The 288,358-nt window shown below is 40.4% G+C and overlaps 4 protein-coding genes and 3 long non-coding RNA genes across 19 annotated transcripts in view; 3 read left to right on the top strand and 4 right to left on the bottom strand.

Annotated features, from left to right (window-relative positions):
* Positions 1-86,524, bottom strand: part of ATE1 (arginyltransferase 1) — an 86,919-nt gene extending 395 nt beyond the window's left edge. The window contains exons 1-12 of one of the 7 annotated variants that reach the window (XM_055798229.1): positions 86,268-86,524; positions 84,817-84,880; positions 84,412-84,474; positions 83,601-83,704; positions 82,512-82,784; positions 76,539-76,768; positions 73,603-73,731; positions 61,858-61,890; positions 55,190-55,371; positions 50,419-50,518; positions 23,173-23,293; positions 1-2,709 (exon numbers count right to left, since the gene is read on the bottom strand). The exon at positions 1-2,709 is cut by the window's left edge and continues 395 nt beyond it. In XM_055798229.1, the coding sequence (XP_055654204.1) occupies positions 2,531-2,709; positions 23,173-23,293; positions 50,419-50,518; positions 55,190-55,371; positions 61,858-61,890; positions 73,603-73,731; positions 76,539-76,768; positions 82,512-82,784; positions 83,601-83,704; positions 84,412-84,474; positions 84,817-84,880; positions 86,268-86,355 (1,566 nt within the window). In that variant the 5' untranslated portion in view covers positions 86,356-86,524 and the 3' untranslated portion in view covers positions 1-2,530. Of the gene's footprint in view, positions 2,710-19,822; positions 19,846-23,172; positions 23,294-50,418; positions 50,519-55,189; positions 55,372-61,857; positions 61,891-73,602; positions 73,732-74,782; positions 74,912-76,538; positions 76,769-82,511; positions 82,785-83,600; positions 83,705-84,411; positions 84,475-84,816; positions 84,881-85,874; positions 86,076-86,267 lie in introns of those variants that run through there. The other 6 variants (XM_055798196.1, XM_055798180.1, XM_055798189.1 and 3 more) reach the window with 6 other exon arrangements.
* A 155-nt stretch (positions 86,525-86,679) lies between these two features.
* NSMCE4A (NSE4 homolog A, SMC5-SMC6 complex component) lies at positions 86,680-97,668 on the bottom strand. 3 transcript variants are annotated; one of them, XM_055798245.1, is made up of 11 exons: positions 97,014-97,668; positions 95,747-95,827; positions 95,027-95,157; positions 93,813-93,970; positions 91,872-91,971; positions 90,468-90,558; positions 89,910-90,004; positions 89,077-89,125; positions 88,282-88,373; positions 87,639-87,724; positions 86,680-87,128 (listed from the first exon to the last, which is right to left on the bottom strand). In XM_055798245.1, exons 1-10 carry the CDS (start codon positions 97,294-97,296, stop codon positions 87,644-87,646), a joined length of 1,161 nt encoding a protein of 386 aa, XP_055654220.1. In that variant the 5' UTR covers positions 97,297-97,668; the 3' UTR covers positions 86,680-87,128; positions 87,639-87,643. The 3 variants fall into 3 exon arrangements, with proteins under 3 accessions (XP_055654220.1, XP_055654228.1, XP_005243583.2); XM_055798253.1 differs by lacking the exon at positions 86,680-87,128 and adding an exon at positions 87,135-87,304; XM_005243526.3 differs by lacking the exon at positions 86,680-87,128 and having other exon boundaries at positions 87,607-87,724; positions 97,014-97,667.
* A 23,688-nt stretch (positions 97,669-121,356) lies between these two features.
* TACC2 (transforming acidic coiled-coil containing protein 2) lies at positions 121,357-250,894 on the top strand. Of its 3 annotated transcripts, XM_027795457.2 has the most exons (21): positions 121,357-121,428; positions 134,027-134,199; positions 144,899-150,670; positions 168,339-168,464; positions 176,137-176,268; positions 206,425-206,588; positions 214,142-215,459; positions 218,908-218,943; positions 220,406-220,466; positions 221,510-221,717; positions 225,558-225,619; positions 226,456-226,571; positions 227,330-227,501; positions 228,938-229,078; positions 235,634-235,777; positions 236,719-236,795; positions 241,270-241,313; positions 247,400-247,560; positions 248,152-248,258; positions 249,352-249,472; positions 250,394-250,894. In XM_027795457.2, exons 1-21 carry the CDS (start codon positions 121,396-121,398, stop codon positions 250,457-250,459), a joined length of 9,234 nt encoding a protein of 3,077 aa, XP_027651258.2. In that variant the 5' UTR covers positions 121,357-121,395; the 3' UTR covers positions 250,460-250,894. The 3 variants fall into 3 exon arrangements, with proteins under 3 accessions (XP_027651258.2, XP_055657712.1, XP_055657723.1); XM_055801737.1 differs by lacking the exon at positions 144,899-150,670; XM_055801748.1 differs by lacking the exons at positions 121,357-121,428; positions 134,027-134,199; positions 144,899-150,670; positions 168,339-168,464; positions 176,137-176,268 and adding an exon at positions 187,905-188,275.
* LOC114013894 (uncharacterized) lies at positions 230,112-232,595 on the bottom strand. Its single transcript, XR_003557152.2, has 3 exons — positions 231,938-232,595; positions 231,171-231,314; positions 230,112-231,083 (listed from the first exon to the last, which is right to left on the bottom strand). It is a non-coding gene; the product is annotated as an uncharacterized LOC114013894 (long non-coding RNA).
* Positions 250,895-251,233: 339 nt separating the features above from the next.
* Positions 251,234-253,530, top strand: LOC101913346 (CD59 glycoprotein-like). Of its 3 annotated transcripts, XM_027795557.2 has the most exons (4): positions 251,234-251,362; positions 251,580-251,621; positions 252,466-252,582; positions 253,207-253,322. In XM_027795557.2, the coding sequence occupies exons 1-4, from the start codon at positions 251,287-251,289 to the stop codon at positions 253,254-253,256; spliced, it is 285 nt and encodes a 94-aa protein (XP_027651358.1). In that variant the 5' UTR covers positions 251,234-251,286; the 3' UTR covers positions 253,257-253,322. The 3 variants fall into 3 exon arrangements, with proteins under 3 accessions (XP_027651358.1, XP_027651357.1, XP_005243582.1); XM_027795556.2 differs by lacking the exon at positions 251,580-251,621 and having other exon boundaries at positions 251,244-251,362; positions 253,179-253,530; XM_005243525.3 differs by lacking the exon at positions 251,234-251,362 and having other exon boundaries at positions 251,369-251,621; positions 253,179-253,530.
* A 3,766-nt stretch (positions 253,531-257,296) lies between these two features.
* On the bottom strand, positions 257,297-264,921 carry LOC129784296 (uncharacterized). Its single transcript, XR_008746825.1, has 2 exons — positions 264,775-264,921; positions 257,297-260,971 (listed from the first exon to the last, which is right to left on the bottom strand). It is a non-coding gene; the product is annotated as an uncharacterized LOC129784296 (long non-coding RNA).
* A 15,727-nt stretch (positions 264,922-280,648) lies between these two features.
* Positions 280,649-283,490, top strand: LOC114013908 (uncharacterized). Its single transcript, XR_003557166.2, has 3 exons — positions 280,649-280,874; positions 281,820-281,918; positions 282,403-283,490. It is a non-coding gene; the product is annotated as an uncharacterized LOC114013908 (long non-coding RNA).
* The last annotated feature ends 4,868 nt before the right edge of the window (positions 283,491-288,358 follow it).

Raw genomic sequence — 288,358 nt, 5'->3', positions numbered from 1 at the left:
TCAGACTCTACTCCCCTCCTAAACCAGGGATAGAGGTATCAGTCCTGAAAACGACTGCTCCGATTTCCTTCTAAAATTACACTAAAGCAGCCAGTCAAATCTCAGCGTACAACATCAGGTGAACTCAGTTTATGAGTTAATCTCAGTGTTGACCTTTCTTTTAATATACTTGAGTCCAGTAGGAGTCAGAAGCCCAGCACGCCGCGGTGCTACGGCTCAGTGCAGGTCAGAAAGCAAAAGCACCATCTCAGCACTCACAGGATGTGGCCATTTACCTTTAGTGGTCACACTAACGAGAACTTCAAGCTGTACTGAATTTTTAATTTTATACCTATCTTGCTTTTCTTTAACGGCAGTTCTTAAAAGCTCCCCAAGAGAAACAAAGCATCAGATAAAAAAAGCCTAATGCGTATCTAGAAGGCGTATCGGTAACAAATAGTGGGACAAAAAGATGGAGCTCCTCAGGAACTCTCAGTGGTGACGTGAAGTCTGCCCCCTTGCAATTTAACAGAAACTTTAACTTCTCCAGGAGCACAGTGAGGCCGTCATTAAGTGGTTTTGATAATCTTTAAGATTTTTGCAAGTCATACTGCAATTCCTCTGTGCCCATTAACATTTTATATCATATAAAAAGGTTTTCTCATTTATTTTGGTTTTAAGCCATATGGGCATCGATGCTTTTCAACACATTGTGCAGGCAGAAAATGTTATACTATTTGACATTTCACTGAGTGGCAAGAGTATTTTCTCCACAGAAAGGAACTCTTTTACAATAATGTTTATAAGAAGTATTTAGTGGTTCTCCCATGGCAGTAAGTTTAGATAAGACATGGACACAAACTAGATGGTACACTATACAGAAACTTCTTGGTACCAGGCAACAGATAAACACATACCAGATATAACACTGACAAGAAAGAATCAATTTTGTTGTAGACTGGGAGTAGTTCAATACTATACATCCCAATTTATTAAATATAAAATTACTCTTCAAAATTATCGTCGAAGCTGTACTCTGTATCAATAATACTACAATGATCAAACAGATACGGGAAAAAAAAAGTTAAATCTGCAATGCACTTGAATCCCCAAATTCTTACGTCTGTTCCACATAAAAATCAATGATTAATAACGTTGACCAAGTGTTTAAAATTAAATCAAGCCCATGAATGATAGGAGGTGTAACCCTCAGAGTAAGACTGAATTTGGTTCCTTTCTAGGGGAAAACATCTACACATGTATCCTTGAATAAGAATCTTTCTTCAAAGGTTAACAGGAAACTTCAAGTTGATTCAAGGTAAATACTAGCTCTCGTTATCCAAGAAGATAAGAAACAAACGCACCGGTATTCTTACGATGTCGTAATAAATTACTGAATTACCTAACAGTGTTATTTCCCCAAACTCCCGTAACTTATATGACTTGAGAGGGACACAGACTACTAATGACAACATTCATATATCAGATAATAAAGTGCTTTCATGAAGCATCACAACTTCCTGTATTTCCAACAGAAGTATTTAGTAAAATGTTATTAAAGATGTTACCTGTGAACTACTGCACCATAAATAAAACAGTCAGTAAAAACTCAGGAACGTGATATTTAAGTCTTCCCAAAAAATTCGGCAGAGAAAAAAATCACAACAAAACCCAGCAGTGGTACCTCACGTCTTTTTTTGAGCATAGTTCTGAAATGTGCACCGAAGAGCTATAGAATAAACCTTCCAAGCTCTATTTCACATTAGTGATGTGCATTAAAATACCCATCGTTTTAGACAAAGGATAAGGCTTATACCAAAAAAACACTGTGCCACTTGGCTACATATCTTTGGTATATTTCTAGTGCAACTATTCTGTTTCATCTCTAAAGGGGAAAGTTTTCCAAAGCATTGCATCCCCTGCCACTGAGAATCGACTATGAACTCCTGCACTCACTAGGACCTCAGACACCATCCTACTGCTTTAAACAAATGAAGAATGTGCAGTGAAAATAATTTCTTCCTGTTTTTAAATATGCTATTGAAAAAATTAAACCATGCCAGATTTCACATTAGAAAGCAACAGCACGTTTCAATTCTCTTGCAAGAGTTTAGAAGCGTACAAATGCGAGCAAAAAAGTCATGGCAATTTTGAACGACAGATATCCAAGGTGCTATTTGAAAACATTTCTAAGTTAATTATTGTTTATCTAGATTTAGTCAACGTTTTTCTCTACAAAAAAAGACACCTGTTTTTCATTTTGCTTAGATACTTAGAATTATTCAAAATGCATAGAAAGACTAGAACTACTTAATTAAAATATATTGCAAGCATGTTTTTCTAAATGTATATTGCTAAAGCCTTGCTGTATTGTAAGTTTTATTGGAGTTGGCCTTCAAACACAGTACCATGTATTGACACACGCCTAGATAGATACCTGTATTTCATACTGCTACTTGAGTAGGCATACCGACACACAACTATAGTACATATCACCCAGTGGCAGTGCAATAAAACGTAGCGCCATTGAAATGCCATTTAATGATTTTTTTCAACTTCTAAACAACAACATTCTTTCAGAACAGGTCTGTCCAACCAAACTTGCATATTGCTGAACGCTGGCTTCATCGCTTGGCCCCTTCCTTCTTTTCTTATACACACTGTAAGGCATCACGGTTCTCTTGTGAAGTACCCTCACTCTGCCCAGTTCCTTCATGCGACCTTCATCAACTGCAAAGAGAATCAGAGAACATAAAACCTAGTTATGCATGTTGTCCATATGATCCTAATTTATGCAACTAACTTAAATATGCATAATGAAAAGTATACGAAGTAATAAAGCTAATCTGCAGATGGACAGCAGATGAAAGCAGAGCTGATCTATAGAGCAGTCTTCTTGAATCATGGCCGAAAACAAAACCTAGCTTGCAAAGTAACTATATTTGCCGTCTGCAAAAAAATAAATCATGCATCACACATTTCTAATGGTGATATACAGCATTTCTCAAGATAACTCTACTGGTGTATTTTAAAATTCACATTCATTTAATGCTCGCTGGAGCCCACTGCCAGAAGTGAAACTCTATCTGGGAAATACTTTCAAATGCAACCGATCAGAAGAGACTTGCTGTTATTACCATATCGCACTTAATTACTACACCGCTTGCAGAACCCACCAGCACGGAGCCCTCCCTCTCCCCCATTGTGGAAAGTGTATTAAACCCAGCGAGAAGTCTCCGCACTGTTTGCCTTAGGTAAGCATCAGGCAATAAACTACCTTCCCAGGTGAAACTCCCCGGCCCTCCAGCCCCCACCTTTTCCCCCCTCATTTACACAGGTCTATGAGTTTCTCCAGTAGAATGAAGTTAAACGCATGCCCTCACTCAGAGTCTGACCCCCAAGCTCTGCAGACTGACAGAGAGAAGAGCAGTGCAAGCGCTAGCTGGGTGGGCATGACTAAATTCCTCAAGCTTTCAAAGACACACGCACCATAGTTGAATCTTATTAACCTCATCTATAGACCCCTTGTGACTTAATTTAACCAGAACCATACACATAAGAGCATCGTTGAGCAATTAAAATTTCCTTATTTTTAAGAATCCAATTGATGCTACTATTGCTGAACAATAATGTTATATAGCCGCTGCATGTCAGAAAAATTGGCTCTGTAGTGCTGGAAAACTCTTTAAAGGAAGGGAGAGAACATGCCACACACCTGGGTCCCCTGCAGGATAAATGAAATTAAAGTTATTACAAAATACTGATATAAAATTTGGGGATTTTCTGAACCTCAGGTTTAAAAAGCCACCAAGGTAAGAGTCAACTGAAACACAAGATCTGTAAGATGAGTTTGAGAATAGAATCATATAAATTCAAACAGTAATAGAGAAGTGATGCTTACTAGAACGTCAGCATTTGGGGACGTGAACTATGTAAAGACTCGATCTTCTGTCCCCATTGTCGAGGTTTATCCCCGGCCGGCAACCGAGCCCAGGCAGCTGCTCGCCCGCGCATCCCGCATCGGGGCCAGGGAAAGGATCGGAAGGGTAAAAGTGAGGAAAGCGGTGGGCTGAGACGGAGACAGCGTACCCGGCCAGGCAACACCGCGCACAGGAGCAAAGCAAAGCCCGGCACTGGTTCCCCGCTGCCCGTGGCAGGCAGGTGCTCGGCCATCCCAGGGGAGCAGGGCTCCAGCACGCCCAGCGGGGACTGGGGAAGGCCAACGCCATCGCTCCCAGTGTCCCCCCGTCCCCCTTCGTCCCCAGCTCCATATGCCGAGCGTGACGGCGCATGGCACGGGGTATCCCTGGGGTCGGTCGGGGTCAGCTCCCCCGGCTGTGCCCCCCCAGCTCCCCGTGCCCCCCAGCCCGCTCGCTGTGGGGTGGGGGAGGAGCAGGAACGGCCTCGGCTCCGTGTAGGCACCGCTCAGCGGTCACGGAAACATCCCTGTGTCATCAGCACGGCTTCCAGCACAGACCCAAATCGTGGCCCGCACCAGCTATTGGGAAGAAAATTACCTTTATCCCAGCCCAAACCAGCACAGGCATCAGGACATTATCCAGACTGAAGAGCCAGCCCAGGTGAGTATAACCGCTTAACTGCTGCATCACTCTGCCCCAGACTAAAATAGTTCACATGTTCATGTACTTGCTTCGTTTAGGTTAGAGTATTTTAGGATCTGAATGGCATCCACCTACACCGCTCCCCACTCACAACGCCCGCAGCGAAGCCTTCTGCTGATCATCGCTTGCTCGACTCAAAATCAAGCCAACTGCTGTGGGAAACCGGGTACCTCGAACAGCTGCTTCATGGGGAGCACCAGGTTTTATTTGTAAGAGAATAAACAGGGGTAGCACTTTCTCAGCAAGTTTCACAAACGGCAATAGGTGCAAAGTGCCACGGATGTGACACTGCCTCTGGGAAGCAAATTGGTCACCAAGGTCATCAAGTCCTGCCTTCCCCCCCCGCCCCCACCTGCTCAGTAGACTTGCCACACGTAAGCTAAGCAACTCATCCAGAAGAATCTGAAGAAATCCATTTGACAAATTTCTATTCAAATGTAGCCCGTACTACGGAAAAGCTGAAGACCCCCTTTTGGGCATTCTTTATGCTTTAATAAAGACAAAGGGGGTCACAGATTGCTTTTCTTTGCAAGGCATTCTTAAGAACCTGCCCCTATTCATCCACAGAAGTGGTTTATAAACATTTTTCTGCTGATTGCCTGAATTTAGTACGTGCAACGCAAGGAAGCCTGCTTTACAAAGTTTAGAATGACTTCATTACTTTTATCTGTGTTTTGATTCCTAACATGAAAGCACAATGTATTTCTTAAGACTTAACTAGGAAAACATGGTTTGAAGGAAGAAAATCTGAACAGTACTTGCTAAGATTGCATTCTCCACTAATTATTGTTGGCAATCGCTATAGATAAACACCAAGTCAAAAACACTTTATGGCTTTCTCTCCCTCTTTGAAATCCTTGAGGTTTTTGATGTGTGGCCAACACCTTCCTGATATCCCAATGGGTTGGTTTTACTACCAGCCCTACTGCCTCTTCTATTAGATCCTCCTTCCATTCCAAATGTTCACCAAGGAAAAATTTGCAAGCTTAGCTTCTGGAGGTGACACAAGTGTAAAGTTATTTTAACTTCTTAAATTGGAAAGTTTATATTTACTGCACCTCTAGGCTGACTATAAGTTTGTGTCCCGCAGTGGATTTGCGCCAAGCCTAGCCTTCATAGCCTCGTGCCAAGAGCACTTTCAAAGCCGTTCACTGCTCACTGTTTGATACTCATTGCTTTCAAATAATACTGAAGCTTGATACTCCGGATGAGTTCATCTTTTGGCTTGTAGCGTTTCTGGCTCCAGATTCAATTTCTTACAGTAACTACAGCTACCGTACCTTCAGTTTCACTATAGCCTTACTGGCTCAGCAGAGCTCTTGTTCTTGTTGCTCAGCATTTACAGCCTTACTCTGCTTTTACTCATTACATCAACCGCAGTCGGCGGATCATCCTCCTTGCAATCAGGCCCACGCTAGCTCTAGCTTTACAGCCTTATGAAACTGTTACTACAACCCAGCGTTTTAGCAAATTTGCTAAGCACCGCAGCCAAGTGTTTCCGGGGAGGAGGTAAGGCTTGCCAAACCACGCTGCAGATCAGTCCCTTCTTGGACAGGTTCGTGGCACAGGTTCTCAACACAACCCTCAGGCAGGAGAAGGCTCCCCCAGAGCAGTCAAGAAAATACCAGTATCTTGAAAAAAAAATATATCACTGTAATGTGAATACTTCAGACATGTTTTAAGCTTAACACATGTTCTGTGCATAAACTACACATATAAAGACTTGGTAATGAGTTTATCATCAAGAAAAGTTTAGAGCCAGCTATGTTTGCTCTTAGAAACTTATAAATACATTCAGTCGGACATATTTGTTCTACACATTAAGGTTGATTCCAGATTCTTCAAATAAGGTTTGAAAGGCAAAAAAATAACAGTCCAACGATCACCTATTCTAGTGAACATTTCTCCATTTACTCCCCCCTCAATAAAAACCTTAATGATAAAAATCACCTTCTGTGAAAGTACTTAAATATATCTAACAAACTCCACCTGAAAAAAGAAACTTTTTAGTGAAATGTTAAGTATCAGTAAAATAATCTCAAGTATATAGTTAAGCTTTTAGAGAAAGCGACTAAGAACTCGCATCACCATAATAACAAATCCGCAAGTTAAAATTCAGCCACCTTTCAATTGCTACTGCTCTGGAGGTGACACCATGCAAATTTAGGGAAGTACCCCCTTTCTTCATGATTTAGACCTAAGCCAGAATAGATTTAAGAGCATTTAATAGAAAATAAAAGCAGACCGGGCTCCAGCATTGTTTAAAAAATAAATTACCTTCCCAAAAAGAAAAATTAAGCATCTGTTCCTGCCGACTGGCGCATGATAAAATGTGCTTTATATTTTAGAAGATGCCAACTGAATTCTAATAGGCCTTCTCTGTGTGACTGATGCTGGGATACTGGAGCAATCCCAATCCAAAAATGAGATCATGTGCTGTATTAAATAAAACCTACTTGTTGAAAATAAGAAAAACATCTTTATCAATAAGTATTATTTCCGTGCTTTATTAAAGTAATTTCAGTTAGTGACTTCCATTTCTGGGAAGACTCAGACTGATCAAATAGTGGAGCAATCTGTTAGGGCAACTGTAGTCATTACTGTAATTACCAAATGCAGTATTGTTACCATTAAAAAGCTAAAAAAAGCCTATTTTTCCCTCCTCACACACTTTCCCATTTTGAGTCTCCCAGTAACCTCTGCTTCGCCTCACAAGTAGTTAGTGCATTAATTTATATAACCCTCAAACGGATAAAATCATGGGTTTGAAGACAAAATCTCTTTTGCAAATGCATAGTTGTTAGATGCCTCATTGAGTTATAATTTATAGCCAGTTAATTTTCTAAGGCTTGCTTCTTTAACCATCGCCCCAGTCCAAACCTGCACGAGTAAGACCAGACCTTGTGCGCCACCGCTTCAAAGGCTGTGCCACGCAGCTCATGTGGTACGCTGCTTCTTAAGAGTGCTGTAGAAACCATTCTCCTGTAAATGCCCATTTTGTTCACCTAAGCAAATATCACCAGGTCTCAGAACATATTTTTCTGGGTTTTTAATAATTTTTCACCATTTATCTATTTCTGTGCATTTTCCACTGGTGCCCCTGAAAACAGTTCATCCTCATCCCTTGAAACAACTGGATTTGGTGGAAGCGGTTCTGTTAACAAAGCTTTATAAATGAGCAACAGCACTAGAAGGAGTTACAGTACTGCTTACGCCCATTTGAATCCTCAGGGCTTTGCCTTTGTGAAATTATCTTCTCGGGGAGCTGCTGATTAATTGTAGTCCACCAAGGAGACACTGTCCCTTCACATACAAAACAAATAAAATAAAAATAAAAAAACAACCACAAAACATAAACTTCATTCAGTTGCATCTATCAATAGAGTTTGGGTGACAGATACATAAAACTAAACTTCAGAAAAATCAATTCTATAGATTGAAAGTACCAGTCATTTTAGGAAACTGAGAAATTGCAGATGCCAACCACCTGTCTTTATAGGAATATATAGGAATAGACTTTAAGTCTAAAGGCTAAAAATACAGCTGAATTCTTGTTGAATAAATTGTCACTTCTCTCTCTTCTCCTCTATATTCCAAAAAAAGCAAATTATTTATACAGCATTCATCTATTAGAATTTGAATATAAGAGAGATATCATATACAACTCAACCTCACCACTGCGATCCCATAAAAAAATTGCAAAAAGGTGTTAGAATTCTTTGTTCCCACCCCCATAACACTATGAAATGCAGCTCAGACATGGAGGATTTCTTTTCCAAATAAAACAAAGCGTATCAGATATGTTGCTAAGCACTGGTAAAAAAACAAAGTAAAAAGTGTAAGTGCTCTAAAGACCCTCTACACAGCGGTTTGTCTTGGCAGACGTCGGGCAGATATCTGTTTGATTTCGTGGCCCGGCTACACACACCCACCTTCAGCAGCAGCCCAGGCGACACTGCTGAGTGACACCAAGTGACAAGCTAAAAGTAACGGCGGTCATCTCCAAAGGCAGCCTCCTCCGGCCACCGGCCCCTGAAATACTTTTATACTCAAGGGACAAGGCGGAATGCAAAGAGTGGGAAGCCCGGCAGACTCCTCCACAACTCCGTTCTTATTTCTTTGCACAATCCAAAAGCAGCTTCCCCCTGAACTGCCAGCTCCCTCCTGAAACCAAAAGACAGTTTTCAAATACTGACGTGCATTCCTGCTGAAATACCAACATAAAATAAGGAGGAATTATTTTACCTCTTTTACTCACAGTAACAGGCAAAACGAGCATCAGTGTGCTTTTATATAGAACTCCGAAGTTTCAAGTTCTGAATTTTTTTCTTGCAGCATAGGAATTGCTTAGCATCCTTATAAAATATAAAATATAGACCAATAGCCAAATATTTTTTGTTCTCCAAGTGCATTAATCTTTAGCATCGCTACCTAATACAAGCTGAAGTGAAAAACGGCTATATCTGGCCAGAAAGCCGGGTAAGCACGTGCAAAGCCACCCAACTGAGACTCCGAGAGCCAGCCCTGCGACAGCCTGCTGCAACCCAGCAGGCGGGAAGCCAACGCCGCCTTGCAAAAAACGTGTGATGGTTCAAAGGCTTTTGTAGCAAACTATTTCTAAGCCAGCTTTTCGGTGGCGGTTGATTTGGGTCAAGCTGGTTTTGATCAATAGTGATTTGGAAAGACAGCCGGTGGCGGCGGCGTTCTGGACCGCTCCTTAGGCATGCCCGATGGGTGCAGAGTCAACGGTACCTCTTCCCTCAGCCCTTTCAATATGCTCCTCACAAACACGATATTTTTCAATTTACTAGGGGTATAATCTAGAGATGCAAGCGAGCTAACATTTTTTGTTTGTTTGTTTTAAAGCACATTTTTCCCTTTACAGGAAAATAAATTAAGAAATGACTAAAAAATAAGTGACAAACTTACTGACTTTCTTATTTTTTAAATAGGAAAGAGGACAACTGCCAATTTCCACAATAAAACCCACATTACTTACAGGAAAATATTTATTACATTTTCTGCACAGAATGCATTCAGAATTAGTAAGAAGCCTTACTGAGGTCTAGTATATCCAATTAAAAAAAAAAATGTGGCTCTCCTGCTAAACTCTGACATGATGCTGTTTCTGATCGTAAGTTCCAGTTTCCTTCAACGCTGCTTAACCCCCTGCAACAAAGAAAGGATTTGGCCACCTTCACTTTGTGCTTCTGCATCCATGCTACGCAGAGAATCTGGACTACATATTTTTTTCTCCATAGCAGGATGAAACAGTGGAAGAAAGAAAGGAAACACGCAAAGAACCAGACCTAATTCAGAATTAAAAATACTTCAAACTGTGCCATTAACTGAAACCTGTGACTCCCTTTGAAAGCAGTCTGTGAAGGAAACTCCCACCTAAATAACTCACATTATAAATTAGTTTCCATTTTGCCTAAAAATCGAATCTCAGAAAAATTATTTTTACTTCTAATCGTTAAATTGATAGCAGGGGGGAAGTACAAAGATTAATACTTTAAAACTGCTGTATTTTCAGACTGACAGCCCAAAGGGTGTGCTTGGTTTTGGGTTTTGTCTCAAGTTGTTCTTGATTTTTAATTTTAAATTTTGGAGCAGTTAGGACCCACATAGTTTTTAAAGATGAACACAGTGTTTGCATTTTGCAAATCAAAGAAAAATAACGGGTTTAAAATTCAATTTACAAGGAGTTTAAAAGTTTTGTCATACCCCAAGCTTTCAAACCAGGCATAAAAATGATCAAAAGCAGCACCCATCCCTTGCCGGTTACACTACAGCAACATTCACTTGGGTGAGAAACACTACAGCCTTGTCGGTTTTTATTTAAAGAAAAGCTACGTCTGGTTTACACAACCTTGTCACAGATAATTATCAGTGATTTTAAAACAAACAAACAAAAAAAACTTTAAAAGGAAGAACTTTAATTAACTCTTCAAATTTTATGACTGAAATAGCGGAGATATTAATTACTGGAAATACAAAATATTTCCACCTCAGTCACAAGTCGAATGTATCTGACCTTTGAATTTAAGCTCATTTCTTACTCAATTTAAAGCATTATTTCTATTTGTTCACCAGCAAAGCATAGAAATCAACCTCAAAACCAAAACAGACAACACACAGTGACAAGATAAGCCATACTCATTAATAGCAGTATTTCTATAAAACAGCAAGTTGAAATGTGGTTTTTCTCATATTGCTTCGTTCATCCTAGGCTCATACATGAAGAAATATTAAAGACCAGTATGCCTCGGGGTACAAAAACACTAACTTGAACCACAATAAGAGTACAGTTAAAATGAAGCATAAACAACAACAAAATTCAATGAAAAGAATACTTAATTAAAACCAGAAAGCACAAGTCACAAAGGAAGTTCAGTAAAATGCTCAGGATATTCTTAATCGGCCAACTCTGCAGTTACTCTAACAAGAAATAAAAGAGGAACTCTGGAAAACACTGCTCAAAAAGGGGGAAAAACACACCTTATCAAAGTATTACCAATGATCCTTTAACACAGGAAGACAGAAAAATTAGTTTTACAAGTATAATGTCTAGGGGACCTTAAAATGGGTAAAGACGGGAAGCTGCGACAAGGGCAAATCCTACCGACATCTTCCAAACAAAACTTTTGGGCTTTGTGCCTGAAATCATACAACTGGTTTATGATTTGCAATTCAATCTTGAGAAGCGAGCGCACTAATCACTTGACAAAACTCATTCAAAATCCGCTAACCCTGCTGTGCCGCACGGAAACAATAACTCATTGTGTTTTGACTCTTATTATTCCAGTAGTAAACATGAACGGGGGCAACGGAAAACATTTCCTGTGAATACAGCGATTACAGCAGCTCTCCTTTGCAGCCGTCATTTGCAGGCTTACCTGCAAATACAATCCGTCGGCTACATTGCCTAACACTAAAATCCAAGCACAGCCTGCTGTTTTGGACACATTTGAAATAAGTATAAAATTCCTGGTTTATTTGTAATGAGCTCTAACAATACAAGTATTCTAACCCGCCTCAATTTATCATCCTGAAATATGGTGACTGAGAAGGTTTACAGAAGGGCTAGATTTAAACGATACAGATATTATTCTCCAAGGACTTACTTTTCAGGGATGCACTACAAAAAAACCGAACAACAACAAAAAAACCAACCGAAAAAAACCAACACACACAAACTAGTAGTAGCTGGGAAAACGTTAGTTAAATGAGACTGAACAACTTCCCATTTAAAAACAGTATGAAGTGCCTCCAAAATCAAGACACAGAGACAAACAAAACAAAACAAAAAAGCAACCACCTCTTCCAGAAGACAGAACTAACTAGTCAATTCCTTGGAAGTTGTATCTCTGACACTATTCTTGATGACTTTGGATATGAAAAATGAGAATGTGAATGGCCAAAGAAGAATATTAATTGCATACCCCGGTGGCTATTGCGAGGTTATCTTTTTTTCTGGATTTAAATACCTAAGGTTTTAAATACCTTTTTGGTCACCTAGCCAACACCGAGTTATGCCTTCAGTTTAAATGTGCCATGCCCGCGAGGAGCAGGAGCAGCACCCAGCAGTAGCACTGGGTGCTGACGGCACGAACCCTGCGCGATGCTGGCTCCCTGCGGGGTGTCTCCCTAGCCCAGGCTGGGGGCTGCAGCACCCAGCAGGCTCCACAAGGTAGTCTTGCAGATCCAGACTAGCTGGGTCAAAGTTTTGCAAGCTCATCCATGCCCCACCTCGTTTTTGCTGGGCTCTGAAAGCGTTTCTAATGCCTGACTCCGATCACAGTGGGTTCTGGGAAGGTTTATTCGCTCTGTGTCAGCACTGACGAGCCTGACCAAGATTTTTCCTGCATCACATGCATCTCCGTGCTGCTCAGAACTTCTGTTAGCCAAGTTTTTCTGTTCCTCAAAGTATCCAAATTATTCAGAACAACAAAAGAACATTCAGTATTTTGAGCCGCTCATTTCTCTTCAGAGACTGAAAGGGAAAATCATGGTCCAAATCCAACGAGCGCTCGGAAACAGCGCACGAAAGCAACTCTAACTCACATGCTAACAGGGAATTACAACTGCACACATCTCTTTCTGGAGTTCAGGCAAGGTACTTACCTCCAGAACATCATTGAAAGTGACTCGGGTACTGTTAGGGGAGACCATTAAACAACCTGTTAAACTTGTGAATTATAGATTAGAAGTACTAAATTAAGGATGCATCTTAAATAGAAAAGATGAGAGACAGACAGCAACTGCCACACAAACACTTCCTATTAGGAATGAATGAAATATTTCATTAATTTCTTATGAAAAACATGAAAACATATTTTTCTTATGTAAACACAGAATGCTTATCTCATTATTAACTCTAGTAGAACTTTAAAACTGGTAAGTACACTGACATCTCAAACAGAACAGCTTATTCCATCTATTTCCTGAACATATTCTGTACATGAAAAAAGCAGAAACACTACATAAACCGCATTTTAATTTCAACTTTTAACTAAAATACTTGTAATTCAGTAAGACTACCCAAGAAGCCAAATACTGAAATCTACTAAAATCAGTAATTTTCTAACTGTACAATGACACTAATGAGTCAGTCTAAGTTTTGTCACACGAACAGTGTCTAAGATGTACTGACCTTCGTGGCTGCGTGAGAGCAAATCATCACTGTTCTTCCAAGTATCTGGATTTCTGCAGCTTCCAACAATTGCAACGTTGGCATTTATGACACATAAAAGTGTTTCAGACTTCATTTTTCATGTCAAATAGATTTTATATTACAAGGGCTAAAATGCAGGAATAGAATTATCGCCTCACATCATATATTTTGGAGTCATTCTGCATTGCACAAACAAATTAAGAAAACACACCTTGTCACTTTAATAGGCCATCCTCACCCTCTGAATTATAACCTTGCTTCCAGGGAATTAAAAACATTTTTTATGAACTAAAAACATTAATAAAGGGAATTTTAGCAATTCTGGATAGGATTTTTCAATACTATTTTATAAATGTACTTCCATATACTTATCTTCATCACTTTTATGCAAGACTAAAACATTTTAGCGGCTGGCTTGCTTTTTCTGATGCAAAATCTTCCCATGGGACTGATCCCAAGCCAGCTGATCCTGAAGGGCTATATACAAGGATTTAAGACTTTCAGAAGAAAGCTTCCTAGAAGACAACCCTATTGTCAAGCAGACTGCCAGACACTTTTAATCACAGGTTTTAATGACACTTAAAGCCAACAGCAAAACGCAGTACTGATCCCCAAGCTTGCAATGTCAGTAAACACAATGGAATAAAAGACAGCACAACAGACAAAATGTAGAGCGCTGTGGTTTAAGGAGTTACAACTCAAAAAAAATGGGATGGCAAGAGGAAAAAAAATCTGAAAGACTAAGAAAGTCAAATACTCCTCATTAAAATATTTGAACTTTAAAGAAGTGAAAATAGCAGAAAGCAGTAAGAGGATCTTTCAAAAAGAAGGGCAAAGCAAAGTCCTTGTTAAGACTGATATAGGAGGAAGAAAAGAAAAACAAATAACAAGAGTCAAGCTGAGAATTACAAGTGCAAGCTTTTCCATGAAACGGGTGAAATTGAAGCAATTGGCAGTAGCTTATCAGCTAAATAAATGAGATTACAGCAATCAATTTACTGGCTAAATTAATTAAAACATGGAATCAATTATGTTCTATGTGAAAAGTCGGGATGATGTCACCAGAGCAGAGAGTAAACACGTTCTGAGGCACCATGGATCGTTACAAAAGGTCTGACCCTGGGAAGAGTTTGCCGCAGTGGCTGGTAGCGTGTAGCTGAGCCGGGACGCGGCACATGCCTGTGGTGGTGCTTCCACAGCTGCTCTAGATCTGCCCCTAATTACAGCTTTTAACTTTTATCACATTTTGAAGCTAATCCCATATGCTAGTTATCCTCAGCATGAAATAAATCTGCACGATCCCTCTACTAATCCCACATTATTTAGTTTTTAATTTCTGTTATTGTGTTTCTAACACCTTCTCTGTATGGAAAATGATTCCTACAAGATATTTGGCTGTCCTTGCCCTCTCTTACGTTCCCCTGAATCTTTACCAACTAATGATTTCACTTCTGGTCCAGTCACACAAAAAAAAAAAAAAAAAAAAACACCACAAAACCACAAAAAAACAGAATTATTGTGCTGCAGAATCAAGTCACAACATCCAAATGGTGAAGGAGTATCTTGAGCACACAACCAGCTAAGATTCATCTCTTCAATGCAAGCAGCATGCCAGGATATCTTGATTTGTCAAGCACAGCTCTCAAAAAATTACATAATTTCAAAATACATCTGCTTGTTACACAATCTGTATGACAGTCATTTTGGATTAAAAATGTATTTTGGGGAATCTTGCAGCCCAAGTCAAACGTTTCGTGAACTACACTGAAAGTCAGACGTTGGTACTTCTTGAGGGGCACTGGTTTACTCTGCTACGTGTATGTCAGGAGCAATTATATTTAGGATATCAATAAAACTAAACTTTTAAATCACAAATATTTAGCAAAATTTGCGATTTGCTAGAACAATGCAAAACAGAGTTCATGTTATGACCATACTTCAAATCACATTTTAAAGACCGTCCTTGCTAATGTTTTTTTTGGAGATGCTGTTATAGGGCTGACGGTTCAGTGTAATTTCTAAACCACACACCAATTTATGCAGTGCCAGTTGTTTAGGACCCACAAATTACATGAATAATGTTACCTTTTTATTACAGAAGCACTGGAATATTTAAGCATCTTTTTGCATATGAAGCTAAAATCCCATGTCGGTCATTTCAATTTAATCCAAACATACTAAAAGTGAGGGGAAAATGTGCCAGGCTACACCTTCTTGGCACTGTCTTCATCATTTAAATATCTTGCATGCTTCAAGAATCACACTGGATTTAGAAATATGCATTCTGATGATTTTAAGTGTTTATAAACTTAATTAGAAACAGATACAACCTTGTAAGATGTCTCTTGTCTAGAGGAGCTGCTAGAAATTACTGGTATGTCTGCCTTTTTCTAGGTTACAGAATTCAAATTTATTGCCTATAGCTCTGATAAGATAGCGAAAAGTTAGTTCCTCAGAAGACTTCAGTTCAAAATCTGTCAGAACTTATTTAAACTATTTCCTAACTTGCCAAAGTACACAAGACTATCTTTAAAAAATTGTAAACAGCAGTTGGTTTAGAGCAGCCCAGCAATTTCTCTCTAATCAGATGATTGCACAGTTCTAAACAATTTGTTTAATGTTTTCCATCTGCGATAGTTTTGGGACTACATTTTCATCGTCTCAAGAACTTCAGCACATTTACCCTTATAAATGTTAATCGGCACCACAGTACTCTTATAAACATCAACATATGCTGCTTTTTGCATTAATCCACCTGACTAGATCCAAAGATGCAACGCTACACGTAGCCATCGCTTTGCCAGGGATCTAAACCATCAGACGTGACCAAATGGCAACCGCAGATCACTTTATGGATACAAATATGTCATCATGGTTTGTCTGTGCAGAGGAAGGAGGAATAAGAGCAGTATAGTACACTATACTTTTCAAATATGTCTTAAATTAAACAAGTCTTTGTATTGACAGGGGAAAAAAAGAAAAGCAAAAACGAATCAATAAAATACATAATAAATTTAAAGCATTATTACTGGAAATACACCCTTTTTATTAGCATAGAATAGTATCTAAATTGTACAGAAAATTAAAGGTTCTGAAAAGCACAGCACTAGAAATCAAGGTTATTGAAAGAGTTGTGACAGATTATTTTTCTAGTGAAAGCACTATGCACAGAAGTGTATTTTTAAAATAAATACAGTTTTGTATAACAGCCCAAGCCTGCAGATTTCTGGGGAAAAAATTCTAAGTTTTATTTACTAGAACTAATAAGCCTCAGTTTCTTGCAAAAAGCATTAAGATGCATAATCAAATCACTAATAAGAGGGTTCAGAAGTTATTAAACAGTGGGAATGTTGTTTGCCTTTTACTACTCCAGCTTATTATGTGCAGCAGAATAGCAATACAAAGCTGTGAAAATTTTCATTTTGTATGTAGTGAAGAAAAATGAATTAGTTCTGTAATATGTGAGAAAGATGTATTGCTGAAGGGAAGGAAAAAAAAAAAAAGGTTTTTGATGCTCGTATTCCTAGAAGTTTTACAAATCTGGTAAAAACGTGCAATAAAAGTTATAAGACTACTAAAAAAAAATTCCAGTCTAAGTAATTTTCTTTAGTTCGGTAACTCAAAAACTGGTGATCTGGTGTCAACTCTGTTCATAAGGTAATCCACTGACCGGGTTATCACAGAGCGATTCCTGTGAGCCTGGAGTGAGACCTCCCCCTTCAACCTCTGCATAGCTAGGTGTGGTGTCCCAGGACTCTGGCACGGACCATTGGGCTGATACTCCTGGAGAGGAGAGTTCAGGCACTGCTTTTAGTGTTGTTTTGGTTTTGTGGCTCTTTTTCAGATGGTTCCGACTTGTATGTGAACATGAATATAAGTATATAAGAATTTTTTTATATGTGAGTATAAATATAAGACTTTCCGGATTTCAGCATCTGTCCTGTGTAGGCATAGCCTCACCAGCTCTGCCGGGCTGCAGGGAGATCATGGAAAAGCACAGACAAGACCAGTTATCTCCTCCCCATTCCAATGCCTACTGTCAGTTTAGCTCACACCAGCTGGAAATACTCTAAAGCCTAAATTCTAAGGACTTTCACTCCTCTGCTGGAAGAAGAAAGGTCTTTATCACTGTGTGGAGATGGCAGATGCAAAGCCGGGTCGGCAACAAGAGCAACAAGAGGAAGGTGGTTGATGAACTGTCAGGCACCAGCAAATTTCTGCTGGCATATGACTTTGGCTTCGAGACATGTTCACGTTTTCACTTCTAGTTTTTTCTCCACGGTGTTACCTACAGAACAGCCACTCTTATTGAACTCTACAAACACCTATCTAGATTTTCAAGTTTCAATCCTACAATTACTTCAACAGCTTTCTTCTGTTCAAGTCCTTCTTCTCATCGTTCTACCTACATGAATTACTGCAAAATTTACTTCCCCATTGTCGAGGTTTATCCCCGGCCGGCAACCGAGCCCAGGCAGCTGCTCGCCCGCGCATCCCGCATCGGGGCCAGGGAAAGGATCGGAAGGGTCAAAGTGAGGAAAGCGGTGGGCTGAGACGGAGACAGCGTACCCGGCCAGGCAACACCGCGCACAGGAGCAAAGCAAAGCCCGGCACTGGTTCCCCGCTGCCCGTGGCAGGCAGGTGCTCGGCCATCCCAGGGGAGCAGGGCTCCAGCACGCCCAGCGGGGACTGGGGAAGGCCAACGCCATCGCTCCCAGCGTCCCCCCGCCCCCCTTCGTCCCCAGCTCCATATGCCGAGCGTGACGGCGCATGGCACGGGGTATCCCTGGGGTCGGTCGGGGTCAGCTCCCCCGGCTGTGCCCCCCCAGCTCCCCGTGCCCCCCAGCCTGCTCGCTGTGGGGTGGGGGAGGAGCAGGAACGGCCTCGGCTCCGTGTAGGCACCGCTCAGCGGTCACGGAAACATCCCTGTGTCATCAGCACGGCTTCCAGCACAGACCCAAATCGTGGCCCGCACCGGCGGCTGTGAAGAAAATTAACTCTATCCCGATAAAAACCAGCACAAAACCCAAATCCTCGTCTTTCCACACACGTCTCTACCAGCTGCCCATACCCTGACCACATCAGAACCACCTCACTTCTAAAGCTCTCCACAGTCTGCTTCACCTTCATCTTCTTTCCTAGCACCTACAGGCAGCAATGCAAGCTCTGCCTTTGACTATGGGAACTGGTGTCTCAGACCAGTTTATCTGTTTTTGAAGGAAACTCCTTTGTGTCTCCCCATACCCTTCGTTTCTCCTACACCTCTTCTGCTGTGAAAGTCTTCTCCATTAACTCGAAAAGATAACTAAGGTACTTGCTTAGGTCCCTCTTCGAAACTCTCCTTCACTGTGATGTTTACCAAAAAAAACCCAAAACAAACACCAAACAAAAAATATACAGTCTAGTCTATTACCATTCAGTCTATGAATAGATTACAATTTAGGCTATTATAATAAATCAACCTGACAAACCAGAAGGTGCTTCTCTTTCTTTACAGCATCCTTTTGCATCCATCCTGGTTGGTGTTAGACTATCCCCTGTGGAGCAGAGCGTCTTGTCTCCAGGCACACACAATGCCAGCACAGAGGAGCCTATGTGTGCCTTTGTTATCTGTACTTCTCAACATTGGAGAAAGCACTTTCATTTTAATTAATGTATCCCATTTGATTCCATTTTGATTTTGTTCTATTTTTAGATATACAAGATGTTGCAACAGATGTGTATTAGCTCAGCCAATTTATCAACTTCAGCAAACAAATAAGTCAAGGAAAAAAAAAAGGTATTAAAGTCCTTTTTGATCTGCACTGTTCAATGCTTGTGCTGAAAGCAGCAGACGCAGGAAGGTGGGAAGCAACTTCCACCACCAAGACTGCCGTGGGCCATGCCTAGCTGGTCAGATCAAGCATAGCTTTTTTCCCTTGGGTAACAGCAGCCTGTTCACCCTGGCTGGCACAAGGTACACCCCACGTTACACGACACAGGCAGGAGGCTATAAAACCATGAGGGCTTTGAAACCACCACTTTAGACTGGGATTGTATCTGCCCTTATCTGAAGTTGCTTCTTAAAGGTCTTGACAGTCCCGTCCTGATGGGAAGAAAGTTTTCCCACTAATTACCAGCTCAAAAGTAGATTTTCATAAAGATTTTACTTCGTGAAGAAACAGGCTTCTCTCGGGAGCAACAAACTGAAAATCTCAACAGATGTTAGGAAAAAAGGTCATCTCATTGGGTTAGTCTCAGAAAAATGGGAAGTGGAAGGATAAAAGTATTGCCAGGATACCAAGTAAATTACTTATAATTCTTTTCACACTGCACGAGTTCCACAGGCAAAGCTGTTAGTGAAAGCACCAACGAAGTAAAACCCTGAAGACCAGTTTTGAGAGGAAGAAGTTAACTAGCATGACAGACAGACCATGCCAGGATATTTCAGTAGGCGCTATCACGTCACTGAATTCTGCCCATCAGTTGTTGATATGTTGTCAAAGTCACTGCCAAGTACTTACCTGCAGAGCAATCTTTTAATTAACTTCTTTTTTCTGTAACTCCATCTGTACTAAAGTCAATGGCCTGTTAAATGAAGTTTAGCACGATCTCAATTTTCAGACTGCACTAGCATCCAAAGCCTGTGTTACTGCCCTACCTCACCAGCTGCTTATTTATTTTTAAGTAAATGGCTGGCCACTCGTTTATTAACAAACACATCAGAATCCTAATAAACCCCTCACATTTATACAATGATGCCAGGTCTTCTGAATTTTTCAAATTGAACAGACAACAGAAATGAAAGATCTGTTCTAAAGCATGAGTAACTTTGGCAAAACTGGTAATTTATTAAAGCAAGAATACTTGACAAACACGACCTTTCATCTGTGAGTGTTGTCCGAGTATTGTTATGCAATTTTTTTTTCCTGAAGTAACTGATGTTTGTCAATACAAGTTAGAAACCACATGTGAAAAGCCTACTAGCAGTTTATTTAAGTATCAAATTTGAGTGTTTGCTGGCACAAGACCTCATCGTTGTCTCTGTATGACTGGAGTGTTTTGAGGTTAAGTAAGGCTGAATCTCATTACCCTGGCCAGAAGCAGTAAAGAGTTGGACCCAATTCAACCATCAGGCGCCCATGATTTGCCATCCTAAACAATAAAAAGTTATTGCAGTTCCTACGATTGCTTTTTTAAGTTATTAGCTGTTAGACATTTTTTTTTTAGACTTATCTCTGTGGTATAAGGAGTTAAGAACTTTGTTTAGTTCATCTGTCCTCTCTTCTTCATTCTCCAACTGTTAACAAAAGTATTAGATGTCAGAGGAGAAGGGGATGGAAAACAACACACTTTTAAAACTATCTGAAAACACTCAAGGTAGGGACAAACACATAATGTACACCAGGCAAAAATCCTCTGCAAAAACATAATAATATTTTCTGATACCTTAGAAAAAATTTGCTACTTTTTGTGAGCATCTCTTTTTTCTTTTATTTTCAGAATAGAGAAAATAAATCTGATTCTAGGAAGGAGCTCTGCAATGAATGTGTATGGATACTCAGAAACCCTTTCCATAATGCAGAAACTTGGAAGGCCAGAGCCCACAGCCCCCTCTCCTGAAGTAGCATTCATTGCTGTTCTATAATGCATTTTTGTAACCCACAACTGGTAAATTAGGTTATTTTAAAATTTTTTTAAAGGGAGGGAAAAGAAGTTCAAAAATTATCAAACATGATGAACAAACTAGTGTGAATTAGTGTTTCAGAAACTTTCTGACATTACAGACAACGTTAAAAGATGACCCGTGCCAGTGACTGTTTCCTTGCCTCAGGCAGCAATGCAAGTGGCACTGTTTCTCCCAGTTGTTTACTGGATCTGGTTACTGCCCTCAGTTTCTTCGCTGGAAGTCCCACTCCTGATAAATCATGACCTACTTAACTGACATAATTATAGGTAGTATTATAGAAAGCTTATTCAAGAGGAAGAAAGCACACAATTATTCCTACTGCTCTTTTTTAAATTCACTGTAACTTCATTAAAGTCCTATTACTGACTATTGCAGAGTAAAGAAGTAAAAGAAGGAACTGACTTTACTGTTGAGAAACAGCTTCCTTAGAGCCAGCAACTATTTAAACCTCAAACGACTATAAGCTCACAGCAGGTCCAGCGCATTTCAACATGTAGCTATGTTTTAATTTCCTTAAACCACAGGACATAAGTCACAGTCCCAGTAGTGTCTGGAGTGAGATATTCTGTGCTGATAATGATGCCAAGTTTTATACCCTGCAGTTTCCAAACACGTGGTATGCCACAGGAATTTCACAGAATCGAGATGATGATGCCCCTCTGCTGGTACAGGGTTAGCGCCTTCAAAGGCAGTAGTTTAGTTGTCATTTTTGCGCTTAAATGAATGCACTCCCTTCTTTCTGAATAACAAGAGTCTTGACCACCACTGGCCTCCAAACCCATTTCCCTTCTTTCTCCTACCTTTGTAATTTTTTTCCCATTTCCCCTCACCAATCCAATGATGATTCTAGTTGATCAAGACATGATGTGCCACCCGTTTAGATCTCCTACCCACTGAGCTTTTCCCCTGGTGATAAACACGCTTCCCAAGGAGCATCCAAGCGCTCTCCCCAGCCTGACCCACACCACCCTGCGCAGCTCCCTGCACGGTCCCTGAAGAACATTCTCTGTTTGCACAGGGTGCCCCAGGCAAGTCTGCTACTCAAACTTTTCAGTTGGTATCTATATCTAGAAATTTATTTCGACATCATTATCGTAGTTCTAATTATTATCTTAATGTTCCCGTTGAGCAACCAAGTCACAGCATAAATGGTTAACAGGCACAGGATGAGGAAAACCAAGGAACTTCAGCAGCTTTTCCAGAAGTTCACAATCCTGCTTCAGCGGTCATCTCTGTTCAAATGCCTTTCATTTATCTACAGCCTGCCCTGCCAACAATTAACAGTTAAGCAGCTAGTGAATGAAAATTGAACTACAGCCATGAGAAGTAAAAAGAAAGCAGCAGCTGTTGAAGACTACGCAAACACAGACAGGTAAATCTGTGTTCTGATGGCTAGAAACAGCACGGCATTATGTACTCTTGAGCTCAATCACTGACATCTCTGAATAACGCCACCACCTTTCTGAATCGTTATTCAGTGGAGAAAGAGAAATTTTTAAGAAAAGGATATTCAGCTGTTTGCAATTAATAGAAGTAGTTAATCCATTTTCCCCTTCCACCCAAGCACCGCACCAAGCATGCTCTCACACAGCTCCCTTGGGGCCCACAGCCAGCCCACACGGTCAGTAGCTGAAGCAAGTAGGTGCCTTTTTTGCCATTTGATTGCATTGTTTTACAGTATCACTACTGCATTACGTTCTGGTCTGTAATATTTCTGACCATTCTATGCTGGCAAAACATAAGTGCCTATTTTACAGAATAAATCCAGAAAAAAAATTATGTCCCATCTACTTCAAGATGTTTAAGGTGTTTCTGCTGTTCGTTGGATTCTTCACATTCAGCGACAGATTGTTACATTAAATCTGCCAGTTTGTTTCTTAACAAATGCACCTGATGCCTTTAAGCCTCTCCAGCCCTTTCACTTTCCTGTATCGATTCTAATTTCCTTCCGTCATGCATTCATCCGACTGGAACATAAGGGAGGAACAATTATTTGATTGGTTTTGTTCATGCATAGAATAACAGATTACCTGAAAGGCAGCAATGTGTGTTAATTTTGAACTACATATAGTCTCTCAAACAGAATGTACTTAAAATTTGTATTGCTCATTTTCTGTTAAAACTATCTGCTAATGCTTGCTGGAGGAGCTGTGCAGCAGATGATACCAATACATTTTAAAAACAAGACAGACAATTTATATGGCCATCGTTACCTGTAAACTTACCTGCTTTTAAGTCCTGGTTGAATCGACAGTACTTTGAGTGCTCAAGCAAGGGCAGGCATTGCTCAATAGGTGTCCAGACATACGTCTCTGGACACAACAAGTCAGAAGGCCTGTACTGACCCTGGAAAGGAGAAAAGAAGAAAAAAAAAAAGAAAGAAAGAGAGTCATCATATCAGTTGCATAAGAACACTCTGGCTACAACTTTCCAGATTTTTCTATGAACAAGGAATAGTTTTAATCTAATCGGCACCAAATGAGTCAGGAACAGCTTCACTGCAATCGCAGGGTTACTTCTTTAGCAATTGCAGCGTCGCCTCAGAAATACAAACTTAACCTTGGCACTTGAAGAAAATGTAAAATTAACATCGCACATTTTTATGATATCCACGATGAACTACAAAAGTTTTGGCTTTGCTTACTGAAACTCTGTATTTAAGTTATCCTCTAGAGTTCTGCTGAGCTGGTGCTGACACTAAAAAAGTCAGCACCTCCAAAAGCAGCTCATCTCGAGTGTTGGTAGTTCTAGCAAATAATGGAGATGGAAAAAAAATGATCTAATAGAAAAAAAAAACACTTAACTGTATGCAGGATGCTATTTTTATTACAGTAGTGATTGAGCATTTCCTACTTAAATAGCAACATTTTCTTTTTAATTCAAGGAGTTTTTCCTGGAATAGCTTACAGGTAATGATTAGTGAAATTCTACCATTTTTTGTTGATTTATTAAAAAGATATCCTTTGCAGACATTCCCAGAAACTAAACAGCCATAATTATTTTCCCTTCAGCGACACAGAAAATCACCACCTCAGCAATAATAACCTCCTCTAATCAGTTCTTCTTTGATTTAAAGTCAGATTTTTCATCGGCCTGTAACTTCGGTCAAAAGTCTATCTTTGAGCCATTATTCACTTAGCCTATACCCTCTCAACATTCAAAGCTATATGGTGGCAATATCAACTTAATTTTTAAACTGGAAATTCATTACACCTATCAGTTTGAAAACCAGACATACAGTAAATGGAATGAAAAATTTTAAGGATCTCAATCATACAGGTCTTGAAGCAACAGCTGAAAGACTGGGCATTACAAGAAGTCACACTGCAGTTGATGCAATTAAGAGTTCTTCATGTAAATTACTTTAAATACGTAAAGAAGATGATCATGTTGATACAAAGTTGATTTTTTTTCCAATGTCTCCTATGAAAAAAGGCCTTGAAAAAAGTGGTTTTGAATGAGACTGACCAATGTTTGGGAAGGGGCACAGATAATTCCTGTGACTACACCTGGGTGATAAAGATGTAATTCAGAACAGCCCCATTCAAAGTTCTGCTGTTCTTGTAAACACACCCTTCTGTGGCAACACCCAGTTTTGGAGAATCAGAAGAACCATTTTTTGAATGTTTGCAGAGATTCCCAATTCTTTTCATTCTCCGAGTCTTCACAAAATTTACAGCAGAATTAGCTTGGTTTTGTAAATTGAGTAATACAGAAATTCTCTCTGATAAAAAACAAAGTCTTAACTGTCCACAGGAAAGAAAAACAACCAACCAAGCTTCGTGCTGAACCTTGTCACATACCTGACGTATCTTTCTGAAGTCACTCTGTACAGACTGATTTCCTCATTTGAAAAGCATTCAGGAATGGCTTGTAACTACCTTTGTTGGGTTTGGAGTTGGGTTTTTTTTTTTTAATTAAATGCAAATTTTTAAATTAAATTAAAACAATATTCCTCCAATTCCATGCAGAAGCTTAAACCTCCAGGCCTTGGAAAATCCTCTAAAGCCAGAGAATGGAAATGACATTATTAAATAAACCACTTTGAAATCTTATGCTAACTAAACAGAAATAGTTGAAAGTTATGTGAAGGTAATACTTAAAGAACACTTTTAGTCACCATTATTCAGATGAAACAATTTAAGGACTTGAGGAAAAAAGTATGCCTTTTCAGTCACATTTAAGAAAAAAATAGAACATGATTACTTGTTGATTTAAAGACATTTTCTCAACTGGCCAAGGCGGCAGAAATAGCCAAGTTACCGTATTTCAGAGCTGTCGCTTAAGTGCAAAAATTATAAGGTGGCAATTTCGTCTTTTCTAGTAGCATAGGTATACTCTTGGCTATAAGTAAAGATTACTCAGACACTCACAGTTTTCCTAGAAGATGCTGCACCTACATGTTGAAATTTATCACTTTTGTGAATCCCACCCATGAAAATCATATCATGTAGCCGCATTCTGAATTTCCCGATTACTTCTATAATGTCATATTATGTCATAAAATGGGATGTATAAAATTAACTCAATTGCAGTACCACTAGGTTGGTTATAATAAGAAAAGAGCTGCTTTAGTATTGAGCAAAACAACAACAGGAAAAATTGATTGTCCAATCCATCAGTGTAAACTCAGTATTTATTTTGGGTCTCAACATACCCTACTTAGGAGAGAAAAAAGAAGAAATAGTTCTGAGGTGACTTCCTTTAGATGTTTTCTTCCTCCAAAATTTAGAATCCTGTTAATAAACTTCCCTGAAGGGGTGTGAGGCTGAGGGGTGATGACACATCACTGAGAAGTGACACACAGTGTAATTACAGGTAGAAATTAACCGAGCCGCTGACGCTCTTCAATATCCTCCCTTGTTAAAAGTATTTCCAAACATACTAGAAGTAAGAGATTTCTCCTGTAAAGGCGCGTTATTTACGCTGCTGGTTAAACCCACATCCCATGATTCATTCCGCGGAGGATGTGGGAACACAGAGACATCCCAAGGTGAGTTTCCCAGTGAACAGCACTGACGCCCTGTCTATATTGGTAGAATTTAAAAGGGAATCCACAGAACCTGTTAAATGAAACACAACAATTTCTAAAGGCTTTTCCTTTTCTCCCCCCTCCTCTAAGCACTTACTCTCAATTTACTTACTTTCTTAAAAACATATAAAACCTCAATATGAAAATAAACAACTATGAATCCACCTCGCTCTCCCCACCCCTCATCCCTGGACTGTGAAAAAATCTGAACCTGAGAGCCCAGCCAGATTCTGCCTCACTACAGGAGCATCTCTACCTTAAGAGAAATGTTTGGATCTTGTTATTCACTCTTAAATATTACATCATCTAAACAAATTGCCTCTAAGCATACTATTTGTATTCCTTCTTATTCTTAACATTGCATTCGCATTATGCACCCAACATAAATCCAAACTAGAAAGGAGATCTGAATGGAACTGCTGCAGAGCTATTTATCACAAAAGAACTTAATCAGATTTGCAAAACTGTTTTAAAAGTAATTTCTTTTTGGCTTCAGATTAAATTAGCATACGTTTCAGAAGTAATCTTGTCTGTGGTAAAATTCCACAACTGAAAACATTTTGCTTTCTTTTATCTGATAATATAAAAGCTCTTACACAGTAGCACTGGTTTTGCTGTCCAGACCATCTTGGGAATACTTCACTACAAGACTTTCAACAAAAAGTATCATCTTACAGACCATCCCTAAGCACTTGTCTTATGTTTCAGCTTCTTAAACCCAATACCACCTGCTGACAAAACGCACCCTGTCAATATACAACAACTGCACATATTTCTGCCTGTGCATCTACGTTTCATTGAGAAATATCCAGCAAGACATAAAATGGGCTATTCTGAAATGGGTTTGGAAATAAAAAAAGATACACTTGCCTAAAATGTCATTATTTTAGATGCTGTTTAAAAAGTTCATGGACATCCAGAAACACCTTTCTCAAGACAGAGTACTAACACATTTTGAGCTGCTATAACATAACAGCCACTGTGGGTTATACCAGAGAGCCATGCTGAATTTTGTCACATCTCCCATATCTGAGAGCATCAACAGTAAAAACAGTGAAGGCTAAAAGAACAGTATGAGCAGGTGTTACTCTGCCAATACTCTCTTGACCTCCAACAGTTTGCAACAGATCCTTCCACAACCAGATAACAGATAACTTGAGTAATAATGCATTTTGCCGTTTGATAATCGTAGTCAACTGCGCTGATTTACTTCCATCTGCAAATGGTAGCTCATTCCTACCTCTACTACAGAAATGCAGTGAATAATCATTGCCCTATTGCCATGCCAGTCATGACTTTGCAAATAAATATGGTACCTCCATCAGACTGAAGGGACCTAAATTGTTACTGCGTCCTCCTACGTAAGGTATTCTAGACCTTTAACCATCCCAGTCAGTCTGTCCTCCTCCCAGTTTTGCTTTGCCTCCTTTAAAAAAGGCGGAAAGGGCCACAGGGGGAAACCATCCAAACCACATCATTCAAGAAGCAGGACAATAAAAGTCATAATAAAGATACAAAGAAGACCAAAAGAGAAAACTGCATCTTTATAAATATTTGACTAATACATCAAATGGCTTGATTAAAAAGCAATACTGAAAATTAGCAGAGCTAAGAAATTCCTGAGTACATGGTTACTTCTACCAAGTCAACTCATTGCAATATAAAGGTGACTATTTAATAAAAAAATACCTCCAAGACATTTTATTTTCACTAATGTTTGGGGCATTTTTCCTCCTATATAATATAAAAGAAAGAGCCTTTAAGGTGCTTTCCCTTATGCTATTAGACATGCTGCATTTTAATTGGAAGCTTCTGGAAATAAATTTTACAGTGAGCCTGCCAAGCCTAAATTAATACTTCACACCATGAATTTTTTTGTATTAGTTTCCAAATAAGATTTGACCAGAACTTCACTGAACTTTTGTTCCACAGGAAGGGCAAAGGTTTTAATGAGACTTTAGTCTGGAGATTACTTTTTAAATATTTTGTAAAATCTGAGGGATTTGGTAAGCGCTTCAGATGAAAAACACCAGCAGAGTTTGTTTTTGTAGTCTAAGTAAAATTTAAAAGGTAAAACTACCAAGAAAGAGAATAGTCTCAAAAACAAAGAAGGTCAAGAACCAGTAGCACTGAAAAAACAAAATAGGAAGGTTAAACACACATTTATTTCTTTTATCGGGTACCGTTTACATCTGTATTCTATTTTTTCACAATAAACCCATTGATCTTTTATTAAAAGTGAATTAAGACTGCCTTCATCTCCATGTCCAGCCAGCTGCTTTAAGAGAAGCTCCCCGACTGCGTAAACAAAGTAACCCCAAATTATCAACAGCCACCCATATCAACAGTGAGGCAGCACCGGCCGAGAAAGAGCGTGCCGGACCACGGGTTTATTAAATTCAGTCCTTGCATTGAAAGACAACCCCTCTGGAATGCCATCGGCCAAGTACTACCGCAGACGCTTGCTCCCTGGTTTCGTTACATAAACAGAAATAGACCCCATGGATCCTCAGAGCATCCTTCGCAGTCGCCCGAACCACTGTGCTTTCACAGAGCGGGGCTGCGCTGTGCCCGCCTGCACCCACGGGGACAAAGAGCCCATCAGAATCTGCTTCTCCATCCAACTGTCCACAGCTACTCACAGGGGATCCTTCTGTGGAAGGCCTGAGAGACTTAGGAAAAAACACAAAAAAATCCCACCCCAAAACAACCCGCACAAATCCACTCCCACCTCATAGTTCTCCCTTTTTTTTTTTTTTAATCTCTTTAAACAAACAACCCACCCTCCTCCAAGATTAATAGATATGGAATAAAACTTTATTTCTCAACACGAGATAGCTGGTGACCTCAGCTTTATCATCAAGAAGCATTCAGTGTACCTGAAGGTACACACCCCAGAGGAGTTAGATCAGCCAATGTATACGTTGCGGGTAACTCAATGAGTAAGTAACAACAAGCTGTATTTAACCGTGGGGTTCACATTGCACGTGCAAACAGGCTGCCTGCTACTCCACTGCCAGTATCAAACAAGCCGATTTTATCCGAACTTCAAATTAATTATGCAATCAACTGTTTTAGGACCCCAGAGCTGCATTCTTGAGAGCTTAGCCACCTTTCTGTTTTATTAAAGAATAATGCATTGTAATCCTTAAAAGATGTCGGGAATAATAACCAAAAATTCATTTTGTAGCTCATAGAACTCAAACTACTTTAGGGAAGTATATGAAGTGCTAGCCTTCCCTCTTCAAAAAGCTGTGCCGATTCCCATTCTTTTAGTTACATTATCACAGGCACAAAACCTGTGTCATGGGAATTTCACAGGCCAGCCAGGGAGCTGTAGCGTGCTTCCCAGCACATCCCAAACACAACAACGTAGAGCACGTGCCCACCTTCCCCTATAGTGTTTGTTTCCCATAAGTGAAATGTAAACATCATTTGGAGTTGTATTTTGAACAGAAGTATACCAACACTCTTTTCGATCAGTTAATTTGTTACAACGTGCCTTTCTTGCTATTTGCTTTTTAAACGTGCTCCAACAATCTTTACACTGACTGACCAGCTTTCACCTCTCCTCATCATTTCCCAATTCAATATAAAGTATTAACAGAAATAACTCATGATAAACTGTTTCTAATGAGAAAAGAGTTATGGCACTTATGTCCTACATGGCTTACAACTAGTAGGAAACAAACAGTTTCCTACAACTATTGACTACATCTTCAGACTTAGCTGTTCTTCGCTCAGGTTTTAGTGTCTCTGAAAGTTTTCACAGTGTTCCTCAGGTAAATAAAAAACTCTGTAAGTGTAGAACAGTTTAAGTAATGAGTAAAAGACAAAAAGGAAGACGGCCAAGATTCATGCTCAGTATCCTACAACTATCATGCCTTTATGTGGCCATTAACTGTCCATATGCTCTTAGCCCACCACTAAAATGGAATTAAATTTATCTTCAATTTCACTCAGATTTAAGGTAAATCTCAGCACTTGATTTTCTGATGGTGGTCTGCACAGAAGCACTCAAAAAGAAACACACACACACTCCCAAATACTTTCACAAAATATTATCATTTCTTTGTTTTCCCAACAATGCTATACCTAGGAATCTCCTGAATTGTTTGGATTTTGCTATCTTCATAACTCATTGTACACTCTAAATAGCTGCTTTCACCTTGTCCTCTTTCATAAATATAACCTGAAATAGTTACCACTTTCTAGCTTTTTTTTAACACTGGAAAACAGCCAACAGGTATCTGGAAAGGCTCATGGACCACTAGAGAAAAAATTGCTTTCCATTGAGGAAAAAGGGGGAAATTTGGGGACAGGGTGGGGTTTTTTTCCCCATTTTCCTTTTAGTCTCTAACTCTGTCCAGCTTTTCCTCCTTTTATATGCCAATATTACCTTTCCCTCCACTCACCAAGTACCACACGCTAAGGGAGGCTGTGGATGTTCACATCACAAGGTCCAAGCTATGAAGTGCTGCACATCAACACACAGACATGCCCTCAGCAAGATCCAAGAAGCCAACAACGCGCTGCCTGAGACAACGTCTATCCATGACCGTACTCAAACAGATCCCGTTATCCCCTCAAACACCACCGTATTAATCAATGAGATAACTTTTAAAGTTGAAACCAGAATTAACAGTAATTAGCATGCTCAAGAGACTTTGGCTTTGCCGTGGTGGGGGGCTGCTACAGCAGAGACATGACAGCAGGCATTTATCACCTCGAGTTTATCAGCTTGGGATGCAACTGCCCAGAGCTACAGATAACACACGCACGGCTCCAGGCATACTCTGCCAACCGCTTCGAAGCATTGCTCTCTCCTCCAAAACTCCTTGCCAAGAGTTTGTTCTTTTTCAATTACAAAGACCATTAAGTGAGAGTTTTTCATTGCTTGTTCTAAGCAACTAAAGCCACTCTATCTGAAGTCACTATATTAAAGCCACTATATTGGGAATAAAGCCTGTGATAAGGCTTGCACAAAAGAGGGAAAAAATCTGTACGTTCAGGAATTACAGCATAAAAACTATACTTCTAACATCTCCTTGGTAACTAGACAGACAAACACATATTTAAATGAATACTTATGAAAAGATAATCTAAAGATAACTTTTGCAGACAGGGCAGTTGTCAGTCTTTTATGTTCATATTCTTTGTATTTTAAAATTTACTGGAGCCAATGGGTGTCTAGCATGCAGTAAAATTACTGAACTTGGACACAAACCATTAAATATCCGTGGCTATTCCCACCCCACATCTGTTCTCACTCATTTTTTTTTTTTTCTGAGTAAGAAAGATGGATAGATACATACAAGTTCTACATTTGCCTTTCTTAGATTTCAGCAAGCTTAATCTAAACAGTGAGCACTACGAGGCTGAATCTGCCATGTCTAGGGTGTTTCACACCACAAACAGTACAAAACGTTACAAAACGGTCCCTTCAAGACCAATGAAGTGCATTAGTTACCCTACAACAGCTATCGTACCCTGGTTCCAGGCTTTTGATGACAGAAACAGCAAGTTTATGGATTCTGAACTGCCCTAAATTGGCTGACTGTTTATCCAAAGCTGAAATAATATTATCCAAATGACAGACAAGTATGAAGGCAACTCCTGAAACTGAGAAACAAAGAGAAATATTACAAGTATGTCGCTACTCAAAGAAGCTTACATAAAATTAGTCACTTTTTAAGCATGTTTTCTAACTACTTTTACACCATCAAACTGTTGATGTATCTATTTTTCCTTTTGTATTTCACAAGGTTCCTTTCTTTTTTAATTATCATTTCTTTTTTGTTTCTATCCGCTAATTGTGCTGTACACAATGGCATTTTACTAAAACAGACTATTGAAACGAAGCTTAGTTTTCAATGTTCCTACATTTGTTTGGCATATAAAAATAAGAGATGCTAATATGGGGTGGCACTTAGAGGAAAAGGAAAACCCTACTGTACGCTCCTGGCTGGAATTCCATAGATGGCCACCAAGAATATTAAAACATTGCATAGCTTCAAATATTCCCATTTTATATCTCTCTCATCTACTAATACTTAATATCAGTGATACTACACTGGCACAATAGTGACATCCAACACAAAGCTGAAATTCGAAAGAATGTTTCTAATTAAAGGTGTATTCGGACACGTTTGGAACTGAGATTCCCTGTGAATTCAAAACAGACGTATGTTCAACAATTTTACATGAAAAAACATGATTTTGTGATTTTAAATAAAAGATATATAAAAGCAGTTAACATTTACTGGAAATTGCCATTAAAAATCCAGTTGGGAGCAAGCTAATTAAAGATGGTGCCACACATGTACTTCTGAAGCTGAAAGCTAGTACTCATTTTGCCCATAAAGAAGCTACCCAAAAATTCTAAATTAAGTAGCACAGTTTGAGAAAGCTTGAGTGGAAAACAGCAAGAAAGAAGAGTTAAGCTTGTACATTTGATGAACATTAGCTTCTCTGAATGTTAGCCAATTTTTTCAACAACTTAAAAAAATATCAAGTGTATTACAGGAAAAAATGTAATACGCGTTGCCTTTTTACTTCAAAAAAAAGGTCTTGGGGAATAAAAATCATATGATTACTGAAATGGAACTTGTTTACTTTAAATCTGCAGCAGAAATTCTTAAGGAGACCCTAGCATTACACTTGGAAAGAGAGATTTTAAAAAGCTATGACAAAAAGCTAAAACCCAAGTAGGGGCCTCAAGAGGAATGCTTCATTAGAGACACACCAACTATGTTGACTTAGGTCTATCTCAAAGGAGTTTATTTTGGCAGCTGTGAGAAGCAAAAGAAAAAAAAACAAAAAGTGTTTCAGTCATGTGGATCTCGTATCTTTCTCTTGAAGAGTTGCTATAAACTGACAATATTTTTTTAGTTCATAAAATTACACATACAGAATTAAGTATTAACTTCCTTATACTTAACATAAAGTGAAACAATCATGGGAAAAATACGCACAACTTCGTATGTCATACTCACGCTTTACCCTTACGTACACAAACTTGTCACGCTGATATCAAATAGCTTTAAACATTCATTACTACCTCGCTAGCTCGAGTCTTACCTAAAAGAACAGCATTCATCTAAACAGCTCGCAGACAGCCTCCACACGAAAGCTAAATTAACGCCCTGTCAAACAGGCTTCTACTGTCTAGTTATCAAAGTAAAAACACTGCAGACCATGTTTATTTCATAGAAAAAAAGAACCCAACCATCTAAACACAAAATTAAATTGATAGAATTTAAATGAAAATAAACACATTTTCATATATTTTTCCATACAACTGCACAAGGGACCAGAAAATTCACACTCATCAGAACTAAACCACCAGCACAACAGAAATGGGTGTGAGGGCAGAGTGCGTAATTTTGTATTTTTAAAAAAACATTGACCCTGATTATGATGTACCAAAAAGTAAACCGATGCAAGTTAACTTTTAATCCTTTGTGATGATTAAAAGAAAATGGGGACTAAACCTGCTACCCTTGCTCATATGACTCACTTCAGCTCAAATCTGGTTCTTCTCATCTTTTAAAGCCGTAATTCTGAACGATGACACAAGAGAAAAGCAGGTATATTCTACAGCAAGATACGGTACGTACTTTACAAGTATCTATGAATTCTCCAATTTACCCGTTTTATGCACACAACGTGCGTTGCTCTTGCAGCTTAACCCAGCTGCAGATCCTCAGCTCCAGGACAAACCTGTTCACTACTGGGCTCTACCAGGGCACACAGAAACCTGCGTTTCTTCCTGTCCAGGAACTTCTCTGTATTTGTAATGCTTTGGGCAATTCTTTGCCTGTAAGGTCTATCTTCAAATCAAACTCCCCATTACAGCCGTTGTGTTCTGTGGTTACCTCCAAGACCTTATGCCATCCTCCCCAGCAAGCACCAGTGCTCATCAGCGCCCAAGATTTCCCCGTCTTTCCTAGTGTCTCTCCAACGACTCTCCAAAAAACAAAGGGTTTTCCTTGGAGCCCCAAACTTTCTCTTCTCCCAGCTCCAAGACTCAACCCTTCATCCCACTCAACCCTCCACATGCCCAAGCCGCTCAGAGCACAGGCTAGCACTTGCTGCTCAGCGCCCCTTCTTCTGCTCAGCCTTACACATCACATCCACCTCTGCATCACCGCCTGCACCCATCACGCCACCGCTGGGAATACTACCTCTGTACTAGACCTTCTCAAACTCCCACTTCTGCCTTTAACAGGGTTTCCAAAAACTCAGCCAGAAACACACAGAACTTGCCAAAAATCTATCCAGACAAGACTGCAAGGGCAAGAAAATAAGTCTGGGCTGATGGTAGCCTTACACTGAAAAAATAACTTCATGCTTCACTTTCATGACCAGCTACTGACTCAGTCTGTGAAATATTTGAAGACATAACGATAGACTAATTGACAGCTTTTCAAATGGTGAAACACTGATATTCACAAGTTGAAATACACTCCTCATTAAGAACTCAGTTGCGAGACGTTGGCTTTATATTAAGATATGCTGTGTGGGATTTTCAAAAGCATTTATAGTGTTTATGCAATTAAATCACGTTGAAAAATAATGTCACTTAAACTGCCACTCCAGCTTTTTTAATTTCTCTTTGCTTTCACACATCTAAGACTAAGACTAAGACATAATATTCTGAACCTGTATTTCAGAACAGTACAAGATTTTTAACTTTATGGCTTTCTATTAACATATGGTATGATATGTTTTTTTCATGTCCAACAATAAAAAACCTAGTAAAAGCCAAATAATAGTCAGTCACCACTGCAATGTACACAACCCAGTACTGAAGAAATAACTTCAGCAACAGTGGTACATATACATAACCAGGTATTTACAGTAATCTTAGGATAGTAGAAAAGAGTAAAGTTGTAGGACAGAGCAGAGGAAACAGCACAGGAAAGCTTATTGGCAAAAAAACTTCATTTCTGCTGGATCCTGACTAAAAAATACTCTGAAATTCAAGCTAAGACATCTTTCCACACACAAAAATATGTTATTCAGACTACAAATCCAAAGGAGAAAATAAGGCAATGACACTTCTCAGCATTTAGGTGTCTACAGTTTATATCGTCAGGATAGAGCAACTCAGCTCTGCCAAAAAATCTGAACCTACTCGTCTCCATCACATCTGCAGATTGAAAAAAGGAATAAATACAAAGGCTCGTTTTACCACAGTATTCCAAGCATGTGTTAGAAATTAAACCTTAACAGCAAGTAAACCAACAGCCATCTGTACAAAGTACCATCAAGTATCTGTACAAAAATACTGGACTATCAAAAGCAGCGGACTCCGAAAGAAGTTTCTTCTATTGTCCCTACGTGTGTTTATTTTCATAGGAAATTTTCATTCATGAAACAAGCATTCTAATTTTAGGTTCATTTTGTTTGTCAAGTGTTTGTTAAACAAGCTTGCTTTGTTTGCTGGGAGAGGAGAATTTGTACACAAAGCCTCTCTGTGCTCTCCGAGGAGTCCGCTCTCAGCAGGAGACCACCGCACTCCACCTTGGGACCACCTCCGCATGCAGAGCTCACAAAGCACACATCAGAACTGGAGCCAGTATGGATCTCACTGCAACGGTCTCAAAATGAGACCAAAAAAACCTGTACGGCAAAAACGTGGAAGTTTTGTCACAGTAGAAGAGATGGTACGTGGTCTCCAGAACTGGAAATGTCTAATGCAAAGCAGCCAGGCACAATGCATCCCCTGCCGCGTGCACAAGCATCTCCTGTAAGAGCCAAGAAAACCAGCACTGCAGAAAGCAGCACCTGAACTGCCACCACAGCCCGTACCAGCGTCCATTCATCTTCTCCACCATAACACTTGAAGCTGAAAACCAGGCTGTAGCTGCACCAATCGCCAGAAGAAATCCTAAACAGAGAGCGCCCCAGAGTTTCTGGGCTTCCACGCATTTGCATCCCTCTGGGACCATGCTAAATGTAAGAAAGTGGGGAAAGAATCCAAATACAGGAACACTAAACAAATGTAGGAATAAGACATAGCAAATATGGCTGGGGAGATGTACTGAGTTTTTAAGCTGTTTTACAGGGAATAACAACTGCCTGAGCACATGATACAGTAAGAATATCTGTACCTTTTCAACGTGTCCTTTCTGCCATTGGCTTGTTTTCCAAGTCCTTATGTTAATGAATTCTGTCTCCTTACAATAACTTAAATATTTTGTTTATAATTACTGAAATCCTTGTCAAGTAAGTCAATTTTTACTACACAAAACTGAAAAAAATTAAATTATAGTTGCAAATTCTGTAGCAGTAATTCTGCATGCAGCTTTTGCGTCTATTAGCAATGTAAATACACACATGCGTGCTTGTGGCTCTGTAAAACTGCCCAACACGATTCTCATAGTTGGTTAGAACAGATTCACTATTATGCTTTCATCTGAATTACTACCATTAAAAGGTACACTTGCATGTTTAGGAAAACATACTGTTTAACATTATGTATCCCCAAAGCCTTTGAGCTGAAACATCAACACTCCACTTTTCTCTTCATGCCAGATGTTTTGAAACTTTTCTTTATAATGGCCTTCACAGAAGAACACAAGTCTGAAGGCAAACGGGATGGAATAATTAACAGTATACCATATGTTACATTAGGTCTAGATCATACCAAAACCTGGTAATTCAGGAGTATATTAAACATACATCCAAATACAGGATTAGGGGAGTATTAAAATTAGAACTGCACTTAGAAAAATCAAGCACTTTGTTGACATTATCACAGATTATAACCCTTTCTTTGCAGAGTTATAAATAATTAAAAATTCCCCTGGCAATCACCTTGCTTTATTTTAAAATCAGCAAAGCTCCACATGGTATTCGCATGCACATGTATCTTGAAACATGAAAGCAGTTTCATGCATTTCAATGCATTTGTAACACATTTCTAAAACAGTGAGCAAAGTATAATAAATACCTGTACGCTTAGCATCATATGCCAATAAATACTGACACAATAGTTTAAACCAGACCTACACACCTAAAGGACAGTGACCAAAAAGGTTTCTAAGCTCTTCTGCCTCCTGCTCAGCTTTGGTGGCACCTGAAGCCGTTCCAGCGCCCAGCAGCACGCAGCGGGCACTGGGAGGCTGTGGTGCTGGCGGGGCTTGGCAAAAGCATGGCACTTGCCAGCTCCACCACCCCCCCCTGCAGAAGGTCTCCAGCTGTTCCTTTAGGGAAGTGTTCTGTTGCGTTGCACAGTCCAAGCAACCTAACACAGCCAGGAGCCAAAGATCTGGCTGCAAACCCAGAAAGAGTTCATAAATCTGAGGGAAGGAACAATTCTCTGCAGTTTTAAGAGACTCCCAGGAGAAGGGTCACACTCATTCTCGATTGCTGCTGCTCTAAGGACGTGCAGCCACCATAGGGGCAAGGCAATTATACACAGGATTTAGCTGAACTCGGGATTGTAGACACGTTTGTGGCAGTTTGCAACTTTTCCAACTTAGTAAGTATTGGCTTGAGGAGTATTAGCACCTTTTTTCTTGGATCATCACACTAACTTCTTCCCGCACCACAAGTAAAGGAGGTAAATGTGTATCACTGAAAACTCCATCAGGTGGGGCCGTCAGTACAGGCATCCAAGGGCTAACAGTTCAGTCACCAATGCCATCAAGACAACATTGAACGTAGTTTCTTTACCATCCCCCACTGACAGAGAATCACTTTGTGTTCATAAATCCATTAAACCACCATCAGCAACAAGCAGCAAAACAGATACAGTTATGAGAAAGAAACTGCTTTATCTTCTCAAACAAAGCTTCAGTCAGGGCTTACCAATTGAGCTCTGTTAGAAGCACACAACGATGTCCAAGGCACAATAAAATACCACCTTGCAACACTTGAGGCTGTGCAGGTACTGTCCTTTGGATCCTTTCTCAATGCCACACCTAATTTAGCAGGAATTGTGGTGGAGCAGCCCCAAAGCTTCTCCCTATGGACACCTTCCCACCTGATCGTCCTGCACAGCATCCTCAAACTGACCAAACTGAGGAGCAGCAGGGGCAGAACTTGGGACAGGCTCTCTGGCTCCCAGCCGGTACTACAGCATTTTATTCTGTGTCCTTCACTGCCACTGTATGACATAAGTGGAGGATGCAAAGAGGAGCAAGCCCCCCCCCCAAATATACTGTAACAGGTCTCCACCTTCCTCCCCTTCCCCCTGAACAGAAGATAATTAAAAACAATTAATAGCAAGCCACTCAATGCCAACAGGTAAAGACTGAAATGGAAAGAATGCAAAAAAAACCAAAAAACCCCCACATAAAATAAATCATGGTTCCCTACTGACCATATTAGCACTAGGTAGCCCTTCAGAACACTAGCCTTAATATCTTAAATAAATAAATAAAATCAATAGATCTGGGGAACAAAAAGCTCATCTTGTCTTCTGTCCATTCGCAGAACAACAGCACAGTTGTGTTGGGGTGAACAGAGAAGTGGGTTCCTGTGTACTTGTGCTCCACAAACCCATTCTTCTTCCATTAGTTGACAAAGGGGTCATTTTCATATCCTTTTCTTTTCTTTTTTTTTTTTTTCATTCTAGCTCAGTGTTATTTGTGAAACCATTTTTATTCCAAACAAGAAAGGGGAAGGAAGTAAACAGTGTAATATTCTATTAAAAAAAAGATGAGCTACTTTCTTGAAACCTTCTTAGTAGAGAATCCTGAAATTATGCCACACATCTAACACAGCACTTAACAGTTTCTTAACGCTACTCTTAACAGTTCCGGTCATTCCTTTTAGAACAGCTCAGTTATTCAGTTGAAAACAACTAAACAAAATAGTTTTTGGCAGCAGTTAACTCTCTCACATGATAAATGGAAACCTCAGGGCAATGTCTGGAAACAGCAAGGGGGGGTTGTGGTTTGTTTTTTTTCATTTTGCACTCCAAAGACAACAGTTCGCCAAGCTTCCAGGTCTTGCTAGGCCTCCCCAAGAAGGTAACCTTTGAAAGCCTCTGGGAAATGATTTTATTAGATTAAGAAAAAGCTCTAAAGAAGCTGTAATAAAAATATTTCACTTCTCCACTGACCCTTCTGCTTGGGGCCCTGCTCTGTGCAACGTCTCAGAGCTCCAGTGCCCTCACGATAGTCTCCACGAAAACACAGCACCATCCGACACCCTGCCAGGCTCCACAAAACTTTGGCTACCACCTCGAATACCAGTTAAAGAGAGCAGAGATTTGTTTTTAAATTACTTGCATCTGAATAATGTTGATGGTTTACCACGTAAGGTAAACTCCTCCCCTACCAGTGATATGCTGGCGGTGCGAAAACACAATTAATTACCATCATCTGCAATCCAGAGCTAACACATCTTTGCTCTGGGTTTTGTTTATTCTTCATTTACTGTTACTTTATCCGAGCTGCCGCTTCCAGCATTTACTATAATAGTATAAATAATAATTTACTATAATAAGGAAGATAAAACTCATCAGAAGATCTCTATAGGCACTGTAAAGAACAACCATAAAACCCTCTATGTTTTGTCACCTCATTTAATGCAATATTCTCTCCTCCAAGAAAAATGCCACTTTTAACAGAGATATAGCTACACCAGGATGAACAGCAGAGAGATTCAAGAGCATACATACATGTATGCCTTCATAGTTAGTCACAAACCTTGACACTAAAAATAACTCAGCTCACATCCCAATTTAGCCTATTCTGAGAACTTTGTAGTCACACAATTCCCATTTTTCATCCTTTCTACCCCTTCTCCTTGCCTCCAGAGCCTACTGTCTTCTTTAGTACAATGAAGGCAATAACTCATGTTATATATACAGATGGGAGAAGCTGACCTCAGCATCTGAGTGCCTTAGACAGAAGGGCTGATTTTAGACATCGTTCTCTAGGACAGAAATGCATCAGTTGATGAATATCCACTAGACTATATAAGGGTGTTGAAAGAAAAAAATATAAATACATAACATGGGGGTTTACATGCATGGTAGGTAGGCCAAAATGTAATATTCTTGAGGAAGAAAAGTTCAGGGTTTCTGAAAATTAAGAAAAAGAATTTCAATGGCAAGACTAATAAAGCAGAAGAATATATAAGTATATAACCTCCAGCACATGGAGATAAGCTTGTCAAGAGAAGCCTTTGGCACACCTATGTCCGACAGGTCTTAAAAGTTAACACAAATACAGCTGAAACCCACACTGGAGTAAGGGGATGGACTACACAACCCCTCATGGCCCTTGACAAACCTGCTTTTCTATGATTCCACTTTTCCCTCCTGGCTCCAAATCATTCCTCCCTATAGGAATCTGGGACTCTCGTTCCTATTCAAACACTGATGTTGAACTTTCTGCAAACTAGACTTGTTAGAAGCATTGTGTTTAATATTAGGACTGAGAATAAACAACATAACCTCATTAATATCCTTTTACTTGGAGACTCAGTAGAGTCAGCAGCTAAACAAACTCAGACAAAGAAAATCATAATTCAAAATAATGAATTGTCTTCTTGATTAAATGTAACACTTCAGAGAAGTGTACTGTGATACCTCTGTAAAATTAATGAGGTCTTAGCAAAACCAGACCTCATTAAAGTATCCACCATTAAATCTTTCTTGGAAAATTGGAGAAAAAACATCTCTTGTGTAGATTAACTGACTTGTCAACCAGCTCCTACTGTAAAGACCACAAGGTGAAATACGGTAGAGCCAGGAAAAGCAGGAGTTCCTGGCTTTCAGACCAAATAAATTCCACTTGACAATATTGCCTAATTAGAACTAATATAATCAGCAAAATAGCAAAAATAAGAAAGAATACAGTAAAAGCCATCGGATTTGAAGTTAAATGAGAGATCCGATACTCCAAGTGTTGCCAGATTCAATAAATGTGGTGCATAGAACAAAACTAACCAGTGTTTCAATGACTTACACTCCAGCGACAGATTTAAAGGGCTGATTTTTCTCCAGGACACAAGAATTTTGATATTTTGCCCAATGTTTGAAAACTGGCATGGCTACGAACAACCCTTCACAGAGGCTATGTTAGGAAAAGCTAAGAGCATTACCTTCATCAGTGTGCTTTAACGTTCTGCACCGTGGCATTGTAAGATGTCCATCTCTGCCCATTCAGTTTTACTCACTCTTGGGAATACCCACAAAGAGACAGGTAGAGGGAAAAAAGGCAGAAGAAAATACTGGTAACTAGTGTTTGAGGACCGTCCAGAAATGATTAAATCAACAAAACAAAAAAAAAAAAAAAAAAAAATGAAGTGAAGCTGGCAAAGCAGCACTACATTAATTCATTTGCTGTTAGAAACTTTAAAAATACACCCAATTCCATGCATTCTTACACTTACTAGCAAGGACTAATGGATTTCTAGAAATATAATTGGAAAATTCTGAAACATGAATTGTGACTTCATTCCTGAGATGGAAGAAAATTAAAGACACATGAATTATGAAGTATATTATTCCCCCTCCAAAAAAAATCCCAACCAAACAAAAACCACACCTCTTGTCTACATATTTCATAATTTACAGTTCTCACTTCAATTGCTAATGGTTGCTATGGAGTCCCCAAATAAGCCCTCAAGAAAGATTTAGTACAAGTCAGCAATAAGCAGTGAATTTATGACTATGTAGAGTCATGAATTAGACATGATAAATCTCTACCAACTACTATCATTCAGAAGATGCATTTGCCTCAGGTTTATTAGCATGAGCCTGAATAAATCTTTTTAGCAGCTCCTTTTGACAGAGACCGGTAAGTTACCTCTAATAACTCTGAAAACATCCACTGGTACAGAACCGGCTTACAGTTTAACAAACCATACTTCTTATTCTTGTGCTTTTATAAAGATGAGGTTAGATTTTAGGTTACTTAAGCCTCACAAACACTAACAAAATCACATTTATTAAAGAAACGCTATAGGGAAGTTGTCCCAAGTCAATAAAATTCCTGTAACAAGTAAAAGGTGGAGAACTTACCCCTACTGATGTGCATACATCGGTAGGTAATACCATCTCTTATCACATTTCTATGTTTATTCTTCAGAACATCTGAATCCTGACTGTATACCTCCTTACGCACCAACACATCTTTGTCGTATGCAGAACAAAGAATCTTTACTGATCAATATTAAAATCACTTGTAGCATCAAAATCAATAAATCATCAACATTCAAGTCTGATATTTGAATCACCTCAAAATTCAGAATTACTTACAAGACACAAGTGTATGTATGACTTTGAATATTCCTGTGAAATAAACTGCCTGGGAACTCGCTCTTCAAAGCTTTATGTTGGGTTGGTTTGGGGTGGAAGGATGTGTTTGGGTTTTTTAAAGACTGCATGAAAATAATGTAACCTGACCCAAGCCTCATACAGAATATAACAAATGGATGGTTTTAAAAAGGACCTACTCCTACTTAATAACATTTATTTATCTAGTATAGTGAAGTAAACCACCAAAAAACAAAGTTTACTCAATTTGAGGAAATTTGTAATCAAAGACCTATCCAATAAAAATTTACAGGTATACAGCTGAAGCTGTAGAAAGGCCACCTCACAAATATGACTTCATTCTGAAAATTACTTTCAGATACAATTCCTTCAAGCTTGTACAACATACACCCCAAAATTCCTGCTTTTGGACACGTTTATTTTCTCAAGAGGCAGTACAGTAATAAGAGAGACTTGTTCACTACAGAGGTCAGCTGACACCTATACAACAGATGTTTTCTGCCCTGATAAAAGTCCACAAATAATACAATCAGGCATAAATGTACATATTATTTTCACTTCAGTCCTGCTACATTTCAATCATCTTAAATTGCAAGTAAACAATTGAGAAGAAATCCACATTTCCAAAATCATACAACTAAGCCCCCAGGGACATGTTCACATTTTTTCCAAGGGAGTTGACTGACACAAAAAAAAAAAAAAAAAAAAAGTTCTGATGGCAAATATTTTAAAAGGAAAAATGAAATTAAAAAAAAGACATGGCTAGGATCTGTGTTTCTTTCCATTAGGAAAATGGGATTCCAACTGGTTTTAGCCCTGCAAGCACAGTGTCAAATTCAGCACAGCTTCAACACCTGCACCAAGGAAAAACTGTAATAATTTACCAATTACACAGTACAGAACAGCAGCTGGGTTACCAATTACACACAGTATAGAACAGCAGCTGGGGGGGGTGGGGAGGGGTGGAGGGGGGAGAAGTAATTGCAATCACTGTATTTACCTGACATGAAAACAACATGGAAACTGCTGTTTTGCTTTTAATAATTATATTTTCAGTGGAAATCTACTGTCAGCATTCTGCAATGGTTGTTGCTATCCTGAATGGAGCACCTCCTTATTCCTACTTTTTGATGCTCTTAGTAATGTAATTTTCACAACCTGACTAGAAATGCCTTAAAAAGTAAAGCAACCTAGAAAGTGGCCTCAAACACTTTGTAAGGTGCTGTTCAAAGAAAATAAGAAATACTTTTAAATATTTATCACTAGTGCTACATCAAGAACTGAAGAGCTAATAATTTTTCACCCGTGGTATTTTTTTTATTCCACCCCACATTCTCATAGTTGTTTATTCCAACATGTTTATTTCCATTTACTTAGTGTGGGCTCTGAATAGTAAGAGTCTTCCAGATGAGGACAGGTGAAAGGAGAAAGCTTTTATGGAAAAGGAACAAAAGAAAAAAGAAAAAAAAAGGGGGGGGGGGGGGAAGGCAGCAAGCTGTAAGGGACACTGCAATCCTGAATACAGCATACGGCCTGTCAGACCCAAAAAACAGCCAGCCAACCTTCCAGTCAAAACACATTTGATAAAATATACATAGAGAGATAAGGATGTTTTTGCGCTAGCTACAACTGAAGGAATATTAAAGCAACTTGATTTTCAGAAGCATGTACACCGAGTCAATCATCCAAAATACTTTTGGAAGTTTCGGCCAGCCACTTTAAAAGACTTCTCAAAATCCCTTTGGGTTTTAATGCCAAAACTCCAGTATAATTCAGAGGAGTCTTTTTCCCTCAGTCACCAACCCAAACCATTAGAAGAAACACATGGGTTAAGTTCACAGCTCTGAAGAATGTTCAGGTTTAGCTGCTGATGCTAATGTAGAGGAGTATCCCAGCCATTGGGGAAGTCCAGTGAAGAAACAGAAGGAATGAGGAAGGGAGGCAGTTAAAAGTGATGTTAACAAGACAAAGAAAAAACTGGGGTTTCCCCCTACCATTTCTGTAACTTGAAATATTCAGGGCTTTATTATTATTAATGTATGTTTCTGTCCTTGTTTATTATTTTACTCTGTTTTTAACAGTCTTGCCAAAAAAGCAAAGCCACTGCATTGCTAAAACTTTCATTGCTTTCATAGAGTAGATAATAGTTTTTCAGCGCAGGTGTTTCAGTTCTTCATCACCAAACAGTATTGCAAGCAACAGCTGGCACTCTATAACAAGTATCGACTTTTCAGACTATTTAGTTGACTATTTATCACCTGTTTATCAAAAAAAATAAATCGTACTAATTTGAATGCATATTTATTCCCATAAACTGACAAAATTAATCCTGGAAAAGCCACTAGTACAAGTGCTAACATCCTTGAGCAGTGCAACCCCAGTCCTCCAAAGCACTCTCAGCTTGCCATCTTTTCTGATTGTCAAGGTAAGCCACAACACCAGTGAGAAAAACAGCCTGGCAGCTGGCAGAAACTTCAGTACATGCTGAATAAAAAGATCACACATGGAGTTAGAAAAATGCCAGCTCTTTTTGCATGGAGCCAGCGACACACGTTTTGCAAAACTGTTTGCTGCACAGCAGCAGAACCATAACGGCGCATGCTTGTAACCCCAAAATCACAAGGGATCACATTAAGTCATGTCACATCAGGTCTCTTTTCCTTCAGACATTTCAGCTTACACAGCAAACCCAAGCTTATTGAAAAGGTTAACTAAATTCCACAGTCAGAAATGCTGGAATAATCAGGACGAGCGAGGATGAGCCAGATGTTTGTGGATCCCGTGGATGTGGAAATCCAGGCTACCACTGGATGCATTTCACTGCTGCATGAGGAGCAATGCTGAAATTCCTGAAAGCAGCCAAAGAAATTGGCTCTTGAGTGCCATAAAATTCCAGGGGCACCGCTTACGACCACAGTCAGTCAGAGGTATTTAGTTTAAGAATGATTAATCACAGTTGAATCAGCCTTTTGTTTCTTTTCTGACATTTCAGAACCCTTTCTAGTATTCCTTCTATCTGAAGTCTGGCCATGCCTTGATACTGAAGGAGACTGTTTGAAATAATTCCATTTACTTTGGCCTGTATACAAGTCTGGATAAAGATTTCAGTCAAAACACCTCTTCACATCATAGAATGGTCTTAAAATGGTACGTGGAGATAACACAGCAAAAAGACATTAAATCTCTTACACACTTCAAAGTATGCTGATAGTTATTTAGAGGCTTCGCAGAGCAGCTTCAGGGGAAGCAGATCGTTGACCAAAACAAGGAACGACACGTGCTCCAGCTGCAGGCTTTGCATGCAAAGATCGACACTGACAAAAACTCAGAAAACCCAGAACTGAGAAAACTCACGTAGCAAACCCCACCAACAAATCCCTTCCAACACAAGAACTTAGAAGAGAACTTAATTTAAGACCCCAACAGAGGCCTGAATGGCAAACGCACGGCAGCAAGTACACTTACTGTTTACACCAAGCACAAGTCCAAAATCTATTCAGTGTCACCCACCACAAGACCCAAAATCAGTATCAAAGAGCTGTAACAGAAAGAACAGAAAGGATCTCAAGGAGTTCAGCAGTGAGTGGAAAATGTGAATTTAGTAACACAGAGCCATGGAGTAAAATTTTTTACTTGGAAAGATGCAGGAAAAACCAGACAGAGTATCAGTACCGGAAAAAAAATCCAAGATCCACTCAATCACCTCTCCAATATGGCTGTTGGTTAAAGGTGGTTCTTTTATTTCTGTAACTATACACGTGTTTGTAAACAAACGCCTTTACCTGGAAAGCATTAACACATACAGATACAATACTTAAAATACATGAGAAGCAAGCCCGAGACCAACATCAACCTAAAGTAAAATACTTTCTTATACTTAAAATGTTATCAGACTCCAAAATGCATTAGGAAAAAGACTTTGTATCTTATGAGTCCTGGAAAATTTTCCAGGAGACTGTTTTCCAACATAAGAACTACCACATCTAACAGAGCCTGAAAAGTTTTACCACAAGGTCGTGAATTTCTTCAGAGAACCATTTTAATCTTGTATTACCCTAACCTACCTGGAAAAAAAATGGAACAAAGCCACTGCTTAAGGTTTTTCATAGAATTTTTCCATATTAACATAGTTAATAGGACTACAGGAATCCTTTTGTCTCAATTTAATGTAGATTTTATTTTACCAGTTCATAAATATTAACCCATATATGGGAACAAATCTAAGAGAAGCTGGGAACTACGAAATAGCCTAATGTTGCAATATATTATCCCCTTCCCCCGCCTTAAGTAATTTCACTGGTAGTCCATTGTTTTAAAATCACATTGCAATCAGATGCAAGCTCTTTGGAAACTAAAGGGAAGGGAACAGCAATTCAAAAAGCAGCTCTATTTTTAAAAACTGCTGTAATTACATCTGATCTATGCGGTAGATGATACTCTTTAACCATTTCTCTTCCTGCCTCATAATCCAGAATTATCCAACTCTGTTACTGATCCACAGAAATCCTGACCTGGGGATCCTCCTTCAGGACACTCAGGCCTCCCCATCTTCCGCTGGATTACACACTATTTATGCCCAAAATTGTACCATTCATGGAAACAGAATCATTCAGATGAAAAGGTCACACGCTGACCCCCCAAAACGCATTCTCTGCCAGTTCATCCCTGTACCTGCTCAGTGGTAGCTAGAAACATTCAGCTTCTGCACGGCACAGTTGCACTGCGGGCAACTGGTGTGACATTCTGGCCGCATCGGAGGTGACTGTTCAAAGACACTTTCTAAGATAAAGATATAGATAGTGTTTGAAGAACTGCATCAAAAGCAGAACAAGTGTATTAGCAGCCTTATTTAAAAATAAATACTTCAACAAAATATTCTATCAATGCCTTGGATCTCCTTAGAGCACACAACAAAACCAAGAAGGGAGAGGCTGTTACTGTATATGGCCCAGTCACTGGTATATATGGTCACCTATTACCAAAGCTTTAAAAAAAAATTTGACTATTAATTTACAACCACAAAAAAAGTCAGAATCCAGAAGAGATGTCTATAATTTGCATCCCAAGAAAGTACCCATGCAGCACAAAGCTTTAATGCTTGCTGTTGGATATCTGTACCTCCAAGTTAGGAGTCAAGAGCATTTAAAGCCAAAGCGTCCAGCTACATCCTCATGTGCGCAACGTTAACCCGTCACTCTTGGATTCTAATACAGCAGTTCATTCACAGATCCCCAATTACTCCAGCCACATCTTGTACAGAAGACTGAGTTTTACTCCATGCAAACTGGAACTCTGTCAAGCTTCTTAAATCAACATCATAAAGTCACTGTTCCTTATACACCCCAGCTCATCAGCTGTCCCCCTTCCGTCAGCAGGAAGAGGGACAGCCGTTTAGCACAAACCAGTAGCCAAGCTCAGGCACCTTTGCTAGAAGTAGTCTAGTACTGTGTTTCCATCAAACACCAAATGCAAACATCTGCTTAGGCATGTCCACTGGTCACAACCTGTGACTAGAAGGGAAATTTTCAAAGATTTCCAAAATCCTGTCACTTCACTGTAAATAGGTACCGCCTGCGTGTGCTCTTCGTAAGACGCTGCTTACATAAAGAAGTGATGTTGTGCATAGCCTCCATTTCTAAACATCTTAGGAGAAATCATTTGCAAAGAAAATTACAAGCAGAGGATAAAAAAAAAAAAAAAGTTGTTAGCTTGTCAGCTCCTGCCTTTTCTTTCCCTCATTTAATTTGCTTACCTGACATCAGTTTAGCCACGGGTACCTACAGCCCACCCTTCTTCCACACCATCACCGTTAAGGGAAGGGAGCCTCCAACATCTCTACTAAAGTGTAATAAAGCAAAGTCTTCAGCATGTAATGCCTCTAAGTCAACCAGGCATTACTGAAATTACTTAATCAGCAAAGTCAGTACTTACCCACCCTACCTTACCACTACCAATCACTTCACAAGAATAATAGCATTATCCAGAGGCATTTCAGAAATTAGTTTTCAAATTTGTTTCCGGCGTACTATTTCAGCCGGGACTATTTCAGTGGAACTACAGTATTAACGTCAATCTGATTTTCAATTGCATTACATTTGGCCATTTCTAAAACAAATATACACAGGAAAAGAAATATAAAAAAAAAAAAAAACTCCTTGCAATTAATTTATTGAATTATTACCTTCCCAACACAGAGCATTACTTACCTGCTATTGTGTAGGTTCTAGGTTCTAAATATATATGTATAGGCTTTCTTCTTCTCCCCACCCCCTGCTCCAGTAAATCTCATACTGGGCCACAGTTAATTACCTAAACACATTGACATGTATAGGTTTCTGGAAGACTAAAATGTATATTCTACCAAATCACAGTCATATCAGATAGTCATTAAGTCTAAGTAAGGGAAGAAAAGGAGCTTTTGTGGAAAGGGGGAGGGGGGGTGGGAATTATAATACTGCCCATACAATTTCTTCCATTTCCATTATTTGAGAACGAAAACTGGAAGCATCATGAGTCTTACACTCCTGATGCAATCATTTTCAAAGAACAGCACAAGTCCAACAGAAAAGATACCGTATTATAAGAAATAGTACTATGGTATAGTGGCTACTGGGGTTAGTGCCCAGACTTGCAGCATTTCGTCTTCATAATCAAAACAGTTTGCTGGCTACTTTAATACACTGACTCATATACGAGCTTTGTTTAATCCACAGCATACAAAGTTCACACTTTTATTAAAACTTAGTACAAGTGGCTGAGCCCAAAGTTTCTTAGCAATGACATCTTTCAGAACTGGGACGCTTTTGCCATTATAGTCATATTTGTTTCTTAAGTGCCCTAGTAAACTAAATGCATTCTTTTTGCAAGTCTTGAATTATGGAGGTTGCAGAATAGACAAGGGATGTTCAACCGCAGTGTCATTGAACACATGAACAGATCATCCCAAACTTTTAAATATTTCCAAAGAGTAGAGCAAATAATCAGAACCTATGATTCAAGGTGGTCTCGCGATAGCTTTTAAGATTATTTATATGACAGAGGCAGCGTTTTCCAACTCACCAATTTGCTTCCCTCAAACTTAATATTCTCTTTGTTTGGCCAGCAGGTGTAGATGATAAGTTGGCAAAAGGCAGGGGAGGATGGGGAGGACAGACAAACATATTCTAACAAAAGGAGAGGGAGGGATTTGTTATTATTTTCAGAAGACTGAATCATCATGGTCACCTGTAGTGTGGGCCAGAATAAAGCCAAAATGGTTTTTCCTTCACAGCCATCACTTCAATGAGCCTCACAATTTTTTGGCTATTTGAAAACTAGCTGGAAACATAGCAGATTTTTAGAAAAAAAACAAAAAGGAAAGAAAACACTGTACCTCTTACTCTAGATTTCATGAGCTTTTTGTCTTTCCACATTGTTAACAGATATATTTGGTTACATGTAAATGTTCACTACTCTGATGGTAGTGAATGGTACACTAATGCACCATAATATTCAAAAAGCAACGACACATTTCCAAAGATACCACATTCATGAGATCTAAAAAACACAGAGCAGAGACGCCCTTAGGCACTCAGGTCGAAACAGAATTGAAGCTAACCAGGGTTACAGAGGAGGTTTGGTGACACACTGGTTATTCTAAATGTTCCATGGATTCTCCTGAGGCTCTTTTCAACAATCTGCCACCTGGCTCAGAATTGCTGCTAACCTCACTCCTCGTGGTTTGGTTGGCAGAGCAAGTCCCCCATCTCTAACAAAAAACAAAGAGGAAAAACCCAAGTACAGCCAAGACCATGAAGGCATGTTATCACTGCCCACAGTCACTAAGCAACGGTTTCACAAATATGCAAACCTAAAAAAGGCAGAATTTTAGTCTATTGGAAGATATACTGTAAACATGAGATAGCCAGGTAACCAAATGACCAACTGTTATCTGACAGCCTTGAAAACCTCTCCACGTGAACTGCTTTTAAGCCAACTTGTAATAAATACCACATGCAGCTAAATTTAAAAAAAAAAAAAAAACAACACAAAAACCACTCAAGCCAAGTTAAATAGTAACCAATGCTCAAATTTAACCGTATAAAGTCTACATTAAAATCCAAAATAACAATTACAAAATATTATATTACTATGAATACTATCAAATGCTTTCAATAATAGTACACTAAGGAAATATGTAAAAACACACTTTACCTTGTATCTCATTTTGGGGCATGAATGAATGTAGAAACCCATATAATAAAAAGAGAGATCAGGAGCTTTTTCGTGAAGTTCCCTAGTAAAAGCAATTTCTCTGTGAAAGGAAAGAAAAGACTAATTACTTCTGAATACAATTCCTACATTCATTTTACCTCTTCATATTGAAACTTTTTACTGCTACCTGGCTCTTGACCTATTCAAAGCACTAAATTTCTATCAAGTAAAAAATGAAGATAATAAACTCAAAAGTAATACTTAAAAAACCCAAAGATGACAAACTGAAAATTAATGCTTAACAAACAAACAAACAAAACACCAAAATGAAAAACACCGTGTCAGGCATAAAACTACTTCCATTTTCGTGTTTCATCCTGACCACCGACTGACTTGAAATTCAAACAAAAGTGACTAAGAGCCCCAAATTCACAGCTTTCTTGTTAATATTTATATACACTGAAATTTTATAGAAGTCTGGCTGAGTTGTTGTACACAGACTGGCTAACATGGCTCAGGAAAACATCAGAGTATTTCTAAAAAACAAGCTTCAAGAATAAGCCTCTTGTTTGCTCTATCATCTGACTTCTAGCAATTTACATGTAAAAACATTTGCCTTTATGCAACAAAAGGTATTTTTCACCCGTCCCGTGTTTGACCGTACCGTTTTTCTCATCTATTCTGAAAGAGAAGTGTCAATGTATTCCAAAATTAAGTTTGCATTTTATTTCACTGGCACAAGGACAGCAGTATTATCACAGATGCAGCCAGTGTTTCCACTATAACGTTCATTTTTACAGCATTTGTAACTTTGCAGCTCACTTTTGTAAAAAATTTGATAAAACACGGATGTTGGTTCTTACTTTTAATGTCAAAGGGATAAGAAGGTATGAGCACATGCATATAGGAAGCAGGTACCAATACTTAAGTTAATAATAAGGGTGTCTAAACGTACTGAAAACCTAACATTTCAGGTGCACGCAGTTTGCTGAAACCAAGTTCATGATAACTCTGTATCTATATATATACACACAAAAAGAGGAGAATGTCTAGAAATAAGTTAGTCAAGATCTGAAAATCCAGGTAAATGCAACATATTCCAGAAGCACGATTATGTTCTCTCAAAAATACACAAACATGCACTTCATATACATAAACTTTAAGACATGGCATGAAGGTAAACGACCTTGATGCACATTTTCCTGGACCTAATTAAACAGCTACCTTTCTGCAATTCAAAAAGTTGGAACATGACAGGGAAAAAAACATTAACTTTGCATTTCAGTATCTCTTAAACACTCTTTCCAATTGGACTATACTATCTGATCTAATAAAGTAAAAGACTCAAAGTGAACAGAAAGTAAAGTAAATACATCGTAACGTAATGAGGTAAAAACTGAGCTGCAGCAGCAAGTCTTACCACGGGCAACAGAGCTTCAGGCAAGCAAATTAGCACACATGATGGCAAAGCCAGCTTGCTTAGAACTGCTGCCAGGGTCATCGCTGATACTACAATCTCTGGTGACGTGCCCTAGGTAAAGACCCTGAACTCAAGTTCTTGCTCTGCCTTGCATTTCTCTTTTAGGCCAACCCCACTCCAGGCAAAGTTTTACCGGGGGTATGCCAAACCATCCTTCTCGTTCCGCTTTTCAGGAGCATGTGCTGTAATCCAACACAAGAGAATCCTCCAACGCCATCATTTTACACCAGGAGCAGCAATGAGGTGTCACTGTACGGCATAACAAGCATCCACCTGCATTCTTTCTGCCTAAATCTTTCCTACAGAAAAGGGACTACAGACTTGTGATTTCCTTTTTGTTAAATTTTCGGTTATGGTACGTATCTGAAGAGGTATAATGGCTGCTGGCAAAAGTAATTAAGTCAGCTAGTGAGGAAGACATATATCCATTTCATCAATCCACAATTCAGACCGAGTATTTCAGTGCCACATAACCCAATTCCAAAAGAAGTTCAAGTATTTGTCCTACTACTACATAGAGATTATGAATACTACACTTGTCTACTATTCATCATTTCAGATAGTAGGGGGTAGGTTTAACTTTTTCCTGCAAATAAGATTCTCTCAGTATTTCCTGATGATTTTTTGGGGGAGTATTACACAAGTAGCTTCTCCTCCCCTCGTTCTTCACTTACAAGCCTATATATTTCAAATGATCTTCAAATCCTACCCTTTCTACAACTCCTCAGCAAAAAAATCTCAAAGTAGCATGAAGTGGAAGTGACAGCACTGCAGTGCAGTTTAACCTCCTCAGAGTAAAATTGGCAACAGCTTTGAAAGTATCAGATTCCTTTGCAACTTCCTAAATCCTCCCTAACTCTCAATTTTTTTCCCCCTTTTTTAAAGAACAAGAAGGTTGGCTCCCTCTAAGACTGTTGGGAACTCATTTTTATTGCCTTAAATGCTGCAGAATTTATAAGCTGCCTTTTCACTAGTTGAGCCACGCACGCATGTTGCGCCGACAAAGTTTTTAATTTATTATGTAGAAAATGTAAAATCATTTCAAGAATTCATAAGCATGGATTAGGTCAGTCTACTCTTACATAAAGTAATGTGATACATACAAATACTAAAACACAACTTTTAGCAGGACAGTATTTTATGTTATATGCTCACCTTGTTCGAGGAAAAAAAAAAAAAATCAGTTTAAAGTACCTAGCACGTGTAACAAAACAACTTTTAAAAATCCAGACCATAACAGACAAAAAGATTAAATCTAAATCATAGGAGTTCCAACATTTTTTTCTACATTTGTTAATTCTGATTACTTTCATAAAATCACCAGTGCTACAGACTGCCTCAGAAAAATGACAATTCAGACTCTTTTAGACATCAGCCACTGGAAATGCTACAGCAACATCTACATTAATGCTCAGGACAGCTTTGAAGTTAGCCCAATTTGCACTGGAACTGGACCAGACAACATTCAGAAGTCCCTTCTGACCTCAACTCTTCTCTGATTTTACAGTTTGTCCTTCATAAAGAACCGTTCTAGAACAAGGTGGGGAGAGCCAACAGGAAAACAATGTTATCAGCTCTTACTGAAGGTGACATACTTGAGGAAATTGCACTTCAGGACTTAACTGACCTACAAGCGTACCGGAGTGGGAGGAGGTGCTGGTCTCCACTCCCTGCCCATTCTCAGCTGCACATTGTGGCTCCGTCACAACTCTTGAACCAGCTCTGGTATTAACAGGCTCTTCACTGAGCCAACTCAGCTCACTAACCAGGTTGCTAAAGCAAACAGTCTTCTGCTCAGTCAATTAAACTGGCTAAATCTGGGGTTGCTAGAAACCCAGCATGTAGCAGAGACGGAAAGGATGATTGCAGCACCTTGTTACAGCAGCAATAAACCATTAGACTGATGTCAGAAACCTAACAATGAGCTTTGTGGGAAAACAATCTTGACATACGCATTTGAACAACTTACGTAAAGATAATTCAGGAATCACAAAATTCACCACTACAAAGAGAAGAATACACCCAAACGGAAAATAAAAATAAAAAAAAAAGATTCTTAGGAAATCGAAAGACCCTAATCAAAATCTAAACAAACTATGAGTGATTAGACTTCTGAGATTAAACTGCATACTGCTTATTACTTATCACAAAAGTATATAAAGTAACTGTGATAGGGAGAGGTTGCCTAAAAATAAGGTTTAAGCTTCACCTATTTCAGAAGTCATATCATATGTTCCCATCCTGGTGGGTAACACTAAACAGCTAAGAAGCTCCACCCATAGAACAGGTGATGCCTTGGAGAAAGAAGAAAGCTGGATCTCACCACCGCAGCGCTTCTTTCACACCTGAAAGTGTAGTGCAAACCTCGATAGGTAAAGCCTTTTGCTAGAACTTCTCAGACCCAGGGAAACCTGAAAACAGACATGTCTGGCACGCAGTTCAAAGCTAGTTGCTTCATGAGAACCTCCCCTGGAAAACCACATGTCTGTGACCAGCTTACTTCATGTAAACAGAGAAGGAAAAAAGGGAAGAAAGAAACCCTGATGTGCACAAATATTTCCACTCGTTTAGGTTTTTTCCTTATAATAATAATGGAACCATAAGATTGCTTATAAGAAAAACAGTAACTCACAATTTAGCATACAAGTCTTACTCACGGTAAAAATCTTTACCCACTATTCCTACTCTTTTGCAAGACTAGGCTGATAGTTAATTTAAGGCTTTAAAATTCATAGGATCACTCTCTCCATCAGGCTCTCTAAAGACAAAGATAATGAGATTAACATACCTGAAAAATATACTTGGTGCTGGTACAGCAGGAGACTACTAATTCAGAGGACAACAGGTTTTAGGCACTCTACTATTTACGATTTCAGTGTGCATAAAACTATAAAAGTGATTAATTTCTTTTGGTGACTGGGCTAAGAAAAAGGTCAAAGGAAAAATTATTTCTATTCAAACAAAAAAGGGGCTTTTCCTGCTGAAACCAAGCAATACTAAATTATTTTCAGGGGCAATAAAATATAGGTATTTCATTCCTGAGTGTTTTTTTAATCTCTAAAAGTATTTAGCTAACTAGAAAGATATAGCCCTATTCAACGATGACAGTTAAAAATGTATGTGAATGCAACCAACTGTAGAGAAAGAAAGAAAAAAAACCCCACCACAAATACTTTGCTAGAGAGATAGTGTTACCAGTATATGTTCAGACTGGAACTAAAAGCCCAAGTTTAGGAACAAGTATCAATTCTTATTATTATGTCTAACCAGATAACAAAAATGTCATCTTACCGTAATGCAGAGTAGACTCCCAAAGATAAGAAAGAATAGTCTGGATCATAGTACAGATAGACGGATGACACGCAGTAGGGCAGTATATCAATTACACCGACAGCAATTATCTTCCCATCCAGCCAGTACTGCTGGTGGAAGGAACCATAGCCACAGTCTGGTCCGTTGGGTGCATCCTCTGCCTAAGCAAAAACAAGAGGGATGTAATTGTCTGACGGGTAGACTTTCAGTACAAAAACAATGTTAGAAAGAATTTTAACACTAAAGTAAATACTGTGAAAAATCACTTCTACCCATGTTTAGAAAAAGGAATTTGAGAAGCAGGGAAAACAATGTTAGTTCACTGTAACATTTGTGGCCTTTGCTGTGCTTGTGATTGGTAAACTATACGTATCATGCATCCCAAACACGAATCTGCAAATAGCCTCTGACACCAGCATTTATAGTACTGCCATGATAAAACAATGTGATCCAGCAAGTTATTAATGCATTATTAGACACAAATTCTGCAGGTACTCTTGAATTTGACTTATTACTCTTCAACAGGAGACAAAGCCCAAAGGCAGAAAGGTGAAACGCAGACGTTTCCCTGTGCTGGTGCTTCCCAAAGCTGGCTGATTGCTGAGCGCCCCCAGCACCTGCAGTCACAGCAAGGACCCAACTGTTTCTACCCCCCCATGCCCCCAAGTACTGGAAGCACTCTGGCCACAGAAATCCAGCTTCTCAGAGGGGCCGTCAAAGCTGCTTGAGAAAGGCATTTACAAAAAGAACAGAACAGCTTATTCTTTATGTGAGGTTTACTCTTTATAAAAGTACATTTTATCTAAGAATCTGAAACTCCTGTGTTGCAACAAAACCTGTGGAGCTTCTTTGTCAGCCCACATCAGAGTATCTCCTGCGCAAACACTGAGGAACTCGCTCTTGCTGCGCGCTGTGGTTTTGGATCTGCAGCGAAGAATGTCTCTGGACAGGGTAAAGCACCTAGAGCCAGAAACTGATGCTTCATATTAAGAAGAAAATGATCTCCTAATTTAAACTGTATTACGCAACCAACTTTGGCATGCCATTTTCTCCCACGTCAAGTTTACTTTAATCCTGAATTCCACTGTGCTCAACTTAATTATCCATCTAGTCATGTTTTTCACTGCACTGGCAGATCTTCAGAAAGCTGCTTCTCACTCAATAAATCTGACAATATTGCCTACTATTACCAACTGTTTTGCATTACAACAACAGAAGGTGGGTTTAATCACGTATTTTGATACAGTAGCGCAGACTGAAGAGATGATGGGCAGTAGAAGTTATTCTAATTGGTACCACATGTGTCAAAAGAAATCAATCACGTGAACAAAAAAATCATTTCAAGTGACTTACCCAACCAATAAGTCCCAAAATAAAGGCCAATATAATAAAATGCCTGCATTTTTATATAGCTATATAGCATAAAACTGGATATGGAGCTACAGATACTGTAAAACTGAAATGATCAAACATTTGAGAGCTCAGTCTGCAGCATACGAGGATATTACACTCGAATACCAGCACATTAAACTGGGTTTCTTCTCGTTCAGATAAAGCCTACTTATTCAGCAGTCATGGTTTCATACAATATCCTCAACTTTTCAGTAGAGCCAAATGAAATCACATGGTCAGCAGTAAAACTTTTAAGCTGGGTCACAGTCAAGTACGAGATTTTCTCTAAGGATTTCTCAGCCCAGGTTAAGTTCTCTTCTCAGCCATCAGGGTGCAGGCAGTGACAGAAAAAAAAGAAACATCTCCTCCAAGCCAAGGGGAAATGTGGTTGGTAATACAACACAGACTTGCCTAAATAAGTTTCGGTTAAAACAGACTTTTTTTCCTTGTCAAAAACTCATCATACAGAATTTAATGAATGCTAAAAAAGATAGTCTAAGCCAACATGGAAAAGATTTTCACTCAAAGGAAAGTATTCTGAATTTAAATGAATGCCACGTCTCTGTGTGACCCCAACCCTCCAAACCACAAAGCATGGCTTCGGTCACCAGACCACTGCAACCTGAAGTATTAGCATCAGTTAAGAACTGCTAGTAAAGTATAAACTACAGTTATTTCCCTAATGCAATTACAACGAAATGTCACGAACATAAAAGAGGCTATGTTCTGTAACAAACGTAATAAGCACAGCACTGATTTCAGACAAAATGTTCAGGGATCTCCATTACATTAAGCAAATAACATTTTTTAAAAAGAGTAACATTTTTCTCCTTCAGAAGTTTTCATACAATGTAATCCTTTGTAATGCTTTAAGTATTATGTTTTCTCCAATTTCTCAATGAATACTTGGCGGCTTTAACTTGATTTCTCATTCAGCATCCAGGCAATTTGACATGAAACAGGTCTAGAGTATGAAACCTTTTCCCGAAGCAGGTTATACATTTCACACTCCTGACATATCCACCTGGGACCATGTCTGTCAAAGGTGATGTCAAATACACCAGTGACATCACGTGGGCAAGCCCCACCAGAAAGGGCTTACCTTATCTACCCAAAATTGTACTTTAGCCCTGGAAACAACCCAATTTATTTAAAATTAACAACTTATACTCAAACTTCAATATAATGAGTTATTGTAATCTGATATTGAAACACTCAAAAAAATAAGAACTAAACCCAGGACAAAAATTAAAACAAATATTCTCTCCAATGTTTAACTACAGTGCAGAGAAAAATACAATAGATTCCATCACATGTTAATTCTACCTCTCTTCATATTCTGCTAATTAATGATTCAATTAACACATCTGATTGCTCATATTTTATAATGCATTATTAAAATCTAAATATTTAATAGCAACTGGTATTACATATTGCCCCAATTAGTACACCTCAACGTAATAGCTCTTATAATTGAACTTCAGTGATGATGAAAGTGCTCAATTTTCTTCCAAGCACATTGGTCTTTCTCTTGACTTTTAAGAGATGTTTTACTACTTTAGTAGTAGTAGTAGTATTGTGGAAATTGCACTTGTTAACCCACATGCCAGACCAGTGTGCAACTGCAGAAGGCACTGCATACTCATCAAACACGGGTCCTGACCATACTAACTGCATGATTATTTTTCTCTGGAATTTCCTATTTTGAATTTTTCCATGTGCTGTGGATGGAGGGAGGAGAAAGATGTGAAATCCATGCTACCCCTTACACAAAGAAAAAAAAAAACAAAACGGGGGGGGGGGGGGGGGGGGGAAGCCAGGAAATCCATGACTCCCTTGACTTCTACACTCCAGTGGAAATTATTTGCCGAATAAGTGAAGTGATTAATTCCAGCAGTTCCTTTCCCAAAGGTGCGCACACACACACTCCCCCGACCATATGGTAGATTTCTATCTCTTGGTTAGCAACATATTTCCTTTTCAGTACTACGTCCTCCTTTCATTAGAGATTAGAGAAGATGCTGTGAAAGCAGCCTGCAAATAGAGGCTCTGTCAGCACGAGGTAGCACTGCATGTTTTCGGTCAAAAAGCCAGCAATGCACCCTCGCCCTGCAAAAGGCCGACAGCAGGTGGGCTGCGAGGCAGAGCACTGCCAGGGGACGGGACGGGGACGGCCAGCGACTCTCCTTGCTGCTCAGCACCGGTGAGGCTGCAGCAGCAGCACTGGGACCAGTGCTGGGCTCCCCAGTACAAGAAAAATACCAACTTACTGGGGCAAAGCCATAAGGGCCAGAAAGATGATTAAGAGGCTCGAGCATCTGCTGTATAACATGAGCCTGAGAAAGCTGGGACTCTTCAGCCTCAAGAACAGATGACATAGGGAGCTTTTATCAACATGTAGGAATACCCGATGGGAGGGAATGAAGATAAGGGAGCCATATTCTTCTCAGTAGTTACCACTGACATGACAAGAGGCAACGTGTACAAATTAAAACACATGAAATTCAATCTGAACAGAAGGAAACTGATTTTAACTGAGAAGGTGGTCAAACAACGGCACAGGCTGGCCAGAGAGCCTGGGGAGTCTCCATCCTTGGAGGTATTCAAAACCCATCAGCCTGGACAACCTGCTCAAGCCGGGGGGTTAGACCAGGTGATCTCAGGAGGTCCTTTACAAACTGCACAATTCTGTGATTCCGTATCAAAATAGAACAAACCAACTCGCTGCATCAAAGTGTAAAGACAGAATCTACAGAGATAACTTTGGTACCTTATTAGAAAAGTAGAGTATTCGAGCTATACTGTCAACTATTTAATCAGGACAGTGATAGCAAGCTTAAAATGCTAAAAAGATTAGTGAAGCTTGAAGGTACAAGGGACTTCAGTAGCGAGAGGCTCTGACTATCCCCATGTAAACACCATGGTGATGTCAACACCACTATAAGAAAAAAACAAGCAACGTCCCAAGATCTCTAAATCAAATGAGTTTTGATTTAGTCCTTAGCAGCGCATCGAATGTGACTAAAATACAACATTCTACAGGAGGTGATCCTGGGAATTACAGACCTGTAATGGTAACATTTGTCTCCTAATGTCTGTAATGGTAACATTAGATCTCCTAAAAATTAACATGTAACAAATAATGCAGAGCAGAAGATGATGTGCTTTTCAAAGAGCAGAGAGCTAGATTCACAAACGTCTCTCAATTCTTTAGAATTCAAAAGCATCTCGATATGGATAATAGGAAACAAATGGCAAGCAGCATATTTTCAGTTGTGCTGGGTCTATTATGTCTATACCAGCAGGTGAATCACTGAAAAACAAACAATGTTGCAGCAAACTAAGCTGATGATTTGAGAGTATTCAGGGTGATTAACCAAGAGCTGAGTGCAAACAACTCCAGAAAGATCCCGTAATACTAAGTGATTAAAAAGGCAGAGGAAATATCAAATGTTCGTAAATCCATGGGACATAAATGCATGAAGGAGAAAATTAATATATACAGATCCAAAACTATAGGTATAAATTAACAATTCTCTCAAAAACATGCTTTTGAGAGCAGTTTTATAAAATCATCAAATTAATGCTTAGCATCAGTCAAGATGGAAACAGACTAAAGAGCAATTAGAGAAAGATTTGAAAACAAACAAAACAAAATCATCATCTGACTGCAAAATGCCGTGGGTTTTTGCATCTCATCTGGGTGCTGAGGCTTGTTCCAACTGTACAACGTGGAACAACCTGGGAAGTACAAACGTAGAGGTGACTTTCAGGGATAGCGATAGAATCACAGGCACAGAACACCGCCCTAACTCATTGAGCACCAAAAACTAGGAGCCCCCCTGAGCAGTCCGGGTATCCCTTGTGCCCTCCTTCCATAAACACTCTCCCCTTGGCAACAACAGGGTACCAGGCTACGCTGGGGTTTGGGTATGTGGCTGTATCTTGCGTGCCCTTCTCCTCTACTGAACCCTTCTAACCATACCTCTCCAAACACGGCAGGATTTCCATATGTGAAGTGGTAAAATGGCAAAGGTTTAAATGTAGCTTCTAAGATGAAAGGATGAATAAAAAAACAAAACAACCCAAGTGGTTCTTTCTACATTATCCTGTTTACTGCTAGAAAATTGCCTAGTTTTCTGCTACTATACACTGTATCTCTTTTTTTTAAAAACTATTCATTTTTTGTGCCAGAGCCCATAGCCAAAACAGAAACCAAACAGAATAACAAAATGAGGAAATAAAGACAGGAAGAGTTCGGGTGTTCACACTATTTGCAGCTAATAAAAACATTAAAAATTCAAAAAATTACAAACTGAAATCATGTAAATTTTAAATTTTATTTTAGATTATTTTTATTCAAAAGAGTAAACAGACTACACACTACTAGATTTGCTTGTGGCAACTGTTTTGGAATAAAGAATTTCAAGAATCCCTTGGCCTCTGATATACAACCCCTTTTATTTAACTTCATCTAATTGAAGACATCTGTAGTGGTGCCACACAAAATTCAATTCAAGTTTCGAAATGTCAATAAAAAGTGTCTGTAAGAAACAATACTGGTATAAACCTGGCAGGGAAGTGTGCATCAACATCTACATAGCCATACAAAATTAAGAATATAATGGCAGTCTGCTGCCTGAGTTGACGAGGTGATAAAAGCCCTTTTCCTATAAAGTCTAATGAGCTCTATTACTCTTCAGCTTTCAGGAATGTAAAGGCCAGTGGACTCAACAGAGAAAAGCAACAAACTCCCCACACATGGATTCATTCAAACTGCGACATATCAAATTACCAGCGTAATTACTATAACCTGACAATTTCATTACAGTCACGCAGTGCTTAACTCTTTAAGAGTAACAAGAAAGATGGTGCAAAAATCCACAGCATTTTGCTTACTTGAAATGAAGCAACCGCATCGCTCCAAAATAACTCAGGTTGTAGTCAAGTACAAGCTTAGCAAGGTGTCTAGTAATGCATTATTTTATTTCATAGAAACAAATCAAGAACAGAAGAGAGACAGCACTTTCTGCTACTGTCTCTTAATGCAGTGATATAAAATTCAGTGGTAGCACGTTATCCAGCAAAAGGAATCCGCAGACTCCTTTGCAAACACAGTGCCATACGCCTTACCAGTCAGTGTTGATACCAATACTGCGACACCCACCTATACCATAAAGGTTTGCTGTCTGTACAGGCAGTGGAAAGGAAAGAATACATTCATTTCAAAACTTGCACCTAGAACGAATACATACCTCCAGAGGTGAATCACAGAGGAATCGTGTGAACTGCACCGAGGCAGATTAATCAGAAACACGTGCCCAAGACGACAGTTCAAATATGCAAAGCAGAAAAAGAAAAATATTAGCAGTATATCAGGATACATTCACAGTCAAATACACTCTTTCAAAACCATCTATCTGAAAAACACCATCAGATTTAAGAGTTAAAATAAAATATCCATAAACAAACTCCCATGTTCTATTTCATTTAGAAGAACAAATAGGTATAATAATAAACTATCCAAAGTACTTCCTTTCTCTAAAATAGAAGAAGGTTTTTTAAAACGTGATGTGAGAGAATTACCACCTTGTAATACAGGTTTGTTTCTGGTGTCCTTGATTCTTAATTACACATTACCCTTCCCCATGACTGCCTGCGACAGGGAGTCTTTTCCCACCGTTCCACTGGGACCCACCCCACCACCAAAGCAAGGAGGGGTTAAGGCCCCCAGATCTCTTAATATAAATTGGTTAAGTTATATAGTTTCAAAACTATAAGCAAGCCCATTTTAAGTCTAAAGAGGAGGAAGAAAGAAAAAAAAAAAAAATCAGCTTCCTGAAAGTGCAAGTAATTTCAAACCTAGATTCTTTACCCGATACAAAATGATGTGCTGCAGGTAATCAACCGAAAAGGAAAGGTTTTAATGATCTGGAGCTTGTTCAAGATTCTAAGACTAATAATATATAATAGTTATTTATTTGCCATCATTTACTTATTTAATAAAAATACTTCCTTACTGGTGGATCCCACATTAAACATGTTACAAAGTTCTGGTATGTATTTAACCCCAAAACATCCCTTTGTTAAAAACCTAGTATGTGTTACACCATTTAATTCCCCCTCTTGTAATAATTGGATGATGTATTAAGTCAGCAGCTTGCAAACTGCCAAGCAATAGTAAATAGGAACTTTTAGTTAAAAGTTTGATAAAAAGAATATATATACCTACAAAAACCTGATTGTTGTAAAGACTTCATCGTCAAGAATTATATGAATTTCTGAGATTAATTAAAGAAGATTATTCTATATACAAAAAATGGGGTGATCACTTGTCAGTCATCCCAGGAAAGGGCAGGAAAGGAAGTAAGGTAACAGTAAAAAGTGCCAATATTGTAAGTTGTTGACTTAGGAGGGAGTTCCATATACAGCCTAAGTAATTAAAGCTTTCTCCTTTCTTCAGAAGGTGCTATAAAGCAGATTTTAGAAATAAAACCACAGCCTCTGGTAGATGTATATATTGACCTGTGAAGATCAACCGCACCATTCTTAATGGAGCTCAAAGTGAACCTACTCTAACACCATGTCTCTAAGAAAGTACATCTGCTGATGCTAAAAGAATCAAGGCTTGGCAGGAGTCCCATTTCAGGCTGTTCCCCCCCCAGACACAGAGCAGTGGCTGATCGAGGGAGCAATGATAAACCTCTGGGCACAGGCTTTAGGGAAGAAACTGAATTTCTTTTCTACAAGATGCTGGTGAAGGCAGGAGATTGTGCATTCCCTACAATTAACCACTTCAAATCTAGTCACTAACACTCTAAATTACTCAGAATTTGGAAAAACAAATGACTGCAATATCTTAATTAAATCCTAGGATATTTTTTTTATATGTAGGATAGGGAGAGAGAACAAGATTTTTTAAAGAAACAGAAAACCAAAACAGATACTATCTAAAGAGGGAAAAAAAAAAAAAGTAATACAAAATTTGAATTATTGAGTTATATCTCCATAGAAGAAGAACAGTTACAAATTCCTACACTGCGAGTGCATCAGTCCTCACAGCCAGTGATTTTAGAACGTGCAGGTTTCAGAAAAAAAAACCAACCATGTGTTATTAATTTTCTTGTCAGAAGACCCCCAATAGTTCTTAATCTGTAACTTTAGCTTTATAGCGCAAGTTAAACCCTATGGGTGAGAAAACTGAGCCAACACCACTTTTCAAATAATTTTACCAATTCTCCAGGCCCTGCTGTACAATCCCTTGGCTTTGAGGGCAAGGGGGAAATTTTTCAGTGTACCTCCGCATAACTTCTGCCTGCTAGGGAGGATATACTGTTACAACTACCTATCCAGCTGGCTAGAAAATAATTCTTACGTGCACTTGAACTTGGATCACAATCTTACAGGGAAAACAACATTGCAAGTCTGGTTACATACTGTTTCACCTGTTGATACTTGCTAAATTTCTTAGCTTAGACTTCTTAATCAGCTCCTAGAAAAATTCAGAAGACTGTGAATCTTCTCTAGAGGTCACTTAAGAAACAATTACCCCAAAGTCCAAACATTTTCTGTTGCGGGTCTCTTGTTTCGGGTTTCTTTTTGGGGGTTTTTTGTTTGTGTTTTTTTTAAGAAAGAATTTAGTTGACACAGAGAGCTGGAGAATTTTATAAATATTTCAGATCCACTGACCCCTGCTGTTATTTTCTCAATCCTTATTCTCCCCTCCCACTCCCAAAATCCACACCACTTTCATCATAACCCAGGAATACACCTAGACTATGCATTTATTTAAACTGTAGGAAAAAGCAAGATTCAATTTCTAAATTAATGAACTCATTATTACTGCAATATTACTATGAACACAATTCAAAAATTATTCAATAAACCATGATAGAAATACAGTCAAAAGCTGGTGCTGCATGTAAAATAACTCAATCTGTCACACAAGCACAATTAAAATTCCTTTCACAAAGTCATGCTTTTCTAATTTTAATTTCAGACTGAATTACATAAACTTTAGTCTTTTAAAAATTATGTAATATATATGAAATACAGAACATTCTTTCTTTGGTGCAAACTAATTACAACTGCCAGAAAGAGCCAACAGAACCACAGGAAATAGTTTAAACGTAATTAATAAAACTGAGAGAGGAAGACATTACTGAGATTTAAATCAAAGGGGGGCAGGGGAAAGGCAGAAAAATAAAGGGAAGGTTTGGTTCAACCCAAAGCTACGTGCTTGAGTTTACAAGTGGGGGAAGACACTCACATGCTCTGGATGCTAAACCAGAATGGGTTTCACCCAGTGACTCAGAAAGCAAGGGCTACTGACATCACGCAGGGACATCACACAACGACGTCATAGCCTTCTCCGGAAAAAAAACAGCTCTGAGCTGTCACCATTGGTGATGGTAAAATCCAAGATGTTCAGTGCAAAGACATCACGGAAAGGCATTCATTTGTAACTTTCCCTTTGACAGTGTAAGAGTTTGCTCATATTTGCCATTCCCCATCAAAGAAAACTGAACATCTGCCCTTTTCATTTAAGAAAGGACAGGGTAGGGAACGGATATGGGATTGGGGTTTGGTTTGGTTTTTAAATCAAATCTGTGAATAGGATTAAAATAAACCTGTGGTGTTGGTTGTTTTGGTTTTGGAGCTAGACTGATAATAAAATAAAAAATAGTGTTATGAGTTTCCATACAGCCATACAACCTACAGTTCCAGTGTATCACCTTCATGCGTACCAAGCAAGTTCATCCTCCCTTCCCTCCCGTTTCCAAGGCCAACACAATGAATAATTTGTGGCCAAACAAACCTTAGTGCACTCACTAAAGAAACGAGCCACAAAAAGACCACAATCTTTCTGGAGGGTTCCTGGCATCTTCCCTATATATTCACTTCATAAAGAGTTATTCCTCCTCAAGCAGTGCAATCTTTTAGGTTATTAAGTACGCAGGGAAACAAAGAGCTAGAATCAGGTTTTTCTTCTCTAGAAGCTCCTTTCCAGGTCAAACTTTTCCTTTTTTATCCAGCTCCTCTTGGCTTCATGTAAACCCTGCACAGGTGTGTAGGACACCCTGCCACCACCAAAGGAAGGAGCGATGTCCGCCTTTCACTCTGTTATTTTCAAGATGTTGGCACTTCTTACAGGTTCTGAATAAATAGGATTTTGCTCTCAAACATTAACTTACTCATCAACAATAACTGTTTCTAAGGCAGTTTATTGTTGGAACTTGGTCTGTAGTCATCAGCACACTTTGTCCCAGGAACTGCGTTAGGATTTTTGTGCATTGGGCTCCCATATTTTAGTTGAAATAATCTTCTCTAGCCAAAACAGACTGGAATCAATATTAGCCATAAAACTGTGGAGTGAAAAAAAGTAAAAAATAAACAATAAAAAAAATTTCTAACTTTCAGTAAGTCTAGAAGAAGCTTTTAAATGACACACACACACACACTCCAAAAAAACAAAAAAAAACCCCACACACAATAAAAAAAAAATATCTAGGAAAACAGAAAGCAGGAAAATGAACAAAATTCTGTTCCTTGCTGTATAAATCAGTAAAATGGGAAAAAATGTATCATGTTGACAAGGAAAGACTGTGCCAAGCTATCCTGCTGCCCTTGAAGTGGACAATATACTGGAGATAAGTTAGCAGAGGGATCAAAGACTTATTCCAGGGCTCTATTTGGCATTTTCAAAGCGACTTACAAAAATATCAGAATGCTAACAAAACAGCTTCAGAGATATCCACAGACCTAAAGGTGAAGAGCAAGAGCCTCCAAAACGTAGTACATAAGGAGAGAGGGGATTTAGAATTCAAATGCATGTTTGATGTAGTTTTCAGTACAAAAATCAGACTGATGAAATAGAAATAATCACTGATGGGACAACACGTACATTTCTGAATTACAGTTTCAATTCTTTTATGGAGTGACAAGCGTCACTGTGGCTTTGCTTGCCCAGAAGAAACTTACTGTCAAAATAATGGAGATTTGCCAGTCTCACAGTGAAGATTTTTTGATATTATATGGATTTACATAGAGAAATCAGTCAAAAATCAGGAAGGACAATGTAAACAGCGATGCAACAATCAGAACTGAAACAATATGGCTGCGGACAAGTTAATTATCTGGACGCCTAAACTCTTTTGCTCTTCTAGGCATTCCAAGAAAAAAAATGCATGAATCCACAGCGCTACAGTCACGAGGGCCGCACAGGTAAGTGGAGGGAATCAGGCTGACACAGATACTCACTCTGAGTCTTTAAACCAATGTTATCATGGACCTGACACACCAGCTCGAGAGCCTATCACCAGATCAGCGCTGCCATCCACTGACATGATAAAAGGCCTAATTCAAGATGATTATAAAAATGTATGGCTGCCAAGGTAACCTACAGAAAGTTAAAAATAACCACAAAGGCTATTGATTTTTCAAGTGTTCTCTCACTAGAAAAATTTAAAAAAAAAAAAAAAAAATCCAGAGGAAACTAGGTTAGTGAGACCTAAAAGTTTGCAAATGCCTGCTGTTAACCAGCTTTTGAATTGATTGGAACGTGCTCCTTGGCATTCCCCAGGCTACTCACACAGTTTTCTGTATTAGTTCAAGTAGATTTCTGGAAGGCAATTAAAAAAAAAATGGGAAAAAAACCACCAAAACACTGTAAATATTTCAGTAATTTTTTGCACCTTTTCAAACAGTTTATCTTTTGTGTGTTGTGAAATTCTTTTCTTCCAAGACAAATATTTAGTTAAGCACAAAGCAAAGAGAGTGTCCAGCTAGCTTTGCAGAGGGAACGGAGACACACATTATTTTTCTACAAGTTTGTAATTATAAAACACTCAGGAGAAGTTAAATAGAACGTTTGCTTCACAAGCTCTAAACAGCAATAAACTGTTCACTCTTGCTCTTTCTGAAAACTACTGTACAATTTTTATGATCTTTTATGGAAATGGTTTCTAACCTGCGTAGCTGCCACATAGTTTGTTTCAGTTATATTCAGCCATGTTTCCTAAAGACAAAAACTACTGTAAAAAGACTTTAAGCCTAAAAATCACATTAATGGACTGGGTGTATTGTATCAGTGTTTGAAACCACCCAGATCAACCTTTAAGTTCACTAGAGAAGAGGCAGGAAGAAAAAAAATGCTTAACTTCAATTTTTCTCATGACAATATGTTATATGGAAAACTCAGTTTGGAATGATAAGTACCAAGATTTTTTTTTAGCACAAGAACCGAATACAGCTAAAGAACTAAACTAGCTGCAAGCTTTTATACAGATATATATGCGTGTGCCTATAAAATTTGCTGACAGCTTCCACAATTGACTTTAGGAAGCATTTTAAAAAAGACAACATTAGGTCCGAAATGAAATGCCTCTGATGAGATGATACTTCATTAAGAAGAACTGCTAGAGGTCTCACCTACTTCATCCAAATTAGCTATTGAGTACATCCCTGTGATCAAAAAATTTCCTTCTTGGGATGAAAGGGCCAAGAAGAAATGTCTTCACTGTATTAATTTCATTTAAAAACTTTGCCTTCAGAGCTACACAGTTCTACATCTGTATCTACCATTTAAAAAACAAGAAACACATTCTGACACTTCATCTAAAACACAAAAGACATGCAGGTGGCAAAGCTTTCCAAAACATTTACATACACAATTCCACATACTTTGTTAATCATCCTGAAGGCTGGGGTAGAGCTGGATCACAGCATCTTCCAGGCCATTTGTACTCTGCACAGCCTCCCTGCTCTCCTTACACAGAACACACAGGTATTTTTGCTGTTGAGCAAGAGTTAAAACAGCTGCAGATATGGATTGCTCTTAGCAAAGCAGACGACAAGCCAGATCTATTACTAAGCTTCTTTAAATCCAGTGTTGCCACCTGAAGAGCCAGCTTATGCCCTCAGACCTAGTTATGTTTCTATCTTGTTTCCACATTTTTGTACCGTAGTTCTACAAAGCCAGAGCATCAAATACTACCTGGTTACTCTCACAGTCTTGTCTGTTCCTTGAGGTAAAAGCAGAGTAACAGACAGCAGTACGTCTGTCGAGAGCTGCCTCCACTAGCACTGAATCAAGTGCTGGTGCTTGACAATCGTCAGAGTATATCTGCCTCTTGGGATTATATAAAACACATTAAAAGTTCACTCTCCTGTCATATTCTCAGATCATCCTTCTATACATTAATCTACACATTTTCTCCCAGAAATACAACCGAATGCTATTAAAAGTTACTAAAAAAGAAAAGGTTCCAAACCCATATTTATCCATTTCTTTGTGCATGAATTATTACAACAAAGCTATTACATTTCTTACAAGAAATGAAAAAAAAAAAAAAAAAAAAAGGTGGACAAAACTCCATTCCTACAGCTTATTTGCATACTTACAGTACTCTTGACCTGCTGATCAGCTCTATAATTTGTGCTCCAACTGATCTTTCACCAAAAATACAGGGAAACAACACCCACTCCATGAAAGGATGCTCAGCCTACTACCCCCTCACTGTTCATTAGAGAAGTCTTCCCTTTTTCAGTTTTTCTAAGCTTTCATTACTTCAATTTTTCTCATTTTATCTTGACTCATTTCACAAAATAAATATAACCACCACCCAAGCAGAAAAAAAAAAAAAAAAATGAAACATGTAACTTGTGGACATGTTAAATAAATTTTTGCAATGGGTTACATTTGTGGATTTTTGTATGTTACAGAAACAGATCGTCATACTAAACATTATTATAGTCTTCCACTACTTTAGCAAAAAAACAAACCCTAAAAAAGCTCATGAAAAACAGCTCTATTATATTGGGAACAGTATATGACAACTACCACCATGGACCCAAGATAAAGGTCCATATACTGTACTTTTCATACGGTAAAGAAACGCATAGAATGTCACAAACACTAGAACAGGTTCTTTCCTCATATATTTTCACAGCTTCCAAAAATGAGCAGTTCAGGGACTTGGCCAATTCAAGAGTAGCCTTGGATAAACTTCTCCAACAAGCAGCAATACACCTATTTTCCAAGACTGTATCTTACCTCATTCAGAAGCTATTTACACTTTACTGCTTAATCACCTGTTGAGGTTCCCCCTAAGTCTTCTGATTTTTTTCCAACAAGTCTTTTTAAGATAAGAGTACCTATATTCCTAAAACAGTGGATGACTAGGCATTTACAGAGCAGCTTAATAATGTTTTGTGTTCCCACAGAGAAAAACAGAAATATCAGTTCTTCTACAGCACTATTTAAGAGCAAGTATTAGGAAGCAACCTTAAAACAGAAAATAGTTTGCTATGTTTTTCCTCAGGACACCAATTCAATTCAATAAAAACATGCTGACATAAATATTCTCAGAGGTCAACAACTTTGCATAACATCAGCACTTGACTGCACTCCAAAGCACTGAGACAACCAGGTTAGTGTTGAAGCTGAAATCCTGTAGCAATTGACCAAAGGTTTTTGAGAGAGCTGAGAAGGTTTCCAGGGGAAGTTCAATTTATACCAGAAAAACTAAGAGAAAAGGGGATAATCAATAGTTTAAAAGACTATGCAGAAAATACTTCTAGCTTTTATGTCAAGATAAACACAGATTTGAAAAATTTCACTTGCAAACTAAACTGGTTTTAATTCCAGGAGCAGAGAGATACTCAAAACTGTTCCTAGAACATTAACTTATTTGGCAGATAACAAACCTACTCCTGCCTTACCAAATCCTCTACTCACCAACGAGAGCAGTACTGAAGATTGTCATGATGCTTCCATAGAAAAGGCAAGTTTCATCACCACAGGGTTAATACCAACCCTGGGACTTGAAAAAAGTTTATTCCACTATGGAATTTCTACCTTGCTTTTTATTAGAACAAACAGAAGTCACTGCCTTAACCAGGAATCAGTACTGCATCACCAAAACGCATTGCAGGACTCTTCCCCAGCAAAACCTTAAAGTAAATTCTTTTTAATGAACACACACTATTATTAGGGCTACTTCAGTCTCCATCAGACATGCAAAAGGAGAAAGGAGAAAGTAAGGAGGAAAAGGCAAAATTCAAAAAGACCCACCATCCTGAAAGGCACTAAAACACCCCTTATCACTGGTCTCAAAGTGGCACTAACCAAGACAGCGCCCAAAAGTTCAAAGTAATCTCTGGTGTCCAGCATTCAATGGATTCCCTGTCCTGGAAATCATTTATTCCCCCTCCTCACACAAAATGACAATGAAGAGATGTGTATATATTACATAGGTGCAAAAGGAGGACCTTCTTTCACACTCATTGAGCAATAATTGGCTTCATGGTTCACACACCTTTTGTTAATATTGTGAACTGTTTTATAGCTTTCCACATTAGTGTTATTTTCAAATAATCACCAGAATTCTCAATCTATTCCTAAGATTGCCTTTTCATGTAATAAGGCTAATATTAAACTAGTCTAGCAGCTAATATAGGCAGACAATATATTGTAATGCCAACAATGTAAGAATATATTCCAAAACCAAGTTGTTAATATGTCCCATAACAATTTTTGTTAGATTCTGAACTTGAATACAGCAGGTTTCTGAATATGAAGTGTTTGGCCAAATATAAAATTAAATACTTTTCCTAAACTAGAAACTTTCCAAACACAAAAGTGTGCAGGACTACCCCTGAAAAGGAGTCATCCACCATACACAGATTAGTTTGCACAGATTAAAAGCTAAATTTAATTTTCAGATGCAAAAAAAATCCTGGATGTTTGCCAGTTTAAAGCCCAAAGCAGACTTGTTACTACCCTGATAAAAAGCCCTGTGTATGGGACAGAATTTCATTCTACCTGTACATAAAAAAAAAAAAAAACCTGCTTGGCTCCATAGAGTCTGTATGATATATTAAAAAATCTGAGAAAGAGGAAGAAGAAAAAATTTGAGGTCTTTCAAATAGCATTTTCCACCCTGCCCCTCAATAATTTGGATCAGTTTTACCTTACTTGGTACCTTCTTTTCTGAAAAGTGACCCAGATAAATATCTTCCCATACAGGTTCAGTATTAAAAAAAAAAAAAAAAGTGGTTTCTAAATACACAAATTACATTTTATGTAAAGTATTCTTCAGTTTACTTCCTGCAGGGATCAAATACAAAATGATTTTGCTTGAAATGACAGAGCTTTAGTGCCTAATAACTGTGAATAGAAGGACCTCCATAGCCAGCCAGCCACACGGACACATGACACAATTTACAGTGCTAAAGGACATAAATTAAAACCCATCAGCATCAGACTGAGTTTTTACATTTACTAGATGCTTCAGAGGTCTTATGTCTGCCCTAGAATATTATATTAAGCCTCCACAAACATGATGCCAGAGAGAAGATAAAGGCAAAGCAGGGAAAAACCTATGGCAAGTACCAAGGAAAACGAGGAGAATAAAAATCCATCAAACTAATAGCAGTAAACAGACACCCACCTCCCTCCTATTCAACAGCAATTCCCATGATGGACTTTACACATTAAGGTGGTGGAAACCTGAACTGTCCTTAATGTCACTTTATAAGCTTTGCTCCCCTAGACTAAAAAAGTTCCACAGGTGATTAAACCCAAGCTTACACCAAGCCATGCACTCTGACCCAAACAGATGTGATGAACTGAGGGCTAACTGCTGTTCAGAACTGAACTGCAAGCAGCCATCATGGGTTTGCCCTTGATTCTTCATGTATTATTAAAAAAAAAAAAAACCAAACCACAAAAAACAGCATAATTCTAAACAAAGAATAAGTAAGTATATGAAGTTCTTATCACCCCCTCCGCGGCAACAAGATTTTCAGAGCAAAATCATGATGGCATGTATACTATATCTAAGCATTAGGGCTGAAATACATTCTCATAGCAGACCAATAATCAGACCAGGTAATACCTGGTACGAATCTAGTAAATAGCTCAATCCTTCCTGGCACACTTCTGATTTTTACATTATTATAATTAACCCCATTTACGTCAGTAATTATAATAAGGGCAGAGACTACTACTTATTGTTATGAGTCCTATTATTTTACAAAACAAAGTGAAACAATTTTTATGGCTTTCCACAGTAGCATTATGGACATCTCACAAAAAAGCTCTCCTTACACTCTTTTGAACTAAAGCCAAAAATGATTACATGGTTTTATTATGATACCTGGAAAATAGCCACAGCTTGCTAGGTATTACTTCTGCAAGTATTGCTCTCAAGAACAGAAAAGTCTGACTAGATAGCTGATCAGTATTGAAGCCATACTTTTGCAGTAAGTAGAAACGACAGATCTAAGGTAGCAAGTTTATTAAATCTGCTAATGAAAATGTTGTGCCACCTACCAGAGAAATGGAGAATTGCTGCTTGTTTAGAACCCCATGAGTGCTTTTTTTTATTATTATTTATTAGATTAGGATTAGCATCCTGTAAACATCATTTTAAAAAGCAGGCTTTATTCACAGGCAATGTATTCTCATTGAATCTCAGACAATCAGCTAGCGGGAATATTCTGCACTATTTCTACTGCAAAGGTAAGTTCTAGTTGAGAGGTAGCAAAGGCATGTGAATAAACCTGAAATTTTAAAACCTTCACCTATTAAATTAAGCAAGACCAAAAAAATTAAGGACAAATGTGGAAAAGGCACCGAACAGCTATAAAGTAGAAGATGCTTTTGCCATCAAAAAAACAATTCCATACCATTATCTCATTTCCAGTGGAAATCTCAGTCCCAGATCCATTTACAAATCATGTACAAACAGCAGCTCTACTTAAGTCATTATTAACATTAGGTTTTTTACCTAATGCATAATCCCTCCCTCTTCAGCTCAGTTACCCCTTGGCCAAAGCCTGCAACAGAAGCTTCCTAAAAAACCTAATGCTTTCCCTCCCCAATGAAGATTTCAATATTTTAATATTTGGTATCACTCTCAGAGACACCATGTCTCATAATTTAACTGCACATTAAAAAACAAAGTTTCCATAAAGGTGCATGCAGTGAACTGTACCTCATTTTCGCCACAGTCAGAAGGTGTATCCTTGTGTATAGCCATCTGATACTTGGCAAATAAAGTGGCTGACTGGTTGAAGGATGATTTGAACTGGGGATCCTCAAAGGAGACAGGTACTAACCTCACCTTCAGAGCAAGGAAAATACAAGCATACTGTTTTGAGTGCATATGATCAGGTAATATGCTTCTGAAGGTAAGGCTAGTGAAAGATCTCCTCCTATCCACTTCAAAGCCTCTGAAGTCAGTTTTCTACTTTAAGCACAGTAATTAAAAAAAAAAAACAAAACCTACAGGTGAAAGTCTGACAACTAACACTAGCTCAAACTGACTGCTGATACTTTCATTAAAGAATAAAAATTGTATAACACTAGAAGACTCCAAAGCAGCAGTTTATTCAACCCATCTTTTTGGCCAAGTATCTAACAAATTAACCACAAATTTTATTTTCATTGTACAGTCTCAAGGACTTTTAAAATATATTATTGTTAATGGCACATCACTCATTGCCCTGGTTTAGCAATTACATATTCTTGCTACATATACTATTTCTCCAAACTCCTGATTTTTTCTTTCTTTATAGTACTAGAGAAGTAATATGTCTGACAGTTAACTACCATATTCTGCCTGGTCATTACAAGAAGAAGTAACGATATGTAATTTAGATGGAGTGCACAGATTACATTTTAAAGAGCTTAAATTGAAAGGGAAGAGATTTATACAACTTCTGTGAACCTTAAATGAACAGTTTGTACGTCTGATAAATTTTTACTCACATGTTGGCCCTGATCATGCTTAGTTTGTCCTTATGTAAGCATTCAAACCAAAGCAAATGAGTTAGTTAACAGGCTAAGTGTCCAGCTGGTTTTAGTTCCTCTAAGATTTGTATTTATAAGGCCCACCACAACTATCTCCAAAAGGCTCCATCTCTTACCCAACAGCACCTCCATGCAACTTCCTTAACTTTGCTGTGTGCAATTAAGACCAAATATTTGTGGCACTCACGAAGACACATCAAAAGAGTTTGCACTTTCAGGATGTTGATTTTATTTGATACGGTATTTTACATGCTCCTGAATATGTAACGGATATAAAATCCACACTTGTTTCTTCTAGAAACAAGATACATGAAATAAGAGGGGAAGCTGAGCTTTCCATAAAATTAATTCGGCCTTCTGACCTGATTTACAGTTGGTTTATCAGGTGGGTCCTTGTGAATAACCATCTGGTAACGTTTATAGACCTGGTAAGACTCCTGAAATGTGGCTTTGAACTGTGAACTCGGTGGAGATGATCTCACCACCCTCACCTTCAGAAGAAGTTAAACACATTTATTATCACAATATCATGCAGTAACTATATATTTATACATATACAAACCTCACAACAGAGAGAAATTTTGACTTCCTGCATAAGGGCGCTAACAATTTAATTAGTATTAGCCAACAGCCTTCAAAGTCTTCAGCTCAATTTAGGCTATTGAATGTTTTTATATTTACACTGAATAACATAAAGTTTTCAAACTCTAAATTAAGATAGCTAAAATGGCTACAGAAAAACTAAACAAATAGTTTTCAGGACATAACACCAATAAATGGTATGCAGATCAACATTTTAAAGAGATTTTCTGTACTTCTTAAAATCTTCTCTTGTAGTTTCACACTACACTGAAAAATATTTGAAAGACCTGTGCATTTGGAAGACTCTTATCTGTGCTTTTTATCTAAAGATTAGTTTTTATTCCAATTACCTCAAGGGGATTCCTTGTTATTTTTCAAATTGAAAGAGGGAGATGAAACAATGTTTCCATATTCAATTATGAGTTAACTGTAATAGGAAGTTGTCAGTCTTCCCCACCATCACCCTTACACACATGAAAATATATTTAAAAAAATAAAAATCTATACATTAAAAATTATTCTTAGTAAAAATGACTGCTACCTAACCAAAAACAATGCTGTCACATGAGCAACAGTGCATGTCTTTTCAAGCATATTTAAGGACATGTTCATTTCAAAAAACACATAGTTTTCAGTATGGTTCTGTTTTTACAAATAACATTGGTTCCGATCTATTAAAAAAAACCAAAACACCACACTTGACAGCCATAGTGAGGAGCAAAGACAATCTGGGAAAACACTGCTGGAATCATCCTCCTTCTAAGTCTACCCGCATCTTCTAAATGAAGATGTTCAGACAAAGCCATCACACTTCTGTTATACAACTTGTCAGAAAATCTGGACGAGTTAGTGAGACGGATCGATTTCATGGCTTCTTGTCAGTTATTCAGTGAATCTTTTAATTTTCAATACCATCACTGATAATCAGTAACTACAGGAAAATAGTTATATTCAAATAGTTTTCCAGCTTCCAGAAAAAATAAAAAGAAAAAAATGAGTTTATGATTAACAAATGTTAGAAAGTCCAAAAGTCTTCCAGATTACTGTCTGTATATTAATAATAGACTTAATGGCAACCAGTATAGTAAGCAAAATTTTCCACCATCACTTTTACTGCTTCCAAAGACATCAACACATACCAATGATGTTTATAAACAGCAGCTACCATCTTATCTGTTTAATTTTATGAACAGTTACTGCTTTTTTGTCAAGATTCATTAGCATAGATAGGTTAACTGTTTATATACTGCAGAACTAAATATTGAGTCTTTCTCATCATTCAACACTCAGTTAATTCAAAGTCTTTCATTTTCAAGTCAGACTGTATGAAATCAATTTGCAAGTTATTTTGGCAACTGTACTGAGCTCTGCTACGACTGACTGCAAGTGCCAGAGTACCCTCTTGTGGTTACACAGAGCTCAGCTGCACCATATATATTCCATAAAGTCACAGATACTAAACACCTAAGCATTTCAAAAACTCCTTAACCAGACTTTTCCTTAATTTGCTTCCAACAACAGTGAACAAGACATTACCTCTAACTTGTGTCGTGCATCATCAGGTAAAGAGACAAAAATGAAGTCTTCAATGGTTTTAGGCTGGTTTGTTTTAGATTTAGAGTTTTGCAAGAGGAAAACTTGATCTGCTTGAAGCTGAGAGCCTTCAATTGTGCACATCTGGTTCTGAAGGAGTTTCTGCAGTTTTCTTTCTTTCCTTATGTCCTTTGCTTTCCGACACGGTGGCTTGCTCAGATCAGCCCCTTTCCCTACAAGGGTACAGGCAAAGAATTAAACACCACATTTTGCACTACACATGGAATTATTACGTAATCACCAAAGAGAAATGGCTAAAGTCACCATTAATTGCAGACTGTGGTCTGAACATAACGTGGTCTTCCACATTTACAACTACCGACAATGCCCGATGCCAAGCTAAGTTGCAACGATTCTTCCTCTACAGCTGTTTAAGGCAGCACTATAATATGGAAACACCTTGACCATGATTCCACCCCAGAGCCAAGGATATATTTAAAAACTAAAATGAAAAGACTTCCTGCTAAAGTCTGTCCTTAAATCATTCTGCCACATCCCCCTCTCGGAAACAAAGAAAAGCTCCTGTTTAATGTATGGTATGATGGTGTACTACATTCAAACAGCTATAGGATCAGCTTCAAACACCGAAAGGAGAAAAAACACAACCACAAAACCTTGCAGCCAAATTCACAGAGAATTATTCTACCACATTAAAAACTCAGGTGGCTAAACAACAGACTCCTGCAGAAAATACACCAAAAAAAGCATTTATTTTTTGTCACCTGGAATCCTTACGCACTATACAGAGCTACTGCCAATGCCAGTGCCATTCATCAGTGCCAATGCTACTAACATCATGGAACAGAAACTTAAAAGGCCACATAAGCTTACATCTTTGCTTAATATCACATTCAGACTGGTTTTATGAATTAATTCACTTTTATCAATTTGCTGCTATCTTTAACAGATCAACAATTCATAACGCTCTATTTCTGAAGTGTTATTTACTTAAAAGAGAAGTCAAACCTAGAAAACAAGTATCTCAGCATAGAAAATAGTACATATAAATATTAGAATAGTACACAGAACTATAGCATAGTGTAAGAACTTAGTTTTAAAGCAACACAAATCCAAAGACATGCACAAATGAAAACTGAAGTGGTCCAAACTCTTCAAGTAAGCGGCTAGATAATTTTATACGTTGGACACTGACACGAGATAAAGTGTCAAGATATGGGAATGCCAGTACTAGACAAATTAATACAGATTTTTTTCAAACCAATAAGATAGCTAGTCCCCATGCTACCCTCTAAAGGCACTGAAAGGATGGTTACCAAACATAATCTACTTACAAGTAGCTATTTCCCTAGACAGCATGATTTTAATCGATACAGATTGTAAATCCATAAATTCAAATATGTAAAAATTACAAAAAGCAATAAACATTTTCTTAACACTTCCAGTTCTGCCAAAAATTTGTACATCATTGTTGGCTATTCCATGTAGCACACACAAGTCACTGAACACCTACCTTGCTCCAGCTGAGCAAGAGCTCTATGAACCTGTTCCACTGCTGGAAGAAATAATAAATTTTCAAGGAATAGCTGTCTCAGCTTAGCAGCTGCTGTTCCAAGTTCCATACAGAGTGAAAGCTGTACTCAAAATGGCATAAGCAGCCAGCTAACGTAATACAATGTGACTCTAATTCTGTATCTTTTTATTACTTTTTAGGGCAGTGGTAGATGAGTTGGAGGCCAAAAAAGAGCCATAATATCAAAAATTTCAAAAAGAGAGGAAGAGAGGAAAAAACTAATCCCATACAGGGAAATGCAGTCATATCTTGCACAGAAGCAAAACTGTAATAAATATTTATGACAAATTGCTGAATAAGTCTTTTATGCCATCAGCTTTCTCCTGAACTCCACATATTTGCAAAAGATGCAGCGGCAAGTTTTGAAAGACTTACCTTTTCAAATGGGAAAGTACCCTGAACAGTACTTTCATTTGAAGCATTGGAAAGAAGATACGTTTACAAATCTGTTAATATTTATAACACATCAAGTGGAATCCAAACAGGCTAAGCTGTAGTTATTCCCTTAAATAATTATAATAAATAAATTCCTTTACTCCCTTAAAGGCCTGGAAATTACATGGAAATTGTTTTTTCCAGGATTCCCATGAAACAGTTACATCTTTCTTTCCTCCTCCTCAGCAGTAACTTATTAGCCAGAACTGACATTTTCCTTGTTCTCTACCCGCATCAGACCTTCTCATGGACAATGGGAACAGTGGTATCCTTCTGCAAACTAGAAACGGTGAAAGCACTGGTATTTAGAAAGCTCACTGGTGTGTTTAGAGTCACTTCAACTGTCAAGAATCACAGCCCTCAGAGCCGCTGCCTGCATCTTTCTTTACCAACAGATATATCACAAATTTGCAAAATACTTTATGCTGGGATAAACTTTTAAGTATCAATAAGACTGTAAACCATTCTTTTTAATGTGCATACCACACAGAATTTACAGAGTTTATGAGGGCACTTCTGGGGCAAGTTAGTAGCAAGCTCTTCGTGGCTCACCCAGAGAAGTCCCAGGCTGGTTTCTCCACATAGACTCCAGGACAGCTGAAATTTGAGAGCATCTCAGGGACTTGACAAGGAGCCGATGCCACTTTGGCACTGTTAATACATCCTACGGTTGCACTAGCAAATTTTATGATCAAGTGTTCTTACCTCTCAGCTAAGGTTTTTTGAGTATTTGTTTCATCCATACATCTGAAATTATTCACCAGAAAGGAACAAATATTATGAGGAAATTACAGACACTATGTGACCTGTCTACAGGCAAACAAATCAGAGGAAGAGCTTATTTAAAATCCTCATGATACATTTGAAGAATGAGTACTTCATCCATACTGAGATCTGTTTCATGTCTCCTATCTTCTATAAGCTGTGTTACCAAGAAGAACTTCTTTAAAATGAACGTTCCTACAGACATAAGCAAACCTTCTTTTCTATCTGAAACTGTGCAGAAGCAGCCCATTATTTCTATAGGACAATGACCTTTTTTGTTTATAAAGGAATAAAAATGCAATTAAACAATCTTATTACGGAATAAGTCTAAGTTTTCCAAGATGAAAACTAAACATCTTTCTAGCTGGAAAATTTTAAACTAAATTTGACCTGTGACACCACTTACCCTAAAAAAAAAAATAAAAATTAAAGATCAGTAAGCTCTCTGATCCGTTTATTACTCACTTTTAAATTTCATTTAAAACCTCCAGAAAGACACACACTAATGAGTATTTCTCCTCTGTAAAACCTTTTTCCAAAACACAGCACAACATTTCAAGCTTTATTTATCTCTATTTTCAGTATTTAAAGGTTTACCCAATGTTATTTCTAACATAACTGAAGACCATACCTCACCTTTTTCAAAACAATGGCAGGTTACACTCATAAGCTTTACCCAAGACTGCCATCTGCTGTCAATGTCCACTTAATTTGCTTTCCAAATTGAGTTTACATAACCCAAAGGTTTTCATTAATTATTTGCAAAACAAGAGGGTTTTGAAAATTTGCACAACAAATAGAAGTCATATAAACTATACAAGGGCTATAAAAGCTTTGACTGCATTTTATAAAATCAAAATATAAAATACAGTCTAAAAAATTCTGGAGTAGTCTTCCAGGAACATGTAACAGTACTGCTTTCGTGCAGCACTACTGGTTTTCTCATCAAGCATTTCTGAAAACCCTCCTTTTTGATCAGATGCAAAATTGCTTGTTAAGCTGGTGAAAATCTGATCCAATTTGAATGAGTGCTCATTAAGAAAAAAAAAAAAAAACTATAGAAGGGGACAAATATCTTTGTAAATGACGTTCTCATAAATACCGGCACAACTTGTAATAGGTAAGTGAATTTAGGAATTAGTATGATGGATGTCCCAACACATGCAGAAGCTCTATAACATCCAGCCTCCGTTAGGATTTTAACTAACATCATACGCTATGCATTGGCCAATTGCAGCTCAGAAACTGCCCTTTATTTTTCTCAGCAGGCCATTGTAGAGGCTATGCTAAACTGAAAACACGATCTGTAAGACAAGGCTGCCTCACCTGCAACCTCTGGGCCATAAAGAGCCTGTCAGCAACCCTACCTTCTCTTCCAGTGCTGGCTGTTGGTGAAATTAATTGTTCTGCAATAATCCATCCACACCTTACCATCCTCCTTCCAGAAATCACACATGTCCCACAGGAACGTAGCCAGCTAAAAAGAGAAGCCATAGGAGAGGCAACTCGCAGCACTCTGAGCATATCCTGGCAGCAGTGGTTTCCAGTGCTACTTTTTTCCTCGGGGACCCTCCTCAAGGACTCCCCTGCACATGCAACAGGTATGACCACACCACACAGGGGATCACCCACCAGCTGCGACACAGTCTGCCCTGTCACAACAAGCTACACAAAAAGCTTAACACCATCGCAAGCAGATGTAGATTCCAGGTTCTCTTGCCACACAAAGGGGTACCACAACACCTATCACACACAAAAAATTACAGTCAGATGACTGACAATGAGATTACCTTTTTCTAGGGTAAAGATTTCATGATCAAATTCAGCCCAAAGGCAGCATTTCAGTATTGTAATTGTAAAGATTTCCAAAGCTTGACTGAGGGATAACTTCCATACTGAAAGAAGTGATCATACTATTAAAATCAGTATTATACTAAAAAATACGTTAAAAATGCCACCAATATTTCACGTACTTTTACACAAAAACTGTAGAAATGCTAAGCATTTACCTTCAGTCTTTAACGCAAGACCTGTAGCATTGTATAAATGCATAAGTAGTAAAGAAAGATTGCCTTACTTCTACATATTTGCTGCACTTCCTTGCAGAAATGTAACATTAAGTCCACAGAATAAAAAATAAAAAAAAAAAAAAAGGAGAAATTACTACATAATTTCATACCCTTCAGTGATAACTGTTCCTCTAATCTCAAGTTAGCCAAAATCTAAAACAAGGAAATCTCCCGAACAGATGAAAAAGCTCACCTAGAAAATGCCATTCTTCACAGAGGACCAGAAGAATCTGTACTTTTTTTTTTTTGTAAATCACCAGAAAGCTATACAGTTTCCTTTAAGCCTATGAAATACCAACATGACAACATACTGAACGTATTTCCAATGCCAGTTAGATCTGTGGCAAATAGTCTATGAAAGCACAAAAACCATAGTCTTAAACTAGCTATTCACAGGGGTGTATGCACAGGGTGTAAGCACTACAATTTGTATTCCAACAAGATGGCGTGCAGAAATGAAAAAATGTAAAGAACAATAATAGCTCAGGTGTTTTTCTTGGGTCTTAAACTCATCTCCCACTGCTGCACAGAGACAAGGTTAAGCCTTAACCTAACTCAGTCGCTAGCACTGCTGCAGCACCAGCCAGAGCTGTATCGAGCTCTGTCTTGCACAACCAGGGAGTTGATCCTTGATGATCCTTACAAGTCCCATTCAGCTTGAGAAATTCCGTGATTCTACAAGCCATACCTCAAGGTACTTAAAGCCTGAGTCACCACATCCTACAGAAGAAAGGGAAAGCTGGATATACCTCTTATTCTGCCCACAAATGTATCCCAAACTGGAAACTAGTGCCCATGTCTGATGAGATTCAACCACCTTGATCAATGTGACTGCAATCTAAATAGCTTACAGAAAACTACTTACTGAGAATACACATTTACAGCTGATAAAAAAAGAAAAGCAAGAATGAAGATCAATGCAACTTTCAGAAAAAACTAAGAAAAGAAGTAACATGCAGTATCTCTCAATTTATACACTATAATTCCACAAATTGGGAAGAGTACAAGGAACAAAAAGAAACAATTATTGTTTTACTAGACAAGACAAAAAGAAGGACTTCACCAACATGTGCAATCATGATAGTATATTCCAATTACCACGAGAAATTTGACTACCTGGCTTCGGTGGTGCAGGAACAATTTTAGCTGAACGTGATGGTTCTCCAAGGAGTGGTGTATCTTTATCTGCACTTATCTGAGGAAAACCTGATTCCACCTTCTGCACGTTCACCTCTTCTTTTGTTTCTCCTGCGTCCTCATCTTCATACTCTGCCCTCTCTGTGTGATCCACACTCAAGGGAGTCAGTTCAGACTGACTGACACGAGATTCACCTTTGTACGCAAAATCGCATGGGACCACATCCTCTATATGGGAATCCATAGGCTCTTCTGTAAATAATTACATGAGTGAATTTCTGTATATATAACACACAGCTCACACCTTGCACAATTAACATTTTACGGTAAATGAACTCATTTTCAATTTTACAACTGTTTTCCAACAGATAAAGTGACTGTGATAATCTGGAAACAGAAAGCTTCCTTTACAATTCTGAATTACTAGCACCAACTCATTCATGAGAACAGTTTTAACTTCTCCACTAAAACAGAGCAATTAATCTCATGCCATAACTACAAACAAACAACAACAACAGAGATACAAAAAACCTAGCGCGCGCACACACACACACACGAAGCAAATTATGATTCAGAACCAACGCAACAAGTTTCACCACAACTGAGAACAGCTACTTTTGGTGTTGGATAAACAGGGTGTAACTGTTCAATCACTTGGAAGAAAAACTCTCTTTTTCCTGCTTGCTCTTCCTTTTCTCTGCCACCCACTGTCCTGCTTAGTCCTCTCCAGATTATTGCTTTTATGACAGAGGTGAAAACAGCATCTAAACCTCTACAGCACCCAGCTAGAAAGTAAGCACGTACCTAGAAATGAAAAAGAAAATAAGCTGGTCTATGCAAAACGTAAGGAAATATATTCTTCAGAAGAGCAAGTCAGCTGCACAGTTTGGTCTCTGGGCTACACAGTGCTCTTGATGCAAAACAACAGTGTAAAGACACAACCTACGTGGACCTTTATAAAAGCGTCCATATAAACATATCGAAGTGTACCAGCCGTTCTATCAACCAAGTAGGTACGTCATCCTTTCAAATATCAACATTGGTTTTCAAACACTAAAAAATTCTTACCTTCACTCACTGCTTTCGAAACATCTCCCTTAGAAATAAATTTCAGCATTTTCTTCAGAACTTTCTTGTGAGATTTGGAAGTCTGAAAATGCAAAGCCTGGCACCTTAAAAAGAAAAAAATTATGACCACTTACTTTGTGAAAGATTTTTTCAGAAGCAAATGTTAAGGAACCGCTTGAAAAAGTTACACTGTATGTTTATTTTCTAATTATTTTTGCATTTCCCTATATTAAGTGGTCAAATATTTAATCAACATTTTTGAGTTAATAAAATCATTTTGTACCACACAATATCATTCTTTATTTAGTGTGTATATCAGGATAATCACTAAAATATGCTCAAGCACTGCATAAAAAAGCTTTCCTAGGAGGCAAATACACTAGAATTCTTCAGTTACCTATTTTATAGATACAGCACTGACACTAACTAATAATACCAGAAAAGCATATTTAGAATGATTCATGCCTATTCAACTGACGGCCTCTCTTATTTGGGCTATTAAAGCGGTGTTTGTGGGACACAAACACACAGGTTCACCTGCAACCAGTGAACAAGACAGCAATCACAGAACTCTTGCTTTGGATTGCAACCCAGAAGCAAAAGGCAAGGGTACACACTCAGCTTACAGGAAAACATCACAGAGCCACTGATGCGCCTATGCACAAACACAACAGCATATACTGAGTACTCAAAGTACCATTTCAAGTTGATAAACTTTCCAAGTATTATGTATTTAAAGCAGGAAACACAACTGGTTCAACATATTTGAAGTGGTCAAATCACTTACAGTCATGTATTTTGAGCTTCTTACCTTATCGTGTATTGAGGACAACATGTTTGATTCATGATAGGTTTGTAGACGTATTTTCCACTTCTAAAAACAAGAATAAATATGTATTGATTTTTTGTTGCTTATACTAAAAAATAAATGGAAGACAAACCTTTTTTGTTAAAATATCAAAATATTACATGATGAGTAACAAGTCTGAAGCAAGTTCTTCAGCTTTTTACTGCTACAGTAAAATACTCTCCTCCTAAAATAACGTATCTTCCTGTTCAACAGCATCACGTTACAAAAAGTGGCAGAGCAGTGGACAAATAGTTCCATTTCGATTAGTAATAGAAACTAGTTAACTGTTTCCACCGACTTAATTTTAAAACTGGACTCTAAATTGTATCTAAACAAGACAGCTTTGTATTTTCTTTTTAAATTTACCTTCGCCATCCTCTGTCTATGAGATCCTGGTAATCTTGAACTGTCATTGAATGTGCCCACATACCTGAAATAAATAATACAGTAACACACTTGACTGACCACAGTCGTGCTTGAAAATACAAGAAGTTCCACAGAAATATCACTGGAAATCTGAGCAGGTAATGGCAAATAGGTGTCCTTCAAGGATTTTTCCTTGGTATATTTGTAATTCTCATAAATTATCAAGTTCAACACCCACACTGAATATAAAAAGAAGCCACCATAACCAACATAAATCTTGGGATGCAACCAACTATATTGCTCTGGCTGTACAAATTAAAAGTTTATCTCCCCACCTGCTCTCTTTCCCAAAGATACACCAATCAAATAACGTACAGTTGCTCCTTAATTTTGTTAAAATCATTCGGAAACACTGGGTGACAAGCCCAAGGTGGCACAGACCATTCCCAGGGACACCTCAGAGAGCAACTGCCGGGGCAAACCCGGGCCCGCCACCTCCTCAGCGGGCAAGAGAACGCAGCCGGCTCCCCAGCAAAGGGGCTTAGGCCAGCCGTGTCTGGCCACAGCTTTAGGGCCGCGGGGCCGCGCCAGGCAGACACGCTCCGACCCAGGGATTAACCCGGGCGGCGCTGAGGCGGCGGGTCAGGCCGGGCAGCTGCACCTGAGGCGCCGCGCTGGGCTGAGCAAACGCCGAGGGGGAGAGCCCAGCCACAGCCCGCGCCAGCAGCAAGCACAGCGCTGCACCCTCCGCACAGCGCTCCCTCGTTTTTGACCGTTTGCCCTCAGAGCGGAGAAACACACCTAACAAAAGCAGACCGGGACGGGAGGGCTCCCGGCACCGCCGCCGCCTCGCCCCGCGGGGCTCGGCGCCCCGCAAGCCCCCAGCGCCGGGCACCTTCCAGAGGGAAGGGCGGCTGCCCGCTGCCGGCGGACGCTACGGCCCCACCGCCGCCTTCACCCGCCGCCCGCAGGCCGCCCCCAGCCCCGGGGGCACCGGGGCGGCACGGCCCGGCCCGCCGCCGGCTGCCCTCAGAGCCCGCCCTGCCCTCGGGCCGCACCGTGGGAGAGGTTGCCGGTCTCGTTCTTGCAGTAGCCGCAGCGGTAGCCATCCTCTCCGCCGAAGTATTCGACGATGCTGGGAGAGCCGCCGGCCGCCGCCATCTCCCCCCGCGACCCCCGCGCCCTGCCACACCGCCCGGCTCAGGACAGCACCCTGCCCGCTGCCCCGGCCGGCCCGGAAACAGCCGCCGCCGCCATCTTTGCTACGGGCAGGGCACGGTCAGCGCCCACAGGAAACGGCGGCCCCGCCATGTTTGCGGCGGGCAGCTGCGGCGGCTTCCCCGCGCGCCCCGGCGAGCTCCCCCATCTTTAGTGAGGGCGGCCGCGCTGCCCCGCTCCCGGGCGCGGCTGCCGCCGCAGGGGCGCGGCCCGCCTCGCCGCCTCCCGCTTACCGGCGGAGACCTTGCCGCGCTCCGAGGCGCAGTAACCGCAGCGGTAGCCCTCCTTCCAGCCCTTGTACTCCACCACGGCGGCAGGCATCGCGCCCGGCGGCCCCGCTCGCCGCCGCCTCCCTGCGCTGCAGCGCCCCGCCGGGACCGAGCAGGGGGGGAGGCCGCCGCCCCCCGCGGTGCCGCCTGTCCCCCGGCCGAGGCCGCCGCCCGCCTGCCGGATTTGCAGGAACGCACAGCCCGCAGTTCTGTTGCTGGTGACCGAAGATGGTCACAGTGTTGCCACAAACCCTCAGAGCCCGGGCACGTTTTGTCACCCCCCAGAAACATGCCCTAACGGCGGATACCTGCTACCTCAGCTGCTTGAATCAGAAATCCTACCCAGTGTTAAAAGGAAGGAAGAAATCCTAAAAAAACCTCCAGAGACAGTGGTCCTCCGAGGAGCAAAAGGAGGAGTTACCATCAGTAACCGCGACCAAATCGCCAAACTCAAGCCTTTTATTTCCAGAAAAGAACAGAAAGACAGCATCCATTTGTCCCGCAGCACCCAAGATCATCTAGGTAACAAGACTAAACATCTCTGCCGTGACAACCATTGAAATTCCACCTGCAGGCTGCTGTTGGGGAGAGACGGGATGAAAGAAGGGGGATAGCATTTCCTTTTCGTGAAAGCTTTGAAGTGTCAGTAAACTTCACATAAAGTAGTAAACTAAGCCATAATAAATAGAAAGTATATGGTAATAACCCTGTGATGGGTATAAACAACACAGCTCAAAATGTTCCCATAAAAATAAATTTAATTTTACAACATATACATATAAAAACTTCTCTGAATGAAACACTAACATATTTTCTTTAAGGCACCTAGGGGAAAGAAAACAAGAAAAGGCAATTAAGAAATTAAGATGTGGAACTTACCAAAGAAGTGTTACAATACAAGAACTGAATCCTGTTGTTGAAAGGCTTTTAGAGGGAACCAGGCTGTCTCCCCTTCCTGCTTCCCTACGCCCTTCTTCAGATTACTCCATTAACAACACTGGCTGTCAGTAGGTTAAATAGTACAAAAACTAAGCTATGACTCCACATAGCATCGCATTCCATGTTCAAGTATAAAGTTCCAAAAATTAACTGAAGCATATCACTTAACTGACCATCAAATGTAAAAATAAAGTGTTTTTTTTTCAGTTAATCGCTGCATACGTTTCATTCCATGGAGATCAAGAATTCAGAAACGCTTCAGACATTACACAATTACCTGCTTATAGTTTTTCTACATTTTTTTAAGTCACAGGTAGTTTCCCTGCAGTTCTTTCACATGCATAAAGAAGTCAGACACTGTATACTTATTTTGTTTGATTTATTAGAAGAACTTACTTGAATTAAGCTGTGTCCATATCATCTTCATTTTTAAGAGGAGAGCTAATCATGGGTTCTGTTATTTCATACGTTTCTACAATTTCCTGGTGAGAAATGACAGGAGTGAGTACGCAAGTTACAGGAGCTGAACTATTTCAATTTAACTGCAGTTACCACCAGGTAGTAGTCAAAGTCTCTCATACTAAAGCACTATTTCAAATTACCAAGTTTCTTCTGCACATTCTAAGCAAGGGACAAAGGAGGAGAGTTTCTTGTGCTAAAAACTACTTTTTGTGTAAGATTTTATCACAAACAGCGAGGAAACTGTATGGAGAACTTCCCCTCTAGAAGCAAGTATCATATATAAGGGCAGAAACAGAATCCATATTTATGCAGCGCTCATATAAAACAGTAAAGGCAAATCACTGCCCAACTTAAAAGCACTGAAACTGAACAGGCTTCAAGGATCAAAGATAAAATTGCTATCCCAATTCTCAGTTTTCTTGCAGTTAAAAGCACAGATTTGTGATTGTTCTGGAACCCATAAAATTAAATGTAGTGATGATATATACAGGAACACCTATCCTCATCGGAGTACATAACAACATAGCTCCCTGATGTGTTCTTACACTTAAGGGGAAAAAAAATTGAAGTATTATACCTTCCATTCTTGATGGTTCAGAGATATGACAACCTGGTTCCGTTTTCCAGCACCACCATCACCCTCCCTTCGCTCACTGTCTTTTGACGGCTCTGTTCAAAACACAGCATTTTCATAACCTTTACACCTGTAAAGTCACTTTCCTCCAGGAACACAAATGTTTCACAAAAGGCAAATAAATTGTATATGCTCCACTAAGTTAGTTTCTATCAATAGCCTGTACCATGTATTAAAGAAACTTCTTTAGTCTTCCTCCTAAAAATATATGAACTAACATTTCTCAGAGTCCCAGGAAGACCGAAGTATTTAATCTTTCATGGAATCTCACCAAAGTCTTAATTCCATTGACATTCTGCGGGAAGACCTCATATTATATACATATATATACACATCTCCTTTTCAACCGTTTTGAAGTTGCAGCACTCCCCAACTCAGACAAAGGAGACTTCTTACACACAAAAATATCTTTTCTCAGCAAAGCATAACAATGTTCATATTCTTATTAGCAAAAATATCCCATAAAAGGAAGGGTAATAACCTTTTATTTCTATCAATAGAATTAATTTTTATAGATCAGCATAATGGCCTTTTCCTATATTTTGATATTTAAAGAAAGTCCATCCTTTCAGTTCCTCTCATACACCTCTTCACACCTTCAAATACATTCACTGCATATCCCCAAATCTCTACTCTTGCAGCTAAAAACATACCTTGAACTTTGTGAACACTTAAGATGTAGCTACTTTCCAATGTTGTAACAAAAAACAATCACAGTCTTTTAAAATTAGATCTTACCTATTATTGGTAATTTATCGTCATCCAACTTTAATCTTGCAAAACCATCCTAAAAGACAATAGGATTTAAAGTTTCAGAAATTAGAGCCATCTAATTAGGACAGTGCACTGAGATTTCCTATTTTTAACATAATATATTAGATAATCATAAACAGGTACATATATTGATAAAGAATCTTAATTGGCATACCAAATCAGAAAAATTATTTATATATTGCACTTATTCATAAAGCATGCAGCTGATACAGGACAGTTGGCAACTGCTGGATTATAAAAAAATTGTTTTATTAAAAAATCATTATTATTCATTAAGTATACTTGAGTTAACCCTTCATAATCACATCACTCTTCGCTACAAACCTAAGTTTAGTCAAAATATATCAGTAAGTTTTTCTGTTTTCCCAAATTCATTTTACTTATCAGACCAACTATGTATAGCTGGATATGCAAATCTACAGACTCAACAAGAACATAAAACACTGCACTGACACACTTTCCTACAACCTCAGTAACTCTTCAGTACTCTGTGAGCACTCTTCTACACTAAAATGTAAGCTAGAATCCCTTTTCAAAAAGTGTATTAACAACAAAAGTTTCACTATTGTTTTGTTGGTAAATTGATTGTAGTAGAAAAATCTTATTTAAAAAGATTAGTCTGTCAACTCTTTTCTATTCAATTACCAAATTATCATACACTGTGTGTTGAAAACAAATTAGGATTCCTAACATTTGAATCCTAATCTGTCAATATTAAAGCCATAAAAACAACGAATCCATATTTCTAGATAATTCCAGTATCTAAAATAAGATTTCAAGAACATGTCATGCCTTACCCTTATAATGAAGGACACATGAAAGATGTTTTCCACAGTGCGTGGAAATGATTTTGGATCAATCACAAGATCAAAGAAGGAAATGGGCGTATCAGCTAGAGAAGCAGAAATGGGTTTGTTAAAAAAAAAAAAAAACACAGGTGGTATTCACAGTGCCAGTTACGTAAACAAACACTTAACTCCTTTTAAAAGCTAACAATGTTTATGTCAACTAAGTTACATTGTTGAATTCCTAGTTGCCTACACAAACAAAATGTCTAGAGCATATTTCCTTCCACCTTTTGCCACACACATATACATACATTACGACTATTTATTGCCTTCTAAAAAATGGCATGCTGTAGTAAGAGGGAGAGTAGGATTTAAATTTATTTTGCAATCAAACAGCAACTGACCAGTGTTCATTAAAAAATACAGTCAGCGTATATCCCTTAACGTAAGGATTTTTACTTGCAAACTCCACCTAATTTTGTAGTTTAACCACTCTTAACTGTAGAATATTAACAGTATTTATCTTCTCAAATTAATGCTTTAAAAGCTTAGTTGAATCATACTTACGATCATTTTTAAAATGAGTTTGCAATAATCCCAAGATCCTCTCTACTTCTTTTTCTGTAGCTTCCTGATGAGACTCCTCCATTTTTTTTAACTGGAAAAAAGAAACAGTTTCACCTCAACTAACCACTGTTTTAAGACATAACACAAAAGATAATTTTGTCCTCTATGCCACACATGCATAGTTACAGACACACTTATGTAAGCATTAGACAACTTCCAAAGTGCTTTAGGAATGAATTCCCACCTTACAATATGAAACTGAAAGGCCACAGTTTGCGTGGTTTGGGCCTATTTACAGGTCTATGCTTACCTTCCAATAGTTCTGTGGAACTGGGTTACCCCTAGTGGTACAGTCTATGAGTTTACTGAAGAAGTTAACTTACAAGCATAGAAGGGCGGGTTATTAAGATCTTTAACTTTTTTCCAGAAAAGACACCTAAGTTGACACGTAAGAAACATCATGGCATGAAGTTTGACATGGTCAAAGGACACAACTATTGCCATTTTACAGATTTGTTCATTGCCTGCAAAGCAGGGTACTCCAATCATCCTTCAAGTACTATAATCAGTTCAGTTTTCAAGTACAATCTTCAGGAATCCGTTTGCTATTCCTGTTAGCTAACACTTCCCCTTTGACCACCTTACAATAAAGCAAACTACAGGAACTTTCACACGTAATGATGTATCTAACACAGATTAACACGTGTGCTGGTGTTGACCTAAGCAAACCACAAAGAGCAGTCACTTCTGGAAACAACTCTGGCAAACCCTCCAGCTCCTCTTCCCCCCAGTACAAATTTTATCAGAATAATTTCTATCACTATTTGGATTATTATGAAGTAGGATGTATTTAAAAAGGCATACTCAACATTTTGCCTTATGTCCTGGCATTATCTGCCAGAGGTTCCCCGTAACAATGTGGCTTATTCGTTCAAAGTTTCAAATGTAAGCTTCCCTGTAAGTGTTCTCGGGCTTTTGCCTTTCTGCCAGAGTAAGACAGAGAACATAAGGAAACGGAAACAGGGAAGAGCTCATTAGTTTGATGCTGTTAACCACATTTCTGTGCAAATGCCACACACTGTTAAACACTCTTCAAATAAAGGTTGAAAACATGCTAATGTAGAGAAGTGGGGGTTTTAGTTTCCTTTCAAAACAATGACATCAGAACAAATGAGCTAATTTGAACTTGGAAAAAACCCATCAGTCTGTAAATCCTATCTCCTTCCACTCGGTGAGAAACTGCACTCCATATAAATCAAGAAGCCTGATAATGAAGTCTGAATCCTTTAGTACTACACAGTTCGTAACTACAAAACCCAAAACAACACAAACAGAAAAAGTCAGAAGTCAATTGCAGTAATTACACCGTAACAAATAATTAATCAAGATACCACTTCTACAAACCTGAGCAGGCATTGCCCGTTTCTCTTCTCCTCCAGTAGTCTTTTTCTGCCTCTCAATCCGTTGCCTTGGTACAGGAGGATCAGACTTGAAAGATCCCAACCTAATCAAAATAAAGAGAACACATATGTGGAAATACATTTTACATTATATGCTAAGAAATCTATATACTGAGCAGTTGATCGCCTGATAAAGTATAAAGAAATGACTGATAGCTAAAAATAAAGCCTCATCACATTTAGAGACTTCTGTAAACAACCATCCCCAAAAGTTGCTCCCAATATAAGTTGGCAGCCTCATACCAGAATTATCAACAGATGTATAAAATTTGATGCAATTAATCCAAGTGATTTTATTTCTTTCAAACCGAAAACTTTAAATCTACTTCTCTTTAGTGAAGAAGTGAAACAAAGAATATGGTTCATATCCTCCAATATCTCTCTTTGAATTTATTACGAATTTTTCTGTCTGAAAACTCTCTCTGTACAATATTTACCTCTTTTTCATCTATTGTTTAGTTTCTATAAGCTCAGGTTTGCAGTAAGCTCTTTTAAAAAATAATCCACAAATTTTTAAAACACAGCCTATCAATTCAGTACACTAAAAAGAGATCCAACATTTCTCACTAAACAATGTGAATGTAATATACGTGCTAGATTTAGGCACTTTCTTGAAGTGCTCACCTCTCTTCATTGACTATACAAGGAACCCAGGCTCCTAACTTGCCTTGCCTTGGATCTCCACCAAGTTAGATGCCTAAAGGAGAGAGGGTGAATTGAGATTCAATCCAAGTTAGTTCAGCAGGTACCCAAAAATTCTGCAGCACATTTTTCCCTACCTTGGATGAGTTGCAACTGCTCAATTTCAGAAGTCATGGCCTTATCTTGGGGAAAAAACAAAACTCAGGCCTCAGATAATCATAGGTGGAGTCAAAAATAAGTAGGTCTTTTCCTAAACTGAGAACTACACTTTATTATTTAAAATTAATGCTTTGCAAATATTCACATATCCTCCATCAAAAGAAGCTCATCATTACTTAAGATGTCAAAATGCAACTAATGCGAAGTCTTTCTTGCAGCCAGTTTTATCTTAAGATCATAAAAGTAATCAGAAAATATACTTATTGTTTAGAGCTTACAGCTTGAAAGTGCAAACAGAAGTTTGAAATATCTCAGTTAGCTATCCAGCATTAAATATCTGCTATCCAACATGATATCATCATCAAAAATGATGAAATTACTATAGTCAGGAGCTTTCTTAAAATTACAGTGATATGCATTTAGGGGTGGAACCAGTTTAAAAGCATAGACAACTGAATAATATTCTATCAGCTCTACTGTTGATAATTAAATTGAAGTAGATCCTGCTATTGTAGGCTGACTTTGAGAGATTTAAATTGGAGTGTTGTCTATAAGCCAGGTGACCAAGGGTCATTTGATAGCAAATAAAAAGGCTCCTACTAAGTGGGTTGCCTAGGCATAAGGAGAGATGATGCTGATTCTGCATAAGGCCACTTGCCAGAAATCAGGCAATTTCTTCTGAAGGCAGAGTCAGAAAACAACACTGTAAAAGGCAACCCATTAACACAGACATACAAGAATTGTTGGGTCTTTTCATGATAATAGAGTCATCATGTAAAAGACATAGACCCTGATGGACTGACCTTCCATAACTGTCTGGAAAAGAGAAAAAAATCTCTATCCATAATTCTGGCTGCAGATTGTAGCCAAGCCAATTCAAAATCAAAGAGAGAAATATTATAAAATATTTTGGAGACAAGTAGTTCACTGTACCATAATAATAAACACCACACAAAAGTTCTTGTTGACATGACAATCTGCGACCTAAGATTAAACTCTACTGAAGCCCAGGGCATTAAAAATAAGAATCCATTAAGACCACTAGCTTTTGCTGCAGTAAATACAATTTCTTAAATAAACTTACATATAGTGAAAAGAAGGTGCTCTTCTAAAGTACTGTTCTGCTTCTGCTCCCAGTTTATGCCAGGCATTACAAGCTAAATAGCCACCTGAAATGTCCTCACAATCAGAATCACCATCATTCTCTTCTTTTTCTATGCGGTTTATACCCATGAAGGTTAGCTACAAAAGGAAAAAGCTGCAATGAAAATTCACTTAAAAGAAATACTAGTAGCTACATTAATGATGAAATACAGTATTATGGTGTTTATCCTGCAAGATTAATATTTAATATCACTGCATAAGAACCTTGACTTTCCTGAAGATACTGTGCAAACAGAAGAACACTCACATACAGACTTGCTGTGTTCAGCAAACAATGAAATAAAGAGCTATAGGTAAATAAAACTGCCTGCATTCCAAGAGAATTTCAAGGATGTATGAAGTAGCAAAGCATTACTTAAATTGCACTATAAAACTAAGATGTCTCACAGTTTCTGAACACCACACGCACACACACTTTTCCAGGAAACCCAGCTCCTCAAATACCAAAACACAACTTATTTGGCCCAACTCCAAATCCACCAATCCTGACTTCCCCTGGAAAAACTTCAATAAGGCAACTGAACTGGATGTTGTTTTTATATTGCAGAGCTCTAGACTTGACCAAAGACTCCTTACTAATCTGCTGTAACATCAGAGAAAATTTTTGGCAGGGAGTCTGCTTCAAAGCTGTTCTGAACTGACTCTTCCACCCAGTCACAATAGAGACACAAAACTTGTCAAGTCTGAAGACACACAAGTGATCCAAGCTCCCATTGCATGTCAGTGACACCATGCCTTAAGAATCCAAAAACATATAAAACTGCAGACAGGATAAAGAAACTACTTAGCTTTTGGGAAACTACAAAACAGCGAGTATAAAAAAAGTGCACAAGACTACCTTAAGAGCATGAACCAACTGAACAGTGATAAAAGCATCAGCAACACAACACAATGGGCAAGATGTCTGCATTTTAAGTTAGATTTTCCCCTACGCATACTGAAAATGCTTAATACATAGTTTAAAACTATTAACAACATTAACCAGAAAGTTAATCACAGAAATCAATAGGAAAATTTTAAAATTCCTTCAGAACTGTTATGTGTTGGCTGATAATATTTTTTTTTCTCTGATTCTGTAACAAATAGGGCAAACCTCCAGCAAAATTGTTGATAAATTCAGAGCCTGGAACTTACCAAGTCTTCCGCAAATGCTAGTGAATCAAATGCCGTCATCCCAAAGTGCAACTCACTGGCCTTCTCCTTTCCTAGATTTGATGCTAAGACAAGAAATTGGGCATCCAGCGCAGCCTCTCGTGCACAGGAAACTGTTACAGAAAAGATTTTATGTATTTAAAATTTACTCTATTTATTAATTATGTATTAAAAATTTAGCATACAGACTATCCTTGGTATAAAGCTTCGTAGCTCATATTATTGCAATGACCCCTAAGACACTCTTACATAATCCTTACAATATTTTCATTAAAAAAAAAAATGGAGCAAAAAGGAGAGGATGACACTTGCAAAGGCAAGCATGGAAAAGTAACATGTTATCTTAACCAATAAAATGTGTATTTCATTGATATATTTTCCACCGCTCCAAGAGAAATCAACCTCTCTACACTGATATCTTTTATATGTAGTACTTACATATATTGTTCTAGTCAGGATAAAGCAAGGAGTATTTCTAAGTGCAAACAAACACTAATGATACTTCATGTCTCATATCAACTTATTCAAACAATTCCTCTTCAACTAAACATATCTATTTCAAGTTATACTTTAATAATTCTGACAAAGTACTTGGAACAACTTTATTCTCTTGTCCTTTTTTTGTTTATAAGGCATTATCGCCTCACTCTTGGCCAGCTTTCAAGCAAAGACCTCTAATGAGGACCACAGAATTTGTTTTACCTGCACTAAACAGTTTATTGGCTTCTTCCAAAGCTTCTGTCAGTCTGTTGCTTTTTGAACTCAGCATATCCTCACGATTTTCTGGGAAGGGACACAAATGCAATGCTGAATTACTTAAATACAGAAGCATCGAGAAATACATACTTACACCTTAATCAAAACTGGCTGGTTCATAGCCCATCGCACACACAAAAATACCCAATATAGTTATAGTACATTAATTGCAAGATTATGTAGGCTCTATTTTTATTAATGCTTATGCATGAACTCAGTTTAAACTCATCATTTTCCATTTACTTCAATGGAATAAGATTTATATGCTCAAACTTATGCTAGCATATCCCAGATTCCTCTTGGTTCCAGTAAAGCATCTCTATCTGTGTCAGAGCAGCTACCAGATACCATGGTTTTCTGCATGTTATTCATCTTACAAGTTATTAAAGACTTCCATGAAAGAAACAAATGAGCCCCCACCAAGCATGCATGTTTGCTTTCCAAAGATCACCATGTCAGTTACATGCAACAGCGTACATAACAAGGCTTTCAGATGTTCAGTTCAGCACCACTTGTAAGGTCATATACCATACTCTATGCACTAACACACCACTGTAGTTCTGCATAAACACAGTCTGCATCACCCATAAACTGCATTGTATTCTCTCGTAAAGAAAACCCTACAAATTTAGCAAACATGCAGAAAACAACATGCTGCTGAACTTGGCAGTGCTTACTCAACTAACCATTGTTACGCTTTCATAAGAAAGGCAGCACACTCCAAACATACAAAGGAAAAGTACTGACACACCCATCTAGAGAAGTGCTAAAAATCCATTAGCACTTGCTGTAAAGCCTAAGAATAACTTTCTGGTCCGGGCAGATACTGGTACCTGCAGTTTGAAATGAAAGCTCAAACACCATGCAGCAAAATTTAAAGGCTTTCAGTGTATCTCCAAGGCTGACACTGCTCCGCTGCATCAATGCGATTATATATGCTACATATGGGTAAATCCCTCATAGCCTTGCTGCCCCTGGGCATGCAAATACTTCCCGGAAAACAAATTGCGACCTAACTACTGGCCCAAAAATTCAACACAGTCCAAGGAACTTGGAGTTCCCACGAAAGCTTTAGGAGTTCCTCACCCAACACGGCCAGGTTACCAGCCTAGCACCTAAACGACCGCCACAGCACCCACTCTTGGCCCCCAGACAAAGCCGGCCCCCACAGCATGCTGCATCGCCCCTGAAGGGAGCTGCACCCCGGGCTTACGCTGCACGCTGTAGATGAGCTCCCGGTACTGGTTCCGGATCATCCTCCTCCTGCGTTCATCGCCGGCGCCCTCGGCGCTGCCCGGCTGCCCGGGCTCGTCTTCCGCCACCTCGGGTTCCCTGCCCTCCTCCCCGGAGGCCTGCGGGCGGTGCCGGCCCGACAGCCGCTGCTGTTTGCGCTGGGGCACGGCACCGTTGCGCGAAGTGGACGGCAACGAGAGGCGGTCGCAGCCCGCGCCCGAGCTCCGCGAGGAGAGATCACCGCTTCCACCCGCCTCCGACATCGCTGGTCGGCGCCCTGGGCCCTCACGAGCCACCGCGGAAGAGGCGCGGCAGGCCGGCGCCCCGGGAGGCCGCCGCCCCGGCAGCCCAGCCCCGCAGGAGGCACCGAGGGCGCCAAGACGCCGGCTACCGGTTGCGACGGCGGCTCGAGAGGGCCAAACCCACGGGGCGGGCCCGGGGCCGGCACGGCACGGCACGGCCCGCTCCCCTCCCCTCCGCAGCAGGCGCTGCTGCTGCTGCGGCCGCCCCGTGGAGGTCGCTGCCGGGACGTGAGACCAGCAGAGCCCGCGGTGCCTGACAGGGCGGCAGTTCCCTGCCCAGGCGGCCAGGGCCACTTCCTCAGGGCGGGCCGGCTGCCGCTCTCTGAGGCAAAAGGGCGGGAACGCAGCAGTGGGCGGGCCGGCCGCCGCCCTCTGAGGTAAAAGGGCGGGAACGCAGCAGTGGGCGGGCCGGCCGCCGCCCTCTGAGGTAAAAGGGCGGGAACGCAGCAGTGGGCGAGCCGGCCGCCGCTCTCTGAGGCAAAAGGGCGGGAACGCAGCAGTGGGCGGGCCGCGTCGAGGCCCTGCTCTCAGCCCACTATCTGGTCCTTGGCTCGTCCGAAAACAAATTGCGCCTGCGTAAATCGTTTCGAATAAAGGTTTATTCACGCATGTTCGAGACTTGGCTTTTCACCTCTTGGATGAAGCAGGTTTTCTGCTTTTAAAAAGCTGAGCAGGAAAGTCCTACCACTTTCATCTTTATTAAGGAATGGAAATATAAAGATGCACCTGATGGTAGCAAGTCTCTTGTCTACTTTTAAGTTCCTTTAAGGAGCAGAAGAGGTTGAAAATTAGAGACGAAGGGAGGGTAGACTTGACTGAGCATCTCTGGTACGTGTATTTCCATACAAATGTATAGACTAATCACTAAACAGGGATTTGTGTTCTTGCAAATAAAAGTAACAAATGTATACTTTGAAGTGGAATAGACTGCTACCTTAGTTAATCATCACCAGTGGCATTGTTTATACAAAAGGCAACAAAGTTAAAGCAATGTTAAATGTAACAATATGTATTTTTTAATTTACCAGGAAGGAATGTACTTTCAGTATTTTAAAGTTATCCACAACCAAGCATTGTAAGTCTGGAAAATCGGCAATATTCAAATTGTCATTTACTTATGAGCATTTTATTACAGACTTAAAAAAAATGCTTTAATACATAGTTTCATCTCTCTTTCTATTCCTTTCCCAGTGCCAGTATCATTAGAGCTGAGTGGATCTAGCTTCTAATTTGGTGCAGTGGGCCATGTAACAGCCCTCATTGCCCTTATTTTTTACATATTTCATCATAAATAGTAGAAGTCTTGTATAAAAATCAGTAGTTTAGGTGTGCTGAGTGCTTATTTCTGACAACCTGGTGATTCTACTCCATACCCCTGAAGTCCTAAAAACATAATCTGCATAGTGTATGTCAGTCAACTTCAGATTTTCTTATATCATTTAGTTGAGCATTAATCCAGAGGTGTGTTGGGTTCTCCTAAGAATTTAACGTATTTGTGAAACTTGAGGCAAAATCTAAATGCACAACTTACCATAGATTGGTACAATTAATATGAAACTTTTTACATGTTTGCAAAAGCTCTGATCCATGCAAAGATACTGTCTGTCAAAATGAATTCCTTGTGTGAATCCATTGACTCCAACAAAGCTATCCTAAAAGGTGATTTTATTCAAATACATTCTTTCAAAGGCAACAGATGCCCCTTAATATAATTCAAAATTATGAGTATAAGGGGTTTATTATAATACATGATCAGAGTAATAATATAGTACATTAAAAGTTTATTTCTAGGAAATTTCCTAGTGACTTTTTAAAAATTGTACATTTTAATTGCAAGGAATCTAGGAATTTACTTGCAGCTTGCTTTGCTTAATTTTCAAGTTCAAATTAATCCTGAAAAATACAAATACATAGGATTTAATACTTTATTGTGTGTTAATACTATTGTGTTGCTTTAATTATTGTGGTGTTTTATTAGAGAGTATTTTTAGCAGGCATTTTAAAACATCTTCATAGATCAGACTGATTCAGTATACAGTCACAGATCTACCTTGTCTTCCCCACGCCAGTACTTCTGCTGGACTACAGACTGCAAGCATGCATAAGCTATCTTCCAAAATATATGTTTAAAATATTTATTTTTTCAGTAAAAAATTATTAAATTATAGTTTGGACTCTTGAACAGTTTTCTATTATTATACTTTGTGTGACTAGTAGAGTGCTGTCAAGTTTGCATTGCAAATTCTTTATGAGTAATATGCTTTTGGACCCTGACACAGAAAGTCTCAAAAGAGGATCCAAACAAGACTGGGGCCCATTGTACAATGCAGTACAGAAACACATAGTAATAAACATTGCCTGTTCCAAAGACTTTGTAGTACAGTGCAAAATGCAAAATGCAGAGCTGGGTGGGAGGCAAAGTGGTAAAAGGTTCAAGATGAGGTGAAAGGTTCAATACTTTGCTGAAGAAATGCTCTTGTGTCCAGTCTCGTACAAACACTAATCTTACGTTTCTGAAGATGATGCTTGCTTTCTTGAAGTCTGTGTTTGACCTTTCTTGGTGCTTAGACAAGTAGGGCCCTTTACCCATTAGGTCATTAGGTACAAGAGCAAAATATCCCACAGACTGCTCTTTGTCTCAACTATACAATATAGTAGCAAACAGTGTTCTTAAAGAGGTAAACCACATTAGCCAAAAATTAAATACTGAAAAGCACAACAAATACCATGCAGAGTATAAATTCACTTTCAACAAGAATGCTGTGCACTATAAAAGGATTTCAACAATTACTGTCACATTCCTATGGTACCTTGTATTTATGTCTGAAATAAGACCACTCCTCATAGATTAGTGGAGTTTAATCTGAACTCAGTTTTCAGTTCATCATAAAGAACTCTTTCACTGAAGTTACACATGTCACTTGGAAGTGGTAGGAATGAGAGGAAAAGCCTACTGCTGCTCTTCATGTGGGCCAGCCTGTCACAGCACACACCACGCAGCTATGTGTGAGACAAAAGGTGGATGCTATCAGGACTCTTAATTGGTATTCCATCTTCTTGTTGCAGAGAACAGACTGGCACTTTCCCACAGCATAACCAAGTATGTCATCTTGGGTCATCTGGAGAAACTGAATCTGGAATCACAGAGTGTGAAGAAAGGTATAACTGCATCTTTTTGCAGGAGGACAGAATGTGAGATATGGAAGTGTCAGCCAGCACAACTCCCAGTGTGCTGCTGTCTCATGACTGGAGGGTGACAGAGCCATTATGCCAGCACTGATTCTCCTGCCTGTAGATAGGCACATACATTCTGCAGGCCTGCCTTAGATCTACAAAGATGTCAAGGTTCTTGACTCCTGCTGATTCCAGTAGGAAGAAGTACCTAACTCATGCAGTAACTAGATCCTGTATTTTCAGCTTTTGCTGTAAGAGTTGTCCATAAACGATCTTAGCAAGTGAATGATTTTTGACCTGTGATGTATCAGTATTGTAGACAGCAGGTTCCTGATAGAGACAGTGAAAGGCAGAGAAAAGCAGAAGAATGAGGGCTAAAAGACCATATTTCAGGCTATAGGACAGGTTGTGAGGAACTCTTACCAGTCTCAGCTATAGCGAGGACACATTGTGCATTACTCAAGAGAGTTCTCAGCAGCCTTCCTCTCCTATTCACAGTCATATGGCATCCCACTGACAATTATTTTCTTAGGAAAATATGAGCAGACTGTACAATAAACCAATTTTCAAACATAGTTTAACAGCTGGAAGCCAGAAGCGACATCATGCAACTAGCAGATTCTGCCTCCTGTGCCACTAACTCTGTTTAAGAATTACAGCATTTATCTGAAAATTAATTTACGACACATGCAGTATGACCTCTCATCTCCCAGACCTCACCTTCCAAAATAATGCCATTGCCTTCTATAAGCTGACTCACAACACACAACTTCAGAAAAAGTGGAAATATAGGGGGATATTATTAAGAAACTACCATATATGTTCTTGATGTATGTGGACTTTCTCATCCCAGTGAGTCCAGATGTCAGGATGCAAATACAAGCTCAGCAAATGTGTGTATATGTGAGCTGCAATTTTTTATTATCACCTGACTATGCTTAATACGAACTAAACATTTTGCAGTTATCACCAGACATTCCCCTGCATCTTAATTTTGAGATTTCTGCTTGTCCAGATGATCAGACTTCTACTTTCCTGACAATTATTGTGCATATATGTCGATTGTTATTGTGAACAGTGAAAACAATAACTTAAGAAAATATTCTATGTTCAGTTGATTGTGAGTTTCAAATTGCTCTTATGCACCAAGACTACTTTTTCATCTAATGTTCACTCTGTACTCACACATGCATATATGCAAAACCTTATTCTCATTGAAATGAGAAGACTTACATAAAGGAATCTTACAATAAATATTTCATATTTATTAGAATAGATTCACTGTATGCAGATTTCACCATTCCCTCTTTTGCCTTCTCTCAGAGTGCAGAAACGCACATAAAGTTTCCAGCATTTAGCAGAGAATCTCCAACTGAATTCTAATTCTTAACACTGCGTGCTTTGTACATAGCATGATAAGCAGCGGTTCATATGGATACTGTATTTGAGGAAGCAATGGGCAGTCTCCATTGTCATCAAATACAGAGCAATAATGGAGGGTTTTTTACGGTGCTGAGACATGAATTACCAGTGGTGTTCACTGTGCATCTCAGCTTGGGAGCTGCTCAGCATGCAGGTGCTTTCATCTAGAACCTATAAACTGTGGATCTACCACCATTCGATTTAGTATCAAATTTAATCATTTGTCCAGTTCTGGAAGATTGGTCTCCTGATGTGAAAACCCCAGAGCTGCTAGCTGGCAGTCCTAGGACTTAATGGGAAAAGGCCTGTTTTTAAATGAGATAGTTTAGTCATGCCCAGGAGTGTTGCTTATGATTTTAAAGCATGAACATTTTGCATTTTCCTTGAACACAGCAAAATTAATGCTGCTATTCAGGATTAAGAGATAAAGCAAGGCATTCATTGTCTAAGAACATGACAACACAGGACCTGTTGCCCACTGAAGGCTGTTCCTGACATAAAGATAATCCTGGTAATCTGAAATGGGGCCTAGACTAATTGAAAACATCAGAAACAAGACATCTGAGATATTTGCCATTCAGCTGCCAGCTCTGCAAGCAAACGCAGATGAGGGGAATTTCTTCTAAATAGATTTAATAAGAAACAAAATATTGTCCTAGCAATGTACAACATACTTGGTTCTTGCAGAAGCTTTTATTTCATAGAATGGTTTGAGTTGGGAGGGACCTTAAAGACCATCTCGTTCCACCCCCCTGCCAGGGGCAGGGACCCCTCCCAGCATCCCAGGCTGCTCCCAGCCCCATCCAGCCTGGCCTTGAGCACTGCCAGGGATGGGGCACCCACAGCTGCTCTGGGCAACCTGTGCCAGTGCCTCACCACCCTCACAACAAAGAATTTCTTCTTAATACCTAACCTATATCTACCCTTTTTTTCCATATTTTCCATATTTACAGATATTTCCGTATTTACAGATAATCCTGTGGGAGGTAAAAATTTGGCACCAGATCCTCTTTCAGCAGAGTGGATTAAGTTACAGCCCACCAAACCACAGTATACATTGTGCCAGTCTAAGAAGGTATTTTCAGAGGTATATGAAAGAACAATTAGTAATAGAACTCTGAACAAAACCTGGGGCCCAATCTGGTGAGATGTCAGGGAAAAAACCCTTGCAAGATCAAACCCTCATTGGCACCAGGAAGTCTTTAATAACTCAGGGTTTCATTAAGTGAAGGATTGACACGGGATTGCTACAACAACCTTTGTTGTGGAAGTCATGCTGGTGGAGACTAAAATGTTTGAAACTCTTCACTTTTTCCCTAAAATCTAACAGCAATCTCATTTAGGAAAATGAAAAAAAAAATCTTTGTAAGAAGGAGCAGGAAATATATGCATACATCAATGATGCCTCAGAGTGGAGAATAGCCAGACACCTGCTGCTTTGGTGGTCCACCCAGTACATTTCTAATGGAGGAACAAAGGAATTAAAAGCAAATGCAGAACCATGCAAAAGAATAAGCCAATTAGTGCTCTGTAGAGTTATGCCCATATTTTGCATAACTGCTTGGCAATTTTTTGGACATTGACATTTTTATATGCCAATAATTTCCGTATTCCCAGAAAATTCATAGCAATTCACATTTCTTTCTAGCAATCTCTGGAAGTTATCACCTATTAGACATTGCCAAGACCATGCAAACAATTGACTCAAACCTAAGCACTGTGACAGGTTTAATCCTATCACAGCAATCATTTCTTCATATCTTGTGCTAATGTGAATATATTTTTATTACATGTGCTCTAAAGGCCTGTAATGCACAACTTATCATGAAAGAAATATTTTTTTCTTTTCTGAAATAACATATTCCAAGGGAGGATTTTCCAGAAGTACCATGTAACTGAAAACACACTCTACTTAGGAGTCATTTCTATGATTGATGTGGGTTTCCTATTCCAGCGGCACATGCTTTGGGGTTTTACAGTTAAGACAATTCTACACTGAAGTGTTTTTTTCCTGAAAGGCTCACAGATGTAACACTCTAACTTCAAGCACTACATCCAAACAAGTAGTCTGAGGTTCCATCTTACCCATCATGAGAAGAGATGAGCTGCTTTCCCTTTTTTCTGACCCTGTGGGCAAGAGAAAACTTAACAGGGACAAAGGGACGAAGAATGCAAAGGAGGCAGAGTACTTGTTTTTCCTGCTTTCCCTCCTGCCAGGTAATTTACTAGCATTCCCAGACTTCAAATGTTTATTCAGAACTCCAGCAAAGCATTCCTCAGGAAATATGTGGAGCAGTGCAGACTTGCAATAGTTTTCTTAAGGCAGCTATCACCTTTAGCCATACTGTGGTTATATACATTTGTCACATGCTAAACTGATTCATTTTCCCAGATTTCACTTACTGAGTTAGTCAGGTGAGAAAGACAGCCTGACACTTAGTGGTTACAGTCCTGGAGTGAAAAGCCAAAGGGAAAATTCCAGATATATTGGTGTATCATGGTACTTGTCTCACTGCCTAAAGCAAACAGTATACTAACAACAACAGCAGCAGCCTGCACCCAGTGTACCGGACCTATCTCGGGTTACACTCATCCAGCAACTGAGAATTCCCGTGAAGAACTGATGTGTCATAGCTCTACAGCTCCCTGGGTCAGATTCCTTACACTTCATAGCTATCCAGCATAGTGTTCTCAAACATAAGCCAATTCACATTAATAGAACACTTTCATGTGATCCAGGGAGAAAGGAGATCCATACACCAGCTAGGAGTGGAGGAGTGCAGAAGGTTATAAAAATCAGGGACAGAGTGGTACATTTTCATTTTTAGTCTAAAGGAAAATTGGGTAAGTGTTTTTTTATTAGTTCTTTAAATTTAAAAATGCCTAGATTCAAAACAGTTTACTAATTATGTTTTAGACATTACAAAAAAAAACCCAAAGGGAGTGTCTAACAAGTAAAAGAAACTTTTCTCCTTACCAGAAACAAGTTTCTCCTTTGAGGTTCTACAGTTTCATGATCTCTTGTATAACTTGTTTTGCAATCCGTATAGCCTATAAAGTAGTCTACAGGATGATGTCTGTTTAGTCAGTATCTTTCTAAGACCAAGAGTCTGATCATTAAGTGTGCATGTCCTAAAATAGCTGTTTTAAAAACATGTTACAACATTACAGACTGTAATAGCAATTTGCAAATGCTTGAGTTTTTAAGTATGGCTCTCTTCCACTGTTATTCTTTTTTTCAAAAACAGTTCTAAGGATTTGTTTCAGAAAGCATTGCTTGTTGATTTTAAGTTCCCATGTAATGACAAGGTGTGTTTCTCATGCAGAATTTCAGAGATAAAATAAGCTAACTCTTATGTAGATGTTTGACGATGCTCTTAAGTGAGAACTGACTACAATGTTTTGTCCTTTCCTGCATAGCAAAGTTTGCTTCAAACTGTAAAACACAACACTGAACATCTGTAGGCAGAATATTGTCTCTGGTGACCCAAAGCTTTTATAGAAGGTCACTTCTAGCCTTTCCCACTGGGAGAGCTAATCAGATTAAAATAATACCTCACTAGTTTGAGGCTAACAAGAATGTGATTATGTTATTATTTTGAACATTGATGACATTATATCGAAATATGTTGTCAACATGTAAGACCATGGCCACTTCAATTATCTCTGGATTTTTTTAATAAACAGCGTTTATATTACTACAATGTTTTGGTATGTTCTGGAAACTATTTTTCAAGTAACTGCCTTTAAAAAGATAGGTTTATCTTCAGGCAGAAACTAACAATCATTATGACAGACATAAGATGACAATGGCAGACATACTTCTATCTGTATCATAAAGTTGGTACTCCCTGCAAAATCTGATCTTACTCAAAAAATAGCGTGGTTATAGCTTGAATTTGTTTCTGATGATTCAGGTATTCAGGATCAAGCTGCTAATTATCTTAGGAGTAGAACTTTTTCCCTTTACACATCCCAAGAGATGGGTTAGAAACCTGCTATACATGTCGGAATTAAGAAAAAAAAATCCATCCTTTCATGTCACAACTCTTTAGCTATAGATTCAAAGATTAATTAAGTAGATGGTAATACATATATCTGTAAATCTTATTTTAAAGGGATTTTGGAAAGGAAAAAGGTAGAAGGGCTGGTAGTTGGCCAGTAAAGTCAGATGGGCCTATGGATGGAAGATCTAATCCTTATTGGCTTAGTTTTCAGTAACCTGCCATCTGCATTGACATCTGTATCTACATCTACATCCATGCATTTTTCGGTCTTTACAACAGAGATCTGTGACAATGACAAGCTTGGATACCCTAGCTTAAGGAGATCAGTAATCACTTTGCACATGCTCCAGAATTACCTAGTTAGTATTTTTCATCAAGTGTTTTGACAATACCAGGGCAAGCTCTGGAAAGCAACCTAGTCTAGGAAAAAGCTGATCAAAGTTATATTATAGCTTGGTTATTTTATCGGTAAAGCAAGTTGTCAATGAGTGGTTGTGCTTGGATTGTCACATGGGCACTGGTTTGTGAGGATGATCAGAAAGGACACCTTTTCAAAGCCAGTCCAACAGCCTACTGCAAATTAAGAAGTAAAATAAACGTCCCCAGTTCCAATATTATACTTCATACTCACAAGTATGCCTGCAAACCATTTCCCCCTTATACAGAAAAATAGTTTACATTGTAAATTGCTTACTGGTTATTTTGTGGGGTTGATACAAATCAAGCAGGATAGAAATAGAAATAGAAGTAATAGTTTGGAGAACTTCCAGAGCAGGCAGCAGAGGAAGGGCTGAGGGAGGGGCATCTCTATGAAGGTTCAGGGTTGTGAAATCCGCAGATTGTAGTAGGGTCCCTGTCTTCATTGGTAACTTCCATTCAGCTGGATGGGGGGAAGGTATTTTTGAAGAATATTGAGTATATTCCTTTCTTACCACTTGAAGCTGTCTTTAAAATTCTCTTATATCTATCATCTATTATGGCATCATTAGAGAATGATCGACCTGTAACATTGGGCTTCTTTTAATCAGTGCTATGCTTCTTTCAGTGAGGGAAGTCAAACCAAGCCTTCATACTGACTGCTGATCTTTTTTCTGGAAAGATGAGCCTTCATTCTGGGGGAGGTGGGAGCGGAAGACTTTCAGATAAGCTTTCATGTTCTCTGATGCCAGTAGAACAAAGTTTATAGAAGCTCCTTAAGTTCATAACAAGTCCAAAAAGAGTAAAAATTTACCCTACATCTATGATCTAGGCTTAAAACTAAATGAATAGCTTAAATGCAGTTAATTGATTCTACATGCAATTGCAGAAACTAATGGTTTGAAGACTCGCGCTGCTGACAGCTAGTATAAGACTACAGCCATCACAGATCATAGTTTTTATTTTTCATTACATAACCCTTTTTAAGAACTGGCTTCTAAAAATCACATGGTGAAACAAAGTTTGATTTAATTTTTGTATGTTTTCATTACAAGCTGTTGAATGCAGGATACTATGAAAATATATCCGTTGGTCAAGATACATATGCAGAATATACAAGCCTGAGCAAATTTGACAAAATACTGAATTATATATTCTTGCCAAATTAAATTTGTCATAAAATGCCAATTAGAACTTGACAGACTCTTCCACTTATGTGGTTTCACAGCAAACATATAATCCAGCTAGCACTCTTGGTTCTTGGTCAAACCCAAGACTCAGCCAGCTCTGAGTCCTTGCAAATGGATTAGGATATGTTTGTTTGCTTCACGTACAAACAGCATGCTGCAGAGAATTTTATAGGACTGCACATAAACAAAAGGTAAGAACAATTTGTTTTGTTATCTAGATGAAGTCTGCTTTTCTGAATATAAGGAATCAGAAAAGATTGTTCATGGCAACCTGATTGAATGTATAGTGTAAACACTTTTTCTTGCTATCAAAACACAATGTGATAGATATCATGCTAATATACATTTTTAAAAAAATATGACTGGTTGCCATATTTTCAACAGAAATATTTTAGCAGGGAGCAGGACTGGTGTAACCGTGAGCAAGAAAGCAGGACCACGAGATAATCTCTTTAGAGACAATGAAAGAAAACAGGAAACTATTCTTGAACCAATGCTATAGCTGTTTCTGCAGAACCGATCTGACTGAGGAATTGATCAAGTTAGACAAATTGGCATATATTTTCAAAGGAATTCTTTGGGAAATATGATTTCAGAATATTTTCTCCCATTCCCAAAACAGGCTTCCTCCAGCAGAACTGTAAAAGATATAACTATTTTGGGGAAATAGACACTAAAATAGAGGAGGGTTATGTCCCTCAGCCCTATTTTTGATGAGTCTGTGAAGTGTCAGCCAAACAGCACCATTTCTGTGTGCTTAAGGTTTAATGTCAGGTTTTCACTCGCCCTCCAAAAGAGGCAGAGAGGATGTGTCTAGATCTTGTGAAGCACAAACAATTTTTGATGTTAACAAACTCTGACATTGTTAGCAACTCCTAGTTGATGCCAGAAGCACAAAGATTGCTGCAGTTAAGGGAAAGGGGAAAAAATGTACAAAAAAGCAGTTCATGCATATCAAAATCCCAATTTTACAGGACAGCTTAATAAATCTGCAGTTTTTACTTTATATGCCTGGATTTTAATGTGCTCCATCTTGGTTTTAGCACGGTATAGGCTGAATTCTCCAACACTTCAGGGGGATACATGTGTGATGTATATTATACATAGCTTTCACTTTTGTTACTGTTAGCCTAGTATAATATGAGCTGTTGCCCTATTTTTCATCCTCATGAAAAAGCTTTTGATTAGACTATAAAGATTTTGCTTTATATTTCTGTATCTGTCTGTGTATTATATATACAGCATATTCATACAATTGGAACTACAGCGATTATCACTAACTGTTGGAATAAGTTGCATGCCTACTTGTTACATTGTCTCCCATTCCCAAAACTCACAGTTTCCATGCCACTTCCAACTGTAAACCGAAAACTATACTTAAACACTTTCTTTATGAGAAAGAGCTGATTCTACCCACACATTTGGAGCATTGCACAGTTTTATTGAACCCATATGAAAATATCTGCATGATGCAAGGGGGCAGGAGGTTTAAATTAATGGTCTTCATAAAGTTGGGTGTGGTTTTTTTTTTCCATTTCTCTGGTGGACTTTTGAATAATTGCAGTGTTCACATCCAAAGGTGATGTGTGGCAGAAACATTGAGCACAGAGATGTTCTTGCATTCTAATAAACTAACCTTAACATTTCTTAATTGTCATACATGAAATAGTCTCTGTATTAAGACTTACCAGCCCAATATTTGAACCGTGGCACCATTAAACCATTCCTATTGCTAAAAAGATTTCAAGAGTTTTGGAAATTGTGCTTATGCCTTTTGCATTAACATATCCTAGTCTCATCGTATCTTTCTATGGCAAGTTCTATTCTTACACCTGAAGTTTAAAGAAGTTTGATTCAACCTATAGGCTATCACGGTTTTCAGAGAAGAATATTACTCCTTTCTAGATGCACAGGACTTCACCCAGTAACCCTTAAGAGTTTGCTCATACAAGAACAAGAGAATCACATCTGGACGCAAGAAGTACCAGTGTTGATCCACTTTAGCCCTTTAATTACAGAAGGCAGTATTTTATATACATCAACCATACATGAACTTTAAACTAGACAAACAATTGTAGGCCTTATTTTGTGCTTATTCCACTGAACTGGAATATGGTTAGTAGCCACTTTTTGGATATTTGACTGATATATTTGGATAAATATTTGACTGATATTTAGTTCCCTGCATTCTGTCATCATTTTATGTTGAGTAGAAGTTCTCTATTTTTTCATTTATTAATATATCAAAGTGCTTTGTGATGAGTTACAAACAGTTGGTATAACTGGGAGACAAAAATTCCATCTGTGAACTTGCGTATAGCATCATCCTAGGCATTATTTTGAATATTAGCTCCTGCTCTAAGAAGAAAAGGCATTTTTTTGCCATCAAGTCAAGGACATGCAATATAAAAAGGCACTTGGATGTCTAATATCCAAAAGAAACAGTCATAAGGCTTGCATAAACATGCAATATTTCCATCTGAAAGATGAAATCTCAAGAAAAATATGTCAAGCCAGAAGAACTGAGTGTTACTTTCCACTCTGCTCTGGTCTTCTGGCATCATTTAAGATACCGGTGCTGACTCTTGAGATTTTGTACCCCAGTGAATTGTCATATTTACTTTTGAGTCCACATCCATGTATGAATCCAGTCACTGGATTACAGTGATAGTACTGTGTGCTAAGGTTATAGACATCATAGGTGCAGCCGGAAAAGAACTAAGGCAATGCTGCTTATTTCCATCAGTTCATTACCTTCTATTATTTTCTTAGGGATGAAACGATCAATGACAGTAGACATAGATAAATAGTAGGTAAATAGAAATTAACTGCAGAATCAAATTTCATCTGTTCATCTGTCAAGTTCTATCTGTTGTAGTGACCAAAATCAAAATAACTATAGGTGATGTTCGGAACATGTCATTCAATTTTGATGTTAAAATCTTACTGAGATGAAAGGGGAAATTCACATCTTTATGAACCAGACTATTTGCAGACTGAGGAAGCCAATATTGCAGCCATTTGCAGATGATTTCTGAAGATTTTCTTCCCAAATTTTCATTCAGTATTACAATCCCTGCTTAAAAATGTCAATGTAGTGCCTAATTATGTGTAACAACAATTATTTGGCAAGCCTGGTCTCCAGGGAACCTTCTTCAAATCAAAATTGAGTTGCGTTAGAGTACTGTAAAGCCTGCAACTAACATATTCACTAACGATGAAGAAATGCTAATGGAAAAATACACCTGTAAATTAAGAGTGAACTTCTGAAACTGGATATTGTTTATTTTAGTGGAAAATGATAACAGGAATATAAATAGTGTAGACCCAGCTGGACAGAGCAATATGTTATATGAATTTAAATCTGTCATTAGTTGAAGCTGATTAGGTCTGTCTGTCAAAAGGATGAAGACTCGTGACATCTGTAACAACAGTGAGCAGCTTAGTTAACTTTATCTCCACCAACCACCATGGATCACTAGGACCACTTCCCACCAACATGGTATTGGGTCATGTTTTAAGAAAACCAGTACCACAAAGGCAAATATCAAGAGCTCCAATTTAGAGTAGAATAATGCAGTACGTCTTTAACTTGACTTGTCAATCTTGTTTTGCATGCCTAGTTAATTGAATCGAAGGAGTCAAGGGGAAAATAGGTTTATAATTTACATTCATCTTAAACATTCATCCGTTACATCATTTTAAACATTATAAAACAATGGTGATGTCTGCAAGGAAGCATTCTTATTATTATGCAATTAGTATCCTTGGAAAAAAAGGACATAAAAATTATTTTAGCCTTATGTTTTTATTTCCTTTTTTTTTTAATTTGCAATATCTTGAATGATACCTTTGTGATGTTACTGTGCACAAAAGTGCTTTTGGCTGGCCCTTACAAATAAGCCTAAGGAAGCGTTTCAATCGTGATCCCATGAAATGTGATGGGGTCTTTTTGTGCAGGGCTAAATCAGTGTAACATCCTTGAGAAAAGTCCCTAATCCAGAACATATTCCATGTAAAATATGACCTATTCTTTTAGAACAGTAATGCCAAATCAAGCCAGTAATAATTTTCATTCTGTACTGATATTCTGAGGGCTGAACATTAGCCCTAGTTCCCTGCTTAGTCCAGGTTTACACAAGATATTAATGGCCTAATCGTTCAACCACTCTGTGCCTCAATTTGTACTTTTGTAAAATGTCAGCATGTTATCCTGCTTTATGAATTAGTGAAGAATTTGCATAAGTAATCCTACCTGAATGCTTAAAGAACATGAATATAAGCATTGTGCTTACTTAATACAACTATTTTCAAGGTGCAGAAGACTCACCAAGTTTAATTTCAAAGTAAATATTTTTTTCAGCCAACTTCAGCATCTTTCTAAACATGGATTAATGGCATTATGAATACTATCTTTACTACAAAATTATTTCAGAGGTCAGTGACTCAGCTCTCAGAGTTGGCCCTGCCAAGATCTAGTATACTTGCTTGGACTAGAGTCTGAAACCCGATGCCAGTCAGTCTGTTAACAAGTTGTCTTGAGGTGCAATTCTGCTGAGAGACTTCTTTTCCATAGCCTGCCCTCACTACTGGTAGAACATAACGCTTCTGGAGTGAGTATATTGTTCACTGCTAAATATTCAGTAGCTGAGTTTGTACTATAATTTATTCTTACCCAGTGATCAAACAAGTATCATGAAATTGTGAAACACAGCTTCAGACTAAATGGTCTCTAACTGAGGATGAAGGATATAACCTGTAGAGCATATATGCATTTATGTATACATAATATGTAATATATACATGTGTATGTATGTGTGTGAGCGTGTCTACATGATTATGTACCTGTGTTGGGCCAGCACAAAAAATCAATGTGTGTTCTCCCCTCAACACAAGGAAAGTCTCTTAGTGTTAGACACTTTCTAGAAGCCCAAGAATGAGTCCTCCTCTCATGTGATATTTGTGTGGGTATGAAGGGTGTGTTAGCATAAAGCCCAGAAAGCAGCTGCAACCTGCCAACTCTGACATGTCAACACACACACCTCCGAAAGCGGGAGATGAAATACTGCTGCCATCCACAATTAAGGAGAGACAGGTGCTGACAGCTGGTTCAGACTCCACAGCTAAAGGAGCACAAGAAGGAAGGAATCTCTTACCTTCTGAGCAGCTTTATGCCCTGCCTCTTCTCTGCCATTCTCATCAGCTGTCAGAAAACCAGACCTTATGGCGGCTCCCTGGAAATACATTTCCACCGAGTCTCTTGGCCAAAGGGAGGAGAAAAACCAGAATGCGTAGACAGAAGAAATAGATTAACTCTACAGAGAGGAAAGCAAGAATATAGTTTAAAGGAGGAAGGACCTGGAAAGAGGCAGAAAATAATTCACCTTGTGTAGAGGAATTATAGAGGAACGAAGGCAGGTTAATTAACACTGATAATATACAGCTGTGGGCTGGCTGATGTGGATAAGGTGCAGCTGTGGCTGGTTCCTGCTAAGTAGTTAAATAGCTCTAAGGAGTACGGAAGAGAAGTAGCAGATGAAGAGAGAATCAGGAGAAGCAGAGGGAGGGGAGAGTGTTCCCTGGATGTAGGAGAGGCCCTGGGAGAAGAAGGGGGCCTGGATGAGGAGAGGCTGGCTGGAAGAGAGAGCCCTGGATGAAGAGAGAATCTGGATGTAGCAGAGGCAAGTAGTAAGGTGGGCTGGCCTGAAGAGGATGAAGGAACAGCACAGGCAGTAGAGGAACCTTAGAAACTTTGTGGGGGGTTGGTGGCTGTGCTGGGGCAAGATGTGGGAACTACTTATTGAAGTTAACCTGGTCTGGGATGGTAAAAGCCTTGTTGCAGCTGGCTAGCTTTGATAGTGCTGTGACAACCTTGTAAGGTATTCTTCCCATACTTTATTTAATGCCTCTAAAGATGTGTTAAACTGACTGGTCCTCCCCCTGCTTATATTTCCTTTTCTGACTCAACTATAACATGGATTTTTGTCCCTTTGAGTTGTGTCCCACCATCCCCAGTGCTGTGACTGAACACCATGGCAGGCAGACCCAATCGGGTAGCAGAGCACCAGCAGGTGCAGGTTCTGGAAAACCACCCTTTGCCTCAGACCTCCCACCACTGCTTCCAAAACTGCCCCAAGTCAGAGTAGTGTTCTTCCTGTCTCAGCTTTGAGAAGGAACAGGGATCCTTCACTTTGAGTGGATGACTGTGCATTTAGAGTGTGAAAACACACGTGCTGTCTGCCACGTTGGCTATGGACATGAATATACAGTCATATATATCTTATAATACAAGTATGGGGGAGATATTTTTCATAATCAGCTGTATATAAAAGGCAGGCAGTAATTATAAGGAAATAATTTGCAGTCCTGCACAATGATAGGCACAGACCAACCAGGTGAGCTATGTCAGCCAGCTTTCGCTGTAGCTCCCAAGCCCCGTTAGCTGTTTGTGGTGTTAGGAACTTAAATATGAAGCCTTTATCCAGCTCTCCATAGCCCGATACTGCATGTGGATAGTCAGTGCCGTTGCACAGAGCTGTGAGTTTTGCCAGGATCAACAGCCTTAACTGCTGCATATGGAATCTGGTACAAAACTGCTAGTACAAATGTGGTTTGGAAAGAGCAGTGTTCCAATACTTGGATGCTACTTTTTTGATTATATCTATTTTATGAAATACTTTTGGTGTCACTTTTAAAGACTAGGTCCTCTGCATTGACACCTGCAATCAGTGAAAACAAAAGGGAATGTATATGTGCTTGAGACAGTTGATGTTCAATGCACAAGAGAAAGCTTATTCAGAGCCACAGATGTAGGCAGCGAGCACCATTTTAGACACCCCACAGTGGTGGGAACATCCTTGTGAGAATGGCAGATAAAACACAAAATTTACCTGAGACCCATGCCTTCCAGAGGGGCAGTTAAAGGAGAAGCTGAATACCCTACATGTCCAGTGTGACACTAGATACCTCTTTTAGGCAACAGAATCCCACCTAAGATTTCAAGAATAATTTTTTATTATTGTGTGAAACTCTATAGTACTATGAAAGTTCTGTTAAAAGCTGGAATGACAGACTTATTTTTTTAATGGGGAAAATATTCCTAGATAGAATGTAAAATAAAACTAATTAGCGCATCTATGTTGGTTTAGGAAGGGTAGCTCCTGATGGAGGTTTGAATGACACTGACTCAAATTCCAGCATAGTTTGACAGCTGGAGGATGCTGAGGAAGCCAGTGCTGACATCCTAGTTCTGCCACTTGGTGTTTTTTTTTTCACCTTGGGCAAATCAAGTAATCTCCAAAGAAATATGCATAGTCTTCTACACTTTTTGTGCTGTGAATGTTTAGACTAAAAGATCTGAAGGAGGGTGGAGGGACTATCTGTACAGAGACTAAAACGAGGTAAAGTCTTGCAGGCACTTGATGTCTCTCACTGCTTTCTAAAACAATTTCTAAGGGTACTATGCATAGTAAGGTGGTCACATCTTTCTATAACTTCACCACCATATCAAAGTATTTCATTACTGTGCATACAAAGATATTTTTTTTTCCAAATATCTTGGCTATATGAAGAGGTTGAACCTCATCAGAAGTCAATATACTTTTGGATCACAAAGTTTTTTTCCAGGTTTCACACTGTAGCAAAGTAATTCTTTTTTCACTTCCTCCCTCAACTCTGTGATTTTGCAGCCTGACCACCTCTGGTGCCAGTTAGACTTCCATGGTGCACTGGCATCTGAGGTGCAAAAGTGCCATGAAGTGCTGCACTGCTGTGATTGGAAGCAACGGAAGTGTGCCAGAGATAGAATTTTACCAGGCCAGGTTGTTATACTGATTAAAAATTAACTAAAAATTGGAAAAATAATTTTTAATTTTCTTAGTCTGTTTTTTTTAAAAGTTCCTTTGTCTCTTAGTGGCACTTGGTGGTACTTGGAGTCCCTGTCTGTCTCTTCCTTCATACTTAAGTGGAGTGAATCAGTCAGGGCTGGGCTGCACCACAGGGCTGTCTCACTGGCTGTCTTTTAAATCCTCAGTCCTACCCTATCTTCAGGGTTGTGATAGGGAATGTCTGGTTATCGTGGGGGAAGGGCAGCTAAATACTATTTCACAACTCTCACAAAAGGCCAGCTCAGCTTTCTGTTGCCAAGTAACATCACGATTTTACAGCAGATCCAGCTGCTGATGTTGCTAAGCAACACCTTTCCCATCAAGTTGTGCACTTCTAAATTGTTACATGTTTACTAACTCTCATTATAGGATTATATTTTCCCTCCCAGATCTTAATATTTGCTCTTTCAGTATTTGTTAGAAAACAAGGGCTGAAGGACTATCAGAGGTCAGTTGTTCTTGCAGATCTCTATGATATTGTCCTAATATGCAGAAACTAAGAATGATTTTGCATTAGTTATATCAAGATCAGAGAAGAGCAAAATTCTGAACACCCCCCCACCTTTCTTCTCTTACTTATTGGGAGCAGCTGGTGCATAATGGTATGCTCAGTGCTTCAGCAGAGCTTTGCAATGCTTTGTAATGCTTTGTGTAGTATCAATAATGTGAAAATAAGGAACATAAAAGTATTTTGTCTTTTTTGGCAGTATTTATACCATAAAGTAAAATGAGCTCAAACTAAATTTTCTTATATAAATACCTAAGGTACCATGTGTTCAGTATATAAGAAACTACCATGTCAGAGTAGTGCGTGGTTGGTAAGTATACCAAACACTACTAGGATTAACTTTGATCACTCGTGACAAATTATTTGGATCTTGCTGAAAAGCCTAACTCATTAACCTGGTACATAGCTTACCAAGTCTGAGCTGTGTTTTCCCCCTAGTTTGAGTCTTCCAGTCCTCCTGGATTAGATCCTCTTTTGATCAAGACAGTTTCTCCCTGGATGAGCATGAAGTGTGATTGAGAAACTGCAAGGGAATTCCAGCAAATATAACAGTAAAGCAGCCTGATGTAAGTACTATTTCTCCCATCCCTAGCTGAGGAATGCTCTCACAGTTAGTGGTTTGTGCAAACTGCTTTTACTTCATCCTGAAACAGAGCAGAAGAGCAGCATCTGCATAGGTGGGAACAGCTTGCAGTGGGTAGGTGCTGATTGGGATAGTTGGGATAGGACCTGAGCATATCTGAATTCAGATGTAGAGTGGGTCAGGTCAGAAAACTGACCCAAAGATATAATGTCGGTGTTGTCAGACAGAGTTGTTCTAGGTCCAGAGATCAGAGAGTGTGGCTGCTGTCTGTTAGCATGTATGTTGCTGCCCTCATTTCACATGACTCATGGTTCTGGGAGTAGTAAAGAAGTTGTCTGCATGGCTTTGCAAACCCTGCACAAGTTAGCCAAACAAAGGGATTCTCCTTTGCACATGTTAATAAAAAAATATACAATCAGAACTTGGTGAACTACCAGAAGGTTGTTTTCACCAAAGTATGTGCCAGACAATTGTTTTGCAGGGCAGCTTCTTCACTTTTTGTGGCGTTTTCAGGCCTTGGCTTCAGAAATGGAACAGCACCAAATACAAGTTCAGTTTTTGTTTATGAGCAAATAATGTGGCTAGCAGAAGTGAGGATATATTACCAGGCTTGTGTTTTCCTGAGCTCCCACAGGATCCCTGTTCTTAAATTCATGGCAGAGAGCCTAAACAAAAACATTGCATAATATGTCTATAGGCAATGAATTTTACAATGGCCCTCTTAGTGTGCTTTTCCTTAGAAAACAAAAAACTTTGATTTGATGAACTTTAGTTTTTCTATATTCTGAAGTAGGCTGGGGAGACCATGGAAAAGGGGATATGACAACTATTTTCACATCTTTTAGGTTTTGAGCTTCACTATAGATCTTGGCTTTTCCATCTTGAATTCTTATCTGAAATAAACCAGATCTATTTCACATACTGTATTACTCACACTGCCAAATCTACTCATGTACTTTATAACCTGAAAAAGCTCAGAGAATACAGGTAATTTATTTCTGAGCTGTGGAATTCTTCTTTGATCAGTAACAGTGGCTTAAGGTGGTATAAAAATGCTGGAGGCTTGGATTTCTGGATCACTAACTTCATAAAAAAGAATAAAAAGGCAGGGCTACTCATGCAGTCCCTGACCTTGCAACTGTTCACTCCAGCTCTTCACATGCCTGATGTTTGTAGATCAAGACTCTGTGGAGCAGAGAACAACCACAGGAAAGCCAGCAGACAATGTATAGCTACCTATGAAATCCTGCCTCTTATTCATGTCGGATAGGAATTTTCCATGCTAGAGTCACTAATGCTGCCTCGCAGCTCTTCAAGGTGCAGTGAACTGACAATTGACAATTCCTTTGCCATGTGCCACCAACAAGCACCACTGGTGTTTACAGAAACTTGTTAATCACTTGGGGTTGCCACTAATGATAAACACAGTCTTTTGTTATCAATCCTCTTTCTGAACACCCTTTTGTGGAAGCACTGCTGGACCGGACAATAAGAATAAGAACAATTAGCTTGCCCATAAACCAGTACTTCTTGCAACATCACATTTCAAAGGGTTTTTGTCATGTCTCCACCCTTCAGGATGATTAAATGGGAAATTATTTCAGCATAACCTGAACAGGAACATCAACGTTTGTTAGCAGGTATTTTGAGAGCTTTCAGAAGTAATATGAGAAAATGAAAGACAAACTTAAATACATAAACTTGAAAACAAAATGCTGAATAGATATTCCCCTCAATGCTAATTTTGCCTGGAAAGCACATACATAACTTCAGTGTATTGTTGATACTGTTTGCATAATTTCTATAGTGCCAGAAGCATTGCTTATACCATAAAGCAAGAAACAGTAGAAATGAAATGTGTTTTAACCAAAATCTATGTTCTCCGGAATTGCTGTTTTGAAAAACATTAGAACTCAGTTTATGACATGCAGAGCCGTAATGATCTTGCAGGAGCAGTGGGAGGCCTGGGTGGAGGAAGTATAACTTGTTTTCTTTTTTGCCTGGGGTGGAGGCAGGTTGGTTGTTCAGCAGGTTATGAAGGTGGGTCCCTGAAAGAAAAGCCTACGTTTCATGTCAGTCTGAGGAGAAGTAGGAGGAGAATAAGGGGAAAACTTGTGAAGTGAAGATGGAAGGAATGGTTTGAAGACATGCTCTAAAAGTGTCAGTGAACCCAAAGCTGCCAGATTAATCCTGGAATGTAAGTGTAAAGTTAAACATTTGTTTGCTTGCTTTCAGGAAAGCAGTTGTTTTACTGTACGTGTACAAACGTCTCTATAAACTGAACAGACCAATTTGGTACTAGTGAGCAATTTTTAAAATATGTAGTGTTAAAATAATTTTAATAATGACATGCAAATTATAAAAGATAGTCTAGAAAGATTATAAATATTATCTTTTGGTTAACCTATTTTTATTTAATGAATGGATTTTTAGCATGTTTTTAATGTTTATTTGACATTCTATACATATGATTAAATGCTTGTAGTTTGCAACCTAAGTAATGCTTGTGCATTGAGAAAATGTTTTAGAAATGTATGTAAAAAGGATTACAATAACACTGTAATCTGAAAAATTATCTTAGCTACTCTGCAATGTAATTCATGCACGATTATTATCCCTTGTCTCATTATTGGGGACTCTATAACGACTTTATTCCCTATTTATAACATTTATCTTCATTATTAAGCAGATGGTAGTGAAAGAATTGTGTGACTTAGGAAATTTCATACTCTAGGGAAAGGAAAGAGTAAGTAGACAACATAATATGATATATTAGTGGAGATTTGTGATAGCTAGCACTTTTGCTGTGCTTTTTTAATTTTCTACTTTGATTCCTATACATTTTAATAAGGAAATAAGGTACTTTTTTTCTTTCAACTTAATATTACAAATTTGGCCACTATTAGCAGTAGCTCTTCTTAACAGTCAGTATTGCTGAGTTGGTGCATAAGCACAGAGAGTATATTATGCACTGGAGTGAATTTACTCTAAAATAGAGCAGCATTGTCATACACTGGCTGATCTATTTAAGAACTTAATAAGCAAAATTTACATTGTGCACAACTGATGTACAAGACCCCACCTCAATAAACCAAGCAGCTCCATCAGGACTTGGAGAGTTTCATTTATTCCCCAGCTTATTACTGCAAGTGCTTGTCAGGGGACAGTTTAGAGAGCTTTAAATTTCCTGGTGTCTTCACATGATGTCTGTGGAAACAGAAAAAGAGCTGGGAAGAGAAAAGCTCATTAGGTCAGCGGCACAGAAATGCCAGTATATACACTCCCAGGGAAATGTGCTGGCTGTTGAGGGAAGCACACTGCTATGGCAAAATTATTATTTCTCTCCTGTGCATTGAAACCTTAGTCAGCTGATCTAATAGTGTGATGATAGTCTTTTATATCAATACACTTAAAATATTATAATCTTCATCTGTTGTTTTGGAACGTTTCACTGAGCTGGGTCTGAAAAGATTTGTGTGTGCACTACTTCGTGGTGGAGTACTTTGTACTTGGGGAATAGTGATTTTGAAAATATTACATACAGTCTTCAATTTAGTTCAGTACTGGTTTAAAACAGTAGAGGATTTGGCAGTAATCTCAACAGATAAAACCTAGTGCTGCTAATTAATCACTAAAAGTGCAATCCTTGCCCCAGTGATTTCAACAGGAGTGAGTTCAAGCACCAATATATCCCTTGAAGACACTAAAGTCAAACAGCATTGCTTAAAAGCAGTGTTGAATTTCTTTCTCTCTCCAAGCCTCCTGTGAAGAAAAATAATCTTTCAAGTTTAAAAAAGTGTACTGTAGTAATAAGTAATAACATTCCTTAAAAGCTTTTATGGTTTCCTTGCCTATCAAAGTGCAATATTTCTTTTACAGCCTGACTTTAATGAAGTTTTTCTTGACAAATACTGCAGACCGATCCCACATTCTTTGGAAAAAATAACTGAAGAGTGTGTATAATTTTCACCTATCCAGTAATAAAATACAGTGAATTTAAATGCCTGAGTCCCAAAATATCTAGAACACAAAGTAAATGTCTATAAGTGAATCTCTTATTATGTACTTTTACTATTAAGTATCCTTTTAAAAAAAATACAGAAATTAATGATGCCTGGGGAGATAATAATTCTAGAGCTGATGTTTACAGTTCTAATGCTTAGAGGATTTTTTTGAAATTAAATAATTAGGGTTGAACTAGTATAAAACCAGTAGTAATTAAGGTTGGCAGATTGTGTTAAGTGTAAAGAAAATGTGGTTAGGTCATAACATTGTAAGCAGAATAGTGCCTTAGAAAAGCAGATTACAATTCCAGTGATAAGGATAAAAAAAATCATTTACTCTTTCTTAAAGCTGAGTGCATCTATAGGAAATTGTTTCTGTTACAGTAACAGTCAGGTTTAACATTGTGGTTCTGACAATGTGGGCATGCAGCTCAGCCCAGGATCTCCAAGAAATAAAAGTAGTTTGAATACAGTTAAAATAATAACGTTTTCATATGGGCTGTCCATCCAAAGTAACTTTGGCAAGGAAAATGTCTTTCTGCTCAAATGACATGGGATAATCCAGAAACAGTAATAAAGCTATTTCAAGGAGTGTGTTTCAGCATAAGTGGAGCCAGTGTGGGGAAGACAGCAGAGTGACGCTATGAAATAAAAACATTAGGAGTTCTTTGCCTGATTTATGACTCTAAATCTTTGTAGGACTGAATGTCAGGAGGGGCAGCTGATATGGTGACTGAGATGACATTCCTCAAAAATTTCCAGGGGGTTTTGTTGGGTTTTTTGGTTTTTTTTACAGAAGACTTAGAACTTTTTTTTTCTTCCAGTGATCTTTCTTTAATTGCTGTTTGATACTGGACATCAACATCAAAATGGGCAATGAGAACAGTAGTGTGGAAAATCAGGTGAGTGTGACAGTGTGATTGCATCTTCTTTCCCTACTAGCCTAGAGCAAATTTTACAGAAATCAGTTTCACCAGTTGCTTATCCCACATTTATCTTCTGCTCCCAGTTACACTCATATTTAAGGCTCATTTATCATAATTGAAGGCAACTTTTTGTTTGGCAATGATGCTACTGCATAGCATCAGGGCACTATGCAGGTGGTTGCTCCCTGGGGGACAGGAGCCACTGAGGATCCCCACAGGGAGAATAGGGCTGCCTAATCCCACCTCCCCAGCCTGGCAGCAGGGCAGGCAGGGGACGGCTAGGGAGCAGCCTGGGGCAGCCCCAGCCCCAGGGCATCAGGCAAGTCCCTGAGGAGGACAGGCCAAGATGGGGCCAGGATGGCAGTCTGTGGGGGGCAGATAGCCAGGCAGGGCAGGACCGTGCTTGAGCAGGAGACCAACATCCTATGGCATCGCTAGGGATGATGTTCCTGGGAGAACTGAAATAGCATCCTGGGCCATGGGCAGGGTTGGGAGAGGCCCTGGGAGCCAGGCAATGCCTACGGTGCCCTCAGAGCTCTGACACACAATAGCTTTTTGTTGAGAAATGACCTTGCAATGTATGCTGATCCAGGAGTTTACAGCCATTTCAGAAGGGTGCATTGTCAATGCATGTTGTTTGGTGATTTATTTTTAGTCTTGAAATGAAGGGATCCTGTATGGCTATGGGTAGTGGTGTACAATTACATTATAAGTTACTATGTTGATATAAACTTGAATAAAAATTGCAATTCATTGATTTCAACAGTTAAAATATCAGGACATGTTTCATTGTCTCTCCTGCCATATATTATGGTAGATGACAAAATGCATTAGGGTTCATTTTGCTTCCACTTCAGGTCTCAGCAGATGTGCTGTACCTTGTGCAATGCAAAGTGGACCCTCTCAAGGGAATCACTATTACAAGTTAGATTTTTTTCATAAAGAATTTCTTAGAAGAAAAATCTTCCATAATTCTTAATTGTTCAGGCCAAGTTAGCCCAAGGTTTGGTCCTAACTTTTTTCAGAGGTTGGGAAGAGGGGAATATGTTAGTTCCCATTACTAAGTAAGTAATGAGAATTTCTTCTCTATCTAAGCTTTCACTTAGGAAGTTTTTGAAAGTCAAATATATTTATTCAGGAGGCCTCCTGAGGCTGAGAAGACTTTACTTAAAAGTTATTGAAATTAAGAAATCTAATAAAAAGTTCTTATTTTCTAATAAGGGAAGTAAGCTCTGTTCTCTTTTTCAGACTTTAAAAAACCAACTAAAGCAAAATACCACCACTACCACCACCCAAAAAAAACCCACAAAAAACCCCCAAAGCAAAACAATAAATGCTAGAAATCCAAATTGCATTAAAAGTCACTATTAACAGAGAAATAACAAGAAGTATTAATAACATCTTAAAAGCCACTTAAGCTGCTGAACAGCTATTGAAAAAGTATTGCTTAATGAATAGTGAACATTGTTACAGCCACTGAAATGTTTAAATACATTCATTTTTAGTCAGAAGTTCCCAAGGCAGATAGTCATCCTTATACCACCAAGCCAAGGAACACCGCAGGTAGCGGATGATGAAATGGGTTTGCATGGTTTGCATTTCAAAATGTTAGCATCAGGGTTGGCCGTTCCTCTTTTTATGTATCTGCTTCTGGCCTTGGAGTTTTTTGACACTGACTGCAAATTTGCAAGGCAGCTTCATTTAAGTTTTCAGCAAGTTGTAAAAAAAAAAAAATCTGTTTTTTTAACTTTTTTCTTTGATAGCAATCTCTGCTTTAGAGAAACAGTCTGTATTTGACCCCCTTAGCATGCTGCCTTCCAACTCTAACACAATTAAAATAGCTCAGTGGGTGGTGTTCTTATATTCAGTACCAATTGACATGAGTTTGAGTTGTTTTTGTATTTATCAGAGAACACCATTGCACAGCGCTAGCTCTCAGCTGAGTCATTTGGAAGCCATACACATGGTTTGCATTAAAGATGGGAGAGCCTGTGCTAAGTTTAGAACTCATTTACGAAGAGGGAAGGTCTGTGGAATAGATGTGCTACTATGAAGGATGTAGTAGACACTAAGAGAAAAAGTAAATACCCGATCTGTCTTGTAAAGATCAGCCTCTGAGGAAAATATAATCTAAATTTAGTCAAAATGAGCAAAGATAATATTTGGATAAAATAAGGCTGGGGCCAGCAGTATATTTAACAAAGTGATTTTACATATACTAACCATGTTGTGTTTCACTGTAACAGTACACAAAGTCCAAACTGCTGAAAGATTTTAGATTTGTAACCGGCCCTTTTCAGATAGCAAAGCTTGCTTCCAAACAAGGGTCTGTCAGTGGCACAGCTTGTTGGCTTATGCTGAATTAAATACAAGCTATTTTTAACATGCATTTTCCTTGAAAAGCAAAACTCCACATGAAGAGAAATGTGTTTAAATTGAAAAAGAAACAATCTAGAAGAACAGAAATTTTGACCCAGTTTGACCCTTGAGATCCAACCTTTAGCAGGCAAAATACAGGGGTAGTAAATGAGGTATTCTTTAATGGGAAGCTATGAGAAGCACTGCAGTTCATGGAAGTGTCAGTCTCAGCCATTGTGGTGCCCATTAGACACCTTTATTCACCCAAATGCACAGAGGAATGGCAAGGTCTGTCATCAGGCTTTTCCTTGGCTTTTCTGGACAGCCAAATGTTCAAAAATCATCTACATAGCCATAAGAAAAAGAAAAAGCTCATAGTTTCATAGAGACAGATGTGTCTACGCACTTACTCAGCCTTAGACCTCTTGATAGTCTGGGCACAGATGCCAGCTAATAAAGCCACACTTAGAAATGAAGCCAAGCTGACTAGAACCAACAAATCTGTTTTCGAAAAAGTTTGAGGCATGTGGTCTGTGTGAGGGAGCATGAGCCCAGCATACTAGCTCTGCACCCCAGCCATGCCCACACTCTTCCAGGGGTTTGTGCAGTTAACTCAAGGACCAGCTCCCAAAATAACTATGCATTAGAGGATTATTATTGCCTTTCATGGCTGGTTTTTATCATGGCCTTCCATTTACTAGAGGGGCATCTGCCGAAGGGGAGGGTGGAGGATGTTAAAAAAAAAAGAGCTCTCTGTCATTGGAAACATGAGTACAAAATTCTCTAAAGCTCAAATAGGCTGGATTTTCTAATATGTAGTAATCTTAACTGAGGTTTTTAACTCTTGCCACTTGGAGATCTGTCATCTTTCACAGCCTTTCTTGTGACTAAAGTCAGTTAACAAGTAATTGTAAAGCTCTTTGAAGGTGAAAACTGCTGCTGAATTGAAATTCTAGCAGTGCATATTTTATCCCACAGTTGAAAAGAGAATTTCAAAGTCAGTTAGACATGAGTTATTTCTATATATTTTGTTTTATCCTTTCTTCTATATTTTCTGAATAAGTAAATAGCCAAAGCTGGTTATGCCACATTTGTTATTGTCTGTTTCTTTTTAAACAAATATCTTAATGTGTAGTTATCTTTTTTGTTCTTGTTTTCTGCTGTGAAATGTGTAAGATATTCAACACATGCATACTTTCCAAAGAGGCCACAACTTTTGAAGAGTCTATTTCCTGAAGCATCAAGCGTCAGTGTTCCTGCTAGGATTTCTCCATTTAGTTCTTAGGAACAAATCTGCTGCACATTCTGCAGTTAATATTCTGCATTATTATTTTCCCATATTTCAACTTCCTTACGTCTATGCAAAATGACGGAACTAGTTAATTGGTACGGCTTTTCTGCCAGATCCCAGTATTATAGGGATCAGCAGAGAATGCACTGGGCACATGAGCAGCTTCCCAGCCTTCACTCTTCATTCCCACAGATGATAATGGGGCAAATTCCTCTGAGCTTTGGTGTTCATACTGTGTGTTTACATACTTTTTGAACAGTGCAATAACATTTGTATATATTCCATTGTTTATATTCAATTGGGAATAGAAATACATTCCCAGTTTTCTGCATAATAATTTTGCCTATGGCATTTTAATGAGGTATGCTGTTACCCTACATGAGCTTTTCTTAGAGTTTGTTGTGTCCACCATGATGCACCACTTTTATCTCAAAATTATTTTCTTTCATTTTTCCTTCTATTTCATCCATTGCAGATCAGGAATGCACAGGCCAGCAGAATGCTCCACAGTCGATGGCCAATGGCTACAGGCCAGTGTGCCCATTACTGCTTATGTAGTTCTAGCCCACCTCCAGTCACAATATTCATTAATACTTACTTCCAATGATAATTACTACTGGTCCAGTATTCTATGGTGAGTAATACCAAGTACTGGCTTGAATTTACACAAAAAGAACATTGTTTTCAGAGAATTATATGTCCATTTATGCAAATGCAGCAAATTCTGGGACACTTCTTACTGCAATGAATAATTAGTATACTTGTTCTTCCCTGTGAATGAAGGAGGGGGGATGAAAGAAGAATAAAATTCAAAGTTGTGGCAGGGTTCTTAATTTGAAAGCATAGTGAAAAGGAGGTTGGAAGACTATTCCTTCTCTTCTGAATTAATGGTTAAAATTGCCATCGCATCTGTAAAGCTACTAGTATTTATAGTGGGAAATGCACACTTATGAGTACAGATGAAAAGGAAAAACATCTTGTATTTATAAAGAGCTTCTATAATTATTTACTACATTTCTCTATTTAGAAATAGTATGAAAATGTTGGACCTACATTTTCCACAGACAGGGGCAGTTAGAAATTGCTCGGTAAGCAAACTCTATTGACTGGGGAGCACAACAGAGTTTAGAACTCAACTTGGAGTGGATTTTCCCAATAGTACTTCATATGAATCTAACAGTATTTTCTCAAGTGTTTCATCGTTAAGCTGCTGAGAATCACTAGTCAGAAAGCTGCTCTAGCTAAAATTATATTGACTGACGATTGCAAGTTATGTGGTGAAGATTTTTTTTTTCCCCCCAAGATCATCAATTTTATTCTCTCTCTCCTGCTGTATCGCATACACTTGCCATCCTTAAGAAAATAACGTAGGTACTCATCAGGCCTTCACCCAACTGTCAGGAAAGGGACAAAGTAAAATAAGAAGCTGCAGCAAGACTAGTGGAGTTGCAAAAGAAAATTCACAGGTTATTCTTGTCTCCTGAACATAAATCACATAAACGGATGGAAAGACTAGGTTAAAAAGAACCATGAAGCCAGTTACATAGCTATGCTTCACTTAGCCCTGTGCAAACTCATGCTACGTAGGTTCAAACTTAAGGCTTAAACATAGAAGCAAGTTGTTGAAAAGATACTTATGTTGACATTATGAGGCTCTGAAGATAAACAGCTTAGTGCCCTCAGTGGATTGGAAGGGTCATAAACACAAACAATGAAGCCTGAGGGTTTGAACTGCTCTTGCTGTTGTTGTGTGTTTTGTGAAGAATGCTAAACCAAGGATAAGATGGTGACTGTATATAAATAAACTGACTATATATAAAAATACACACGGACAGACACACACACCCCACCACCACTTGCCACTGTTTATTTTTATCTTCACAGCACAGGTATTTCTCAGGAGGGAAAGCCACCTTTTTTTCCTCTAAGAAAATGTTGTAGGTACTTAGGATAAATATTGTTGCCAGAATTTTTCAAATGCTGTTGTTACCACATCACACTTTGCTTCTTGTATTTGTAAGAAGCAGATTAAATGTAACTTTCACCAAATGCAAATTTTTGCATTCCTGTCCCTTTTAGGATTTTAATCAGAAAAAGCATGAGCTTAAAATTTTACTCCTGAGAGACAAATCAAGCCAGAACAAATAGCATTTTACACAATTACTGATTAAAGAAAAAAATTACTGTAATTGCAAAATTCTGTATGGAATCTCCCTTAAGGAAAGAGTCTGCTTTTTGCATCTGATCATGTCACAATTGCATCCAATTAATTAAGCAGTCATGATGTTTGGGGGAAAAAAAAGCGGTCCTGGCGGTCATCCCCCTCTCTAAACTCCCATACTCCAGCCGCTCTCAACAAGGGGCAGGCACTGAATAATGCAGGTTCCTGCACAAGTTGTTTATTAAGATCAGAATTTAACTCCTTTGCAATGTAATAAAACCAAATTTTAGTATAGTTATTGAGATCTTAACTGTCACGTGGAGTTCAAGCTTGGCCCAATAAGTCAGGTACCAATTTGTTACTGTCCCATGATCAGCAGTTTTGCTGACCAGTGTTTGCTGTTTTGATTGAAAAGTTCTGGTTGTTAAAGCAATATCTACTCACTATCTAATTTTTGTCTATTTTGGTACCGTTTCTTCAAATAAGGGAAAAACGGTGGTTCTCCAAGAATATAAAGACTGGAAAATCTAATTTGCTACTCAGTTACTGTACCTGCAGAACAACAAAAATAAAAAGCCAGAGGAACTAAAAGGTAGCTCCTAAAACCTGCTCTGTCTTTAAAAATTGCGACAGCCATTTTAAAACTATGATTTCCCAACCATGTGTCCTGTGCAATTTTGATTTTAGGAAATGTAACCTTTAAAACTATTCTTTTTTCCACTTCTCTGACATAGACTGTGTTATTCATATTTCATTGGTATTGATTTCTAGTAGGAAATTCAGGAACTGTTTCAGGAACTCTTAAACTTGATAATTTTAAGAATCTCAGCAAGCCATTTTCTGGTGTCTCAATTCTGTTTCCAAGGAACAGAATTAATGCTGAAATACAACAAAAATAACAAAGAACAGCCTATTGATCGAGATTGTGGATGAACAACTTTTCAGTCCCTTTCTCTGCAACCAGTCCTGCAGCAAAATGAGCAATTGCTGCAAAGCAGTACAGAGAAACCTTTCCAAAGACCTCCATGTGCATGTTTTCCTGCTTGATGCTAGCCTGCTCAGCCGTACACGTGTGAGGTGTTTGACTGAGGGCACATGTGGCCAACTGCCCCTAACGGGGACCATGTGTCCGTCCTCCCAGTTCAGCCAGCTTGGCAGCTGATCTGAAACTGGAGCCCAGGCGCCACAGGGCTGACCTTTGCTCTGCGTCCCAGCATTCACCTGCACCGCCACTGCCTGCTCCCATGCCTGCAGAGAAGGAGGCACCTGGGAGTGAACAGTCAACACTTATAGCAGGCAGACTTTAAAAAAAGCTATTAAAAAACCCTGAACTTTTAGTGGAAGATATGGAGAAATATAAAAGGTAAGTTCTGGTTTACTGATTGAGACTTGTAAAGGATCATTCCAGCTTCCTCCCGCGCAACACACCCCCCCCCCCCCCCCCCCAGTAACCAGAGGGAGTTGGAGGGAATGGAAATTTAGTGTAACTTTTCAAAGTTTACTTTCAGCTAGTCAGAGCTATGGCATGTTCCAGCAACTGCTATAAAAGGATGCGTGTTTAATGGAGGAATGTTGCAGAGGGCAGATGTAATAGGAAGCAGCAACTTTTATTGAGTGAAAGGAGAAAGGGGAATCAAATGAAATTCACTTATTTGAAGGGGCTTGAGCGTGAATGCTAGGCTTTAAATCCAGACCCAGTTTGTGCTTTGTGATCAGGAGTCTGGTGGCTTGTTGAGAAACACGAGGCTTCTTGAATTGCTGTAACACAAGTCTGTGGCACTGCCTAGTGCTGTTGCTATGGCTTTGAACCAGGAAGGGAGAGACAGTGTTTTGGGAGCCGAGCTGTCAACAGGCTCCCATGTAGCATTAAAGGAATTTCTTTCTGGTATGATAACCGTAGCCAGAGTACAGCAGCACAGGACACGTAATCCTTTTGGCTACAGTGTTAATGGAGTTCTCCTGGTTTGGTTTTGTTTTGGGTTTTTTTTTAAACTTTTAAGCTCCTGTTCAAAGTCATCAGGCAAATGAAGTGATCCTGTAGATTTACTTTGTGCTCTTGCAGAGTCCACTGCTTGTGGAAAGGTTTAATGCAAATTATATTGCATATTTCAGGAGAATCAGTTTTATTTTATTCATTTAAATAGTATGCTGTCTTAAATGAAAAAAACCACCCTGTAAACTGTTTAGTTTTCCTTCTGTTGTTTTTATAATCTCTCTGACAAACTTGGTTTGTTTGTTGTTTCTTTTTTTAATTAAACCTGGGCTTGAAGAAAAAAACTTCTGAGAACCTCTGTATTCTGGTTCTTAATATAATTGTTTCTTTAAGTCTTTCAATAAAATAACTTTTTATAATCTCAGAATCCTTTTCAAAAAGGAGTATACTACATTTGAAATGAATATAGAGCAAACTTAGCTACAGGCTTCTATAGTAAATCACTTTAGAGGCTGTGTTGAAACCTCAAAAGTAATTTATTTAGCAGCAGCTTTCTGATGATGCTTGTGAACAAAACATAGTCTTTCTAATTGTTTTCACAGATGTTAATTAAAAATAAAAGCATGCTCTGCAAAGCTAGTTCAACACTCGATTTGCATAACTAGCTTAAATTTGAAAAAAATGGAGAAATTGAATTATGTTTCTCTGCTGGCTGGCACAGATTCACAGAGCATATTCTTTTATGATGATTAAATTAATACATTAAATGTAGACCAATGCATCAAGCTTTCCTGTATCTTGGAATATTAATAGTTCCTTTTACATTTAAATATCTACATCAAGACTTATTTTAGATTATTGTTAAAATCCTCCTTTGAGCGTCTTTTGAAAATATACTTTCCTGGCCATGTGTGTTCTTGCCTTACTAGGTAAGCGGGCAACTTTGCTTTTCCTGACAGCCTGTAAAGAAAGAAGAGTGTCAACAATTCAGACTCTGCTCCAACATTGCAAAGTTTGTTTTAATGTGGGTTAAATTTGATCATGTTTGGAAGTGGAAGAATGAGAGTCAGATTTTTCTGTGGCCAATGATAGTTGCTAAGGGATGGCTGGGAGATGAACTGTAACTTCTTAAACATAAAAATATTAGATCACTGAAAGCACAAAACTATTTAAAAGCCAAAAAAAGTCAAAACCAACCAAGCAACCAAAAAATCCCACCAGCACCCCAACCCCCCAAACAACCTATGGAAAATGTTAAAAGTAGTCTTCAAAACAGTGCACATGACTACCCTGTTTTGTTGTGATCACTCTACTTGCCTTCTCAATCTGCCCCTCCCAGGGTGTGATATTAAGACCTAGTGTAACAGCTGATAAAATCACTGGGACATGGGTGCTCCCCTGCATCTAATATGGGAACATCCTAGTTTTGATAAGATGAAGTGTTCAGGTATAGCAGGCACTTAAATGTCTTTGTGATATAGTTAACTTGTGAATTATGAGGATGAACAGTAGAAGTAAAATCCAGCAAATTTTAACCAAATTTATTCTGGCCCCAAAGTGTTTTGTGGAGTGCCAGACTCAGGGAGCCAATGACAAATGAGCCTGACTCCATGTTACAGTTTCAAATTGTCCTGAGCTGATTGTACTGATGGCTTCTAAGTACCTAGGAGATGTAACCACTGACTTAGGTCTCCTTGTATTTGTTAGCGCTCTGAGCTTTGGTGGCAATGTGCCTTTGGGTTTATTATACAACAGTCTGATTAGTAGTGTTTCTTTTTAAAGCCGTAATGGAGCCCGTGTTGTTGATTAAGTATTTGTTATCATGTGGCTCATGGGATTAATGGCTCTGGTGGATGGCAATCCAAAGGATACTGGTTCTCTGCACAGAAAGGAGTTTTATTTTAGAGACCTGTGCACAAGTGGCATCCCTATTATGCTGTGGCTCCAAAAGTGGGATGACTGCAGGTCAGTAGAACAGAGGTTTGTAACCTAAAGGAGCTCTTTGAGTTAAACATTTGACCTTGTGAAAGAGAAATTAATTAGAAGCAATGTGTGGGTACTAAGTGTGCAGCATGTAAGTGCAGCAAGTTAATGACTTAATTATTTGCTGTGCTCCTTTCTGCTGTGAAAGGTGACAGAGGCTTCAGAAGAAGGAGGCCAAACATGTAGCTCTTCATCTTCTGAAGAGAGCTGTGAGTTATTATTCCTCCTGCCTAGCATCCAAATCAGCTGGAGCAAATTTGAGATGGTGGTAGTAGAAAGAAGGAATAATAAGGAATTGGTTCTCACTGCTCTTGCCAACTGCTGGAGGCATCTGGACAAATTTGTAAATTGGCCTAATTTCTTGGGATTCTTTGTGTGGTTCTCCCTACCCTCCCTGCCCTTCTGGGAAAGGAAAAGAGGTCATTTTTGTCTGCAAGTGGCCTAAAAATTATTCTTAATTTGGCTGCTACTGTGAGGCATTCATTTTTGGCCCACCTCCCAGACTGATCCAACTATAGCTCTTGCAGTTGGACATGATACATTGACCAAGTAAGAGCATGCTACCATGGCTGCCTCGCAGGGCTTGATGTGAGTTTACCAACCTGCTGCCTTGCTCTTGTCTTTCTTCCCTGGTGGGCCAAGGCCAGTGCATGCTCTGAAGACTGACTCTTCTTGGGGTTGGGCCCATCTAGTTGGAGGAGTTCCTTTTCTGCCAAGATACAAATACCCCCACCTTGGCTTCCTTCGTTTTCTAAAGGCTAACTGGCAAGTGGGGTAGGCTCTGGGGTGTGGGTATAGTGGTAGTCTGTGAGTGGCAACTGGGCCATGGACGTGCTCCAGCACGATCATGTATGGCCCCAGAAGTCACTGGTTTTGTTTATTGAGTTTTTTTCTTCGTAATGTAATAACACATTTTTTCATAGTTCTTTCTCTCTGCACACATATTTACGTACTGAAATAAACTCTCCATGCAAACTTTCTCATGCAAACAAAAGCAAAGCTGCCCAAAACATAGCATCAAAAGCAAAACAGAGCCCTGTCAGCTAGCTAAGATCTACTTTTTTCTTTTTTCTTTTTTTTTTCTGGCTGGAAGAAACAAATTTCCTTGTATAAATCTTGATGTTCTAGTATTTTTTTGCTGTATACTGTGGTTTTGGGGCCAACATCTATAGCTAAATAAATATTCCAAATGCCAGATGTCAGCACATGCTGGGTAAGTGCTTAATAATCATGAAACCAAGAACCCTTGGTCTATCCCAGCGGAAAGCGGTGTGATAAAGGAGACTTCTGCAAACAAAGCTGTAGTGAAGGGGTTCCTCCAGGGGAAGGCAGAGGATATGAGAGTTAATCAAATTTGCCTTAAGTCTAAAGGAAGTCTTTTTCTATTTTCAGTATGCCCTGACCTTTTCAATTGCTCATTACATGGGCTTGTTGTGTCCACCGGGTGTCCCTCACTCCTGGCTCTGAACACAAGAAGCCTTTGGTTGTATGAAAGCACACCATGTTCATGTCCAGAAGTGTAATTTTGTGAACAATAGCTTTCTGCAATTTATTGACTACTTCTATAACAAAATAAACCTAAAAACTGAAAGTAAAAAAGCCCAAGAGATCAGGTGGAATTGTGTACTATGCTTTTCATCTATGACATCATTCTGAAGCAGTTCTCCTGTTGTCAGTCTGTACACTTATGTGTCTTTACATTAAGTGTGCCTTAGGCTTTTTACAGTTACAGTCAATAATTAAAATAACAGTGCCTGTATGTTGAGGGTGATCCGATGAAGCCGTTTTCCTTCTCTTTCACTATTGCTTGATGTGCCAGAGGATTTGAAGCAGAGCTTCTTCATTCAGGTGTTATTTTTGCTTTACACTTAATTGTTTCTCGCCAGTTCTTTTGTTGTACTTGAAGAACATCCCCAGCTACTCTTCAAAGCAGCTCTTACCAGTTCTTTTTTGCCTTCTGAAGATACTTCTGCAAAAAATAATAATCACCAGGAAGATGCCACTACCTGTTGTAAGCAGCCCCATAGGAGTATTGTAGAACCACAGGGATTTGCAGACACACAACAAGTGACAGTCCCGGCACTTGCACAGGACTCTCTTCTTCCCTGGAGCAAAACCAATAGTTTGCAAGAGAAACAAAACAAAACAAAAAAACAGAGTCATGTTTACAGACATGTAAAGGCATATCTCCATGGATGAAGATCCATCACCTTTAAGAAGAGGTGATGAAGCATTGCCATATTTGTGTAATAGCATTTCCGTAGCTAGCACTACAAAAACTGCAGCATTTCGTGTAGTAGTTATTATAGAAAAGCAACATGGTGAAGAATCAGGCCTTCCATTGCAGTTCAGAGGCATTCTGAGCTTTGTTGAAGTGGGAGAGAGAGAATCTGGACTGGGATTCAAGTGCTGGGTCTTGACTGACATTGGCTTTATCTTCAACTTGACTCCAAAGATACTGCTAATATTATGAATGTCAAAGTTTATAGCCTTTTTCCATACTCTCTCATTTTAAATTTGCTTAGCAAGGTAGCATTTGCCAGGCTTAGAAAAAGAGAAGATGATACCCTCCTTGGGTCAGTAAAGGCCTTGGCTGCTTTAGAACAATTGTTGCATTCTTCTCTCCCCCTTCTTTTCCTAGTACTTATTTTTGGCTCAACCACTTCCTTCTGTTTTTCTGTAGTTAAGAAAAAAAATGGCTTGCCTTTGGAACCTGTAAGTTCCATTGAAGTAGTGAAATCTACCACAGGAGTTTTCTGTCAATGGGCAGAACAAAACTCCTCAAGCTTATGTAGTCTCAAAAACAGCAGTAGCTATTTAAATTGGGTTATTTTTTCATTCATTCTAGAGCTCTCTACAAGATTCAGAATTAGACCAACCTCCTGGTAATGGGCATGGTTTAAAAAGGGCCCCTCAGGAAAACAGCACAGAAAGATCTGGAGGTCAGGACATCCCTATTCTTCTTCCTGCTGCTGTGCAACATGATGAGAGCATATCCCCATCAATTCCAGGACCTACAAGGTAAGAAATCAAGTTCCTTCCTGTGAATAGAATTGAAGCCTTGCTGCTGTTGACAGCTGGGAGCTGTTCATTAAGTTTCTGTTTGCCTGTAACTGATATTCAAAATCTATCATCCTGATGGATGATGATGATGCAGTCTTCAAAATAACCTGATAAAACAAGACTACTTACTGCTTACCAAACTGACTTTCTTGCCTTACTGCATAACTATAAACAAGACTTCAGCTGTTGTAGTAACCCTTGATCTAAACTTTCTATTCTTTTTGCTCATACTAATAAACTCTCATCTGACAAAGAGAAACATTGAACAGTCGTTTGTAGTCATGTATAATTGTGAAGATGTAATTGTAAACAATTGCGAAATGCTGTGCTCAGCTCTGTATAACAACCCTACTACAAAACACCAACCCAGCTAATATTTATTAGCATTGCACTCTTCTAAATGTCTTAAAATTTACCTGATTTGGTGATATACATATATATGTATGTATAAAAATACATAGGACTACTTTCAGTGTTAAGGTATTCCTCAGTGCTATTAAGGATGGCAGAGGGTAACATAATCTGGATTTTATTAAATATCCCAAAAGGAGTATTTTCTCTGAAGCACTAATACTTTTTACTTGAATGCCTGAATTTTCCCATGCTACTAGGGTTTTCACCTGCTGCAGTGAAGAAATTCTCTGATACCAGCACGATTTTAACATAGGGCTGAATACTTTCCAGATCATCAGTGTTACCTGGGATAGAATGAAAAATACAGCTTCAAAGGAGTAGCAGTAACTTGCTGATAAACATGTAGGATTTTTAGGCCGTGGGTATGTTTTTAAGTTTTTTCACAAATTTTCTTTAAGATTGGAGAAGTCACTGCAGAAAGATTTGCCACATCCTTTTCAAGTGGAGTATGTGTGATTTGGGCCTTTTTCTGTTTCCACCCATGCTGGCTACCATTTCTGATTGCCGCTGATTGAAAAATGTAAACTTGAGAAATTAAAAACAAGAACAAACAGTAGTCAAGTAAAATATTTAAAATGCTGTTAAGTTAATGCTGTCCCAGGAAATAAACTCTTCTCCTTTTTCTACAATAAATTATGAAGTTTAATCATTTCTTTACCAAGAAAGTGGTCAAACGCTGGAACAAGCTTCCTAGAGAGGTGGTTGATGCCCCAAACCTGTCAGTATTTAAGAGGCATTTGGGCAATGCCCTTAACAGCGTGCTTTAACTTCTGGTCAGCCCTGAAGTGGTCAGGCAGTTGGATCATGGTAGGTAGGTCCCCTTCCATATACTGTTCTATTCTATTTGATTTGATTCTGTTCTGTTCTTTCTGTTTTATTTTAAAATTATTGATATGCAATAGTTTGTGGCAGTTTAAGTCCAAATGCAGGTATTAAGATATTATTGACCACATCAAGGACATTTCAGGGAAATTTAAAGATGTGACATAATCTGAAAAGATTTACCAAGAAAAAGCAGCTTCCTTTCTGGAAGAGACAGTTTGGCTGGGCTGTGCAGCTCTTACCATTCAGTAGATTGTCATGCTTCAGTACACACAGAGGAAGATATTTGCTATTAATTTTACTTCTGCCTGCAACTAGAACATCTTAATTATCTACTGAAAATAATGAAGTCTGAGTAAGACTAAGACTGCAAGGTTAATTTACAATGATAAAGGTATTTAAGGCTGAAGGTTAAAGTGACAAAATGTTGCGCTTCTTTCACAGAGATGTATGACTCTCTCTTCTAATGTGGGATCACTTTCCAGCACCAGGTCTATACCTGAAACAGCTCTTCCTTGGATGAGTTCCTTATGTCTTTGAGAGTGTGTCTCCATTTTCATGTCAAATGAGGAAAGCCATAGATGTCATTCACACTAGTTAGAAAAAATTAAGTTTGGAATTGTGATATAAACTTGGACAGGGTGAGAATTTTAGATGCATATTTTGTTAATCTGTTATTTCAGTTAACAAATACTGCATGTATCCTCTAGCTTCTAGTTTATCTCAGCAGTTCTGTGCATAACATTTGTGTTGTATGTGTGTGTAATAGTGAGTAGCCATGCTGTCCTAACTGAAGAAAATATACATTTCTTGTAAGCTACTTAAAACGTGATGCATTCTGATTTGTGACAGTCAAATAGTTACTTTCCACTATTCTTATCGGTATAAAAGTTGTATTATGGGAAGAGGAAAAAAGTTAGAGAGAAATAATGAGTATTACTAACTGCTGAATTTTACTATAGGCCTATCAGGACTAACATTCCTGCAAATTAGAGTTGCTTGTGAAACTGCAAAATGACAGGTATTAGACTATGTACTTAGAACTGCAACACCTGTACACCCTCTGATTGACAGCATTTGTACCAGCACTCACCTAACACAGTGTTTGCATCAACTGCCAAGGCCTGCCTTACATACTGCCTCTATCCTGCGAATGCAGCAGCAGCAGAATTCACCTCAGAGGGCTTAAACTGTGTATCTTCTTGTAGTTTCTCAGAAAGCATCTTTGTACAATTACTTTCTTGTCCACATTTTAAACAAGATTTGTACACAGCTTTCTGCAATGGCTCCCTATAAAGGGCCTTCTAACTAGCCACGAGGAGTCTGATAGGGAGTGCCACTGTGAAACACAATGGAAAATTCATTTTTTAGAAAATGAAATTTTCAAACAAAAAAAAAGTTCAACTCCTTGAACTAACACTAACTCCCAGGAGTGAACCTTATCAAACTACTAATGTATCTGAATTTAATTTTCTGCACCTGCAATATGAGTATAGAATATACAGTGTAGTATGTTAAAGAGCAAGAGATTCTTAGATGTTGCCAGAAAGCAGCAAGAAGTATGCAGAGACTGACATTCTTGCTGTATTCATTTGTGGAAAGGTAAGGAACTCAGGTACACAAAATCAGAAGGGCGTCACCCAAGAGCCCTGAGGAAATAGCTCTCCATCACTTCTGTGATGTTTGGTTTATTTATAAAGCTCAAAATATATAAAATCAAGGAGGAGACTTTGAGGGAAGGCAGGTTTTTTTACCCTGATCAACAAGAGGAAGGTATTCCTCTACTTCTATCTCCAAGAAAAAAATAATAGGTGGCAAAATGGTATCAAGCAGCCAGGAATGAAGCTGTATTCATTCATGCAGCAGGATTTTGTTGCTCTCACCCAACCATTTGGTAAAAACCATTCTTGATAAAATGCATGTGCAGGCACAGCTAGGAAAGAAGAGGGATGCAAAATTTGGGTGGGTTTTGGTGTTGCGAAGGAGAAAGCATGAGCTTGGAGTTTCTCTAGTCGCTTAGATATGGGAAACCATTTAATACAGCCCACAGACAGATCTGTATCATTGTCAGTACTGGAAGGACATGGTAAACTTCTCAGCGCCTCATCACCTGAATATTTGACCTGAAACTTCTAGAATTTCTCATCAGTCTTGCATCTACATACTGATGGACCTTTGTATCTTCATCCTGTGGGCAAGGCTGGGCAGTCCTGCCATCAAAAATGGCCTCTGTGGGAAACAAAGCTACAAGGTCTTGGCTGAAGACATGACCATGGCTTTTAACACAAGGAGGGACCTGTTTTACTGGTGGAGTCTCCTTTGAGAATGCAGAAATCTACTAAATGCATTGCAAAACTTATAAGCACGTTCTGGGGTTTTGTTTGTTTGGTGACTTTGGTGTAATACAATTTAACCCTTAAATTATTGTGTCTATGCTATTCCTTTCCAAAACGTGCCATTCTTCGTGACGAGACTTTAGCATACTGTAGGACTCAGGATAGTAGTTTTCAAAATATTCTTTTTTAACTGCAAAATAGCAAGTATGTCTCTTCTTCCTACTGTAGTGATGGTAGGGATAACTGGTTAATAGAGTCTGATCTGAAGCCAGAACTTTTCTGACAGAGAAGTGGGCCAGATAATTTTTTCTCTCTGGGTCTGGATTTTAGGTGGAGGCAAAAGTTGAGGCTCCAGCTATAAGCAGGTACAGGAGTATTAACCAGGAATGGAAAACTAACGAACACTGGAGCTGAGATGCGGTGTGTGATGGTTTACATTAGCATCAGCACTTTTTGCATATAGCCTCTTGGAAGACTGTTAACTGAAGAAGCAAGTAGTTACACACTGATGTGGTTTGAAACAATGAACTGAGTACAGCTGATTAACACAAGGCTCTACTGTCACCCACCCACCACATTAAGCTATCCAAACTGGTGTTCCAATGGGCCAGCAGTAGTAATGGAGACCGTGCAGTGGGGTCTCCTATCTTGGATTTTGAATATTGGTGGTTTGGCTTGTCTTTGGCAAGTGCAGTCTTGAATTTTATTTTATTTTATTTTAGTATTAGTCATATTATACTGTTCTGTGACCAATTTACATTTTGCAAAATGCGTTGCTTGAAAATAGTATAGCTGCAGTTCTTTGGGGGTTCCTTTGAAAAATGTGAGTACCAACAACACTTAGACTTACCTTCTAGCTGATTAAAACAGCTTTATACTTCAGCATGCAAAATTGTAACTCATGTGAGATGAATGTTACACAGATGAGTCAGCTTGAAGGGATTCATAAGATTCCTGTTTCAGGAAATGTATTAGATGGGCACGAGCTCAGGCAATTACTTTTTATTTAGCCTTACTCCTGAGACTGCTGGCACATTCCTGTTTTGGGTGGCTTCTAAGTTATATCCTGCCAAAATAGAAGCGAAGACAATAAACGGAAAATCTTTGAAGCTTCAGATTCCAGGCTGTTTATTTTTAACTCACTCCTGTATGCTGCTTTGAATGCACCTTCTCCATCCTGAAGTGAACTCTTACAGTTCATACACTCTTACAAAGTGTATGACCTGCCATCCTCAGATGGAGTACCTCTGTGTGGAAAATGACCATGTCCGCTTTTTTCCAGTCTTCTGGGTGGGTGGCTTTCTTCCATCCTCCACAAATTCTCAGAAATTGTTTCAGTCTCTTTCAAATTCATAAGTTTTGGAATTCAAAACGTCTGTGACTTATTTTAAAAAATTCTGTTCCAGTCAAAATTTTTTTACCTGTTTCTCACCAGTTCTGTATGGTGAAAAGTAACACTGGGCAGGAATAAATCTGTAAACTTCCCTTGTGAAATAAAAATGCTGCTGAACTATAGTTAGCAAGCGTCAGGCCTTGCATTGGTGTCTGTGTGAGATGTAACCATGCCTTTCTCCTGATGCACACGCACAGGAAAATGCCTGGGAATCCTTAGCTGGACAGCTCTACCCCCAGAGAGACATTTTTTTCTAGCATGTTTAGGAAGAAGCAGAAACAGCAACTTAAAAGGTACACACCCAGAAGCAGTTCAGGGGAATAAGCACTCTTCATAGATGAACTTGGCTGCTCTCCCACCTGGAGTGCTGCACACAGATCCTGTGGGACCCACAGAACCGCTGCAGAATGATGAGCAGAAGCTGCCACACATCCTGTGGGACCATCTGTGTGGTGCCATGCTTCCTGCTGACTCTCCAGATACCTCAGATGGAAACCAGGAGCCAGTTGTGGAACTGGAACTGAAGATCTGGCCATGTTTACTTGCTGCAGCAGTAGTACAGCTTACTTTTTTAATGTTAGAATAATTTAGTTTTGTCATACTTAAAATATTGCAGGCCCTGCATTTCATTCCGTATGGAACAAGGAGGTGAAAAGTGAATGGGGGTGGGGGGAGAAGGGAAGGACAGTTCCCAGGAGGATCATATAGGTCATTATTCCTGCTTCACTTTTTCCTGAAAGCTTAGATATACAGGGAGGGTGGGGGAAGCTGGCTGCTGTTAGCAGCCCTTTAGCAGTGATGGATTTCTCATGTGTTTGTTTACCCTCGAAAGTTCAAATAGTGGCTTGCTCTGCCTCTAAAACTCTGAGGGTTTTTTTCTTTTTTCTTTTTTTTTTTTTTTTTGTAAAGAGAATGTGGAAATTATTTCCATGTTCCTAATTAACTTTCAATACCTCTTAGGGACAGAGTAAAATGCTGAATTCTTTAAGTTTACTCAAGTCCTCCAGTACAGTGTGTCCAAACGTATAAACCCATCTCTCATGTGTCAGAGGAAACAGAACAGAAACATTTGAGAAGCAGCTATACACGTGCCATGGCTGCAGAGCTGGCTGTGCATTTGTCCCCTTCAGTGCTTTCTAAATTCATCCTCAGATTTCAGGCTTTCATACTTCTGGGAATATAAGCACTCAAGCTCTGAGTTACATCAGTGTGGATGGCAACCGTACATGACATCTGGCTTTCATAGGCTTCAGCCCTTGGTGTTTTTCCCTCACAAGTGTGACTGGGTTGCAAAGGCTGCCTGTCCTTTCAGCAACTACTGCCTGTTTTAGAAGGAAAGCAAAGGGATAAGAAAGGGAATTATAAAATTACCTATGATTTTCTGTAGTTGGATTATCTTTTCTTTTTTTTTATCAAGTAGGATTAACATATTTCGCCATCTCTACTCCCTGCTCCTCCCCACCCACCCACCCCCAGATAGTAAACACCAGAGAACTTGGGTCTAGCTGCTGCTGGTTTTATCTTCTGTCCCCTTGCCTTTGCTGTGGATGGAGAACAGAGTAATTGAAGTTGCGGCTTCAAGTGTTAATGGCTGGTAAATTGAGTATGGCTCTTAATCTGGAAATATTTATGGGAGATGCACATAAGTCATCAATTTCTTAACATCCTTCGTAGCTTCGCACCCTAAACACAAACCAGGCAGTGCTGTCCTAATAAACATCTTAGTAACGGGGCAGTACTCTGAAATTGTTCCAGGATAATTCAAACTTGCCACAATATATTCTGAAGGTGGAAGAGCTTAACTACAGGCATTAAAAATTAATTGGTACATTTGCAATGTGCTTCCAAACAAACAATTTCTCAGTAATTATTTATGCAATACAAACATTTTAGACATATAAAGATTTAACTCATTGTTATTTGATGTTGTAACTGGAAGGACAGCATTCATATGAACAGTATGTTAGGGCCTTGAACTTGCAAATCCTTAATTGTGTGCTTAACTTCTAAGTAAGGGAAAAGTTCTCTTTGATAACTCCTGAGTGTAGAGGGACACTTGCATATTTAAAGTTGCACATGCATCTTGGTCTTCGCATGACTGCATTTTAATTTTTTTTAACGTATCATCAATTATATGCAGCAATTATTCCTAGCAAAATTATTCTTTACACGAACTATGAGGAACTCTAAGGTTCTTTCATGCTTTGTCATTTGCATGTTTTCTTTTAAATATGAATGATTTTTTCCCTTAATAACATCAAGCTAGTTCAGATCACAAACAAACAAAAGAGATCAAGTAACCACAAAAAAGAACACATTTTATTTTCCTGTATTTAAAAAAACCCCAAAACTTTTAGGGTCGTAACTTTATGTTGATTGTATTTAATGGGTTGTCTGAAAGTACATACTCCCTGAAGGTAATTATTGATTGCTAATACATTTTCGTGTAGGTTGGATTTTACTCAGGGTAATTACCTTCAGCATGCAGTGTCATTTCCCTGTAGTGTTATTCCCTTCAAAAAGAGTGGAAGATAATGGGACTAGGTGTAACTTAAGAGATCAACTAGCCGGTCCTGCTGTCCTCAAGCAGGATCAACTGTGCTTAAATCATTCCCAACAGATGTTTGTCTAACCCCAGCAGTGTCTTGCAGACAGAAAAGCAAGATTACAAAAAATGAAAAGGAAGATGTAGGAAATGTTGTCTATATAGTTTCCCTTGTTACCCACACCAGAAGGAGAAACATAAATGGAGATACCCAACAGGTCAATCTGGATATATCTTATTATGACTGAAAACTCAAACCTTTCAGTTCTGTGTTATGTCCTGAATAAAACATCGAACAAGCTGTAGTAGCACAGATGATGAATGTGTACTACTTTATTCTAAGAATGATAGTTTAAGCTGCTGTCACAGCTTGTGCCAGCACTGTCATTTTAATTCTGTTGGGCATACATTAACTACAAAGTTGTCCCAATTCCTTCATCTACTCCTGAGTAAAATGAATGAGTTTTCAGCATTATCAAATACCAGAAAAATTCATTTAGTTGATTCATAACAGTGAATAGCTTAGTTCATAGGATTGTCATCTGCCCTTGAACCTGCTAAGTCACAGATTTACTACTATGTCTCTTTACAAAGTTGCTACCAGCATGGCAGTAAATAGTTCATGGGTTTAGCAATTTTATTCAAGAAAATTTAACCACTTCAGACATGTTTGGGACTGTTTCATAGTTGATAGCTGCAAATAGAAGTCCAACGTAATAAAGAAGTCATGTCTGTAAAGGTCTTAGAGAAATTTAGTTAGCTAGAATCTGTAAAATGCAGATACATAATGATACGTGATCTGTATGATGAACATTACCAACTTTCATTCCCAGATTTATTACTATGCTTTTCCCAACTCAGTTGACAGATGGGATTAACAATGTGTAAAGAATAAGGGGCTAAAGATAAGCAATAAGGAGAAACTGCTGTAACTGTAGGTGATGTTTTCTACTTTTTCCAAAGCTCAGTTTCACAGAGGTTAGAGGGCTTCATCACCTCAGCCTCCACCTGTGCTTGTTCTTCCCCTGACCACCATATCTCTGACAGGAGCATGCTTCCAGTCTGAAGAACCCTGGGCACACAACTGCTAATGAGCAATTTAATCAGTAAGAAAACAAACCTGCAACTGGAGCAAAAAGCTGGGCTGGCAATTGACTCCCACTTTTCTATCCCCTCCCCATTTCAGTGTTGTGGTTTCGGCTCCTCTTTAAGCTTCCCTGAGTGCAAAATGAATGTCAAATGATAAAGTGTATTCCTTCCTTAGGGAAAGCCTCCTGGCATCTGCTTGGGTTTTGTTCATGTCTCATCAGGCCCCATGTTGTCAGTGATCCAGCAGCTACCAAATACTATATTGCCATCTCTGTTGTTCCCAGTGTCAGTAAGTTTTATATGGATAGGTGTTTTCAGTGTGCTAGGAAAAGAAAAACTCCTTTGAGCAAAACAGTTTTTTCAAACTATTGGTGTTCCAAATTAAATGCTCAAACTGATGCCAAGCATTGCTGAAACTTGTTTAAACCTCATACAAATTGCATGTTATAGATAATTTACCTTAGATTTGAGACTTACCCTTAATATAGGCAAATTTCAATAGCTCTTTAAAGACTAACTTATTTTCCACTGCAATGACTCTGAAGAAAGTTTTTAGGATCCAAGACAGACTCATGTTCAGTTTCACATGCAGCCCTCTCATAAAGAAATTGTTTGTTGCATTGAGCAGTCCTCAGTGTAAGGAGGGGTTTTGACCCCACCTGGAAGTGCATTTTGTGCACTGCAGCACAGCCCAAGCGTGGGGCTTCAACACTCCTCCAACACTTACTGAAGGGGCTGTGTTTGCATTAAGACAGACCTAAACTGCAGGGACCTGAGAGCTGGTCACTGACTCACTTCTCCATCAAGTATTTTGTGCACAAAACTTGGGCAGAGGAGGGGAGAGAGGCTTCTCGGATTTCTGGAGATTACTTACATCCAGTCTGTGCTTGGCCTTACAGAAGGTGTTTTAAGCATCTTTTACAGCTCCAGTCTGTAGGGCACTTTGAATTTCTGAATTGTTTGTGGCAAAGCTCCAGTGATGGGCTCACTATGAATGACTTGTCCCTGTGCAGCTATGGAACCAGAGCGCACCGCCATCATGCTGACTTCTGAGCATTTGACAATGTGCTGTCTGTGTACCTTGCTTTGGATGGGGGGTGTGGGGTGCGTGTGTGAGACTTATTATTTCATATTAAGTAAATGATGCCCCTTCTCCTCGGTACAATTCTGCATTCAGTTTTGAATTGATAACCACTCCGTGTTCCCTAAGGCAGTGAAAACATGCCCAGGCTTTCCAGGGGAGGTGAGGGAGAGAACAACGTTAACCTATTTCATGACCTACAAACCTAGGCGTGGAAACTGAGGTCCACACAGTGCACGTGAAAAGTATTAGAAATAACTTCTCTGCACTTAATGCACCCACATCATCTCTGTTTCCATTATTTTCTATCTTATCTTTAATGGGTGGGGAGAGAGATCATACAAACGGTTATAGATTATATGCACTGAAATCAAACACTGCAATAAAATGACCTCATAGCACAGCTATCATTGTATGGCAGCATTGCTGGGCCGGGTGAGACCTTTGACCTTTTGGTGAGAATAAACTGTGCTGATTAGTTGGAGAAAATATTCAACAGATGGGCCCTTCTTAATCTTCTGCTACACAATAAAAGTATAGCCAGATAACAGCAGTTACTGTGGATTGCATGGTCCAGCTTTTTGCAAAGTAGACTCATAGAAACAGAAAAGAAAAACTTTTCTTTGAGGTACTGGTGTTTTTTCCAGTATTTTTTCACTTGTTCCCATGTTGCTCCTGTAGTCTGTTAGATGTGTGTCCTTTCCCCCACTTAACTAAGATTTTAGAATGGTTAAAATGAGCATGGTGGCTGTCAGGTGAGACTGGGGACATATTTTCCAGAGCAATAAGCATTTAAATCGCTGTAATGTATGTCTGATGTTTTAGATCCTGAAAACAGATTATCAGTTTCTCAGTGCATGTACTGCATGGCTTTGAAACATCAGTGGCACAAATTGGTTTTATTCTTTGCTTCATTTGCTTCATATTCTTTGCTTCTTGATTGACATGAAACAAATAAACATTTCCATTGTTGGCAGCATCAGTAACGAAGGCATCAGTAGCTACAGTGCAGAAGATTTATCCAATCCAAATTCAAGCGTGGTATCTTCAGAGGTGACAGGACAGAGCACTATCTTGCAAGAGCAAGGAGGACAAACAGACTCTAATTTCTTAAAGCAGGCTGCAGAAGCAGGAGAGAGAAGTCTGTCTATCTCAATGCCTTTTGCAGACTGTGCTACAGAACATGTCACAGCAAATCTTACAAGTAGCAATGAGAAGTTGCCAGCCTCAAATTGCAATGAAGCAGTGCCATCGCCAGGTCCAGTGAATGACAAAGAGAGAATACCATGTGCCAAATCTGTGGACAGAGGCCCAAAACGTGACGATATTGCTGCCACTTCTATGAGAAAGGGTGAGAATGATCCCAGAAACACAAGCCTGGAGTCCAGCCCTCCTGCAGCAATTACAGAAATGCAAGGGGTCGCACAAATGAGTTTGAGTGAATTAGGGTCACTCTGGCAGAGTGAACAGCTGGGTGGCATGAGGGAACCACATGTCAGCACATTTCCCCAGGGTAAAGAAGCAGATTATTTTACTGCTCAGGAGGCCAAGCAGGAGCGAGGAGTTTTGGAACTAGGTCAGCCTCAGACTGTAATGCAGCAAGGTAGACAGAACACAGATGGTGGAGAGGGTCTGCTAATGAAAAAGGAAACCTTAATCCTAAATTATCCAGCAACAGGAGGCTCAGACAGTGAAAAATTTCGAGCAATTGTGACTGCTCAGGGCTTCACTGAGATCAGTGAAGTCTGTAATCTACAGATGGGGGCTGTAACAACAGCTAAGGGGAATGAAGCAACTCCAGCTCTATCTGGAAGCAAAGAGGAGCAATCAGAAGCCTGTGCTTTAATGTCAGAGTTGCCTTCTAAGCCTCCAAATCTTTTCCTGGTACCAAAGCCTAAAGAGCCTTCAAGGGAATATGTGTCTGGAAATGACTCTCAAGATCCGGTGAGGAGTGAAGCAGTGAAAATGGCCTCTGAAAAAAACAAATCCATTTTTCAAAGAGAGCTTCAAAAGGAGGATGAGCTTGTTAGTGCCGAGCATTTCAGTGTGCCTTTATCATTCAAGAGAGAGGAAGAACAAAAATCAGCTGTCACAACTGAAAGCCGAAAAGATGAAGCCAGTAGCAACAAAATTATAAAAGCTGATGATGTGTCTAGAGAAAGCACCACACTTTCTGAAACAGAAAAAATTATCAATCCCAGAACAGAAAATTCACTGATAGATAAAAGCTTATTACCGGAAGAATATGCATTAAGTACTTCTTTGAGCAGATCCACAAAGCTGAATCAAAAAGAAACTGAGGTGGGCGTAACAGAAGAAAAAAATGAAATCAGAACAGAGGAGGCACAAGTGACAGAAACCAGTGAATTACCTGGGGGGTCAAGTGGGGCACAAAGAGCACTGTTGAAATCTGTTAGCAGCCACTGCCAAGACACAGGAAACACCCACTTGGAGGACAATCCTGAAGAATTCAGTCTTTGTGAAAAGACTTCAACAGGTGATCTAGGTGAAGAAGCTGGGGGAAAGCCTCTGAATTTACACAGTGACTTTAAATTGCCCAAAGACAACTCACAGTCTCATGGTTGTAAACCTGAACAACAAATGAGTAAAGAGGAAACAGCTGCCACAGATGAGCTGGAGAATAAGCTCGTGGTTTCACCACAGTTTCCGAGGGAGGAATGCCCACTGAGTTTTGATTGCTTTAACACCGAGGCAGAAGGCAAAACTTCGGGCCAGCCAGGCTGTAACGGGACTGAAAAAGTTTGTTTAGCCAGTGCAAACAGTTCACTGCTCCTCCACTCTGAGAACAATAATATTAAGCAGAGTAAGCAGGATGAGTCCTGGGAAAAGGCTTTTGCTAGAGAAACTGTATTGGAATCTGAATGCAAAACTGATAGTCAAGAAAAGCCTGAGAGCTATAGCAAGTCAGAAGAAAGTGCAAAAATGTCCAAATCAAAACTCGAGCTCCAGGGCTTAAATGAGTTGGCAGGGACTATGGATCGCGTGGCTGTACAAACTGAGGCGGCCTCATGGGTTTTAGAAGCCAAAGAACAGAACGGTCACATCACTGAAGCGCCTTGCAGCAGTTCAGAGCAAGGCCCTGTGGCTGTAACTGCACAAAGCAGTGCTGTGGATGGTAAAGAAAATGAGGGTATTCAACAAGAGAAGCACCAATCTGCTGTGAAAAGTTTTGTGGAAGATGAAGATTTGGCGCTGAAAAGTGAATGCAAATCCGATGTGGTGATGCAAGCTCAGCTGGAGCAAGTGGCTGCAGAAAGTCACAGAAATACGCAGATGGCTTGTTCAGAAACCTCCCAGGCTATAGTCAGTACTTCAGGACTAACTCCTCAGAAAGTTCACGTGGAGGATGGGGGTGACAGCCAAATCAGTGAAAACAACTGCCTCTCTGAGAGTGACACATGCATCTCTTCGGAGGCCCCGGAGTGCAGTATCAGAGAGCTGCAGGAAAATGCAGATGTTCCAACCGCTTTTCCCCAAGCAGAGCAAATGGAGAAGTCAGTGTCTGTTGCTGGTGACGGTGGCTGGATTTCAAATACAGGACTTGAACAACAGAAGCATCAAAGCAGTCTGACAACTGTCACGAGAACAGATGACCAGGAACACAAAGAAAGGGCACTAAAACCTGAACAGCCATTGGACCTAAATAATCACAGCGACATACCAGAAATACCTCTAAACATTTCAAACAGCCTTAACGAAGAATCTTCTGTGCTAGGTCCAGAACCAATACAATGCAATTCTGACACAGCAAAAGAAAAGGACAAGGACAAAAGCAGTGCCATGCTGTCAGAGGCTCTGTGTAGCAGCGAACATGGGCAAAATATTTCTGGTGTGACCACGCTTAATTTACAGGATTGCAATGAGCAAAACAAAACTGGTCTCAAGGCAGAAGAAAACTGCTACAGCAAGCAAAACTCAAACAAGCCTGAGCAGGATAATAATTCTTTGATCTCAGCTAGTCAGCACGAAGCAGCGTGTCATAGCGATACATTTTCTAAAAAATCTGACAAGAATGAGCAGCCAGGCAGCATACGCAGGACAGAGGATAATACTGAAAGCCAAGCTGCTGCTATAAATGCTCTTCCAGGGACACAGAATTCAGCAAGTGCCACTAACGTATCACAGGCTTTGCCAAGTGATACAGAAATAGCACATACTTCTGATAATTCTGAGAAAAATGATCCTCCAATATCTTGTCCAGAAACTCCATGGAAAATGCCATTAATGGCAGAAAACTCAGAAAAGGTTCTGACTAGTGATGGAGGAATCATCCAGAAAGATGGAAGCATGGAGATATGTTGTGAGGACAGTGCTTCTGCCACAGAAACAAGTAATATGATGAGTGATAAAAGTCCAGGGTCACAAGGATCTCCTTCACCATTGCAGGCACATGGGGAAGTAATTCCCACTGATAAGTTGTATAAATCGATCTGTATTCAAAAGACAACAGAGGAGCCTGGTTATTGTCAAGCAGATTTTACAGCCCTGTCTACACAGACCTCTGCACTCAGCCATCCCAGCCCACAGCCTGGAGACAATGCGAACAATGGTACTGGGGCAGAATTACTAAATAATGAGCTTGAAGTTATAGCCTGCCAAAATGCCTTAGAAGGTAACTCGAACTTGCAGATTGCTGCAAGTTCTCAGGCATCTGTGCACTCAGGTCCTTCACCCAGGGCAAGCACAGGTAAACCAGCAAATTCAGAAAACAGCTCTGCAGCACATACGCGTGTGAAGGAAAAAGATGTTCCAGACCAAAGTTTTCAGGGTGATAGAAACAGAAGTTTAGCCCTGCCAGAGACCTTAAATGTGGGGCAAAGTACTGGAAACTTATCACAGTTCAATTCTGAGAAGCTGAAGAAAGAGATATCTGCAATTAAATCCAAAGAAACAAAAAGTGAGGTAAACTTCAAAGAACAGCAAAGTGACAGTTCAGCAGAGTCTCTGTTAGCTCTCCCTACTCTAGAAGGGAAGCTGCTGAGCCTTTCATCATCACAGGGCTGTAATGAGGAAATTGCAATGAATATCTGCGTAGATGACAAGTACAGTAAGATCTTAGAGAAACCTGGGAATTCAGAAAAAATGGAAGAGCTTTCAAAAGAGAATAATAACATAACCAGGGCAGAGATCAGTATTACTGAGCAGTCTGCAGACAACTCTGGAAAGGAGCATGACGCTCTGACTTGCAGCTCTCTGGACATCGGCTCCAGACTCCCAGACTTTAGGGAGCATATCAGCCAGATATTTAAAAAAACTGTCCACAGCACACTGAGTGATGAATTACCCCAACTTTTGCCTGAAAATCATGCAGGCTTCAAGCAGAGTCCAGTGGCCAAGGATACAGCAGAACTGTGCGGTGCTGAGAACTTCTCAGAATCAAATAAGGCGAACAAAGAAACTCCCAAGGGCACCCCAGAAGCAGAGGGGCAAGAGTTGTCTTTAGCTACTGAGACTTCCTGCAAAGCTGACAAAGGCAAACCTCTGCGACAAGAAAACATTGTGGCAGAGCTGCCACCAGCAAGTCTCCAGGACGCTGAGAAAAACAGGCAGCCCAGTAGCTGTTCAGAAGTGGTCCCTAGACTGGATGATGCTACACCTGCTGAATGTGCTCTGGAAAATCTGCAAAAGCCAGACAAAACCACTGAGCATCCAGAGAGCAGTGAGATGGAAAGAAAGGAAGGCATGTGTGCTAGTGGGGTTGATCCTGAATCGCTAATAAGCTTAGAGGTAAAGAAGCAAGGACTGGCTTCATTTGATGGGGCAGCAGCTGAGAACTTCCTTGCATATTCTGACAGCAAGCAACAACCCACTGTAGCTGTTACCTCTACAGGCGATGTACAGAAGAGTGACTTAGAAGATGCTGCTACTGCAGAGGGAAATCACTTCATTAAAGAGCGTAACGCAGAACCAGTTTCATCTGAAGAGGATGTAAGTCTTCCTACTGAACAATGCCAGGATCCTAAGCCAAATGAACAGGAGAAAAGTGAGTATGGTGATCCAGACATTGCTGAGAGCATCTCTGACATGGCAGCTTCAACACTTGTCCCAGGAGGATCTTACAATCATGAAAAATTGCCAGACAATTTTCATCTATCACCTGGGGAAAATCAGGAGACACACATTTGCAGCGATTTTATGCATGACATTAAGTCTCAGAATGATGTGCAGTTGATACAGGGTGATCCAGTAAATAGGAAAGGCTTGGAAACATTGGAAAACTCACAAGATGCAGAGCAAGAAAAGAAAGTGACCGTGCATGGGTTAATAGATTACTTGAAAAACGAAGTAAGCCAGGATGATTGCTTGCAAGCTGACTCTAAACTAGAATCTAGCAATAAGACTGAGGGAGACGGAAAAGAGAACAGTGACACAGTGTTAAGTACAGCAAAGACAGGGAATGAAAAAACCGGCAACATCCCTGAAACAGGTACTGCAAGGATGTTAGTCACTGGTGAAGGTGACTTAACTATAAACACAAGCACAGAAGAGCAGGAGACAGACCTGTACAAAAATCACTCTCCAACTGTTCCTGTGATGGCGCAGGGTGAGCATTCTGCACGTACAGATCCCACTGTTGCTGAAAATCAGCCGAGCAAGATCAATTCAAAACATGAAAGCTCACTTCGGGATCTCGAAAGGAAGCTACCACCGCTCACATTAACTGTGCCTGAAAACCCTGACCTCAGTGAGCTTCAAGACATGGCTGTGGCAGGATTGCCTGCTGAAAGGTATTTACTTTAAATTACTATGTGAAATGGTTGTCAGGACCCTGGGGCTTGATAGGGGTACAATTTGCAAGGCAGATGCCCGTTGTCTGGGTGGTTTGGGAGGGCATGCCACTTATTCTGTTCTTAAATTTCTATTAAATTTCTGTTGTTTCCAAAGGTGGAGTATATGGAAGAAATCTGAAATAATTTTTAAGGGCAGAGGGGACCTGAAAGCTGAGGAGCACAATTCTTACCTGTTTCATCAGCTGGTCCAGATTCCTGCCCTTACCTGTGTGGATTTGCTTATGCTTCCCAGTGTTCACATCTCATAGCCTAAAGTTAGGCAAACAAATAGCACTTCCTAGCCTTAAGTTAGTAGGCTTTTGCCTAAGTTTTGGTGACCCAGTTAAATGAGACCTGCAGTGTTCACATGGTGGATTGCAGCATTTAAAAACAAGCCCACAGTATAACCCAATTACTCACACTGTTAGCTGTCTAGGCCTCCCTCTTATCCTCCTGTATAATATAATTGTATTGACAGTGCCTTTGATCATGGTGTTATCCAGTGTTTCTAATGACATGGAGTTGTTTCAGATGTGAATTCTTCTTAGCTGGCATTTGTGGAGCCTAAGACTTGTTTGGGTTTTTTTTATTTTCCAGATCTAGCAGTAACTGCTTTAACAAAGTTAAGACTTTTTTTGGAGTTTCTACTTTTCTGTCTGAATTCTCAGTTTGATGTGCAGTTAGTTCAAAAGAATTAGGATCTTAGAACAGGTGCTTTCCCTTTACCTAGTCATGTCACTGCTTCCCATGTAACCTCAGCAAGTTTTTTTGCACGCTGTCCCTTTCCTTCTCATACCAGAGGAGGCAGCTATAGCTGGAACTGTGAAGAGACAACAGCAGAGCAGAAGGGTCAAGTGAAAAGCTGAACTATTTCAGACAACATCAACGAATGGTGTGCATAGATAGAATCTAAGTATAACCAAAAAATCAGATCATACTAACTGAGTAAGGAGGAAAAACATTTCAGTGCCACATTCCCTAGAGGTTAAAATGATAAAACCGTATTGTAAGTGAAAATACCTCAAGTGTTTCTGTTGTTGTGAAAACATGGGGGCGTTCATCCTATCGTATGTGAGTCTGGGACAAAGGCTGAATACGGTCCAATTGTGTGAGCAAAATGTACGTTAGAAGAATACTGGAAGTGCTGGAAGTCTGAACAGCTGTATGACTTTCTCTTTAAGGATCTGTTTATAAAATGACAAGGAAATTAGACCCTGTTATTTCTCTCTAGCTCCTTTTTTTTCTTTTTGTTTCCCTTTATATGACGGGAAGCTTCACAGTGGGTAGCTTTGAAATTACCAAACAAATTGCTGGCATGGCCTGGTTCAGAAGCCTTAAGGGACTATGGGTCAGTACATGCGTATGCCTACACATGTGTTTTATATCAGGGTGGGTATCATACTTTAAATAAATACCTGTGGCAAGCAGGGCAGGGTTCTTGAAACAGCTGCTGGCAATTCATGGAGTAGTTGCTTAATACTTGCATATGGTTTAAGAATTCATTATCACCTGTTTTTCCAGCGTGAGGGTTTGTATCAACAGACAGCTGCTACATTTGGACTGCGGCTGTAAGTGGTGTCACACACATACCAAGTGTGCATACACATGCAAGAGATATGCATGCAGAGCCGTACGTGATTACAGTATTGTAGATTTAAACACTGGGGACTCTGAGAGGTGGTAGACAGGAGTCTCTGCTTCTGATCAGACTTGTTTCTTAGAGGAATATGCATTTATAATACAAAAAAGAAATAGAAAGCATTAGTTGAGCGGTCTGGTCTGTCTTTAGCAGGTCCAACATGCTGACCAGTCCAGTTTTTGCTTGAGCTTAAAACTGGTTTTGTATAATTGAATTTCAAGCTGTATTCCATACCCTGTATACTTTGGTCACAACAGTTTTTGCTGCAGGGTAGTTTCCAGTTTTTACTGCCCTTTAATCCTTACAGAGGATAAACTACAATAGCTGTACAAAAAAAGGTGCACATTTCTAAGAGCTGACTGTGGGGATCTGGGTGTGAAGGAAAGAACTCCAGCGAGAAAGAATCCTCCCCAGCTTTCAAAATAAATAGTAGTAAGAAGTATATTATATTTAGGAGAAGGAAATGGCATGTTCTGAATTATTTCACCATTGTTTTCTCCCCCTCCTCTGCTTCTGTATATCTCCATCTCTTACAAAACCTTTATGTTGAAACCTCACCTCACTGTGGGTGAGGGGGCAAAGCTGTGTGATCTGACTCTTAAATCCTTGTTAGGATTTCTTCCTGTGGAGGAAATAGAGGTATTTCTTTCCTTTGTGGCTATGGTACTGGGAGGAGGCTGGTCTTGGGTTGAACCAAGATCCAAGAACTGTCTGAAGTGACTCCCGCCCCACCTCCCTTAGGGGTGGGACAGCGGCCAACTAATAAGAAGAGCCTTTGTGTCTGAAGGCAATAGTACAGCACCAATAACTTCCCTTCAAATCTTCACTAAAAAGGACAAATATTTTTGGAAAGGAGGTAGTGGCTGAAGGATTAGCCCCACTTTCTTGTGGAAGTACAGTTGTGCAGAAGTAGGGGAGGGTTGGATTTTGGCAAACCTGTCTGTCAGCACTGAAAAGGAGTAAAAAATAACCCATTATTTGATGGTTTTGACATTTCTCTCTCTCTACCCAATCTGTGACTGAAAACCTGTGTTTGTGATGGCCATATCTGGACGACAAAATGCTGCCCTTCCCACTTCCTTTTGGGCATCCAGCTGCTCCATTTTGCTGTCTGAGTTTTACTTGGAAAGAAAGATCAGGACTTGAAGGTTTTTTGGGGTTTTTTCCTCCTTTTGTAATGTCTACACCCATACATCTTCATTCTTTTATGGAAGGAGAAGGAATGTTCATGTCCTTATACCCTATGCCACTGAAATGGTCCTCTTTGCATCATGACCGATGGCAGATGTTGAGCAAAACATGGAGCAAAATCAGAAATTATGGCAAAATTTTAGGGATGTTTAGAGGTCACGTGGAGTTTTTTGATAACTTCCTGTAATTCAGCTGGCTGGTACATACAAACTGACATTGCCTCTTGAAAAAAGTGCTGAGAGAGCTTTTTCAAGTGGAAGCTCTGAAGTCATTCCCAGCTGTGCACCTGTAAGGTACGGAGAAGAGATTGCATCATTTGCCGATTCTTTGGTTTGGCAAAACCCTTGAATTGTTAACAGCCTTTTGGGTGTTCCAGGGTTGCAGAGATACTCACGGACGCAGCTTGGGGTGGGTGAACACTGGAAGAGGGCAAGGAGTCATAAGCTTGCTGCAAGCAATGACACTCACTTTGCAATAAGGTGAGGTTCTTCTCTGCACCCCTCAGCAGAACCAGTTTGCCGCGCAGAGCAGAATGGGCTGTGCTCGCTGCAGTGCCAAGCAATATGCCCAGTGCCTTCACCTGCTTCCGATGCAGGAGGGCCCTGTGCAGGCCTGGCGTTCCCAGAGCTTCTGCTGCTGCTGCTGCTGCTGCAGATTAAATTGGCTTCTTCTGGAGCTTACACAGCAGAAGCAATCCTTATTCCAGCCTGTCTATGCAAATCAACAGACAAGACTCAGTGCTTTCATAGCTGTACTCATGCAAATGCTCATTCTTCCTCTGTGGTGCCTGAACCTTCCTTGCTGGCTGACCTGCTTTTCACTATATGAGTAGCACATAAAGCCAGATGTAAAGGGCAAGGAGGCTGTGGCACTGCACTGCTTTGGAGTCAAGTGTTTCCTAACAGTTTTGGCACCGCAAGGAACTTCACCGGGAGGGCCCTTTCCCAGCTATAGCACTATATTGTAGGCGCTCTCCTGTCGCTGCCAAGGGTTTTGCAAGAATAGAGGTCTGCTGCATTGACTCACATTACTTATAGATCTAAATAATATTCTTATATGGGAAGTACGTTGCAGCAGTTGGCATCAGCAAAGCTACTTGAAAAATGTTCTTTATGTCCTATGCACAGATCAGACAAGATCTTTCAAGTTGGTCCAGACATACTTCTGGATTTGCTTCATGCCTTGTTCTTGCCATCAAAAATTGGCAAGTTCAATAAGTCTGAAAAGAATATTCACTTCTTAGTAAATACCGACTTGGTCTTTTTTGTCTGTATAACAAATACAGTATTAAATATTTTAACAGTCTTGGTGGATGAGATATGGAATGTAGAACTGCTTTTCAGATCAGTCAAGTGGGTTTTGAGCACTAAGGCTTTGTGTTGCTAACATCTGAAAACAAGAGTTTGGAGTTAAAAGGAAACATCAAAATAGTGATAATGCAGCTGGCTTTATTTCTTCTTTTTTTTTAAAACTTCAAAATTAACTCAGGTGTGCAGCATCTCAGGATCACAAACAAAGGGAAAAACTAGCTGAAGGTGATTTTCACATAAGTGAAATGTACAAAATTAATCAGGCTCTTTGTCTCTCTTGCCCTTCTTCCTTTGCATCTCAATTCTTTCTCTTTATTTCCTTCCCATCCTACTGCCATTCTTATCCTCAGTAGGTGCAACTGTTAGTACAGTTGTGCTTTTGGAGATGCAAGCAGTTCAGCCTGCAGTCCTTAACTAAATTAACTGTATGGGGAGTTCTGTGGGATTTTGTCTGTGTGAAATCTGTGATATTGAATTTGGGTATTTTTCTATTCGCGGAAGAGTAAAATCAAGATAACTCCACTGTTATCCAACAGACATCTCACATTGCTTTCGAAGATTTACTCCAATGGATACCTTTGACAGAATTGACTGCTGTTTTAGGCAGTGTCTAAGTCAGCATAAAGTATTTATAGAATGCTGATTTGATCATATCCCTTGTTGTACCCAAAGCACATGCCGATGGAAAACCAGGTATGTGATACTGTGCTGGTTATTTTTTTATTTTATTTACATATGCCTCTGCTATACAAGAGTATAGAAGTAAATAATCTCTGGTCCTGCCAAATTGCTGATACTTCTTGCAGTATTGAAAACATCCTGTAATACTTTTGAGAACCATAGTCACATATTCGTAAGGTAGATATTGACATGGATGGGATACATGAATTGCTGTCTTCACACATCCCTTCTATGTTTCTCAAGAAATTACATTTATTCAATCAAATACAGGCATTTGCTAAAGGAATCCAGCATGGACACTGTAATACTTCGTCCAATATCTGGACAGGCAGTTTAGCACCAATTTTTGTCTTCTTTTCTTACTAAGTTAAAAATTACTTTCAGATTACTTTTTTTTTTCCCTGATTAGCTTTCCCCAGATGTATTTTTCAACCTTGCTTCTTCCAAGTAAGCTGCCTATTTTCTCAAAATTGTTTTTGCATACCCTACAGATCCCCATATTTTGTCTATTCTGACTCTATCTTCCGGCTTCTTGCAAAATTGGGTACCATGAAGCTAGTTCCACTGTCCCTGCTTGTAATAGAATATGCAAAGCAGGATTAGCCCCAGCTTTGAACCCTGCTCTGAGAACAGCAATTACAGACACGGGCATGTTCTCCATGACTTGGATGTGGCTTCCTTCCAGTTCTTCTGCATCTTGGCATGCTTGCATTGCACTAGTGCTTCTCAACCAGGACTACTCTGGAGACATGTCTGAAGAGCCAGAACTCCATAGTACTTGCCTCCTCGTCCTTTGCTTTCTGTTTTTTCTCCTGCTGTCTTTTATGTTGATGTCCTTGAAGCCTCTCTTATCAATATTGGTCCAGGTATATGGAAACCCACATGTGCATTGCTATTAGCAGGTGGGGCTTACTTAGATATTGCTATTCCTCAACATTTGGGAACTCTGAGAATGTCAAAAATTGTTAGATGGATCTGTTTGGGCCTGTTCATCTACATTCAGCGTGACTGGTTAATGCTTATAGTAGAGTCTCTCTGGCCTAAAAGAAGCTCTGCATCTCAAATTGCAGGAAGTGTGGAAAAGTTAATTGCTCCAATCAAAGGCTTAATTGTTCTGGATTCTAAGGTCACTCTGAAATGCTGAGTGCCACCATTCTGTGCTGTTGACAAGAGCCAGCCCTAATATGTTAGTTAATCTTGTTCTCCTTGCTGAAATTTGCTTGGGATCTCCTCCCAGACTAAACATTTCCTGATGAACTCTTCTTTATTCACCCAGGCTTAGTTCTTCCTCTTCCTCTCCATGTTAGGTACCTGCCCCATTCATCCATGGTCCTTAGTAAAATAACTGGCTGTCTGAAAGCGCCCTAAGACTCTGCAAGGTTATTTCCAGTTTAATTTCATTAATTTACTTTTTTTTTACTTCTTGGTACATTCCTTTCAAGACAGCTGTGTGAAAGAAGGCTACAGCTGCAGCCTACCCTTAAAGTCAGTAAATGCTGGGCCAAAATCTCTGCTCCAGTGGAGTGATATCAGCAAAGAATTTTTGCCCTGAGCCTCTAACAGATCAGCCAGGGAGAATGCTGCACAGATCCCTTCTCACCCAGAGCGTCCTACAAGCACTATACTCCCAGTTATCCTGCTTTGCTTAAATAAGGGGGATAACTAGATTTTTCAGCTGATAAAAAATTGAATTAGGAAAATAGGCTGTATGTAGACAAGCAGGATTTAAATGTTTCATTGGCCTGAACTACCTGGTGTTTTCCAGCCTCAGACCTGTAAAGCTTGGCCTCTCTGTAAATGATGCTCTGAAAAACAGAGAGCACTTGGTTCATGAAACTGAAACTCATCAAACTGCTTTTTTGATTCTTTTTCAGCCCCGTTTTCCGTAGCTCCTCTGGCTAGAAACACAAACAGTGTAATCAATAAGGCCTTTTTTTTTTTTTTTCTAAGGCACTCAAGAGCTTATGTAAAATCTTTGGAATTTGTTAGCATGATAACATTGTTATGCTCTCCTAGTTGATAGAAATATCAAAGCCAGCTAAGAATAACTCTGCAGCAGACACAAAAGTATGGATTTGTTTCCTGGAGTGAAAGCAAAAAACATGTATGCATTGCTCAGTTTCTAACAACTAAGGAAGAAATTGTGGCTGTCATGAAAATAAATGGACACTTAAAATTCCCATTCTTAACAATGTCATTAAATGAGTCAAAATACAGAGTTAGTTTTGCTGAATATTTAAAAGTCTCCAAGATTTTCTGTATCTTCTCTTTTTTCTTTTTCTGAATGCGATGGTACCTGAAACTTCTGTTGCACGCAGCATTCTTCAAATCTTGTTCTTATGGTAGAAACTTCAAATAAACTTGGTTTGCAAGAGAAGTTATCACTGGAATTTGTAAGGCTTTGAGTCTAGGAAGGGGTTTCCTAAAAATAAATCTTACTTGTTTGGAAATTTGCAAGATGGCAGTTTCCCATCACTGTGATCCTCCAAAATGTAATGGGACAACATTAAACTTCCCTTTTTGTCAAGGGAGAAAGTTAAACTAAAAGTCTGGGAATTTAAAGAGATGGCCATCCTAAAGCCTCACCAATAAAAATTGCTGGAAATTGCACAACCTGATTTTCAACCACCACAAACAACGGTTGTGGGCAATTTCTACATGGAAAGTAGTGGAAATACAAGGTTCAGGTGTTTGTTACAGAAGTGGCTTGGATATCTCAGCCAGGCTGCTCTGCAGCTAGTTGGGTCTGTGGTTTTGCAGAGTGTATGACTATGAACTTCTGATTAGGAAATACAAAAGAGAAACTCCTCTTTAATTGTAAACAAACAAGTATATTTACATTGTTTCCTTTGTTGCAAATGGCCTTAAAAATGGGTAATAAGTTTTCACAAAGAACAATTTAAAATCACCCCCCCCCATTTTCTTAAAGTTTAGTCCCATGATGCAGCCGTATTGTTCAGAACAAACATAGGCATTGCTGTTTTGCCAGCTTTTTCGCAAGTTTATCACAAATATTGTAGTATTTGTATTTGCTTATAGACCTGTAATAACCTCAGTTTAAAGAGCTGGAGAAGCCTTTTTTTCCACGCTTACAGGGAAAAACTTGACAATCTGATCTGAGTTTATCCTGTATTCTCAAAAACCAGAATTCAAATTTAAAAGAAAAACTGTGTGGGTGTTTTAGTTTGGGTTGTTTTTCTTTTTTTTTTTTTTTTACATTTGTTTCATGTAACATTCTTTCTAAGCCAATTTCATGGGTTTTTCATAGTTTTTTTAATGGCTTACTCATTCCCTCCTCCCTGCCTCCCCCGCCCCCCAAGTGCTTTGGTTTGGCAAAAGTGACATGGTTTATGGGGAAAACCCTCTGAGTGAATTCACAGGAGCTGGGCATAGCGGGTCCGTATGGTTTCCATCAGGAGCTTTCACCAGGTGTCCACCCACTGTCTTAAAGCACCCCGACCATGGAGCACAGCCTGAATGACAAGGTCTCTGATGACATTTCTCAAGTCATAGTCCATCTGAAAACACAACCTAAAATGATGTCCTGGATTCTAGCACTTCTGGAGGTACTGAACTTAAGTACCTTTAATTTTCCTGTAATTCAATTTCCCATCTTCTTGAGTGTAGGGTTAAAATATGCACCACATACACCTGGAGAGAATATTCGTGCAGTCCTGCAGTTAGGAGCAGCGCGGGATGTGGAAGCTTGGGTGAAGCATGTATATATGTATATAAAAGCATATACACATATATATTTATATATATATATGCTCTCTGCCTTCCAGCACCATGTGCCTATATCATGTCAGGTAACTATGTGTCACCACAAGAACTTTGTTGTACCTGTGTTGTGAACTACTTGGTATTGCCAAACGAAAAAGAAGATTGTTTCACTTAGGGTTTCCTCAACCCTTAAGATTGCAACCCGACTTCTCACATATAGCTTGGTAAATTTTATTTTCATGGGCACAGCCATATGTAAAAAAGGAAAAAGGGGGGATCTGGCAAAGATAAAATCCTTCGCTCGAATGCAAACTACTGTTGTTGTTTAAAAAAATTTAAAAGCATTAAAGAAGCCCCGCCGCTCCCCCTGGTATAAGCCAGCCTGACGCCTTCTGCCCTTTCCTTGAGGCTGACTGTTCCCTGGGAGCTAGGGAAGGGCCCAGGCTCCAGCGGGGCCATGCTGCAGGCTGTCTCCTGCCGCCGAGTCCCTCTCATCAGCACGCTCAGCGCTCCCATCCAGCTCCGGCCCTCCGGAGAAATCTCTTGCGACACTTACCGCTGCAGCGCTTTGATGTGCGGGCTCCTCGCCTCAGCCAGACGGCCTGTCACTGCCGGCTGCAGCCCGAGTCAGCCCTCTCCTCTAATTGTCTCCTCAGTCTTGCTGGGAGGTTGCTTATCTCTGGTTTTCCTGTTGCTTTTCAGCTTGTTTCCTCTCTCCTCCCCCCAGCCTTCTATTACCATCGTGCAAGCACACCTTAGCGCCGTGTTCCTGGGGTTAGTTCCTGCGTATCGCTTTTGCTATGTTTAAGTAGCAGAGGACACTGGGAGGAAAGTGGAAATGTTTTTGTGGCAAAGGTGGGTTGAGACTGGGTTTCGGTACAGCAAGAGGCTATATTCATAACAGGGAGAGGCATGTTATTTCAGAAAAATGACCATTTTATTCCAAAAATGCTTAATTTGGGTTTGCTAGCTGGAATGTAGGTAGTCTGTGTCTGTGGCTTTGCGCCAGACTGAAATGCTGCTTGCAAGAAAATCAAAATTTATTTTAATGAATCTTACTCTCTCCAGGGTTTCCCCCCTCCCCCCCCCCCTCAGGGCTGTTATACCTGCAGAAGCTATTTCTGAAATGGTTTCCAGATGGCAAAAGAGTTTGGTTCCCCTCAAAATAAGAAGGTGGCTGAAGGCTTGTACCTGTATCAGAAATCACAGGCACTTTTTCCGCGCCCAGTTTCCTGCTGCTTGGGAGGCAGGATATGTGAGACCTGCTCTCCCCAGAAACTTTAACTCTCAGCTTGATCCTAATTCTTGCCATCAGAGCGGATACTACTGGCTACTGGTGCTGTAGCTAAGTGAATTCTCCACGTACATGCCTGGTGTTTGCCCCTCAATAAGCCATACCTTGCAGCCCAGGTGATGTTGGTAGTCTACGTGTTTTACAGCATTTTCACCCATGACAGTATCTGACTTGGTCTACGGTGGTCATTTGGTATATTCTTCTATTTTCTGTACAGATACCTGAATTGTTAAAAGCAGCAGTGAGCGCATCTAGGGGAAATCCCTGCCATCTGCTTTCAGACTAGATGTGAAAGTTCTCCTGTAACACAAAATTTACCTGGTCAAATATTTGTTCCTTCCTTTTGCTTACAGAAAATTGAACAAGGGCTAGAAGGAAAAACAGTTCAAGAGTAAAAAAGAATATTAAAAATTAGTATTAACAAATTGATTAATAGCTTTTTCCACCTGAGGCTCCGTTCTGAATTGATGCTTTGAGAGGTCCAACTGGTATCATTGCTGTACCCTAACATTACAAGGAGATGCACGGTTCTGCTGAGAGCTGGGCTGAGTTCTGAAGAGGAAATGCTAGTTTTGTCACCCAAGCAGGTGCAGCTGGTACCACAGTTGAATGTCCAGAGTTTGGGCAGAGAGCACACAGAGTCAGCTGGGAAACTGAGCTAAATGAAGTCCCTGTAGCCTTCATTTTACATTTTACAGTACAGCATTTTACCTAAAATATCTAAACTAGATATTTGGTAAGCAATGAACCTACCTGACTGTCTTGCTGCAGGATAGGTATTGTAGACATTTTGTCTATAGTTATTGTATGACATGTTATAAACACGATAATGATCTCCCTGGGTAGAGACTCAATTAATTCCTTGGGTGCTGGCAACTTGTATATGCAGTTTGGTGCATCTCAATGCAAAGGCTTAATTACCTGTAAAGCCATTCTTTTGTGTAGTAATAAACCTGTCGGAAGCCTAAGAGATTAATAAGGGCACACAACTAATTAAAACTGCTCCATTTTCTTATAGGTAGAGAAACCTACAAGAAAACCTGTGTGACATTAGGAGCTGGAACTTAACACAAGAATTAGACTAGGAATAAAAAGGGTTGCTTTGTGTTTACAGCTATAAAGTTTCTGTGAAAGTTGTGAGGAACTTTTCATGCATCCTGAAACTTTAAAAAAGTTATCTCTAAGGTTGGGCTAAACACCATTCCCGCATCCCGAGTCTTTAAGAAGTTGCCAAACACCATCAACAAGGCGAGGCTCCGCTGAAGTGGTTTTTGACATGTCAGGAGGTATCTGTGCGTGCTGTAAGCGCTGCACACGCTGTGATTTAATCCCTCCACATCCCCCACCGCGTGCTGTGCAGCGGATGGAAACTCCGAGCAGCCACCGGGCTGCCGTGACTCAAAAAGTCCTGGAAGACATTCCACCGCAAAACCAGGAGAAAAAACCCAACAACGACGAAAAATAAAAGCAACCCGAACCAAAAGCAAAGCAAACCCCACGTGGGATCCCCGGCTCCCCAGCCGGCAGCCGTGGGGCGGAGGCGCGGCCCCGGCCCCCGGAGCGGCAGGCGGGCGCGCCCCCGGGCTGCCCGCGCCACCCCGGCCCGCCGGGAGGGGACGCGGGGCGCGGCGGGCCCGGTGGCTGCGGCCTTTCCTCGGGGAGCCTCATGGGAGGAGCCTCCGCGGAGCAGCTCCGGGCTCCTGCTCATCGGCCTTTTGTGCGCTCCCGCTCGCCCCAGCTGCCGCGGCCGGGGCCGGGCTTGGCGGGCGGCAGAGCCGCTGCTCCCGCCCGGGATGGTGGAGGTGGAGGGGACTGGTGTGAAAGCGGCGGCCTGCGGCGGGCTGGCGGGCTGGCACCGAGGATGACTGAGAGCAGCAAAGCTGGTGATTATTTCCTGGCCTTGGTAAGTAGGCACTTGTGAGGGGAAAGTTAGCCGAGGAAATAACAAAAGCATTGTGCGGCTACGGGCTGTGTCAGAAGCTGAAAGGTAGCTGTTGTTTACCACCGCTCTTCTGCCTCTCAAAAGATTATCGCACTTTTTGTTTGTTTGTGTTTTTTTTTTTTTTGCCTTTGAACAACTTTTGGAAAAGTAACACTTCGCCGAGCAAAATGCCCTGCTGCGCTCCCAGCTGCCTGCAGCTCTGGGCTCCGATCAGCAACCCGTGCCTCCGGGAGGGGGGCAGTGGCGCTGGCTCCTGCCCTGGCTTGTGGTCAGGTCCCGCCCGGCTTCGGGGGTGAGTGCTGAAGGCACCGAGAGACTTCAGGTTTCCTAGCTGGAATTTGGCAACTTTTAAATTCTGCGGCAGTGACATCAAGGACGTGACTGAGAGACCTTCAGAGAAGCTGGATGGTGGTGACGGTTATGGGCTTTTTATAATGATTGACAGTTATTACAGCAAATATGCTTATTCATCCTGTACAGGTGTGATTTATACTTCCAACACTTTTATGTGGCTTTCTGTTGTCCCTCTTTTAGCTTGTGAAGGAAGTAATACTGTAGCGCATGTTTTGGTCCCCTTAAGTCTTTTAATCTAAAATAATTGTATTTGTTTAATGAAATAGCTCCCCATAATTTTTAGGTTTTAATGTGACCACAGTAATGTAGAATACTCAGGCAAAAAAAAAAAAAAAATCCTGTTTCATGGTTATGTCTAATCACATTAATGATCAACACGTGTTACAAAAATTAAGGGACTTCTAAGCAAGAAGGGTTGGGTGAGAGAGGAAGTCCGAGCCCTCAGGTAATGAGTGACTAAACACCATCCCCTGCCAAGATAACTTCTTTATCTTGTCAGGATTTCCACAAGCACTGCCAGAAAAGTATTGCTTCTGCGAATTACTTACTCTCCGTTGTCCCGTGCCCAGATTGCCTGACAGCGATAGCACTCTCTTCCCGCTGGCCAGGTCACCAGGAGTTACCTGCACGGTTTGCCAGCTGCTGTGCAGGTACCTTTCTGGGGCTGCTTTTTGTAGGTGGGGTATTGCCTTCAGGAAGTCTTTTAGCAGATGCTTTTATTTCTCCAGAATGCAGTTTCTGCGTTTGTTTTCCTTGCTTACTCTGTTCATACGGCAGTTTGCAGCACGTGAGGGGTCTGTTGGTGCTGGAAGCACAGCCGCGTGCCGGGAGCCAGGCAGCCGCACGGACCCGCATGGACTGCTGGCAGCCCACAGCCTTTGAGAGATACAGCTGGCTCCTGTTGCTCAGCCGGGGTGCTGGCAGCTCCCTTCCCTGGGGACAGGTGTGACTCAGGTGCTGCCCAAGCTGCTGTGGGCTGGGCTGGCTCTCCCTGGGTGCTCTTAGTACCATTAGTCAGCATCCAGACCTGTCCTGCTCATTGCTTGAGCCTGGCTCAGAGGAGGAACATGTAGATCTCAGACACTGGAATTAATTCCCCCGGGAGCCAGTTCTGGTATCTTGGTGGTGGTGTCTTTTCCATAAGTGCAGAAATGCCGTGCAGAGCACATCAGACTCTTGTGTCCCCTGTATGACAATCATTTTATTTATTTAATTAACGCATGCCAGTTCATCTCTTGGATACCTTCATTGCTGTGTTTGTACAGCACCCGGCTCAGCAGGACTGAGCCTGGCTGAGGCGTGCAGAAGGTCCTGCAGTGTGAATACAAATGCTGATACGAGGCACTTAAGGCATAGTTTCTCCTTCAGAGTACAGAAGGAATTTGAGAGATTTTTCCAAAACCACATTTTTAAATGCATAACTAAGTCCTTGCTGGGCTTACAAAAGGCAGCATCTTTCCCAAAACTTGAACTTTTGACTGTGAACGTGTGTTTAGCTGGTAAAAGTAAGTCCCTGGTTGTATCTATGCATAGTGACCAGCAAAAGTAACCAGTGACCCCAGTCATTGTTACGTCTGAGCTTTGAAAGCTGTTGCTGGCCTATGGACTTGCCCTATGGGGACATCATTTAGTTATATGGATGTCCTCTTAGTTCATTGGGAAATAAAGCCAGGTTTCCCATTTCAGTCTTAGCATCTTGTATTTTTCCTAAAACTCTATTAATTTAAAAATTGATTTTAAATTACCTCACAAGAAGTAGGGGGGGACGGGGGGAGAAAGAGCGGTTTGTTTGCTTTTAATCCTGTGCTGGTATTTTATGCAGCACTTGGCTGAATTGCTTCCTGAGCAAGATTAGGTTTAGTTTCTGATGCCAGTAATGTTGATTCTAATCTGAGAAATAGCTTACCTCCTACTCTGCTAAATCATGTTGACAGGAGTCCCAACAATCATGAAAATATTTTTGAAGAAGTACCAAAAGTGCATAGAGTTACTATAGCAGGTGATTGTTGTATTTTCTACACATGAAGTTTATGTTGATGAATGTGGCTAGTGTATGAGGTAAGCTACAAAATACAGTATGAGAAACTAAAAATTAGTATTGTGAAGGAATTACTTAATAAAATAGATGAAATTTTGTAAGGTGCAGTGTGTCTGAATGAATGAATTTGAACTGATGTAGATGCTGCTAGATCTCTTTCCCTTGCAAAGAACTGCAGTGTAAGTACTTATCAGAAATAGCAAATCCTGTCAGTGTTTTTCTGTGATTACTATTTTTTTCTTGCGTATGCGTGAATTGAGGCTCAAAAGTTTGACTCTTTGGCCCAAGTTATTACAAAGCCAAGCATGAAATCCAGAGGGTTTTGTCTGTATGCCTAGCTGTACACCATGAGCAACATCTCATATCTGGAAGAAAACAAAATAGCGGGTGATGAGAGTGCTGAGAGATCAGTCCTGCCTTGTGGTTGTTGGTGTCATTTTCCAGAGGTTTCTGGAGAAAGAGCAGGATGTATAAATCTTACTGTTATCTCATTAAAAGCAACCACATGTTTGGGACTAGGAGATAGCAGGGCTTGAAATGCTTATTTGTTTCCCTTGGAGTAAATTGGAGCTGTTGTTGACTGTTCAAAGGGAGCCACATCCAGCTCTCCTGACTGGAAAAACTGCTGTTGGGGGGTTGGTGCCGAGGAGCTGACCCTGGTTGCCTCTGTGTCCGTGCATGTAAAGCTGTGCTTTTTTACGTATTTTAAATACATTTCCTGCCTTGGTTTGAAAGCTTCTTACAGAGAGAGAGGTCAGACCTGCTGTGTTTAAACAGAAGAAATTACCTAGGTTTATGCAGTTATTTCTCATTCATTCATTGGTATTTAATGACGACTATGGGTCAAGCTTTGTCTGACACTTGCTGTTTGCATACCTGCCTTCTAACAGTGACTTGGAAAATCGCTTTTCAAGGATAAGTAGAGGCTGTAAAAGTGAAATGATGAAACTCAAAAGCCTAGGGACACTTGATGGGTAATGTCTTTCACTTGTGACACACTAATAACAGACTGAACCCCTTGCTCTTTGGGCTGAATTTAGTCTGCTCGTTGCAGCTGTTAGTAAGCAACTGCTTGTTAAACTGTGAGGTATTTTCCTTTGAAAAGTATTTCAGTCATGCTTGTCATAAGTAGAATTTGGAAGTCATTTTAAGTAGATCCTCTTCTAAGACTTGACCCAGAACTTGGGCAATGGAATGGAAGAAGGTTGTGGCCTTTTTACAGAGCTCAATTCTTGGAACAAATTGGCCTAAAGGGCTGCTGGCAGCCCAGGACTTAGAGCAGGGAACTGGTGGCAGGCACCTGTGAAGGAAGAAGGTCGTGATGCCCAGGAATGTCAGTGGTAGAACTAGTTTGAGCAGCTTTTGGATAGCTTCATTGTTTGTCCTGCACAGAGCGGGGTGGCTTGGCAAGGAGCAGCTTTGTCGTCACCTCCCCTAGCCCAAGTTTTAAGTTACATTGTTCTTCGTAGAATGTATGAAAATCAGTCTGGGAGTTCATCACACAGGAAATGTGAGTGGTAGTCGGCAAGTGCTTCACTTCTCACCAGACTGGAGCACACTAGTACAACAGCTTCAGCTGGGGTTTTGGTTTTCACTGTACTTTCTACACGTTCACAGGAAATGTAGCTTTGTCAGTAGCCAGTACAAGACCCACCCACCTGTGTTTTACTCCTTGTGTATATGAGCAAAAAATTGCAATGTCCTGTTGCCAAGATCTGCTTTCTAAACACTTGTTTTAAGGCAAAGCAGAGGGGTCACCCCAGTTTGTGGTTTAAATATATGCAACTCTTAGCAATGAATGAAGGCTGGTCCTTTTACACTAAGAAGAAGGGCTTAAGAACTTGTAAACAGCTCAAAGGTTTCTACAGTAGACAGGGTCCTGAGGTGTGGTTAAACCAGAGGACATGTAGACAGTTAATTGCTTAGTATTGTAATTAGATAAAAGTAATACTGCTAAGCTTAAAAAATAATCAAATGTTCTAGGCTGTGATCTGAGACCTGCACTCAGTGCAGTGGGTTGGTCCCCCTCTTGTTAGTGTTGGCATTAAGGAGAGCGGAATGCTACTTGGCCTGTCAGGGATGCCATGGACAAATAAACTGCACTGAGTGCAGAATGATGCTGTCATAACTCTGGAAATTAAGAGCAGAAACACTGGCTTACAAAGGATTACAGATCCTTTTATTATCTATAGTAAAAGAATTAGAAAACAAGCTTGACAGATCATTTTTCCTGTATGAATGTGTTACAGAATCCTTCAGATAACATGCATGAAGTGTAAGTCTATTCAGACGGTAGCCTTCACTCCTTACCAGAATAGCACTGATACTATTCTAGTGCAGTTTAATTAACTTCTTTTGTTCTTTGAAGCAAAATTAAACTACAATAGAGAATCATACTAGATCTCTGGATATGGAGTTAGGTAAGGAAGTAATCATTTAGAGTTAAGGTTGAATTCTGTGATTTAGGGCTTTTCATTTTTGAGCTGAAATCCCAAAGGCTGAGTGACAGTTTTAAGTTTATACTCCTCTGCTCAAAGCAATCTGTGTATTGTTCCATCCATCTATTTCAACCCCTGTGCAGGGTTGTGTTCACTTGGTAGTACAGGAAACAACATGGACAGAAGGGGGGTCAGGAAAGCAGCGTCTTAAAACTGAGCCACTTCAGTGAACCTGCAATGTGAAACTGGAACTCCAATTAAAGGTCACATTTTACACTTTATAAAAACCTGAGGATTTTGGGGAGTTTTAGGGAAAACAGACACTTCCAGGGCCCTGGTCTCTGGGTAACCACATGGGAAAGTCAGGCTGAAGTAGGCAACAAAAACAGTTTTCAGGGTGTTCCCATGGTTTGGTGTCTGTTAAAAACAAAAAACCCCTCACCCTTCTTCAGCAAGGCTCCTTTCCTTCTTGATTCAAGGGTGTGTTTCCAAACTGTTTTCTTTTACAGACATAGTTCTGGTGCTCAGCTGCACCCTGCTTTCTCCAGGTATGGGGCAAGGCTGGGTGTCTTCCTCTGTGTGCTCCCTGCAACGCCTGGGACACCTTTGTCTGACTCTGTACTCCTGCTGATGAGCCCTCACACAGCTTCGTTGGCAGGGGAAAGTTCAGAAAGGTTTCTGAACAAGGAAATCTTGCCATTTATCTTGTTCAAGCAGTAGCTAGTTTTCTCATTTGCTTTGTAAAATCAGAATGAAAATCGGTATAATTTGCCATTGGATTGTACTGTCTCATTGCTCCTGCAGTTGTAACACAGACAAAAATGCAGTAACTTCAGTCTGGTGGGAACAGTAGAGCTGTGTGCAAAAGCAATTTATATTAAAAATGCCGACTTTTGCTGCGTTCCCTAATGCACAAGTTAGCATACGCATGCTGAAGTCCGGGGGTTCGAACAGGCGAGTTCTGCAACAACTCAGACCTCTAAGGCTGCCTTTTTCCGTGTCTTTTCTCTCCGCAGCCCTCCTGGGCCAGGTGATGACATACAGTTGGCTTCTCCCCTTGACCCTTCCGAGCAACCCTTAGCTCTTCCTACGGCATATGGAAGTGTTGACCCCGTGGATGCTGCTGAGCTGACTGCAGCGAGGTATTGTACAGGGCCGTTGCAGCTGGGGCAGTGGGAAGCAGCTGCAGACCACTTACTGATGGGGGCGGGTGGCAGACCACAGAGGTCAGTGCTGGCTAAGAAATTGCTGTCACTCTTCTTGGATGGATATATTTCTGGTATGGGCAGTTGCTGGTGGGTTTGCTGAGTCCGTAGTCAGTGGGGCATCTTTCAGTGGAAATCTTTACCAGAATTTAAATCTCCCTCTATGAAAACCTTCAAAGGAAGATGCTGTTTAACCTTTCCCTGAGATTGAATCACTTTGGCACATAGGAGGGTCATGCCATGTGACGGTGCAATGTATGCCCTATATTTTTTTAGGTGCTTTTACTTTTCTTGGAGTAGTACAAGGTAACTGATCCTTTGGGCATTTAATTTTGAGAAGTTCCTTAACAGTATAATGCTGATTATAAAGCATTCAGGTATCTCATTTCTGTTGGACACCAGGCTTTTTATCTGCTTTTAATTGCACTGAGAAGGGAAACTGTTGCTTTATATCTGCTGGTGGCAGTTGAGTCGTCAGGATCTTTGGCCACGTGAATTTGTCTTAACTGCCAGCAGTAGAGGAGGCCTTGTAGGGAGTGTTTACCCTTCAATGTGAATTCAGTGGAGTGTAAACATATACAATATATTTAAGCTAGTATTAAATTGGTTAGCTGAAGTAGCAACAATATGCTATCAAAGGTAGAAAGGAACTTGTGTGGTTTGCTCAATCCACCTTAAAAGCTGGGTGACTTTGCTGTTCAGCCGGTACTGGTCTTCCGTCAGTCCCCAGGCTGGTTAGTTGCTAATGCTGGCTGAGTGCATCTGTGAGAAACAAACTTTTTCCTACAGTCAGGGTAAGATGATCTAGAGGAGCTTACAGCAGGAAGCTAATGATGTGGAGTTCTTCCAGTTCTTGTAAGTTTTTACTCAAAGAGTTGTGTTTCATTGTTTTTAACAAATGTAATTGGGTTACTGGTGAGTGTTTGTGGATTCTGCTTTTTCTTGCTAATGGATTGTTGGCCATAGTAGCAAGGCAGTTAGAAGAGGATGAGCAGTAATTGAGGTGCAGCTATCAGCTATTTTCTGAATGTGGAGGAATGCAAAAAGACTAATGCCAGAAGTGCCAGGAAGATTTATATATGGTCTCTGGGCTACAGTCTAAAATAGACAGTTCAGTTGCCCTTGGGGTGATAGTTTGCTGTTTGTAGAGAAAAAGTCACACAAGCTGTTTATGATGAAATGTCACCTTAGGAAACATTTAAAAAGAGCAGTCAGAGTATTTTAATTTACTGTTTCTTGTAAAACTCATGAATTCACACTGTTCACATTCTTATCTGGATCTGGAATTTCAAGTTAATTATAGCATACCTATTCTTTTGCTCTACTTCAGAACTTCTGTTTTTAGTATGTTTTTACTGTTAATTTCCAAAACTTAGTCTAGGGGTTCCTTGCTTCATCCCGGTTGCGTAGGCTGTGGGTGCTGGTGCTGAGCTGCAGTTAGCCCATACAGGGCGGCTGAGCCCAGGAGGGGTGAGGGCACACAGGCTGCAGCAACCACAGCATCTGGCTCTTATTTCCATATCCTGACCTTGAGGAAGGTGCAAGGATTTCTGCAAGGGTTCAGTGCTAAAAGTTGCAACCAGGGATGTTCAGCATGGAAGTAGGTAGTTTTTTAGTTTCTGAAACAGGACTGTGGTCAGCTAGAGTGAATCTGGCTGCAGATAGTTCTTCTACGTTTATTTGTTTTAATTTTTTTTGTTAATTTTTAAAAAAAGCTGCACAAGTTCACTCTTCATAGAATGGTTTGGGTTGGAAGGGACCTTAAAGACCATCTGGCTCCACCCCCGTGCCCTGGGCAGGGCCCCCTCCCCCCAGCCCAGGCTGCTCCCAGCCCCATCCAGCCTGGCCTTGAGCACTGCCAGGGATGGGGCACCCACAGCTGCTCTGGGCAGCCTGGGCCAGCGCCTCACCATTCTCACAGTAAAGAATTCCTTCATAATACCTAATCTGAATCTACCCTCTTTCAGTTTAAAACCATTACCTATGGCTACAGCCCCTACTAAAAATTCTGTCACCATCTTTCTTCTAAGCCCCCTTTAAGTATTGAAAGGCTGCTATAGGGTCTCCCCGGAACCTTCTTTTCTCCAGGCTGAACAACCCCAGCGCTCTCAGCCTGTCTTCACAGGAGAGGGGCTCCAGCCCCCTGACCACCTCCGTGGTCTCCTCTGGGCTTGCCCCAACAGGTCCGTGTCCTTCTCATGCTGGGGGCCCCAGAGCTGGTCGCAGCGCTGCAGGGGGGTCTCACCAGAGTGGAGTAGAGGGGCAGAATCCCCTCCGCCACGCTGCTGGGGAGGCAGCCCAGGATTCAGTTGGCTTCCTGGGCTGCGAGCTTCTTGTCAGTATTGTTTGTTTTTCTTACTCCTTTGTTTTGCATCCTTGTTCTGCTTTAGACCTACAAGCCTACCACCTGTTTTTCCTGTCCAGGTTGTTGTTGCTTGTCAGTTTCTCTGTGAACCTTGCAAAGGTGTTCCGTGTTGTCCTAGCAGGAGAAGAGCAGTATCTCCTGTGTGTGTGCCCACACACAGATGCAGCTGCTCGGCAGAAGAGGGGTTAATATCAACACAGGTGGACCCCTGCTTTAGACCCCCTGTCTGAGACAGGCATGGTGCAACTCTCTTCCAGCAGTAGCAAACACTGCTGACTTCTCTTTGATTTGGTCAGACCTAAACTGGTAACAACATAATGTTAGTAGCAAGTGAAAGTAGTATTCTTAAAATGCATTGGATTATGCTCACAGTGAGAATCAGTAGAAGGACTGGGCTTTTCTTATCGAAGGGAAGAGTTTTAGTGATGTTTCTTGTTTCAAGTCATTGCCTTATCCCTCATCTTTTCTTCACCTGTGACATGAAGCAGATTCTTGCCTTTGTAAGATGATCATACTAAAGCCACTGCTTTTTTGACATTTTATGTAGAAGTACTGCACCATTGCTTTTCAATGTGACTACAAAAAATGCTCTAATGCACACACACGTGATGTCGCTGTCGATGCCTACTGGTTATACCTCAGAGCTATACTTTTGAAATGTTACCAGGGCTACTAGATGGCATGATGCTATCCCAGTCTGCCTGCAATAAAGTACAATTATAAAGTGGTTTTTCCCCAATATATTTAGTTATTTACTAATAAATTCCTTTTTTTTCCATGTATTTTCCCATCAGGGGTGTCACATAATGCAGATGCTGTGTACTTTGACAAGGAAAAATAATGGTTTGTATAAGGTAGGGGTCAGTTTGTGCTAAATGGTTTCCAGATGGCAGTGCATAATAAGAGTTCAGGTGGTCCCTCCATCTGTCCAGTCAAGAAATTGTATCTTTGTTTTGCATCTTGAGGATGACTGCCTCTCTCCTCTGCTGGTAATGTATTGATCAGGGACATGGTATCATGGCATCATCTGTTCAGTAAGTAGATTTTATTTACTGTATCTGCAGAGGAGTGCCCTGAAAAGAATTAGGTAAAAAGCTCACTGGCTGTCCTGCCAAGCATTTTTGTTTAGCAATGAAACTGAAAGGCCACGTTCACTCTGATTTGCCAGTACGCGTTGCACTAGGAGAAATTTTGGCTAGACATGTCTTTCTCTTTATGCTGCAGGTGCAGAGCTCTGCAACAGGACTTCTGTTTTATATGAGGAATGTTTAGGTTGGAAGGGCAGAGAAGGCAGGTAAATGCCCTGGCTGTACAGGAGCACAGCTTGGCCGGGCTCCATGGTTAGAGGTGTTAAAAATTTCTGAGCTGTGTCTATCTGTTCCCTGCAACTTGCTGCCTCTCTCATGCACAAAAAACCAGCAAGTGCCCAGGAAAAAATGGCAGCTTGGAAAGCACTTCTTGTATGAGTTGTCTTTATGGTCAGGCCATAGGTAACAGGCAGGGGAGCCCAATCTGGTCCCCTCTACATGCTGAGGGAAGCTTCTGCTCTTGCATTTAATCTCCAGCTGAGGTTGCGGAGCTGCAGCACGGTGTTTAGTCCAGACCAGACAGAGCTGTCACAGCTCTGTTGTGACTACTAGGGAACGAAAGCTGTTCTAAGCCTGAGCTGGTGTTGGAAAACGTTGTTACCCTGCATCAGCCCCTCTCCCAGCTCCTGTTATACAGAGGGCACATAAAGCTGTCATAAGGGAATTTGTGATAGGTGACGCTGGATGCACTAAAAGCTGTGTTGCTTTATCTGCAGATGGCCCTTCCCTGGTCGCGTCGTTCACAGCCTGGGGACCTGTGATGCTCTCAGGGTGCTCCTCAGTGTTAGCAGCACAAGCAGGCAGGAATACTCAGGCTTATCTGTATGCGCAGATGGTCAGAAAGTGACTTCTGAGAATTACTTAAACAGACGTGGAGCTTGAAAAATGTTTGTTTTCTAATCAGCTCGACTCTACAGGGTAAAGACTGGCCAATGTATAGTATATAAAAATAATCATATATATTATTATTTATTATTACTATAGTAAATAATATATATATAAAATATACATGTGTAATATTGTGCACTGAGAAGACTTGGCCCTTTGGGTAGTATGCTTGCTACAACCATTAGAATATTACTAGTTGGAAAACTATTTTAACGGCAAATCTTGTTTTAGTAAGAGCTGTGGAGAGGCAGAGGTTTTAATATAGCCACCCCATGTCTGAGTTGATACCAGCAGTCGATAAAGGTACCTGAGTTGATGCAGACTCAGGCTGGAGAGTTTAGTGGACTCAGAGCCTGTGTTTTGGACAGGGTCGCTGTGCTGTGCTACCCTGCCTTCATTTGTGCAGCCTGTACTGTTTCTGAGCTGTTCTGCTTCTGCCTTGTCCCTTGTGAGCTTACTATGCCACCAGTGGGCAGCACCCATCTGCAGGTAAGGCCCATCTGGTAATGGACAGTAACCAGCAGCAGTACTGTTGCATTTCTACCTGCAAACCATACTGAACAGTGCCAAAATTCTGATGTGGCATTATTAACCCCAGAGCTGGTGTGATTAGTTTTGCATCCTACTTTTCATGGCCTTGCTCAACACTCCTTGGTACTGTGGACCCCATGTCAGAGCAACAACAGTGGGGAAAAGGAGTGGAGGCAGCCAGGTGGGTACCTCCTGGTACTTGTGTTGGTGCTAGATGTCAGAGAAAGTAAGTGCCAACCCCATCTCTGTCGTGTTCCTTTACTTGCACAAGTAAGGCAGCTGACACTTGGCAGGAGTGGTCTTTGTGGAAATCCAGCATTTGAGGGTTGAGATGAGGCTCGGAAAGATGAAGGGAAATGATTTGTGGATTTTAACACACACGGATACTATAGCTTATAAAAGCGTAAACCCTGTGCTTTGTGAAGGCTGGGGAGCAGAGCTCTTCTGAAAACGCTTGTGTTTTGATAGCCAGTTTTGCTTTGCAGAACGTGTTAGGAATGACGTTAGTCAAACTGTGCCTCTGAAAATTTCATTTTATGTGGAAAGACTTAAAGGGGGAAGCCGAAGGGCTGCAGATGGGCAGTGGGGCCTGTGCAAAGGGTGTGGGTGAGAGGGGAGCAGGTGCTACTGTAAGCAATTAACTGGGACAGTTTGGTGTATGCATAACATAAGGTCCATAACTTTATGTGTGTTTGGTATTCTTGCTTGGCTGGGCCCTCTTGTGAACTGTTTGGGTTTTGCAATTCCTTGTTTACTCTCCAAACAGATGTTCATCATTGGCTTATTTTTAGTAGTTTACTTTTTGCTTTAAAACCTTACTTTCTCTAATCTTCGTGTGACCCTATATAGGCACATCGCCTTTGTGTATGTTTGATGCCATTACTATATTAGGACAAAGACTTTTTTAGCAAAGGAAAAAGTCCTTTGCATGAAAAAGGAAACGGCTTATTTATTTATTTATTTTAACTTGACGTGACTGAAAACTTAGGAAACCTATGCCAGTGTCAGTCCAGTTTGGACAAACCGGGGAAAGCGAAGGAAGGAAGGAGTGCATGAAGCAGAGGTAATTTTTCGGAAGAAATAACTGAGTAGTTATCCCATATGGCAAAAAGCAGCTTCATAGATATGAGCTGTCAAGATAAACCCCTTCCGGAAAGAGCTTTTGTGATCTTAGTAAGTTAGTGGATAAACACTTTGGAAAATAACTGTGCTGGTGCTTATAGGTACTGTAACTGAAGTTAGGGATGTGATTTATGTTTGTCCTTTGTTTGTGTACGTTTCTAAAGAAAGGAATAGTCTGTCCCTGAACCTTACTAACTTACTCAGTAACACAATTTAATCTGCCTTCTACAATTACAGTGTAATTACTGGGGGGGAGGGGAGAGGAAATTTTAAAAGGAATGGCTAAGATAGCTGTTTATTTTTAGTTCAGGAAACCTAAAAGAAGCTTCTCAGCAAAGGCCTGGTTCCAACATTTCGTTAAACGTTTGTGTCTGGATCTCTGGAAGCAGGAGCTGGCACAAGCATAGGCTTTTGTGTGTGGCTGCTACCCCATGACATCTGTGTCCCTCTGGTATGTCAAAGCTGCCCTGGAAAGGACAGTGTGGTGTGACAGGACCCTGTGCTGCTCCTGCTTTTGAGACATGAAGTCATTGGTTATATAGCTCCTTTTCTGTCATTAGTTTAATGAGTGTGGCCGAAGCAGGGGGAGTAGTGTGGTTGCCAGTGTGCTTAAATGAGGGAGAACGCAAGTGAGCTTCTTCTGGAGTGGTCTTTTGGATGCACGGGTGATTTACACTCTTAAACAGCATGAGAAGGCTCAGGAGAGAAGTGTTTTATTTGTGTTGCTGTCAAAAACTTTTTTTGCTAGTTTGAGTTTTGCCTAAGAAAACAGAAAGTTAATGGAGCTGCAATGGTGCATTCTGCCCTGATCTGCCTTGAGGAGAGAGGACGGCAAGACTGCCCTCCCCTGCGTGCCAGGCATCTGGGCAGATGGCTGCTTCCTCCTGGACTCTGGTTGGTGTCTGTGTGCAAGAACTCCTTTCCTGCAGGGACCAGGAGTGGGCATGCCTCCTCATACGCCCCACAGTGCTTTCCCTTGCTCTGAAGAAACTCAGTCTTTCCAATCTGTGTTTACACGCTCTGGAAATCATTACGTGACTGTCAAGCTTCTGAGCTTCAGTCTTGTGGGGCTTTGCTGAGCCGAGGGACCTGTAGGAATTAACCAGTATAACAGTATTACAGCCCTGTAATCTTAACGTTCATGTCATGAGTTCAGGGATTATTGTGCTTTTAGCATTACAGGAGAGCTTTTAAAGTAAGAGAATTTTTTAGTCCCAGATTGCAGGTTTTTCTAAAAGGCAAGTCACTTAATTGAATGTTTGTGTTGTACACAGAGGAGAAAGGGCTGTTTGAGAACTGCAAAGTAGTCATTAGTGATTTGTTTTACTAATTTCACGTACAGTTACATTCCTGTGGCAGTTAATATTATGGTCTATAAGAGCTGTCAAAACTTTGCAGTGTTACTGGTTATATGGTCATCTGAGAAATCAAGTGAAATAAAGTTTGTAGGAAGAAGTAATTTGTGGGAGGTGGGAGAGAGGGAATGGGGGAGGGGATGATGTGCTCCTTGGAGCTCCTTAGTTCATATCCAGCCAAAGTTCATCATGAGGCTTCACTAAAGCTTCAATGAGCACTTCTGAAATTTGTCAGCTTATTTTTAATAATTGTTTTGCAGCACTTCCAAGCCTGATAGCTGTGAAGAAGTTGATAAACTCGTTTCTGAGGATGTATCTTTGGCTGCGGCCCCTGGTGATGGTGTAGAACTGCCTGTGCAAGAAACTGAAGGTTTCACAAGGGAAAAAAAGAGGTATTGTGCGATGTTATTTCATATGTTACAATAAATTTCCACGTCTGTACATCCTTTGCTTAAGAAAACATAACTGTTGTGAAAGAGGCTGAATAACTTTTAACAGGTGATTTGTTATGTGCACACTTTATTGCTAGATTTTGAAACCAAATGGTAAACTATCAAGAAAGACCTGCTTACTCCAGTATGTTTACTCCAAAAGACCAGAAGAGGGAGCTTGGATTACACTGGTTATTACTATGACGATCTTCCGACTATTTTTATATTAATAATTTTAAAAGGTTTTTTCCAAATATTTTCCTTTCCTGAAGTTCAAGTTTGGTTTTGTTGTTGTTGTGTTGTTTTGGTTTGATTTGGGTTTTTTTGTGAAACTGTGCAAGACGAGATCGTATTCAAGAGGACTGTTCTACTCACCCCCCTTCAGAGGCTGCCTGCTTCTTCCCCACCCTGCACTACTGATTTGCATTGTAGTTGTCGGTACTGAAGGAAGAAGTTCAGCTTGGTTTTGCTCTTGCTGAAAAAATGTTGAATTATCTTGATTTCATAGTTAAGTGTTTCCTTCAGATTTGCATTGATTGGTGCCATAGTGTTTGGTAGATGGCTTAGCGCATTTTTGCTTGGAAAACCCCCAAACTGAGTCATCCCACCTCAAATATAGTTAAGGCAAGACATGTGCTTGGATAGTCATGTCAGAGCTTCAAGACGACGCCTGTCTTGTGGGTGATTAACCAGTATGCTGTTGTGGCTCGGCAATAAAGGCATGCCCTTATTGTGACATCTATTAATGGAAAAGGTCACAGCACAGCTGAGAATATTAAATGGGCACTCCCTGGAGAATAACATTCTCCACCCTACAAATACAGATTGGCAGCTTGTGACAAGTATGATACAAGACAGGAGACACCACAGGAAATACAGTTATTCCACTAAAGGTGTCTTCAGAAATGTCAAAAGATGCTGCTGTCAGCAGCAGGATGCTCTGAATCGCGAATAAAAATGTACACAATAGACACGTTCTGCTGTGGAACAGTGAATGAATAGCTATCAGCAAATGCTATTCAAAAAAACATCCACAGTATAATACCTAGGAAACATGTTGGTTAACTATTTGTTCTAAAGTTCTGATAATTTTATCACAAAATGGCATCCTCACCTCTAGTGCATGTGCTTACTGCAACACAGTTAGGCCAAGTCTTCTGTTAATATTAGTTCCTCCAGAATACTGTAATGAATTCACACTTTTTAAGCTGGTGGGGAACAGAAGTGCTCAAAGGTCTGTTTTGTGCCAGTATGCAAGTTCTGTAGTCTGGAGAGAATTTTCTGAATGAAGGTGACCGTGCTCATTCTCTAAAAATGGAGAGAAATGATCAGGTGAGATTGTAAGTTAGCAAATACTCTCCCCAAGATGTTGGCTCTTTCCAGGAAATCATCCAAAATTTTTTGAACCTTATGGATACCTTGGGCTGAATTTCACATTGTGTGAAATTTAGTACTTTAGTGTAGTCACAGATGACTATCATTTACAAATCCAAATGGAAACCGTCAAAACACAAGGTGGGTTTTTTTTCCTTTTCACTAGAATTCAGCGTCAAAGAGAGGAGAAATAATTTTAGAACTCTGCAGACAAGCAGAGCAGTTGTGCTCACATATTTAGACTGGCTTGTGCCTCTGAAGTTTCTGTTCGGTTTTGATAATGAGGTAGTGTGTTTAATAATGTAAATGTCTGTGCATAAGAATCTCTTGGATGGGGTAAACAATGGTGTAATTAGGTAATTTTAGTAGAACTGTTTAGTGCGGAATCAAAATCCAACCTAGGGTGTAATAACCAAAATGTATGCTGGCAAGCATCCTTGTTATGCCTTGAGAACAGCAGTCTTATCACCCACAGCCCTCTTTCTCTAAAGCTGAACTTGCGTGTTTGTGCTTTTTTTGACATGAACACAGACTTTAACAGATCTGAATGGAAATTAAGATGCATGCAGAGGTAAGAATTAGCGATCTATCTGTGGGACAAAAGATAATTCTTGCGTCCTCTTGAAAAGCAAATATATTACTGTCTAAATAGCTCTTTGCTATTATAATTAGCCCTTTATGTAAATATTTCTTGGACTGTCTTGCATTTTTATGTTGATTCCTGTGTATCAAGTCAAATCAGCCATGGGAAGTAATAGCATGCAAATTGGGTTGTGTTTTACTTTGTCACATTTATGGCTGGACGGCATAGGTGCTAAACTTCTGCAAATGCTGTGCCACTGCAGAGTTTTCTGCAAAATGGATCCTTGAGGCATTTTAGTCTCCTCTGTGGTTATGACGGTCACATTATGAACTGTCACAGACACTTCATAATTTGGGAGAAGTGCTGAAATATTGCTAATGAGTGTAACTTGTCCTTTATGGAAGCCCTACAGATAGAGCTGGAAAGACTCTGAAGAGCTGATCCATGCGTTTGATTGTCCTATGAGGAAGTGAGATGGGTATAATCCGGTTTTTAGAGCAAAAAGCAAATGCTGTCTGTTGGGTTTAACCCTAGCCAGCAACTGAAGTTCTATGCAGCCATTTGCCCACTCTCCCCCACCAGTGGGATGGGGAAGAGAATTGGGAAAAAGGTAAAACTCGTGAGTTAAGGGTGATTCAATAACTGAAGTAAATATAATAACAACAACAATTGTAATGAAAAGGAGAGAGAAGGAGAGAGGAAAAAAACCCAAAGGGAAAAGAACCAAAACCAAGTGATACACAATAGAATTGCTCACCACCTGCTTACTGATGCCCAGCCAGTGCCCCAGCAGTGATTGGTGGGCCCTGGCCAATCCCCCCAGTTTACATACTGAGCATGATGTTCTACGGTATGGAATATCCCTTTGGCTAGTTCGGATCAACTGTCCTGGCTCTGCTCCTTCCCAGCTTCTTGTGCACCTCCTCATTGGCACAATGTGGGAAACGGAAAAGTTCTTGACTTGGGGTATGCGTTACTTAGTAACAACTAACACATCAGTGTGTTATCAACATTGTTTTCATACTAAATCCAAAACACAGCACTGTACCAGCTACTGAGAAGAAAATTAACTATCCCAGCCAAAACCAGGACAGTGTCTTTGTGCATATCCTCACCTGTAGCCTCACTACCTGCTTTGAAAGCTACACCTGTGCTATTAAATGTGGCTGATGTGATTGGAGAGGTGTATTCTTGTTGTCAGATACGGGGTCAATTTTCTTTCAAAAGCTAAACCAGACAGAAGTTGGATCATTTTGAGAGGCTCTGCTTAGATAGGAAACTTCTGCTGATAGGGAATCTCTGAAATTAAATACACATCTCTGTCTTACCTAATTTTCCTGAAATGAGCCTGAAACCAATTGGAAGCACAGCAACAAATCTTTCTATCTGAAAGTCAAAACTCACAACAGTATTTACAAAAAGCTCCGCTTTCTGCATTGTTCGTTTCCAAAAGGTGGTTTCATAATACTTCCCTGAGAGGAAGCTAAGCTGAGTTACTGGTGTCACACAGACAAACAAGGTAAGCTTTATGACTTCTGGCTTTTATTTTCTTGATCATGTGTTGAAAGCAAGTTTTCTCCTTTTGCCCACCTTTGCAGAGGCTTGAGGTAAAACTAAGTAAATAAAACCCAATGTATTGCCTTCGTTTATGACCAATACTGATAATCCTAGACTGAGTTGCTTTTAAGGATGTAATCAAAACCAAGAAGGGATTAAGTGGGATTCAGAAACACAAGGCTTTTTTCCTTGAGTGAATTTAACCCCTTTGAAGGGGATGTGTCATTGTCATTACAGTAAGTTTACAAGTGCAGTGAGCAAGGAAGAGCTGGGAAATAGAAGTGAGGGATGCAAATGCAATCTGAAGGACTCAGTTTCCAGAGTGTGGGGTTTTGAGGTTTTGGGGGTTTGTTTGGCAGGGGGGAGGTGGCGGGTTTGGTTTTTTATATGTATTGTATGAATGGGATAGTACTATACCTCTAATATATGTCTGGACTGACTGGTGCAAGTAATGTTTTTTTGGTGAAGTGATTTTTTGTTTCTATAATAGCAACAGAATAAAAGCATTGAAATGAAGTTGCTTAGGTCTTGGACACTAAAACCTAAGGATTTTTCGTGAGGCTTTGTGGCTGGTATCTTGAAAAGCATTCACCATCTTCTGAAACACAACATAAAAAAATAGATACCTTCCATGTAATCAGCCAGTCTGTAACAAATGGACAGGAGTGAGCCACAGTCCTGCTCTTCATTCATTTCCCCCATTCCAGGTTTTTAAAGATATTGTGTCTTGTGAGTGATGCGTTCAGAACTGCTCAGCCCCGGGTAGGAGGATGCTTTGTGTTGCTCAGTGTAGATCTCAGCCTGTTACTGACTAATGGCATCAAATTCAGGGATGTCTGCTTTGTTTCAAGCCAAAATGTTGTTGACTAAGTGCATTTTCTTGTAGCTGATGGTGGGATTGGTACGGTGAGATCCCCAGATTAGGGACTGGATCCTGCAGGCTTCTCTGGGTGAACTCATGACTGGAGGGGATGGTCCTGGGTATGAGGGGCAGGGGGCCTGGAGACCTCCATGTTGTGTCCTCTGCCAAGAGGACAGCTTCCATAAAGCAGCAGCAATTCAACAAATAATAGCTTCCAGTAACTGCATTTTTAAAGGCAAAGCATTAATGGATGCTTGACAAAAGTGGGAAATTTCACCCATTTTCTAACCATATCTTTGTCCAGGGGTGCATCCTGCCTGCACGCGTATGCTCAAAGAGAGCAATTATTTGTGTGTGCTGTAAAGCTTCTCTCTCTATGTGGCAGTGGACAAAAGGGCGATGGTAGCCCTCTGTTTACTTGTTATTACTGTGTATTTTACAGGTTCCCTCAGGCAATATATGGTAATTGCCTTGCTGCTAGAACAGGTTCAGCAGCATGAAAATGAATATGTCATTACCCTAATTAATCCATCCACAAGGAATTTTAGAATGGCATTAATCATTTTGCATCTGTCCTACAAAACTGTGGCAGTACAGGTTCAAGACGGAGATTATGCACCTGGATTGGGTTGCCGTTCCCTCACTGTGGCATGCATGGTGACAGCTCCAAGGGCACCAGAGGAGCCTGGCACTGCCAGGAGGGTAGAGGACTTGCAGGGGATCACCTCTAGTCCTAGAGCAGGTAATATATAGGTTAAAACATAGATTGAGTCAGGTGTATTTTCTCAATAATCAATGTTATGCTTAAATATGTCCTGGGGCACTGTACCCTTAATGCTAAATCTTTTAAAAACAAAAGCAAAAAGAAACCCTGGAAAAATACCAAAAGTACTTCAAAGCAATTTTCTGTTAACTCTTTTGAAATCAAATTGAAGCTGTAAGCTAACTTCTCTAAGAAGTTACCCAGTCATCATTTGACCACCCATCCTTGGCAGTCAGAGCAAAGACTTGCACCAGGCAGGGATTCTGTTCTTGTCTGATTTGTTCATCCTGCATTTTCATAATCTAATTCTTCACTTTGGCCCTGAGGCAAAGAAACCTTTGGATTCTCCCTTCTGAAATCTCCTGCAACAAGATGCCCCCAGAGAGCATTGTTCACACTGATCTTGTCTGCTGAGGGCAGAGGCATGAAAGCCCTTAAAAATGTCAGTTCCCTCCTGGTGTTAGGCAGCACCTTTCCTGACAGGCCTGGCTCCAGCTGTCTTAGGGATCTTACACCTTGGGATGTTCAAAGGCTTAGAAAGAAATACGGAAGCAAGACAAGATCCCGTGGTCTGTGACGGCGCTTCTGTAAATCTGGTGCGTGGAAATGACAGTGGAGCTTTGGGCATTTGGCTCATGGATGTGGTCTGCAGAAGCATGCTCAGCAGTGAAACAGTACCCCTGCTTTGGTGTGGTTATGCTTGTGGTCCCAGCCTGAAAGCTGGGCCAGAAATTTGGAAAACAGGGTTTAAAACTTTGTTTGTGATCCAGTGAATTTAGGCCTGGTTCATACAGTAGTAGCATGGTACAGATGAAATCCAAAATTGAAGTGTCTGTGCCTCAGCAGGAGGGGAGAGCAAAGGAGCAAATGACAGGCCAGAAGTTACACAAAATTATGTGGGACAAAGAGCGTTCCATGGGGGTTTGGCTGCCCTTGAGCCTTAACTTGGGTCTCCTCTGCAGTCTGCATAATAGACAGACCCCCTTGTTCCTTCAGTGAAATCTCTGCACAGCCACCATGGAGGCTTCCACACTTGAGGGTGCGCTCAGCTCTCAGAAACCTAATCTCCCTGTTTGTATGGCTTCTTAATTTCATAAAATGCTTTTGTACATGGAATGTTCTGATGCGTTTTGTTCTCACGTTACTGATCGTAATTCACTGCCGACCTCTGAAAGACTGTAGCCCCCCTGCCATCCTGAATAGCACCGTGCAGAGGCCCCTTTTGTTATCTTTGCAGTGGTTTCCCATGCAGCAAATTTCAATAACTAAGCAGGCATCTTGGTTATTCATAACTCTTAATGCCATTAATCTCACTTGCAATTTAGATTAAGCAGTGACCTTAGCAATTTAACAGTGATCAATGGGGGTGGGGTGGGGGGCACTTTCTTATTTTTATTTCTACTTCTATTTTGAAACCCATTTTAGTGTTCATTTCCTGTGAACTGCAGCGTCCATCCTGCTTGCATCATCACTGGTCACTCCACTTTTCTTTGACTTAGCAGATGGAAATACTCTGTCGGTGTGCTCAGGCTTAAAATCCTGAGACATTGTGCTTTTTCATGAACAGTGTACCAATGCAAATAAAGCACTTGCACTGCGTTAATCTAGATAAATGGTGGAGTAAACAATGTGTTTATCAAAGTATTTGATCTATAAGAATAAGTTAAATCTGTGAAGCTTTACACCTAGTGTCTCCCCATGTTATTTTGTGGTGTATGATTTTATATCATGGTAACACAGGTAGGGCTGTGTTATGCCAGGAAATGTACAGAGGCAATTGAACTAGTTACTTCTATTTTTCTTAAAGAGTGTATTGAGAAATATTGCACTGATTTAACACTCGCTGATTATTTTAATGCTCAAATTTCATTTACACTCTCCAGTCATGAATCAGTACCCCACTCTAAGCCCATTAAAAAACCCCTAAAAAAACCCAGCTACAAAAAAAACCAAAACCCCAAAACCAACAGGACTGGTTTCAACCTGAAGGTCTGCCATTCTTACTTTAGGGCTGAATTTCTGATTTCTCTCTCTTGGAATGGGATTAACTTAGAGATAACTGGATCTTTGAAGGATGGTGATGAATGTGTCTTTAAATTGCTAATTATAGACTATAATCATATATTAATTATACTGTGGACATGAACTGGACTGCATGCCTATTACTAGGCACTACTGGCACGTAGGTGTTACAGTTCATGTTAATATTTTACTGTTTTTTTCCAGTAAACCAAAATGGGATACATTTGTTGCATGTGTGAGGTAACTTTTCATACTTGGTCTTTCATTTGAAATAGCACAAAGTTGCCACATAAGTGAGAGAAGGAAAGAAACCTGCTTTTCTTCCACTGCTCTTTGCTACCTGGTAGCAGCAAATGGTCATTCCTTCCTTTGACAATTTGCATGACCCTCCAGGAGGAGGTTTTGCTTAGGTTCTCTCTTTGGGGTGTAATTTTTCAAAATAACAAAGAATTAGTTTTAAATGGTGGTCTGAATTGCACCTCTGGGGACAAAGAGATTGAAGGGCTTGGGTTGCTTTCTGTGCTTAGATGTGACTTTGTGAAGGATTTGATGACAGCACAAGCGTTACGTATTGCCACTGTCCCACTGTCCCTCTCCCACAGCGGTGCAGGAGTGCAGGCAGTGAGCTGGATCATGGAATGACTTGACTGGAAAAAAACCCACAAAATCAATGTGATCTTGCAAAGATTCCATCTGGCACATCTCTGAGCATAATGTAGGATTAGAGTTAACCAGATAAAGTGAAGAACCAAGGTGAAGGGTAACAAATGCTTTGTAGTGTTCAACGGCAGCTTTAGCAGCTCATTGCTTGAGGATGTCTTTTAAGTGATTCTTCTCAAGGCAAGTGGAAATTACAAGGTGGATCCTCTCTTGATCACTTTAGAGAGGGAGATAAGACTAAGGAGCACAAAAAAAAAAAAAAAAAAGGAAATTTTAGGTGTCCTAGGACTGAAAAAATGTGTAGTGAGTAAAGAAGCACAGAAATATACGTAACATGTCTAGAGCCATGTATTTTTGTGCAGCCTATAATGAAGAAAGCTTAAATTCTTCCAAGTCAAGATTCTACATTCAAGTCCAAGGTTCAGTTACAGCTTATCTTTTTTTGAAAGACCATCGCAGTCTGGACTCTTAAAATTATTAAATATGTTCCCTCCCCATTGAGGTAACTGCACTCACTGGTAGGAATTTGCATGTAATGGCTGATTTGATTTTGTTGTCCTAATTTTGGTTTCTGTCATTGTATCTTCTTGATGCAGTACTTGGTCAGAGCTGCCACTGCTTTTGAGCATGTAATTTCTCTTTGTGCAGGTGCCCTTGGGTATAATGGACTAAGCTCCTTCCTTTTCGGTCTGAAACATTTTCCTAAGGCACCAAGCAGCTCTCTTCTGGCCAGTCAATGAAGTATTGACACTAAACTGACAGCAGCACGTCCATCAGGATCTCACTAGTGTTACAGCTCATGTTCTTGTTTTACCAGTACTCCAGTTCACATTGCTGTAATTGAGCTGCTTGGATGGTTATTTTTCAAAGAGAAGAGTTAAACCCTGTCCCCTTTATAAGCAGGGGCTGCATAGAGGCGGTGAGCTGTCCTCGTGGTGAAGCTCTGAGCTGTGCCGTGAGCTGTGCACGTGAACTGGGGTGAGAGGGAGGGGAAAAGGAGGGAATACCTTGTCTGTGGCACCCCTCAATAGACCAGAGCCTCCTGCTAATCTGGACGGTACGTGCAAAGAGACCAGGGGCGTAGCAGGGCCCGAAAGGCTGAAGCCTTTGATCCTGCACTCTGTCCGTGAACATGTTAACCAAGACCTGCGATTTCTAGTGGAACTTGAATGTCTGTTGCATAGAAGTGTTGGAGAATGGGATAAAAACTTTCTCTACTATACGACTCTTGAAAGGACCATGCTGACTCAGAACAGGATTCAATGCAAGCCTTTTTTTACTGGGACTTTGTTTATTTGATAGATAAACATGTGAAACTTGAGGGAGTTGACACAGGCATTTTAAGTGTACTTACACTTCTTAGGAAGATGCCACAATATTCTTGTTTCTCCCTCCCCAACAGGGCAAACAGTGCCTGTGTTCTCCGTCTCGGCTTCCAGGTACCTGTTAGGGCTTTACTTTCTCAATATGGTGTTTGCCTTCCTAGGGAATTTTTTCCCCCAGTGTCTTCCTTTTCTCTGTAACAAATGAAATCCAGTAACAAGCTCTTATGATATTCAGTAGACCTATGTTCTGTAGTTCAGTAGAGCTACCACAGGCAAAACAGAAGCTGAGCTGTAACCTCAACTAATAAGATCTCTGAATACAGCCATGTAATTTTAGCCTGCTGGCTGGTACCATTTATTTCCCATATTGGATGGCAATACTGGAGTTATTAACCATTTCAAATCTACTGCCAGAGTGTACATGATGCTTTTCATACACTTTCTTCAAATTCTGTGGTTTACTTGCTTGGGAATGTTCCTGACAAGTGTTTACCTGACATTACGTTAAAATTTTGCACACTGGGTTGTGGTTTTATTTGGCTCTGCTGATTTGCTGTCATTAACAGAATTGTCCTGTTCATGGCATTTTGGTAATGTATGTTCATGTTTGTTTGGTAATGTTTGGTTCATGGCATCCTGGTAAATGTCTGGTGAACTAAATATTGCTGTAAAGGGACTAAAAAGCAGCCTGTGTTTTATAGACAGAAGAGGTGCAAACCTGTCAACTGACAGTGTCCTGTGTTTTCATCTCTTGCTCTGAGAGCTGCAGAGTTGTGACAGTGCCTGGGACGAGTCTGGTTCCTCATCTCCTATGCAGTGATGGCTGGAAATGACTGATTGGGCAGATTGGGCTGCCCAGGTAGCGAAAGCCTTCCTCTGGAAGCTGGCAAATACAGACGGTGTAATAAGCTGCCACTACCTTGACAAGAGAGCATCAGCGCTGGGCTCTGATGCAGAGCTTGGGAGTTAACCGTGTCTCAGGCACCCAGCCAGGCACCAGAAATTCTGAAGCTCAGTCTCCCAGTGAGGCAGTGCTGCTGCTTCTATGGGGGACTTGAGATGAGGGTTGAGCAATGAGACACTACTAGAAACAAGGGTTTGGCTTTCACCAGAAATGAAATAACCCCAAAATTGTAAGTTGCTTGGAAGTTTGTGGCTAAACAAAGTGCTGGCTCACTAGCTTTTCCCGTTAGTTTAAAAAAAAGAAACAAAACAGAGAAGGCACGTTTACTTTGATGCTGTTCATAAAACAGGATTTAATTTTAGGCAGTCTCTGGAAATGAAATGTGCTTCGTGTTCACTGAGCATCTTTGTTTCTTCTTATCCCAAGAACAATTTATTATGGGTCACCCAGAGAGACAGAACCTTGCACATGTACACAGCAGTCCTTGTTTCTGTAAAGTAAGCAAACCCCACTGGATTTTCCATCTTGCAAGCAGAGAAAAAAAAAACCCCGAAGCTGTTTAAGGTGTGAGTCTAGTAAGGCCTCCACTGAAACATGAAAGCCATGCTGTAGTAGGTGTTTAGAACTTAGTCTCTTTTAATATTTCTGTTAAATTTATCTGATCCTTTTGACCTCTCTGCCCTGCACGTATCCACAATTGTTACATACCTTCAAGTCATTTGTGTCCCTAGAGTTTAATTCTCAGTGTAGATGGTAGTGCAACTGATTTTTTTCTTCTTCAGTGATGCGATACATAACTTATATGGAGCATCTGTTATTTGCTAAAGATGGTGATGTGGAGAGTGACGGTGCGCAGCCCTTTCAGCTTGTTGAATTCCCAGTACCCCGATACCTCCATGGTGGCAAAAGAATAAGCTTATTTGTAGGGTTGGGAATGCTCTTTGCTTGGGCTTGTGCTTTCCGGGTTTAAAGATCCTCATCACAAATCACATCCATATTAGATGATGAGCATCCCCACAGTTCTCCACCTCATCGTCCAGCAAGGAAGGGGGTCTGTGCAGGCAGAAGCAAAGCAGTTAAGTGCACCGATCTGTTGGATGGAGCTGTGCTGAGTAGGGTCCGCTCCCACATTGGCTTGTTTACCTTGGCTGCTCATGATATTCTCCCTACGTTCCTCATGGAAGATTCCATTTTTGCAAGAGGGATGAGCTCATTTGTTTAAAAGGAAAAAAAAAAGAAGCAGCCGTTCTGCTTGTTAATCCTCTCTGCAATCATCCCAATATGCACAACTTGCCTGTTTTTAGAGGAAAATGTATGCATGGCATCCAGTGCACACGTGCATTTGCATTTCAAATCAGCTGAGTCAACACAATATAATGGTCCTGCCTGTAGGTCCTTAGGGAGCCACAGTAGCTGACAATGTGTGCTTAAAGGGAGGGTCTGCTTTTCTTCTTTTTTTTTTCTTTTTTTTTTTTTTTTTTTTTTTTCCAAGCCAGTTTCAATAGCCAATAGTCCTGTGTTAGAGGCGCTTGCACCGTAGCTGTTTGGACCACTGATGTTTAGCAGATGATTAGCCTGTCACAGTGGCTGGGATTTGATTTTATTTTATAAATACTGTTCATCTGGACAAAAAAAGAAAAAACAACCCCAAAACTGGCAACAGTTCTGAGAAGAGAAGCTGCTGCTGAAGTGTTTCTGCTTGTGCTGCCACTGATGCAAGCAGCTGTTTCCATCTGCACTGCAGTATCGCAGCCTCTGCACAGTCAGAGCTCTCAGGGCTCCTTGCTGGTGGAATTACGGAGGAAGCTGGCCTTGCTCGTGTCTAGCTTCAACCCAAGGGCACGCTGAGGATGGGAGGGTCGCAGTCTCTGCAGCAGGCAGAGACAGGTAGCCTGAACCGGGAACCGTCAGAGGCCATGTAAGTGTGGATTCCCTTTGCTCTCCTCTTTTTTTTTTTTTTTTTTTTTTTCTCTGTGCTGCTGGGCCTGCAGCCCTTCTGCACTTAACCTGTGCGGCGCGTGAAGGAGCTGACTTTGCTGTCTGAGGCCTTTGTTTAATGCTAACTGTGTTCAGCTGGAGACATAGTTAAGGTGTTGCTGAATATTGCGTGTTATATTTTATAATGCTTTCCTAGTATGAAGACACCTGGCTTGGACTGACCGCCTTGATCTGTTTGTGTTGAGCACTAGCTGTGTACCATATGTTTTGTCTTTTTATGTTTTGGATGCATAATCAATCAAACACAATGACCATTTCCAGTGAACAAAAAACCAGCCCCTTCCCCCCTCCTAAACCCACCACCTCTGTGTTTTCTATTTAAAATGCACAGCGTGAGGCTGCATTTCACTGTTTTCTCAGAGCTTCTTTTTGCTTTTCTCTATACAGACACTATTTTTCAGGTCACATCACCCTTGTCAGCACCCGTCCCTGTCATGGTATTATATCCTCTGATGAATCATAAGCAAAGTGTCCTTAGATCTCTTCTCACTGAAGGCCAACTCTGAAAGATTCGTTGGGGGGAGGGAGGGAGGAAAAAGCGAACAATTAGTGCTTGTTCAGAACAAGTTACTGCTTTTTCAGTTGGCTAAATCATACATGAAAGTGCACAAATATGTATGTGCCTGCAGAAATAGCAGAGTCATTTCCCATCTGTAAATAGGATTTTGTCATTTATTGGTTGAGGATTTACTAGCTTACTTAGGCAACAGTCTTTTCTCCCTAACCCTCCACCCCAAACTACTAAGCTATCATGCTAGAGCATGGACCTTACCTCTGAATGGATTTTAGAAGAATTGCCTTGTCTCCTATTGTCATTTCAGTTACATAAATCACATTTATCTAACACGTCTGAACACAGAGTTAATTTCTGATAGTGTAAGTTTTAGGTATTTATCCACTAGGGCTAGTCTATAAACTAGCTTCAGATAGGTCTCTTAAATTTTTTTTAAATGTAATGTCTGCTTGTTAACGTAGATCTGATTATAGTTGAGACATCATTTGTACGTTTGAGATAAGTGCTTCAGAGTCATTGGGGAATGGTAACTGATAGTTTTGCCTCTATAATAGGCCTTACAAGTAGGTATATGCTCCGTATTGTCATATTCCAGTATATCAGCAGATAGCCTGTATAAACAGGCCTAACAGCATTTCTGCATCCTTTGTTCCTTTGATGTATAGCTTCACCAATTAAAATCTTTTTTCTATATGCTTCTATCTTACATAGTACTGACATTCCTATATACAGCATCTATTTTAGTAATACGGTGGAATAAACTGATGCCTCATTGTCTTTAAAGTCCTGTAAATTACATTTTCATCTGCACAGATTGGTGTTGATTTTTAGCAGTGATCCAAGGAGTAGGTAATAAAAGAGATGTAGCTAAAGCAGGGTTCAGTGGTTTTTATCTGCATTTTTCACAGCTTTTTAAGAATACATTCTGTTGAAGAACATATCGATCAAGGTATATATATGTATAGATTTTGGGGGCACATGAATAAATTATATTGTCATCTCTTTCAGTGACACCTTTTCTATATAAGTATACTAACCTTTTGCAGTGAGTCATTCCTGTGGGGTTTTGGTATGATCTTTTAAGGCCCAGCGTAATCAACAGATACACTTTTAGCACAGGCATCATTCAGGAACTGTTGACGTCCTTTGGAAGAGTTTGTGAAAGATATTACTAGTCTTGTATTAAACAAATCACTGTAAGAATGTGCCATTTTCTTCACTCCAACTAAGTAGTCTCTACAATGAGGTAAGAATGGAGGGGTTTCTTTATCCTTCAGAGAGTACGGGTCTGTTTTCCAAAAACAAGAAGGTCCTCGTAGGATATCATGGTAATCAGTTCTGGTCTGAGGTTTTGACTTTATAGCCTAATCACTGTAACTTTTACCAGTGCTTTTTTAATGATGTTACATTTAACTTACTTTGCACACACAAGCAAATTCCTTAATGGCAGTTACTGTTCAGAGGCAAAAACATCTGGCCATGTCCCAGGCAAGTTGGGTAACTGCCCATACAGTTACAGCATCCCAGAAATCACCATTCTAGCCTTCAGCAGAGGCTGCCTGCCTGGTGGAGACAGCTTCTTAACAAAGGGAAAGCAGGGCTGGGTTTGGATGCCCTGAGTTCATTAGAGGGGTGTAAATCAGAAATCATTACAGGAATAGATTTCTGTTAGCATCAAGAAAGTACAGAGAGAACAAATTCTTTAAGTAGCTGCTGGTTTAGGACTTCCTCCGAAGTGTCCTATAATGGACTTCTTTGCTGAACACTAGGGAAAGTCATAGAAAGGAATTAATGGTAGAATTGATGCTGGAAAGGGGTCTAGGTTAAGATTTTAGAGTGTATCAATGACTAAGTATGCTCTCTTTGCATGTGTATGCCAAATTCCAAATTTTAATGTAAATTTGTTTCAGCCAGGATAAAAGTATTTGTAATAAACCCCATATTGATACTGACAGTCTGGGGTATTCTGTTGTTCATTGTGGACTGTTAGCGACTCAGCCACTGGCAGTTGGCAACTGTCCTTTTATTTAAAGAAAAAAAGAAAAGTCAATTTTGAATGATAAAAAAGGGAAAGCCCAAGGGAAGCCCGTGACAATAAAAGTTAACAGCAGATAAAAGTAGTGTGGTTCAGACCTTGCTGTTGACATTATAAGCACTGTCATGTGCTTTGCAAATTGCAGCAGGCACCCTGGTGGTCACAGATTTAGCTAAATCAAGTGCACATTTCAATCAGATAATAGGACTGACTCGGTTGAAATAAAAGCAAATGACAGTATGATGATGTTTAGTGTGCGTGAAATTGTTCAGGTGCATACATGCTCACATCTGGTGCACTTGTGACTGTTTCCTTGCATGCACTGTTTGTGCTACGCAGAGCCACCAGTTTTGTCCTGCTGAGGATGTGAACAGAATTCAGCTTGCCAAGTGCTATCACCTATATATCAGTGTTTTTCTTTTTAGTAGCAATATATTTCTATCTCTTGGAAATACTTTTTAAGTATTTGAAAGCTGGAAATGTTGCTAGGTTTTCAAGTGTTGGTAGCTTTTCACCAGATGTCATCTCTGAATGAATAAATTTTTTTTTCTCTGGTGGAAAGGGTTCCTTTCTCCTGAACATGAACCACACCTTCCTTTTGTGGAGCATTATGTTTGCTGTCCTTGCAGCAACTGGGCAGGATTTAACATTCACTGCCCATTTCTTCATCAGCCAGAGGGCTGATGATGTGTTATTTCCTCCCATCAGGAGCTCTATGCTGCGTCTCTAACATTTTCATCCCTTGCCAATCCAAGAGGAAAATGACTGAAGACTGAGCCAGCTCCTACTGAAGTTGATGGTGAAATGCCCACTGACTTCAGTGGGAGCTGGATCAGGCTCCAAGAAAGAAATTGAATGTTACTGATCGTTGGTAGCAGGCCAAGATGCTGGTGCCCTTGTGCGTTGCTTTTCAATATTTCTTCTGCTCCATGGTCTTTTCATTTGTTGTTTGATTGCTGGAAAGACTCAGAGAAATTTAAACTGGGTTAACTCCACCTTGTACATGAGATGTGAGCAGCTGTTCTGTGTGTGCATGTGTGTGCACACATGTATATATAGAAGTTATTTGTGCATACGTACAAAACTGCAGCCCTTGCTTGCTACCAAGTTTTTTACTTTTCTATCTCCCAGACCTAAAGGTCTGAATCATTCTTAAAAGTCTGAAAGAAACCAGGCTGGTAAAATATTTGCATAGTTTTATATGCTCATACATAGGAAAGTCATGTTGATGTATATATACATGGAAGAGTGGAAGATATATATATATAAAAATATATATAAATAATTGGAAATAATGTGGACCTTGGGAGGATGGGAGGCTTCTGTTACTGAATTGGTGTTTCGTCTGAGTTAATCCCTTGACAGATAGTACTGCCTATTGTCAGCATTCTACGTAAATTTGTTTTCTTCTTCCTCTTATTGACAGTCATCAGTAAGTAGGGCATACTCTATCTACTAGACTTGTCTGCTGAACAGGGTGAATTGCTGGAAGATGTGGGGGTGTTTTACTCTGAGAGAAAATGGACCAGAAGTAACAAGCAAATTCTTCTGTCAAGCACCCCTGTCTTTTATTCCAGCCTCCCTCATTTGAGTCCAAAGGATCGCATCTCTGAAGTCAATGACAGCGTTTCCTTTGATAGGAGAGTTATTACATCAACTGCTACATCTGTCACTAGAAGTAGGCAGGTCATGTTTAAACTTGAAAACAAAATAAAAAGACCCCAGAATCACTCACCATTCCATTAGCAAGGCAGGCCACATATCTGGAAAATATGTGTATGTTATAAAGCTCTCTATATTGAATGGTGTGCCCTATGCCATGCATAATGGCGCTGCTGTCATCTATTATGTATTATGACATACGGGCAAATTGGAAAATACAAACTGATGTGAGGTAGTAAAAACATGAATGAAAAGGTGTTCCTGCACATGCATTGTGGCTGTCACTTACAGTCAGAGCTGTTTCCCTGTCTGCTTTTGCTTTTTGCTTTGCTTGACCCAGCAGTCAAAATAACTGCTTGTTAAATTTAAATCAAAGATGCTTTTCAGTCCTGTGTGTTTGAAGACGTAATAGTCTGGGTGCTTTTAATGTTTCTCTAACATGATTATAGTACATAGAAAAGTGGTTCTGTCTATTATAAACACATTTCCTTTGTTTTAAGACTTTACACCCGTAGAGAGTTTTTGTATTTTACTGATGTCTTAGATACCGCTCCCTTGTCCATGTCTAATGCTTTGTAAGGATTTAGCTATGTAACAGACTTCTTATTTAGTCCAGATAAGCAGGCTTTTCTGTGGCAAAAGGCAGAGTTCTAATTATAGCTGAATTTCAATATAGTTTGCATTTTCTTTGAGGAAGTGGGCGTGTTTGCTGTAATAAACAAACAAATACTGGTTTTACTATGGAAAACCTTGTAAGAAAAAAAGGTATCCTTTCCCTTTAGATCCTTAAAGGCATCTGAATATAGTAGCAGACTGGATTTCACATTTTGTACTCCCGTTAGCGTCAGAGAGCCAGCTCAATGGGAAAAAAATTGAATTAGTTTCCTTTTTCCACCAGTCTTAGGTTTCAAAGGTTTCTTTTAAGGCACATTTTGGCCTGAGAGCCTTCATTGATGGTGATACTAGACAAGACAGTAACATCCCTTCTTAGCTCTTGAAACCAAAGTGGAGTTTGCAACGTAGACTGTCTAAACGTATAGTGTGTGAACTGAATTTTGGTTTAAGCAACTGTAGATATCTCTGAAACAGACCTCAGGGTAATTGTAGAGCTCTATTAATTTTGTTTGTTGCTTCCACACAGTACTGTTTGCCACAGCTCCTCTCCCTCTGCTAGGAGGACTGATTAAAGAGATGAATGGGTGCTTGGAAAGCCTTTTGCTTTCCGGGGGAAGAACTGGGGCCATTGGTTCTGTTGGGATAAAGAGTAGACTTTGGGAAGATCTGGGGCTTTTCGTTTCAAGTTTATTTTATTTTGATTAAACAGAATCCATAGAATTATGTTCAGATGTACAAGACAGGGTTTTCCTAAACAAAATAAGCTTGTTTCTAGGGCTAAATATGGACCAGATTGTATGTGAAACCTAGTAGTAGTTAGAATCACATAAGCTTCTGCTTTTCGGTTTTGGTTTCCTTCAGCATAGAAACCTTGCATTTATTGGTCTTGTTAATAACAGTTCATTGCTCTCATTAGAAATGAGTCCAGTGTTGTGCTGGAAAAGGGTTTGGTTGCTAAAGGAGGAGGAGGCTAAGCAAGGAATTTGAATCCCTTTGTTTAACTTCCCGAGTGCAGGAGTGTCCCCTTCCAAAGCAGGAGCCTGGGTAGGGAAGGTTCAGTGCTGTTGTTCCTCACCTGGCAGAGCTGTGGGCAGTACAGCTGGCTGCCAGCTGGTGAGGTGCCATTGCAAATCAGGGATTGCTTTTTCCAGGACGCTGTTGTGCTGAGTCGGCACTTCCCTGAGCTGGGCGTTCACGCAGCACCCACCGAAAGGCACAGTTTGAGAGCTGGAGCAGCACAGTGCGTCTGCGGGAGAGGTAAAGCCGCAGCTCTGCTGAAGTCAGTGAGAAACCTCAGCAGGAGGATCACACCCACCCCCAAGTCAGGAGATGCAATTATTATAGCCCAATGAGAGATTTTTTTGCTGTTGTTGAGGCTGAGACTTTTTTGGTCCTTCGCTGCTCTTGCTTCCTGGCCATGTTTCTATCCATGCAGCCCCTTCATGCGCTGAAGTAGAGGAATAAGGGGTTAGTGAGGTTCTGTGTAAAGCCTGCACAGGCTGTGCAGGAGTAAAACTGGCAGAATACGGAGCAGGTTGGGTGCGGAGGGACTCTTTTCTTCCATCGTTCCCTTTTATCAAAGGGATGCCCTGCCTCCCTTCTTCTCCCCCTCCATGTAGTCCTTATCTCCTTTGTGAAAGGCAGGACCATAAGCATTACAGGGGCACGGTCTTATTTCCACATCTCACTATTTTCACAAATCTCCATGCCTCTCAAGATAAACTGGTCCCCCAGGGATTACGGGTGTCGTATATTCATCTTTGGCCTTCACAGTTGCTGTTCTGTCCCCAGCTCCGCCTTTTGAGCTTTGTGGCAGAGCAGAGATGTGGCTCTGGAAAGCCTTGTTACATTTAAAAGGTAGTTCCAATAAACAAAGCCGTTTCAAACCTATGGCTCTGACTCCCAATGAATTATTGATTGTTTTCCCTTGAAGCCATTGCGTGGTGCTGTATAGCAGTGAGCACAGGCACCTGGGTGCTTTCTGAGAAAATAGATAGCAGGATGTTGTTTCCTGGATTAAAACTTTAGAGCTTGGTGCTAAAGGCAGAGCAAAGATATTGCCATGGGCATGAAATACTTCAACATCAACTGCTGATTCGAATACCAATCCCTACCTACTAGGGTGAACAAAGGGTGACTGGGATTATTATGTGTTAACTGGTTATAACTATATTTGTGGTAAATATTTTCTGCCTTGGATATTGGGGTATCCTGCATCTTTACTGTTTCTTCTCATCTCTTAAGAGATTTATGTGTTTGAATATTTAGCAGCCTCTGGTGATTCAGGGACACATTACTGTATTTGCTGTTGTGATGTCTGAAGATGAGTGCCTTTAATTAAGTGGTATTTTCTTGTTGTTCCTCTGAGAATAAAGCATCTGCCTGAAAAGAGCATAGGGATTAAAAAAAAAAATCTTCAATTCTGAGTCCTGTTTCTGTAGCGTAAATGTTTTCATTATTCAGATTGAAGCCAGTAAAAGGGAAAGCAGGCTGGCCAGAAAGGATGAGGGTTCATTTCATTATTCATTTTTATCAGTAGTGTTGAAAAACATACCCTGATAGATCTCAGGAGAAGGAATAAAAAGGATAAATTTAACATGATTTAAAGCAATATGGGGAACTTCTTGCTAATCAGTTAGAAAAATTATTTTAGTTTTAAGTGCTGCTGCAAGTATGTTATGTTATATCCCACAGTCTTTTTTCCTTCAGATGTGGTTTCCCACAGCTTGAGACATTTCTTTTTGGTTGCTGTGTGAAAGCAGGAAATGGCTTTTGTTGGGGGAGTGTGAATTTGGCTTCTGCACAAAATGCTCTCAAAATTGCTGCAGAAAAAAAGCAGAAAAAGCAGGAAAAAATAATTCCTTCTTCCCATATCAGTTATGGTAGGAAGATTACTTACAATACAATAGGCTAAAAACCAAAAGTCAACATTATTTTTAAGATGATTATGCTCTTTTAATTCTCCTCCACTGCAGTTCTAATCCTGTTCTTGAAATATAACCACCGTGTAAGGAAAAAATGGCCTTTTTATAGTAAGTGATTAATGTTTAAAGGATTCATAAGTTTCTTTTCACAATCTATTCTAGAATATACATTTCCAAACTTATCTGTGTGGTTTGGATAACATACAAGATACTATTTTCCATTGCTGAAGTCCTACAGAATGATTTGAAAAGGGAAGCCATAGCACTTTATTTTTGTTATCTCACCTACATAAAAAAAGAAAATCCAAATTCTTGTATCTCAGCTCAGACACTAAGTTGTCCAAGGACTTGATGTTGGAGGACAAATGTTACTGGAAAAGCAATGAAGTCGCTCAGTAACGTTACATCAGCAGTACATAACTGAGCCATATTTACCCATTCACACCAAATTTACACCGGTGCAAATCATTAACACTTCAGCTGAACTGTCTGAGATGGGCTGGGGCAGCAGAGGATGTTACACCCTTGGCGTGGAGGAGAAGCAGAAAGCTGCACAAAGGAGGGAAACGACTCTGGCTGCTTCTGCGCACGGTGCAGCATGAATTCCTCCCTTGTGTCCCTAAATGAAATGTTGTGTCTGTCATGACACATCACTTGTGGGCCAGGAAGTATCACCTTCATGTAATAGCGGTTATTTTTCTGGGGAGCCATGTTTGCCATGGCTCTTGTAGGAATGTTTGTGCTGAAATAATATTAAAATCCTTCTCTGGAGAGGCATGCCTGCCCTGCTTTCTGCACACATCAGTGTCAATATGAGTTCTTGTGTAATTGCATTGCACTAAAGTAGGTCTTCGTCCTTTCAGTGGAATGGGATTTATTTCCTTTAAAAGCTTTATTCTTAAGTGAGAATTGCAAAGGATGCTTCGCTGGTGCATTGTAGCTCAGGCCATAAAATGAACGTGTGACATTTATCCTGCTCTTATGTCAAGCAGAATACCTCTGCTGAGGAAGAAGCTGTGGATGGTTTTGTGGAATATTACTTTTGCTGCAGAAACCCATAAATGCAAAACATAATTCTGTTAAAACCAGCTTTGATATGTTCTTTCACAAAAACCTTTTTGAAAAAAATGCTATCTGTTTTTCTGTCCTACAGTATTCTTTCTATTAGGGGTTTAATGCATCGGAAAGACAACAGGATAAAGAATGAAGATACCTAGGAAATTATCTTCATTCCAGTTAAGGGATTTCTTCTATAAAATGTTTTTAAATTGCTGTGATTAAAGAAGCTGGAGTTGTACCTATTTCTCATTGAGCCATATCCAGTTTTAAAGCAAAAATAGAGAGAAGATCTATAGGCCAGCAATGGTGAGTGCTACAAAGTAAGACTACAATTATTCTCCAGCATTATTAAGCTGAAATAATCCTGTGATGAAATTACATTTTGTTATGATGATCAGACTTTGCAAGTCAGAAACCTATGAAACAGGGCACCAACATTGCATTGCAGGTGAGTAAGGTAGCGCAAGGTGTAATTGCCTTTTCTGGTACACATATGATCCATATTCTGTACATATGCCATACATACCAGATAGCAGACAAAAGTATTCCTCCATAAGGTGATGTATTTGCTTAGTATAGACTTGTCACTAGAACGCTGTGAATTCCCATTGACTTCTGGTGTAGTCTAGGGCATTTTGCATTTCATTGGAGCAGACCCTCAGAGACTGGTATGCTCTGGTTTTCCTGTGGCTATCCTGGGGGTACCAAACGTTATTTTATTTTATATGCAAGGCTGGATTCTCATCATGTGTGCACAAAGCAGTGGTAATGTTCCAGTGAGACAAAGTTATCATGCCAGCAGGAGCAGGATGTGAGCTGAAGACAAGGCTGGTGATCCAACTGTTTCCTTCTCAGCATCCCCTTCTTGTGACCCATTTTGCGGTTTGTCTCCTCACAGTATAGGTTTGTTGTGAATTTATTTAATCATAGCATAGATGATCTTGTCACTGAATACCCTTACAACACTGTGAGAGAAATCCATTAATAGTTAATGGTCAGAAATATGTCCCTAAAGGAACTGTCTTGTAAATGGAGTCTGGTGACATCTAAGTGACATGTTAGTACCTCCCCCAGCTCCTGATTCAGTATGAGCATCAGATTCAGCACTGAGAACATTCCCCATGGGGTGAGAGGCAGCAAGGCAGATAATTTTCAGTGAATGGTCCCTGAAAAGTCACGCACCCTTGAGCTGTGGTAGGCTAGGTTTGCTGGTTTTGCTGTTCTCTGAGCAAAACATTGTCGGAGTTGTCTGTGCTGTTGAATTCTTTTGAGAAGGTCTATCATTTCAATGGTGTATTTTATCAGAGAAGGGAAATACCATTTCTGAGGTTTATGCCTTATATTTGTGTTGTTTTTTAATATTGCATGTTTTGATGCTGCGTTTGAATAGGTAGACTAATTCAGACACCAAATATTAATCTTGAATATCTAAAATAGCCTACCGTTGCATCCTTGTTTTCTCTATGTTGCTATACAAATTTAATATTAAAATTTAAAATCTGTAAGGATGTTTCATATTCAAAACATGTAGGTAAAGAACGACATAGCTAACAGTCATCGTGTTAAGAGAAGCTAATTATTGCGGAATGTCATGTTAGTTGGAATTCACTGAGTAGGCAAATAACTTTGCAAAAATAATAGCATACAAAGTTGATGCATCTTTGATATTATCTTAAACTAGTGCTGGGATGAATAAAAATGACCTTTTGTTGTAGCTATGGAATATTCTTGGTGCTTGTGAGTAGGCCCTCGGGTCAGCTAATGGCTGCTGGCCTAAATGGGTAACTTTATCTCCAGGAAAAGAATTACCATTTGGGCTCTCACGGTGGTTTTGAATTATTATCCAGAATTATATCTGTAAGAGTCTGAAGAAAAAAATAAAAGAGGAGAGATTGTATGTATATCTGTGTTACGAATTTGTGTAACTGCAACATGGGCGATACCACAAGATGAATTACGAGAGACTGTCAGTTACTGAATTGTATATAAGCAGAAGGAAAACGCCCTCAAATATAAAGTGTACTGAGCAGTATTTTTTCCCTCTCTGGACTGTGCACACAGAACAGCAAGAAGCCGTTCGTGCCATTAAGAGATCCCGGCCTAAGGTGGATGCAGAAGTGAACGAACCAAGACCAAAGCTGTGGGTGCCCCATCCCCGGCAGTGCTCAAGGCCAGGCTGGATGGGGCTGGGAGCAGCCTGGGCTGGGGGGAGGGGGCCCTGCCCAGGGCACGGGGTGGGACGAGGCGATCCGATCTGTAAGATCACTTCCAACCCAAACCATTCCATGATTCTATGATGATTCTATGTATGTGCAGCTGTTCAGTGTCAGAGCTGAGAGTGGGATTCATCTTCATCTGGAGAGATGCTTTGCTGAAACATCCTACCTCAATGTTCGTTTTTTGGGTTTTTTTGTTTGGTTGGTTGGTTGGTTTTTTTAAAAAAAAAACTATGGAAAAATCAGTTTAACCATTGAAAATGGACCAGGAAATCTGAAAGGATTCAGACTGTTCACAGTGAAAGAGCTTTGACTGAAATTAAGGTGCATCTCTGAGTGTCTTGCCTCTCTGGCTTCAGAAACTCTAAAGCTTAAAGTTACTGAGTGTCTTTTCAAATCTGTCAGCCTTTGTGGCTCTTGCCAGTGCACTATATGTGCCTGTTTAAGTAACATGCAAAACAAATTGACCCCACAAATAGACAGCCAGTCCTGCATCCTTGTCTAAATTATTCATGTAGATTTTATGAGGATCATCTCTGAAAATGATTGATGGAGGTGAGACTACAGAACTTACTGCTTTTTATTTCCAGCTCATCTCCCAACTGGGTTTACAAGAATGAAAACCTAAATTCATCTTCAGTACTAAACTGAACGTTATAAGAAGTTAGCTTTTTATTATTATTATTTATTTAGATTTTTCTCACAGTGTATGATAAATTGTTTGGTAAATACTCATGTGAAATTTATACCTTAACTTTATAGCAGCTACAGATGCTTTGGAGGGCCACGTCTGATGGAATCTGTGCGTTGCCTTTAGGTGTTGCCCCAGGTAGTGCTTTTATACCAGCACTTGCTCATGTGGGTCCACACCTTTGGACTCCCCATTTGTCTCAGAGCCCTGCTAGTGCTTCTGATGCACAGAAATCTCAGTACGGGAACCAGGCATTGCTTGATGTCCTTCTGGTAACAGATGCATGTGCCTTGTGCGTTCTTATTTGTCCGTTTATTCTTAAGGCCCAGGGAAACAGATCTGCAGGTAACTCAAGTGTGGTTTTCTGTGGCCCAGAGATGATGGATGTACTTGGACAGCTATTTCCCCCTTGAACTGCAGCTCTAGCCAGTTGTAAAGAATGTGTGGATCTAAAGATGAGATGGAAAAAAGACAAAATACCCATTTCTGTCTTGTCCCCCTCAGGGAGTTACAACTGTATCTCAGGAAAAGACTTTAGAAGTTACTGCCAGTTAAAATTGATCAGGTAGGAATTGCTTATCATCTGAGAACAGTCCTTAATGTCCGTAGGTTTCCAAACATCCTGACACTACAATTAGAGGGCAACCTGTAAACAACAGCTCTCCAATAACGCTTTGGAGTCCTTGCTTTTGTTTCATTACCCTCCAAGCAGTCTTGGGTGGTGACGGAGCACCACAGCTTGGATTTGTTGTTGTGTGCATGTTGTAAGATTATCTGACTTTTTTCCTCCCAATATGTTGTATTTCCAAATACTCCATGAGAACGAAATTATTGCCTCTGGTATGATGTCAATAAAACAAAGGTACATAGAGACAAAACAATTAGTGGATAGAGTTTTTGGAGTACCAGTGAGAAGGATGAGTTTATGGAGTGCTAGCTGGACATCAGTGATACTGCTGACAGGTATGAGAAACCTCAGTTAATCTGGAACATGTTTCACTAATAATGCAAATTTAAAATACTTCTTTATAAGTGAACTTCTCAGTAATGCAGCTCCAGCTCCTGGCTTCAAAACTTCAAAATACCACACTCGTGTTCCTCTTCCAACTGTCCGTATTGCACACCAATAGATTGGTGCTCCATGAAGTGGTTAGGCATGGGGTTTTGGGTGTGGTTTTTTTTCTGAAGCAGGCTATATGCTAAATAAAAGTTCTATATAGATTGGACTTTAAGTGAAGTAACTCTGCTAAAGCTCTGGGGAGCTCCCTTGGCACATACTGGTTCCAGATTTGCTCCCTTGTAGCCCTCCACAGGAAGTGTTGCTGCTGACCTCAGTCCTTCTGTCAGAGCCCTGCATATAAATTTCTTTTATGTATCAGATATCCCTTTCATTCCTGTGAAATGAAACCAGAGTGCACTCTCGCACCGATTATACTGCTGTAGTGTAAATACCAGAAGAACCCGAGACAGGTGGCAGGGTCCCTGATGCAGCTGAAGGGCACAGCTCTGTTGCAAACTATTTTTTAAAGAATCAAGTTTCCAGGTGGCAAGTGGGATAACCTCACTTCAGTGGCTGTGGTGCCCAAAGAGGGCAGACAGTGAGGAGAGGCAGTGGACCAAAGAAATCTCATTCTTGCTTATTGAGTGCCTTCTACTACAGTGACAAAAAGGCAACTTTTCATTGTGACATGGGGGAGGACTTAAAATTATAAACATCTGCGCTTTACAAAAAAGGTAATGTCAGTTGCAAGGCTGGATTTCTGCAAGGCCAAAGGTGAAGAAAAGTCAGCCCTAGTGACTCCGTTCAGTATTTCCTCGAGAGAGTTATGGAATGGGCTGGGCAAGACCTCAGAGCTGCCAGGTGAGAGTGGAAGTGCTCCTGCTCCACAAGCTGATGCAGCATTGCCAAATTGTATTGGTCTGGTATGATTCTTGCATTTCTTGGTTCTCCCTGCTTCTCAACCCCATCTGTATGTGCTATATTTACTGTTTACTGGCTATCTTTTGAGAAGGGAGATGAAAGAGTGGACTGAAAGAATATTTCTGGTAATTTGATAGTCTGTTACTATCACCTAATCATTTTGTAGCTGCTACAATCTACACTTTTTTGCTTGTTATGTACAAAACCCAAAGGGTACAGATGGAACAATATGATGTGTTAGAAAGACAAGCTCCCACTAATCTTCCAAGCTGGCCAAAGAGAAGCATGAATGTATGTTCTTTCCTGTAGCTTTCCCTTTATCGCTGCCCCACAGACTGGTCCTGGAGATTCAGACTTCGCACTTGAGCGCTCCATCTCCACAACATTATGAGCTGGGGCCAGCAAATAAGTTCTCTATCTCTAAAAGCCATGAGTGCCATCTTGTTACAGATTTTTTATTAGTTAGAATTAATTAACCACATTTGTTTTCATAGAAACACATTTGATTTTATAGAGTTATTTTAATAGGAATATAGAGTTATAAGAAATCTTTTAATGAAACTTGTATTTGTACAGCAACAGCTGCTATGGAATCCTCTGTACAGCCCCGTACCAAGGCCGGAGGAATTGGTCAGAATCACCTAGTAGGAATGTTTAGAACTTAGATAACAGACTTAAGATTCAAGATAATTGTTTATATGTAACCTAGGAGAATGTACTAAAGTGTCAAAATGTAGAATTAATGGGAACTGGGGAGAGTCGAGTGAAGCAACTCGTAGTTACCTGCCAAGAAACAGTTACCTTAAGTAAAAAATAATTCCGGCAGGGGGAGATCACGACCACCAACTCATGGACCACCTACCCAAATAATACCCCAGACCCATTTCCAGACCTTTCTAACCTTTACTGCGCAGAATCGGATATGGGAGGAGAGTATGTTAATGATTTTTGGGAAATACTGTGTTTATGCATGAATATTTAATGAATATGTATGAACGAGTTCTATATAAGCTATATGATTTTGAAACTTGGTGTGCTTTGGTCGTGAGAGGACTCACTCACGCACCGGGCCGTTAATAAAGAAGTGTCTGCTTATCTACATCACATTGGTGTTGATAAGTTCTTCATTCCGAGGTTTCAGTAACAATTTCATCCTGCTTCATCCTTGGCTGGAGCATCAAAATAATATTGTAGATGATACAAAGGGCTCTTCCTTTCGTGAGAGCCTGCCCACAGCTGGATCCATGGTGGCTGCTCCTTGTGCAGCCTTGCGTCGGTGCCAATTCTCACGGCATATCACAGTTTGGCAATCTGTTTTACACCGTGAGCTTTGCAGCAGCATTATTTTTTTTGTTGTTCTGTGTATTCCCTGTATTTCTCAGAGAAGAGACATTATGAATAGAACTGGCTGAAATATGTAATTTCCTTTTCACAGGATATCCTGTTGTTCTGGGAAAATCTTTTCTTACTGTTTGAAAGTAGGACTGTAGTCTTAAGAGAAGTATCCTATGCAAGAGAGACCATCCGTATTTTCACTAAGGAATACAGAACACAGGACCTAATTTTTCCAGGATATATGTAATGTAGACCTTGTAGCATAGTCCTGGTATGTGCTTCCAGGCTTTATGCCCTCTCCCAGATCCCAGGCTGTGATAAGGAACATTTTTCTGGTATCGAGCTTTCTTTGTTAACCACCAGCATGATTGCTTCTTATAACAAATGCAGCAGCATTTGGGTTACAGTTAAGACAGTTCTTGATTATACTGCTGCTTATGGAGGGGTGCAGCTGAAAATTAGGAGTACTGCATCAGAATCTTTTGGGGATTATTAAATACTAGCAAAACAAAGCCTTGGGCTGGAGCTCAGGCACCACAACTGACTGTCCATGGACTTGAGATGTTCTTTAGAATGGAAGCTCATACAATGAATAAAAGAGAACAGACATTTCTCTTTACTTCAAATGCTTATGCCCACCTCATCCAAGGAAGAGACCAAGTAAACAAAGGTAGCTCATTTAAAAGGGAGCTAAACATGTGCAGAGTTTTTCCACCATTTAAATAAAAGAGGACACAGAATTGCTCCATCAAACCAGTTTGACAACGCAGTTACAAACACAAGTAGGACATGAAAATAGAGATATTTTTTTGTCAGTTTCTGTTATATTACAGGTATATGTATATTTACTGTATATGTTATATGGGCTATACAGACAATTTGGAAAGAAGAGTCTAAATGTTGTTCTGTCAGTATTACAGAGCAAAACTTTGAGTTCAAAATGAAGAGAGTAAAACACTGATTAAATATAGCACAATGAAGAATTATCGTGAAAGCCTAAGAGGTATGAATTACCTTTCATTTTGTTGGTTTAGATGGTAACTTCATAGGTTTATTTTTATGACACAAGAGTCACCTATCTGCTGGGAGGATATCACACAACTCTGTTTCTCTTAGATTCTTCAACTTAAAGTTTCCTCAACTGGCTCTGTGGAAGGAGGAGAAAGCGTTATTTTGTTGAATACCTATTGTGCAGCTTTATTTATAGAAGCTCTTTGCAGCTAGCTGTTCTTAAGCTTAAAATATTTTGAACTTAAAACATGGTGCATCTTTGAAGGGACATAATTTAAAAGCTGCAGCCTACCTCTTCCAGTGTGACTGTTTTGTGGCCTGATGACTGAGTGTGGTTTAAACAATGACACAAAGAAGGTATTTTGGGGAGCTGCAGCAACAGATATAATCAAAAGCCAGGCATGCTATTTTTGAGCAGTTCCTCAGGCAGTGATGTAAGTTTTTTTTGGAAAAAAAAAAAGTCTCTAAAAATCCCTGAGGCAAATCTCTGAAGCTATTTAGCTAGTAGAAATCCTTTTGCTTTGCATAGGAGTAGAGGTGATGAAACGGGTTGGTGCTGAGCCGTGGCGTGGCCCTGATGGTGTGCAGGGAGGTGGGAGCTCATTGGGATTCTGCGGAGGCAGCTGGGGAGAATCAGGTCCAGTGAGCTCCTCAAGTTCTCAGGGGTGACTCTGAGGTCTTTTCTTCCCCAGCTCACCAAAAGCTTCATGCTATGATAGATTTAGGCAAATGTAATCAAATGCAAATCCTGTACTTGTACTTCTGACATCGAGCTGCTTAAAATAATCGTGAGCTTCAAGAAACCAAACAGAATGTGGCAGCTCAGAGTTGTCTTTTAACTTGAACAAAACGAGAGAAGTCCTTGATTGAGGATGGCTTGTAGAGTGCTTCTGGGGGATGAAATGGTTTTCCATTTCATGGCAAATTTTGTCCCTGTTGCACTGGCATGCGGAATGTGGACAGCCGTGAGGAGCAGTGGAGACTACAGCTGTGCACGCAATCATGGATAGAGGCAAATCAGTCCTGTCCTTTCAGAAACCGGCGTAGTCAATTAACTTTATTACAGACCAGCAGCAAAAATCTGCATCTGACCAACAGACATGCTTATTGAACATATATTGAACATATGTTGAGTGCATATTGAATATGGCACTGTTGTTACTGCATTAATTGTTCCCAAAGGCTTCAAGAAGAAATGTTTATAAGCTAAAATTTGGTCTTGGTTCGGTTTAAGAACAAACGAGAACTCTGGTTTTCAGATCTAGAACAGTTTCCTAGCACTGTACTCCTGTAGGAGCAGATGGTACAGTTGCTGCCTTTCAAGCCTGCATTTCATTTCAATGGCTCCATTTTGGGTGCTGCCGTTTCCTTGCTGGGCTGGCACCAACCCACTGGGGCCCGGTGGGGTTTGTGCCCCTGTGAGCACATGGTGCTGCAAAACGATTGTTGATAATATGAGGACTCTGCATTTTACAGGTTGTCTTACCTTGTGTAAATACCATACACTTACCGTTTGAAAAGGGCTAGGGTAAAATTCTGCTAAAAATAGAATGTAGTACTTCTGTGGGAGAAGGATACACAACCATTTGCTGCACCTGGCATCTCCATGTCTGCTTTCTCACCTGTAGGAGCACACACAGAAATTTGATGCTATTTTAGATGATTTTTTTTTGATGAAGCTATGAAAGTCTCTTGAGATGGTCCTATTTATTTATTTTAGTTGATTTAGGTACGCTTGTGCCAAGGAGAGTTTTAGAGACTGACACAGGAGTGTCAGTGTTGTCTGTGTGGTTGAGCCACCTTCACACTGGAAAGCAGGCTTTGCAGGGTGGATTTATTTCCAAGTGTGTGTTCAGTTTTGCAACACAAAGAATTCATAATTGACATAAATACTTGGATATGGAGAAGACCATACCCATGATATTCTGCTCTGGATACTGTAGTGTCAAATCTCCTTTGGGAAATACAGAGGTAGCCTGGTAGCTGAGGTCTATGCCATCAGCTCAGAAAGCCCTGCATTTCCAAATACGACCCGCAAACATCAGTCTTCAGTCTGCTCACTAGTCTCTCATTTGATTTTCACCAGGAGCTCTGACTCTGAAGAAGCATTTGAGACCCCGGAGTCCACTACACCAGTAAAGGCACCACCTTCACCTCCGCAGCCACCCCCTGAAGCAGCAGCGGCAGCAGCAGTTGTAGCAGACATAGCTGAACAAGAAATAAAACCCCAGCTGCCCTCGGAAGACACAGGTAATGAGCATGTAATGAGCAGGACAGCTTATTAAGGAAGGTGAAGCTGCAGGGAGATGTTTCTGTAAGCACAGGCAAGGAACTGATGCTAATAAAATTCCTTCTGCAAGATAAGTTTGTGTGTGCTGGGAGTAATGCGTGCTGGGAGGGAAAACCCTGTTGCCTCTTGGAATAAAGTACTGGAGAATCTGTCCATTACATTTGATAAATATTAAAGGTAAGAGGAGCTTTCTAGAAAAACCTTTCTTCCTTTGGATCAAACTTCATCCTGCAGGATCTTTACAGAGTCAGATGAGTAGGAAAAGCAGGTATGAGATACCAATGCAGCTACCTGGGTGAGCACTGTTAACTGACAATTAACAAAACGTTATGTTCAAAAGTATTGTCACCTGAAACAGAAGGTGAACAAAAAGCCCGTTAGAACAGTAGAAATACTGATACTAGCTATATAGAAGGGATATGGGAGTATGTGTGAATGTATGTATAATATATGTACATAAAAATTGGTATATACTGGGAAAATAGCCTTTAAAAAGGGACTATTACATTTTAAAAACCAAAGAAATCCTTTCCCTCCAAAAAGCGGTCTTTGTTCTCCAAACTGAATAATGGAATATAAGGGAGTACAAAGCACTGTTAGCCCAGAATAGCTTTGTTTGGGCTTTCGGGTGACAGCTCAACAGTTTAAGATTGAATTCCTTATTATGCTGTCTTTTTTCCATCTGAAAGTCAAGTCATCTCGATCACCTGGATAAATTATATGAAAGTGATTTTATCCTCAGCAGACTAAAGCTCACTTATATTTCATTTGGAAAGGTGCATATATAGCATTTTCAGGCAGTATTTTAAAACATCCATTTCCACTTTAGAAGTGACTGTTTAGCAGCAGGCAATATGATGTCCAAGGCTGGTGTGTGTATTATAAAGGCTGTCCAGCTTTGACTTAAACCTTTGAGAAAGTAACTACTAAGTTTCACAAATGTCTTGAGCCACTTAAAGCGTTGCTGGGAGTTATGCATTAAGGAATGCTATTTTAAGATCATGATTTATGAAACAAGTTTATAAGAACCTAGAAAGTTGTTCAACAAACTGATTTGACACAATAAAAATGAAATATTGGGACATCCTGACATGTTTTTCTTTCTGCTGTTGCAGTTCCTTCTTCATTGTAGGAAAACATGTTACTCATTCTCCATCTTCTTTCCTTTTTCTCATCTTTTGCAATCTAATGATTAGGAAGTAAGTGCTGAGAGAACAAAAGAATGCATATGCTAAACAGGATTGGAGTGTGGTTTTAATTACTGCAGTAGATTATCTTCAAACCCTTGATTACACATGTGTTTCCCTGGCACATGTGATTCTTGTCTCCCTACATCCCAGATCTCCCCCTCCTTTCTTTCAGATATTTCTGAAGAAAGGTAGGAAACCGAATATATCTATTCATAGCCAGTGTGAACTGTACTGAAGGCCATTACATGGCAGAGATGAAAGCATTTCATTTGCAAATAAGATCTGTCCATGGGAGGCAAGTTACCACAAACAGAACTATGTTCAGCATTCCAAAATTATGCAAAATGCGGTTATACAACAGGGTATTTGTTTGAGAGAAAGACGTGTAATGCAGAAAAAATCCAAATGTAGGAGGGCAACACAAAGCATTCATTTGCTTTGGAAATCTTTAGAAGAAAATAATAATATTAAGACTATAGCTTAGGTGTTTGCATGCTTCTTCAGAAACGTGAACAGCTAAACGTTTTGTACCTTATAAACCATTTGAGTAACAGTTATTTTGTAGTTTATTTACCTCATAGGTTATGCATGTGACTGCACACAAAGGGAATGAGTCCCTTCCTAGGGGGTTACGGGCAGCTGAAGCAGAGTTCCTCGGTGGTCCCATACAGCTAAACACATCGGTTTCAGTACAAGAGTAAGGAATACGGGCACCCGGAGAGCCGGGCACACGCAGGGAGAGGCAGCAACATCCAGCTGGGCTGCTGGTTCACCAGCTGCGGGGCTTTGTCTTCTACATGAGGCTGGTGACGGAGCGTGTGTTTGGGTGGAAGGAGGAAGCATAGTAAGTGTTTAAAGGATTATTTCATCTATATCTGATAATAATTACTCACGCAGATGGCTGCAGTTGTGCTGCATGATATCATTAGCGCAACAGCTGGACCCTGCTGCAGAAAAGCCAAGAAGAGAGTTTTTAATTAGGTTGACTTCAACACCAGCTTAATAAATATGATGAAAGTGAAATATAGCTAGACTCATCCTGGGTTTGCGCCAGCTCCTGGTGGGGTAAAACCTGCTGCATGGCTCGAGTCCATCAGCAGTAGAGCAGAAGAGGGGAGTCAGTCAGCAGGCGAGTCTGGAGGGCAAGTAGTGACAGAGCTGTATGGAAACTACCTGTGAACCCCAGAAAGTGTCACTAATGAGCCCCTCCATTCCTCCTTAAATACTGTTGTGTGGAGCATGGGTTTTACTCTCAAGGTAAATAACTTTGAGGCTGCTTTTTATTTTTTTAGTAATATTATTTTGGTAGTATTTTAAATTATTGTTGCGTGCTCATCAGCTTCTCTTAACACCATCCTTTTGTCCTTGTTCCAGCCCCCTGAGCACCAGAAAGTACCCCAAGCCCTTTCTTCCAAATACTCCCTGTTTCTGGCCAGGAATTCCTGCCCAGGCAGGGGCCTTTCCTCTTCCCCCCACCCTCCACCTTCCCCAATTGATTAGTGAATTCAGATTATATACACAGGGGAGATGTGGGAGCTGGATGCATTACAGCCCACTGATCAGGACGGGGGACCGATATTCAGGTCCTTCTTGTGCCGGGGAAATCGAGGTCACGCTTTCCAGCAGAGAGATGATGACCCACCCAGACAAAAACAAACTGAATTTTTGGTATGGAAAACATTCTTCTTCAGTGTTTTTGCTTTTGAAGCCTGGCAGGGAAAAATTGAAAATAAACTATATATACAAAGTTTTCTCCCAGAATGAGAGCAGTATTTTTACAGAATTTTTTTTTTGGAAAGCACTACTAATTGATTTCCTAACTTCAAAGGCTTCTCATAACAAGCAGGAACTTGAAATACAGTGTTTCAAAATTTCTAATATTAGGTAATTCCAATTCCTATATGCTTTCAACAAAGTGTACTCTTCTCCCAAGTTATTTTCTTGTAACAGAGTATGTGGGGTGCATGCTGTATGCGTTTTCCAAGAGTTTGTTTGCTTTTCTCTAGAAAACAGAACTAAAATTTAATTTCTTCTGTATTTGCTTTATTAAATCTTGTTAAATTTTGTTTCTAAGCCTTTCAAAATAGTGTTTCATTCTGTTTCCAGCTCAGCAGTGTTATGGCTTATTTTCAACCTGTTCAGTTTCGCTTTGTTTTAGAGATACTTCAACAAAGAAGAAAGTGCTCAGCTGTCCTAGTGCACAGTGCAGCTCCACCACTAGAAGAATGAGTTATAATTTAAAGACAAAAATATTTTTAAATAGCTGGAAGTACTTCATATGTTCTAACTCCTTAATATATTTTCATTATTTATTAAGATATAGTTCAAATTCAGATTCAGTAAGCTCATAGCTTGGTGCAGCTATTTCTTTTCCTTTAAAATATCTTTAAAACAAATCTGAAGTTCTGTAGTTTTTGGAAATGTTTCTTTTTGTGAATGCATCCTGGGAAAGCATACTACCTTTGCTGTGGTACGGGGTACCCAGGGTGCTGCACCCTGTCCCACTGGTACCGCAGTGCTCAGAGGCGGTGTAAGGCACAGAAAGGCTCCACGGGTGAGGAAGGGATCGGTGGTACTGCATCAAAATGAAACAGTTCTGCCCTTGCCGTGCCTACTTGTACAACTACTGCCACTGAGTTTCTTAATTTCTTTCCTAAGGCTGTAAAAAGACGTAAATCCTAATACCCATCCTGGTCTGAATCTGAGTGCCTCCTATCCTTTCATATTCAATATAAAGCAGTGGTTGCAATTTCATTAAATTTGGTGTCAGTGGACAGTTTGGACCACATGCCTGGGATTTGTTAGTGTTCAGGTCATTTATGGATCTTTATTTAAAGAAGGCTGAGTTAAGTGAGGTATGTGTCCACCTCACTGTTCTTGTGGGACATCGAAGCTTTACTAGGATCTGAAGTGCCATCAAAATCTTGGTATTTTGTAATGTACACAAAAAGATTTCTGCAGTTGACTAGAAAAGCTTTCTGATAATTTTTTTTATTCCTTTTATTGATACTAACAACGAAAATCTGTTTTGTTTATTGATGCAAACAGCCTTATAATATCTTTCTAGCAACTTTTGCTTCTGCCATAATAGGTGACAGGTGAAAATGCCAAGCAATAAACATGTCACAGAACTCTCATTGAGAAGTCTTATCACCTCAGTACAAGAAGTCTGGGGTTTTTTGTTGCTGGTTTTGGTTTTCAGACATGTTTTTCATGTTTTTCTGAAATCAAAGGAATTTACTTGTGGAAGGAACAGAACTTGGACCTTCTTTTTAGTGAATGGAATAGGAGGGGGTTTTCAGGGATTGCCTCTTTTTTATGGCAATGTAAGTTTCCTGCTATCACTCCTGTTCTTGGAATGCTTTATAAAACTTAATGTCTACCTATGGGCAGCTCTTACCAAGATAAATTGTGGGCGACTGTCAGTGCCAATAAAAGGTGTAATGTAAACCTTATTTAAAATGTTGTGCTGGCTTCTGTCTAGGGCAAGTCCTGCCTTAATTTTCATAGCTTGTGTTGTAGTTCCTTTGCAGTCAAATTGCGTTTTAATGAAATACCGTAATTGGTAATACTTATTTGCTTAATTCTGTAATGTAAAAGGACAAATGGTACTGCTTTCCACATAGGCTGTTAATGTCAGGAAAGAATGGTCTTCATATCTCTTTTGTAGTAATAAAGCCATGCTGGTTTGTGATTGTAAGTACTGTTCATACCTTCCTTTCCAGCATTTCTGCTGTTACTAGCATTGAGCCAATTCTGTTGTAGTGCCAGAAGAGTCTAACAGCAGCATTTCACTTCTACCAAAAGCAATGTTTTCTGATACAGTTTCACATATTGTTTCATAAAGAAACAATAAAAATACCACATCAGCCAGTCGAATGACACTCTGCAGAAATCTATAAGTAAAGGATTTGACTAGGAGAAAGTTGTGAAATAAGCAATTGAAGAATATTAAAGCTCTGCATTATGTGGAACACAGCAAATTTGAATACTGTTTTGCTTTGAGTAGCTGGAAAGCTTTGTACACTCTCTTTGCTGCTGTGATGCATCCCTAACCTCAGCTCTACCGTGCCTGTTATTTACAGTCCAAGTCCTGCAGGGCATTGGTTTATTTTATTTTATTTAAATGTGTGTTAGTACTGACTTTGAACAAGGGACCTCAATCCTGTTGAGGCCTCTGGTGCATGCTGGAATGAAAACAGTGCGTAATTGCAGATGACTTCTTGTTCAAATCCCTCTTTCATTTCATGCTGACCTACATTTGTACTTGGCTGACATACTAGAGCTACGCCAGTGTTTATTGTAATGTATTCCTGATAAGTGTCTTCCATTCCCATTTCAGTGTATAGATTAGTCTAATGCTGGAATTTTATGGCATTCTTTGAGTCCCCTTAGCAGAAGTCCCATCAGCGTCAGAAAGTGAAGTGTGTGTGAGGTGAGCACCAGCTTGGCTGGCAAATCAAGTCTAATTAATGACCTCCCAGCCAGGCTGAAACCAAGCCCAACCCAGTGGAGATTAAGGAGAAAAATAAACTGTCTTGAAGTCCTGCCATGTTATTAGCATTCATTTAGCAGAAAAACACATTAAAATATTATTTTAAATGGTGTAACTTAGTAAACTTTTGCAGTCTTAAAAGACAAACTGTGTAGCTGTCATTCTCTGGGAATATGTGGTGCCACTCTAAGGTACTGCTTTGGGAAACCTGTCCAGTTTCTGTAAATCCTTTCCGTCCATACGTAACAATTCTTGTAATCTCTGTGCAGACATATGACTTCCTCTGAAACAAAGGAAAAATGTTTTTTTCTGTTCTTAATTCGTTCATAGCTTCTGACTAAAAGTAATTATGATTGTCTGTATTGCTTTTATCAACAACATTAATGAACGTTAGGTGGGCAAAATGGGAATTACTTTGCAAACCATGTCAGGGTTGTAATGAAAAAGATGTGTAGAAATGTCTCTGAAACTATTTAAGGATGAGCAAAGCATTCATTTTTGTTTGACTGTTTTTCTTTATAATCGTGTAATAATAATAAAAAAAAAGACAACATGAAGAATGCTGTGTTGCTTCAATAGGAAGCACTGGGGCGTTTTGCTCCAGTACATACAGTGAGAGCTCAGAGCAGCTGGCTTACCCCAGCTTGAACTGTGAGCTGGAGAGATTTCACAGACCTCCGGTACCCTGGTGGGGACATGCACACGTAGGCAGAGGTGACTGTGTGACATTCAGATAAGAAGCATTACAATAACAGCAGGAACAAACCATATTTGGGATTTGTAAAACATTTGAGTAATCAACTTTAATGAGCTGGAAGGCAGCAAGGGCCATCATCTTAATCCATTCTTAACTATCTATTTTCTGGGTTTTTTTGATGTGCACTGTACCTTTTTCTACTTTGTCCCATGTAGCTATTATATCCCAAGTCAGGAGACTTCTAGAAATCATTTTAAGGTTCTATTCAATATGCAAATCTTTGATTGCAATGAAAAGCTGCTCAGATGAACAGTTTTAGTGTATGATCCTCTCTATCAAATTTTCTTTTCATCAATGAGTTAGAACTACACTTGGAGAAATCTGTTTTAAATATCTATGGGGAGCTTCTAGTGGTCCTTTTAAAGGAAAATTTTCAATTGACAATGTTAGTTTGGTTCTCTAATTGACTGATTTTTTTACCTTTACCATAATTTGTTTAATATGAAATTCACAGTGATTCATGTCTCATTATAAACTTGGAATTATGAGGACAAAGTAAGTGTATTGACTGCTTGGGGCAGATAGAGGAGTGGCATTGATGGGCTGTGGAGATGTTCCCATGTTCCTCTGGGAAAACTGGCAAAAATAGCACATGGGAAACAAAACTTAAGATCCACATGTAATAGCTGAAGTACCAGTCAATTGCCAGGGTATTAACTGCATAAGACCTCTGACACAATTCTGCAAACTCTTTGTAATAGTAGAAAACAGGAGTAATAAAGTGGTGTTCAGTTTCTCTGGTGTTTGGCATATTTAGCATGTTTTGGTAATATCTACCCCTTTAACTAAGAGGTGCTCCAGAGGCTATTGCAAATACGTATTTTGTGTTTTCATGAAACTTGCCTTGAATCCTTTTCTGGGGAGAACAGAACTATTTTTTCTTTTAATCTAGTTCATGTATTGGAAATGTTGCTGTGGTTTCTATGTCCTTTAGTCATTGCTTAGCCCATTTGTATGATTTTAACCCTGGGGTTTTTTATCACTTGTAACATTAGATCATATTAAAACTTATTAAGCTCCAGTTTTAAAAATGTGTTTAAAATTCACTGAGTTTTCTGTTTGTTCCCACAGGATTATGTCCAGAAGCTGTACCTGTAACTGATGTGTCACACAGCGAATCGGTTGAAGAAAGCCCTTTCCGTCCCCCTTCCCATTCTTTTTCCACTGTCTTCGACGAGGACAAGCCAATAGCCAGCAGTGGAACTTACAACTTGGACTTCGATAATATTGAGCTGGTTGATTCTCTCCATGCCTTAGGACCGAGCTCTCCAGAATCGAAGAATCGTGACCCCAAAGCAAATGTTCGAAGAAAATCTACCGATTCAGTCCCAGTTTCCAAATCTACATTGTCTCGCTCTCTTAGCTTGCAAGCTAGTGATTTTGATGGAGCATCTTATCTTGGCAACAGTGAGACATTAGCGCCAGCAGCAGATGTGTATGGTACTGGTTCAAGTAGTGCTTCTAGTACCCTTAAAAGAACAAAGAAATCCAGACCAGCTTCCTTAAAGAAGAAGCAGTCAGCAAAAAAATCTCTGGATGCTCCACTGGTAAAGGAAACGCCACAAGAACCGTCTGACCTTGGCCAAGCAGCTTGTGCCCCAGGTGAGGATAAAACAGCATCTGAAGTAAAGGCTGACTCAGAAAAGCCTGAATGTACCGAACCTTCTAAAATCTCTGCTGAGAAACAGGAGGCCCCACCTGTGCCTAAAGGATCCTACCCTTTGGATCCAGACAGTTTTGAAGGGATTAGTGCATTTAGCACTGAAGGCAGCAAAGTACAAAACTCTCCCCCTGCCAATAAGAAAACCCTACCTCTTACGACGGCACCGGAGGCTGGGGAGGTGACTCCGCCTGACACTGGAGGACAAGAAGACCCTCCAGTCAAAGGCATCGCGGTGAGGCTGGAGTTTGATTATTCTGAAGAAAAAGGGGCGAGTGAAGACCAGCAGGAGAGTACTCCTCCCAAAAAAGCAGGTAAAAAGCCTGGTGCTAAAATGCCACTACGGAGGCCAAAGACTAAAAAGTCAGTGGAAAAGCTTGACAATGCTCCAACCACACCAACCAAGTCACCCACTGATCCAAACGAAATCCCTATCACAAAAGGCTCTTACACTTTTGATATTGACAAGTGGGATGATCCCAATTTTAACCCGTTCTCATCTAGTACAAAAATGCAAGAATCTCCCAAACTGCCTCAACAAACCTACAGTTTTGAGCCAGATATGTGTGAGGACTCTATTGACCCTTTCAAGTCTTCTTCTAAGATAGCCAGCTCGCCCTCTAAATCTCCAGCTTCCTTTGAGATACCAGCCAGTGCCAATGAAACAAACGGAACTGAAGTAGACAACCTGAACAAACCTGCAAAAAAGAAGAAGACGCCACTGAAAACGTAAGTTAAAGGGCACAGGTGTTTCTAGATGAGAGGCGGCACATTCCTACCCCTTAGCACAGTTACACCCAGTTTATATTTGAATAGGGAAAGGAAGATGACATTGAGGATTAGTAGCCACACAACTGGACTCATGCTGGGGGTCTCTATGTTCTCTCCCTCAACCTGTTTCCCCAGTAGCTTGATGTTTCCAGGCCAAAGGGGAGAAACAGGGCTACATCAAGCCAGATCAGGCCACTGGTCTGGCAACTGGATTGTTGAAGTCTTGGGGCTCAGTGTAGCTTTGAATCTGATTAAGTGCAAATTTTAGCGATTTTGTGCCAAATTTTCTGTGACCTCATCTTGGGAATTTGATACTGTTTAAGATGATCAAAGTAAAGTACACACCAGTAAAGACCATTTTATGAATCACAGATTTTGAGAGTGGGATGTGAAATAGTAAGGGAATGACAAATCTCGTATTGCACACAGCAGGAAGATGGTTTTATCCAGTGATTTACGGTATTTAAAAGAAAATTACTTGAAACAGAAGAGTGCAGTACTGAAACATATTTTTTTTAAATACAAGACTAAAAAATGTGAGAATTTTCCTTTCTGTGAAAGAGGTTACAATTCTGCAGAAGGGATTAAACCTCTAGACTACTACACGTTGGGGAAATACCCAGCTTTTAGGCACAGTTGAGAAATTGCAGGATAAATTTGGTAGCTTGTTGTATTTAGATATTTGGTTAAAAACTTTAAATGGCTAGTTGCATTGATTCCATGGTTAACTTGCTGGCGTGCATGTTGCCTTATCTGTTCAGACATGGCTATTTTAAGTAGGTAATCAGTAAGTTTGTATCCGATTTATCTGAAATTGATATCCTGTGTGTATCTATAAGAAATTGTCTCAGTGCATGTCCCTTTATGGTTTAAACGTTTCAGCTAGCTAACAAAAATATGACTGAAAAATTTAAAAAGCCTGGCAATTTGAAGATGACATGGTTAATGTAAAACAGTACAAAAGATGACCTCCCTTACAGAGTGAGATGGAGATAATTCAGTTCTTGTTGAGCAACCTGCTGCCCTCAGGGTTAGAATTCACATCCTTTGCCAGGTTTGAGGAAGCTTGTGCCGTTTTTTTCTTTTTAGAGGCATTTCTGACTTACGGAAAGTATAGACAGACAACTGTGTAGTTGTTTTTTAAGGAAGACGGAAAGTATAGACAGACAACTGTGTAGTTGTTTTTTAAGGAAGAGCCTGTTATTTCTGGTGTTGCTTTTTTTTTTTTTTTTTTTGGAGATATGTCTGAAATTTAGTGGAAAATAAAATGGGAATTAAGTTAAGGTAAGCTGACATGTACTCCAGTGCCTGCAGTCCAAACTGGTCCAGTCCAAACCAAGAAGATGCAGAAGTCTGGCTGCAAGAGAGGAACAATTTGAATCTTACTGAGAAAGTGCAATGGGAGAGAAGGGAATTTTAATGTCAGCAGACCCTCAAGACTGATGTTTGCAGCCAGCCAGAGTCTCCTTGTGTCTTCTCTAGCTGCAGTGGAGTTGACAGACCCCCACTATAAACTTCTTGGGTCCACACCTCTGCTATGAATATGAGAATGGATTCCAAATTGTTAATTTAGGGGCAGCATGAGTTTACAAAGTTTGCTAAACCACGTTCATCCCTGGGGAAATCCATTGTGGGAAGGCCCTGTCCTACAGTCAGTCACAAAGTTCACTGATGGTCTTTATCATGGTGGAAGAAGTGAAACTACCCTAGAGCAGGGCTTAGAGGTCCTTAGGTCGGGAGGTTTGCAGGAATTCCCAGCCCTTGCTTGGGACTGCTTTCACTGCCGTGTGTTATGTGTCAGCTTGCTGCAGCCCCATAACCTACTTTTGCAAGTGGTTTCTAACAAAGAAGAGAATCTGCATATTAATACACTGTGCAGCCTGCAGCCATAATATTTTCTAGAAGAAAATTAGCCTGAGGCTTGTTGGAGGATGCCCGGGGAAGCAGTGGCTTTATTTGTCTCTTCCTGTCTGTGGTCTCTCTCCTCCATGAAAAGGGCTCTCGGCATGACTCCTCCATGAGGTCCAGTGCAGGAGAACCCCTTGCTGGGCAGGGAGACGGGGTGTAGGACCCTCCTTAGCAGTGCTCCCAGTGGTGGGACAGGAGGGAGAAGCCAGTGCAAAGTGCTTCAGCTCCAAGGGGCAGAAAGGAGGGTGCTTGAATTAGGAAATGATACTGTAATATACCAGGACTTTTTTAAATTAATGGACAGTTTTGCAAAGCCAGGAGTTTTTATTAGCACTGTTGAGGCATGCAGAAATAAAACTCTTACAGACCGGTTTGAAAATGTGTTCCTCCTACAGAAAGACCGCAATTTCTGGGTGAGGCGTAAGAGAGGTGAAGAAGCCAGGCATGAGTTTAAGCCATCGCTAAGCTTGTACTACTTTGAATCTGTGCCATATGGTAGTTCTTACCTGGGTTAAATCAATAAAAATAGCCAGCATTTATCCTTGAATGAAACCTGCAGCAGTCTTAAGTGTTGACCTCCATGTGAAAAGATGAGAGATGTCAGCTCGATGCAAATTACTCTCTGGTCGTATACGGAAATGCTGAGCTGTTTTGAGAGAGATCGTATTGCTCAGATGATGCTGAACAAAGAGCCGCTGATGCCTCTCAAGTGCCTGCTTATAGTCACGAGTAAAAACAGGTGCTTGTGCAGACATTGCTCTCGAAACTCTTAGGTGACTGGGGACTGTGTTCAGAAATGCAAGGTGCCAGCTTTCAAGAGCATTGCACATTAAAACAGCCAAGCAGAAGCTGCCAAACTTATGAATAGATGAAATTTTTTCTTATCCTTAATTGTTTGGCAAGGTTTGCTTCTGATTTTGGGGTAATCAATTTGTTCTGTTGAACACAAAGTTAGGTTTCAGTGAGAGGCAAAGTAGATGAGATTTAAAGAAATGTCATTTTCTCTCTTGATTTAGGTAAATGATTTGTAATGGTCAAGTAGCTTTTTCTGAACTGTTGTAACACATCAGCAGACATGACCAAACCATGCACCATGCATAACCGTGCTCTTGTCATTCAAGAGCATTTCAACATCCCATATAATAACAAATACTGTGTTTTGAAAAGAAAGCAGGTGGCTACCATCAGGGAAGGCAAGGACGGTTAGTGTGTTGAAAGGAACTTAACTCAGAGGTGTCAGCTTTGAAAATTGTGTTTTGTAAGATGAAAGCATGTCAGAAGTATAACATTGAATTTTAAAACATTGAAGGACTTGATGAATATTTTTTTTTCTCCCCATGTATTTTGCAATAAAAAGTATGGGTTAACATTATGCAGGTAGAAAATATGCATGATCAGTTTGCCATAACACATTAACATTAACAGAGTATTTGTAGGTTTATCTTTTTTGTCAGTTCCTTCTGTCTGTCTCTCTTTTTCTTTGTCTTATTTGTCTTAGGATGGTAGAAGATGTGATGTCTGTATGTTCTCTGTTGTAAGTAATTCTCAGCTAACAGCTCAACTTTCCTCTTTGATTTATGGGCTTTTTAATTTTACTGATTTATTTTGCAGCATGATCAGTTATTATTCAGCATGAAGCTTTTATGTTAACTATTTCACTTCACTGGCACATATGAAAACTGTTTTAAGTAAGATGCCTGACTGGGAATGAGTTTGAGGAATCTATTGTGTCATTATCTGTTTGCCTATCAAAGAAGATCCTCTTTTAAAAACTATATAGATTTTGTATCCTTGAGCTAAAATACGGAAGTTGTATTTCAGCCATTGTACAATCAGTCTTTTGTAAATAAATTCTTTCTCCTTAAAGGAATAAGTTATCCTAATTACTTCTAACATTATAACTAGATAATTAGTAGCATCAAACACACCAATATTCAGCTGTCCAATTTATTTTCCCCTCTGGATGTGGTATTGATTTACCCTCTGCTGATTGAAACTCACCATTATAATTTCTAGTGTTGATCTTGCCATCATTGATCAGGGATGAGCTGGTGAGCAGTAATTTTTGCCACTGCATCTCAGTTCGAACATTAAGTCTTTATCAGTGAGTTTGCTGTGATATTTTTCTCCCTTTTCTAGTTAGTGAATAAATGTCTTTGAATAACTCTGGCAATATGCATCAAGAAAACAGGTAGATAATTGGTTTATTTCTTGTTTAGAAAATATTTTTAAACAATAGTGACTAAACATAAAAGCAACATTCATAATTATACACCGAGACATAATTATGTTCTTCATTCCTTTTGCCTGATTGAAACCTGTGGGGTTTTGAAGGGCTACAGTGTCCGTGCTCCCAGTCTGCACTATGAGAACCCTGGGGAACTGGAAGCAGAATTGCCATATTTGTTGTATTTGTTTTTAAAAGGGTCTGTTGTGCACATTTGTAATGATAGAGCTTTGTTCTGGCCTCTTGGGGAACAGCATCTGCCTCAGCAGCTTTTATGTAGTTCATCCAAATGTACCAAAGTGGTTTATTTTTTATTATTTATTTATGGGGTCATCGGAGCTTACTGCCCAAGTTGATCACAGTTTTAATTCTCAGGTAAAGATGTGTTTTAGACCTAATTTTCATATGGGAAACGGAAACAGACAGAAGCTAAATCATTTGCTTAAGGCCACTGAAGATGTCTGTGGAGGAGCAGCGATTTGAATTGCAATCGAGCAGCAGCTCTGTTCTGTAAATGTGTCAGTAGTTAGCATGAAAAATATGGCAATCCCGCTTTTCTCAGCTTTTGGGGAGTCAAGGCCTGTTCCACGTGCATGACAAGATTATGTACCTATGGCATGTTTCTCTGTGGTGCTGCTGCCTAATGGATGGGATTTTAAAGCGGACCGGCTTACAGAGGTTGCATTGTCTGTGGCTGTCTCTTGCTAAGTGTGAAGTGACCTGATTCTTGCTGGGATTACCATATTAACTATTTTAACTTTATTTTCAGTGATACATTTAGGGTGAAAAAATCACCAAAAAGATCCCCATTATCTGATCCTCCTTCTCAGGTAAAGTACTGCCTTATTTTGGTGCATGTAATTTATGTTCTTGTAGGGGCAAAAAAGGGAAATTTTATTTATTTAATCGTAGAATTGTATGTTTAATAATAAAGAGGTTTTTGTAAACAATATAAGCATATTGTTGTCCAGGTATCGCGCACTGGGCTATAATCATAAGATACTAACCTTTTGGTCTCTAGAAGTGTGTATACAACATCTATTAGATCCAGTATTTTCTGTGGAAATTCCAGTTAGACTATTAGTAAATGTACTGTGGAAGGCCTATGTTACAATGGAATGACGATATGAACAAATCTCTTCAGTCAGTTGTCTGGAAAACTAGACTTAACTATCCACCCTGGTTTTTTTAGATTAGAAAGTAAGAAACTAAATACATCAAATTGGTGGGCTGGAAGGGAAATACAAATAAAACAAGTGGGCTGGTCTACCAAGAACATGTGCTTGGATGGTTTTATTCATTGTTGTAAACTGCTGGCAGGTGGTTTTCTTGGAAGAGAAGTTAGCAAAAGCTGTTCTGCCTAAAAGGCCTAACTGCTTTGATGTGGCACAGCTCCTTCCATGCTGCTGTTCATTCCTGTTATCCATCCTACCCTTTTATGTGTGCTGCTGGACAGCATAGAAGTTAAGGAAGGGTTCGTGACCTCGCAGACCTACAGAGGTTTTTGCTCCTATGAGGGAAGCCTAAAAAGTCAGGTTTGGTAGTCAAAGACTTCGGTCATGGGTGATGTGTGCCACCTGCATCGAGTGCCTAACATTTAAACGGCTCTGGATTTCCTTTCTTCCTTATTATCGAGGTAGCTTTGCAATATGAGTGTTTATCATTGAAGAGTTTAGTTATCCTGGGAGAACTCACTGCTCATAGAGTCCTAGATGAAGTACTTCAGTATTTTTCATTAAGTATTTTGTACGGAACTGTGGCTAAGAGGGCAGAATTAAAAAGATGGCTTCGGTTGTGCAGAGGAATTCAGAGCCTAAACTATTTGATGTGTTAATGAAAGATAATAGAATTAATTTGCACTTGTTTTCTGCAGGATCCGACTCCACTGCCTACTCCAGAAACACCTCCCGTCATATCCACGGTGGTTCATGCGACAGATGAGGAGAAACTAGCGTCTTCAGTGACCAGTCAGAAATGGACCTGCATGACTGTGGACCTGAACACGGATAAGCAGGATTACCCACAACCGTCTGATCTATCCACATTTGTTAATGAGACTAAGTTCAGCTCTCCTACAGAGGGTATGGTTTGTAAGGGACTGTCTGCAATCAGCTAATGTTGCGTTTATTGAGGGGGGGGGGGTTGGTTTGTTGGAGGATGTTGGTGTATACTTTGCTGAATGCAAACTGTATTATCTGGGAACCCTACAAAATTAGGCTCTTTGGTGCAGCCCGGGGAACTTGGCAGTTTTGGGGAGCTGAATGTAAGACCCCAATAGCCCAACCTCAAGTTTTCAAGAAAGAGCAGAGAGGAAGCTTAGCAGAAAGTGAAAGGGGCCTTCAGAGAAAGGCTTTTGCTTCCTTTGTATGGTTAATTGTAGACATGCTGTGTTCTTCTGTGCTTGCTACCTGTTTTATCAGTGCCTTCATGGGAGACTCGGGTCTGATACTGCTCTCGGTTAAGTGTTTGGGATCCAGAGCCACTGAACTGGAGATTTTGCCCGAGCCTGTTCCACTAACGTGAATGGGAGAAGGTCCCAGGTTAAAATTCTGCTCCAAGTTTTTGTATTGCATGAAGACTGTTAATGTGCCATCTCTCCCCCAGGTTCCTAGGATCCAGATATCTTTATGCATAACGATGTGCAGGGTATCCCCTGTGTAAGATAGTTGCCATTCACATGCCAGATAAAATTTCCTTCTAGATCAGCTTATTAAGGTTTTTCCCATCATACCTTCCTATAAGCAGTTGTGAGCTAAAGCTGGAAGTTTCTGTTACAAGAACTGTCATTCCAGATCTGTGAAATGTGGAAGAGACAAAATGTAGAAAATGTGTGTGTGGCCTTCCTTGGTGTTCCCAGAGGGAATGCTGCTTTGCAACACCTGCTCCGAGAGCAGATTTTCAGCTTTGTGGGTGGGAAGAATGTAGGAGTTTAACTCGGCTTAAACATTTTCTTCCTTGGCAGAATTTTTTTTTTCCCCCCCTAACCTTTCAGTCTACCATTAATGCCACTTTATGCCATTTTAGACTGGGTCTGAGGAGTTTTTTGCCTAATTAAAAACTAATTTAAGAACTGCTAAGCTTTTAGATCAGATGTGTTTGACATTAAAAGGCATGGATAATCATGCTGGTTTTAATGAAACCGCATATGTTCATATGCGCGTGCTTGTGGGTTTGTGTGGCCTGGGCTCTTCGGAAATCTATTGAGTCTCTGTGCAGATAAGTATGTCAGTCTGGATAAATCCATTTGGTATTATTGTCAAATTATAAAATTCAGGCATCAGCTTTGCCTAATTTGAGTTTTAAAAAAACAACTTAACAGAAACCCTTTTTAGAAAAAAAGTTCCCCAAGTCTGGGAAAATGGAAATTATATGGAAGGAAATGGAACAAAAAAGTAGTGAGAGATACACTAAAGCAATCATTTTAGCTATCAAAGTGAGTAGAAGAAAGTGAGCAAAGCTCCTAATTAAATGCTAATTGTCGTCTCATGTGTGCTGAATGGTATAGTCGAAGTTTCAGATTTCATGCTAATTAAAATCAACAATGCTTCCGCTTTTCAGATCTCTTAAAAATAATATATATTTTTTCCCTTGACAGTCTTGGTCCTGTGGCGCTGAGACATTTTTGAGTAATTCCAGGGCTGTCTCTCAGTGCGAATATTTTTACCCCTCCCAGACTCTAGTGTGAGTGTTTTCCTGTAACCTAACACGGCTTTTGTACAGATACAGCCCAGCTACTGAGTCAGCCAGTACATCCCGCTCTCATCTGTTGCATGCGCTGCCTATAACTGCTGCCATTTTCGTGTTGCACAGACCAGGAATAAGCAGTAATTTATAGCAGAAAATTCTGCAGCTATTTGTAGGAGGAGTTGGAGGACATCGCTTAGTAAGTCTGTTGTATGTATTTATAAAAGATAATGATCTTACTCCATGGGATATCCTGGGCATTTGTAATTTTGAATATATAGAGATAACCAGAGCCTAAGGTTTTGGAGGGGAGATGATGTCTTAGAGGAGATACCTAGGAGAGGAGATAGAGTCTAATTATGCTGGAAACTTCTGAGAGCAATGAGACTAAACAAACTGCGTTTAGCGAGCCATGTTACTCCTTTTGTTTCTGGTTGAAGTATTTCCGTCTGCATCCTGCTGTTTTTTCAAATCAGTAAAGTTAAATACGTGTTGTCCCAAAAGTCAGTTCGGATTGCAATTGCAAAGCCGCTACCAGCCCAGCAGGCAGATGGAAGATCACTGCTGGCTGTGCCAGCAGAGGACAGTGCCGATACATCTCCTGCCCCTGAGCATGCTTGTACGCTCGCTCGGTAATTGCTCTCTGGTTTCATAAAGCTGCCCTATAAAGATGCGTGATGGACCTCATGGGGCTATGTGTATATAAATGAAATACAGAAAGGCAGTTGCTAAACACTAGGTGCTGTTATCTGGTATTTCATGCTTTCTCCTACAATTCTGCATCTAGTAGGTGGTTTGAATCTCGTTTCAGTTTTGGTTTTGCTTTCACTAACAAGAAGCTTGTATCTTATAGCAGGAGGTTGTCTATCTTGCCTGGCTTCCCGTTACCATTAAAAACTTCTGGTGCTAGGAATTTAAATGTGAGCAGCCTGCTATTATAGTGTTCTCTTCACTTAGACATTTTACTGTTAAGATCTCCCACGTGTCAAGTACTGAGAGTTTGTGGCTGTTCCTCTTCAGTGGTTGTTTCACAAAACACATAGACTCGTGGGATTATAGTGCTTGTACTCTACAATGCTTTTTATCATAAAAAATTTTTGAGCATTGTAAACTCATATTGCACCCTTTGAAACTTTTTTTTTTTAAATGAAACACTTAAGAAGTTATCTTTGGGGTTGGTTTGTGTAAAGAACGAATGTCTTAGCAGCAGTTGCTGTTTTCCTGAAAGCCGCCCAAATCTAGAATTTTAGCACATACTTTTATCGTAATGTAAATGCTAGTATGCCATTCATTAGAACTTATCTATAACAGAAATGAAATTATACAAGTGGTTTATTGAATTAACTCATGGAAACAGAGTAAAATACAGCATTAGGACAATTTAGTTACATTTTCAATTTTTAAATTAAGGTGTCATTGCACAAAGTCTTTGCTTTTATTTGGGTGCAGGAAGGTATGCTCTTTTTTCCATTTTGCTGTGTTTTTTCTATCTGCTTCTATATTGACTACTGGGTGACCATGGAATGAAAAGAAATACTGTTTATTCCCCCCAGTGTAATTAGGAGATTAGAAGTGGAGAAACAGTAAAAATTTGCATTTTTATTAGGGTTTAGATTTAGGGTTCTTCGTAAATCTTTCTGCCTCAGGCATTTCCTCCAAAACTAAAATGTGAACACAGCCCAGTAAGCTGGGCTGTTGTCTCACCCCTTGTTCAATGAGCATACAGGTATTTTATATTTCTTTCCATCTTAAGTGATATCACAGTAGTCCCTCTTAATTAAAAATTGTGTGATAAAGATTAAGAAATAGAAATTACTGCGTTTCTCAACAGCTTTTAAAATCTTTTTGCGTACATTAAAGGAAACTGCTATCAGCATTACCAACAACTGAAAAATGTGTTTTCTGTGATAAGATAGAGGAAAGTTATCTGTGCTCTGAAAGCACTCTGAAAGTTTCTTGATATTCTGGCCGCTGGGGCAGAATCTTCAGCAAACTGATAAAGCTGCAATTCTTCAGGCAAATGAATTTGCCTGAAATGTGTCCTAGTTCTATTGTTGAAAATCAGTGAAAATCAATGTACCTTCTGCTTTCTTTCTGTATATTCTATTTTTAATACCTCATAGAAAAGCATTGAGCAGAATGGGAGTGGCCCTGGTAAATAAGAAGAGATCTCATTTACTTCTGCAAAAGTCATTTCATGGCACATATTTAATGTTTTTTTTTTGTTTCTGTTGCAGAATTGGAATATGGCAACTCATATGAAATAGAATATATGGAGAAAATAGGCTCCTCTGTGCCTGTAAGTTCTTATTCCATTTCCATTCATTTGCATTCCCTTGTCATAATATACTATCCTGATAATGCCATCAGCCTCACTACTCCTTAAATTAATTATAACGTGCCTGCAGCAGATCTGCAAACCCAGTTCCTTTAAATTGGCATAACCAGGTAAATTGCATGTGCTTTGTTGTCCTGTATCCTGTAGAGCTTGTTCCGTTTTATTATTTTATTTTTAAGCTAGCATCATAGTAGTTCTTTCTGGAGATTAAAAGCAAATCAGTATTTCCAGCAGCGTAGAGTACAGAGCTGTCTACACCAGCTATTGAACTGTTTTAAGAAACTGAGAGTAAAACTTTTAAGAAGATGGAGGGAAATCAGGAGACAATGCAGAATGAATGCGAAATATGGAACACAGTACTCTATGTTATCCGTTGTTTTGTTTTACTTCTATTTAATTCATGGATTTGATAGCTTGAGTAGATCCAAAGGGGGTATATCCACTGGGGAAGTTAGAAAAATCAAGCATGCATGTCAGGTGCTTAAACTGATTAGAAGTTTCAGCGGATAGTTTAGTAGCACTTCTGGTCAAGGGATGCCTCCTGCCTCACAGGACCAGAAATCTGATTAACGCCAAAGTGGGAGAAGAGCCATGACAAAGAGTGAGCTCTATGGGTTTTGTTCTTTAATGGTTTCTTCCTTGAAGGGATCATCTCAGTATCAGCATAGACTGTATTACAGTCCTATATTATTAGTTGTCTGTCAAGTCATTTGGTCACTTAAGGCTTCAGTGACCTGAATCAGCTGTAATGGAGAATGGTTGAGTTGCTTAATGAGCCTTTCTTTTCCTGTTGCCAGCAGGATGATAGCACCTCGAAGAAACAGTCTTTATACCTAATGTTTGATGCACAGCAGGAGAGTCCAGTCAAATCACCTCCCATCAGACTGTCTGATTCCACAACGCCATGCTCAGGGTATGTCACTGCAAGCAAATTCAGCAGTGGAAAAGGGTGTCGGGGAAACGGGTTAACATCATAGCGTGTACACAGACAGTTCTTCCTCTCTGCCGCTGAGTTGTTTGCTTAAAAATAGGCTCCCATCTGTGTACGCGTATGATAGAGGGCAAAGAGACAGAATTTTATAATGGGAAGGAACATGGGAGGACATATATTTCTCCTTCATACTCGTACTCAATAGTCACAGTGGCAACTATTTCACTAGACAGTCGCTTCCTGCTTACAGTCTTTTTCGCAGATACTGAGGTCGTTTTCATGTCAATCTAGAAATCTCCTGATAGCCACTTTTCACTTGGCATTTCCTAGATATATTTTCTGAACAAGAAGTCTAGTTCTTAAGAACACAGGATGTGGGGCTTGTGTTTACTTCCAAAAATTTTGCTTGTTGAGGACATCTGTTCTGGTTGGTGAAAGTTGTTTGTTGGGAGAGAGGTAGGTCGCAACGAGAAAGGGGTAAAAAGGCAAGTGAGAAATATTTAAGGAATGTACGTAACATTTCTGATGGAGCCGGCTTTACATGACTTTGGTGCATTGCTTTGAAAGGATATTGCAAAGTGTTATGAAACATAATGATATGAAGTTGGGTGGAAACAATGTGTGTGTGTATATATTCTTGCATATAAACATATACACACACACATGAAAGTAATGAAGAGGACTTGTTTTATAAGGGCCTTGTGCTCCACCCTGAAAGCAGGTACACAATCTTTTTACAGGTCAAGTTTTGAAGACCCTGAAGCCCAGCAATCTTCTGGAATAAAAATACAACATCCAGCTTCCCGAGTGCTAGCTGCCAGCCAAGAGGCACACTTACAGCCACCTGACAAGTCAAAGCAGAAAGACCTAGAGCCCCTGACCCTAGGAACAACTCCAGAGGCTATTGAAATAGTAAGCAATTTATGATAAGTTTGGGAATAATTTTCCCGCAGAGATTTCTCACGTCATGTAAGAGGTAGCAAAGGTGGATCTCAGAAGCTGAGTGAAACTCCACCTGACACTTAAAGACCTTGGTAGCAGCATGTGGTAGTACCCAAATGAGGTAGGTAGGTTGATGGATCTGATGGAATTCAGAAGAATTTTCTGAATTCTTACCATAGTTCAACATGGTCTTGTGTTAACTTATTCCAGGTTGATACTTTGAAGTGCTTTCTTTCTCACACAGGCTTTTTTACACTGTGCTTTAACCCAATATGTGAAAAAATATTTTATATATAAAATAAGGGGTTTGATATTTACAGAGAGACATGATCTATTCTGTTGCATGTACTGTAAAATTTAAAAATTTTGTCAGTAAACAACAGGTGCCCTTTCACATTTTCGTATAAACTGTCAACTCTATTGTTATCACCTGATACTGATAATGTAAAATTCAACTTTATGATCATTAGAACTCATTCCAGTTTCAGTTAAATCACTTTTTTCAGTGGTTTCTCTGGGTCACATTTGAATTGGCAGTGAGCCCTTCCTTGATTCCAGCCTGCACTGCATACAGACTTCAGAGCACTGGTTCTCAAATTCATGAAGGTTCCCTCAGGTCCTCCATTTTTCCAGGAAAACTTGTTCCACAAACGCCTGCAGCATTAGGCATGCTAAGCTATAGGACAGTATATTTACTGAGGAGTCAAAACAAGAGCTGCAGTATTATGCTTAATTGGTATTAACAATGCTGTTGATACCATCTCACAAAACGTTTTTTATGAGCTTGAATACTTTTCTCACAGCAGAAAGTGTTGAGTCCTCAAATCCCAATGGTCTTGTTTTTGTCATTGGAATTCTGTCCACCCTCATCTTATGTATTTATTCTGATCAGGTTATAATTGTGAACATAACTTAGTTTATCCCCAGTAAGCAGCAAAAGACTTTGCAAAGACTGCAAAAAGGGTCTTGCTGAGGTTCCCCTCAGTTTTAGTGGTCTTCAAAGCTTTTGGACTGCCTTAGAGATTGCCTGAACTGAACATAAGCTATTCTACGAGCAAAACCTGTGGTAACTCTTTGAAAACTATTGATGAAGTATCGAGAGTGGGCTGTGCCCCACGGTTTGAGAGCCATTGCTTTAGAGGTCCTAATGTTACTTATTTCATGCTTTAGAGGTCCTAATATTACTTACTCGATGTTAGTGTTGGAAAATATACCCAGCTTTTAAATTCGGAAGAATTGTTCTTGATGTTTGTCTGTTACACCTATGAACCATGTATTCAAAAGTATTCTTCAGTGGGGCATGAAACTGCTAGGAGTCAAAGATCTGCAGGCACGTATGTTGCTTTTGGCCTGAACTGCTTGGGCAAAAAATCTGTTGCTTATGCTATATCCTCCTTGCCCTTCAGACATCTCCTGAAGACTCCTTTGTCTCTGCTGATGCTCTTCTCAATAGGATATCTAAGAAAACCTCAATATGTGATCAGTCTGAATATCTAGATCCTGACTTAGCAGAAAAGAACCCCCCAGTATTTGCTCAGAAACTTCAGGTTTGTAGCAGGAATATAAATGTTGCTTTTCTTTAAGTTTGTCTGTTCACAGGTAGAGGAATGCTTTGCCTCATCTGAAAAGGGTGGGGGGAGGCTTGGAGAGAAGGTGGGAAAGAAGCAAAATAATGCTTTGATTCTTTCCAAAGTAACGTTGGCCTTTCAGGAACTTAAGGAACAGGAAACAGACACTTACAGCTATCCTATACCACTGATGGATATATTTTGCAGAAGTCTTTATGATGCAAATCTTTTAAGATTGAACACAGGACTTGATGTGTGGAGAGTTGTCTTGACACCTGGCCTTAGTAGGTCTGTGTGTGTAGATTGGTTTTCAGAGGTTTAGGCCCTAATTCTGCTGAAATGAAAATTAGGCTTTATTTTTCTAGTAATCTGTCTAATGCAGAATTTGGCACAGCTTCTTCTAGGAAAAGCAAATTGATCTGCAGACCAGTTCTGTATGTCAGGACATATTTTCTAGAATATTTATAGTGAGATTTTAAAACAGCAGAGGTTGAATTGGGAGTGGCAGCTGGCATAAGTTCATGTAAAATGAAAACAAAAGGAGACAAGTCTGTGAAAAACAGTTTTAGCTTCAGAAAACATTTATTTTACCTAAAGTGTTGTTCATATTTACCCCCCAATAAACATTGTTTGTCTATACAGCTACCTCAAAACTAACCAAAAACTGAAGGTTTGTATCAGTGTTCTCAACGTAAAAGGAATATGGATGTGTTTGTCACCCAGGAATTGCCAGAATTATATTTTAAAATATAACATTCCATTTTTGAATGTGTTAAACATTTTTGCTGTGTTCTTAATACATTTTTTTCTGTGGATTGCTCACAACCAAACACTTGACAGGAGGAGTTAGAGTTTGCTGCAATGAGGATAGAAGCACTGAAGTTAGCCAGGCAGATTACCCTGTCTTCTTTCTGCTCCAAGGTATCTGTTTTGTGCCTGCCACGTGTGTGTGAGTGTGCACAGACTAAGAAACCGAGTGCTGCTTTTTCTTTAACAAGGTAACTAAGGCTCTCGGGGTGCAGTGCTAAGCTGTGCACACCTCAGTGTGACACCAAATAGCATGCTGAAAGCAGTACTGCGCACAGAACTGTCGCCTGCTCCACTCACAGAGTACCGCTACATCCAGATTAACAAAAAGCAAATTTGAAGGCAAGAAGCAGACACATACCTTTTGCAGGAGACAGATTCTGCAATCCAGGTGGCCATTTGTCATTTGTCTACAGCAGGATTTTTCCTAAAAGGTTTGATGGCAGAACAATACCAAACCTGCTTCTCATAAAGATGCTATAGATTTTGACTTTAGGGACATTTTCCCTTTTGTTGGTATTTTCAGCTTGAAATCAGACACCTTAACGGAGTTTGGAAGTGAGACATTCCATCAAGTCTGCCTTCAGGCATCTGAAGAAAGGGACTACAGCAGGTTTGGAAGGGCTATAGAGTCCCAAGGAGAAAAGGCCTCCCAACACAGTGTGTCTTGTTTCATGAAGTTCTAAACTTTTTTTTTTTTTTTAAATTGCTGCTTCCAGTTGTGCTGACTAGTTCCGCCTCAGAGTGATGCTTTGCACTGCTTTAGGGATGCATGTGGTCCTCACTGTGTTTGGAATGGGGTGGAAGAGCTTGCTCGGATGCGCTGAGTTTGGTGGTTAACCAGTTGCACAGCCAGTTTAAGATGCCCTTCATGGTACTTATCAGCAAAACAGTCGAGCCAGAAGCGTTAGTGGCTTTTTTGGGAGGTGGCATCAGCTGAATGGGATGCGGATGGGATGGCAGTGTCCTGTTGCAATGAGACATACTTATTCCAAATGAGGGGACTGCTTCTGATATGTCCTCCAGTGACCTTCCTCTTCTTATACTGTCCATTAATATGTCAGTGGGAAGTTGTCTGCCTGATCCTATGTCATCTTGAGTTCATTGCCTCGTAACAACATTCAGGCTGGTTGTAGGGTAGAATTTTTTGGTGCATTAAAGATAAGTCATAAAGTAGCTAGTTCATAAAAGTAAAGATTAATTTTTTTTAGATTAACTGTACTTTTATGAAAAACAATGCTTATATTTGATTTATTTTGCTTACCTTAAATAGCCCATGAGCCAGCTGCACTTCCCAAAGTAAACTCATTCCTTGCAGATTTATAGGTGTTTAAAAGTATGTTGCTATAATCTTCTATTTAATCAAGAAAACATGTCGTTGTCTTCATTGGAAACCAAGCTTAACCTTCTAGTTAGGAACAGAAAGAACAAAGAAGGAAAAAATAAATGCCATTTTCATGTGTGAGCGCTGGCCTGTGTGTGTCCCCTCACTCTGTTGCCCTGAGTGGCGAGTGTCAGAAGAGGGTGAGTGGGATCCTCTCTAGATCCCCTCTACCTCATTCTCTCTCTACCTCCTTGTCCTCCCAACGCTGCTTAACATGCAGCAGTCAGGCTCTCTACCACCAGGAAACAGTCAAGATTAAACCAAGATGCTACAGGTTACACAAAAGACTTCTGTTACACATCTGCATTTTTACTACCAGCCAGCAATTCAGAAACACACAAATTGTACTATTTTAGACTGAAAAGAATAAGTTTTTGCGTTTGTGAATCCTTGTGTGTTATCCAGGGGAAGATTCTGAGCTGCAAAAATGTTCTAATATGTATTTGGTTATGTGAAGTTATATTTTAAAGATGCTTTTTAACATCATTACAGCATTTTATTTTATTTAGAACAAGTTTATAAACTCCTTAGAACTTAGAAATGGGGAGTGGATTTCATGTGATTTTTAAAAAATGCCATTAATCTGTATAAGAAAGACAGCGAAAAAGATAAGCAGCGATGTGGAGAGAAAAATAAGCAAAACTCACCCTCTGACAGAGAACTGGCAGCCACACGTTGTCCAGTCAGTCATAGGAATGCTTTTAGCTCATTACAGTGGGTGTCACGTTAGGCTGGGGAGGACTTTTGTCCTTGTATAACTTTACTATTTCAGTGGGAGGTTGCTAATGTTAAATTGGCCTATGATGACTACTCTTGTGACCTGCAGTGACTGATGGCCTGGATTAAGTATAATAGAAGCCACCAGATGACTGCAGTGACTTAAATTCAGACACTAACTGGCAGATTCCCTTCTGGTTGGTTGGTCTCCATTCTTTTCTTAATGTTGTATAATTACATTTAACATTTGCAAAACCACGTTGGGATGGGTAACGAGAATAGGATGCTAAATAAAGACGCAAGCGCTTGTTATGGCAAGTTAGGTCACCTAAAATAAAGGTTAAGTACAGGCATTTTCTGCTAAGACTAGGTCTGAGAATAAGGATGTGCAATGTGTTGTTCTGACAGAGGGAGATTATTTGGCCACTCCCAAACTTCTTGTCACAGACTTCAACAACAGCAGGACTGGTCATCTGCTTTTACATCGCCAAAGATTTCTGTCTTCCAGCACTGAGATAAGTTACTGCTCCTCTGTTAGACAAACTCCATTAGGATGTCCTGTGGGCGTTTTTTGTAGGTGCAACTTGAACAGAAAGCCAAGAGGGTTTGTGCCCACCACCCTGCAGGTGCTGAGGTGATGTAGACTTGGGTGTGGAAATAAGATCCAAGGAAAGGGAAGAAACTGAAAGGAAAAGCATCCGCACAAATGGGATTAGTGCATCATAGCTTTGGGGGGCTCTCGTGGTAGCGAAGGAAGAATATTTCCTTCAGAGACACCATTTTTTCTAGTAAAATTTTACAAGCAGAGAATCTGCCTCATACAAGAAAGGAATATGCTTGGATTTTACTTGTTTTTCAGCACATACAAATAGGTCTTGTTTTGCCTCCATTGACCGGTCTGCAACCACATCTGTTAAAGCGTACACCATTTGATACACACCCAAGCAATATTTGAGTGCTTGTAAAGGGCAAGCTAATTTTCAGCAGGGCTAAATACATACTCCTCTAAACAGCATGAATAAAAACTAGTTTTCCTTTTCATTCCAGTGCCTTTCTCTGTTTTCATTCAATTTGACCTTCTTGAAGCGAGGTAACTGCAGCTGGTTAGTCGATGTGCATTTATTCTCCCTCTGGTCAGATACCTGGTTTCGGTGAAAGATGCTGGGAAGAGAAGCAGCAGTGCACTGGGCTTTCAAATATTTACACTGAGATTGCAGTGACCTACATTTAGTAGTAATTCCCCTGCAGACTCTAATCTTTCTGTGCGAGGTTCAGTGACTTACAAATCCCTGTGCTTATTATTACCCCAATTAACTGCTTACCTTCTCAGCAATTAGGTGTTGAACTTAAAGCATTGACAGAGTTATTTTGGGTAATACCATCATCGTGTTGGTCAGGTGATACCATATTTTCAGGATAGGAATATTTGGAGGCAGCAAATAACAGTTACTGAATTGCGCATCAGTTTTGAGCTGTGTAAAATTGTCTTGAAGTAAAATTGCAGTAAAACCATGAGGACTTTTACTGGTTGCTCCTGCCAAAGAGCCTGGTTGTGACTCATGTGAAGTGTTTCCAGAATCAGGGCAATACTGGTCGGACCACTGCTACAAGCATTTCTGCTCGATGATTAAATTCCAAGGGTTTTTACAGTCATCTTTGGAAAATTTAAGTTGTTTTGCATTTCATTATTACTATTCATTCAAATGCAAGAGATAACTAGAGAAAACATATTAGTGAAGTGTTGAGCGCTATGTAGAAAGTATGCATAAGTATGTATTAAATGGTTTAAATATTCATTTTTCCTTAAAAATGTTCATCATCCTGACAGTTACTTTGACACATTTTTATGTGAGCTTGAGGAAATTTGTGTTTCTTTTGGCACAATTAATATTTTCCAGCAATCTCTTTGTGAGATCTAGCAAATTAAGCTGCAGGAGGCTTTTGAAATCTGATACATACAGTTCAACAGATTGATCTTCTGGATGGCCTTTCTTCTGAGGACAGCTTTGATGATCTAATGGCTCTTTTTCATCTCTCGGTTATTCTTGCCTTATGTTTGAGGAGGAATTAAAGTACATCTTTTTTGAAGTTGGGATACTGAGTTAAGCCAGCAGCAGTCTTATTTATTGACTGTTTCACCTTTACTCAGATCTGTGGACAGCACCATGTGGTTTTGTATCTATGTGTTTACATAGGTGTCTGAGCTTGTGTCCCAGATGTATTTTTTCCTACGTAGTTGTAAATTGGGAGATGCTTTCAAGAATACAGGCTCTGAAATGTTGATAGATCTTGTGATGCATTTTGCTCAGGTAGGAAAGTCCACAGTATTTGAGGTTGCACCTCCTAATTGTATTGGAATTGATCATTATTTTGTGTGTTCATGATTAAATGTAGTAAAACAGAGAAGGGATGGCCTGCTCCATAAACAATTTTTTGTGACATTTCAGTTCTCCGGCCTTTTTTATTCCAGTGTTGTAAGGAGGCAGTGTTTTGGTGATGGCTGTGGTGTCAGTACTGTCTGCTCCTCTCCTCTCTGTCCCTAGTAATCCTGATTCCTTTGGCCAGTTTTGTGCATATTTAACAGAGGAGTGGGACATTAAACCCCAGCAACACGAGGGTTTATTGTGTGACCCACCAGCAGCTGAAAAAAAAAAGAGTATTTTGCTTCCCAGACCACCACAGGCAATACCCAGGCAGGCAGTCAGCATGTGCATGTGAGCTGCTTGATGGCAAGATGCAAATCATAGGTAGGGGACGCAGGGACACACAGCTGTGGAGGTGCACTTGCTGCAGAGGGGTCTGCTCTCGTGGGGTTGCTACAGATCATGTCTCAAAATGCAGTGGGGTTTTTTTTGTTAAGTATCTTCCTAACTGTCTTGTATAATCTGTTTGGTTTTTAATGTGCTGCAACTTGGATTATTTGTATATGGAATTGTTTGCAAGACTTATGCAGCATCTCAGTGTCACGTACCTCTTTTTTGCTCTCTTCCTCATTTCACATGCTGCTCTCCCTCTGCGTTAATCTGAGTCGCTGACACGAGCAAAATTGGCATCTGCAAATAAAACCTCATTTAACTTACTAATTGCATGCTAAATACCAGTGGGGCAGCAATGTCACTTGTATATTCACACTTTTTATGTAATAACATTGATGATAGATACAGTATGTTGGCAGGTCAGACCTAAGAAAGTGAGTTGTCCTCTTGCTTCTGTTTTCGTGATCTATTTTTGAGGAAGCAGAATTTCCCTTAACAAGCTCCCTGCCTCCAATTCTAATTTCCTCTGCTGACGTGCATTTCTTGTGGATGGTTTGATGAAATTTCTGCATCAGAAAGTAGTAAATTTTCTAATATAGGACCTTAAAATATTGGTGGCAAAGTGCTGTCTTTATTTTCTCTCTGTAAGGATAATATGGCTCTCTTGGTGCTTACTGTGGCTCTAAAATGTGTATTTTATGATTGCTAAACTCAGAGTTTCTTGTCAGTGTTACTGCTGTTATAACTTAGTAGCGCACAGGATTCTGGTTCTAGCTCAGGACCCTGGTGCCTACCACTACACCCAGAAAAGATGAGCTAAACACATATTTAATGGTTCATTTCTTTGTATTTAAAAAACCAAACACACAGAGAGAACCTGCTATCCCAGCAGATGTTTCCATCTCTAAAAGTGCATTGTACTCCCGGATCGGCATCTCGGATGCAGAAAGCACCACAGGTCTTCTCTACCCCCAGCAAGACTTAGACTCTGCACTACGACTTGCCAGAGCAGAGGTAATTTTCTTCAGAATTTTAAAAAGGAAATAACATGCCCCTTGTGGTTTCCTTTCTTTCCTATTTTCTCCCAAGTGATTCATATTATGAACACTTGTTCTATTCTTGAAACCATCCTCAGCCATGCTAAAGCCACGCTAGAGGCTACCAAAGCAAAAGGTGCTACACTGTAAGTTTTACTTTTTTTGACATGAGTGAAAAGCTGAAAGGATAGGAAACATAGGAAAATAGATCTTTATTGTTTTTAACCTTAAATGTACTCTGTGCTTCTTAACATTGCTACATAATTACATAAAAATATAGAAATGCTAGAAATAGGAATAAAATTATGTATTATAGAAAGCTACATATAAGATTAGTCTGGCTAATAATAAGTATTTTAAAATGGGTACAATCCAGTGTTAGAGTATTCCAAACTTTCAGATAGATTTTGTGCACAAAAGGAGCACAAAGGTACACAGTCCTTTGAGTATAAAAGTTCATGGACAGTCAGCCCTAAATATGCACGCAGCAGCAGGGGAACCCCCCTAGAGGACAGGCGAGGGGACCAGCCATATTCCAAACCCACGTACAGGAGCGTTTCGGGTTTGGCACCAGGACAAATGGATACCGTGTACTGTAATATAGTATTTCTGGAAAAGTGTCCTTGTTACAGTCGGGAATAGGACATGAAACAAGAACATTGCATCTACTTTCCTAAGTTAGTTTTTCAAAACTTGAGTATAATTTCACATCCAGGCTTTTTTAATTGCACCTTGCAGTCTGAAAAAGAAGAAAATCACTAGGGATGCTTACATTTGAACCCATTATGCACTTGAAAATTATACAACTGTTAATTAGAATTTGATATTAAATCAAATATTGTAAGTTATTTAATTTCCTCTTTAGTGGATCACTTAGTTTTACTGTTGCAGATTTTTCCTTTGCTTTCTTTGTCTCAGATTGTGGCCAAGGAAAGAGAAGTATCTGAGTGGAAAGAGAAATATGAAGAAAGCAGAAGGGAAGTGATGGAAATGAGGTGGGTTATTAACTTGTCACTGATCACACTGACAGAGAGTCTTGTTTCAGATTGTGGGTAGTGCACAGAGTACCATGATTGTACAACTGTTGTGGCTAGCTGCATTTGTTCTGTTAACTTTAACTGCAGGGTTTGGATTGATCCTAAACTGATACTTTGTCTTTGCTCTGCTTGGTGGGCACCCCTGGGTCAGGGTAATCCTTGAAAACTTCGATGTTGCTAATCTCATTTACATCCTCAAAATACTGAGATAAGAGAGGTCTTAAATCTAGGTTAATGTAAGGGAAGAATTTCCTTCAAGTTTTTGCTGTGGATTGCATAGTGATGTTTCTATGCCTGACTGAATGAGTCTGCCTGCAGAACTGGCAGAGGTATGCACGTGCTAATTTAAAATTCACTCTTCACAAATAGTTTTGCCAACAGAAGAAAGGATGTGAATGTTTGCAGACAGGTACAAGTAGTACAGGCTCCTTCCAGGACATTATTGTAAAAAGTTTTTTTAACAATAGAAAACAAAAACCTAGTTGCCAGTAGAAAAACATTTCCTGCAGAGGAACCAGTCTGGCCTCTGAGTGTTGACTGTCAAGGAGATTCTACACTCTTTTCTTTGAAATGAGCTGATTTTTTAATTACTGCGTACACTAAGCTTGATTTTAGTTAAGTAATAGTTATCTTGGATTCTGCTGTTCCATTTGAGAGCCATCAGAAGGACCCTGAGCTTTTCAGTTTATTCTAGTTGTATCTGTTCTGTTCTATTTCTCCTTGCAAACCTTCTCTGTTACATTACATTTCTGTATACTGGAACATAACTGGTTTGACCTTCTTTCCCAGCCCAGGTCCTACCACTTGCAAGGATGACAACAAAATCACTGTAGTAGGCGAGTTGCTCAAAGAATCACTATTGCTGCCCCTTTAGTCAGTTGAAAGTTTCAGCCTTTCCTTGTTTACAGTAGTAATACCATAAGAACAACATATCAATGAGCTTGACCCACTTATCCATCTGAATCTGAGAGAGTCATCAACTGCAAAAGAGAATGTATAAAAATATTTCATGGAGTCTTTAACGCCTGTTGCTTTTTACCTTCAAACAAACAGAAAAACTCTCCCCCCCTTAACTCATAAATAAAACTGTCAGATTATTTTAGCGCCCTTCTTTTAAGTAATAATTTCTGCAATCGCTTCTGAGACTGAATTTTTCTTCAGAATCGCTTCTGTTCTAGCACCAGCTTCTTCCCAAAATGAAATGCCTCGGTGGCTTAAAACTAAAGCCGATGAGCTGTGTCGAGTGATGACCTGCATATGCAGTTATCCTGTACTTGGGGGAGTCAGGGTGAAAGGGAACAGTGGTGCAGAACTCAGCAAATGCTAGCATGGATGCCAGGAGTCGCACATGGCGTATTTGGATAGCGGCAGCACAGGGCTTTGAGCCAAAGCATCTTAAGAGGAGCATCTGCAAAAGGCAAGGGCAGCCGCTTTATTTCTTTCAGAAAACCATCTCCAGTGCCCAGCTGAATTCTCTCACCTCTCTTGCACTCTGCTTGGGAAAGGAAACAAAACCCTGGCATATCCCACAAATGCATAATGAGGCAAAATGGAGTGGAGCTGCTGCAAGCAGTCAAACCGAGGAAGCAAAGCAAGGAATGAACAGACTTAGGAATTGTGTAAGGCAAGTCTCAGTGTTCAGCACACGCTTCAGTGCAGCACTCGGTCTGTTCTTTAGAAACTGCCTGGGTGCACATGTCTGCTGGCTGCGAGCGGGCACAGACAGAGGTTACTTATTCCTTAATGAAAGGAGAGCAGGGGGTGACACAGCAGTTGGCACCCTGTAGATCTGTACCTTCATCTTCCTCATAGTAATTTGCTTGTGTGCCTACACTCAATAAAATGTGAAAAAACCCCACATTATCTAAGCCATATTTCCTACAGGCACATCCCTAGAACACATGGGTGAAAAAAAATATCTGACTAACATGGTCACAAAATGATGAATTATGCATGTGTGCACGAAGATTTTTCTTGGAAGATTAAATGTTGAAGCAGTCTGTGTATGGTAAATTAGAGATGCAGCAATTAGGTACGACATAATGATACGCAAGGAGTGAAGGGATTATCTAGAGTTGCAAGCACAAAAGCATCAGTTTCACAGAAGGAGAAGCAATGCTTCTTTACCCCAGTCACGCATACTCTACCTGGAATAACCTGAGTTCAGCTGAGTTTCCAGAAGAACGTCAGACTGGAGGGAATTTCACTCCAGACAACAACAGCCAAGATGAGAAGTTGTAATAACGTAGTAACTATTGACGAGCTGAACCAGGGTGGGCTATACCGTAATCCAAGGGTACAACAGAGGCAGGCAAGAAATACTTAAATGTGGTTATTTGAAGGTCTCATGGATTATGTCTCAGTAGGGGAGGTCAAGCAGATGAGCTCTGAGACCCTTTGTAGCCCTGGATTTTGGTGGTGTTATGACTTCTGAAATTGCAGGAAGTCAATAAAGAGACTGAACGTCCAAGTACAAGGAGTCAGGCCTATGCAGCATGTCAAGCTAGGGTTCAGACGTGCCGTCACAGAGAGGAGTGATGTGGCCAGCACCCTGTGCCTCCCCAGCCATGGTGACCTTTATGTGGGCTGCTTGACTGAAAGAGGCCTTTGACAGGTGAATCTGGAGCAAGAGTTCACTCGACTGCCTTGCTTTCCAAATCAAATATTATTAAAATTGATATGCTATTGCAGTATCCACTTCTCTTGAACAGCTGCTGCATGATTCACAGGGCTGGATGATGCAGAGAATGTGGTAGCTACCTGAACTAGTCTAAGCTGGTAAAAATAAGAAACAGATAATGTTATTTCTCTTTCCTGCCAACCTGGGTGGTGCAGCCTAGGCTGGGTAGCGCTGTAGTGTTGTAACTGTGTTTGATGTCACGTTCATTGTCCCGAGTCCTTGGCTTAATTTTCTAGGATGATAAAAGTTCCTAAAGGTGCCTGGTGTTAGAAGGATATGACATGGCTTTACAATCCTTATTGCTTACAGCAGGCTTTTGAGGTAATCTTCTTTGTACATGAAACCAATCCCTTCCTTTTAGAGGAAAATCCCGGTGGCTATCTTTGCTCTCAAAAGTGTCATTTATGGTTGAAAGAAAAACAAGAAAAAGAAAAAAGCCAATTAAAACAACAGGATTGACAGCAGGGAAAGCAGCATCGGAGCAGATCCCGGTGGAGGCAGCGGCCGGAGGCACGGCGAGCGGTGCAGAGCCAGGCTCCAGCCGCAGCACGGGGCACGGTTTCTGCCGGCAGGCTGGGCGATGTCCGCGGGCGCGCGGCTCTGAGCGCCCTGCTCTGCGCAGCGCTCTGCAGCGCCAGGGCGAGTGAGGCGCGAGCGACCCTTGGGCAGTGGCCTCAGGGGTTCCGGGTCTGTTTGTGACTCCGATGTGAGACTGGCAGTGCTGGAGTTACTGCATTAGTTTTTTGGGAGCTCTATCAAGTTTCTCCTTTCCTTACTGACTTTTGTCTCAGAACTTTCCCACATCCTTTCTGTAACCTCACCAACTGCAGCAGACTTCTCTAAAATGGAGAAAGTGAAAGCGAGCTAAGACTGCAAAAGGGACGTATTCAAATACCAGTGAGCTGTTTTGAATACCCGCTTCAGATGAAGTGTGGGGTAATGTTGTTTTTTTGTAGGCAGTCCTACGTGGCTCGTGAATCAAAGCACAGATCAAGCTAGTCTCGCTTCATTAGCTTTATTTGGCTCTGGGAAGGGGATGGATCATCTTTCTAAATCACATTTAATCTGCTTATTTTGGCTAACCTCTTTTCGAGAAGGAAATTCAAAGCCTACCATGAATATATGAAATAAGTCCTAAAGGTAACATTTTGCCGCCTCTGTTTCAAAAGCAGATTTGGGGAATAGGACACAATGGATTTTGTGCTGCATAATTGAATATTTTGGTCTTGTTCTCTTAAGTGCTAGTGGATCGTTTAGTCACATTTGGAGAGTGGAAGATTAGATATATTTTGGATGAGGGCCAACTATACTTCTGTTAGGTTTACCTGCTACCAGTTGTAACTTTACTTAACATTTACGTTAAAAATAAGCAAACACAGACATGTGAAGAGGGAAGGAAGTTATGGAAAAATCAGACTCCATGTAACTCTTGAATTAGTCCAATGTGATTGTGGTTATATTTAAATTGTGATTGGTCATGTACTTTGGGCGTGTTTCAAACAACAGAACTTGTTTCAAAGCAGTCCCTTTTCCCTCCCCCCACCTATGCTGATATATAGAGAGTTAAAAATGGGGTGCAACGGTTAAGCTGTCAGTTATATTGGTTACTTATGTAATAAGAAGCATATTAAAGTGTGAAGGGGTTCTGCATCTCTTTTAAAATACCACAGTTATTAAGTGGCATTATTTTCCATATAAGCTCTAGAAATTATGATGTTTGTGAAAAGCTCTTCTTTTTTTCCCCTCTTACAGGAAAATAGTTTCAGAATATGAGAAGACGATTGCTCAGATGATAGGTAGGTGTTTCTACTCTGAAAGACGCTATCCTCCACTCTGATTTTCTGAAGCGAGCCTACAAACATGGTTGAAATCTGTGGGCTTCATTTTGATGCTAGCTACGTCTGCTGGTGCTGCTGGGAATTGTAACTGCATCTGTGGACGTCAGCGCATGCTGCCAGGTTCTGATGAAAAGCTAGGGCGTCATTGTACAGGGAGCCCCCGAGGCAGTCCAGGTAATACAGAAAGGTCAGGGCTTTTGCTTCTGCATCAAAGCAAACTGTCCCGTAGGAAACGTGTTCAAATGCTTTGCCCAGAATTCATGGGTATCGCGGGGAGACGCTTTCAGTGACCTACAAAACCTTTATTCATCCACTCACAACTCTTTAATGGGAGGTACCAAACTTAGCTCTTCACAACAACAGGGATTATCTGTGCTAAGTGCATTGGTCAGACCAAAACCTAGATTAACTCCAATCCCAGCTGAGAGATTATGAGTGGCCAGACCACCTCCCCAGTTACTTACTGACGTAAGGGTGTCCTTTCAGGTCTAAATTATGTTTTGCCTTACAATAAATAGAATATGCCTTTGTTAACAACATGCCCCCAAAATGAAAAATGTTATGTGCAGTACCATTTCAAAATCAGAGGTTGCAGAACTCATGTGCTTCCTTGGTGCGGGAGGTCGGGCCCCTGGGATGTGAATTTAAAGCCTCCTAAGATTTCCGAAGCTCTTTTTCTTAGTCCGGCTATAGGAAGCATTGGTGGTTTGTGCTGCCCTGTACTGCTTCAGCTCGAGCCATCTCCCACAAAAGCGAATGGCTGAGGGGGGTCGTGGGTTCTCTATGGCCCAAGTTGCTGGGAAGAGCAGGAAAGGAAGCGGCGGGTGATGAGAAAGCAGGACCGAGTTCATCTGGACAAGCTGGAGTGAAGCAGCAGAGAACTGTGAAATGTTGTTAAAAGCCATCGGGAGTGACCTTCAAGTTAAATCTGGGCTGTGAGGTGCAGGAGAAAAGCTAGCCTAGCTCTCGATATCCGCGAGCAGGGAGTGTTAGGAATCCAGGCTACATGCACTGTGTTTATTGAAAAATAGAAAGAAATTATCCCTCTTACCCCCCCTGAGAGAACTGTCACAGACAGTACAGTGTGCCAGGAACACAACAGGTATACCTGCACCTTTCTAAAAGGTTTTTAACAGGGAAGGATTTTTATTACAGCTATAAACATACCCTATTGTTCTGCCCTTTTTAAAATCGGTGGCTTCCCCTCATCTGCAGTCTGTATTGTGTGACCCCCAAATTTTTGGTTTCTTTTAAATTGTTTTATTCAGTTAATGCTTGAGTTGTGTTTACATACGTTCGTAGGAAATTTGTTAATTTTTTACCCAGAGGAGGGGGGAGGCAGTTCAATGTGTGATGCTTTTGCTGCCTTCCTGCATTTCTCAGCCGTTGGGAGACACCCCAGCCTCCTTTCAAGGGAAGGGAAAAACATGTCTATAAATAAATAAATAAGCAAATTATTATTATATTAATAATAATAATACCCATAATAGTACAATATGAAATAAAATAAATAACAAAATATATTAGAATAATATACAATAATAATATGCCTGGCTTCATTTTCTATGGTGTTACACCTCCATTGCCTTTTGTATGTACAACTGAGCAAATCTGCCTGCCTTCTGACATAGCGCCTGTCATTCTTGTCGTGCAAGTGTTAAAATAGGAGTGAGCAGAGTATGCAAAGAACTCAGTTCACTTTGGTTTATACTGCTCTGGTATGGCTTCATCCCTGAACCTGGCCATTCATACGGACAAGCACAGGACTTGTCCTTTTGTCCCAAGCGTATGCATACAGCTAGCAACAGAAGATCCTTTTCGATAATGAATTCAAATTCTATTTTTGAGAAACAGATCTTTTTTTTAAAAAACCCAAATCGTGAGACTGCAGTGCAACAAGAAGGTATAGAATAGGAGCCCTAAGGCACAGGCACAGCATAAAATTCTGTAATTGCCACTTCCTCTTGTTGCAAAGAAATGCAGTGTAATTAAAACATTGGGCCACGGACCACTGAGGAAATAGAAAGATCTTTAAACTTCAAGTTCAGGGTATCAGTCAGAGTCTTTCAAATGGTCCGTGCAGGTTTTTAAGAGCTATGGCTATAAATCATGTAATTCGCTGTCCATTTGCAAAGGAACTGAAACAACAAAACAGTGACACAGAGAGCATGTCTTAATTAGAGCAGTATGCAAATTCTGCAGCATGGTTTCTTCTCCCTGCATTTAATGTAAATTTTTGATCTAATTGTCCCACTTTCTCCTGTCATTTGTCATAAGTTACTGTCGCTTCTGATAAAGGAATTCGCTCATCCAAGTGCCGTGTAGTGGTGGAAAATGGTTGTCTGTGTGCTATTTGCATATACCTCACAGAACTATTATCACAACAATGCCTTAGTGCTAAAGCAAAATAAGCATTTTAACAAAGGAAATGCCTGTGCTGCTTCTATTTATGATTTAACCCTTCTGAGCTATTTATACAGCCCTGTTGGGAGGGCATTGCAAGTGAACCAATTTCACAAATCCCTTTCATGAATATGCAGTGTGGTTGATAGGTCCTGCTCAGCTTTTGATAGGTTGTCGTACGTGTGTATAACAAATATTGAAAATATTCCGTAATAACAATATATGATTGTGTATGTTTTCCTGTAAAGGCACTGCAAACATGCATTGCGAGCAGTAGTTGCCTTTGATTGCAAGGGCTGTGGAAGGTCTGGTATTCGCTGCCACAGCTGTGCAGAAGCCAGTATACCCGACTTAGCTTATGCAATTAGTTTCGTACCACACTGTGCAGCCAGAGCTCGCAAGCTGTCAGTGAAGAGATCCCTGCTAGTGGCTCTTTGCCTATTTTTTTACTGGCGCTTTAACTTTTTTTCCTTTTTTTGTTATACACTTGCCTCGGCAGCCCCTAACACATTCTTGTTTTTACTGAGGAGGGAGAAGAAAGAACAGGCGTCCCAGGCTAGCCTGCTGCTTGTGCTGCTGCTTTGCTGACCGTTGCCCAAGTTTTGCAGCTCATGACTGCGTGGCACTGACAGCCCTATGGAACGGAGCCCGCGTAGCCCCGACGTTCACTGCACCCCACCCTACACACACCTTGATCACAGCCGCCCACAGTTCCCTTCCAAAATCCCTGTCGTGTATTTCCTTCTTGTTGATGGATTTGCAGTGTTGGGGTTTTTTATGTTAGAAATGTATCCTTATACTTGTACATTTAAATACATAATTAAATTCTCATTATGAAAAACAAAGAGATGTTATGCTTTGTGCATTACAGGTTGTTGCATTACTTATTTTCTGCTTTCCTAACAATTCCTGATTTTCTGTTTTGCTTCCGGTTTTGTTGCTTCTTGCTATTTGCTTGCAAAAACAAAACAGGCAAGCCTGGTAAGTAAAGCTTTTCACCAACTTTCACACCAGCATTTTGCATTTTTCATTTCTTTTGCTTTTGTTCTCTGTTTGCTGCATTCCCATTAAGTAATGTAAGTAATACTGAGCTGAGCCTGAAAGCGGATCTGCTGTGGTGGTGCTCTGATTCTGTCAATTTGGATAGTGTTAGTCCTGAGCATACTGCTGTTATTGTTGGTGAGTTGCGGGCAGTGTGTGTTGCAGACATGGAAGCCATTTAATTAAAATATTTTAATTGCATAACCTCATAATATCTTTAGAAATAAGTATCTGTAACTGCTTAACTTGACTGGCAGACTTATTATCAGCACGGTTCCACTAAGCAACCTTTTCATTAAAGCTAAATCATAGTCTTAGGAAATATCACGTGGATCTTCTAGTCCCTCTCCAGCCAGATGCCAGTTTCTGTTTTCTGTAGTGTTTAACCTCTTTGGTTTTAAATGTATTTTAACTGTTATCTGAGACTACCAGATGCCCCGTTCCTAAAGCTCACTGGAAAATTTTCCTCTTTTCAGTATAATTGTCACTCCCCCAGTATAAATTCCTGTGTTCCCCTTGGAACGAGAGCCTCAGCTCGCAGCCTGGCCCCTGGGCAGCCTTAGCACGTAGAGGAAGGGAGAGGAGCAAAGGAGCATTGGCTGCCACTTGCCCTGAATTCCCGTGGGCAAGTTGAAGTGGGGCTGGGGACGAGTGTGCGAGGAGCTGGTCCAGCTGAGGGAGAGAGAAGGGCACCACGATGCACAGGAAGAGGAAGAGCTCGGTAGCTGCCAGGGAGTGAGTCATGACTTACTAACTTTCTAGACTGCCCTAGAAACAAGTAAAAAGGAAGTTGCTACAATACCACAGGCAGCAGTCTCAGAAAAAGTAACGTTGTGACATTAAATCAATTTGAGTACCTTACGTGATGATGCCAATGGATCCCTTCCCCTGTGTGGAGCTGCAACGACAGAGGTTTTGCCAGGAAGTGTTCTGCAGTTAAGGTGGACGGTGTGCAATCTCCAGTGTGAGCAGGCAAATCTTGTGCTGGAACACAAGGTGACAGCTTCTCAGATTTAGAAAAATAAATGAAAGTTGACAAATGGTTTTCTCATTTTGCTTGGGAATACCATCATTTTGCCATTACAGGTGATCACAGAGTGTCTTTAAGAAGGAAAATAGAGAAGAATGTTTATTTTTTCTGAATGTTAAATGGTGTCAAACTGATGTGGCATTACAGGGCTCTGGGTTTCTCAGTTCTGCCATGTGAAAGCTGTTCATTCACCACTAAAATAAAGGTGTTACAGCTTCCAGTGCTGCAAACTCCGTGCAGGTCCTGAGAGCTTCTCTGGTTCTTTCTGTCTTCTGCATCACATAGAGCAAAAGAAGCTCAAGTCAGGCTCTGCCCCAGCAAGATGCTGGCAGGGGGCACGCGGGGGGGCACAGAACACAGCCAGCATGAACTGACAGACAGTGCGGAACCCTTGCTGCTCTGGGCTTAGTTAGGCTAGGAAAAAAGTGTATAAAAGGAATGAATATGCAAAAGGAAGAGATTAATGCCAGTTTGGGAATTGACAGTATCAACTTTGACATTTCAGAGCTGACCAGCACTATGAAATACGTAATTCAGATGAAGTCTTCTATTCAAATTAAAAAAAATAAGCTCTTGTTTAGTTCTTTATCTTCCAAAATAGAAAGGCCTGAATGAAAAGTTGTAGATTCAGAAATGCCACGTGTTTTTTACGTGGGAGAACTTGCCTTATTTTAGTTTCTGTCATAGACAAAGGAAAATGGTAATATAAAACTGCGATGTTCTGCGGGTTCGTTTTCATTTCCATATCTTTCAAAGTAGCCATTAAAACACGGACACAAGGATCGTATCTTAGGATATGAAACAAACAATGAAGCATTTTGGGAGACTATGCCAAACCTTTTCTTCCAGTGTTATACGGGTATTCCAATTTATTACTATGTCAGCTCCTTTGAAAAGTTCTCTTCCACATGGATTTGGACTCCTGTCGTGTTCTTCCCCCCATCCCTACCTTAAATTTAACTATACACAGGAGAAGCTTGGAAGCCTGCAGAAAGAGACCAGAACTTAGAAAGCACGCCTAATGTTAGATCTCCTTTCTGCCACTTGTTACAGTAATCCTAAGAGTGGAAGTCTGCAAAACACTGTTTTTCCAAGGGAAGAATTTGGGTTGAATTCCATTAAACAAAGTTCTGCCTTTGTACAGGATTAGAAGAGGTGCCAGGAGATGACAAGCATGTGTCAGCAATGGCAAATAATTGATTGCCAGTGCTAGTAATATGCATAAATGTCCTTCAGCTAGTGGCACCTTCAGGCAAACAAGCAAAATCCAACACCTGCCTTTTTCATGGGAAAAGCTGAGTTCAGCGTGAAATAAATCATCAGTACAGAGAGAGAATCACATTTTTCCCCAATGTCAAGATACTTAAATATCACTGTATTTAGCAGCTTTTTTCCAAAACAGGATTGTGTCTTTGTATAAAAGTGGCTTTTTTGGATCCCACAGACTTACTAATACATAACGTAGAGCACAGTATAGTAGAAACTATAGCTGATAGCGAAATCGGTGTTCTTACTGCTATTACCCTTCTGAAAATCACTTTTCTTCCTACCCCTCTCTTCTTTCTAACAGAGGATGAACAGAGAGAGAAATCTGTCTCCCATCACACTGTTCAGCAGCTGATAGTGGAGAAGGAACAAGCTTTGGCAGATCTGAACTCAGTGGAGAAATCACTGGCAGATCTTTTCAGGAGATACGAAAAAATGAAAGAAGTATTGGAGGGGTTTCGGAAGGTGAGTCATGTTACAGTCTCCTGCTTTAAAGAGCAAAGCTGGGCAGGTGGCCGTGTGTACCGCGCTGCCTAACAGAAGTCGCGTCTGATTCCAGTCAATTCTGATGTACTGCATCAGGCTGCCGAGTGCTGGGGGGAGGGAGAGCATAAATGCTTATTTACGCTTCTGTTCTGGAGCAGCTCATAAGAGATGAAGATTTTATACAAGAGTAACTTGCTCCCATCTGTGTCACTGCAATTTCAATAGATGTCACATAACTGTGGGACTTAAGCACGTGTCAGGGCTGGCTTCTGGACTGAGCATTCCGTTAAAACCTGGGATGTGAATTCCTCAGGTCAGAGGTTATGCCTAAAGCGTGTGACATAACATAATCCTCAGATAAAGGATTGCAGCCATGTTTCAACTGCAAACAGAAGAATTGTAAAGCTTTTTTACATTGCGTAATACTGCTTCAGGTGGCCTCTGTGTGGTGGTCTCAGTATTAAAATAAAGGTGCAGCCCTTAAAATACCTGAATGTGACTCCCGCAAATAGGCGCCTGTCCTACACGTCAACCTCTGGTATTAAATTTACTGTAATCTTCTCATTTAAGAATGAAGAAGTGTTAAAGAAATGTGCACAGGAATATTTATCCCGAGTAAAGAAGGAAGAGCAGAGGTATCAAGCGCTCAAAATTCACGCTGAGGAAAAACTGGACAGGTAATGAATTGTACCCATCTCTTTTCAGGAGTTCATGCTGCGGGAAGATTCCTGTGGCTGGACCTTGCATCCCAAACCTGCTCCTTCAACAGGCAGAGCACAGGCTGCCCTGTGATGGAGGGTGGAATTAAGTGCCCTAACGGGAATTTGTGTAATGTGCTGGTGTTTCTTCCAGCTCCTGACCACATAGAACACCTTACATTTCTGTCTTTATCAAATGTCTCTGTTTCTTTAACATATTTTCCAGGGAAGATCAAGAAAGAAGCCCTTAGTTAGGTTTATGCAGCTGTGGAGGGCTGTGCTGCACCTGCAGCCAGAATTCCTGCCCCCAGAGATTTGCTCTTGCCCCTGTGCTGCGTTACTGCCCCCGCATCAGTCAGCAGAACAGAAATGGAAGTGCTGCTCCGCTGTTCCGGCACAGAACCAGGCAGGCAGTCTCTCCCTGAAGCTGCATCCGCCCAACTTGTGCTGAGGGCGACAAGGAACAGTTGCACAAAAGTTCGTACCAGCTGTGCGCGGGCAGTAACTCCTTAAGCCACTGTTAAGGAGCGAACATCAGATTGTGGCTCAAGAGAGGCAGTTCTGGCAGATTTTTTTAAAATATTTTTTTTCTGTGTTTTCATGTAATGACAAATTCGATATTTCTAGGAATTACATTCAGGACTCATATTACAGTCCCCTAGATGTTTTCAGAAATGTCACTAGGATTGATCAGTGCCTGAAACAAAGTAAGACTTGGATTTGCTTTCCAGCTGTTGTCCCAGCTGTTGGTCTAGGCTGTAAGAACTGGCAACCGGGTGTAGAAACTGCCGTAGAACGCTTCCACCCAAGTGATATTTGTGACCCCAGCACAGATATCTGAGAGAAGCATGAAGGGAACGACACAGGCATTAAGAAAAGACCTTGCAGCCTCCACTGAGCAAGAGAGCGAGTCATGGAAAGTCTCTAGGGACAAGTCTCAGAATACTTTCAAAGACGGGCAGAAAGCAGCCCTGCCCTCACCACCCACCGGTTAAGCTGCAGTCCATCCTTCAGTACCCACCGTCCTTTCCTGTAGACAGCCTGAGGTGACAAAAATCTGGTTTTTTTCTAGAGCCAATGCTGAAATTGCACAAGTGAGAGGCAAGGCTCAGCAAGAGCAAGCGGCGTATCAGGCCAGCCTTCGTAAAGAGCAGCTGAAAGTGGACGCATTGGAGAGAACACTGGAACAAAAGGTACATGGCGGTTCAGCTCTCTTAACGCAGAAGTCAAGGAGATGACCAAAGTTAAGCGAAATTTCCCCAGAGTGGCCGCAGCCAGCTCTCCTCTGGAGCTGGGACTGCAGCCAGGGTCTGCCTGAGGACCTCTCTTGCCCCTCACCCGCAGCTGGCCCGGCAGCTCCCTGGCCCCAGGGAGAAGAGCAGCGTTGCCCGAACCTTTACAACATCAGCTGCGCACACAGGCCGTTCAGGGAAACGGACCCTTCTGCCGGGGGTCGGGGCTGATTCGGTCAGGCAGAGCTGCCTGTGCCCCCGCACAGTCTTAAATCTTTCTCAAGTTTAAGATCTTGGTTTAGTTCTTCTTTCAGTTTTTGTTTCCATTTTTAGTTTCATCTGCCATTCCAGTGCTAGCTTACGTGCCTTCACTGTTAACAGAGGCAAAGTGATCGGATACAGGTCTGCGCAGCTTAGGGAAAAGGTGTCTGTAGGAAATCCCTGTTTATATCTCACGCTCCGTAGCTCAGCGGAGGAGCTTGTCAGTACAGTACGGCTCGCCCTTGCTTAGAGCCCCTGGAAAACGGTGAGAATAATGCTGTACAAGTGCAGCCTGGCAACAGGTTTGCGCTGTGTATGATTGTCTCGTGCTAGGAATGACTGCTGTAAAGCTGTCTGCTTTAGCGCTACGCTGTGCTTACTGGAGTGGGAGGGGCGGCATGTGGAATTAAGTAAGCATATTGTTTGAATGCACTGCGCATAACTGTACTATGTATGGTATATATCTATGTATGTCTCTCTCTATATAGATACTCTGTTGTCAGTATTGGAGAAAAGTTAATTGTCCCACACTTCTCCCAACGGTTGGATAGTTTAAATAAAATACTCATCTTAATGCAACATTATTTTTCGTAATACTTAATATTGCCTTTTATTTTCCAGAATAAAGAGATAGAAGAATTAACAAAGATTTGTGATGAACTGATTGCCAAAATGGGGAAAAGCTAACTTTTAACCAAACTTCTGGACTTCGATTTTGAGTGCAATATGACCATTGGCACACTGATGTCCATACATTTATGTGGACAGGTTATATTTTCACTTTTTCGTATGCACTACTGTATTTTCTTTCTAAATAAAGTTGATTTAATTGTATGCAGTACTAAGATGACTATCAAGAATTTCTTGCTATTGTTTGCATTTTCACAGTATAATTCATAGCAAGTTGATCTCAAAGTTCCTGTATCAGGGAGATTGTCAAGTTCTCTAAGAAATTACAAATTGCTGATCCTAGCCTTCCCTTTGTACATGAGTTCCCATGTTGGATGTCTTTTGGATTTAATATAAACATGTATTACTTGCATGGGGACTCTTGCCTTAAGGAGTGTAAACTTTATCTGCATTTGCCGATTTGTAAAATAAAATGAAAAATGAAAAAAAAAATGCATGTCACTTAAATGAAATTCTCTATTGTAAATAAATTTTTTTCGTTGAAAGTTGAAGAGAAGTATGGCTTCATTTTATCTACCTCACTTGCTTACTTCACATGCAGTGCCAGATACAGCAGCTCTTACTAATGAGTTCCTTCGCAGAAAGCGCTTCATGGGTCGCTGCTTGGAGCTCTCCGTGGGTCACAAGAATATACAGCTTATGTGCACGTATCTGTGTCTGTATCTTCTTCTCTTTATACATATATATATATATGCTAGATTTGAACCGCTCTGAGGTCTCAGGCCTAGGCTTAATCCTCCGAAATGTTTAATACTCTAACCCTGATCCAGCAAATCCCATAGGCGAATGTAACGAGGCTGCTTGCACGAGTTGAAGGCTGTGACATGCGGTGGTGGGATGGTGGGTTTTACGCGTATCTATCACCGAAAGGTGGCCGCGTTTTCTTCTTCCTGCTGCTGGGTGAGTTTGCCTGCAGGGTTTGTGGAGATGGAAAGACGTGTGATTAGAAGTACAACCAGAGTAAGCTAGATAAGTAGCATTCTCGCACACCTCTTTATCCTGTAAGTTATCCTCTGCAGAGGATTAGCTATGTAAGATAAGCGTTAAGGCTTCAATAGCAAACAAACTGCTTTCTTTGCCTAATGGTACATCTCTTGGATCGTCATGATGTGGACAGTCTTCAGCCTGGTTCTTGTCAGCTCCCTTTTTGTACTCAAAAGTAAGTCAACTCCCTTTTCTTTCCTTTGTTATTTATTTTTCATTTCCTACTTGAGGCGTGGCTGAGCCTCTTTGCTGTTCCGGGCTTCTCTCCCGAGGCTGTTCGGTTTCAGTTTATTTTGTGTATGTGGTTGGCAGTGCAGAATTTCACCAGTGCTATGAAATGTAAACGTCAGTATGTAAGGTAACGAATTTAAATGCATGTGTCCCTATGGACCGCGAGTGTGCTTTCTGCTCTGCAGGTCTCAACCATGGTATCTTAAATAATATTTCAAATTCATGCTTGCCTTTGAAAATGCCTCACAGTTTGAACAAGGAAAAGGTACAGGACTGAGTTACGGTTGCAATGTTTAAAGAAAAGCAAAACTTAAGAAACACTGTTGTGCCAGCCAGCCGGAGTGGTACTCTAGGAGGAACTGAAATACGGACCACAGTGTGATTTCGCACATGTACAATGACTTTTTCGTGGTACTGTGGACCAAAGATCATGAGGGAGGGTGGGGGGAAACATGATACTCCCAACTTGTTACAGTGGACTCTGCTCTGAAAATGTTGCAAGGAGGTGTGGATACAATTACAGAAGATCAGATGTTCTTGGATTATTTTAAGTGAATTGTAACAACTAATATGTGGCTGATTATTTTTTATGTTTAAAATCAGTATCTGGACCACTTCTAAAAAAGAAATTATGATAGAAATTGCAGAATCTTCAGATTTTTTTAAACCTTTGCAATTTTTTGCATGTGCTTCCAACAAAATTAGAAGGACTCTGCAGCTGATATTTTAAAATATTTTTTGTAAACTAAACACTACAGTGATAAGTGGTCTTTCTTCTTTAATGCCAGGTGAGGCACTGCAGTGTTACACCTGTGTAGGTTCTAGTGATGAAGACTGTAACAGACAAGGAACTCAGCAATGTCCAGGGCATTCAGATGCATGTGCGGTCATTAGAGGACAAGGAAGTAAGTAGTCACAAACAGTTCAGACTCATTACATTTTTAATAACAGAAATAAATAATCAGTGTTGGAAAAATTAGAGTGTATGGTAAGCTAAGGAGAAAAACAAAGGTAAATATTTCCTCTCAAAACAAACCCTATTAATAAATCTCAATCCCTAATTTTATTGGTTTAGCAGCAATCTAATACAAAATCCCGCGGAGTGTGATTTGTCAGTGTGCTGTGACGAGCTTTATCCGTGCTGTGTGAAAGCTGTAAAAAAGCACTATAAGTATTCTTATTTAAATCTATCATTTTAAAGTGAAATGACTTACCTGGAAATTAGGAAGGAAAAGCAGCTAATGAGGCACTGAACTTGAGCACGCTCAGAGATATTTAAGCTGTATCAGTTGCATCCAAGATAAATTGCAATTATTTACCTTGAGTGGGAACTCGTTAGTGTGCTGTAATCTGATGCAGTTATATTCGTTTACTTGTAAGGGACAGCCAGACCTAATGTTGTTCAATATTGGACGGTCGGGTTGGTGCTGAGGGCATGTGGGCAGGAGCAGGTGGCCATGAACGTGCAGGTCCCTTTGGGTTCAATGTGGCTCTGTTCCAGGTGGCATTATGAAGTCCTGTTCGTTCAGGTCCTTCTGCGAGCGGGCCAGGAGGGACGGATCCAGAGCGCCTGGAGTGAGCGTTCACTGCTGCTACTCAAACAACTGCAATGCAAAAAGCTTGGCTTCGAGAGTCACCACCTCCACGAGCTACTTCTCCCTCCTCATCTTTACATTGCTGTGGCATCCGTTGTTGAAGCTGACATGAGGGGCTGGGGGGGAAGACTATCCTGAAGCAACAAGTCTGCCTTCTCAGAAAGGGATGATTACATTTCCTAATTATGTTACTCCATGTACCATATTTCTCAGTAGGCAAAAAGCAGTAGGCAGACCTGACAGATGTTCAGATAAAAATTGTTGCATCCGTTTAATATGTCTTGAGCTATATGTAAGAAACGCTGTCCTCTTCTTGTTTATCATAAGGGGTGATTGTGCGTATATGTAACATTTTCCTACAATTTAAATGTTTGTATGTATCTTAGCTGCAAGTAGCTTTCCAGGAGGATAAAGGACCAGTATCTTCCAAATGCTGTTTACTGTTGGCAGACATTCAGAAGCAAGCTAAAATTTTCAAGCACAAAGTGACTGAAAATTCTAGCAAGCATTTCAGAGAAAATTTGCAAATTAGACAAAGCCAGAAAACTCAAAATAAAGATGATTTAGTATTAATACAAACTGGTAAGAGAAGGTCATTAAGAAAACAATGCATGGAGGTATGTTATGTATATTTTCTGGGGGAAAAAACCAAACTTCCAGTCTTCTCTTTTCTGATCCTTTGAGAATCATACCGCGGCACTGGAAGAAGAAGGGAAAATGAACTCTGAAGTTATTTTGAACTGGTCAGCTCTCTCCAAAGGTCAGCTTGTTCTATCTCTACTGCTGGTTTTGAGAACAAGTGATTAATCCCTGTTTTGTAGGCAAATTATAACTTGAGTAATAAGGTTTTCATTTATCCAAATTCTTCTTGTGGTTTCAACTATGTAATTAAATCTTCACTGTCCTAAACTTCATTCTTTGAGAGTAAGAGTATGTATCTCCCCCTTCAATGACGTGATTGAGTTGATCTGTGGTGGTTTACGTAGCCTTTTCATTTTGCAAAGTGAGCGAAATTGCTTGGAGATCTTTAGAGATATAAGGAACTAAATCAACATTTTCAATAATCCCATTCATTGTAGTCTCACCAAGTAAATGATCCAGAACGGGCCACATCACAGAAGGCACTGTGTGCCACTAGCTGGCAGGCAGGTGGTCCTTGGAAGCAGTTGTGTTGAAACCAGGCAAGACGAGAAGTGACGTAACGCATGATGTGATAGCGGTCTATGATACTGGGGAGCGGGGTGGCACCTGCTTTGCTTCAAACCTCAGAGGGACAGGCAGGCAGAGGAGTGGGATCTGTAGATTTTAATGCCCGGCTGTGATGACTGGTCTGATCTCTGGCACACAACACCCACAGGACTGGCTTAAAGTCCAGCTGGTGTAATTGAAGTAGAGGTGGTCTTTCAAGTTCTAGTTTTAGTTGTCCATTTGGAGAAAGTCTGGTCATCAGGTTTATGGAACTCACAAAATATGTGGCAAAGTAGTTTTTTCACTAGCTTTGTGTCGTGACTTTTTTTCAGTATAATTCTTTGAAAAATCAGTTCCAGGCAGTGTGTCATAGAATTCTGCACATTCACAAAACTTTTATTAAGGCTGCAAACTTTAGAGAGCTTCTTCAAGTGAAATCAGTGAAACCTACGTGTAGATATAACCCTAGCCTGCCTTGCAGTTAGTGCCTGGCACATGGGCAACTCTGTCTCCTTGTTTTATTGTACTCTTTGCTCCGTGTGGATCCTTTCATCAGCTCAGGTAGGTTGTGGCTTCAGACTGGGACTGTTCTTCTGGGTTTTTGTTTGCACGGGCTCTCAGACAAGGCGATTCTGGTCTGTGCTTAGTCGTTAGGCATAGGTCTGATAAAGCTGTTGATTGTAAAGATTGCAACAATGCAGCAGATCCTGGCTGAGAATGTTTATTTAGACTTAAATGTCTGTGTAAAAATCACTTATGTTGGTTTAAGTATTGCTCATTTCATTCTCAGCTTAAATCAGTTCCTTCAATATCTTCTGCTACAGGAAATACTATTGATTGTATCTTTGTTTTCTGATTGTTCTGTAATGATAAATCTGTATTGAATGTGATCTCTGTGTATGCTCAGTGCATTTTCTTCATGAGAAAATAAAATACAGGCAGTGGCTGACAACGTCTCTTGATAAAAAAACTGCATCTTTTAATGGGGATTTCCAGTTGCATCTGGCAGTCTGTTTTCCAGCAGGAATTCTGGAATTTTTTTTCAGTGGGATGTATTTCTTAAATCTGTTAGATAAACTAGTGAATGCTGATAGTTTTCTTACTGTGATATTTCCATGATAAAAATAAGAAGGTAAGGCTCTATCCTCTTGACAAACACCATCTGTCGTTCCTGACTAGAGCCAGGACTCAGAGCTTCAGGCAGCTCCCAGCCTCCCAACCGCCTCCGTTTGATTCTGCCACCCGGCATGTGACGGGCTGTGTTTTGCTTTTTAGGGTCTGACATTTTTCCTGCCTAATTATGAACCTGAAGTGTGCATGCACGTATGGATCTAGAAATGATAAACCCTATTCAGGGGTTGATGATACCAGAGGGGTTTCACAATGGTGCTTGGCATAAACATTAACAGAAAGACAAGCACAGAAAAAAATGGAACAAAATAGAAGGAATATTTTTTAAGCTCTATTAAAAATACAGAAAATATTTTAAAGTTTCCATGACTGTGCAGAGCTATTCCCAGTCATATGTAAAATAGAAAGTAATTGTCTGTAGTTTGGTTGTTCTGAAGTCAAATCCTTCCTGGTGGCGCAGTGGCATCCTCTTTCTGTCTTCCTTAACATTGACAGACAGTTGAGACAAAAGGAGCAGAGTGATAATGAAATGCCTTCTGCTGCAACTGGGCATGATACGGCTTCTTTTTTGTCTGTTGTATTAGTTGGATCTGTGTAGTGGATCAGTCAGGTAAGTAACTGGGTTTGAGTTTAACGCTACCCATGCACCTTCAAGAAAGGATCTCAAAAGCAAGAGATTTCTAATTTCTGATTTATAAGTGAGAGAAACTCTCAATTATAAGTATAAATTGTAAGACTTCTAGATAGCCCAAAATCATAATTTCCATCAGTTCTTGATATCCCTTTGGTTTTGGCAGTACAGACAGCGTTTCCTTATTTTACCAGCCTTCTCAAAGACAGTGAGAGCCTCTGGGACCTACCAGGAGTGCACATCTGCACGAAGTGCCCCTGCACTTTCTCAAAGAGCATACACACAAATGTACAATTTAATTTGTGTCAATATTCATCCACGCCTGACTTTTCCCGCAGTGAGAGCAGGGTTCCAAGTTGTCTCTTGGCCTTGGTAAGGAATAAGCAATTCTGGAAGCTTGTGAGCTTTAAAATCTAGATCAGAGAAGATTACCTCAATGCCACCTGTGATATTTAATGAAGTTTTAAATACGTCTTGGTGTCACAGATCACAGTTTCTTTTTTAACCTTTTTTTCATGTGAAATGTCAGTTGTGGGCTCTGTTCAGTAGGGATTAAAAAACCCCACCCTTGTACCTTGTGCTGTCATGTCTTTGTGTGCAACAAAAGCCCAACTGTGACAGATTTCATTTTAAGCATCACTCCAAAGGGTCTCAACCTTTCCGGACCCTATGGATGTTTAGGATGTAGCCCAAAGCTCTTGGCTGTGGCTGGTGACTGCCCCTGGGAAGGAGTTCCATGCTTTTGAAATCAGAAGTCCTGACTGCAGTTCCTGGAGCTCCACGTTGCCACCCTGCACACCCATACACTCCCTCTGATCATCCAAAGCCAGCAGCGCATGAGGGGCATTTTTAATTAGGAAATTTATGACATGCTCAGATGTAGCATATTTACTCACAACAGAGTGGAAAAAAGTGGTAACAGTGTTCATCCCAGTAACTGTGTGTATAAAGAGCGTAGCTAGAAATCCATTGCGTTGGCGGTGTAGGTACAAGCAAACTTTGTTAGCATCTGAGCAAAACAAGGGAAAAGCCACTGTGGGATTCAGTTCAGAAAGAACCACAGAAGCAGCATGCAACACTTGGCAACGTGGCTTTATGGAAAGTAGGTCTTGTCAAAAACATCTCATTTGAGGTTACAGATTTTTGCTGATAAAAGCAAATACATAGATTTTGCAACACATTTCAGATAAAATTGCAGTCGTGGTGTACAGACTGAGAGTTCAAGAGTTAGAAGAGTGAAAGACTGCAAAAAAAAGTTCTCAGTAGAAAATCATCCAAATGGTGTCTTGGACACAGGAGATCTCACGTCATCTTTCTGACAATCCCAGGATGTTGCCGTAAGAACTGTCACAGGAAGAAGGGGCTGTCAAAGTACCAGCATGCCTGCATCCAGATAGCCCTATATGTTGCCATAGGGACGGGTTCCCAAGGGAGAGAGGTAATGCACGTTTTGGGAACAAAAGTAAAGCAGAGGAATGAGAGTGGGGGGATGGAGCTGAGCAGCCACCCAACCCTCCCCTGCTCTGCACTTGGCACCAGTAATCTGTGAAGGAGTACACTGTTACTCAAATTGCTTACACCTTTTCTAGCAACCTGATTTAGCCCAGCCGGCAACACTTCTTTCAAAACCTGCCCTTTTAGCTGCTAGCCGAAAAGTCTTGTAAGTATGAGATAACATTTGAAAGGTGAAGAGGAATCTCTTACTTGAAATCGTTTCCCTTTTCTGAAGACTTCCTGCCCTTCGTCCTCACCAAAATATTTTTCATTTTTTGGTCTAAACACTCAAGGGGGGAGGTGTTGGCACACCAGCAGAGACGTGGCCAAAAAAATGAGGCTGTTGTTCAAGTGCAGACACTGGTTCCTACCACCTTCACTTGAGATGGCTCATTTTAAGCAGTGACAGTCACCTTCAGTTTCTGATTTTCAGTGTGAAAAGGTCAGTGTCTGCAGAACCGGCCTGGAGCTCAGACGGACTGGCTCGTTTCTCTCCAGCCAGGCCAGAGCCTGATTTTGTTTTAAAACAAATTTTTGATGCATGGCTTTGCTCCTGTGCTCTCCCAGTCTTCACAGAGCTTTTGTGATATGTTCTTGAGATCCTGAGGATGTTCATCTCCCTTTAGCAACTTGTTCTTAACCCCTTTTGCAGCTTTTGGAGGACTTTCATTTAAGAAAAATAAAAATCCCCAAAAGCATGTATTTATTAATTTCAAGTTCTCATATATATGTGGCACTGGGATGACATTTCTAATAGCATCATAATCTCTTAAGTTGCCTCTCCCAACTTTACGATGATGATTACTAGTTTCAGCCTTTAGCAGCATGATGGGTTTCACTCTATTTTATTTTATCCCGTGTATGAAGACTTATTGGCTAAGGCTCATATAACCAGCCCCGGAGAACAGCTCCTGCCCCACTGACAGGCGTGCCAGAAACCCAGAAGCTGCTTTTAAAGCAGGAGCCATTTAAATCACAGTCAGTTGTGAGAGTCAAGCCTTGCTGGGGCTGCAGAGCTGGGGGTTAAGACACACTTTTAAAGCAATCCACTGTCACAGAAATGAAATAAGAACCTTTGCAGTATCAAATGGCCTCGGTGCTTTTTTTGTTCTCACCTGTGATTCACGACATCTGTGAAAGGTGCTGCCACCGGCTGTGCGTAGGCAGGGAAGAGCAGCTAGTGACAAGCCCTGTCTTCACCTCTCCACTTGTTCAGTTCTTCTAAGGGTTAAGCTTTACTTTTGGGAGCTGTCTTTTTGGACATTTCTTTTGCACTGTACTGTTACCAGTGCTTATGAGCATTTGGCAGTCTCCATCACTTCAGTTTCCACATTCTCCCAGCCAGCTATGACTCCTCATATTGGATAAACATGTCTGGTTTTGTTAAATATTCAGTTTCAATGAATATAACTCTGGAAAGAGCAAATCGGTTACCAGGATGAAGCAAATCCATGAGCGGAGCAACTGGCTGAGCCAGGAAAAATGTTCATCGGGAAGTCATCCGAGCAGGGCTGTGCCCGTGGGGCTTTGGCAATGGGTTTATTAGCATTCCTGTAATCAAGTGTAGGAGGAGCTCATGGAGAGGAGAGATCTACCAGGCTGCTTTTCATTTGGTGATGTTTCTGCGGCAGATGAAAACGAATGGTTTGTCCCTGGGTTGGTTTGTTTAGCGCTCCCCAAGGTTTAGGACTGAGAGGAGCTTCTGCTAAAGCATGTTGCTGACGCAGCTCTGCTCTGTTGATTTTTCCTAGATTTAGTAGATCTTCCTTCGTAATCCCAGCACAGCCGTGGGGTCAAAACCCTGGCCCAGAGATGGATGTGTGCAAGAAAAAAGTGTCTGCGTTTGGAGTGAGGTGTTCGTGAAATGAGGGCGCCTTTGCAGTCAAGCGGGTTTCACCAATTGCTGGCAATTTCAGCTGTGATATTTTAGGAACTGTGCAAGCCCATGCAGCTTTCAGAGCTGGCCTCGATAAGACTCTTCTGAGGAGGGTGAGAGATGTGGGGGGGCGGGAGAAAACTTTGATTTGATGCCTCCCATTAATGTTAGAGAAGCAGTCCCTGAAAAAGCCATCTTCTGCCTGCCCAAAGATCAGGATCCCTTGTGGAAACTGAAAGTAATACTCATGAATGATCAGCAGTATACTGATCTCATCTGACCTTCACTTCAACATGGCTTATCCAAAGCTTTTTATGCTTATCCAAACTTTGGCTCCAGACCGCGCTGCAAACCCAAGCTATTTGGGGCAAATCCTGGTGACCTCTCCTTCAGCTTGCTTTCATCAGGAGGATGAAAAGAGGATTAGTAGCCCATGGATGGGGTGTCCCAAGCCAGCAAATAAAACAGTCCTCCCCACCTTGGAGCCGATTTCTAAGTCATGGTGTGCTTGAGGATCTTTCTGTGCCCAGTCTCAGAGACCAGTTCTTCAGAAGACAGATGGCCTGCGGGCTGCTTTGGGCTTGAGAAACACAGAGTCAGCCACAGCATTTAAAATACGTCTTAAAATAGTTCTCTTTTTTTTTTTCTTTCTTTTTTTTTTTTTTTCCCCTGAAAAATTTTGCTGCAGATTTGCCCAGCAACTACAGAAGCCTTTTCATTCATCTTATTTTCATAACTGGGAAACTGAGGTCAAGGTGGCCACAAGCCCCCAGTCAGGCAGAGGACATGGGACTGGAGCCGATGCCTGAAATGAGGACAAGGTTTAGTGATGTTGCTGCAGTTGGAAGTTTGCCCTGGTTGAAGCGAGGTGCCTGCAGACAGACACCGACCCTCAAGTGTCTCAGCCCTGTCTCAGCTCCAGGTCCCCTCTCAGAGCTGGCCGTCTGGATGGCAGCTTTGTCCTGCTTTCCTGCCGGTTGCTGCTGGGAATTTGGATGCATTTTAAATTGGATTAGACTCTGCTAGTTCAGCACAAAAAGTCTGAAGAGGCTGCACTGACAAATCAGGGCTCATTTATGGAGTTCTTGTTGAGCATCAGTGCGCTCATTCATTCTTCTTTCTGCAGTAAAATCACCTTCATAATTTACAAGAGAAACTCCTTCAGGTGTCATCAACATACTTCTGTACTTGTTTTTTCAACAGAAACCTTGCCTTCAGCCCCTTAGCTGAGGCACACCGGAGCCTCCAGGCAGTACAGCAGGTCTGGCATCGGGGCTGGGACGTACAGGGTGAGCTCCTCAGAGGTACGTACCACCGTGGCCTCCAAAAAGGGCAGCATGCTGGACAGGTGATACAGGCACATCTTACGGTTTTGCTACCTGTATAAACCCAGAAAAATTACACAGAAAAAATAGACATTTATAATAGGAAAAAAACCCCACAGTACAAGTATGTTTAGCTTTGGATAACACTTTCAGCAGTGACAGACTAAAGGCAGAGGTGAGGGAAGCTTTGAGGGGAGGTGGGAGTCTTTACTGAGGCCAGCTAAGAAAACTGGAGAAAGAAACAGGCACATAAGTCCTTCTACAGTTCAGAAAACTCTTAATATTTGAGGTTTTCTCCTCTTTCTTTCTTCTCTAAGGTTGTATACCCAGAAATCCCATCCAAAGGAACTCTTTTTACCCATGTGCAGAAGATAACAGAAAATGCTGGTCCAAGTCAGAAACAGTGACCTGAGAGAAGTTCTTTGGAAATTGCACTTTATTTTCCCTGATCTGAATAGTGGGACTTATATGCAAGCTTTTTCTTTTTCCTTATGTGTTCTTGAGGTGTTGAGGCTTCCTGTGGGATCCTCATTGGATCTATTTATTTAAACCCAGGAACTGTTGGAGCTTTTTGCACTGCTTGTAGACATGCTCCTGAAAGCTTGACCTCAGTCTCAGCTTCTTAGGGCAGCAACAGGAGTGGACAGGGAACGTCGGACACTGCAGACCAAGTGACCCAATGGATGGTTGCCACCAAACTCCCTCTGCCATCAGCCTTACCGCACTGCTGCTGCTGCATTTCTGCTCTTCTGCAGCAGGGCAGTAAGACATCAGGAAAATATCTCCTCAAAAATGGAAAAAAATCTGGCACCTTAATTTCTCGAAGCAGTTCAAGGGGGGCTAAAGCAGGGCCGAAACAAGAGAGAGAGAGGACCACCCATAAAAGCCATGCCTCCATAGGCTCTCCTACACCATTTTATTTGCACTATGAATGCAGATGTCCATATGAAGGAATCACCACGTGTTTTGTCTAACAAAGCTCATTGTGGTCTGGGAAGGCCCATTCAAGTGTGGTTTTGGTGGAGGTTTGGTTGTGGCAGGTTGTGATGTGTCTTCTGCTGGAATATTGGCTGCAAGTCATATCAAAGGCCTGCTGTTGCTCACCATACTGCATTATCTTCAAGCAGAATGGGAGCAGCCCTGCTTCTCACACCTACAGAAGGACAGGGTACATTAAAAAAACTCCAGAGCTGTTAGCTGCATGTTTGACTTGCTAATCCTGAATACTGGGCTGTGATAAAACCCAGGAGAAATAGGGCTGGGAAGGAGTGGGGTGGCACTGAAGCTGCAGCCCTTACAGATCGTGATCAGGGCTGCAAGGCAGGACAAAATGAAAACAGCTTTCAGCCACGCTGGCTCTGGTGAATTCAGGTAGTTCTCAGGAAGAGCTGTTTGCTTTGTAGTATTTTTCTTACTGTAAAACGTAGTTCAAATACACTTGCCTGAACTAGAATTGCATCTCTCAGTGGAATCAAAAATGCTGCAGTTAGCTGAAGGTAACCACCTTGACTAGTAGAGACTCATGGGAGCGTGCTGGGCGCTATCACTCAGCTTTTTAATTGCTTTTTAAAATAGCAGTATACACAAAGCAATGCCTTAACCCATGAAAACTCAAATGATCTCACTGATGGCAAGGGAACAGCACACACACAAAAAATGCTGCAGGGGGACATTTATGGCAGCAATAACCAGTTTTCACTTACCCATCACTGTGACGGGGCTGGCAGGCAGCAGGAGCTGTGCTAGCCATTCATTTGCTGCTCAGCATCCATGAAATGCTTTTTCCTGGACCGATTCCCTAGCAATACGTCCAATTCTGCAGCCAAGCTGTTCTCTCAAGATAGCTGAAGCATGTAATTTTATATATGCGATGATATAGTATAGCTCTGTTTCGTTGGTAAAGCTAGCCCTGGAATGAAAGTAGTCTGCAAAACTATATCCCAGGCAGGAAAAGTAATCCCTGCTGTAGTGTGTGTTCCTCTCAGCATCTCATGCTCTATATAGTAGGGATGCAATGTCTTCTTTCTGAAATCTGGGGATCTTTTGAATTATTTTTTTTTTAATTAATTAAGGAAAAAAAAAGCAGCAGCAGAAGGAAAACTGGCATATTGTCAAATTCTCTCCATCTACAGTAATTTCTCACTACAAGGAAGGGAATGAGGTGATCTATCGTGTGAAGTGGAAACGCTCCTGTGCACTCTGAATCCAGTGATCAAATTCAGATAAAACTTCAGACTTTCAGCTTTTCACAGTGCCTGAATTAGGTTGAGAAGGAGCCTATTTTTGCATAGTTTACCATTACAGTATATGCAAAATTTCTTGCCAGTCTGAAGAACAGTTAGGGCATTTTACTGCGCTGCTGTCAAGGAAGGTGTCTGTCACACGTGTGTGGGCATCCTTCTTCCTGGGAGCCCTCTTCAACATAACCACGCTAAATCCAAGTGAATATGAACAGTATTTATGTAATATTTGAGCTGACATGGTTCTTCCAACTAAAATGCAGCCAGGAGGCTGCAAATTTGGTTGCCATCACACATGTGATATTTTTTAGATATCGCTAACCCTAAAAAGCAGATTAGGCTGCTGCTACTTGAACCATGCTAGCACCTCTGTTCTGTTGTTTACTCACAATAGTGACCATGGTGACCAAATGGCATTTTGACCTGTAGCCCAGATTTTACTTTACTGTCCTTTTCAGGGGTTTATTTCCACCCACAGCATTTTCCACAATGAGAGAACAGCAACAAATTATTGTTTCTATTACCTTGCTGCAGCACATAAAAAGAAATATTGATCACAGGCATGAACCAAGTCCCCTTGGTTTAGTATTTAAGCTAGAATTAACACATAAATATTTAAAATGTTATTATTTTCCATGAATTATTGGAGTACAAAAACCTCTTGGCAAGCAGCAACCAGATAAAACTTATTTTACAGACAGAGATTTTTAGCATCTCACTTTTGTGTATCTGTATTTGCCTTATTTGATTTATTCAGCTGTCTGGTTTGGGAACCTCATGTTTGCACATTCAAAATAATGACAGCAATGACAATGATTGACAGGAATTTTGAAATTTAAGAATCAAAGCCACTACAATTTCATCTGCAGTCTCCTTCTGTTGATATTTAAGTGTCCCTAAATCATACTTAATTCACGCATTCATGACTTGTTCCTTTGACAGAGCAAGATATCAAATAGCAATAGAGAACTGACTGATTAGGACCATCAGCAATAACTTTTTTTTTGGTCCATTAAATTACTCCCCAGCTGCCTTATATTATACAAACAGGAGAAGTATTAGAGAGGCTTTCATGCTCAAGTCAGTTAAAAAGGAATCAGTCCTTCTGAAGGAACATACATAAATACAAGGAATATATGTACAAATATGGATACCTACTGATACCACCCAACAGGCTGAAGAACTGGAGTGTATGTCTTACCTTTTCATACTAATGAAATTTAAATTGAGGAAATAAATTCTGATGATATCAAAACCAGGCAGATTTTTTTACAAGAGGTCATGTATCTGGTCCTGGGAATGTAATCCTATTTTTTAGAAATAAGGTCATACAATAATTAAAGTGCCTTTCAGCTGAGAATGTGGAAACCTTTCAGACAAACACATTTCTCAAACATCTTTTCTTCCCCCTTTCTCTGTTTTCCCTAGAATTATGGAGGGCATTAGCAGCTGTCTTGTTCTGGAGCACTGCATCTCTTCCCTCAGCTCCTTTCTTCTTACCCCTGGTCACTCTGTTCTCTTCAGAATCACTAAATATTTTTTTTCCCTTTTCTTTTTCCTCCGTATACTAAAATAATGGGACCATCACTTATTCATGCCCCTGTCACTCCAGCTTACCTTCAGAATCCTTCTGAAAACTGCTTTTTTCTCAGGAATTCCTTCCTTCTTCCAATTGGCAACAGTGCTTGGTCACTCCTCAACTGTTCCCCAGCTGCTGCCCGTGCTTGGCCTGGCATCTGGCTCCCACGCAGGGTATCAAGCTTCCCATGCTTTGCTTACAATAATAGGAAACTTAACGCCCATTCTGGAGACCGGTAATGTGAAAAGATTTTTGGAGGTTTCCTCAAAGAAATCACCAGAGAATGATGTATTGGCAACCAGCTGTTAGCGACCAGAGTCCTCACCACGTTCCCATTTAACTATTAAAATTACCTTTCTAACTCACATTTCTCGACTTCTGGTTACAAAATAGAAACATTTCTTTTTATATGCTTTAAAATTATTTTTTTCCCTCTGTATCGCAGGTGTCAGTCCGTCACGAGGTGTGGCGTTTGCTCAGCTAGGCCTGTAGCTGCCGGCCAGGTGAGCCAGCCATGGCTGAGCTCTGGGGACACTCTTTGGTTCGGGAGGTGTCACGGTGACACAGCTGGGGACCGGCTCGGGAACTCCCTCTCTGCTGTTAGACCCCTCAGAGCTCCTGGGGAAATCCTTTCACACGCACCGACGGGCATACAGCCTCACTGTATGTGCCGCCCTGTTCCGTTAGGTGACAAAAATCGGGCTTGAGACCTGTTAACTGTGGCACCTACCCAAATTTAAGTCGCTGAATGATTTGAATAATTGATTTACGTCTGGCTAGGGTGAGATTTTGTCAGTCAAAGCATTTCTTTTCTGCAAAGTTTGGGGTTTATGAGCATGAGGAGGTGAGGACCGGCTGCGAGAGCTGTGCGCCCTCAGCCCGGAGGAGACCGGCGGCTCTGCCCATGCCGGGCAGGGCCGGGCTCCCTCCAGCAGAGCCCAGCGACAGGGCAAGGGGCCATGGGCACAGGCTGCGACCAAGGAGGCTCCTTCTTACTACGAGGAAAAACCTTTTTACCTTGGGGGCGCCCGGAGAGGCTGCGGAGTCTCCTTCTCTGGAGACATTCCAAACGCGCCTGGCCGCGGCTCTGCGCAGCCTGCTCAGGGGGACCTGCTGCAGCAGGGGCTCGGCCGAACCGAGCTCCAGAGGCCCCTTCCAACCCCGAGCGCTCTGTGACTCCCTGAAATCACCTTGACACGGGAATCGGCGTCATTAAAGCCCCGCCGAGGGCCGGGCCGGAGCCAGGCCGCAGCCGCGCTGCCCGCGCCCGCCAGCAGATGGTCCCCGGGACTCAGGAATAACGGAGCCCTGCCCGGGCCCGGCCTCCCCGCCCGTCATTTACCCAGCAAACAGCCGGCCTCAAGAGACATACTAAATAAATTGAAATAAACCTTGTTCCTCAGCCCCCTGACAGCCTCACCTGGGAAACGGCCCCGTATTTAGTGCCTTGCGTGCTCCATCCCCCGGCTCAGGTTGGCTTATAAGCCGCCCCTTCCTTAGGTGTGACATTACATTACTGTCCTCAGAAGGAATGCTTCCTGCTAAAATATGTCGCGACTCCACTGCAGTCAGCAAAAGCCACAATATCTGCTGGGGACAGGTGTGTCACCCTGTGGGGAGGCCGGGCTGGGCCTCCTGGCCTGAGCACCGCAGCCGGCTCCCCACAGGAGCTGCGTTTCTAGACAAAAAATCCTAAAATACGTACGTAGGTGTCCATGCTTTTTTTAGGAGGACGATAATAACATGATACATCACATTTCTCTGTGCCCTTGGGTGACCTTGCAAGCACCCTCACAGAAACCAGCTCTGAAGAGGGCCAGACCAGCGAGTCCCAAGCCAGGTGCCTGCGGGTTTGGTTTTATTACATGTCCCCTGCTGGGGCTCCCTGTGCCCACTAGGCCTTCATCCCGCTTCAGCTGCCTGCCCCCAGGACAGAAGGGATGGCATTTCCCTGGGGATGGGGTCGGGGGTGCTGGAGCGGGGCTGGGACGTGCGCCCGCCTGTCGCCGCGGGGTAAGCCAGCGCGCCGGGGCCTCGTCCTGCTCCTCTGCAGAATTCTCGCCTCCCGAGAGACGCCGGGCCGTGTCTGGAGCAGTTAGGCTCCAGTTTTCCACTTAGCCAGAATGACTCCAGCTTTATGCCAGGGCAATAAAGCAGAATCAGGCAAATACGCTGTCGAATGGCTAAAAAACCAGATCAATATGCGAGACAGGTGTAATGGATTGTGCTCAAAGTAAGAACTCTTGCACTGCACCGATGGTAGTATCTTACACTCCCCCCCCCCCCCAAAAAAAAAGAAATATTTAAAACCTCTTTCTTTCTCTTTAGCTACTTTACCCAGATCTATTTCAAAACCCCAGCAACTATTCTATGTGATGCTGGCATCGTTACCAGTTTGTTATGAAGACTCTAAAGTTCATGGTCACATCTTCCAGCTACAGGGGCAACCATAAAAAACCAGTTCCAGGTCTACCCTGTCAACATGACCACAGCGACCCAGAGCAGAGGGAAGGCTGATGGGACGAGGCTCTGAACTGAACATCAGGCTTTCACACCCAGATACATAAATAGCTTATTTTTAAAAGATAGCTAAATCTTTCCCCACAGATTTATAAACATTCTTCCATGTCTGGAAACAGTGTTGTAACATAGCATACCATGGCCGCCAGTGAAGTGGAGCATTTTAAAACAAACAAACAGCAAAGAAATGACGATGGGCATGAAAACATGAAAGCAAATTCTCTGGAAGGTTTGTTGTTGCTGCCCTTTTAAAATGAAAGAGTCTGTAGATTTGTAAGAAGGTTCAAAATATTGACAGTCCAACCTCCCCAGCTTTTGTTTCTAAGCTCTTCCACTTTCAGCCACAGCGCAATTTGTTGATATTAAGTATAATTTCTAACAAAACGCCATCTGTTTAATCCTGTTGCAGTAGGAAAGAAACTCAAATTTAATGAAAATTAACAATGATTAGAGACTGCCATCACCTACTCATCACGAACACTGACTTAGGATAAACATGATGAAGGGCTTTTCCCCTGCAGCTTCCTGATTTTAATAACTAATGATTATCTGAAAGTCAATAAAATTAGAATAGTCTTGATAGGTAAACATAACTAATGCTCTGGTAAGCAAGAGCCACCCCCTACTCCATGTAATACTCCCATGAGTGTTAACTAACTTGAAATTAAAGAGTAAGCTGTAAAACTTTATAAAAAATGTAATACAGCGTCCTTACTGATCTCTCAGTGATACCTGAGTGAAGACCAATGCTAAAGCAAAGTTAGCTTCTTTACTCATTCACACTTACCATTTACCAGCCACTGCTTTTCTTCGCTGTAATGAGGGGTGGGGGCCTCCTGCAGCCTCATGCTCCACTGGAGCCGTCAAGCGTGGGTTACTGTAATCGCAGGCAATTACAATACGGTTGTTTAATTCAGAAGGACTCAGTGTCTTGTATTTTTATCTACAACTTGCTGTGCACCACCCGATCTTTCCTTTGCAGTGGTTACCATTTCTTTCAGACTTTTAAGGCATTAGTTACCAGTTATACTAATTGCCTTTTACTTCCCAAACCAAATTTACTGCTTTTAATGTCAAGTGTTAAGCAAAAACAGAAATACATGGCTCTTCCTGTTAGACTCCTCCACTACAAAGTGTGCTTTTCCGATTTCTGATGTAACTCGTCCTGACGTCGCCTTTTCCACTGGAAAATCAGTACTTTTTCCTTTACACCAGCTGTCATCGCAAACACCCATGGCCACTGGATTCCTCCACGCATGCACTCACCTTTCGAGCGGTCTCCTTGGCACGTACGTCTTCTCTGGCAAGGCCTGGTTTCCTTCTGGTCAGCCAGGGATACTTTCTGTCTTCTGGCTTGAAACTGCTCGCTCAGAAAATCTGCTCGCTCAGGCTCAGATGAGTTCTGCCTCTTGAGTTAGTGCTGGATATGGACTACAGAGCTCCTAGCATCTCATCTCCTGCAGCCTGAGCTTGTTTCAGAGCCTCTCTTCTGCAGTTCTCTGTATCCCCCCCATGCCAAAATGCACTACCCATAGCCTGCACTCTTCCTCCAGGCTGTCGGTGCTCCCCGGCTGACCTGAAATCCTCATGTCCTGCAACAAGTCATGGTGTAGGTCTCACTGCTCCAACTGTTTCCCTTTGCTTTCTAACACGTAAATAATCTGCCACTTCTCCCTATGAATCAGGTGGTTGCTATAGAAAATAAAAATTATTTCTTGTGTTGAAGGAAAACACAATTTAATAAGCAAGGAAGGTCAGTATGTCTCTAGTAGTTACAAAGGCACAGTAGAAATCTATTTTATTTATCATTTTGATAAGGACATGATGAAATAAGCTTCTGGTCTCAAGACTCAGGTATTTTACCCCTCTATAAGCTCTAACGCAGCAGAGTGGTCAATGGGCCACCAGTGCTGCCGTGGGCACCAAGGGGATGCTGTGAGTGACATTGCTGTAGTGCTTTCTGAAATGAAAGCTTTGTTATCCCTGCTCTTTCAGTGTCTTCTAGCAGGCGTTTTCACCCCAGAAGCCAAGTAAAAACAAGACAAGCCAAACCCAGGAAAGCACTCAGTGCTCACCTGTGGTCTGTGAGAAGCTGCTTGGGGCTGGAAAGCTTTGTGCCCAACAGTAAGAGTAGTTTGGATGGTTTAGACCTTACCCTGGAACCTTCACAGACAGACATATGGTGAGAGATCAGTCCTTTGATCTGTATTACATCTTCCAGGGCAAAAGTCACTCTGGATATACAGATTTCCCAAATGTTTGTAGAACTCCAGTCTATGACTCCCCTCCTAGTGCTTCCACATGTATCCTGGTTTGGAAATGGTGGCTTAGGGCTAATTTCTCCCCAGCACGGTAATACGGAATAAATAATTGATGCCAATCTGTTATTAACAAATCTTTTCTTCCTGCAGGTTATTTACACTCTGTGAATTTCACCTATTGACAACAATTCTCTGGTGGATCTTCCCCGGGATAAATCCAACTATCCATATAATTCCAGTTTGTGAATCAGTCCTGCTGTATTTTAGCAGGTAAAGAAGGAAATAAATTCCATTCCAATTCAAGCTTTTTTTGAAATACAAATCTTAGTTTCGTGATGCATTTTCCTACATCACCAAGAATTAACTCTTAATTAAGCGTTCCATAGTGCACATTTTTATTTCATCTTTTAAGTGTTCGTGGAGAAACAGAGAAATCTGTTGTATTTCTTATAGCAATCATAGTATATAAATGTATACGCCATTTGCTGTAGCATCCCTGCGAAGAAAAGGTGCTGAACAGGAAACTACCCTTAGGCCTCACATTATGTCTTGCTGGAACCTGAATCACATTTTTTTTGAGAGCTCCTAAAACGCGTGGGAGACAGTAATGATCTGTACTGAGATAATACAAATAATTTTCTTAGTCTTCACAGACTGAAATTAATTGGTCCTGAGCATGGCTTTAAATATGTGACAGTAAAGAAGCACATAGTTACCCTACAGGAATAAGCTACCCTACATTTTAATGTTGCGTCATTGTCTCATTTTGTATTCCTGGTCATGTGATACTGACTTTGGAACAGGAGGCAAGCTGTTTTAATTACACATAAATAATTATGTAAATGTACATAGCAATGCTTGTTGAAATTAATCATCCATTAGCACTCTGGGAAAAAAAAAAAAAAGAAATGGAAATCAGATGAGATATTGCTGCTGAAAGCTGAGTTGAAATTGTTTCATTTCACAATCAGCATTCATGAAATACGCTTGATGAATATCGATTTACCTTGCTGCTGAATAAATCTGCCTGAGGGAGGAGACACTTCCCAGAGAGGGCAAGTAATTGTAATAATTGAAGGCGCATCAAGCGCTTGCAGAGCAGCTTATGGAGGAAGGTAAAATGCTTTTATTCATATTTGCGAATAAGGAAAGAGTAATGCAAAAGAGACACTTGAGTAATATCACTAAAAAAGTATTGGACATTAAAACCCCAAAAGAATAGAGGGTATCTGCTGGCTCTGCAGCGTACCTCCCACCACGGATCACTGCCACATCACTTGCAGGGTCAGCTCACAGGATTTCACACCAGGGGCAGCCTATGGGCATGCATGGAAAAGAAAACATCTATTCCCAGTGTCTTGTAAGATGGTGTGAAATTAATTAATAAGTCCAGTTTTGGCTTCTTTAACCAGTTGATGGGCTTAGGCTGGCCCTTGAGCTGTCCCGTGGTGCCACACACCTTTCCCTCCTCTCTAGGGTGCTGCCCCTCTGATACCCACCCTGCCTTGGCAGCTGCCTGGGTTGCTCCTAGGGAAGAGCTACAGCATTTCAGGGCTGGAGGATGCTGTGAAGACCACAGGAGCAAGACAGCTGAGGGCCTTTGCTGACCTTTTGCCCTTTACTTGATTGCCTGTTTCTTTAAAGTGAATTTACTTTTTTTATTATTATTATTTAGTTTTTTCTCCTACTATCCCCATGAGGCATTCTTTCCTATGAGTCATGCACACCATAAAGAAATTACTGTTTGGCTCTAAGTTCTGCTCCCATGCCTGGAATCAACATTTTTTCAGTGAGAGATAGGAAATGAGCTGAATTTATGGGTGATTCATTATTTACTATTTTGACCTGAGATGTGTTTTTACCACTGGCTTTAAAAGAAAAGAAAATCATACAATAAAATCCCTTAAACACAAGGCCAAAGCTACATGTGACTCATGACACTAAACATGCTCTTTAAACATTCTTTACATCTTATACAGTAATAATCTTTATATCTTTTGATGTTGATTTTACATTCTATCAGGATTATTAATGTGATTAATGTTATTCCAGAATAGTATCTTAGTCATTTAAAATACCCTTCAAGAGTATTTTTTCTCATATGGCTCAGAAACATAATATTGTTCATGTATTTATATTCTTTTGTGTGTGTATGATGCAACATAATAAGGCACTTCCTAAACACCTGTATAGCCTGGATGTAAAAATCATACAGATATAGATAAACAAAGCAGTCCTGGGCACTGAAGCCTATCTAAGCTCAGAACTCCAAATTTGGAATAAAACAGAATTGCAGATGATAAAAGAGCAAATCACACCAAAACCTGGCAAAATCTGATGCAATACCCAGAGGCAGAGCCCCAGGAGCCACTTCCATTGGGGACAGTTGGAAGGGCCCCCACAAAAAGGTTAAGAATTGGAGGAACACATGGACACTTTCTTATCAGCAGGATTTTTAAGGGTATTATAGTGGTAACTCCAGGTGGATTATAGCCATTTCCAGTTACCAGACAATTCCAGCAGTGCTATTTGCCTGAGCTCCAGCCCAATGGGCAGACCCCAAAAGCAGCCCAGCCTAAGCCACCAAAATCCTCCTGGAAGCCAAGAAGGTGAAACCTAACCACTGCTGCCTGTAGTAGGGATTTTGCAATGTTACGTAGAATCATAGAATCGTTTAGGTTGGAAAAGGCCTTTGAGATTGTCAAGTCCAACCGTTAACTCAGGACTGCCAAGTCCACCACTGAACCATGTCCCTAACCACCGTACCTGGAAAGGTCCGTCCTGGGATCAAAAGCAATCACAGACTGTCCAGAGATGGGATTTCTTAAACCATATAACTGCTGAAGGTTTGCTAAACACCAGGGTTTGCCCATTTTCCTTCAACGCTGTCAGGTGGGGTGTTGAAATGTATTTTCTCTCCCTACAGGCTTGTTTCTCAGTATGTCAAACCACTTGCAGCTTTGAGGGGTTGACCCTCCTTCATCTCCATCACCAACAGTGCTGATGTGCTTCTCTGAACATGTTGGGGTCTTGCCCCATGCAGGACTGTGTATGGGTCACAGCTCTGCTTCGCTTAGGACCCCACCATGGATCTGTAAATCAACAGCAACTATGTAAACACCATGAATCAGCTCTTCACTTAAAGGAGTGAAAATAAAATCTGGATCAAGCTCTGAAAGCCTTGCTTGAACCCTTTGCAAGTCACTTCCTAAAATTAGATTTAGACATTTAGGTCATTATAAAGCAGATGCTGCCACCAAGTTTGTTTGGATGTAACTCACTGAGGCACTTTTGCCAGTAGAAACAAATTAGAAAATGCTGGATAGCTCATCAAATCCTAGTGATTTATTCATTTCAAATTAAAGCAGTTGCAGAAAGTTCTTAAGTAGTGCATTTCCATCCTTGGCAGATATTTATGAAAAGGGCAATGATTTTAATTTTTACTGCAGGAAATGGAACACATCTGGGATCAAGGAGTCTCTTTTATAGTGGCCATCCCTTCAGGTGGGAGGGGAAATTAAATTCCCAGAAAAGGTCACAATATATTTTTAAAAAATATATAAACTAAAATACTGTTCAGAATGATTTCTCTTGGTTGAAGTGAACATTATCCACGCTGTTCTCCCAGGATAGCTTCTGGATTTGAAGGTGGTTTTTTACAGTGCAACTGCCATTTCTGACTTGACTAATATTCTCGCAACCATGCAGGGATAAGATTGCCTGGCAGTGAGATTGACTTTCTATGCTCCGTGCAAGCAGATGGAGGAAAACAGAAGTTACCAGTGACCTCTTCTGCCCTAAAAGCCACCCAATATATGCACGGTGTCACCAATCTGCGATTTTTTTCACGAGTCCCGTGATTTTTAGTTGGGAGGAAGAATGGGTTTAGAAGCCTGGAAGCAGCTAAATTGGCATGTGCCACCCTAAAATATCTTGAATCACAGAAAGCTGGAGTTAAACAGAGGCCCTGAAGTATAACTTACAATCAACACAACATTTTAAGCCATCCCACCATTTTTGGAGTCTGATTAATGAGTCTGAATGGTGGCATGTACAACCAGCACACAAACAGCATCTAACATTTTCCTATTTCTGCTTGGCTGCGACTACTTTAAACAATTACTTCAGAAGGGTTTGACGTCCAACTGGGCATATACTGTGCTGCTTGTGGTGAGGAGACCAGGGGCCTGTTGACCATCGTTGGACACGTCAGGGACGATCTCTTAATTACCAGACACGTTGAGGCTGTTCTAGCTGCAGAGATGTCCTGCGGCTTCCCTCCTACCCTTGGTCAGTTGTAGAGGTGCAGGGATCTCTGCTCCCCATTCAAAGGGACTGTCCGCAGCTGAATCTGCTCAAGCTGTTCGGGCTCTTTCACTAATTAAAAGCAGGCCTATTTTTAGTCTTTTTCATCTTGAATGAGTAATTTCGGGAAGATGTAGCAGATCTTACAAACCATGATGCTACTCAAACCCGACGTAGGACTGCAGCGACTGAAGCTCCTGCAAGCCGCCGCACAGGAAGCGAGATCTCAATGGCATTTCTGTCTCATTTCTGGAGGAGCCCAGCCCCGTTTCTCTTCCTTTTCAGAACATGAACAATGTGTAGAACAGTATATATATTGCTCCTGCAAGCTGGGGTTTTGTTCATTGTTAACACAGTGAAAAATACAGACTTTTCACACAGTTTTCTTTGTAAAGCCAACAGTTGGCTACAAGCAAATGCTCTGCAAGCACAGGATGCACGTTACAGGGAGGAATGCTACTGCACTGGCAAAGTCAGGTCCACAAAAGCAATGAAATGACATGATTAAAACTTCCTGTGCCATCTTAATCCGGGGCCCTCTGGCATAAGCATTATAAGAAATTATTGAAGAACCATTTTTGTCATCACATCTTTGTTGCAGAGTGGAAAAGTGTTCAAAAATGAGGTGTCTGCATGTTCTGTCTTCCTCTTTTTGCCTCCTGCATCTTGTAATACGCTGTTTAAACACTTTTTTGAAGACACGATACTTAACGTCACCATCAGGGTCATGATGGTTCTCATCTCAATCTTGCCCAGTGAACATCCCAGATGTTTATTAATAATGTGCTTTCTTACCAATTTGAGGTGTGAAGATTCAGCTCCTCTGAACTATCCCTGCTGGGAAACAAGGACAGAGGGAAATGGATATCCAAGGTGCCCACCTCTGCTCAGCTGCTGCCTTGGACTTGGGGTTCTTTCAGAGGATTTAGAGGTATGGAGCATTTCATTTATTTGACATGCAACTTCAGCTGACCCCAGTCAACAAGTCAGTGACAGCTCCGGAGCTCTGAATCAGAGGTCTCCAGAAAGTAGGCCATTAATAACTGGTGACTATGCAGGGAACTGATTAACTATCAAAGGCACCAGGTGTTACGGGCAGCCCAGCCTCTTTTCCTGAACCAGCCTGATTCACACCCAGACAAGGTTTATCCTCTCCAGGAAAACAGGCAGGTGTCACACATGAAAAAGTATCATGGAATTGCTGTTCACTGGGCTGATTTATGTGAGGCTGCTCTAAGGCTGCACAAGTGCCCTTTTGGGATATTCTTAAATCATTTTCATGTTTTAATGTGCCTTTGGGTATAACTTCCCCTATGTCTAGTTGTGCTAACCACAGGAGGAGAGGCAATGCTATCCAGATGGACTGCGTCATCTTCAGTTTGTGTACCGTTTCCCACTGTCAGAGCTACAAGAGCGCACATTCTGGGTTGAAAAGAGTAAATATGGGAAAGTGTCATCAAAAGCACAGCTGTTCTATAGGGTTCCGTGCTGAGTAGACAGAACGGATTTGTGTTTGGGCATAAGACCTGGAGTGAAATTTAGCATTATGGTTCGGAGGGGCTGGTTCAAAACAAAAGAGAAGGAGGATCTGGGGCTTTTCCAGTGACACTCTTTGCTGTTGCAGTATTTTAAAAGGTCATAGTGAAAAATCATTTGCTGGATACTTGTCTGGGTTTCCACCACAACTCACTGGATGAGGGAGTCCACATATTTTAACGAATTTTTGCCTTGGAATTGACATCTACTCAGGAGACTGAACTGCAGAGCATTTCAGTGTATTTCTTTCTTGGTTTTCTTAGGCTGACATTTTCCAGCATGGCTGCATCTTTCAGGTGTGGCACATTATTTGTGTGAGACCTGAGGTGGGATTTAATAAAAAACAGCCAAGCCAGAGACACAGTGCACCTCAAAGAGGAAAGGTGCTATAAGGCATTAATGCTTATTTACCCTGGAAAGAAGCAATTCAAACAACATGTTTTCTTCCAGAGTTAAGATGAACTTGCTGTTTAACTCTTTTATTGCCAAAGGCTGCTGAATTCCCAGGCAACAGCATGACTGGAACAAATCACCCTTTCCTCTTCAAATAATGGAAATGTGTACAATTGTTATTTTTTCTCTTTTTTTTCTTTCTCTCTCTCTTTTTTTTTTCATTTTTTTTTTTTTGTGGGTAAAAACAACTCCTGAGTTCCTTTACCACTCTCTGAGCTGAGATACAATGGGGCCCTGCCAACCGTGACCTTTCACAATATGGGGGAGGAGATATGATGGAGTTATAGCTCGTTTCTCATTTGTAATGATCCCTTTGCAAAATAGCACCTGTGTTTCCAGGACCCACGAATACACAGCTACTAAGAGAAGCAAATGACGAATCTTTTTCTTTCATTTCTTTCAGAAGCTGCCACAGTGGCAGTGTTCAGCTGACCCATAAATAAATAAATATATGTACTTTGCAATCAGAGCGTTTACATCACTTTAAAATGCATCAGCAAAAGGCAGCATATGGAAAATTCTGACTGAAAACATATGGGAAGTTGCATCAGAAACAGAGACTTTTTTCTCTTACCTTCTGCGGATGTTGATTTGCTCCACTCTCAACTATTTGGGGAAATAGCAGGGAAAACACATTTCCTTTTTTTGCTGAGTGCCATCTAAGCCCTGTGGACTGATAACTTCAGTGTTACTGTAATCTCTACCACATTCTGCCAGCTGAGAGACTTCTCTATCCTGAATCGCATGTTTCCTATTAATAATTACTCGGCAAAAGTTTAGATATGTATTATTCATAGGGGATTTTTAAGTCATTGACACAACTTAACTCTGAAAACCAGTGCTGAATCAGCTTTCACAGATCTCCAGCAGAGCTGGGTGTCACCAGATGAAAAATACAACTATTACAGTAAAACTGTTTTTTACTTTTTTCCTTCCTAGAACTAATTGTTTTAATTATTTACCACTTCATTTCCTACTAGTGACCAGCAGCTATTTCTTGCCCTGCCTGTAATTGTGTTTATTTGTTAATGGCAGAGATAGAAAGAGAAGCTACTGCTGTGAGTGGAAACAATCTTAAATCATCTGCAGTCCTGGCTTGCATCTGGCACAGTCTCATCACCAAACAGAGGCTGTATGGGTTTGTAAATCAGACAGGGGCCTACATTCTCTCACCGACAAAAAAATCTAAGTGAATCAATCCTATGGACTCAGGAAACTCAGTGTTAATGATTACAGAAGGCTAAATTGCTGACATTACATGTAGTACAGACTCCCTTTCATTTACATCCCAGGCTGCTACAATTCATTAGTGTGAAGAGCAAAATCTTAAAATGTACCTTTCATATAATGAAAAAATAAAGGTCCAATTTAAGAAGAGTGGCTTATTCAATTTCATTTTAAATGTTAAAGTTTTAAAGTCACCAACAAGAAAAAACCCAAGAAAAAAAGACTTGATCTGGCAAAGGCAGGATGGCCGGTATCACGGTGTGTGTGCCTGTGCCAGGTGCTGCTCCTTCCAGCACAACAGGAAAAGACGGCTGCAGCCTGTGCCGCTGGATTTATAAGCACACAAAGATTTTATTTCATTTCAAGCTTTCAGATTTTGGTTTGTAACAAAATAGGGACCCTGGGTGCCGGGCTGGAAAGCCATGTGGCCACAGAAGCTCCCCATGTGGCAGGGCTGAGCCAGGGCAGGGGGCTGGAACAGGTGGGTCTTGGGGGGCACGTGATGCAGGAGCATAGCCTGAAATTACCTTTTCTAGCCAGTCTGTCAATGCATTTGTCATTCCCTTTCAATCATTTTACTTGCATGGGATTAAAGACAGTGTTTTCTCTAACATTAACTTCAGGCAGTACTTAAAGGCATTACTTTTTACTAGTACAAGTTGTGATTTTTCATTTTTTTTAATTTATGTGCTTAAAAATTGTTTCCTTTATTTCCTTCCTCTTCTTCCTCCAGTATCACTGGACTGAGGTGAGCAGCAGTCACTACTTAGTCATAGTTTTGGTGATAGTTTGGTAACCTGGTATCTTCTTACCCTGGAAAGACTTGCACCACGAAGACAATGCAATTCTCAGTTAGGTACGAGAAGCAGCACTTTGTTGTGGTCTCCAACCTCCCCAAATTCTTCCATCCAGAAGAACTACTCGCTCTCAATTGTAGAGGGTTTCTAAATGTACTTGTTACCCCTTTATGCTCATTCCTTTATGCTCATTCCAGAATATATACACCTTGAGCTGACAGCAGTGCAAATAATTTCTGGCCTTAAAGGTTTTAGAAAGGCAAAGACAGATGGGATGAATAAAGTTTTAAAAACTTTCCAAACCATTTCTCAGATCATTTTTTTTCTGTAGCTGGAGGCTGGCAGCCGTGACCTGTGCTGGGAAATGCTTAGTGCACCAGCGTGGCCTTGGTATTTGTAGGCTAATTTTTGTTTTGAGTATAACTCTTGACTCATGGAAAAATAATCTAAGTGTTTTGGGCTGGTCCCTGACTTGATCTTCCTTGAATTAATGACCATCTGTTTCAAAATAAGCGTGGAGAAGCTTTTATGATAATGTTTTTATCCTCTTGCTCTCTCCCTCGCCTGCTCTTTGAGAGGCAGAAGTCAGTGGAAGGCAGTTCCCAGCAGCTGTTCACTATGTGGGTGGTTGGGCTTTTCCAGCGAGCAAAATTCAGCCATCAGCTCTACCAGACTCCTGCTGCCACTCCAACACTGCCGTCTCCAAACATGAAGTGACATTTCATGTTAAAAATTAATGCTAAGACGTGAAATTAAATCAGCCAGTTATAACAAGAGTGCTACAACAGTTGCTTTAGGCAAATGGCAAACATCCCTCCAAAAGTCAGTACATTGGGAGGCACATACACCAAACAAAATCTGAACAGCTAAATTTAGTCCGGATAGGAAATTAGCTTGAGGTTAAGTAAAGTTTTCTGCTACTTTGTTTTGTTTTTAGATTACCCAAGAGATGTTCCTTCCTGGAAAGGGAAATAGGACGGAGATATATAGCTGTTTTTCAATCCCTTCATTTACATGGACTCATTTCAAGTACGTTTTATCATGTGTTTGTGATTTAAACCTTACTGGCTCCTATTTTCAGATAAAGATTTGAAGCGACAGTACTAGGTCTGTGTGTAGCCCAGCTCCTATCAGTACCTCTCTCCTGGGCAGGGGGACACCCTCCTTCCAAACTCTTACCTACTCTGAACACGAGTGGACAATGTAAAAGTCTATTTTTTAAAAAATCCTTTGCATATAGTAGTTAGAACTGGTATTTACTGCAAAATTGTATTTCAGAACAGATGAAAACTTACGAGCTCTGCTATGTAATGTCTAAGCCGGAGGAGACACAGTTCTTCAATCCAGCAACTCCAGCCAAAGCTCAGTAAAATCTAACCCACAGACTTTCTGGATACATATTTTATTATCTAGCCTACCTAAAATTTTTGCTTTAACATAATTTTGCTTGGAGATGATGCTTCTAAACCTACATCCTGGCACTAAGCAGCCACGGCTGGCTGTGTGTTTGCATACATCAAACCAGATCTATAATTTCTGATCTTTTTCATTAAAGATACCATTTTCTTTGTATAATTTTCTCCTGTTTGTTTTGCAATAATCAGGGCAGAAGTAACTGTAGGAAAGCATGGAGTTATGGGTTTATTTACTGAGCCAGGATATAAAGCTAGTTGCTTAAGCAAACACAAACTGTTTAAACAGTTGTTTGAGCAAACATAAAGGATGAGGTACACTGGAAAGGATTCTGAAAATGCTCTGAAAGTGGGGGCTTGGTGGGGTTTTTTGGTTATAACAAGGTTATACCATCACTTCTTAAAACTGCTGAGATGATGATAGGAGAGGAGGAGGACTCTCAGCACTTGTATAATGAGGTTTTTTTTGTTGGTAAGACTTCTACCTGCGCTGCTGGGGAGCCCTCGCAGGGAACTCATACTCCCCAAGCCTCCTGCAGCCCAGGGGTGGCAAAAAAGTGTGCACAGGGGAAAACTAGCCCCGGCCAGGGCCTCCCCCCCCCTCCTTTGCTGGAAGCATGGCTGGATTGGGATCTGTAGGAAAAAACTGGTGAGAAACCGCTTCAGTGGCTCTGCATGCTCGGGGACTTCCAGAGCTGCGGCAAGCCAGGCTAAATAGTTCTGCAGTGGAACCTCCCTTTGAAGGCTGCTATTTACTTACTCCAAAGTTATTCTTTCAGAGGAAGTGATAGGAATGTACAGCTTCAGAGCAGGAAATACCACTGTCTTAATAATACCGTGCATAGGAACACAGGGCGTTAGGGTGGCATTGAGCTGGACAGGCAGCTCTTGAAGCAGTCTTGCATCCGGAGGGCTTGCAGGAGATTCCTCGGCTGGCAGGGTCCTAGCCAAGCATTGCCGCGCAGTGAGATGGAAGAATCATTTGCAGAACAGAAATAGAAAATGTTGGAGGGTATTCCTTGAAACTCAGATTACTTCGTTTTGTACCGCATCCTTACAAAATGTCTTGAAGTCCTAGTCAGACCTGGGCCAGAGGAAGGGTATTAGAAACAACCTCTGAACTGCAAAGCAGTTGGTTCCCTGTCGCATGTATAGAATAGCTTTGGCGGTACACCTTGCGATGTAAGGTACGCTGTAAATGATGCTAAAAAGTAGAGGACAGAAAGGCATTTTTAGCTTAGCGGATAGACTACTGTTATCCTTACATGCACTTCATAAATAATTTTTTGACTTTTTGGAGGTTTCTGAAGAGTGCATTATTCACAACACCCAGCTATCCCTCCTGAAAAGGAGTGTGCTCCCTGGCATCTTATGAAATGCTCACTGTGTTTAATAATATTTTTTCAAGTATCTATGAGTTTTTTCTATTCTGTATAACATGTGAAAGCTCACCTCTCAAAATGACAAGAAGGAAAGATGGAGCTGAGGGTCGGCTTGGCCATGACACCTTTCCATTGCATTTCTTGCCAACCTCCCTCAGGATCCTTGTCACGACAGTCTGGTTTCATCACAGCATTTTACTCCATGGCTCCTGATGAAGTCAGTTGAGGAAGCTGCTTTTAAAAAGGTAAGGAAAAAAAAACCCCAAGTAGAAAGTAATTACTGAAATTCAACACTGAATCAGAATTACATTATGAATTTCCTTTGCATGTTCTGGCTTAGCAAAAAGCTCTGTCCTACAGCTCCCAATACTCCATCTCTTTGGGCCTTCCACAGTCCTCTGTGCCACTGGAAAATGCCATTACAAAATGGCACCATTTAGAATCATTTTCTTCCTAAGGTGCTGTTTTGCTGATTGACTGGATACCAAGCCAAAATGAATTCCAAATCAAATATAAGAATAAATGCAGTTTATTTTATTACAATATAATACATGAAAAAAGCATGCAATATGATAAAAAGAAACAGCACTAGTTACTATGCACAATATGATAAAAGAGCTATAGGAACAAAGCATCAAATCATTACTGTGAAGCGTTCCAGAGACTAAGAAAAGGATACCTCACCAGTTACATCCTTACCGTCACCCCGGCCCACCCTTTGGCTGGGAAGCCCCATTGCAGCCAGCACCAGGAGTCTCTTGGTAACTGGGAAAATTCCCGTGCGGTGCGTCCACCCGTAGGTGAGGCTTCTGGCCCAGCCCTGGAGCTTGCCTGCCTTTATACTCAGTGAAAAGCAAAAATAGTTTGCACACGCAGTGTATGTAAGCTTTTAAGTTTAAGCTAAGTGCAGGCGTGCACTGTCTCATGATTTGCAAGGTTCACACACGCCAGGGACATGGGCCAGATGCCCGAGCGCAGTGGCGTTACACCATGACGCAGCTGCACACAGTATTTATTGTCTGGACAGTCCTGCTCGTATCTGGCTTGTTCAGGGAGCTCAGGACAAACACTACCTGCTCATTGAAGTTGTCCTTGAGCTCCCTGAGCTCCCTGTCCAAGTTAAACGATTCCTAATTAAAGACAAAGACTTTGTCATAAGCAGTAATTGATTTAATAAATTTTCACCACAGGTGCAACTACTTTCCTTTCAGCTGGAGAATGCTGATGGCACAAGAGACGGCAAAGATTTTTCCTTGCGAGCTGTGAGGTTCGGTGTGGTCTTTGAACAGGTACGTAAAGCACAGAAACAGAAACAATATGGTACAAGTCTCAAGTTTTAGCGTGTTTTTCAGAAGGTGCCAATATGCTACATGTGTAATGTGCATATTTCTGGAAAATTATGAATCACATAGTTTTTTCCTGTAAAAATGACAGCTGTTTTCTAGGATGTCAAATCTGTAACTCCTTCCAAATAGCAAAACAAATTAAGTAAGACTAACTAAAGTGGTAGGCAGAATATTTTGAAGAATGGGAAGCAGAGTGGATAGCACCCGATTTTGCAGCACATCTGTGATGAGGAAGGGAAGAGGGGCCATCTCCATGCCAGCACTGTGCGGATAACGTGGTCCATGCATGGGACCGATGCATGGTAACAAAATCCATTTCTTTTATCGAACACTAGTTCATTCTGGTGGTGACTGAACATGGATTTTACTAAGCATGCAGGCTTCTTTTATAGGCAATATAATTCATAGAATTCCTTTTAATTTTCAGCTTCCTGTAGATTTTCCTCCTGCGTGCGTTGGATTAAGGCTACAGTAGATTGTCGACAGCAAAGCAGGTGTAGCATCAGCTCCAAATGGGCAAGGACCTTCCAGCAAACAGCATCTGTCACCCCAAGCATGAATGAGCCATATGCCAACAGTCCCAAAGAGCATGTGTTGTACAGACAGGAACGCTCATATATACTTGAAAATGTTTTCATGGCCTTTCCAGTGCTACAAAAACCTGTTGCATGTTAATTTCATTGTGATATTTGCCCTTTAATGAGATTATCTGGTACCAGTGTTTTTCTTCTTTGACCATCTTTTAGAAGCCAAAATTCCACAAAGGAATAATTCACATTTATGAACTCTCAGATAAAAGCAATTAAACATGAAGCTTCATCATACAGCTTTTACACTGGAGTAAGAATTCCCATAGCAAAAATGGTGTTTCTGCTTGTTTGTGAAATTACCTTCATTTAAAGTAGTAATTTGATGTTGAGAAGAAAGGCAAACAATTACAGCAAACACTCTCTGTGGTACAAGTACGTTCATGCTTTTTCTGCCATCTGACTGCAAAGACAATATTTACATATGCATACAAATCATATCACATATTGAACCAGTGTTAGAACTGCAAATATTAAAGCTGCAATGATATTTTGTTGATATTTTAAACACTTGATGATGAGGAAATGCCAAGGCATTGACAAAACAGCTGGTTGTCAGGTGTTTTGCAGGGCTCATCTTCAGGAAGTCGATTTCTGAACATCTGCAGATATTAAGCGTCAGGAAATCTATTTCATCGGCTCCTTTCTAACAAAGCCCAGTATCACCCAACAGGGCATGACAGAGAGATCCATCCTGGTAGTCAATGTATTTTTTAATTATTTTCTTCCTGAGGAGCAGATAATGCTCTAGGAACATAAAGAGCAGCACAGAAAGTCCCTCTGCTTTCAGTAGCAAGTTGCATGTTGAGATGACAATGGAGACGATTATCACAGTACACATGTTGTTGCCATTTAATTATTCCCCTTCCTGTAAAAAGTCTGGCTTTAATTAAATGTCAAAATAAAGTGAGAACTTTTCTCCAAGCCATTTTAAAGTGCTCACTTCCTCCTCTGTGTTCTGCGGTTTATTAGATTTGAATGAGTAATGGGGTGGTTTCATTTGTTTAGTAAAATTAAAGTGGTCAGTAACAATTTCCTGTCTGAGCAAACTGTGGGCTGATTAATAATATCGGTGATGGTGGTGAATAGGTTTTGTTGGGTTTTTGTTGTGGGTTTTTTTGGGTTTTTTTGCAGCACACAGGTTGTGCTGCCAGCCTGCTGCTGCTTGGGGGTTTCCAGAGCTGCCGCCACTTAACCAGGCTCAGTCTCAACCCTCAACGAGACAAATGTTGTGCTTACAGGGTTGGGCTGGCACAGGAGTAGTTCAAAAGGTGCCTTCAGAACTGAACACCAAAGCAGCGTGGAGGAGACATGTTTTGAACCAAAGCTGATCTTCCTTCTTACCCAAAGATTTAATAATTTGCATTTGCAGGGCCAAGTCTGGGCGTGGTACGAGCGCTGCAAAGACCAGTGAGGTGTCCAAGTTTGGAATGTACATCTCTCATTCAGGGTGGCAGAGAAAGTGTTTGCCTGGTCCTCTCCAATGTGTTTTCCAGCGCTGCTGGCCGGGTTGGTCGTCCCTATGAGGGAATCTCTTTACTTTTCACAGAACCACTTTCTTCTTTAACCTACATGTAGCAGTTTTGCAGAACCCCATGATCCTGGGTCAAAACTCTACAACATGCCATTAATTTGAACTAACAGCAAAACTGGTAGGGAAATCAAACGCATTGTGCAAAGTTTGGCATGGAACTCAGTATTTTCACCCCTGCTGAAAATACCTTGGAAAACTATCTCTGTTTATACCTGAAAACATCCACATGTAACCAGGGGCTACAGTCTCCCAACCTAAATTGCAATTACCAGTTGACACAAACAATATTTAGCAGTTGGTCTTCCCACATGCATTACAGATTTTTGCCTGAATTTTATTCATTGCCTCTTCCGAGAGTCAGACACACAGATGGATACTGATCAGCTCACCCAAAATCCAGCGTGACACAATCCTCTTGCAAAAGGCATTTGGAAAAGGATGAAATCTACTGCAGCTATTCTTGCTATGTCTAAACACTGATGTGGTATTTGTGGCAAGCAAGTGCTTACTGCATGTAAAAGAGCTTGGACTCCGACATGAAACAGAAGAAAAAAAAAATAAATAAGGCATAGTCCGTAGATTTTAAAACGTGGTGGCAGACATGGAGTACCAGAGAAATGTCAGGCTTGTTGCAACACCTATTGAGTCTGTGACAAAAATGCTGTCTCCAGTTATTGCTGTTCAGTTGATGACAAATACAATGCCTTTGCCATTAGTAGGCAAACACAAGGGCCTGTCAGCACCTAAGACTTCAAAACCCTACATTGACATCCAGGAGTTTGTTTAAAGAGCTGATTCAACAGGCTGCTGACGTGGTTTTTTGCTAGACTTGCTTCTTCAGCCTTTGCCCATCGATCCTCAAGTCTACATATGACCATTAGCTAACTTGGCTTTTTCTAGAAGCTGCAGGGTGTTTCAAGGGTCATGGTTAGCTAGAGGGTTGACACAGATTCTGCAAATAATATACTTTGTACATCAATACTAGTGCCTTCTGCAAGGGATGCCTGAGCATGTACAGCCTCCACAAGAATCGCTCCACCCAAGGTTCAGTTCTGGAGTGCTTGAGTTCCCTTAATTTTTACTGACATTGGTGTCAAAAGGAGATGCTTAGCACTTCAAAGAAACTGTTGGTGGCACACGGACTCAAGCCTTCATGGAAAACGCTAGTTGGTTATCTCAGGAACACAACTCACCGAAAGCAAGGTTTTCAGCTTAGAAAAAGGAAAATTACTTCTGTGAAAGGAAAAACACATGCTAAGTAGATATATCTAAAAAACTTCAAAAAGAAGCATACTTCTTTCCTTAATCATACTTCCTAATGCAGATAACACCAAGCCTGTGCACAGAAAGGAAGTCAGAGAAATGACGCTGTTCCACATGAACAAGCAGGTTGCGTGGGTGTAACTGAAATCAGAAATTACACTAATAAATAATGTCTCTCCTCTGACAACCCAAAGTGCTCTGCAAATGTTGTTTCAGTTGAGCAATAGAGATGGGCAAATATTTTATAGTTTTAGAGCTAAAGGTTCAGAGAAATGTAACAATGTGTCTTGCTTGAGGTGAGACAGAAGGCTAACGAAGGGCAGGAACAGCACGCCTGTGTTATGACTTGTAGACCTGTGGTCTAACCACCAGACAAGAAAGGGCTTATTAAAATTAACAGTATTAGAAAAGATTATGCTCCCCAGCAAAATACCAAGTTCCTGTGAAGACCTGTGAATCGCTTGCGTAGCTTTTGCGAAGTTATTTGAGACATCGTCTGTGGTTCCTCTGTGTGCATCTGTGTCAGGACTTTTGAGTAGTTACTCAGAATTTAAACATGCTTCTTTTCACCTTGTCTGCAAAACTAAGATTTCAGGTATAGATTACACGCTGTCTGCTTCACAGCGGGAAAACAAAGTGCCTAGAGCTACCCCTTCCTCATTTAAAAAGAAACTTGTCTTTTTGCTAGAAGTTCAAAGCAATGAGATTGCAGTTATTTTGCCAAAGCAAACGCTTAGCCAGAAGTCATCTGAGAATTTTAAATTACTAATAAATTGGACCAATTCCTCCAATATGGATCCTGGTTTGGGTTTGGGCGTAGGTGGTGAAGCATGGTTCCAAGCTATGTGACACATACTCATCTTCTTCCACCTCCTTGAGTCAGTCATGCCCCAGTGTTTCCTCACTTGAAGAACGGATTTTAGCACCTGATGGGGGTGGTGAAGCAGGAGTGATCAGTTTAGCCCACTAATCACGTTTGTCACAGAATGAAAATAAGCAACTGCAGCCTTTCCTCCTGTCATACTCATTTGAAGGATAAATTCAATCAACAGCCCATTTCCATTACCCTAGGTTCTTGCTGAAAATGGGTGATTTCCTCTGTATTGAGCCATGGGCTCAGGTGCCAAAACCTGGCTCTAGTCTATAGGAAGAGAAAGTTTGGGGCTATTAATGTCTCAGCTTTCCTGCAGTTCTACACATATTTTCTAATTTTTTTTTTTTTTTGATTGAACAATATTTTCCAAATGGGCTCTTTACAAAGTGGGCTTTACTTTACAAAAAAATGTGAATGAGCCTAATCTAGATCACTTGTGCAACTGTTTCTGCAAATCCTCATGAGTTTACACGCTGCTCTGTGCCCTTTCTGACCCTCTAGCCCATGTCCCTTCCCCCTACCCCACTTCTACACTTTGAATTTTAGTGCACAGCTTTGGCAGCCTCTGGTCCCTGCAGGTCTGCCACATGTGCGACCCTGCTGACCCCAGAGGGGACAAAATACAGCCTGATTCAGAGCAAGGGATCTTGTTTAATGCCATTAGAACCACACCTTGGGTATAAATTGTTCTTTCCAGCATGACTCTATTCCAAAATTTCTGTGTTACAGCTGAAATATTGTGCAACACGGTGATATACGGAGAGGCAGGCTCAGGCCAGAACTGATGCAGCAGTGCCATCCTGTACCCAGGTTATGATTAATTCTGCCTTTCAGCACATGAAACATCAGCTATCAATCTCTTTCCCTTCTTCTTCTGCTTTAATAACAGCAGAAACACTTCCCAAGATATATTATGGTGCCATAAAGGATGCCGATTATTTATTTAGAATAAATGAAATGTGGTTTAACGGAGCATGTGTTAGGCTTGGAGCCAGTGAACCAGGTTCTGGTGTTCTGGGCTTCAGTGCAGATGCTCTATAATCAGGGGTTTCAAATGAAAATCAGTGTTAACTCATGAGCACTTGAAAAGCTTTCCTTGGCTCTACCCCAGCTCCAGTGCTGATTGAATTGCAGCCCTGTGCCTGACTCTCCCATCACTTGAGATGGGAGAAAAATGGGGTCCAGCTCTCGATGAGCTCTTTACACCTTGCTGGACTCCAGACAGAGGGTTCTCAAGATTTCATGTCCAGGCAAGGGAAGCCTTGCCCTTGGGAGCCAGAGCTGCCCTCTGAGCAAGCATTTGGAGTGGGCACCATGGGGGCACGATGGATACATCAGAATAATGTTTGCCCTTGCCGAAACTCTGGGGGGTGCAGCAATCGCCCCCGTGCTGGCCATCGTGCAGATTCCTGGGGTAGGTTCTGCTCAGCACTGGGCATCCCTCCCATAAATATGGATTGGGATGTCATAAGGGATTTAAGCCGAAACTTCAGTTTCCCATGTCTCTCCGAGTTCTCACTGTGCTCTCCAGCAATCCCACCACCAAGGGGATGGTGCAATGGTCAGAGATGAAAAGCAGCATGTATCAAAATGAAACCATGCCGCTGGGGAATAAAGTCACGTAGCTATGGGAAAAACATGTGTCTGTGAAGACCTCCCTTGACTTTAACACACACATTTTGCTCATTATAAACTGTCTTTTTATATAACTTGGCCTAACAACATCTGCAAAATTCCTGCCTTTTTGAAAGAGCTATGAATAGGTCACTGTTTATTTCTGATTAAGCCTGATTTATTTATCATTCTGGTCAGGCTTTCATTCCTGTAAATACATTTACTCTCAAGTTTCTCTGTATTTAAAATACATGTTTCATAGTAATTCTGAGGTCACGAAAATCGTCTGCCAAAGACCATGTGCACATTTCTACAGCATGAAGTTTATTTTTTGCTTGCTAAAGAAATGGCAGTGTGCTTGCACTAAATCATGATTTTGAAAGGAAATTTAAGGCAATAATTTCTGTAAAAGCTTTAGCAGTTAACGGTTGGCTGAGTGTTTAAGTGTAAGCTGTTCCTAGAGACAGTTCAATAAACCCCCTGTTCAATTAGTTGTACAATTATAACATTG

The sequence above is a fragment of the Falco peregrinus genome, chromosome 1 (genome assembly GCF_023634155.1).
Source record: "Falco peregrinus isolate bFalPer1 chromosome 1, bFalPer1.pri, whole genome shotgun sequence".
Taxonomy (NCBI): Eukaryota; Metazoa; Chordata; class Aves; order Falconiformes; family Falconidae; genus Falco; species Falco peregrinus.
The sequence above is the reverse complement of the archived record's forward strand: the minus strand, read 5'-3'. Positions and strand labels throughout refer to the sequence as shown.

Bases quoted from the DNA above. Each gene is read 5' to 3' on its own strand.
- TACC2 (XM_027795457.2), top strand. From the start codon at position 121,396: ATGGGCAATGAGAACAGTAGTGTGGAAAATCAG. The intron at 134,200-144,898 runs GTAAGAAATCAA...CATTGTTGGCAG, and splicing joins TCAATTCCAGGACCTACAAG to CATCAGTAACGAAGGCATCA. The intron at 229,079-235,633 runs GTTTGTAGCAGG...CCAAACACACAG, and splicing joins TATTTGCTCAGAAACTTCAG to AGAGAACCTGCTATCCCAGC.
- LOC101913346 (XM_027795556.2), top strand. From the start codon at position 251,287: ATGCGGTGGTGGGATGGTGGGTTTTACGCGTATCTATCACCGAAAGGT. The intron at 251,363-252,465 runs GTGAGTTTGCCT...CTTTAATGCCAG, and splicing joins TTTCTTCTTCCTGCTGCTGG to GTGAGGCACTGCAGTGTTAC. The intron at 252,583-253,178 runs GTAAGTAGTCAC...GCTCTGTTCCAG, and splicing joins GGTCATTAGAGGACAAGGAA to GTGGCATTATGAAGTCCTGT.
- NSMCE4A (XM_055798245.1), bottom strand. From the start codon at position 97,296: ATGTCGGAGGCGGGTGGAAGCGGTGATCTCTCCTCGCGGAGCTCGGGC. The intron at 95,828-97,013 runs GTAAGCCCGGGG...GTCCCTTCCCAG, and splicing joins GCTCATCTACAGCGTGCAGC to AAAATCGTGAGGATATGCTG. The intron at 88,374-89,076 runs GTAAGATCTAAT...TGTTTTGAACAG, and splicing joins CGATAAATTACCAATAATAG to AGCCGTCAAAAGACAGTGAG.